Source organism: Muscardinus avellanarius (genome assembly GCF_963383645.1).
Source record: "Muscardinus avellanarius genome assembly, chromosome: 18".
In the NCBI taxonomy this organism is placed as follows: Eukaryota; Metazoa; Chordata; class Mammalia; order Rodentia; family Gliridae; genus Muscardinus; species Muscardinus avellanarius.
Window position 1 is genome coordinate 45457546 of NC_137804.1, and position 245811 is coordinate 45703356.

General features: G+C 55.1%; 6 protein-coding genes across 10 annotated transcripts; 3 read left to right on the plus strand and 3 right to left on the minus strand.

Moving 5' to 3' along the window:
• Window positions 1-91762: 91762 nt before the first annotated feature.
• Window positions 91763-95637, minus strand: FBXL12 (F-box and leucine rich repeat protein 12; the record flags this gene model as incomplete). Of its 4 annotated transcripts, none has more annotated exons than XM_080715126.1 (3): window positions 91763-92584; window positions 95389-95461; window positions 95530-95618. In XM_080715126.1, the coding sequence occupies 3 exons, from the start codon at window positions 95613-95615 to the stop codon at window positions 91763-91765; spliced, it is 981 nt and encodes a 326-aa protein (XP_080571252.1). The 4 variants fall into 4 exon arrangements, with proteins under 4 accessions (XP_080571252.1, XP_080571251.1, XP_080571253.1 ...); XM_080715125.1 differs by having other exon boundaries at window positions 95302-95461; XM_080715127.1 differs by lacking the exon at window positions 95389-95461 and having other exon boundaries at window positions 95530-95637.
• Window positions 95638-100038: 4401 nt separating this feature from the next.
• UBL5 (ubiquitin like 5) lies at window positions 100039-102079 on the plus strand (the record flags this gene model as incomplete). Its single annotated transcript, XM_080715154.1, has 4 exons — window positions 100039-100094; window positions 100846-100929; window positions 101320-101357; window positions 101984-102079. The coding sequence occupies 4 exons, from the start codon at window positions 100039-100041 to the stop codon at window positions 102025-102027; spliced, it is 222 nt and encodes a 73-aa protein (XP_080571280.1). The 3' UTR covers window positions 102028-102079.
• Window positions 102080-107268: 5189 nt separating this feature from the next.
• Window positions 107269-113761, plus strand: PIN1 (peptidylprolyl cis/trans isomerase, NIMA-interacting 1; the record flags this gene model as incomplete). Its single annotated transcript, XM_080715143.1, has 4 exons — window positions 107269-107326; window positions 110460-110672; window positions 112956-113066; window positions 113652-113761. The coding sequence occupies 4 exons, from the start codon at window positions 107269-107271 to the stop codon at window positions 113759-113761; spliced, it is 492 nt and encodes a 163-aa protein (XP_080571269.1).
• Window positions 113762-118482: 4721 nt separating this feature from the next.
• On the minus strand, window positions 118483-173828 carry OLFM2 (olfactomedin 2; the record flags this gene model as incomplete). 2 transcript variants are annotated; one of them, XM_080715103.1, is made up of 6 exons in its annotated part: window positions 118483-119160; window positions 120859-120965; window positions 121251-121470; window positions 122006-122152; window positions 123278-123427; window positions 173769-173828. In XM_080715103.1, 6 exons carry the CDS (start codon window positions 173826-173828, stop codon window positions 118483-118485), a joined length of 1362 nt encoding a protein of 453 aa, XP_080571229.1. The 2 variants fall into 2 exon arrangements, with proteins under 2 accessions (XP_080571229.1, XP_080571228.1); XM_080715102.1 differs by lacking the exon at window positions 173769-173828 and adding an exon at window positions 161329-161463.
• Window positions 173829-184760: 10932 nt separating this feature from the next.
• Window positions 184761-225497, minus strand: COL5A3 (collagen type V alpha 3 chain; the record flags this gene model as incomplete). The annotated part of the gene is made up of 70 exons (XM_080715509.1): window positions 184761-184907; window positions 185727-185966; window positions 187218-187286; window positions 188158-188270; window positions 188354-188549; window positions 188890-188943; window positions 189617-189652; window positions 189732-189785; window positions 189988-190095; window positions 190238-190291; window positions 191107-191160; window positions 191258-191365; window positions 191440-191493; window positions 191773-191826; window positions 192000-192053; window positions 192170-192223; window positions 193038-193145; window positions 193510-193563; window positions 193663-193716; window positions 193809-193862; window positions 194682-194735; window positions 194809-194916; window positions 195950-196003; window positions 196848-196901; window positions 196969-197076; window positions 197168-197275; window positions 198491-198544; window positions 198791-198880; window positions 198975-199082; window positions 199208-199261; window positions 199344-199397; window positions 199481-199534; window positions 200106-200150; window positions 200224-200277; window positions 200392-200436; window positions 201334-201387; window positions 201503-201556; window positions 202218-202325; window positions 202417-202470; window positions 202579-202623; window positions 204351-204404; window positions 204489-204533; window positions 204635-204688; window positions 206076-206120; window positions 206407-206460; window positions 207167-207211; window positions 207422-207475; window positions 208240-208284; window positions 208422-208475; window positions 208595-208648; window positions 208723-208776; window positions 209992-210045; window positions 210629-210682; window positions 210765-210821; window positions 211909-211992; window positions 212075-212149; window positions 212803-212865; window positions 214261-214302; window positions 214368-214415; window positions 215536-215655; window positions 216434-216535; window positions 217620-217772; window positions 218600-218698; window positions 219196-219352; window positions 219417-219606; window positions 219690-219851; window positions 220239-220374; window positions 222770-222954; window positions 223931-224099; window positions 225393-225497. 70 exons carry the CDS (start codon window positions 225495-225497, stop codon window positions 184761-184763), a joined length of 5691 nt encoding a protein of 1896 aa, XP_080571635.1.
• A 2246-nt stretch (window positions 225498-227743) lies between these two features.
• On the plus strand, window positions 227744-234018 carry RDH8 (retinol dehydrogenase 8; the record flags this gene model as incomplete). Its single annotated transcript, XM_080715128.1, has 6 exons — window positions 227744-227846; window positions 230037-230198; window positions 230978-231157; window positions 231924-232017; window positions 233532-233715; window positions 233803-234018. 6 exons carry the CDS (start codon window positions 227744-227746, stop codon window positions 234016-234018), a joined length of 939 nt encoding a protein of 312 aa, XP_080571254.1.
• Window positions 234019-245811: the final 11793 nt, after the last annotated feature.

A 245811-nucleotide genomic window follows, 5' to 3' on the forward strand; every position in this document is an offset into this window, starting at 1 on the left:
AGGTCATGGCTCTTCCACAGTCCCTAGACTCACAGGCGTCCTCTGAGTGAGGAGCAATGAGTACTTACGTACTGCGTATATCCTAAGACTACTCCAGACCAATGAACTACTGAGGATCTAGAGGACTTCCAAAAAGATCTGGATTCCTTACATCCAAAGAGCTCTCCTGCTCGTTAGCATCAGAACTAACGAAGGGCTCCGCACAGTCCTTGTAGTCATACGCTGCTTCTCCAGTGTGTTTCCGCAAGTGTTTATTAAGGCCCGAGTGCTCGGTGAAGGCTTTTCCACAGTACTTACACACGTAGGGCTTCTCTCCGGTGTGAATCCGCATATGAACGCGCAGGTAAGAGGACCACAGAAACGCCTTGCCGCATATCATACACTGGAAGGGCTTCTCCCCGGTGTGCGTCCGCATGTGAACGGGAAGGTAGGAGGAGCACGTAAAGGTCTTGCCGCATACCGTGCACTGGAAGAGCTTCTCTCCGGTGTGAATTTTCAGATGTACGTTAAGATATGAGGAGGAAGCAAAGGCCTTTCCACAGTGGTCGCATTCAAAGGGCTTCTCGCCCTTATGACTTCTGATGTGTGCGATAAGGCCTGAGGACGTAGTAAAGGCCTTCCCGCATTCCTGGCACGCGTACGACTTGTCCCCAGTGTGATTTCTGAGGTGTATAGTGAGGCCTGAGCGCGCAGTGAAGTCCTTCCCACAGTAATTACATTTATAGGGTTTTACTCCAGTGTGAATTCGAAAGTGGGTCTCGAGGGAGGAGGAGTTCCTGAAGGACTTCGTGCACACCTTGCACTGAAAGGGCTTCTCGCTACTGTGGGTTTTAATGTGCACGTTGAGCTGGGAGAAGCTGGTGAAGGCTTTCCCGCACTCCTTGCACTCGTAGGGCCTCTCCCCGGTGTGCGTCCTGATGTGCTTGGTGAGGCATGAGCGCTCGGGGAAGGTCTTCCCGCACTCCTTGCACTCGTAGGGCTTCTCCCCGGTGTGGGTGCGCATGTGGATGCGGAGGTGGGACGAGGTGGAGAAGGCTTTCTCACACAGGCTGCACTCGAAGGGCTTCTCGCCCGTGTGCGTCCTCAGGTGCCCGACGAGGGAGGAGGAGTGAGCCAAGGCCTTCCCACACTGGTAGCACTCGAAGGGCTTCTCCCCGGTGTGGATGCGGATGTGCTCCACCAGCGCGGAGGAGGTGCTGAAGGCCTTCCCGCACTCCTTGCAGTCGTACGGCTTTTCGCCGTTGTGTGTGAGCACGTGCTTCGTGAGGCCCGAGCGCGCGGTGAAGGCCTTCCCACAGTAATTACACTTGTAGGGTTTGATTCCAGTGTGAATTCGGAAGTGGGTCTTAAGGCAGGAGGAGTTCCTGAAGGTTCTCGCACACACCTTGCACTGGTAGGGCTTCTCCCCCGTGTGCGTCTTGGTGTGCTCCGTGAGCTGGGCAAAGCTGGTGAAGGCCTTCTGACACTCCGTGCACGCGTAGGGCTTCTCTCCAGTGTGGTTCCTCAGGTGGATGGTGAGCCAGGAGCGCCCACTGAAGGCCTTCCCGCACACCTTACATTCGTACGGCTTCTCGCCGGTGTGGGTGCGGATGTGCCCCACGAGGTAGGAGGAGCGCGTGAACGCCTTCCCACAGATGTCGCACTCGAAGGGCTTCTCGCCGGTGTGCGTCCTCAAGTGCGTGGTGAGATAGGACGAGGAGGCAAAGGAGCTCCCGCACTGCTCGCACTGGAAGGGCTTCTCCCCCGTGTGACTGCGCATGTGCTCGGTGAGGCGCGAGGGCTGGAAGAAGGCCTTCCCGCACTCCTTGCACTCGTAGGGCTTCTCCCGAGTGTGCTCCCGCAGGTGCACGATCAGGCTCGAGCGCTTGGCGAAGGCTTTCCCGCACTCCTGACAATCATAGGGCTTCGCCTCCGTGTGGCTTTGCATATGAACGTTAAGATAGAGAGGATGTGTAAAAAACTTATCACACTTCTTACATTCGTAGTATTTTTTGACAGCGGGCACTGGCACACAGCCATCGTGGCCCGAGGCCTGAGCGAGCGCCTGCCCGCAAGGCTGCCCTTCCAAGCTGTCCCCTCCGCCGTGTGCTCTGAGTGCCTGGAGGTGCGCCTGGCCATCGAAGGCTTCCCCGAGGCCGCTGCTTTCAGGGGGTCTGTCACGTGGGAGCGTTGCCTGGGGGACACCTGGCGTCGAGGGCACCGGCTGCACACACCGGCCCAGAGTGGAAGGCTTCTCGGCAGAGGTGTTCCTGAGCGGCGGCAGCAAGTCTTTCCCGTACTGATGACACGCTGAGGGACTGTGCGTGTCTGGAGTAGGAATTGATGTCTGAAGGCTCGCGCGTTCACTCAGGACTTCTCCCAGCTGCTCAGAGTCGCAGAGCACCCCGCCACTGTGGCCGCCGCCCTGCTGTAAGGGATGGAGAGGGTTAAACATTTTTCAGCCTGACGTGAGAATGTGCACTGTGGGGACCACGCACACCAGCTCCACGCTAGGTGTGGAGCTTCTCCCCAAACACACCTCCGTGGTGACGTCCTCTCCGCTAGCTGTCATTTGTGCTGGCTTCTACCATGGAATCCCCAATCTTCCCCAAACGTGCAAACCAACAAATACCCCTGAGAGTCTTACCAGCTGTCTCTGATTGGATGTCTCCGGCCAAAACACATCCTGCCCAAGTGCGGTCCCTTTGCTTTGAAGGCACATTCCCAATTCTGAGGTGAAACCGAGAAACATATAAGGGTCTGCACAACATGGGAGGTTACAGAAGTTAGAGAAGCTATCTGTGTGTGTCTTCATATTAAACATGCTACAACCTAGCCAGGCATGGTGGCTGGGAGGCTGAAACAAGAGGGTCACAGAACCAAGGACGGCCTCAGCAATGTGGCAAGACCCTCAGATACCTAGCAAGACCCTGTTACTAAACAAAAAATAAAGAGGGCTGGGGGAATAACTCGAGGTAGAACACCCCGGATTCAATCCCCACCACCGCCACCGCCACCGCCACATGCTAAAAACTAATGCGGACAGATTTGCGTAGTTGGCCAATATCTAAAATCCGGCAATCATAAGACTGCAGGGCCAAAATACAAAGAGAAGTTTATCACAACAAGCTTTTCTATAAAAACCAAATGAAGACAGACACAAAAAAGCATCCACTCAATGCAGAAAACAACCGGTAATTGTTGAGACCGCAGGCCAGACAAAGAAACTTAGTAAGGGAGATAAAGACATCACACAACTTCTAAGCTCAAGGCCCTCAGTCTTCAAGGTGCTCTTCAATGGAATCCCTCCTTATATTCCCAGAACCTGTAAACGTCAAGGTGTGTCTTCACAGGTGCCCACCTTGGAGAAGGCCTCGCTCCGCTGCTGTCAACCGCGCTTCTTCCTCCAACCAAGAGATCAGGCTGGGTTTCAAGAGCTGACGTCCTGCACACGGGAGACACAAAGGGAAGGCGCACAGAAGAGCTGACGAGCCTCCTCAAGGCAGGACACGACGGCACGCGCGAGCGTGACTGAACCCAGGGCGGTCTACCTCTGAGCTACACTCTCATTTATTTGAAAATAAGGTAAGTTGCTTTGGCTAGACACGAGACTCATCTTCACAAACACTGGGATTACAAATGTGCACTACCCTGCAAGGTGGGAACCGTGTGTGTGTGTGTGTGTGTGTGCGCGCGCGCGCGTGCATGGTGTGTCTGTGTGGTGCTGGGGATTTAATCCAGGGGCATTATACCTCCAAGCTACAACCCCAGCTCTATTTTATGTTTTTATTTTGAAACAGGGTCTCACTACTTGCTGATGATGTCCTCACACTTCCGATCCTTCTGTGTCAGCCTCCCAAGTAGTGGGATTATACACATGTACTCCACACCTGTCGGGGCCCACTCGGCAGGACCGAGGTGGCACCCAGGCTTGTTGCCAGCGTGGACTCAAGATGGCGCCTGGGCTTGCAGCCAAGTCACGAGGCTCACGAGGCTGGCGGTGCCCTGAGCCTGCGCAGTGAGCCCTATCAGGCGCCTTACGGATGATTAGTGACGCAGCGCCTCGTGCTACCACCTGCCCGCCCAGGAGAAGGTTAAAAAGCGCGCATGCCCTAACGGGAGAGCTAAGAGGGTTGGTGGAGTGATGGGGGAGAAGATGGAGAAGATCTACGGGAACTGTATAAGAACCTGGGGTAATAAAACTGCTTGAGGAAGATCGTGTAAGAGTCGTCACTGCGCACGACACACACCTGGCTTAGAAACTACTTTTTTTTCTTTCCACGCTGGGGGTATTAAACACAGGGGCATTCTACCCCCAAGTTACACCCCCAGCCCTATTCTTCATTCTTTATTATGAAACAGGATCTCACTAAGTTACAGAGGCCTCACTAAGTAGCTGAGGCTGACCACAAACCTGTGGATCCTTTTGTCTCAGCCTCCTAAGTACTGGGATTGCAAGCACGCAACACCATGCCCAGCTAGAAACGACAGTTGATGAAATAATTCAAACTTATTTTTCTAAACAGCTCAAAATGCAAATATTTACACTTTAGTTGTTCTGAAGAGATTCGTTTTCTCTGATCCATGAAACCCACATTCAGTCACAAGCGCTGGAGCACGCCTATAATCCCAATACTGGACAGGCTGAGGCAGGCGGGTTGCAGATTCAAAGTCAGCCTCAGCAATTTAGTGACGTTCTCAGCAACTTGAGAGTGTTTCCAAATTTAAAAAATTTTTAAATAGGACTGGGGATATAGCCTGGAGGCAGGTCTCTGGGTTCTACTCACAGTGCCACAGAGGGTTGGGGTACGTGTAACTCAGAGGCGGAATGCCCAGCACCAAACACAAAACAAAAAGACCACATTCAATCTTTTTTTGTGGTACTCGGGGTGGAACCTGGGGGAGGAACCTGGGGGCTTTTCTACCTCCAGGCTACACTCCCAGACCTATTTCATATTTTATTTAGAAACAGGGTCTCACTAAGTTGCTGAGAGCGTCACTAAGCAGCTGAGGCTGGCTTCGAGCCTGTGAGATCCTTTTGTCTCTGCCCCTCAAGCACTGGGATTACAAGCGTGCGCCACCACGCCCGGCCACATTCAATCCTAAACTCTCACTTAAAGACCACTAAGGGGCTGGGCAAGGTGGCGCATGCCCATAATCCCAGTACTTGGGAGGCTGAAACAGGAGGATCATAGATTTGTGAACAGCCTTAGTAATTTAGCAAGACCCTCGGCAGCTCAGACTGTTTCCAAATAAAAACTAAAATAGGAGAATGCAGCTCAGAAATAGAATGTCCGGAGTTAATTCCTAGTAACACACACACACACACACACACACACACACACACACACACACACAGAGTGCGATAACGCAGCGCCTTAGGCACCGAGTAAATACTCTTCATGAGTACAAACCAACAGTTACTGAGATACGGAGGAGGTGCGGCGCACGCCCTGTTTTCACAGGGAAACATTGGAGCAGTGGTTCTCGCCTTTACATGGGATGCATTCATGTGGAAGGACGCCGAGGCGAGGCGCGGGCGATGCTACTGCCCGCGGGGCCGCGCTTGCTGAGTGCGGCCGTGGGGTTGGCGTCAGGGGGGGCGCTGCTCCGTGGCTCCGGCTGCACTCAGAGCAGTGATGACGAGGCCGCCCAGGCCGGCGTCTTACCTACTGTGGACAGGTTCTGGTAGTTCTCCAGCATCACATCTTTGTACAGGTCTCTCTGCGTCGGATCCAGGGAAGTCCACTCCTCATGGGTGAAGTCGACGGCCACGTCCTCAAAGGTCACCGCGTCCTAAAGCGTACACCAGCACACTGTGCTACTCTGAGCCCCGCTGCAGCCCGCGCATGTTAACGAGTTGACTGGGAAGCAACACCGTGTCCGTAAGGACTCTAGAGCCCCCCGCACTCGTGTCCGTAAGGACTCTAGAGCCCCCCGCACTCGTGTCCGTAAGGACTCTAGAGCCCCCCGCACTCGTGTCCGTAAGGACTCTAGGCCCCCCGCACTGAGCCAGATGTCAGTGGTCCTCGGAAATCCCTACCCTCGCTCAGTAACCGGAGCTCCCTCCGATAACAGGGAGCTCTCCAAACCTCTCACATGTGAATTTATCTCCCAACTGGAGATTCAAATTCTCATCTTATTTCTCGATATTTTGGCATTCTTTTACACTAATTATAAAGACACAATAAACGGTGTTACAGGAATAAAGTGTTTGAAAAAGAACACTTTTATTTCCCTTACCGTTGGTTAGAACACCTCAAAAAATAAATACGAGATAGGCGATAGGGAATTTAGCTTCATTATAAAAATAGTGAGGAATTTTCAGATTAATCTCTCACCGATACAAACATGTACCTTTCTGGAGACATTCACCTAGGGACTCGATCTTGACATAAGTCTTACTTTGTTCTGACAAACTGCAGATGAGGCTACCTACAAGAAAGGGTGTCCCCGTTGCCACTGTGGGGAACGGTGTAAGCTCCGTACTAACGGCGTGTACCCCGAGCTCAGCATACTCTGAGTGCACGATCAGAGAGAGGGTATGACACCAATCTCTCATCTACCTCTCCAAGTCCTAACTTCCTCTAACGGAACCCCCAATCTCGCCTGAATACAAAGGACAAGAAATGTACTTTCCTCAGCAACTTAGTGAGACTCTGTTTCCAAATAAAATATAAAATAGGTCTGGAGGTAGAAAGCCTCTGGGTTTCACCCCCAGTACCACCAAAAAAAAATTAAAAAAAGAAATATACTTTCATTAAACTTACCAGTTCTGCCCCACTGGACGTGTGTCCGGTCAAAAAATCCTGCTGAAGGGCTGAATCTTTGGTTTGTAATTGTGTTTCAAGTCCTGCAATTGAACAAATAAAGATACTAATAATTTAAGAATTTTTGTGGAGTACTGAGGATTATATACCATCAGCCTTACTATTTTTTTCAAAACAGGGTCTCACTAAGTTGCTATGGTTGGCCTTGAACCTGTGATCCTATTGCAGCCTCCCAAGTACTAGGATTACAAGCAAGTGCCACCATGCTCAGCATAAGTTAGGCTTAAAGAAAAAATCAGAACAGTACATTAAAAGAGTTCAAAGTCAATTTGTGAGCTAGGCATAGTGGCGCACGCTTGTAATCCCAGAACTGAAGAGGCAGAGCCAGGAGGATCTGGGTTCGCAGCCAGCGTCACCTACTTAGTGAGGCTCTCCACAACTCAGTAAGATAAAAAATAAAAAATAAAAAACAGGGCTAGGGGTGTAACTTGGAGATAAAATGCCCTTGGTTCAATTCCCCATACCACAAAAAAATAAATTCTATTTGTGAGCTGGGTCTGGTGCAGATGCCTATAATCCCAGTCCTGGGGAGGCTGAGACAGGAGGACTGCAAGTTAAGAGACCAGCCTCAGCAACTTAATGATGTCCTTAGCAAATTAGACCGTTTCAAAATTAAAAAAATAAAATAGGGTTCGGGGTAGCTCAGAGGTGGGGCTATGTTAGTTCAGTCCCCAGTACCACCACAACAAAAACATCTGTTTTCAAAACAAGCCTGATGAACAAAAGCAAAGGAGATTTACACAAAAGATTCAAAAATGAGGGCACAATTTTAGATAATTTGTAAAACACCGATTCTGAGACAATTCATAGCATGTAATACATTGAAAAAAATGTTACCAGGGTTAAGAAAATATATGGTAACACCAAAACTTAAAGTACATAATATGTCAACTGATGAACCTCAAGATGATAATATGTTGTTTGAGAGAGGAAGTAAAGGGCCAGAGGTGAGGTAACTTGCAGACGCTCCCTCGCTGCACTCGCCAGGTGAGCTAACTTCCAGCCGCTCCCTGGCTATACTTTCAAATACACTGCGTCTGTCACTGACAGTGCTGACTTCCTTTTTTCTTTCTTTTTTTTTTTTTTTTTTTTTGTGCTACTAGGGATTGAACCCAGGCACATTCTACCCCTGAGCTACACTCCCAACCCCTTTTAATTTGAATTTTGAAGCAGGATCTCACTACTGCTGAAGCTGGTCTTGAACCTGCGATCCTCCGGTCCAGCCTCCCAAGAACTGGATGACAGGTGTGCACCACCACAGCCGGCTGCCCAGTACTGTTTTTCACACTCACTCACCTTGGAGAACTCCTCTGTGCGGGGTCATTAACTCATCTTCTTCCAGGGAAGACACAGGACTGGGTCTGATGAGCGTCTGACACCCTGTACAGGGAAAAATGCATTCACGGGAGACATGAGTATATTTCCTATGACTGAGGTCTATAATACAAATGAAACCAGAGAAATTATTTCAAAGCCTCGTTCTCTGCACAAAACTGGTCATCCCGCACCACTGCAATCCTAATTGATATCACGGTCACGTTTACAGAGGCCTAACAATTTAATCAAATAGACAGAATGTGAAAACGGAGAAACCTGACAGGCAGTCATGTAAACCCATAGCTCATAAATATTGCAGTGTATCAGGTTAAGGCTGAAGGACTGAGAGACAAACCCCAACTACAGAGTTTGTCAAGGTGGAGACTGAGGCTGTACACGAGGTGATGCTATTGAACCTGGACCAGGTAAGAACTGCCACAGTGGGCAAGAGATGGAGACAGGGCTCAGGGGCGGAGCCAGAGCCCGCGGCATAGGCAAGGCCCGGAGCTCAGTGTAAGGCACTCGCGCTCACACACACAAAGCCATACAACTAGATTAAAACCTATTAGGGCCAGGCGTGGTGGCGCACGCTGGTAATCCCGGCGCTTGGGAGGCGGAGACAGGAGGATCGCACAGGTTCGAAGCCAGCTGCGCTGGCTTAGGAGACCCTGTTTCCAAAAATAAAATAGGTCTGGGAGTGTAGCCCGGAGATAGAAGGGCTTCCAGGAACCCCAGTGCCACAAAAAAAAAAAAAAAAAAAAAAAAGAAAAGAAAAAAAGAAAAAGAAAAAGAAAAAGAAAAAAAGAAAAAAGAAACCTCTTAGGGCAGAGGGGGCGCTCACACACTAGCAATCCCAGCACTCGGGAGGGTCACAGATCCAAGCCAGCCTGGCAATTTAGCAAGGCTCTATGCAAATCACTGAAACCTTGTTTCCAAGTAGATAAACTTGGACTGGGGCGTAGCTCAGAGGTACAATGCCCCTGGGTGCAGTCCCCAGTGTCGCCAAGAAATATGTATTCTGTATACACGCAAATATATATGGCAGAGGAGCGGATGTTGTGGCACACACCTGTAATCCCAGCACTTGGGAGGCTAAAACAAGAGGGTGGCAGGTTCAAGGCCAGGTTAACAACCCAGTGAGCCCTCAGCAACTTAGTGAGAATTAAGAGTAAAAAGGGAGCTGTGGGTATAGCTCAAAGGTAGGATGCTGCTGGGTTCAATCCCCCAGTACCAGAAAGAAAAAAAAAAGGACATGTGCGCACGCGTGTGCACACACACACACACACTCTTTAGAGAAAAGACCCTGACTTCTCATCAGAGAGGACGCCATGGGCCCTGGAACAGTGAACAGGCAATGAGCGCCCATCCCACAGGCGGCTACAGCACGCATCGGTCTTACCTACTGTGGCCAAGTTCTGGCGGTCCTTCTGCAGCACGTGACCTCGTAGGGTGCTCCGTGCTGGGTCCTCTGAAGGCGACTCCTCCTGGGTAAGGCCCTCGGCCACATCCTCAATGGTCGAAGAATCCTACACCATCACACACACGCGCTGTAGTAAGCCGAGTAACATGCGCAGATGTCAACTCCCGCCCTGCCCACCCACCAGGGCCTAGGGACCCTTCTCTGCGCCCAGTAACTGTCTTCTACGGGACGCAAGGGACTTTAACGGAGCGCCTCAAACAGGAGCTTGTCTGCTGCAGGATGGTGACTCCTTGCTCGCCACTTTTTCCCTCTTAATAATACTCCTGAACACACTGCAAACACTTGACAAATGACGAGACAACAACACTGTCACCCCTTCCTTAGCTTTCTCAACACTCAGCAAAATAAGAAACATGCGTTTGGAACCACGAGGGAAAGAATGCCAGAGGCTGGCCCTGTGCGGACTGGACTTCCTGAGAAGCCCCCGGGCGGCGGGCCTGGGCAGACATGGGGCGACGAGACTGGCACGGCCACAGCGGCTGTGGGATGAGGCTGCGTCCTACCTGACAGCTCCCCAGGCGGTCAGCCCGGACGCCTCCTGCCTCTGTCTCTTCCTCATGTCTGCACACTGGTTCCACAACACGTAGACCTCCTAGAAATCAACGGAGACATGACAACCCCAAAGTGGCCAGAACTCCACACTGCCATGAAGAAGTGTCACTCCAAAAACTGCCGTCATCGGGTGGGACATGGTGCGCACATTGTAATCCTAGTACTTGGGAGGCTGAAATGAGAGGATCCCCGATTCATGGCCAGCCTGGGGCTCTCCGAACTTAGTGAGACCTTGTTTCCATGTAAAAAACAAAACCAGTGTGGGGGTACAGCGTGGAGGTACAATACCCTTGGGCTCAATCATCATTATCACACACAAAACAATTAAATACAAATCATCTAGCCGGGCGTGGTGGCGCACGCTTGTCATCCCCGCGCTTGGGAGGCGGAGACGGGAGGATCGTGCAATTTCAAAGCCAGCCTCAGCTACTTAGGCTCGCAGCAACTTAGTGAGACCCTGCTTCCAAATAAAGTATAAAATAGGTCTGGGAGTGTAGCCCGGAGGTAGAAGGCCCCTGGGTTCCACCCCAGCACCACACACACAAAAAATAGGGACATGAGCCACGCTGCCCATCAATGAAAGTACAATCAAAGAAACTTAGGCCTGAGACGCAGGACTCAATTCCACACAGCTACAGAACTCACAAATGAGATCCTGTGGCGCCTCTTCCAGCTACCGCTGCCCCAGGCAGCTGACCTGACAGCCCTCACCAGCCACCTCGGCGCCTCAGCAATGACATGCACCGTGGCCCTCCCGGCGCACACCTCAGGGACCTGAAGCAGAGTCCAGGAAAACAGCAAAACCAGGACTCACCGCGGGGCACGTCCATCCTGCGAGCCCGATGCTGGCAGCGCGTGACCTCGCTCTTCCGTGACTCCAGGGGCGCGGCAGGGCAGCTTATGGATCTAAGTCAACAGCGGCAATACTTAGTCCTCGTTAAACACAGCGCTCAGGACTTCTGCTGACATCCATCACTAACCCACAGGCACTAGTCAGCAGGCGAACATGATACATGAGGACTCTACCAGCGACACTGAAGCCACTACAAACTTGCACCTTGTTAACATGTGACTGTAACACCAACATCACTCTGAGAAACTCTATGTGCTCAAGTTATACTAGAAGTTTGTATATTGATACATATACTAAATTTTTATATATATATATATATATGTACCTGTGTATATACATACACACACAATTTACCCCTTCACAACAGATTACTATAATCACTACTTAATGATAAAACAACCAAGATTCAGAAAACATTAGTAACTCTTCTAATATAAAGCAGGAAGTGGTACCCAAGACCTAAATGTGGTCAAGTTTACCCCTACAATGCCATCTCTGGCTGGGCATGGCGGCACATGCCTATAATCCTAGTACTTAAGAGGCTGAGAAAGGAGGTAAAATGCCAATCTCAACAATTTTACAAGGCTCACAACAATTTAGTGAGGCCCTGTTTCAAAATAAATAACAAGTGGGCATGGTGGCACATGTTTGGAATCTCAGTACTTAGGAGGCTGAAACAAGAGGATCCCAGGTTGGAAGTTGGCCTCAGCAAGTTAGCAAGACCCTGTTTACAAATAAAAAATTAAACAGGTCTTGGATGTAGCCCAGAGGTAGAACATCCTGAGTACACATACGTACACACACACACACACACACGTAGAATGCCACTGAGTTCGATCCCAAGTACTACCAATAAAATAAAATAGGAGCCAGGCGTGGCAGTGCACGCTTGTAATCCTAGTACATGGGAGGCTGAGACAGGAGGATCGCAAGTTCAAAGCTGGCAGTGACAACTTAGCGAGGCTCTTTGTTTCCAAATAAGAAATAAAACTGAGCTGGGGCTGGGTTTATAGCTTGGTAGTAGAATGCCTCTGGGTTCAGTCTGAGTAGCACAAAATGCCACTGGGTTCAATAGCCAAAAAAAAAAAAAAAAAAAACCAAGCTGAGACCTACAGAAAGCAGATCAAGAATATATATTCTCCAAGTACTTATGTGGTAGAGATAAGACCAAAAATAAATAAAGACAGGTCTAAGCAAGAAAAACAACTGCAAGGCTTGACTTGCTTTACTGTAAAAGACACTGTGGAGACAATTCGTCAATTAGACGAATTATGTACACCCCGCCAGAAACAAAGTTCTGAGAAAACTCTTTTTTTCTTTTATTTTTGTGTGTGTGGTACAGGGGATAGAAGCGAGTGGCGTCCTACCTCTGAGCTATACCCTCAGCCCTTTTTATTTTGTGTTTTGAAACAGGGTCTCACTAGGTTGCCGACGCTGGCTGTGGAGCTGCGATCCTGTCTCAGCCCCTCAGTAGGGGGACGAGGGTCGCCCACAGCACCGCTCAGAGCCGTCCCCTCAAGCGCCAGCACCGTGGGCTCAGCAGCACCACTGGTGTGGTCCAGGCTCCTGTGATTGCTCTCTCCCCAGTGGTACCAAGGCCCCAGGGTCACCGAGGGGTCCAAGAGATGACTTCCAGACTTCCAGGTGGCCCACACCTGCAAACCGCACTAGCTGGGAGGCTGAGACAGGAGGATCCCAGCCCCGGCAACACAGCAAGACCTTATCTCAAAATAAAAAAGAAAAGGGCTCAGTCTCCAGTATCCCCATCCTAAAATAAAATGCAAAAGAGATTCCCTCTAGGACCCTGTCACCTGGAGGCTATCTGCAATTTAGTGAGACCGTGTTTCAAAATACAGAATAAAAGCAGGCTGGGGGTATAGCTCAGACAGAATGCCCCTGGATTCAATTTTCAGTGCCCCAAAAAAAAAGGTGACAAGTGACTGTGTCTGCGAGACACTGTCAACACTGCCAAACCTGTGGTCCTGGAGGCCGCAGCAGATGTCCTAGACCGCACGTACTAAGAAGGTGCCGAGGCAGCCCACGATGGCCGGAACGATGAACTCCGTCCTTCCCAAGGTAGAGGCACGGTGTCAGACTGCCAGAGGAGTGGAGCGGGGTGTGTTACATAAGGCAGAGGGGAGAGCCCAGAGGTACAACATCCCTGGGTTCAGTCCTCAGACCCAAAATAAACAATACCCAGGAAACAGCAGTAATGTTCTCCCTTAACTTTTATTTAACAATATGTAATCCTTGAAGAATATTTAGTTTATCTGAGGTCCTATTAACAAATTAAGGCCCATGGAGATCCACGCATAGAACCAAACACAAGTAAGAAAATGCCGTAATAACTTTCTTATTCATCAGAGCACAGGGCCAGGGATACAGCTCAGTGGTCAGGCGGCTGGGTTCCATTCCCAGTACTGCAAAAACCAAAATCAAAAGGAAGAAAATGAATCAAAGCGGAGCATGGTGGCACATGCCTATAATCCCAGCTCTTGGGAAGCTCAGAGAAGAGGACTGCGGGTTTGAGGACAGCCTCAGCTGCACAGTGAATCTTGGCAATCTAACAAGACACGGTTTCAAAACAAGAAAATAAGAAACCAAACCACCAAACTAATGCATGTGTATCTATGTTCATAGCTGCACAATTCACCATAGCCAAACTATGGAACCAGCCAAGATGTCCATCAACAGATGAATGGATTACAAAACTGTGGGATATGTACACAATGGAATGTTACTCAGCCATCAAAAAAAACTCAATTACATCATTTTCAGGGAAATGGATGGAACTGGAACACATTATGCTAAGTGAGAGTAGTCACAAAAAATAAGAAATCAGATGCTTTCCCTAATATGTGAAAGCTAAGGAGAAATGGGTCATAGGAGGAACTCTAGATGAAAAAGGAAATCCTACAGAGGAGCAAACAAGACAACCTAAAGGAGGGGATGGGAGGGGGGAAGAAGGAAATTCTCTAAAACACACACTGTACTTAAACATATCGAAGTCAACCACTGAGCCAAGCAAGGGAGGGAGGGATGGGGTGGGAATTGGGTAGGGGTTAAATCAGTGATATGTACATGTATGTACACACAAGTTTTTTACCCAAATATGATGTATGAATATAATGCACCAATAAAAAATTATATATAAGCCGGGCATGGTGGCGCATGCCTGTAATCCCAGCATTCGGGAGCCTGAGACCTGGAGGATCGTGGCTCGCGGACAGCCTCAGCTACTTAGTGAGGCCCTCTGCAACTCAGTGAGACCCGGTTTCAAAATAAAGAATAAAAAATAGGGCAGGGGGTGTAGCTCGGAGGTCAAATGCCCCTGGGTTCCATCCCCAGACCTGCAAAAAAAGAAAAAATTTTAAATATATATATATATAAAATATAAAAAAAGGGCCAAGAGACGTGATGGCACACGCTAGTAGTCCTACCACTTGAGAAGCAGAGTCGAGAGTATCCTAAGTTTGAAGCCAGCCTCAGCAACTTACTGAGATCCTGTTTTCAAATAAAAAAATAGGGTTGGGGTATAGCTAAAAGGTAGAAGGCCCCTGGATTCCATCCCCAGTACCACACAAAAAAGGGCTGAGATTGTTGCTCAGGAGGTAGAATGCCCCCTGGGTTCGATCCCCAGTAAAGAACAAAACAACAGAATACCCAGGTTTGGAGGTCTTAGCTCCCAAAGAGAAACCACAACACTACCATGCCACTGGCACAGGGCGAAAGAGTATACCCTCCAAGGACTCCTGTGCTGCCTAGAGTATTTAATGGAAGTTTACCGCTGCAGAAAGGCTGGCTGAGGGAGGACACTCGGGGAATGAGGTTTCGAGTCATCCCACGAGGAGCAGACAGAAGGGCTGCGGCTCTGAAGCCACGGGAAACACGGTCATGGTCAGTGAAGAAAGGAGCCTCGAACACCAAGCACCGCCTCCAGCCAAGTCCACGGGAAATGCAGGCGCAGGTTTCCTTTCCTTGTTGTGTGTCTGATTTACTTATATAAACAAAGGACTCACTCCTATCTCCTTCACACTTTTATCTTCGTATTAGGAGAGGTTGAACTTAGACTTGTGTGCCTATGGGACTGGGGAATGAACCCTAGGGCGCCGTACCATTCAGCTACCCCCCCAACACCGTCCTTTTTGTGGTGGGACATTCCACCTCTGGGCTATACCCCAGCTGTGTGTGTGTGTGTGCACGTGTGTGTGTGTGTGTGTGTGTTTTTACTCGGGATAGAACCCAGGGGCATTCTACCTCCGAGCTATTTCTCCAGCTCTATTTTATTTTTTGAAACAGGGTCTCACCAAAGTTGCAAAGAGCTGCTGCCTGTGAACCACAGTTCTCCTGTCTGTCTCCCAAATGCTGGGATGACAAGCGTGCACCACCACACGGCCCCATTTTATTATTTTGGAACAGGGACTCACTAAACTGCTGAAGCTGCCCTCAAACCTGCAATCCTCCTGCCTCAGCTTCCCAAGTACCGTGATTAAAGACACACATTGCCATGCTTAGCATGTGGGCTTTTGGGGTTTTTTTTTTTTTGAGGTACTGGGGATGGAACCCAGGGGCGCTGAACTTCCGAGCTACACCCCAGTCCTATTTTTTAGTCTTTTTATTTTTTAAACAGGGTCTCACGAGTTGCAAAAGCCCTCGCTAAGCAGCTGAGGGTGTCCGTGCACTGCGATCCTCCAGTCTCAGCCTCCTGAATGCTGGGACCCCTCTCTAGTTTGCTGAGGGTGTCGCCCAGTTGCCAAGGCTGGCCTCAAACCTCTGATCTTCCTGTCTCAGCCTCCCAAGTACTAGAATTACAGGCGTGCACCACCATGTTCAGCTTTAATTTTATTTTGAAACAAGGCCAGCCTCAACTTGCATTCATCCCGTCTCAGCCTCCCAAGTACTTAAGATTGTGGGTGTGTGTCACAGCACCAGACTTAAAACTTTTAATTCTCTCTTTAGGTGCCAAAATATTCAGTAAGAATGTGACTAAATTTGAGTCATGATTAATACAGCCTGTGCTGTAGATAGTGACTGCACCTCTCACCTTGGGGAAGGGTAAGGTCTTTTTCCCTTAAATATTCTTAGGCAGAGCCGGGCGTGGTGGCGCACGCTTGTCATCCCCGCTCTTGGGAGGCGGAGACAGGAGGATCATGCAGGTACGAAGCCAGCCTCACTGACTTAAGAGACCCTGTTTCCAAATAAAATATAAAAGAGGTCTGGAAGTGAAGCCCAGAGGTAGAAGGGTTCCAGGAACCCCAGTACCACCAAAAAAAAAAAAAAAAAAAAAAAAAATTCTTAGGCAGAAACAGAGACTCATAGAAGATGCAGGAACCTATGGACAGCCAAAGAGTAGACTGTGGCAATTATCAGCCTATCTGAGTTCCAATTTCACTTTCAATACCCACTACAAAATAAAGACCAGAGTCTTGTGTGTGTGTGTGAAACAGGGGACGTTCTACTTCTGTGCTACACCCCCTGGCCCTCGCTATGAGTGTGGGGGACTGAATGGGGGCTGAGTCTAGGGGCATTCTACCGCTGAGCTACAACCCCAGCCCTGTTATTTTGTTTGTCTGTTTTGAAAAAGGATCTCACTAGGTTGATGAGAGTCTCACTACCTTTCCGGGGCTGTCCTCAAACCTGTGATCCCATTTCATCCTCCCAAGTCCTGGGGTCACAGGCCTGTGCCACCACATGCGGTGTTATTTTAAATTTGGAAACAGCATCCTGCTAAACTACCACACGCTGACCTCAAACCCTCCTGTCTCAGCCTCCCACTCCCTAGGCGCACATGCGTGGGGAACGATTATGTAAATAGATGTTCAGCTCTGCGTGTCACACAATTGTTTACTACAGTTGCTGCCTTCGCGTCCCTTTCTAGTACCACATCAGTCACTGCAATCGTCACAGCCTCGGCTTCCCGTCCCTGTGGAGTTGTTGGGTTTTTGGTGGTGGGACTGGGGACTGAGCCCAGAGGAGTCTTCTACCTCTGAGCTACACCTCCGCCCCTATTTTCCTTTTCTTTTGAGACAGTCTCGCGGAGTTGCCGAGGCTGGTTCTGAACCTGCAAATCCTCCCACCTCAGCCGCCCCAGTCCCCCAATGACAGACCACCAACGGACCCGGTACTGTGAGGTTCTGTGACCTGCTTCTTCCTCCTCCCTTTCACAAGAAAAAAATCCCAGGCAACCTACTGACTCCATCAAATCTAAGTGCCAAACCCAGCGTGATCTAAGTCTTCCTAAGAAAATATTTTCTTTACATTAGCCAATCCACACCTCCGGTGTGAAATCTGAGGGACCAGGATCCCGGGCTCTCAAAAGGGCCCAGTCCCAAAGGTCCCGCCCCGTCCCCTCCCAGTGTGGGGCACTCTGCTGCCCTTGCCCTTTGCCCTTTCCCACGGGCCTCAGCGCCTCAGGGAGGAGAATGATAAAATGCCCGGCTGCTTTCCTCCTGTACCGCACTCTATCACTGTCCAGGCAGAATAGGGCTTACAGCGTTCCTCACTGTCCAGGCAGGGTAGGGCTTTCAGAGTTCTGCAGATGTCCACAGCCACACAGAGGAAGACACGACCTGCTGAGGAAGCCGCACATGTGTTCACACCCGAGGGCAACACAAAGCGCACACGGCCTGCTCTGGGCTGCTAACACTACTTTGGTCCGATGCTGTACGAGGCTGTACGTGGCTCTCTTTTCTGTCAAATGAAGCCAGGACTCCCTTTCCCAAACAGTCGGGGAAGAGAGAACCTATGTGATCTCCAGGGACCAGCCAACAGTCAGCCCTAATGGGGAAAGAGGGGCAGTCAAATTCAACAGGCAATCAAATTTTTAACTGCTAACGCCCCAGTCAAAAATTATAAACAGAAAAATTTGAAAAAAATAAACAAACAGGGGAGCACGCTTGTAATCCCTGTACTTGAGAGGCTGAGACAAGAGGACCACAGGTTTGCCACCGGCCTCAGCTTCATGAGACCCTCTTTCAAAATCAAAGAATAAAATAGAGTTAGGGGTGTAGCTCAGAGTTAGAATGTCCCTGGGTTCCATCTCCAATACCACAAAAGGAAGAGAGGGAAAGAAAGAAAGCCAGACACAAGGGAAGGAAAATAATATTTAACTGTGTGTGTGTGTGTTGTGTGTGTGTGGTACTGGGGATTAAACCCAGGGGGTCTACCTCCGAGCTACACTCCCAAGTCCCTTTTTAATTTTGAAAGTCTCACTAAATTACCAAGGCTGACCCAAAACCTGGGCAACTGTCTAGTTTTAGCCTTCCAAGTGCGGGATTACAAGCCTAGGCCACCATGTCCGGCCGATGATATATTAGCTTTCAAAAAACAGAGGAGATCCTTTCAGTTTGTAAGTGTGATGACTGGGTGTTCATACCTGCGTGTGAAAAGTGCCTCCTATCTGAACTTTGTTACATTGTTGACGCTTTACCCATATGATGTAAAAAAATAAAAAGAAAAAAAAAACAGAGGAAATTTATATATCTGGATCACCTGCGATAGCAACTTTTGCCATCTACAGATACAATGAAGAATTGTCTTAAAATCTGCTAAAAAAAAATTTTAAGAATAAACCTTTAGCCAGGTACAGGGGCACATGCCTGTGATCCCAGTACTTGGGAGGCTGAGACAGATGGCAGAATTAGGACCAGCCTCGACAATGTAGTGAGATTCTCAAGCATACTACGCAAAGTGTTTCAAAGGAAATAGCAGCCAATCTGAGAACGAAGGATCCGGGTTCACAACCAGCCTCAGCTACTTAGGGAGGCCCTTTGTAACTCGGTGAGACGCGGTTTCAAGATCAAGAATAAGAACTAGGGCTGGGGATGGAGCTCCGACATAGGACGCCGCTGGGCTCCACCCCCAGCTAGGGCTGTATCTCGAGGGCTAGAAGGACCAAATCAACAGTACCAAAAAATGAGCTTTAGTTTAAAAAGAGGCAAATAGGTAAATAAGTAAACATAAGAGGAAGGCACGGTCCTGCACCGGCGTCCGCCCAGTGCTCACCGGAACGCGCTCGGGTCGCCGGCCGGCCACAGGGGGACGTGGAGGTGGAGTCCAGCGGAGGAAGTTCTTTTCCTATTGGGGGGAAAAAAAAAAAGACTCCAAAGGCTCCCGCAGGCCTCGGGGCGGGCGCCGCGGCGGGAGCGGACCCGGGCGCGCCGGCCCCGGAGCCGCCCGGACATGGCCGCCGCGGAGCCCGCCGGCCCGCCCCGGGGCGCCCCGCCCGCCCGCCCCCGCCCCTACCGGCTCGCCGCTCCGCCCGCCGCGCGCCCGCCGCCGAGGAGAAAGGAGCCCGGCCGCGCGGAGCCAGGCCGGAAGAGGCGGGGCGCCGTGAGGTCACTTCCGCTTCCGCCCGCGGACCGGAAGTGCCCGGCAGGGGGCGGGCCGCGCGCCCTTGAGTAACGCGGAGAGCCGGGCGGGGCGGGGCTAAGGGCCGGGGCGGGGCTAAGGGCCGGGGCGGGGCTAGGGCGGGGCTAAGGGCCTGGCCCGCAGCCCGGGTAGAGATGGAGCTCGCCCAGCTCGCTGTCCGCGGAGGGTGACCGAAGCGAGGCCAAGCTGGAGGCTCACAAAAGCTTTTCGGACCACGCTCGAGAAGGAGGGAGGCGGAGGGATTGGGGCGGGCATTGGGTAAGGGCTAATGATTGGGCGATGTGTGCGTGTACGTCTTCACCATCTTGCATCCCAGTAAGATGTATGGCTACAAGGCGCCAAAAAATCTTTTAAAAAGCCGGGCGTGGTGGCGCACGCTTGTCATCCCCGCGCTTGGGAGGCGGAGCCAGGAGGATGGCGCAGGTTCGAAGCCAGCCTCAGCTACTGAGTGAGGCTCTCAGCAATTTAGTGAGGCCCTGGTTCAAAAGAATAAAAAATAGGGGCTGGGGGACCGGGCGTGGTGGCGCACGCTTGTCATCCCCGCGCTTGGGAGGCGGAGACAGGAGGATCACACAGGTTCGAAGCCAGCCTCAGCTACTTAGTGAGGCTCTCAGCAACTTAGTGAGACCCTGTTCCCAAATACAGTATAAAATAGGTCTGGGAGGATAGCCCGGAGGTAGAAAGCCTCTGGGTTCCACCCCCAGTACCACAAAAAAAAAGTCACCAGAACCAAAATAATTAAATAATAGCCCTCCCATAATTGCTACAATCGTGATTTTCACTTTTATTTGCTGTAGGTTTTTTTTTTTTTTTTTTTTTTGGCAGTGGTACTGGTGATTGAACCTTAAGAGCATTATATTTGTGAGCTACACCCCAGCCCTATTTTTTTCTTGTGTGTGTGTGTATGTGTGTGTGTATGTGGTGCTGGGGTTTGAACCCAGGCATGTTCTAAAATATTTTATTCTTTATTTTGAAACAGGGTCTCACTAAGTTGCAGAAGACCTTAGAGGCTGAAGCTGTCCGTGAAGCCACGATCCTCCTGTCGCAGCCTCCCAAATACTGGGATTAAAAGCGTGCGCCAATTCCGGAGGCTGAGACTGGAGGATCGCGGTTCGCGGACAGCCTCAGCTACTTAGTGAGCCCCTCTACAACTTGAGACCCTGCTTCAAAATAAATTAAAAATATATATATATATGGTTGGGGCTGTAGCTCGGAGGTCAAATGCCCCTGGGTTCCATCCCCAAACCAAGAAAAATAAAGCATGCGCCACCACGCACTGTTTATTTTATTTATTATTTATGTGTGGGGGTTTATTATTTGTTAGTGGGGGTGGAACCCAGAGGCTTTTGTACCTCCCGGCTATCCTCCCAGACCTATTTTATGCTTTATTTGGAAACAGAGTCCCACTAAGTTGCTGAGAGGCTCACTAGGTAGCTGAGGCTGGCTTGGAACCTGTGATCCTCCTGTCTCACCCTCCCAAGCGCGGGGATGACAAGCGTGCGCCACCACGCCCTGCAGCTTATTTTACTTTTGAAATAGGGCCTTGCTGGGTTGCTGAGAGCCTCGCTACTTATTGAGGCTATCCTCGAACCTGTCTTAGCCTCCCAAGTACTGGAATTACAGTTGTGCGTCACCTTGCCCAGCTCTTATGGGAGTTTTTTATCGTTTTGGTACTGACGCTTGAACCGAGGGGCATTTTCCCACTGAGCTATACCCCCAGCCCTATTTTTTTTTTTTTAAATCTTCTTATTTGGAAAAAGGGTCTCACTAAGGTTCAGAAGGCAGCACTAGGTAGCCGAGGCTGGCGGCGAACCTGTGATCCTCTGTCTCAGCCTCCCAAGTGCTGAGATTACAAGCACGTGACACTGTGCCCGGTCCTTTTATTTTATTTTTAAAATTTAAAAGTCTTGCTCCACCACACCCGGCTCCCAAATAAAAAAATCGTTGACAGGCGGCGGGAGGCAGGATGCCTGTGGGCCCAGGCTCCGGTAGGCACCCTCCCCGCACCCCACGGACACACAGGGCGTCCGAGGAAGTCCCCTCCCAGCGGAGAGAGACGCGACCGCGAGGGGCGGGGCGGCCCTGACGTCACTTCCGCTCCCGGCAGCCCGCGCGGGCCGGGGCTGGCCCAAGGGCGCGCAGCTCCGAGGCCCTGGCCGGCCCCGCACCCCTCCCCCGGCGGGCTCTGCAGGTCGGAGCTCGGCGGCCCGGCCCCGCGCCCAACTCCGCCACACCCTGGGCCTCTTGTTGGGTTATTGCTTTTATTTTTACTTAATTTTTGCGGCACAGGGGATGGAACCCAAGGGCCTTCTGCCTCCATCCAGCCCTAGTCTTTAGTCTTTAATTTGATACAGGGTCTCACTGAGTTGCAAAGGGCCTAAGTAACCCGGGCTGGCCTTAACCGCGGTCCTGTTTCAGCCTCCCAGATGCTGAGATTACAAGCGTGCGCCACCACGCCCGGCCAGCAAGACTGTTTTATTTTTTATTTACTTATTTATCTTGTAGTACTGGGGGTGGAACCCAGGGGCTTTTTTACCTACGGGCTATATACTCCCAGACCTATTTTCTATACTCTCTTTGGAAAAAGAGTCTCACTGAGTTGCTGAGAGCCTAAGTAGCCGAGGCTGGCTTTGAACCTGTGCGATCCTCCTGTCTCAGCCTCCCAAGCGCGGGGATTACAAGTGTGTGCCACCACGCCCGGCCAAGACTGTGTTTTAAATTTTAAGAATAAAATAAAGGGACCGGGCATAGTGTCACGTGCTTGTAATCCCAGTACTTGGGCGGCTGAGACAGGAAGTTGTGGTTCTCAACTAGCCTCAGCTACTTAGTTACAGCCCGTTTCCAAATAATAGAAAATAACACTGGGTGTACAGCTGAGAGGTAATGTGCCCCTAGGTTCAATCCTCAGCACCAAAAAAAAAGAGCCTGGAGAGGTTTGGGGGATCCCTGCAGTGCAGCCTGGTGTTACAGCACCCTCAGCTCATCCCCAGTACCACAGAGTGAACCTACACCAGGTGTGGTGGCGCACATTTGTAATCGCAGTACTTGGGATCTGAGACAGAAGGATCAGGGTTCGCAGCCAGCCTCAGCTACTTAGGCACTCCGCAACTTACTGAGCCCCTGTTTCAAAATAAACAATTAAAAAAAAAAATCAGGCTGGGAGTGTAGCTCAGAGGTAGAATGCTATGGGTTCACTCCCTAGCACCACAAAAAAATAAAAGTGAACCTGGTCACCAAGAACCACCAAGGTGTACACTTTATCAGATGGCCTTTACCTTGTAACAAGCAGTGCTAAAACTTAGTAGCTGAAACACAATTACTTGTAGAGGCCTCTGGAGGACGAGCTCGCTCGCCAGCTCAGTCCCGCTGGTGCACACTGGTCAAGGTGTCCCAAGACCAGCTCCCGGGTTCCCAATTCTGGTGGGAGGAGGATGGAGCATCTGTGGTCCCTGTCCTCCAGCACAGGCCTGGCTGGTCTGTGCCAAGGGGCCGCCGCTGTTCCAGCAGTTGTTCCTGCTTAGCGGTTTGGGTGACGACACACTTGCTGCTGGGGATGGCTGAATGCATACGGTCTACTCCAAATGTGAGAAAGAACAGCATAAACCATAAAGTTGAAACTTTAAAACTGACTTTAATGGTTTAGGGTAGCAACTAAAATAAAAGTAATGGAGTACATAAACTGCAAACATCAAGAGTCAAACCATCTCAATGGAAAACCCCGGTACTAGTACAGGTGGGCATGTCGACGACGGAACGGAAAACGGAGATGCGAGAGAGTACTCCAGACGCGTCACTACTTACACTACACACGATGGCTAGTGTCCAGGTGGAAGGAGAGCATGGTTAGTCGGGGCTTTTCAAGTATTCATGTTTTTAAACTCCAGCTACTAAAGTCTGTATAAAAAGACACACGGGGGCCGGGGAGCTCAGAGGTAGAGCACTTGCTTAGCATGCATGAGGCCCTAGGTTTGATCCCCAGCACCAAAGAACAAATGAGGAAATATACAAAGGGGGCAGAAAGACTAAGAAATAAAAGCGAAGCTGGTTTAGCCATATACATGTCTAACAGAATTAATGGACTAGAAAACATATCAGAAAGCAAGAGATATTTCAAAACAAATATTCATTAAAAGAAATACAAAGTTAAATGCCTTCCCAAAAGATTAATACAAGCAAAAAAAAATGCACAAAAAAATCACGCCAGAATGCAAGAGACCCAAAGGAAATCTTGTTTGCTGTGCACGTGAGAACGAGAGCATGCCTAGGGGAACTGACTCGAGATGCCTAAGACGGTGCTGGGAACATTAGTTGTCTTATACACATAAAAGAAACCGAGCAAACAGCTTCAAACCACTGTACAAAAAAAAGGCACATTAAAAACAATTAATAATTACTTTGGGGCTGGATAACTCAACAAGTGAACAGATTAGGGATTTAGAAATATGGAAAAAGTTCCCAGTGTGGTGGATGGTGGTGTCATCGAATATACCTAAACACCACTCAAGTCATTTTTTGAGGATTATTTTTCTATTTTGGTGGTGCTAGGGATTAGATCTAGGGCCTTATGCATCTTAAGCAAATGTTCCATTTTTTTAAGTTGGATGCCAGTATTACGCAAACATGTTATCTATCAGAAACCCTCGTATTAGTAGACATAGTTATTAAAATGAGGCATTAGCCAGGCATGGTGGCGCACGCCTATGATCCCAATACTTGGGAGGCTGAGACGGGAGGATCAAGTTTATGAGACCAGCCTCAGCATCTTAGCAAGGCTATTTCAAAACAAATAAAAAACAGAAAAACAAAAAAGACCAGGGGTGTGGTTTGGAGGTAGAACGCTCCTGGGCTCAACCCCTAATACCACCCAAAAAAAAAAAAAAAAAAAGGCATTATGTCCAAGTATCTGGGAACACAAGCTGGGGAGATGGCTTCCCTAGCATCTAAAACAATCTTTAAAAGGTTAACATTTTTAAGATTATAAGTAAGAATCGGTAAGTGACCACTTTGAGAGTCCTTTCACTCATTCACGCCTTCGCGCATCTTGGGGGCGTTACGGCCCGCTCGCTTCTGGGTACTTGAGCCTTGTTGGTGAGTGAATCCGATCATCACCGAGGGCGCTGGGAGAGCCACTGATACAGAGGACTGTGATCCCAGGGCCAGGGAGGCCGAGGCAGGAAGACTGCAGTGTCGAGGCCAGTGCACAGCAACTTAACAAGACCCTGTTTCAAATAATAAAACGTGTGGGGGCGTAGCTCAGTGGTAGAGTGTCCCTGGGTTCGATCCCCAGTGGCACAAAAATACAAAAGAAAAAACCCAAGAGGAATTCCGCTTCACAAACTATGAGATACTGAGAAGTCTTTAACTATCTAGAGACTAGGGATTAAACAAAAATCTATAGCAAAGAAACATGTCGGTAAAATAGCACGTCTCATCAGAACTCTGAACAAAAACCCGCCGCTTTTCCTACTTTGAGTCAGTGCTGTGCTGGAGGCCACACTTACACCTGTAAAGAAAAGACAAACGACCTAGCCACGGAAGGAGGAACACCGCACGTGGGTCCTTCGAGGTTACCGCGATGGCTGGTGGGAAACCCAAGCAGCAGTTCCGTGCCCTGGACTGAGCTCCAGCTCCCGCCGAGCCGATTCTAAAGCCCGGCGCACCTCACTTTTCTCTTTTGAATGAGGCCGAAGGGCGGAGCCTCCTGCCACAGGCGGCGGCCTTGATCAGGACTGCCCTCGGCCTTGATCAGGACTGCCCTCGTGCCCTCCTGGCCTGATGACGGAGGAGCTGGCCACCGCAGGGACGCTCGCCGCCCGGTGCTCCCAACTCGGGCTCCCGGCCTCCGACGCGCACGGGAGCGCCCCGTGCCAGGCAGCGCTAGAAAGCAGTGGTGATGCACAAGTATTTGCAAAAGCCTCCTGCGGCGAGCGCGTGCGCCTCGGTCCGCCTGGCGTCTGCTGGCCGCCGTGGGGACCAGCTCGGCTTTCCTTCCTCAAGGCAGGATCAGTCTCTAAGCCACTCGGCCCGCGGGGTTCTCTACAGCAGCCCAGGCTGACGGACAGACGTGGAAACTGAGGAACAGGCTTTTACAGGAAAAAACGTCAAAAATGTGCAGGCAGCGTAGAAAGTGAGTGGCGGGGAGGGGCTGGGAACGTTTAAAGGATAAGCTAGTGCTGGTGAGCTGGCACTTGGCAACAGCAAACAGGTCCTAAGAAGGCGGAGACACCCGCCAAGCTAGCGTGGAAGGAATCCGGCAGAAGTGACCTCTAGCATTCTGTGGACGGGAGGATTTGGGAACGTCAAACTAAGAATCCGAGGGCCGGAAGTAAGCTGCTGGGGGGGTTCCTCCTGACGACTTGCAGAAAAGTGTCCCGGGAAAGCGGGACCAGAGAAGGAACTCGGAGTAAGCAGGCCGAACCATCACCGGGGAGAGTTGAAAAGCATTCGGCCCGTCCTTATGCAGAAACTAAGGAAGCTTATTACAGAGTACTAAAACGTGGCCAAACAACCGTTTGGTAGAGATGGCGAGTGGGCCGAGTGTGGCGGCACACACCTCGGACCCAGCTGCTTAGGGCCTGAGATCACAAGCTCGAGGCCGGCCCAGGCGGCCTAGGGAGACCCTGCTTCAAAACAAAGAAAAAGGGCTGGGGCTGTACCTTAGTAAGAGTGCTTTCCTCGTGTGCACAAGCCCTGTTCTCATCCCCAGTCTCTCTTCCTCTCCTCCCTCTCTCCCTCTCCCTCACACACGCACGCACACACACACACACACACACACACACACACACACACACACACCATGGACGGGATCCCTGTGTGGGGAATCACAATCTCCACAGAAGCGAGGGCTAGAGATTGGGTTTTATAGGAGACGTTGCCGCTCGGACGTCGCGTGGGCCTCGAAGGGCCAGTGTGGACGTGGGTCTTCCGGGCAGAGGACACAGGGCCACTCGCCGCTAAGCGCGGGCTGGGATGCTTTTCTTCGTGGCGGCTCGGCAGGACGCGTGGGGCCGGAGGAGGTGCCTGAGAGCGTCCGCACGATCCGTCGTGCCCTGTGTCATCCTGGCTCCTGAAGCACTCTCACTTTGACGGAGCCACGCTGCCCGCCAAGGGCCAGGACCGACTCTTCACTGACCTCTGCGGGGAGTCCAGGCGCCGGGCCAGCACCCAGGCTCCCGAGGGCTCGGCCCGGTGCGGACGGCGCCCGAGGGGCCTCCACGCGCTTCCCGGCCGGCGGAGCACCGGCCCGGCACGCTCGAGGCCCCTGAGCTGATCCCAGCGTCACCAGGGACAGAGAGTTCGAGGGGGACCCACGTATCTCGTTTCATACAATTACGATGGCCTCTCGGGCCAGTCTGAGCCGCGGCGACCCACGCGCGGCAGTTAAGACGAATCTGAGGATCTTTGGTGTCCTGTGAGCTCGGAGGCGGCCGCGGGCGGGTCAGACGGCGACGCCCCGGCCCTTACACTCGTAGGCCTTCTTCCGCGTGTGGATTTTCGCGTGCTTGTTGAGGCGGGAGGAGACGGCGAAGGCCTTCCCGCACTGCTTACAGATGTAGGGCTTCTCCCCCGTGTGCGTCCGCATGTGGATGTTGAGCGACGTGGAGTAGATGAAGGCCTTGTCGCACACGTCGCACACGAAGGGCTTCTCGCCGCTGTGCATCTTGAGGTGCTTGGTGCGGTGCGAGGAGGTGATGAAGGACTTGCCGCACTGCACGCACTCGAACGGCTTCTCGCCCGTGTGCGTGCGCACGTGGTGGATGAGGCCCGAGGTGCGGGTGAAGGCCTTGCCGCACTCCTTGCACTGGTACGGCTTCTCGCCGCTGTGGATGCGCACGTGCGTGGCGAGCGCCGAGTACTGCGTGAAGGCCTTGCCGCACTCCTTGCACTCGTACGGCTTGATGCCGGTGTGCGTGCGCACGTGCTCCGTGAGCTGCGTGGACCGGGAGAAGGTCTTGCCGCACTCCTGGCACTCGTAGGGCTTCTCGCCGGTGTGCACGCGGATGTGCTCGGTGAGGCCCGACCAGCGCAGGAAGGCCTTGCCGCACTCCAGGCACTTGTAGGTCTTCAGCCCGCTGTGGATCCGCACGTGGTCGTTCAGGTAGGAGTTGTTCTTGAAGGCCTTGCCGCACTCCTTGCACACGTAGGGCTTCTCGTCGCTGTGCGTCTTCACGTGCGCGGAGAGCTGCGAGTACGTCCGGAAGCACTTCCCGCACTCCTTACACTTCTTGTTCTTCTCGCCGGTGTTGTAGTTCCCGAATTTCGTGAGGTGGGAGGAGACGGTGAAGGCCTTCCAGCGCTCCTTGCACGCGCAGAAGGCGTCCGGCCCGTGGGCGCCCACCGAGTCGTTAAGGCAGACGAGGTACTGGAAGCCCTTCCCGCAGTCCTCGCACTTGTAGGACTTGGTGGCGTTGAGGATCTGGAGGTGCAGGGCGAGGTCCGTGGCGTGGAGGCAGTCGTTGCGGTAGCTCTCCCACCCGCAAGGCTTGCCCGCGTCAGGGGTCTTCACACCCGCCTGAAGGTACGAGGGGTCGAAGAAGCCGTTCCCGGGCTCCCCGCACTCAAAGAGCTTCTCTCCCAGGGCGGCGCTCTGGTCCCCCGCGGCGGGAGTGGGAGCGAACACGTCGGGACACGGCTCCCACGCGGCGAGGGCCTGCCCGGCGGAGGCCTGCGGCTGGGGCGCGGGGAAGCCCTGTCCGTAGCCGCCGCCCCCGGGGCTGGGCCCCGGCTCCTCGGGGCCCCCGTAGGCACCGAGGCCGTGCTCCTCGCCGAAGACCTCTTCCCCGGGCCGAGACTCGAGGCCCCCGTCGAGGCCCCCGTCGAGGCTTGCCTGCTACGGAGGGATGAATGAGCGTTAAGGCGGCCCCGACATGGGCAGGCTGCGCCGTCTGAAGACAGAAGCATCTCTGCGGCACCGCGGCTTTTCCGAAGCTGTGGCATGCATGCACTGAGGCCCTGAGCTCTGCTTCTCAGCGAACGGCGGCCCCTGTGGCCAGAACCTGGTGCCTTTGCTCTACTCTCAGACAGACAAGTCTCCCTGAAGCCTTAACAACCTCCTGATCAAGCGGTCTGGTCACATGCTTGGGAACGTTTTAAGCCTACTATGAAGTGTCGCGTGTCATGATAGGTTTGGGGCATCTCCGAATTCATGAATCAGAATATCTATCCAGAGACACTGTTCCCTCTTGGAAGCATACTACAGGCACGGTGGCGCACACCTATAATCCCCGCACTTGGGAGGCGGAGACAGGAGGATCGCAGGTTCGAGGCCAGACTGAGCATCTTAGGGAGGCTCTCAGCAACTCAATGAGACCCTAATTCCAAATGATACCAGCTATCCCTTGTTCATCTTACCATTTCTATTTCATTGGAAGTTTCTTCTATAACATAACTCTGAAGCTCTGACCCTTGGGTATTAGGTTGTAGTTCTGATTCTGAAGTTAAACAGAAAAGAAATATGTAAGGGTTTAAAGAAATATTATTTCTGGTAGGTAGGAGAGAAAAAAAGTAATAAGGGTCGACTGTCCTCGTTTTCAAATTAAACATGGCCAGAAAATAAAAGCGCAGACAGAAGTAAGGATCCGGGTATGTTTAGGAAGGGCCCGGAGGCCGAGTCGGAGGCACACAACTGGAACTCCCGTGCGTGGGAGGCTGAGAGGAGGAGGTGTGCAGCCGGCCTCAGCAATTTACCGAGGCCCTCAGCAACTCGGTGAGACCCCGCTTACAAATCAAAAACAAAACAGGGCTGAGGTTAGCTTAGAGGTAGAATGCCCCTGGGTTCAATCTGCAGTACCACCAAAAAAACAAAAGAGGTGGGGCTGGGGCCTTAGCCCAGAGGCAGAAAGCCTCTGTGTCAATCTCTACACTAGAAAGAAAGGGGGGAAAAGACAGGGTGTGGTGAGCCGCATCTGTAATCTCGGTACTTGGGAGGCTAAAAGAGGAGGACTGCAGGCTCACACACGGACTCAGCGGTAGTGAGGCTGTTAGCAACCCAGCGAGACCGTTTCCAAAGAAAAGGGGAGTTCCCTGGAGTGAACCTCGGAGACAAAATCTCCTGGGCTCAATCCCATAAACGGAAAAAGAAAAAACCTCTAAAAGTAAACGAGAGCCAGGCCTTGATAGGACATGACTGTAATCCCAGCTACCTCGAAGGCTTAGGCAGGGTGTGCGACTTAGTAAGGCCTTCTCAAAATAAAACATGTTAAGCTGAGTATGGTGACACATGCTTATAATTTCAGTAGTTGGGAGGCTGAGACAGGAGGATCACAGGCTCAAGGCCAGCCTCAGCAACTTAGTGACACCTTGTTTCAAAATAAAGAATAAAACAGGGCTGGAGGTGGCGCTCAGAGGCAGAAAGCCTGGGTTCAATCTCCAGGACCACACGCACACACACACACAAAATAAGGCAATAGGTTTTGGCGTGTGACTCAGTGGTACAGTGTTTGCCTGGCAGGCACGAGGCGCTGGGCTCCATCTCAGGCACCATAAAACAAAAAGGAAAGCGTGAGACCAGGTGCATTCAGGAGGCTGCGGCAGGAGGATGTCAAGTTCCACGCCAGCCTCAACGACTCAGCGAGACGCTGCCTCCAAAACGTTAGCGGGGCGTCCCGGGTTTACACCTGCAATCCCTGCTCACTCAGGAGGTCGAGGCGGGAGGAGCACAAGTTTGCGGCCGGTGTCTAGGAGACTGTCAGAGCCTGTCTCAAAATAAAAAAGGCTAGGGATAGAGGTCAACGGTAGAGTGCTCTGGGCTCGCTCCTCAGGACCAGAAAAATAAAGTTCAGAAAACTAACTGGGAAGTGTGATTACTCCCAGACTAATGAGCGGGGGAGGCAGCCCGGTGGTAGGGCACTTGGGTGGACGCACAGGGCTCTGGGCTCCATCCCAGACACCACACAAAAAGAAAGAGCAGCAAAATCACCTGCTACGCACTGCTGCTATGAAAACGAAAGCGAGGCTCATGAGAAAAAGGACGTAAGGAAGTGTATTCAAACGGGAAACTCACGGAGAGAACAAAACAGGTGGTTTTGTGACATCATGGAAGTGTTTGAGTCGATGGGAAGCACTGTACCACGGGAAGCCAGAAACAGTGGCGCCTGTGTCCCGGCACTTGGAAACTGAGATAGGCCTGCAGGTTCAAGGCTGGCCTCAGCACCTCAGTGAGACCCCGTAACCCGACACAGCAGGACCCTGTTTCCAAACAGAAAGCTCTAGGAGTATAGCTTGGATTTCAAAAAGAAATCCAGACTGCCGGGTGAGGTGGCGCACGCTTGTCATCCCAGCATTCGGGAGGCTGAGACTGGAGGATCGCCATTCTTGGGCAGCCTCAGCTACTTAGTGAGGCCCTCTGCAACTCAGTGAGACCCAGTTTCAAAGTAAAGAATAAAAAATAGGGTTAGGGGGTGTAGCTCAGAGGTCGAATGCCCCTGGGTTCCATCCCCAGACCCGCAAAAAAAAAAAAAAAAAAAAAATCCAGACTGCCAGGTGAGGTGGCACAGCCTGGACGCCCAGCCACTCGGGAGGCTGAGGCGGGAGGATGACAAATTCAAGATCAGGCCGGGCAGCTCAGCAAGACTGCCTCCGCAGCGAACCGAAAGGGCCGGGTGGGGCCCGGCAGTAGATGGTCAGGGCTTCAGCGCCCAGCACCAAAAAAAAGCAAGAAAACCAAAAAGGAAGGCGTGGTGCTGAAGTCCCTGAGCGGAGCTGTTCATGAATGCGCAGGCTGAAGCGCTGCCCTCCCGCCACCTTCAACTGGTCTTCACCGGGAGGCCAGAGGGGCAGGAGGGGCGAGGACGCACGAACGGGAGGCCTCCCGCAAGACGGAGGCCGGCGCAGGGCGGCCCCCTCTCCACACTCTGAAGCAGGGTCTTGCTGCGTTGCTGTGGGTCTCAGTAGCTTTGTGAGGCCGGCTTCAAACCCGCGATCCTCCCGTCTCGGCCTCCCGAGCCCCGGGATTATGGGGCTGTGCCGCCGCCGCCAGCGGTTACTAAAGCGCGTCAGGCGCCGGGCTTCGCGTGCCGGGGGAGAGGCCCTGGATTCTAGCCCTGGCGCGGCCAAGCCAAAGAAAAGCAGGAGGTGAGTGATCGCCTCCATCTCTGTGGCCCAAGAGACGGGCTGCGCTGATGCCTGCAAGTCAGACGGACGCTAACATTCACGTTTACAAAACCCTGAGGCTTTTACTCAAGTAGAAAAGAAAAGAAATGCACCGGAAAGGGGTCCGGCTTCTCAAACAGGAGGGGGCGAAAACTCACGTGGAGGACTTAGGGAGACGCGCTCCCCGCGGGCTGCGGCCTCCCGAGGATGGCACAGCGGACACACCGCTCCAACGCGCGGAAGGAGGACGCGGCCTTACCTACGAGGGTCAGGTTCTCCCAGTTCTCCAGCATCACATCTCTGTATAGGTCCCTCTGAGTTGTGTCCAGTAAAGTCCACTCTTCTAGGGTGAACTCCACGGCGACATCACCAAAGGTCACCGAGTCCTAGACCATCACACACAGGCCGTTGTGAGCCAGTCACCAGTGCCGCCGGTGCTGGCCGGAGAGTTGGGAAGGAGGCCTCGTCCTCGGACGGGGAGGCCGCCCCGGGTCCATCCCCGGGCGCCACCTCTCCAGCTCAACCCTCTCACTGTCCACCTCCTATCAAATGCCTGTAAGTTGCTGAGGCTGGCCTCGAACCTGCGATCCTCCTGTCTCGGCCTCCCAAGCACTGGGATTCCGGGTGCGCGCGCCTCGGTGCCAGCTGCCGCGTGCCGTGGCAGCGCTTCACGAGCGTGAGCTTATCTCCGCACAGCCGGGTTGGGAGCGCTTCCTGTCGTGTGTGGCTGTTACAACAAAACGCTTAGCACTGAAGACAAGTGAAAGACCGTCAGGAAGAGATTCGCTGAGGAAAGCACGCTGACCTGCCCCCCACCTGCCAGAGCAACGAAGACACGCAGCGGCACCAGGGGCCCAAGGCCGACCACACTCGCCGGGACGCTAGGGCGGTGACGGGGCACAACCTCACCTGGGGGCCCCGCCCTGGCGGGTCCCCGGGGAGCGCGGGGCAGTGCACCTAGAGGCAGTCGACCTCTGGGCGACAGCGGCCCCAGAGTTTTCATGTTTTGTGTTTTGCAAAAAGGTCTTGGCATGTTGCTGAGGCTGTCCTCAAACCTGTGAACCTCCCGCCTCAGCCTCCCGGGTGGCGGGACTGCGGGCGTGCACCACCACGCCTCGCTGCTTTCTTTCCTTGGAGAAGCTCTGGAGCCAGGTGTGGTGGCACACACCTCCAATCCCAGGACTTGGGAGGCTGAGGCAGGAGGACAGTGGGTTTGAGGCCAGCCTCAGCAAGTTAGTGAGGCCCTCAGCAACTTAGCAAGACCGTGTTTCCAAATAAATATTAAAAAAGTGTAGCTTGGCAGTAGCGTTCCCCTGGATTCAACCCTTAGCGTCTCACACACACACACAGACAGAAGCAAGCAGCTCTGGAGACAGGGGTGTGTAAAAGCAAAAGCGCCTGGCTGCTGGGCAGACGTCCCCACCGTGCGGAAGGCAGCCTTCCTCTTTACCTGGTAGTCAGCCACCATCCTGTCCACCTCTGTCTTCTCCTCATACAGGCAGACCGGGTCCTCAGAAAGCAGGCCTAGCAGAAAAGAGCGCGTCAAACCCAGGACTGCTCGGAACCGCGCTGTGAGGGGACTGCGACGCCCATGGAGGGGCTTAAGAGCATTCCAGAGGGCCCAGCGCCCGCGCAGTGCTCGGAGGCCCCTCCACCCCAGTCCGCAACTCCCCTCAACCTGGACTCGCAGAAACACAGAGACGCGAGCTGTGCCAATCAGGTCGCGCCCAGGGCCAGCCCCCCTCGGGGAAGGGCGGCCATCTCCTTCTGCAGGCGAGGGGTCAGCCCCGACGCCACGCCCGCGTCTGCCCAGGAGAGGGCTCGGCAGAGCGCGGCGGGGTGGGGCCGGCGGCCGCATCCTGCGCCCACTCCGGCCCTCTCTAAGTGAGCCGGGAGCACGACTGAGGCAGAGCGGAGGCATCGCCCGCCGGCCGTCTGCTCCGGGGGGACGGTCAACCGGGCCTTACCGTGAGACAGGTCGATGGCTGCCATCCCGGGGCGCTGAGATGGGACGTGCCCCAGCACGCCTTCCTTGGGGCCACGGATGAAGCTCAGGACAGAAGCAAGTCCCGTTCCTCCTCAAACAAAGGGGTACGGAGTCCGGTCACACCGACTGTTATCAGCACCGCACGGCGTTACCCAGCCCCACGCCGGGTCGGGCGCTGCATGCGGCCCCGGGAGACTGCTCCGGAACAACCACGCTGCAGGAGTGCGCACGCCGGGCGGGGCTGCTCACCAAGCGCCCCACCGTGGGAGCTGAAGAGTACTCGCACCGAAGGGAACCTCCATTCAGACACTGGCAGGCAGTGCAGGCTGGAAGCGGTGAGCAAGCAGCTGGGTGAAGCTGTCTGGCCTACAAGCCTGGTCTCCTCTGAATCGTGTGTGCGTGTGCGTGTGCGTGTGTGTGTGTGTGTGCGCGCACGTTACTAGAGACTGAACCCAGGGGCGTTCTACCTCTGAGCTGCACCCTCAGCCCCATTTTTTATTCTTTATTTTGAAAGCTCCTTAAGTGAGGGCCTCACTAAGTAGCTGAGGCTGTCCGTGAACTAACATCCTCCTGCCTCAGTCTCCCAAATGCTAGCATTACAAGTGTGCGCCAACACGCCCGGCTTTATTTTTTATTCTTTATTTTGAAACAGGGTCTTCACGAGGCCTTCTGCAACTTAGCAAAACTTTGTTTCAAAATAAAAAATAAAATAAGGCTGGGGGTGTAGCTCAGAGGTAGAATGCCCCTGATTCAATCCACAGTGTCACTTAAAAATATATATATCTAAAGGAAAGAAACAGGAGCACACTTATAATCCCAGTACTTGATGGGAGGCTAAGATGGGAGGCTAAGATGGGAGGATGGCAGGTTCAAGGACAGCCTCTCATCAACCTAGTGAGACCCTGTTTCAAAAGTAAAAATAAAACCGGGCTGAGACGTAGCTCAGAGGTAGAATGCCCCTGGGCCCAACACCCAGTACCGAAAACAAAGAACTCTTAAACAGGCAGCTCACTAAATTGCCGAGGGCCCTAGCCTGCTGCGGCGGCCTCGGCCCTGGGCCTGGGCCTGCGCTCCAGCCCTGCCCCCCAGGACTAGGTTTACAGGAGTCACCACACCTGGCGGAACCCGCCTTTCATTTATTTTCTTTTGGTGGTGCTGGGGTAGAACCCAGAGGCCTTCTACCTTTGAGATACACCCCCAGCCCAATTTTATTTATTTGGAAGTAGGGTCTTGCTAGGTTGACGAGAGTCTCACTACTTGCTGAAGCTGTCCTTGAACCTACAATCCTCCTGTATCAGCCTCCTGATTACAGGTGTGTGCCACCATGCCCGGCTCAGAATCTACCTTTTAAAGCATTCATTTTATGAGATATAAACATAAATAAAGTACATCTCATCAAAGAGCAGTGCCCAGTAAACTGTGAAGACTTAGTATGGAAAAAAGTCGCAAATCTCAAGGTTTTTATCAACTGCCCACTGCAATAGTATTTTCTATGTTTAGGACAAAATAAAATTATTACAAATAACCTTACCGGTCCCTACTTTCTTTTACTGTGAGTACTGGTGGCTTAGTTCAGGTCTGGTTTATTCTTTCATTCTTTCAGCAAATAATCAGGAAGTCCAGCTCCTCGGGTGACAAGCAGGAAGTGGAGAAAACTGTCTCTGGAGGATCCAGAAGTTCTGTGGGAAAAGAGTAACAGTAGCAAATAATAACAAGCTTTATAGGGATAAAGTAAGCAGGCCAGAAAACACCTACACACACACACACACACACACACACACACACACACACACACCCCAGCAGGCAGGAAGCAAGGGCTTGGGAGCCAGGTGCTGGCAGAGAAGAGCAACAACGCTGGCCGCTGACTCCGGCCGGGTCACAACTGGCCACGTCTGTCTGCTGGTCTGTCTGCGTTGGTGCTGTGGGTTGAAACCAGGTGCATTCTCCTCTGAGCCGGACCCTCAGATTTGTGGCGACCTCAGCAACTCAGACCATGTTTTTTGGTTTTTGCGGGTCTGGGGATGGGACCCAGGGGGCATACGACCTCTGAGCTATACCCCCTGCCCTATTTTTTATTCTTTATTCTGAAACCGAGTCTCACTGAGTTGCAGAGGGCCTCACTAAGTAGCTGGGGCTGGCCGCGAACCGCGATCCTCCCGTCTCAGCCTCCCGAATGCTGGGATGACAAGCGTGCCCACCGCGCCTGGCTCTATTCTTTATTTTAAAGCCCGGGTCTCACTAAGTTGCGGAGGGTCTAAGTAGCTGAGGCCGCGAACCGCGATCCTCCTGGCTCACAAGTGGTCGTGGCGGAGGGTGGGTCACTGACGCCCAACCGTGGCTATGGCTGTCCAGGCCGCTTCCGGGCTCTCTGCTCCCTGGCTCCCTGGAGTTTGGCCTCCTGCCACAGCTCTCAATACTGCACCACCAGCATGAGCCGCCACGCTCCGTTCGACACAGGGCTGCACAGGCTCCTGCATCCCCACGACCAGGATGAGAGGAGATGAGGCGAGGGGAAGTACAATTTATTCCCTGCCTTTCTGCCTTGAGCTCCAGAACCCGGATCTCAGACTAACCGGGAAGGCTTAATCTGGGACACGCCGAGAGCCTGGCTTCATGTCACCAAATACCTAAAACAAAGGGCAAAATAAAGGGGCCAAGTTTGGGCGTGGCAGTGCACACCTACAATCCCAGTACTTGAGAGGCTCAGAAAGGAAGATCACAGGTTCAAGCCTGGCCTCAGCAATGTAGCAAGACTCTCGACAACCTTTCACAACAAAAATAAAAAGGGCTGGAGGTAGTTGGGCACGGTGGCCCAGCCCGCCTAGGATCCCAGTACTTGGGAAGCTGAGAAAGGAGGATTACAGGTTCGAGGACAGCCTCAGCACGTAGTAAGATTCTCATCAACCTATCAAGACTTTGTTTTTTTGTTTTTTTGTTTTTTTTTTAGGTGGTACTGGGGGTGGAACCCAGAGGCTTTCTACCTCCAGGCTATACTCCCAGACCTTTTTAATATTTTATTTGGAAACAGGGTCTCACTAAGTTGCCGAGAGCCTCACTAAGTAGCTGAGGCTGGCTTTGAACCCGTGTGATCCTCCTGTCTCAGCCTCCCAAGCGCGGGGCGCCCAGCAATACTTTATTTTCAACAAAAATAAAACAGGGTTGGGGCTAGAGCACAGAGGTAGAATGTCCTTGATTTCAATTCCCAGCACCAAAAATTAAGATAAAATAGAGCCAGGCAGGACAACACACGCTTGTAATCCCAGTACTTGGGAGGCTGAGGCAGGAGGATCGCAGGTTTGTGGCCAGCCTCAGCTACTTAGTGAGGCCCTCTGCAACTTGGTGAGACCATGTTTAAAAATAAGGAGTAAAGGCCGGGCGTGGCGGCGCACACTTGTATTCCCAGCATTCAGGAGGTTGACAGGAGGATCGCAGTTCGCGGACAGCCTCAGCTACTTAGTGAGGCTTAGTGAGGCCCTTTGCAACTCAATGAGCCCTGTTTCAAAATAAGGAATAAAAAATAGGGCGCCGGGTGAGGTGGCGCACACTCGTAATCCCCGCACTTGGGAGGCGGAGACAGGAGGATCACGCAGGTTCCAAGCCAGCCACGCTGGCTTAAGAGATCCTGTTTCCAAATAAAAAAAAGTATAAAAATAGGTCTGGGAGTGTAGCCCGGAGGCAGAAAGGTTTCCACCACCAAAAAAAAAAATAGGGCTAAGAGTAGCTCAGGCAGAATCCCCTTGGGTCCCAACCCTAGAACCACAAAAAAAAAAAAAAAAAAAAGGCTGGAGTTATAGCTCAGAGCTAGAATGCTTCTGGGCTCAATCACCAGGACCACAAAGAGAAAGAAAGAAAACACGAGCTGGGGTGCCAGGCGTGGATGTACGTGCTGTGACGCCAGTGCTTCAGAGGCTGGTAAGTGGACTACAGGTTCCCAACCAGCCTCGGCAACTTAGTGAGGACATTCCCAAATAAAAAATAACATAGGGCCGGGAAGAGAGCTCAGAGAGAAGACGCCGCTGGGTTCTACTGTCAGGATCACAAAGTAAATAAATAGAAAGGGAGAGAATTCTCATCCACTGGCTTTAGTAATTGTTTCCAGGTACCAAAGAGAAACAAGGAGCTCAGAATCCCAGCATTTGGGAGGCCGAGGCCCTGTTTTCAAAGTAAAGAAAAAAAAAAAAAACAGGGCAGGGAGTGTAGCTTGGGGATCGAATGCCTCTGGGTTCCATCCCCAGACCCGGAAAAAAAAAAAAAAAAAAGGGCTGGGGGCGTGCCTCAGAGGTAGAATGCCCTGGGTTCCATCCCCAGCACACACACACCAAAAAAAAAAAAAAAAAAAAAGAAACTAAAGAAAAAAAAGAAAGAAACAAAGAGGGGGATAGCTATACAACTGGGACAAGGAAAAAAACCCGTTTAGAGTGTCACGCAGCTCGCGGCGCTCGGCACCGGCTAAGAGCGCAGGGCTGGCGGCGCAGGCCTGTACTCCCTTCACTCGGGAGGCTCAGGCTGGACAGTCACAAGCTGGAGGCCATTGGGCTATCCACAGCCCTGCTCAGAAGAAAAGCAAAACGGGCCAGGGTGCAGCTCGGCGGAAGCGTCCCTGGGTCTGATCTCCAGTACCGCAGCAAGAAAGGAGAAAGGAAGAGGGAAAAGGTTACTGGAAAATTTCAGCTGAGAACACAGAGCAGGAGACTCAGACGCATCAGGAATGAGGGTTCGGATTACCCCACCAGGCACAGAACCCAGAGCTGAACGCGCCCAGCAGGAAGGCGGGGCAGACAAAAATAGCCGGCCCGGAGTGGCCGCGGGAATGGCGCACAGCCCTGATCCCACTGCAGGAGCCAAAGCTGCGGCCGGCTTGCCCACGCTGTCTCCGCTGGTGACAGCATACTCGGCCGCGTGTGTTTACATAGGCGCGCCATCACCGCAAACTGCCCCGTGTCTGTGTGTGTGTGGGAGAGCACTGGTCACCGAGCCCGGGGGCCTCCTACCTCCAGCTACACCCCCGGCCCGATTTTCCTCTTATTTTGAAACAGGACCTCACTAAGTAGCTGAGGCTGGCGGCCAACTGCGATCCTCCTGTCTCAGGCTTCTAAGTACTGGGATTACCGAGCCACCGTGCTCAGCGGGCTTAGATATTTATTTACATATTTATTTAAATGCAGGATTGAGCCCAGGGGCATTATGCCTTTGAGCTACACTCCCGGTGTATTTTTATTTTGGAACAAGGTCCCACTAAGTTGCTAAAACTGCCCTTGAACCTGCGAATGTCCTTAGTTTTCCAAGTACTGGAATTACAGACGTGGGCCACCATGCCAAACTAGAAGTTAATTTATAATTTAATGTTTAGGTAATAATATTCACTAAGAATGTGAGATCAGGGTGTGTGTGTGTGTGTGTGTGTGTGTGTGTGTGTGTGTGTGTTGCTAGGGATTAAATCCAGGAGCATACTACCTCTGAGTTACACCCCCAGGTTTTATTTATTTATTTGTTTGTTTATTGGTGGTACTGGGAGTGGAACCCAGAGGCTTTTTACCTCCGGGCTATACTCCCAGATCTATTTTATACTTTATTTGGAAACAGGGTCTCACTGAGTTGCAGAGGGCCTCACTAAGTAGCTAAGGCTGTCCGCAAACCGTAATCCTCCAGTCTCAGCCTCCCGAATGCTGGGATTACAAGCATGTGCCACCACGCCCGGCTCTTATTTATTTTTTTGTGGTGGAACCGAGGGACATTCAACCTCCAAACTACACCCCAGCACTATTTAATTAAATTTATTTATTTATTTAGTTTTGGAGATACTGGGGTTCCTGGAAACCCTCCTACCTCCGGGCTACACTCCCAGACCTATTTTATATTTTATTTGGGAACAGGGTCTCCTAAGCCAGCACGCGTCTGGCTTCGGACCTGCGCGATCCTCCTGTCTCCGCCTCCCAGGCGCGGGGATGACAAGCGTGCGCCGCCACGCCCGGCCAGTCCTATTTTATTTTTATTTTGAAACAGTCTCACTAGGTCGATGGGAATCTCACTACTCGTTGGGGCTGTCCTCAGCCTCCCAGGAACTGGATTATGAACATGGGCTTCCACGCCTGCTTTATTATTTCTTATTACTTCTGGTATTATTTCTACTTTGAAACGGAGTCTTGTTACGCTGCTGAGGCTGGTCCTGAACCCCTGGCCTCACTAAGTAGCTGAGGCTGGCTTCGAACCCGCGCCATCCTCCTGTCTCAGCCTCCCAGGCGCGGGGATGACAAGCGTGCGCCACCACGCCCGGTTCAGGTTTTTGTTTTTTTTTTTTATGTTGAAACAGAGTCTCACAGCCAGGTGTGCTACCACACACTTGTCACCCCAGTACTTGGGAGGCTGAGACAGGAGGGTCACTGCTTGGAGCCAGCCTCCGGAACTTAGCGAGGCCCTCCACTAACCTTGTGTCTTTCTTTGCCGTACTGGGGACTTAACTCAGGGGCATTCTACCTCTGAGCTATACCCCCGGCCCTATTTTATTCTTTATTTTGAAACAGGATCTCATTAAGTTGTGGAGGGCCTACGTGGCTGAGACTGGCCACGAGCCTGCGATCCTCCTCAGCCTCTCAAGTACTGGGGATTTCAAGCGGGTGCCATGCCCAGCATGAGACACTGTTTAAGGGGGAAAAAAGGAGGGTTGGGGGTTTAGCTCAGAGGTAGAGAAAGAGAAAGAGAAAGAGAAAGAGAGAAAGAGAAAGAAAGAAGGAAGGAAGGAAGGAAGGAAGGAAGGAAGGAAGCAGGATCTCACTAAGATGCTGAGGCCTCTTAAGTGGCTGAGGCTGGCCCCGAACCCGCGATCCTCCTGTCTCAGCCTCCCAAGTACTAAGGTTACAGGCCTGGAGGCGACTAGGCCCGAGGAGCAATTCCCAGGCGTGTGATGGTGATACGCCGTGTGATGGGACCGCGCGCTGTTACACTTAGGGAAAGGGCTAGACTTCTTCCCTTCTATGTCTAGAGCTCGAAACACAGGCTTGGGTAATTACTAAAAGGAACCCACAAACCTACGCGCATGGAGGCTGCCCAAGAGGAGGCTGTGCCAGGAGGCTAACTCATCTTCGCTCCAAACTCCCCTTCCAACACTGCTGTGCAGTGTATCTTCAAACACTGCCTTAACGTTTCTTTAAACATTTACCTTTAAGCATTTGCAGGTCTTTCTCACTGGTGTCTTTAAACATCTCCCTTCACCTTGGACATGTTAAGCGTCCCCAGCAGCAAACAGCAGGGGAAGCCGAGGAAGGATGGGCCGCACGGGAGCAAGGGCAGCCCGTGGCGCTCGGCCCTTGGCACGTGCAGGAACACGGTCCCCGAGCAAGCCCAGATGCCTGCGCGAGGCCGTGGTGACGGTGCCCGTCACCCCAGGATGCCGAGACAGGAGGCCGGCAGGCTGGAGGCCAGCCTCGGCAACTTAGTGAGGTCCTGTTTCAAAATGAAAAGGGCCGGGGTGCAGGTGAGGGGAGGATGCGCCCGGTACCCGCCCCACACGCGGCCTCTGCCGCCGCCACCCCGTGGCCCTCCTGGCGTGCACACCACACCCTACGCCGCACACCGATGCGCGTCCACAAAGCCTCGCGGACAGTCCCCGGCGTCCCTCGAGACAAGGGCCAGTGGGCTGCCGTGTGAGGCCCAACTCCCTGCTGCCCGTGCCCCACCCCTCAGTGCCCCATAGTCCTCTGGGGCACGCAACGGGCACTGTATGTCTCCTGCCTACGGTGCTGCCAATTCCCCCGCACACCGGCCCAACTGCGGGCAGCCCTCGCGGCGGAGCAGCACCCGCTCCTGCTCATCCAGTCACGGGCCAACGCGGGCTCAGGGCGGTACCACACCGCGGCCAAGACGCCCCGCTAGCCCCTCAGTGAGTCCACTTAATGGAATTCATGCTCTTGGGTGACCCCTTCTCCTTGAGGTACACACACTCGTGATTTGTTTCTAGGCAAGGGAATCTGGAAAATATGAAGGATTTTGTAGATATAATTAAGGCCCCACATAAATTAGTTCTGAATTCATCAACAGGAAAATGATCCTGGTGGAGCCGACCTAATCAGGTAGAAATCTTTTAAAAAGAGCATTCAAGGGGCTTCAAGGAGTAGCTCAGTGGTATCCTGCTTGCCTAGCAGACGCAAGGCCTTGAGTTTGAGCCCCTAATCTACCGGAAAGAAAAAAAAAGAATTGGGCCAGGCATGGTGGTACACACCTATAATCCCAGCAGCACCGGGGAGGTTGAAACAGGAGGATTGAAAATTCAAGGCCAGCTGGACATGGAGAAGCTTGTAATTCCAGTACTTGGGAGGCTGAGACAGGAGGATCAGAGGATTGAGGACAGCCTCGGCAATTTAGTGAGGCTTTCGGCGACTTATCAAGATCCTGTTTCAAAATAAAATAGGGCTGGGATTATAGCTTGAAGGTAGAAGGCCCCCTGGGGTTTGCCCCCACTAACACACACACACACACACACACACACACACACACACACACACACACACACTGTTCAAGGCGAGATTCGCAACTTGGCAAGACCTGCCTCAAATTTTACAAAAAGGGGCTGTGGGTGTAGCTCAGTGACAGAGTGCCTGTCTGGCACACACAGGCCTCGGGCTTAATCCCAACAGCTGGGGAGGTTCATCTACGCACGCTCTGGCATCTACCACTGATCTACTTTTTCTGTTTGCTATAGAGGACTTCAGGAATATTAAGTATGCCACACACTAATTACTATGTTGATCCACATTTGAGGGGCTTTTTTATCTTTTTTTTTTTTTTGATACTAGGAATTGAAGCCAGGGGCATTCTACTTCTGAATTACACCCTGTGCCGTGTGGGGCGGGGTGGAGAGACTGCTGATTGAACAGGAACGAACTACACCCCAAGCCCTGTGCTAAGGATTAAACCCAAGTACATTCTACCTCCCAGCTCCACCCCTAGCCCTATTTTTATTCTTTATTTTGAAACTAGGTCTCACTAAGTTATAGGAGACCTCACTAAGGAGCTGAGGCTGCCCTCAAACCTGCAATCTTCCCGTCTGATCCTCTGAAGTACTGGGATTACACAAGCCTATGCTACCACGCCCGGCTTTTTTTTTAATTTTGAAGAAAGGTCTCACTAAATTGTAGAGGACGTCACTAAGCAGCTGAGGCTGGCCGCACACCTGCAATCCTCCGGTGTCTCAGCCTCCCAAGTACTAGGATTACAAGTATGCACCACCGTAACGCCCAGCTTTTCATTTAGTTAGTTATTTTTTATTTATTTTGTGGCACTGGAGATAGAACCCAGGAGCCTTCTACCTCTGCCCCCGGCCGTATTTTTTATTTTCAAACAGTGTCTCACCAAGTTTCTAAAAGCCGCATGAAGTTGCTGAGGCTTCAAACCTGTGATTCTTGGCGCAGACTCCCAAGTGCTGGGGTTACAGGCTTGTACTCCCATGCCCAGTTTTTTGTTGTTGTTGTTGTTTTACATTTTTTGTGGCACTGGGGATTGAGCCCAGGGGCATTCTACCTCTGAGCTATACCCCCAGCTCTATTTTATTTCTATTTTGAAACAGGGTCTCACTAAGTTGCTGAAGCTGGCTGCAAACCCAGACTCTCCTATCCCAGCCTCCCAAATCCTGGGATTACATGCCTGCACCGCCACACCCAGCTGCGGGTTTTATTTTGAAACAAGATCTCATTATGTTGCACAGACTGACCTCAAACCTGAAATCCTCCTGTCTCAGCTCCCCAAATACCAGGATTAGACTTGTTCCACCACTCCTAGCCACAATTTGGTTGTTTCTAATTATGGACTATTTCAAATTATAGGGATAAAATGTCTTTTTTTCTCTTCCTTTTTCTTTTCCAGTACTAGGTATTGAGCAAGGGGGCTCTTCCTCTAAGATACATCACAGTCCTTTTATTTGCTTACTCTATTTATTTGTTTATGTAGTACTGGGGCATGCATCCTCCCTCAAAGTATACCCCAACCCCTATTTTATTTTTATTCTGAAACAGGGTCTCACTCAGTTGATGAGCGTCTACTTGCTGAGGATGTCCTAAAGCCTGTGATCCTGTCTCAGCCTCCCAGGCACTGGGATTCCAAGCATGCCACCAGGCCCAGCTTTAAAATAAAATTTTAACCAGGCATGGTGGCGCACACTTGTAATCCCAGCATTTGGGAGGCTGACACAGGAGGATCAAGTTTCGTGGACAGCCTCAGTGAGACCCTGTTTCAAAATAAAAACTAAAACTGGGGGCATGGCCGGGAGGTAGAATGCCCCTGGGTTCTACCCCCAATACCATGAAAAAAAGAAAAGGGTGCTGTAGCTCAGTCGAAGCGCGACCCTGAGTCTGATCCCTAGAACTGAAAAAGGAAGGAAAGAACAAAAGTAATTCTCCATCAGATTCCTTCCTTATTTCCTACACTCTCCTCTCTCAACATGGCGTGAAGACTCCCGCGCCGCCTTTGGTCTCACCTGAAGCAGAACTCCGCTCTCCTCCCTACCTACATCCACGTATCAGCGCAGCGTCCTATACTCTTCCTCCACAGCGCCGACTGGCAATAAAACGTTTGCCTGGTAATAGAATAGGTGCCTGCTCTTGTCACTAGTTCAGAAGCGCCACAAGAACAGACTCAGGTCAGTCTGACAGGACCTGGCTTCACAGCCAGCCTCAGCGCGGAAAACAGCGCAGCCCAGTGAGACCCTGCTTCAAAATCAAAAGGCCTGGGGCTGGGCGTGGTGGCACACACCTGTCACTCCAGTACTTGGGAGGCTGAGACGGGGAAATCACAGGTTCCGGACCAGCCTCAGCCACTTAAGGCCTAACTTAATGAGACCCTGTTACAAAATAAAACATAAAATAGGGCTGAGGGTGCAGCACAGAGGTAAGATGTCCCCAGGGTTCAATCCCTAATACCACTAAATAAATAAATAAATAAATAAATAAATAAATAAATGGATTGAGGGGTATAGGTGAGAGGTAGAGTGCTGCTAAATTCAATCCCCAGTACAAAAAAAAAAAAAACCTTTGTTTGACTTTTTCTGCTCCCTTAGCTACTCAGGCATTCATCGCTTTACAGGAAATATGAGATAGAAAAACTAATTATACACACCCTGAAAATTTCTGAAATGTTCTGTTTTTTTAGTGCACCCCACCACACCCCCCAAGAATATATGACTTAACGTAAAGTCAACAGAACCCAGGCAGGGTGGCCCACGGCAGGATTCCTGGTTCTTGGAAAGCTGAGACAGGAGGATCACAGTGAGGCTCCGGACAACTCAGCGAGACTCGGTCTCAAAAAACCAAATTGAGCCGGGCGTGGTGGCGCACGCTTGTAACCCCAGCATTCCGGAGGCTGAGACCAGAGGAGCACGGTTCGCGGACAGCCTCAGCTACTTAGTGAGGCCGTCTGCAACTCAGTGAGACCCTGTTTCAAAATAGGACAGGGGTTGAATGCCCCTGGGTTCCATCCTAACCCGAAAAAAAAAAAACAAAAAAAAAACACAAAACAGAAATGGGGGTGTAGTTCAGAGGTAGAATGCCAATGGGTTTAATCCCCAGTACCAGAAAAAAAAATTAACTAAAAAATAAAGTCAATATAGACAAAACATGACTGTTCTAGGGTCAAACATTCTAAGCACTAAATATCATGCCTGTAATATTCAACTTATTCTCAAAAGAGTTCACCATAAAATATATTATTTCTTTCTGTGTAGAAAGATTAAGTCTTTTTTTTTTTTTTTTTTCCCCTGCGGGTCTGGGGATGGAACCCAGGGGCATTTGACCTCCGAGCTACACCCCATGCCCTATTTTTTATTCCTTATTTTGAAACCGGGTCTCACTGAGTTGCAGAGGGCCTCGCTGAGTAGCTGAGGCTGTCCGCGAACCGCGATCCTCCAGGTCTCAGCCTCCCGAATGCGGGGATGACGAGCGTGCGCCCCCACGAAAGTCAATTTTTACTACTAGAGCTAGGAAAGTTGTTCACTGGTAGAGTGCTTGCCTAGTATCCGAAAAACAAAAAGCTCAGGTCTAACAAAGCCGCCATTCTTTCCTCCTGGAGGGCCATTTTTAAGGTCTGCGGGAGGCACAGGCCTAGAAAATTGAAATAAGAATAGCTTAGCGTTAGGGGTGGGGTTGGAGCCTGGCGGGACGCGGCTCGGTGGCACCTCTCCTCCGAGTGTGCTGCCCGGCGGTAGCATGGAAAAGTAGTTAGGTGTTCTTGTATTGCCTCAGTAGAACAATCCATTTTGGGCGTTTGTATATTTCTACCTACATGCGAATATATGCACCCCCAAATACCTAATTAGAAACTTCTTTTTTAGCCGGGTGTGTTGGCACACGCTTGCAATACCAGTACTTGAGAGGCTGAGAGAGGGGGACAGCAGGTTCGCAGCCGGCCTCAGCTACTTGGTGAGGCCCTCCGCAACTTCGTGTTTCAAAATAAAGAATAAAACTAGGGCCGGAGGTGTCACTCAGAGGTAGAATAGCGCGGGTCCAATCCCCAGTACCGCAGAGAGAAACCTATCTTTTTGTCCGAATGCAAAATGTGTCACAAATAAATACATTAACACGAGGAAGGCGAAATTCTTTTGTGTGTGCGGGTGTGCGTGCGTGGTGTGGTGCCGGGGGCTGAACCCAGGGACCGTCCACGTCTGCGCCAACTCCTAGCCCCGTTTTACTAAATCTGAAACGGGACCTCACGAGTGGCCGAGGGGCCTCGCTAAGTTGCTGGGCGGCTCGCTAAGGCCGCCGAGGCCTCCCGGGGCTGGCCATCCCGTTTCCAGCCTCCCAAGTCCCGGGATCGCGGCGAGCGCCACCACGCCGGGATGAACACGAAACGTTCAGATGCAAAAAAAAAAAAAAAACCATCCTAGCCTGAGCCGGGCGTGGTGGGCACGCTTGTCATCCCAGCATTGGGGGGGGGGGGAGGCTGAGACGGGAGGACCGCGGTTCGCGGCCAGCCTCGGCTACTGAGCGAGGTCCTCTGCAACTCGGTGAGACCCGGTTTCAAAATAAAGAATAAAGAAATGGGGCTGGGGAGGAGGGGGGATGTAGCTCGGAGGTCGAATGGCCCTGGGTACCATCCCCAGTACCGCAAATAATAATAATAATAATAATGGATTAAAAAATTGCGGTGGGGGTGCAGTTCGGATACAGAATGCCCCCGGGCTCCATCCACAATATGCAAAACAAAAAAAAAATTTTTTTTTCCTTAGTTGCATTTAAAAAAAAAAAAAATCGAGAGGGAGGGAGGAGAGCGCCCGGCAGCCCGGCCCCCCCACCCGCGGCGCTCACCTGTCCGCTCGCGATCCCGGGTCCCGGCGCGGGCGGGGGGCGAGCGAGGCGACCCCCAGCTGGACACCGACTCCTGGGGTGGAGAGAAGGCGCGGGAGGGGACGTGAGCCCGCGATCACAAAGGCGGGGGGCCCGCGCCCCGCGGCCGCCCCCACCGCACCCCGGACGGCGCCCCCATGGCCGCCGGGCTCCCCCCGGCCCCCGCCGAGCCCCGCCGCCCGCCGCCCGCCCGCCTCACCGCCGCCGCGGCCGCCGCTGACCACCGCGCTGGACGCCGGGCGCGGCGGGCCACAAAAGGGCGGGCGCTGACGTCACTTCCGCTTCCGGCCGCCCGCCGCCCGCGCGTCTTTGGGGCCAGGGACCGCGGCCCCCGAGGGGCTTCGCTGGGGGCCGCGGAGGCCGGCGCGGGTCCCGACGCCCAGACCCAGGCTAGAACCGGGTCCGGGAAGCGGGCCGCGGCGGGGGCGGGGCCTGGGGGCGGGGCCTGGAGGGGCGGGGCCTGGAGGGGCGGGGCCTGGAGGGGCGGGGCTGGAGAACCGGCCGGGCGAGGGTGGGGGTGGGGAGGCACCCCTAAAGATGCTCACAAAAGCTTTTCTGCCTTCCCCATGGAGGCCTGCCTTTGAAGGCGCGGGCAGGCGCGTCTCGCTCTTCGTTTATGAGGGAGATCTGTACCAAAGGATGGGGTTGCCACCTCGATCCAAAAGGGACCCCCCCCAAAAAAAAAAAAAAATCCCGGGCTGAGTTCTTCACCACGAGGGTGCCCAGTGAGTCTCCTCGGAGCAGGCTGTTATTAGTGTAATGGCATAGTTTCTGTCGAAAGGTGGGAGTCATCAAGATTCCGCCTGCAAGCTGGGGCGTGGTGGTGCACGCCTGCAAATCCCAGCTCCTTGGCAAGCCGAGAGAGGAGAAGGGCAAGTTTTAAGCGCGCCCTGGGCAATTTAGTGCGATGGCATCTCAAAAGGAAGAGAGCTAGGGGTGTTGCTCGGCGGTACAGCGCTTGCCTAGCAGGTGCAGGGGTCCCGGGTTCAATACCAGAACTGCAAAAAAGAGAGAGAGAGAGAGAGAGAGAGAGAGAGAGAGAGAGAGAGAGAGAGAGAGAGAGAGAGAGAGAGGAAGCCAGGTTTGTGGCCCACGCTTGTAATCCCAGTGCTTGGGAGGCTGAGACAGGGGACATCGCAGGTTGGAAGACAGCCTCAGCAAAGAGTGGGACTCATCAACCTAGCCAGACCCTGTCTCAAAATAAAATATAATATAGGACTGGGGGTGTAGGTCAGAGGGAGAACACTCCTTGGTTCAATTCCAAGTGCCACAGCAAAGAAAGAAAACAAAAATAAGCCAGGCGCAGTGGCACACGCTTGTAACCCCAGCATTCGGGAGGCTGAGACAGGAGGATCGCAGGTTTGCTGTCAGCCTCAGCTACTTAGTGAACACCGTTTCAAAATAATAAGAGCCAGGCGCGGTGGCACACGCTTGTAACCCCAGCATTCGGGAGGCTGAGACAGGAGGATCGCGGTTCCCGGACAGCCTCAGCTACTTAGTGAGGCCCTCCACAACTTAATAAGACCATTTCAAAATAAGGAATAAAAAATAGGGCTGGGAGTATAGATCAGAGGTCGAATGCCCCTGGGTTCCATCACAGTAACACACACACACAAAAAAAAAAAAAAAAATTTCTGAAACAAGGTCTCCATAGGTCCACAAGAGTCTCACTGCTTGCTGAGGCTTCTCTCAAACCCGCAGGGTTAGGGTTAGGGTTAGGACTCACAGGCGTGCGCCACCAGGCCTGGTTAGGAGTGTGACTTTAACCTGGAGCCCTGGGCAAGATGGCCAGACCCCCTCACTCCTGAACCCAGGCTTACCCCTCTCCCCCAGTCTGGCCTCTTAGTCCCTAAGGTCTAAGGGATTTAGTACTGATCCTAAGTAGTTACCCATCTTACCACCAGGGCTTAGTTTAAACAAAAGAGCTACCCACTGATAAGATACTGAAAGCCCCAGCAGGACCCTGCAGGTGACCAAAACACCCTAATCCATCCTGTGTGTGTGTGTGTGTGTGTGTTTGTGTGTGTGTGTGTGTGTGTGTGTGTGTGAGACTGTGATGGAACCCAGGGACATTCTACCTCCGAGCTTCACACCCAGCCCTGTGTTTTAGTCTTTATTTGGGATTTTTTTTCTTTTTTTTTTTTGTGGTACTGGGGTGGAACCCAGAGGCCTCCTACCTCCGGGCTATCCTCCCAGACCTATTTTCTATTTTATTTGGAAACAGGGTCTCACTAAGTTGCTGAGAGCCTCACTAAGTAGCTGAGGCTGGCTTTGAACTTGTGCGATCCTCCTGTCTCAGCCTCCCAAGCGCGGGGATTACAAGCGTGCGCCACCACGCCCGGCCTTAGCCTTTATTTTGAAACAGGGTCTCGCTGAGTTGCAGAGGACTTCGCAAAGTAGCTGAGTCTGTCTTGGATCCGCGATTCTTCCGTCTCAGCCTCCCAAAAGCTGGAATTACAGGCGTGCGCCACGACGCCGGGCTTAGAAATGAAAATTTAAAAATAGGGCTGGGGTTGTAGCTCAGATGTAGAATGTTCGATCTGTAATACTGTAACTGAATGCTGGTAGCTGCCCCAATTTTCTGAATTAAATAATTGGGACAGGCCTTTGGGAAGAATTAAAAAAGAACTGTATTGATTTGCAAGTACACAGAAGAAGTCAGTGAAAGCAGAGTTCAAAATCAAACCCTCGCCGGGCATGGTGGCGCACGCTTGTCATCCCTGCGCTTGGGAAGTGGAGACAGATGATCGCGCAGGTTGGAAGCCAGCCATGCTAGCTTAAAAGACCCTGTTTCAAAAAAAAAAAAAAAAAAAAAAAGTATAAAATAGGTCTAGGAGTGTAACCCGGAGGTAGAAGGGTTTCCAGGAGCCCCAGTACCACCAAAACACACACACACACACACACACACACACACACCCTCAAGGCAGGTGTGGTGGCGCACACTTGTCATCTAAACACTTAGGAGAATGCCGGGCGTGGTGGCGCACACTTGTAATCCCCGCACTTGGGAGGCAGAAACAGGAGGATCGCGCAGGTTCGAAGCCAGCCGCGCGCGCTGGCTTAGGAGACCCTGTTTCCAAATAAAAATATAAAAATATAAAAAATATAAAAAATATAAAAAATAAAAATATAAAAAAGTAGCCCGGAGGTAGAAGGGCTCCCAGGAACCCCAGTACCACCAAAATAAATAAATAAATAAACACTTGGGAGGCTGAGACAGGAGAACCAAAGATTCATGCACGGCCTCAGCAACTTAGCCTTCCACAATTTAGTGAGGTCATGTTTCAAAATTAAGACTAAAAACTAGGTGTGGCGCCAGGAGTGGTGGCACACACTTGTCATCACAGCATTCGGGAGGCTGAGACGGAGGATCACGGTTCGCGGACAGCCTCAGCTACTGAGTGAGGCCCTCTGCGACTCACTGAGACCCGGTTTCAAAATAAAGAATAAAAAATAGGGCAGGGGGTGTAGCTCGGAGGTTGAATGGCCCTGGGTTCCATCCCCAGACCTGCAAAAAAAAAAAAAAATTATTAAACATTTTTATATGTTTAAGGTTCAGACACAATGCATATTGTATAAAAGCATTTGCTGTTTGTTTACCTTGAATATAATGAACCCATATATCTTCAACTTTATAAATCTTTATTTTTGTGTGTGTGTGTTTGATACTGGGGGTGGAACCCAGAGGCTTTCTACCTCCGGGCTATCCTCCCAGACCTATTTTATATTTTATTTGGAAACAGGGTCTCACTAAGTTGCTGAGAGCCTCACTAAGTAGCTGAGGCTGGCTTCGAACCCGTGCGATCCTCCTGCCTCAGCCTCCCAAGCGCGGGGATGACAAGTGTGCGCCACCACACCTGTCTTTACAAAGCTTTATATAACATTTAGATAAAGTTGATATAAATAGCATATTCTGTCCTTAGATGTATACATGTTTGTAGTTACAGATATATAGGATGTCAAATACACTGAAACAATTCAAAATAATAGTTTATGTAGCCTGAATTACAAAGTAGTAAAAAATTTTTTTTGGCAGTACTGGTGATGGAATCCACCCCCAGCCCTATTTTTTATTTTTATTTTATTTATTTATTTATTTATTTATTTATTTATTTATTTATTGTGGTACTGGGGTTCCTAGAAACCCTGCTACCTCCGGACTACACTCCCAGACCTATTTTTATACTTTTATTTGGTCTCTTAAGCCAGAAAGACTGGCTTCAAATCTGTGCCATCCTCCTGTCTCCACCTCCTAAGCGCGGGGATGACTAGCGTGCGCCACCACGCCCGGCTTATTCTTTATTTTGAAACAGGGTCTCGCTGAGTTGCAGAGGGCCTCACTAAGTAGCTGAGGCTGTGTGAACTGCGATCCTCCGGTCTCAGCCTCCCGAATGCTGGAATTATAAGCATGCGCCACCATGCTCGGCATACAGTTGTAAATTTAACAGGCTGTGAAACACATATACACTTAAAACCCAACTCTGTTAAGATTCAAAGTTTTTAACTAATCAAGGTCCTAAAAAAGTAAACACAAGCAATTATCTCAATAAAACATAAAACCCTTTTTAATAACATTTGTAAATGCTACTAAAAGCAGAAAACCTTATTGTTTCAAATCTAGATGGCAGAAACAGCAGAAACAGGAAGTCGCCTTAATAAACTACAGGGTTTTTTTTCTCTAGGCTAATTTTTATAGAACTTTGCAAATATCATGTCAGTGACTTATGAAAACACAATTGTTTTAAACATAGAATGAATGAACTAAATGTGAGTTTAAGAGCCAGGCATGGTGGCTCAAACTTGTAATCCCAGCATATGGGAAGCTGAGACAGGAGGAACAGGCAGATTAGAAGCCAGCCTCAGCTACTTAGTGAGGCCCTTTGCAACTCAGTGAGACCCTGTTTCAAAAACTAAGACTAAGTAAAAGATGGGACTGGGAGTGTCACTCAGAGATAGAGTGCCCCTGGGTTCCATCCCCAGTACTGGGAAAAAAAAAAATGTGACTTTTAGGAAATGCTTTTAAATTCCTGTGTGTGCGCGCGCACGTGTGTGATATGTGTCATTGAGAATTGAACCCAGGGGCATTCTACCTCTGAGTTCAACCCCCAGCCCCATTTTTTGTTTTATTTTTTATTTTGAAATAGGTCTCACTAATTTGCAGAGGGCCTCACAAGTTGCTGAGGCTGACTACAAAACTCCTCCCAAGGGAACATCAGTGGGGACTGATGACGTGCCCCCCCATTTCTTACAGAAAATAGATAACAAAACTACCATTCCTGAACATATACATAGGCAAAGTATCCAAAGGGCCCACAAATGAATCAGTGGCAATCTCCAAATGACCAACAAGCCAGTGGGAAAATAACCCATGCCCACCAGGGGACAAGGATGCCCAGAGGGGATTCCCTACTTCCCACTTAACTGTGACTCCAACACGGGAGAGACCACAAAAGCTCCCACAGAGAGCCGGGCACGTTGGCGCACGCCTGTAATCCCAGTGCGTGGGAAGCAGAGGCGGGAGGATCACAGTTCAGACATTCAGCTACTTAGTGAGGCCCTCCACAACTCAGTGAGACCCTGTTTCAAAATAAAGAATAAAAAATAGGGCTGGGGGTGTAGCTCGGAGGCGTAACGCCCCTGGATTCAATCCCCAGACCTGAAAAAAAAAAAAAAACTTCCCACAAGGAAACCAACCAGATGCCCCCCACCCATCAGAAAAGGGGACGCAAGTGTGAGGAATTCCAGGGCTCAGAGTGCACTCCGAGGGGAATGCACCCAAATGGCCAAAGTTCGGGCGCTGGCCACAATTTACTGCATTCAGCTCCCTTCCTCCCAAATCCACCTGAGTGGCAGAGGGGGCTGTACCGGCTCAGGGCGAGGAAAGTCAGGATTCCCCAAGGAGAAAGGAACCTTGGCTGCTGCCGGGCGTTTTCAGTCTCCCCTCCTGCCCCCGTGGGAGAGCACCCTGTCCAAACAGTGCTTGCACAGGCAACCTTCCTTGTCTCCCAAATGCGGGGCAGCGGCTCTCTACCCGTCCTCCCAGCTCACCCGCTCGGCTCACCCAGAGGGAGTACGGGGTGTCTTGGAGTTGCCAGGCTGCTAGGAGCCAGAGGGGCACTCGGGTCCTGCCGAGGTGACCAGACCCATAACCGAATCCGGGTACCTGCTCCCATTTGCCAAGTCAAACAATTGCGACAGACCTCGGGGAAGCAGGAAAGAGGAACGTATCGATTTGCTGCAAACCGGAGAAAGCCAGAGTTCAGAATCAAACCCTGGATTCCCCCCCAACAAAGGAAGGAAGGGTCTGCTCTCCAGGACCACGTGGGCTGGTCAGAAGAGACGCAGCTGGTGTCTAAACTGCACTTGTATGGCTCCGCCTCACCCACAGGTGCCCCGTGCCCAGGCTTCTCTTCTCTGGTCAGTAAACTACTCAGAGCCTGTTACTCGTTAAAAAAGGGGAGGTGGAGAGGGACAGGAGGAAAAGCGTCAGCTTTAAAACAGGCCATCTGTTAGCAGCCAGGGCCGGAAGCAGGCAGCCGTTAGAGTACCACAAAAAAAAATATATATATATATATATATATATACACACACACACATACACACACACACACACACACACAGTTTCTTTATTCTTCCTTTAAGTCTCCTTTTCCTTCTTTGTTTCTTCTATCCTACCTCCAATAGCTTCAGTGAGCTGAACAATATTAGGTATTGCTGAGGGATCCCTGCAAGATGGACTAGGGCATTTTTGTTGTCGTGATCAACTATAAAGCACCCTTTCAAGCCTGATGTGGTGGTGCACACCTGTAATCCCAGTATTTGGGGGACAGAGAGGAGGATTGCAAGTTTGAGGACAGCCTCAGCTGCACCCCCCAGCCCTCTTTTATTTTTATTTTGAAACAGGGTCTCACTCGGTTGATGAGAGTCACACTACTTGCTGAGACTGACCTCAAACCTTCCATCATCCCGTCTCAGCCTCCCAAGTACTGGAATTACAAGTGCCGGCCACGTGCCTGACTTTAGATTTACTTGGAAACATTGTCTCGTTCTATGTGATGGTGCACACTGTAATCCAAGCACTTGGGAGGACGAAACAGTAGGATCACAAGTTCCTGGACAGCCTCAACAATTTAGGCCCTCCACAATTTAGTGAAACTCTGTTTCGTAATAAAAAATAGCCAGGCTAGAAGCCAGGCAGTGGTGGCACACGCTTGTAATCCCAGCATTCAGGAGGCTGAGGTCAGAGGATCGCGGTTCGTGGACAGCCTCAGCTACGTAGTGAGGCCCTCTGCAACTCAGTGAGACCCGGTTTCAAAATAAAGAATAAAAAATAGGGCAGGGGGTGTAGCTCGGAGGTTGAATGCCCCTGGGTTCCATCCCCAGACCCGCAAAAAAAAAAAAAAAAAAAAAAAAAAAAAGCCAGGCTATTTTTTGGTGGTAGCACATGCTTATAATCCCAGCATTCGGGAGGCTGAGACCGGAGGATAGCAGTTCGCAGACAGCCTCAGCTACTTAGTGATGCCCTCTGCAACTCAGTGAGACCCGGCTTTAAAATAAAGAATAAAAAGTAGGGAGGGGGTGTAACTCGGAGGTCAAATGCCCCTGGGTTCCATCCCCAGACCTGCAAAAATAAATAAATAAATATAAGTAAATAGGCCTGGGGGGTGTAGCTTGGAGGTAGAATGGCCCTGGGTTCCACCCCCAGTGCCCCTCCCCACACACACAGCGGATCTCACTGGTTGCTGGGGTCTTGCTAAGTTGCTGAGGTTGTCCAGTAACCTATCATAGTCCCGTCTCCGCCTCCCAAGTCCTGGGAGGACAGTTGTGTGTCGACACGCCCAACTGTGTTTTCGTTTCTTCGTGTGAGTTACAGAGGATTGAACCCAGAGTTCTGTGCAAGCTGCAAACCACTCTACTATCCGCATCATTTGGGGGGGTCAGGAGGGGTACCAGGCACTGAACCAGGAGCAGTCTACCTCCGAGCTACACCTCCAGCCTATTTTTATTATTACTTATTCTGAAACAGGGCCTCACTAAGTTGCTGAGGCCGGTCACGAACTCGACATTCTCTTGTCTCAACCTCCCAAGTACTGGGATTAAAACGTGTGCCACCATGCCCGGCTCTCCTGATTCCTTTTTAAGTATTGCTTTTTTTTTTTTTTTTTTTTTTTTTTTAAACAGGATCTTCCTAATTGCTAGGCTGGCCTGAAACTTGCAATCCTCTTGCCTCTACCTCCCAGGCAGCTGGGATCACAGGTGTATGCCACCACAACCGGTTTATCAAGATGATTTATATCAGGAAATTCCTTTTTTTGTTTTTTAATTCATATGTAGCCGGATATGGTGGCACATGCCTGTAATTCCAGCATTCGGGAGGCTGAGACCAGAGGTTCACGGTTCTAGGACATCCTCAGCTACTTTGTGAGGCCCTTTGCAACTCAGTGAGACCCTGGTTCAAAAATAAACAATAAAAAATAGGGCTGGGAGTATAGCTTGGAGGTTCAATGCCCCTGGGTTTCACCCCAGTACCCCCCCAAAAAATTTTTTTTCATCTTAGCTGATCTATGCCCAAAATAGAATCTTTTAAGCAATGGATAGTAAAACAATGTGAAATTTCAGCAGAAATATACTGAAAGTGAGACGTACTGCTGGGCATGATGACAGGCACCATTAATTCCATGACTTGGGAGGCCGACACTGGATGACCCAGGTTCAAAGCCAGCCTCGGCAACTTCGTGAGACTTTCAGAAACTTGGCGATACCCTGTTTTCAAATAAAAAATAAGATGGGCTGGGGTGTAGCTCAGAGTTAGAAGGCTCCTGGGTTCAATCCCTAGCACTACAATATATCAAGGCATGATGGTACATGTTTGTAATTCCAGTACTTGGAAAGCTGAGACAGAAGGATTAAAGATTTGAAGCCAGCCTTAGCAACTTACTGAGATCGTCAGCAACCTAGTGAGACCCTGTTTCAACAGATAAAATAAGCCAGGCGTGGTGGCGCACCCTTGTCATCCCAGCATTCAGGAGGCTGTGACCGGAGGATCGCGGTTCACAGACAGCCTCAGCTACTTAGTGAGGCCCTTTGCAACTCAGTGAGATCCTGTTTCAAAATAAAGAATAAAAAATACGGCTGGGGTGTAGCTTGGAGATAAAAGCCCTTGGGTTCCATCCCCAGTACCACACATACAAACAAAACATAATGACATAGCCAGGCGTGGTGTCACACACCTGTAACCTCGGTACTTGGGAGGCTTAGACAGGAGGTGCCAGGCCTGAATGAAATTGGTTCAAGGTCTCTCTCAGTAAGTAGAAAGGCCCACAGCAACTTAGCAAGGCCTGATTAAAAAGAAAAAATATATATGGCTCGGGATACAGCTCATAGGTAGAATGCCCCTGGGTTCCATCCCAATGCCAATAACATAATAACCAGCAGTGGCAGCAGCAGCAGCAGCCAGGCGTGGTGGCGCACGCTTGTAATCCCCGCGCTTGGGAGGCTGAGACAGGAGGATTGCGCAGGTTCGAAGCCAGCTTCAGCTGGTTTAAGAGACCCTGTTTCCAAATAAAATATAAAATAGGTCTCGGAGTGTAGCCCGGAGGTAGGCCCCTGGGTTCCATCCCAAGTACCATACACACACAAAAAAAAAATCATCATCATCATCATTCTTTATAACTGGTTGCCTTTTTTAAAACAAAAATTTAAAACATTTATTCTTGCTGGGCGTGGTGGCGCACACTTGTAATCCCAGCACTTGGGAGGCTGAGACAGGTGGATCGCACAGGTTCGAAGCCAGCCTCAGCTACTTAGTGAGGCTCTCAGCAACTCAGTGAGACCCTGTTTCCAAATAAAATATAAAAATAGGTTTGGCAGTGTAGACCAGAGGTAGAAGGCCCCTGGGTTCCATCCCCAGTACCACAAAAAAATAATTGTTTTTAAACATTGTGTGTGTGTGTGTGTGTGTGTGTGTGTGTGGTGCTGGGGATAGAACCCAGGGCAGTCTACCTCTAAGCTACACCCCAGCCCTATCTTATTCCTTTATTTTGAAACAGGTCTCACTAGGTTGCTGAGTCTGGCCGCGAACTTGCGATCCTCCCGTCTCAGCCTCCCTGGGACTGGGAATACAAGCGTGCGCCACCACGTCGGCTGAAAGTATACTTCTCAAAAGAGATAAAGAGCAGTGGCTGTTTTATACTTTTGCAAACTTCATTAATGTCTGCAGCACAAAAGATGACTGGATGCTCGTCTGAGCGTCTTCATTCAGTCTGCTGTGATGGGTTCTGGTTGAAGATAACGAACAAATATAATATTATATATCCCAGCGCGCGGTGGAGACAAGAGCTGCTCAATACCCTCTACAGAGAATCCTGTGTATTCTGTGCTGTGTTTGTGGTGCTAGGGGTGGAACCAGGGTGTTCTACCTCCAAGCTATACCCTCCTACCCCTATTTTACATTTTACTTTGAAACAGGACCTCAGTAAGTTGCTGAGGCTGGCTGCCAACCTGCAGGACTCCACGTCAACCTCTCAAGTACTAGGGTTACAACTTGGCCACCAGGCCCAGCTTTTGTGGGAGGGGGGGAGGAGTACTGGGAATTAAACTCATGGCATTCTACCTCTGAGCTATATTCCCATCCCATTTTTTTATTTTTTATTTTTTATTTATTTATTTTTCTTTTATTGCGGTACTGAGGATTTGAACTCAGGGGCATTTTACCTCCGAGCTCCACCTCCAGCCCTATTTTTTCATTCTTTACTTTGAAACAGGGTCTTACTAAGTTGCCGAGGGCCTCACTAAGTAGCTGAGGCTAGCCTGAAACCTGCAATTCTCCTATCTCAGCCTCCCAGATACTGAAATTACAAGCGGGCACCACCATGCCTGGCTTTATTTTGTATTTTGAAACAGCGTCTTCCTACATTGCTGAGGCTGGTCTCCAGCCTGTAATCCTCCTGTCTCAGCCGTCCAAGTACTGAGATTACAAGCGTGAGCTATATACCGCCTAGCTCCTAGGTTGATAAGAGTCTATATGCTGAGGCTGTCCTTGAACCTGCAATCCTTCTACCTCAGCCTCCCAAGTACTGAGATTACAAGCTTTCACCATCACACACCAGCTCTGAGGTGGCTTCTTAATTTTTTTTTTTTTTTTTTTTGTGGTGGCGTACACTTGTTTTTTTTTTTTATCCAAAATTAAAAATGATAATCTCACATAACAGTTTCATTTGTCTGATACCAAGCTTTTGATGACTTAAAGATAACATTTCAATATTTCTTTTTGCTTTCTTTCTTACCAGAGAATATTTTTTTCTATTTTTTTTTTAGGTGAAACTATCATATATTTATATATTTATTTTTCAGAAAAAAATCTATCCTAATATGGAATATGGACTCTAGGTACCCAAAACAATCTTGAAAAAGAACAAAGCTAGAAGATATATATTTTCTGATTTCAAACCATATAAAGCTACAATAATTGAAACAGTGTAGTACTATTCTAAAGGCAGATATATAAACCATTGGAGTTAAATAAAAGCCTAGAGCTAAATTCTTCCCTATATTGTCAAGTTATTTTTGACAAGGTTTCCACGAACATTTGGTGGTGGAAATAAAAATCTTTTAACTAAATATTGTTAAAAAATAATAATTACATGGAAAAGAATACAATTGGACCCTTACCTAATCCTATATACAAATATTAACTCAAAATAGATAATAGACCTAAATATAAATCTTAAGACTATAAACTTTTAGGAGAAAATCTGGGTCATTAAACCTCACAACATTGAAATTGGCAGTGATTTCTTGGATATGATTTCAATGGCACAGGCAACAGAGGAGTATACAAACTCCCTAAAAAATAAAAAAAAAAATTGTATATCCAAAGACAATGTAAACAGAGTTAACAGTTACTAATAGAATGGGATGAGGTGGCTTCTTAAAAAGAAATCTAGGGCCAGGCATGGTGGCACAGACCTGTAATCCCAGTACTTGGAAGACTGAGACAGGAGGATCACAGGCTTGAGGCCAGCTTCAGCAATTTATAGAGGCCCTCAGCAATTTAGCAATCCCTGCTTTACAAAATGAAAAAGGGCTGGGGGCGCATACTTGTAATCCCAGTACTCAGAAGGCTGAAACTGGAGGACCTCAGGTTCACGGCCGGCCTCAGCTACTCAGTGAGGTCCTCTGCAACTCAGTGAGACCCTGTTCCAAAATAAAGAAGAAAACGGGCCGGGCGTGGTGGCGCACGCTTGTGATCCCCGCGCTTGGGAGGCAGAGACAGGAAGATCGTGCAAGTTCGAAGCCAGCCTCAGCTGGTTGAAGAGACCCTGTCTCCAAATAAAATATAAAATGGGTCTGGGATTATAGCCCAGAGGTAGAAGGCCCCTGGGTTCCATTCCCAGTACCACCAAAAAAAAAAAAAAAAGAATAAAACGGGGCTGGAGGTGTAGCTCAGAGGTAGAATGCCCCTGGTTCCATCCCCAGTACAAGAAAGAAAGAAAGAAAGAAAGAAAGAAAGAAAGAGGAAAAAAGGAAAAGTTCTGGAAGCATAAATTGGAGGCAGAATGCCCTGAGTTCAATCTCCCTCTCCCTCTCCCTTTCTCTTTCACACACACACACACAGCCAGGTGTAGTGAGACACGCTTGTAGTATTAGTACTTGGGAGACTGATCGTAGGTTTTTTACAGGGGGATCGCAGGTTCAAGGACAGCCTCAGCAAGTAGTGGGATTCTCATCAACCAAACAAGAACCTGTTTCAAAATAAAAATTCAAAGCCGGGCGAGGCGGCGTGCGCTTGTAATCCCCGCGCTTGGGAGGCAGAGACAGGAGGATCGCGCAGGTTTCCTGGAGGCGCACGCTTGCCATCCCAGCATTCAGGAATGATTCAGGAGGCTGGGACCGGAGGATCACGGTTCACGGACAGCCTCAGCTACTTAGTGAGGCCCTCTGCAACTCAGGGAGACTCTGTTTCAAAATAAAAAAAAAATAAATGGGGCAGGGGGTGTAGCTCAGAGGTCGAATGCCCCTGGGTTCCATCCCCAAACCCTCAAAAAAAAAAAAAAAAAAAAATTAGAGACGGGCGTGGGGGCGCACGCTTGTAATCCCCGCTTGGGAGGCTGAGACAGGAGGATCGCGCAGGTCTTGAAGCCAGCCACGCTGGCTTAAAAGACTCTGTTTCCAAATAAAATATAAAATAGGTCTGGGATTGTAGCCCGGAGGTAGAAGGGTTCCATCCCCAGTACCACCAAAAACTAAAATTAAAAAAAAAAAAATTTTTTTTAATTAAAATTAAATAGGACTGGACTGGAAGTGTAGTTTGAAAGTAGACTGCCCTTGGGTTCAATCCCCAGTGGCACAGAAAAAGAAAAAAGGAAAAGAAAAAAAAAAAGATCAAAGGCGCCTAGGGCCAAGATTCAAAGCAGCCCGTCTCTGTTGCTACCCTTTTGGGGGCAAGAAGACGGGAGGCTGGATCTCCCTCAATTGCCCAGACTCGTCTTCAGAGGTGGAGACTCTTAAGTAGCCAGTGGCTGGGATCACAGGCGTGCCCCACCACGCCCAGCTTCTGTTGTGAGCTCTGATGAAAGGGGCGCCCAGAATTCCGCAGCACAGAAGCACATTTGGCCAGCGTCTGCGGGAGGCGGAGGCTCGGTTGCTGGTGGAGTCTGGAGCCGAGCTTACAGGCCTGGGGTTTACATCAGCGTCGGGGGCTTGCCTAGCAGGCAGAACCCCGGGCTTTGATCCCCAGTACTACAAACAAACAAAACGGAAGCCTGGCCAAATAAGCAGAAAACTTGGCAAAATCACACCTCCATTTCTTACCCACAGAAACTGCCAAGTAACCTTTTTTTCCCCCTGCTGGGGATGGAACCGCCGCCTCAAGTATGCCGGGCTCTCCCAGGGAGTCACACCCCCAGCCTAATTGCTGGTATTCTGAGCCACTGAGCTTGTAGAAACCACAGCAAGCTACCACAACCTGCAAATTATTGCTTCTCTTTCTGGAAGAGAATTCCATTAGACAAAGATAACAGAACTGCATTTTTCTTTTTTTTCTGTTAAGGGAAGTTTGGATTTTTTTTTCTATGTAAAGATATTTTCAAATCAAGCTCCTGTGAATAGCCTTTTGCCTCTCTTTTGTGTGTGGGGGGAGCGGTACTGGGGACTAAACCAGGGCCTCTACCACTGACCTGCATTCCTAGCCCTTCCTAAGTGATTACAGGCTGGCTTCAAACCTGTCACCCTCCTGTCTCATCCTCCCAAGTACTGGGATTACAGGCGTACTCCGCCACACCCAGCTAATTTACTGTTCTAAAAAAAAATCACAGCCAGAGCCAGGCGTGGTGACACACTCTTATAACTCCAGTATTGGAGAAGCTAAGACAAGGAGGATGGCAGGCTCACAGCCCGCCTCAGCAATTTCAGCAATTTAGCAAGGCCCCCTTCAACTTAGTGAGAACCTATTTCAGAATAAAAAAGATGAGCCAGGCGTGGAAGCGCACACTTATCATCTCAGCATTTGGGAGGCTAAAACAGGAGGATCGCGGGTCGCGGACAGCCTCAGCTACTTAGGCCCTTTGCAACTCAGTGAGACTCTGTTTCAAAAAAAATAAAAGAATAAAAAAATAGGGCTGGGGGGGTGTAGCTCGGAGAGAGAATGCCCCTGGGTCCCATCCCCAGTACCACACACACATAAAGTATAAGTATATAAATCCCCGTCCATCACAGCTGGGTGGCCCACACCTGTAACTCTAGCTACTGGCTGAGCGAGGGGGATCACAAGTTGAGGCCAGCCCGGGCAATTTAGACAGACTGTGTCTCCAAATAACACATGAAAAGGCTCAGGGTCTTTTCTTTCTGTAGTTCAGTAATAAAAAACCCAACAACAAAGCAAAAGCAATGCAGAAGGAAGAAGCCGGAGGCTTAGCTGGGCGGCCGTGCAGGCTGAGCATCCAATCTCAGACAGCACGCCCCTCCGGCCCCCACAGGCAAATCCCCAGACAAGTAAGAAACCTCTCAACCTGAAAAGACACAATCACCCTCCATCCATCACAGTAAGCCCTGGGTTTCTTTTTCCCTCCTTCCCTGCCTCCTTCCCTTCCTTACCTGGTACCGAGGATTGATAAGAGGCTTTCTACCTCCCAGGTACACCCCAACCCTATTATTTATTATTATTTTTTAATTTCATGGTGCTTAGGATGGAACCCAGGGACATTCTACCTTTGAGCTACACCCCCAGCCAGCCCTATTTTATTATTTTATTTTGAAACAGGGTCTCACGAAGCTGCGGAGGACCTTGATATACATTGCTGAGGCTAGCCGGGCGCGGTGGCGCACGCTTGTCATCCCAGCATCGGGGAGGCTGAGACCGGAGGATCGCGGTTCGCAGACAGCCTCAGCTACTTAGTGAGGCCCTCTGCAATTTAGTGAGACCCCGTTTCAAAATAAAGAATACAAAATAGGGCAGGGGGTATAGCTCGGAGGTTGAATGCCCCTGGGTCCTATCCCCAGACCCACAAAATACATAAATAAATAAAAATTAAAAAATAAATTGTTGAGGCTGAGCTGGGGTGTGGTAGCACAAGCTTGTAATCCCAGCATTTGGGAGGCCGAGACAGGAGGATTGTGGTTCACGGACAGCCTCAGCTACTTAGTGAGGTCCTTTGCAACTCTGAGATCCTGTTTTTAAACATAAAAAATACTAGAAAATAGAGCTGGGGGTGTAGCTCAGGGGTACAATGCCCCTGGGTTCCATCCCCAGTATGGCAAAAAAAAAATAAAAATAAAAAAGAATAAAAAATAGGTCTGAGGATGCAGCTTGGAGGTAGAATGCCCCTGGGTTCCATCCCAGTACCTCAATAAATAAATAAATAAATTGCTGAGGCTGGCCGCCAACCAGCCACCCTCCTCTCTGGTACTGGGATTCCAGGCGTCGCCGCCACACCCTGGCAGCCCTGGGGTTTGCCCCGTAGGTGTCTGCAAGTCGGTCCTGTTCCTCGGGATTGCCAGTTTCTCAGCTTCTGCTCAGACGCTGCTGTGCTAAGTAAGCCTCAGGCCCCTGGGCTTGGCGCTGTCTTGCATAAGCGATCCTACACCAGTCCATAGGACTCTCTGCTGCCGTGTAGGTCAGAAGCCGGACATACAGGGGGAAGCTTTACAGAAAAGAAACAGATAATAGGGCTGCTGGTGTAGCTTAGAGGTAGAATGCCGCTGGGTTCCATCCCCAGGACAGCAAATTAAATAAATAAGCAAACACATAAATAAACAGGAAGAGAGAAAAAAAAAAGGAAAACAAGTGTCTTTTTTTTTTTTTTTTTTTGCAGGTCTGGGGATGGAGCCCAGGGGCATTCGATCTCCGAGCTACACCCCCTGCCCTATTTTTTATTCTTTATTTTGAAACCGGGTCTCACTGAGTTGCAGAGGGCCTCGCTAAGTAGCTGAGGCTGTCCGCGAACCGCGATCCTCCGGTCTCAGCCTCCCCGATGCTGGGATGACAAGCGTGCGCCGCCACGCCCGGCTTTATGAGTGTCTTTTTTATCCTAATATTCAGCTACTTCCACCCGAGGCCTACCTGCCGCAGGCGCCAAGCCTCTGGCGATCTCTGAGAAGTTCCAGCACATTCTGCGAGTACCCAACACCAAAGGGAGGCAGAAAATAGCCTTTGCCATCACTGCCATAAGGGCCTGGGGCGAAGGCATGCCCACGCGCAGGCATCGACCTCACGAGGAGCGCTGGAGAGTCACCGAGGACGAGGTTGGACGTGCGACCACCACTGCGCACAGTCCGAGACAGTTTAAGATCCCAGACTGAGCCGGGCCTGATGGCGCAGGCTTGTCATCCCAGCATCCGGGAGGCTGAGACCGGAGGATCGCGGTTCGTGGACAGCCTCGGCTACTACTTAGGCCCTTTGCAACTCAATGAGATCCTGTTTCAAAATAAAAGGATAAAAATAGGGCTGGGGGTATAGCTCAGAGGTAGAATCCCCAGTACCCCCCCCCACACACACACACACAAATCCCAGACTGTTTTTTTTTTGTACTGGGTCAGAAAGATCACAGGGTCGCAGTCAGCCTCAGCAACTTAGTGAGGCCCTGTTTCAAATAAATGAATAAAATAGGGGTGGGGCTGTAGCTCAGAAATAGAATGCCCCTCCTTGAGTTCCAGCCCCAGCACCGCTTAATTATTAAGTAAATAAACTGGGTCTACCGTGTATGGGGACCTTGAGGCACTGGTAATGGAGTCTGCTGGGTGGCTCTGGACTGGGCTAGGTAAAACAGAAGGCTCAGGGCCCCCGTGGGAGGGGCTGGGTGCCGCGTAGGGGCACAGTGCTGGCCTAGCGTGCGGCCGGTCCTAGCGTTGATCTGTTGGACCACCCATAAAAAAAAAGGAAAAAAAAAAAAGAAAAAGAAAAGTACAGGGTGCTATAGTTAGCACAGCGGCGGCGTGCAGAGATTTGGGCCCCGCCATGTGCAGAAGCCCTTAATTGATGGCGTTTACTTTGAGAGCGGAATAAGAACCACATTTCCGTAGCGCCCAGCTGTGGCTGGGGGGCTGGTGCCTGGTGGCGATTCTTTTTTTTTTTTTTTTTTTGTGGTTCTATGGATTGAACCCCGGGACATTCTGCCTCTGAGCTACAGCCCCAGCCCTTTTTTTGTTTTTTGTTTTTTTTTCTTGGTTTGAAATGGGCTCACCAGGCTGCTAAAAGTCTTGGTAAGCTGCCAGGGCTGGCCTTGAACCTAGGATCCTTCTGCCTCAGCCTCCCAAGCTCTGACATTACAGGCATGTGTCACCATGCCTGGCTTATTTATTTATTCATCCATTTATTGTGGTACTAGGGATTGAATCCAAGGGCATTTGACCTCTGGACTACACCCTCAGCCCTGTTTCTATTTTTTATTTTTTTATTTTTTTTGTGTGTGTGTGTTATTTATTTATTTATTTATTTATTTATTGGTGGTACTGGGGATGGAACCCTTCTACCTCTGGGCTACACTCCCAGACCTACTATATGTGTATATATATATATATATATATATATATATATATATACACACACACACATATATACATATATATGTATATATATTTATATATTATATATAATATATAGATTATATATAGATATATAGATATATATAGATATATATCTATATATATATTATATATATGTAATATATATATATTTTTTCTTCTACGTCCAGGCTATTTGGAGACAGGGTCTCTTAAGCCAGCGAGGCTGACTCCCAACCAGCGCGATCCTCCTGTCTCCGCCTCCCAAGCGCGGGGATGACAAGCGTGCGCCACCACGCCCGGCCTCTGTTTTATTATTTTTGTGTGCGTGTGGTACTGGACGTTGAGCCCAGGGAATTCCACCTCTGAGCTTCACCCTCACCCCTATTTTATTTTTTACTTTGAGACATTCTTAGGTGGCGGACGTGCTAGGCTGGCCTCGAACCTTCAGTCCTCCTGCCTCAGCCTCCGCAGTCTGGGATGACAGGTGTGTGCCTCCAGCCCAGCTCTCGGTGCTAATGCTGCGTGGCCTGCAGTGAGAAGGCCCGGCCGTGCGCCCTGCAGGACTGCGGGCCGCAGCTCTGGGGCACAGACGGACAGACGGACAGACGGGAGCCCACAGCAGCTGCGTCCTGGAATGTACAGAATTTGTGTCACCGGGAGGAGTGCGAAGCTGCCGGGCTGGTGGGGCGCGGGGAGGGCCCCTGCCGGGAGGAGCCCTTCGAGCCTAGATGTCTGCGCTAGGACGGGGGTGCTCCGCAGGGCGCCTCGTCCTGGCCGTGCTGACCACCAGGCGCCTGGGGCTCAGGAGGAGGCCTGGCCGGACACCTGTGTGCTCCAGGCGGCTTTCCCGTGGCCGGGGCCCAGATACCCAACACGCACCACCGAGGGAAGAGAAGGTGCATCTGGGCTCCGGGCCTGGAGGGTCAGGCCACGGTGGCCGGCCCCCAGAAGAAACTGCTACGGCGGGGCGCGCTGGGGAGAAGCCGCTCGCCGACAGGCCGCAAAGGCAGGCGCAGCCGTGGGGGACGGCGCCAAGGGCGTCCAATTCGCCAGCTGCACGCGGAAACGCTCCTCCGCTCCTCCTCCTCCTCCTCCTCTCTTCCTCCTCCTCCTCCCCTCTTCTCTCCTCCTCCTCTCCTCCTCCTCTCCTCCTCTCCTCCTCCTCTCCTCCTCCTCCTCCTCCTCCTCTCCTCCTCCTCCTCCTCTCCTCTCCTCCTCCTCCTCCTCTCCTCCTCCTCCTCTCCTCCTCCTCCTCCTCTCCTCTCCTCCTCCTCCTCCTCCTCCTCCTCTCCTCCTCCTCCTCCTCCTCCCCTCTACTCCTCCTCCCCTTCTCCTCCTCCTCCTCCTCTCTTCCTCCTCCTCCTCCTCCTCTCTTCCTCCTCCTCCTCCTCTCCTCTCCTCCTCCTCCTCTCCTCTCCTCCTCCTCCTCCTCCTCTCTTCCTCCTCCTCCTCCTCTCCTCTCCTCCTCCTCCTCTCCTCCTCCTCCTCCTCCCCTTCTCCTCCTCCTCCTCCTCCTCCTCTCCTCCTCTCCTTCTCCTCCTCCTCCCCTCTACTCCTCCTCCCCTTCTCCTCCTCTCCTCCTCCTCCTCTCCTCCTCCTCCTCCCCTCTACTCCTCCTCCTCTCCTCCTCCTCCTCCTCTCCTCCTCCTCCTCCTCCTCTCTTCCTCCTCCTCTCCTCTCCTCCTCCTCCTCCTCCTCTCCTCCTCCTCCTCTCCTCCTCCTCCTCCTCCCCTTCTCCTCCTCCTCCTCCTCCTCCTCTCCTCCTCTCCTTCTCCTCCTCCTCCTTCCTCCCTCCTCTCCTCCTCCTCCTCTCCTCCTCCTCCTCCTCCTCCCCACTCCTCTCCTCCTCCTCCTCTCCTTCTCCTCCTCCTCCCCTCTACTCCTCCTCCTCTCCTCCTCCTCCTCCTCTCCTCCTCCTCCTCCTCCCCTTCTCCTCCTCCTCCTCCTCCCCACTCCTCTCCTCCCTCCTCCTCTCCCTCCTCCTCCCCTCTACTCCTCCTCCCTTCTCCTCCTCTCCTCCTCCTCCTCTCCTCCTCCTCCTCCTCCCCTCTACTCCTCCTCCTCTCCTCCTCCTCCTCCTCTCCTCCTCCTCCTCCTCCTCTCCTCTCCTCCTCCTCCTCTCCTCTCCTCCTCCTCCTCCTCCTCCTCCTCCTCTCCTCCTCCTCCTCCTCCCCTTCTCCTCCTCCTCCTCCTCCTCTCCTCCTCTCCTTCTCCTCCTCCTCCCCTTCTCCTCCTCTCCCTCCTCCCCTCTCCTCCTCCTCCTCCTCCCCACTCCTCTCCCTCCTCCTCCTCTCCTTCTCCTCCTCCTCCCCTCTATCCTCCTCCTCTCCTCCTCCTCCTCCTCTCCTCCTCCTCCTCCTCCCCTTCTCCTCCTCCTCCTCCTCCCCACTCCTCTCCTCCTCCTCTCCTTCTCCTCTCCTCCCCTCTACTCCTCCTCCCCTTCTCCTCCTCCTCCTCTCCTCCTCCTCCTCTCCTTCTCCTCCTCCTCCCCTCTACTCCTCCTCCTCCTCCTCCCCACTCCTCTCCTCCTCCTCTCCTTCTCCTCCTCCTCCCCTCTACTCCTCCTCCCCTTCTCCTCCTCCTCCTCTCCTCCTCCTCCTCTCCTTCTCCTCCTCCTCCCCTCTACTCCTCCCTCCCCTTCTTTCCTCCTCCTCCTCCTCCTCCTCCTCCTCCTCCTCCTCCTCCTCTCCTCCTCCTCCTCCCCTCCTCCTCCTCCTCTCCTTCTCCTCCTCCTCCCCTCTACTCCTCCTCCCCTTCTCCTCCTCCTCCTCCTCTCCTCCTCCTCCTCCTCCTCTCCTCCTCCTCCTCCTCCTCCTCCTCCTCTTCTCCTCCTCCTCCTCCTCCCCTCTACTCCTCCTCCCCTCTACTCCTCCTCCCCTTCTCCTCCTCCTCCTCTCTCTGTGGGTCTGGGGATGAAACCCAGGGGCATTCTACCTCCAAGCTACACCCCCAGCCTTTTTTTAGTCTTTATTTTGAAACCGGGTCCCACTGAGTTGCAGAAGGCCTCACTACGTAGCTGAGGCTGGCTGTGAACCGTGATCCTCTGGTCTCAGCCTCCCAAATGCTGGGATCACAAGCGTGCAACACCATGCCCGACTTTGTCCCTTTGCAATTTAGAGAGACCCTATTTCAAGCTAAAATATCTAATAGGGTAGTGTATAGCTCAGAGGTAGAATGCTTCTGGGTTCAATACCCAGTCCAGTAAACAAACAAACAAACAAATCTGAAGAAAGCTGGGCTTGGTGGCACACACCTATAACCCCAGTGCTTGGGAGGTTGAGACAGGATCCCAGGTCCAGTGCCATCCTCAGCAACTTAGTGAGACTCTGTTTTAAAAAGGGCTGGGATAGCCGGGTGTAGTGGTGCACACTTGTCATCCCAGCATTCGGGAGGCTGAGACAGGAGGATCACAGTTCTTGGCCAGCCTCAGCTACTTAGTGAGGCTCTTTGCAACTCAGTGAGACCCTGTTTCAAAATAAAGAATAAAAAATAGGGCTGGGGGTGTAGCTCGGAGGTAGAATGCCCCTGGGTTCCATGGTTCCATTCCTAGTACCTCAAAAAAAAAAAAAAAAAAAAGGCTGGAAGTGTAGCTTAGAGGTAAAATGCCTCTGGATTCAACACACACACACACACACACACACACACACACACACACACACACCCCACAGTCTTGGAAAGGTGCTTGATAAACTGTGCATGGCTGTACATATCTGTAATGTCGGTACTTGGGAGGCTGAGGCAGGAGGATTAGAGGTTTGAGGCCAGCACAGGGCAATTTCTTCAGGCCCTGTTTCAAAATAACAAAAATAAAGTAGAGCTGGGGGTGTGGTTCAGCAGTAGAGCAGCCCTAGGTCCAATTCCCAGTAAAACACACACACACACACACACACACACACACACACACACACACACACACACACACACACGCGTGCTGCCAAGGCTGGCCTACTTTTGCAAGCCACGGTTGCCATAAACTACCGCATACTGAGCGCAGCAGGTCACCACTCTTCTAAGACGCCAGCGCGGCCCAGCAGAGCTTGCGGCTACTGCCACCTGGCGGCCACATCTTTACCCAAGAAGTCCTTTGAACACCTTTTTTTTTTTTTTTTTTTTTGGTCGTACTGGGGGTGGAACCCAGGGGCTTCCTACCCCCGGGCTATACTCCCAGACCTATTTTATATTTTATTTTGAAAAGAGTTCTCACTAAGTAGCTGAGGCTGTCTGCGAACTGCCACCCTCTGGTCTCAGCCTCCCAAGCACGGGGATTACAAGCGTGTGCCACCACGCCCGGCAGCCTCAGCAATTTCGTGAAACCCTGCTTCAAAATAAAAAGTAAAATTGGATTGGGGGGTGTAGCTTAGATGTAGAATGCTTCTAGCTTCAATACACAGTATTACACACAGATTACACACAGGGTTGTGTGTGTGTCTGTGTATATAACGACATTAAACCCAGAGGCGCTCTATTTCTGAGATACACCGCCCGCTTCCTTCCTTTCTTATTTATTTCTTTTATTTATTAATTCGCTGGTATTGGAGATTGAACCCTGGGGCGTTCTACCTTCAGGCTATATCCCCCAGCCCCTTTCTTTCTTTCTTTCTTTCTTTCTTTCTTTCTTTCCTTATTTATTTATTGCAGTACTGAGAATTCAGCCCACGGCTATTCTACTTCCAAGATATACCCCCAGCCCTATTTTTTTTTTTTTTTTTTAACGGGACTGGGGATTGAACCCAGGGGCATTCTACCTCTGAGTTACACCCCCAGCCCTATTTTTTTATTGTTTATTTTGAAACAGGGTCTCACTGAGTTACAGAGGGGCCTCACTAAGTAGCTGAGGCTGGCTGCAAACCTGTTTCAAAATAAAGAATAAAATAAGGCTGAGGTTATAGCTCGGAGGCAGAATGTCCTTGGGTTCCATCCCCAGTACCATTAAAAAAAAAAAAAAGCCACACAATTTTTTTTTGTTCCAAAACAAAACAAAACAACAAAGTGACAGGAGTGCAGCCCAGTGACAGTAGCCCTGGCTTCACTCCCCAGGACCACAAAAAGAAAAGCCTGCCGGGAGAGAAGCTGGCCAGGGCCCGCAGGGTGGACAGGAGATCGGGCCAGGGCTCCCGCGCTCCTCCGGCCCGGCCCTTCGGGTCGGTGAGGGGTCCCCGGTCCCCACGACGCACGGCCCAGCCACTGCCACCCGCCCTGGGCCGCGGGAGCTCCGCGTCCCATGACACAGGAGGATCACAGTTTCAAAGACAGCCTCAGCAACCTAGCAGGGCTCTCGGTAACCGAGCAAGACCTTGTTTCAAAGTAAAAATAAGCTGGGCATGGTGGCGCAGGCTTGAAATCCCCACGCTTGGGAGGCGGAGACAGGAGGATGACATAGGTTCTAAGCCAGCCTCAGCTACTTAGTGAGACCCTGTTTCCAAATAAAGTATAATAAAATAGGTCTGGAAGTATAGCCCGGAGGTAGAAAAGTCTCTGGGTTCCACCCCAGTGCCACCAAAAAAAAAAAAAAAAAGTAAAAATAAAATATGGCTGAGGGAGTCGGACATGGTGGCGCAGGCTTGTAATCCCAGCATTCGGGAGGCTGAGACAGGAGGATCATGGTTTGCGGCCAGCCTCAGCTACTTAGTGAGACCCTTTGCAACTTAGTGAGATCCTGTTTCAAAATAAAAATACAAAATATGACAGGGGGTGTGACTTGGGGGTTGAATGCCCCTGGATTCCATCCCCAGACCCGCAATAAAAAATAAAGAATAAAAACTAGGGCTGGGGGTGTCACTCAGAGATAGAATGCCCCTGGGTTCCATCCCCAGGACCAAATATATATATATATTTGGCTGAGGGTGTAGCTTCGCTCTAGAATGCCCTGGGTACCATCCCCATTGCCCCCCCCCCACACACACACACAATGCCACCCTCCAGTGGCTGCAGCAGCCAAGCTGGGGTGTAACCCAGCTCTCGATGTTAAACATTCTGTTCTCATGCCCCATCCTTTCAGGTCAAAGAGGAGGTGCGGACTGTGTGAGCGGGGGCTGCCGGCACGAGGCCTCACTCATGACTGGAGGGGAGCCGGCCCCGGGCCCGCGCGTGGGGAATGCAGTCGTCTCAGGCAGTGCGGGGGGCCCAGAGGCCGGCGTGCTCTCCAGCCTCACCACGGAATCACAGCGGAGACTGGCGGTAGGCCTGCATCTGTCCATCCACGCACGGCGGACACGAAGATTCCCGTGAACCTCACTGGCCATGGTGTGTCTGGATGCTGGGAACCTGTCCCTGGCACTCTTGTGTGCAAGTGGCGCTGGCGTTTGGTCCCCGGGGTGGGCTACTTCTGACACACGCCTCCGGCCCTCTTTTATCTTTTAGACTGAAAGGGTCTCAGTTGCAGAGGGCCTAGGTTGCTGGGGCTGGCCAGGGACACGTGATCCTCCTGTCTCAGCCTCCCAGGCGCTGGGACTGCAGGAGCCCGGCACTAGCACTTCAGAATGTGGCCCTTGGCATAGAGCAGTGGGACCAGGTCCAGTCCGCGTGATCCAAATCACGTGTTGGTTATGGACAAGCCACCTTGGGTTCTGTCCCTCCCAACGGCACTTTGTGTGGCTCGCAACCGAGCCAGTGGTGGTGATCCAGAGCTCGCTGGTCCACCCTGAGAGGGGGAGACCTGGTGCCCGGTGCTCCGGGCGTCTGCAGCGAGGGCGGGGCTGCAGAGCGGCTCTTGGCGGCTCACCCTCCTTGCCGTCATCACGAACGGCGCTAAAGATCATCGTGTTGGGCCCTTTCTCTTTGTAGTACTAGAGACTGAACCTGGGTATATGCTGCCTCCGAGCTGCGCCCTCAGCCCTAGTTTTTATTTGGCGACAGGATCCCATTAGATTCATGAGTACTACAGGATCCCATTAGATTCATGAGTACTACAGGATCCCATTAGATTCATGAGTACTACTCATGCAGCCGCATACTTGCTGAGGCTGTTCTCAGATCTGCAGTGCTCCCGTCTCAGCCTCCCCGTGCTGAGGTTATGGGTGTGTGGCACCATGCTTGCATCACGTCTGTCTTTTTTTTTGCGGGTCTGGGGATGGAGTTCAGGGGGCATTCGACCTCTGAGCTACAACCACTGTCCTATTTTTTATTCTTTATTTTGAGCCAGGTCTCACTAAGTTGCAGAGGGCCTAAGTAGCTGAGGCTGTCTGCGAACCACGATCCTCCTGTCTCAGCATCCAAAATGCTGGGGTGACAAGCGTGCGCCACCACGCCAGGCTTCACATCTGTCTTTTGTCTGGTTTGTCAAGGCCTTAGATCAGCCTTAGACGACACCACTACACTCCCAGACCTATTTTATATTTTATTTGGAAACAGGGTCTCATTGCCTTGCTGAGAGCCTCACTCAGTAGCTGAGGCTGGCTTCGAACCTGTGCGATCCTCCCGTCTCAGCCTCCCAAGCATCGGGATGACAAGCGTGCGCCACCACGCCCGGCACGACACCCCAATTTTCTGTAATAAGACATGGAGGCTGCCCCCCGTTACCAGACATGGGCTTGTTACCAGTTGTCTGGGGGAGCTTGTGTGAGTCACAGGCAAGGCCAGGGCTGCAGGTTGGCTGTGTCCGTGGCCCCAGACTCGGGGTGACAGCATATTTAACAGGACAGCTCCGTGCCAAGCCCAGTGCCACAGCCCAGGCGTCGCCCTGCCTGCGAAGCTGGCTGCTGACGGAGCTGACACCCACCTCAGCGCTTCCTGAACTTCACCAGGTCGTCAGTGGTGCCAGCGCTCCTTGGGCACAGACCCGCACGTGGCACGTTTCAATCCTAAGTTGGATATATTGGGTTTTGTGTGCCCACACTGCTGGCAGCCCACGAGCCTGGTGGAATCCGAGCCGAGACCTACAGCCCCCCACTGTGGACCCATAGGAAGATGATTGGAGCTGTCAATCACTGGGCTTCTGAAAGTTGACAAGTTGACAGTGGCTTCCCATGAGGCGCCTGTGCTGACAGTCGAGTGCGTTGACACCGAGGGGAGGAGGGCTCCAGGCCGCCTCTCTTTTGTACTGGGGGTCAAACCCAGAGACGATCTACCTTTGAGCTGCACCCCCAGCCTATCAGCTCCCTGTCTCGAGGAAAGTAAGATCTAGGAGCCCATGGGGTGGGTAGTGGTTCTAGGAACCAGGGGTCCGTGTAGAGACACTGGTCCGGATGCCCTGGACTCTCTGTGACTCAGTCTCACGTGTTGGTGACACCAGGATCCAGTGAGCCTTCCCACGGTCAGCCTTCTCCAAGGGCCAGCCATTTTTACTCACTCCGAGCACATGACCTTCTTGGGGTTAGCCTTAATCTATACCCAACTGTGTACGCCTTTCCAAAATTCTCCATCCTGAGGCCTAGGGGAGTGGGCTTGCTCCGCCTCCCATTCCTGCCTTGAGCCTCTGGACCAGCGCTTGACGCCTAGAGCAGAAAACAGGATTCGCTCGCTCTCCGCCCAGCCACCCTCGGAGGGCTTTCACTATCCCTTGCCGGAGGCAGGATGACCCCCCACGCTGGTCAGACCAAGCACATTTTAGGGTCCTTGTTCGACTGCCACATTGCCATTAGATGGCCCTGATTCCGGCAGCAGCCTCGAGGTTTGCATCTGCCCCGTGGGGTGCAATTCTGAGTCTGACACCACTCTCTCACACCCAATGCAAATCCTGAACTGGGTCCCCATTTTGTGAATTCCCTGAAGGGGTGATCATCAGCCCCCTCCCCTTCTATTTCTTTTCTTTTTTGGTAGTGGGGATGGAACCCAGGTCATTCTACCTTCGAGCAACACCCCCAGCGCTATTTGTTATTCTTTATTTAGAAACAGGGTCTCGCCGAGTTGCAGAGGGCCTAAGTAGCTGAGGCTGTCTACGAACTGCCATCCTCCTGTCTCAGCCTCTCAAATGCCGGGGTGACAAGCGCTTGCCCCCACGCCTGGCTTTCTTCTGCTCTTCCATAGCGGGGCCTGGCAGAGCCCCCGGCAGCCTGCTGCGGCTCGGACGTCAGCGCTGGGTGGAGAATGACCTGTTCCTCCTCCAGCCTAAGACCTCAGTGGCTGTTAACCCCAGTCAAGCGCCTCCAGGAGAAGCTGCCCACACGCTAGCAAATGGGCCCGTGGCGCGTTCGCGGACAGCCTCGGCTCCTTAGCGAGGCCCTCTGCAACTCAGCGGGACCCTGTTTCAAAATAAAGAATAAAAAACAGGCTGGAGGCGTAGCTCGGAGGTAGAAGGGCCCTGGGATCCATCCCCAGTACCACACACACAAAAAGGAGGTAAGTGTGTGGGGTTAGACCGAGAGTATGCAGGAGCCATTATTTCACTGGCCGGGGGCTTGCCGACTTGAGAAGTGATTTTATTTTTATTATTTTTATTTTTTATTTTTTTATTTTTTTGGTGGTACTAGAGGTATCACCCAGGGCCTTTCTACCTCCGGGCTATCCTCTCAGACCTATTTTCTATTTTATTTGGAAACAGGGTCTCACTGCCTTGCAGAGAGCCTCGCTAAGTAGCCGAGGCTGGCTTCGAACCTGCGCGATCCTCCTGTCTCCGCCCCCCACGCGCATGCGCCACCACGCCCGGCTGAGAGAAGTGGTTTTAAAGGGCGAGCAGGCGCGGGCCCTGAGCCCCGCGCATCCCTCCCCAGCCGCCGCGGACTTTCCCACAATTCCGGGGTCTGAGCGGATCCTACGGGACTGCGGCGGAAGCTGGGCCCCGCCCCCCTGTGCGACCGGAAGCGGAAGTGGCGGTGCCTCTCTGACGTCATCTCCGCGCGCCGCGCGCCGTCGGGAGCCGGCCGAGCGCCGTTTGCGGAGCTCCCTGGGGTGAGGGAGGACGCCCGGGCCGGTGAGGCCCGGAGCCCCGGCCGGACGGCGCTGCGCCGGGGAGCGTCCCTTCGGCTTCGCGCCGCACAGTTATTATTTTTTTTATTATTATTTTTATTATTATTAGTGTGGTCCTGGGATAGAACCCACGGGCTTTTCTACCTCCTGGCTACACTCCCAGACCTATTTTATATTTTATTTGGAAACAGGGTCTCACTAGGTTGCTGAGAGCCTCGCTACGCAGCTGAGGCTGGCTTCGAACCTGTGTGATCAGCCGGGCGTGGTGGCGCACGCTCGTAATCCCCGCGCTTGGGAGGCGGAGACAGGAGGATCGCGCAGGTTCGAAGCCAGCCTCGGCTGGTTTAAGAGACCCCATTTCTAAATAAAATATAAAATAGGTCTGGGAGTGTAGCCCGGAGATAAAAGGGTTCCATCCTCAGTACCACCAAAAGAAAAAAAATCTACAAGATCCTCCTGTCTCATCCTCCCAAGCGTGGGGATTAGTAGCGTGCGCCACCACGCCTGACTCACAGAGTTATTTTTCTGTGCTACTTTTTATCAAAAAGATAAACGTGGCTGGGCGAGGTGGCGCCCGCCTGTCATCCCAGTATTGGGAGGCTGAGACAGGAGAATCGCGGTTCAAGGCCAGCCTCAGCTACTTAGCGAGGCCCTTCGCCATTCAGTGAGACCCTGTTTCAGAATAAAAAATTGGGCTGGGAGTGTACCTTGGAGGTAGAATGGCCCTGGGTTCCATTACCCGTATCACAATAAATAAAATAAGGCTAGGGGTGTAGCTCAGAGGTAGAATGTCTCTGGGTTCAGTCTCCAGCCTCAAAAGCCAATAGTAAAGATATAACTCTTCGGCAACCTAGGGGGACCCTGTTTCAAAAGCAAAAATATAAAAATGCTGGGGGTGTAACTTGGAGGTAGAATGACCCTGGGCTCCATCCCCAGTATCACAAAAAAAAAAAAAAAAAAGAAAGAAAAAGAAAAAGGACTGGAGGAGCAGCTCAGTGGTGGAGTGCCTCCTGGGTTCAGTCCCCAGCACCCCTCCTCCCACACACATACACCAAACATTCTGTCCTGCCGTTTATGGTTGTCTCCTAATGGCATGTTTAAGTGAAGCCTCCAGTGTTTAAATTTTCTATAATTGATGATTGGGTCCGTAGCAGAGATTGGAAAACTTGTGTGTGTGAAAAGATCCATGTAATAAGTACTCTAGACTGTGTGGGCCGTGTCCCCAGTCATCACCCTCTGTCTGGGTAGTGTCAAGTAGCCAAAGGGTTTAGTAAACAAGCATGGTTTTGCTACCGTAAAATCACATTTATAAGACCAAGCCAGTGAGCCACAGCCTGTCAATTCCTGCAGTAGGGAAGGAAAAAAATAACAGAAAATTAAAAGTAGGACTTGGATATAGTTCAAGGATAGAATGCCCCAGTATCATGAGGTGGAAAAAGAATTCCCTTGGTGGCCTCCTTACAGACACTAATACATCTGTGGTGGAACTCTACAGGTAGCCAACTGATCAGATCATTCTTTGGTCAGTGTGGGCTGCCAGAGGCTCCCGATAAGCCCGGGGCCTGTTCTTTCTGGGGATGCCCCGGTTGGCCAGAGCCTGCTGTTGTGGAGGCAGCCCCAGGCGTGCGCGCTGCTTTCCTTTTTGAGGCTTATCACTGAGCAAATAAAGACTTCACTTTTGGGGGGCTCATGCTTCCTTACCTGTGAAATGAGACTGGTTTTTCTGTGACAGGCAGCGCCCCTTCTCCAGCTCTGCTGAGACCAGACCGCTCCAGCCCTATCCAGGAGTCGTGTGTGTATTTGTGAGGCGGTTCCCTTGTTGTCTTTTATGTTTGATTGGTGCTGGAGGTTGAACCCAGGGACGTTGTACCTCTGAGCTACATCCCAGCCCTATTTAATTTTTTTTCTCCAGCCCTATTTAATTTTGATCTTGAAACAAGCTCTCACTAAGTTGGTGAAAATCTCACTGGTCGCTGAGGCTGTCCTCGAACCTGCGCTCCTGTCTCAGTCTCAGTTACTAGGATCACAGGCGTGTGCCACCAAGCCTGTCCTTTGTTGTTTGGTACTGGGGACGGAAACAAGGAGCGCTCTACCTCTGACCTACACTCCCAGCCTTTTTTTTTTCTTTTTGTGGGTCTGGGGATGGAACCCAGCGTCATTCAAACTCTAAGCTACAGCCCCTGCCCTATTTCTATTCTTTATTTTTTGAAACAGGGTCTCACTGGCATCACTGAGTAGCTGAGGCTGTCCACGAACAGCAGTCCTCTGGTCTCAGCCTCCCAAATGCTGGGATTACAAGCGTGCGCCACTACGCCCGGCTGCATTTTAAAATTTTTATCTTGAAACAGGGTCTCCCTAGGTTACTGGGGGTTTCACGAAGTTGTTGAGACTGGCTTCGAACTTGCAACCCTCCTTGTCTCTGCCTCCCAAATCCTGGGGTTAAAGGTATGCTTTGCCATGCCTGGCCTGTGTGAAGTTTTGTTCCGAGTGTGCAGGGTTGTATAGGAATGCCATCCATGTTAGTGTCAGGATTAGAGCAGCTGTGGGTCCTCATGGCTTCTCTCTTTCCCAGGAGATCTCCTTTCTAGGACGCGGGCTGCCTTCCTGAAGAAAAGGAAAAAGCGGAAAGATGGCAACAGACTGCCTGACAGACTGTCACCAGGTACGCCACACTGTCCCGGTGAGGACGTGCTTGTGCCACCAGGACCAATCTCCTTCTAGGCAGGACTGACTCCGCCCCTTCTTAAAGCCAGTTAAGGCTCTGTAGAACTGAGTGCCTGGCTGGATTTTGCTAGGAAGTGGTGTGTGTGTGTGTGTGTGTGTGTGTGTGTGTGTGTGTGTGTGTCTCTCTCTCTCTCTCAATACTGGGGACTAAACTGTTTTTTCTGTTTACAAACAGTGTCTCCCTAGGTTGCTGAGGCTGGCTTCAAACCTCAAATCCTCCTGGCTCAGCCTCCCGAGTATTGGGATCACAGGCGTGTGCCACCGCACCCAGCTGGGTGGTGCCTCTCTTATTGGTCAGGTGTTCCCTGAAAATCACCGTAGCATTTCAGTAGTTCTTAGATAATAACGGGGACAAGAGTTATTCTACCGGATGCTCTGACAGACATCAGGGAAGAACAAAGTGCCCTTGTCCCTGAAAGACAACCCAGTCACCCGGAGAGCACGCGTATGCGGTGTGCTCAGGATAGGCCTTTTTCTTCTTTTTCTTTTGTAATGCTAGAGATTGAACCCAGGGGCATTATACCTCCAAGCTATATGCCCCAGCCCTATATATATATTTACACTTTTTATTATTTTAATTTGAGGCAGGGTCTCACTAAGTTGCCGAGAAATTGCTGAGACTGTCCTTGAACCTGCCGTCCTCCTGTCTCAGCCCCCGAAGGACTGGGATTGCAGGTGTGCACCACCTCTCCGGGTTCAGGGGTGTGCGTATAGAGGGAAATAAGAAAAAAACTTCTGGTCTCTGATGAGATTAGTTCCTGTTTGAGAAAGGCCGTTCGAGCTGCAGGCTGTAGGAGGGGGACAGCGCGTGGTGTGGCTGAAGAAGGGCTTGCAGGCTGGCTGAGCTCGTGGGCGGCGGGCCTCGCTCGCGGTGCGGGCCTCGCTCCCAGTGTGGGCCTCACTCTTTGCTCTCCATTGGGCACGGCTGAAGACGGCCCTGTTGTTCCTCTACTCTGGCTGGCATGTGTGTGGTTACTTAGGACTCTATGACCTTTGAGGATGTGGCTGTGGACTTCACCCCAGAGGAGTGGGTTTTACTGAACCAGACTCACAGAGAGTTGTACCGAGAGGTGATGCTGAAGAACTACCGGAACTGGCCTTTTTAGGTAAGACAGGAGTCATTCCTGTAGCCTCTGAGGGAAGAGATGGATGTTCTGCTCATAGTGTATTGCAGAATGAGTCATCTGGGCTCTGTGTATTGGGCAGTGAGGCACGGTATCTGTTCTGAAGCAGTAGGCTCACCGGGCATGGTGGCGCATGCTCGCAGTCCTTGGGAGTCTGAGATGAGACCACAGGTTCCGAGCCCAGTGTGGTGGCGCACGCTTCGCTTGTCATCCCAGCATTCGGGAGGCGGAGAAAGGAGGATCACAGGTTTGCGCCCAGCCTCAGCCACTTAGTGAGGCCCTCTGCAACTCTGTGAGACTCTGGTTCAAAATAAAGAATAGCCGGGCGTGGTGGTGCATGCTTGCAATCCCCGCGCTTGGGAGGCAGAGACAGGAGGATCGCGCAGGTTCGAAGCCAGCCGCGCGCGCTGGCTTAGGAGACCCTGTTTCCAAATAAAAATGTAAAAATAGGTCTGGGAGTGTAGCCCGGAGGAAGGGCTTCCAGGAACCCCAGTACCACCATCAAAAAATAAATAAATAAAAACAAAAATAAAGAATAAAAAATAGGGCTGGGGGTATAGCTCAGAGGTAGAATGCCCCTGGGTCTCATCCCCAGTACCCCCCCCCCACACACACACACAGTCACAGGTTCAAGGACAGCCTCAGTAAGTAGTGAGGTTCTTGTCAACCTAGTCAGACCCTAGTGAGAGTTGGGGGTGTAGCAAGGAGGTAGAATGTTCCTTGGTTCAGTCTCTAGTACCACAAAAAATAAAAATAAATAAGCCAGGTGTGGTGGCGCGTGCTTGTAATTCCCACGCTTGGAAGGCGGAGACAGGAGAATCGCGAAGGTTCTAAGCCAGCCTCTCTGGCTTAAGAGACCCTGTTTCCAAATAAAAATATAAAAAATAGATGTCTGGGAGTGTAGCCCGGAGGTAGAAGGGTTTCCAGGAACCCATACCACCATTAAATAAATAAACAAACAAACATAAAAATAAATAAAATAGTAGTCTCTATATAGGGAGGATATATTCCAAGATCCTCAGTGTCATTGGTATAGTTTATTTCCCCCAAAAGAACAAAATATTTTTATTTTATTTTACTTTATTTTCTATTTGATTACAAGTGTTAGTATTTTGTGCGTAACGATTAGTTTGGTTTTCAGGATTTAGAGACAACAAAACAGTCATTTTGGGGCATGATATTTGGATCATTAGTTCATATTAAATAATTCCCCAGGTGTAGCTTGGAGGTTGAATGCCCCCCTGGTTCAATCTGTAGTACCAAAAAAAAAAAAAAAAAAAATCTCCCCAGCCGGGCGTGGGGGCGCACGCTTGTCATCCCAGCATTCGGGAGACTGAGACCGGAGGATCACGGTTCACGGCCAGCCTCAGCTACTCTGCAACTCAGTGAGATCCGGTTTCAAAAATAAAGAATGAAAAATAGGGCAGGGGGTGCAGCTCGGAGGTCGAATGCTCCTAGGTTCCATCCCCAGACCCGCCAAAAAAACAAAAACAAAACAAAACCTCCCCAGCTCTCACAGACACGTAGCTTCCTCACTGGACTAGTTCTTCTCTGCTCCTGGGGTCTGTCCTGTGGATGCGTGTTCCCTCCGGCACAGGATGCGAGCTCGTCAAACCCAGTCTCGCCTCCTGGTTGGAACGCGATCTGCAGGCAGTGCGGAGAGGAGCTCTCCAGGGTGCGGCCTTGTGAAGAGCTACTGTGGGCGAGAGGGTCACTAAGTAAAACTCCCCAAGCGTCACCGCCATCCTGACTTTATTTACTCTTTGGAAACAAGGTCTTGCTAGGCTGCTGAGAGTCTAAGTCGTGGAGGCTGGCTTTGAACCTGTGATCCTCCTGTCTCAGTCTCCCAAGTACTGGGATTACAGGAGTGCTTCACGCAACCAGCTGGAAGTTGAGCTTTTTAAGATGTACTTGCTAAGTAGCCGGGCATGGTGACACACACTTGAAATCCCAGCATTTGAGAGGATGAGACCGGAGGATCACGGTTCAAGGACAGCCTCCGCTCCTTAGCGAGGCCCTTTGCAACTTGGTAGACCCTATTTCAAAATAAAAGAAAAAAAAATAGGGCTTCGGGTATAGCTTGGAAGTAGAATGTCCCTGGGTTCCACCCCCAGTACCACACACACACACACAAAAGAAGCTCAGCATTTGGGAGACTGAGACAGGAGGATCTGGTTTGCGGACAGCCTCGGCTACTTAGTGAGGCCCTCTGCAACTCAGTGAGACCCGGTTTCAAAATAAAAATAAAGAAGCTGGCCGTGGTTGGTGCATGCTTGTAATCCCAGTACTTGGGAGGCTGAGACAGGAGGATCGCGCAGGTTCGAAGCCAGCTTCAGCTACTGAGTGAGGCTCTCGGCAACCTAGTGAGACCCTGTTTCTAAATAAAGTATAAAATATAAAAAAGGTCTGGGAGTGTACCCCAGAGGTAGAAGGCCCCTGGATTTCATCCCCAGCACCATCCCCCCCAAAAAAAAATATATATATATATTTAAAAGTAGAGCTGAGGGTATAGCTCAGAGGTAGAATGCCCCTGGGTTCCATCCCAGTACTGCAACAACAACAACAACAACAACAACAACAAAAACAGTTTGGAAAGCAAATAGAAATAAGCCCTATGACTTTTACTCCTGCAGTCTACCATTTCCTTTTACATATCTTAATTTTTGTTTTTGTATATCTTTAGAATGGGAAACGCAACATAGCAACAAAGAGTCAACATTTCAGCAGGATATTTTGAGGGAACAAACTGACTGGCTTCCAAATGGTAAGATAAACAGATGATTTGTTTTAATACTCAAGATCACCAATTCCGGTCTAGATAATAAGTAGCACCCACCCGAGTGAAAACAGTCTGTCTGGAGAAGCACTCCAGACATACTGCACTGGAGATGCCCCTGACCTTCGCGAGGTCCCACAGGTACACAGTCCTACGTGGGTAGCTGGGTGTTGGGTTTTTTAAGCAATTTTATGAAAGTCTTTATTTTAAACTTTTTTATTTTTATTATTTATTTATTTATTTATTTATTTTTTGGTGGTACTGGGGTAGAACCCAGAGGCTTTCTACCTCCGGGCTACACTCCCACACCTATTTTATACTTTATTTGGAAACAGGGTCTCACTAAGTTGCTGAGAGCCTCACTCAGTAGCTGAGGCTGGCTTCGAACCTGCGTGATCCTCCTGTCTCTGCCTCCCAAGCGCGGGGATTACAAGCGTGCGCCACCACGCCCGGCCAGTTTTAAACTTTTTACTGGTGCATTGTAGCCATACATCTTAATGGAGTACAAGATGGTGGAGGCGGACACGCACACATCACCCAGTTCCCACCTCATTCCCTCCTCGTCCTCCTTTACGTTTGGCGTAGTGATCGGCTTGCATATGTTTGTTAAAGCACATCACGTGCATTAGAGGATTCCCTCGTCCCCTCTCCCTTCCCCATCAGTGAGGTCACTATTTATTTGTACCACAAAAAGAAAAGAAAAAAGAAAATCAGTATGAATGAGAGCGGCTTTGAGCAGTAGCATTCACCTTACAAGGAATCTTGAAAATGGTGAATTTGAGATCCCTGCTCCAGCTCAGAACTTGAGGCAAGTACCCCACCCCACGTATCATGGTAGGTGCGGTACTGAGGCTTCTGTTTTGGCAGTGTGGGCTGGACTCAGGCAGTCTGTGCTTCAGGTGCAGCCCTAGCCCTTTTGCGTTGTGATTTGGAAGGTCTCAGCGAGGCTGCTGAGCGCCTTCTAAGTTGCCGTGGCCTGGCGGCCTCCTCCTGTCTCGTCGTGCTTTGGATTGGAGGCATGCACCACCATGCCTGGGCTGGGTTCGGAGGTTCTTGAAGAATGTTATGAAAACATACAGGAATTATTCCACGGTCAGAACAGGGAGCATGGGGTCCTTTGAGCGGTCAGGTCCCTTCACTCGACGAAAGGACCGTGCGAGCAGGAGTTCCGTGCATGTGGTAAGCACAGCATGATTCCTGCGGGGGTTTCTGTCCTAGTTAGGTAGAACGCATTAAGCCTGAACCGTCCCTTACGTCCTCGGTGCTTTCTCCAGCAGACCGGAGGCCACCGTGCAGGGAAGCTCGGCGAGACCTTCTGTGAGCACTCGTATTTCAAGGCACACGTGAAGATCCATCGCGCAAGGAGCTCTTGTGACGCGAATCAGTGTGCTTCACACGAGGAGCCCTCTCCCGGCCAGCCGCTCTCCATGTCGAATCAAGGTGAAGGAGCCTTTCGCGTGGCTCCAGAGGTCGCTCACGAGAGCGCCAGTGCCCCAGGCAAAGCCTCGGAGCCCAGCGACGTTGCCTTCCTCCGCCCGGCGTTCTTCCAGGTGCAGATGAGGAGCCACGGTGGAGGGAGACGGTCTGAACCGAAGCCACGCGCAGATTTCACACTTTCCCCAGGCAGAACTGCGCCTCTTCAGGTGTACACCATGAAAGCCTGCGCGTGTGAGGTCTGTGGGAAGGCCTTCGGCTGTTCTTCCAACCTCAGGAGTCACATGCGAACCCACACCGGGGAGAAGCTCCACGCGTGTAAGGAGTGCAGGAAGGCCTTCACTGCGTCTTCCAGCCTCACTGAACGCTACAGACACACAGGAGAGAAACCCTATAAATAAAACCTTCGCCAAGCGCTCAGGCCTCACCACCCATGCACAGACACACAGCGCGGAGAAGCCCCACGCCTGCCACGCGTGTGGGAAAGCCTTCACGGCTGCTTCCCACCTGACCGAACACTTAAAAATTCACACTGGAGAGAAGGCATACGCCTGCCGGGAGTGCGGCAAGGCCCTCCACGCCGCCTCCTCCCTGCGCAAGCACGCCAGGACGCACACTGGAGAGAGGCCGTACGCCTGCCGGGAGTGCGGCAAGGCCTACCAAAGGCGCTCCCTGCTCACTGAGCGCCTGAAGAAGCCCTCTGAGTGCGGGATGTGCGGCAAGTCCTTCCGAAGCTCGGCCTGCCACAACAGGCACATTTGCATTCACACCGCAGTGAAGCCTCAGAAATGTCAGCGCTGTGGGACGGCCTTCGCGTGTCCTCCCGCCTGGCAGAGCACATGCAGACTCACATGGGGAGAGGCCCTGCGTGTGTAAGGAACGTGGGAAGGCCTTCACGACGTCCCCGTGTCTGATGGTCTACGAGAGAACTCACACTGGCGAGAAGCCCTATGCGTGCGAGGAGTGCGGGAAGGCCTACATCAGGTGTACCTGCTCAGCGAGCACGCGGGGACCCACACCGGGGAGAGGCCCTCTCAGTGCAAGGTGTGCGGGCAGTCCTTTGCAAACTTGTCCTGCCTTAGCACGCACGCTCGGATCCACGCGGGAGCGAAGCCCTGTAAACGTAAGCGCTGCGGGAAGGCCTTCGCGTGCCCTCCAGCCTGGCCGAGCGCCTGCGGACTCACACGGGGAGAGGCCTTAGGAACGCAAGCGCTGCGGGAAGGCCTTCGCTACGTCCTCAAACTTGTATCAGCACGCCAGAATCCACGCCCGGGAGAAGCCCTGTAAGGATCAGGGGCGCGGCAACACCTGCCACAGGCTTTTTCTACTAGCAGAACGTTCAATCCTCACGCCGAACAGAAACCCTTTGAGTGGAAGGGCTGCCAAAAGTCCGCTAGGGATTCCTCGCGTCTCAGTCCGCACCCTGGGGTGTTCACTGGTGACAGGCCCTGCTAAGGTACGGAGTGTGGAGGCCCTCAGTGACGCCCGCGTGCCTCCGGCACTTGAGACCCCCCCAGGCGCGCTCCGCGCGCTCGGGAAGCGGGAGGGCTGCTGGGGTCTGACCGCGGTGCTGCGGTCGCACCTGATCCAGGCCTGCTTTGCTTCCCCAGGGCGCGTGAAACCCGTGAGGCCCAAGTGAAGGGAAGATGGGCGATGGACGACGTGTGGAGAAGTAACGATTCCGTCAGATACTTCTGGTGTTCTCCCGTGATCTGACAGTGCGTGGAAACACGCAGTGAGGGAACGAAGCAGTCATTCTCTTTTTCAGTTCTTTGAGGTGGGTCTTTTCAAGTTGCCCTGTTTGGCCTCGAACTTGTCCTCCTGCCTCGGCCTCCCAGGCGGCTGGGCTTCCAGGCCTGTGCCATGTACCTGGCTGCGGTCATTTTTATATGATGTTAATATGACTTTATTCCTCATGTGTTTGTAAACATGGTGGTTCACATCCAAGAGAATCTTGAGTGTTTAGAATATGGGGATTGCGTCCCCGTGTCCTGAATTCTGTTTTATTTCAATTTTTTTTGTACTGGTGATTGAAAACCAAGGCCATTCTACTTATGAGCTATATTCCCAGCCTTTTTTGTTTTTTAATTATTTAATTTCTGCAGTACTGGGGCGATGGTCTAAGTTGCTGACCATCTTGCTACATCCCTAAGGCAAGTCTGCAGCCTGCGATCCTCTATCAGCCCCCAAGTCCTGGATGTATAGTTGTGCACCGCAGTGCCTGCCTATGCCAAAAGCCTATGTGTCGACAGTTGTATGGCATTCTGAACGGTTCTGTAGATTTCTTATTTTTTTTTTTTGGTCCTGGGGATGGAACTCAGGGGCATTCTACCTCCAAGCTACACCCCTAGCTCTATTTTCTAGTCTTTATTTTGAAACAGGGTCTCACTAGGTTTCAGAGGGCCTCACTAAGTAGTTGAAGCTGTCCTTAAACCTGTGATTCTTCTGTTTCAGCCTCCCAAGTACTGGGATCACAAGTGTGCACCGCCGTGCCCGGCTTGTAGATTACAGTGTCATGATGACCGCCGAGTGGTGGGTCTGTTTTCCCTATGTAGCAGCACCATTCTAGTCAAGTTGCTAAACCTTCCAGGCTGCTCCCGGCCAAAGCTGTGCCCTAGGACACAGGCTGATTGTGGGTGCTTGTTTGTTTTGGGATGGACCCAGGTCCTCACACATTCTGAGCATGTCCTCTACTACAGAGCTAAGCCGAGGCCCAAATCCTATTTTAGCAGCGTAGATCCTTTGGCTGAGGTTTCGGTACTCTTAAACGCAGTCCAGCAGGGCGTAGTGGCCCAAGCATGTACATCCCGGTTCTTGGGAGGTTGAAACAGGAGGATCACAGGTTGAGGGCAGCCTCAACAAGTTGTGAGACTCTCATCAACCTATTGAGACCTTAAGTTAAAAAAAAAAAAAGGGCCGGAGTTGTAGCTCAGAGGTAGAATGCCCCTGGGTTCAACCCAGTACTACAAAAACAAAACTATACAGTCCACCTATAGTAGCTCACCCCAGCCGAGGTTGCGGAGTGACGTGACTTTGAGTGATGTTAACGTGCCCCTGCTCCTGTCCTATCTGCACCTTCCAGGTTCCCTCTGCAGCTCAGTGAGACCCTGTTTCAAAGGGTGTAACTCAGAGGTAGAATGCCCCTGGGTTCATCCCCAGTACCGCAAAAATAAATAAATAAAGCTACAGGGTGTAGCTCAGAGGTAGAATGTCTCTGGATTCAATTCCCTGTACCAAAAAAAAGTCACCGAAGACACCCAGGCCATGTCGGGGGCTCTCACCTTCCCGCTGTGCTCAAGGCTCAGAGCAGCCTTCGGTGCCGTCTGGATTGTGTGAGACACAGTCACCCTGGGACTTCTTGACAGTGACCCAGAGATGAGCACGTGTGGGTCACAGGCCAAGCCAAGTGTGTGGGCCCCTGGTACTACACATCCTTAACGAGTGACAGGCCAGCCGGGCATGGCGCACACTTGTGACGCCAGTATTTGGGAGGCTGAGACGGGAGGTTCGAGGACAGCCTCAGCAACTTGAGCCCTCTGCAACTCAGACTGTTTCAAAATCAATAGAATAGGGCTAGAGGTGTAGCTCAGAGGTAGAACGCCTTTGGGTTTCATCCTCAGTACCACACACACACACACACACACACACACACACACACACATCCTCAGTACCCCCCCACACACCCTCAGTAACACACACACACACACACACACATGCACGCAGTGGGCACAGACATCGCCCTGCCTGTGAAGCTGTGGCTGTGGGGACAGGTATCTGTCGGCTCACAAGCCCCGTGCAATCTGAGCCGAGCCCTACAGCTCCACAGCGCCGGCCAGCAGGAAGGGCTGCTGCAGCTGCTGCCCGTGAGTCGCGCGTTGACCCAGGGAGCAGTGCTGTCTTCTAGAGCCTCACAGCTTCCTACCTCCATCTCCCGACTCCCGTTGGTTTCAGAGAAATGTTTTTTACTAAAATGAGTTCATACCTTCAAACAGGGTCACTGCAGGCCTGCCATCTTGCTTCCTGTCCAACTCAGACTTGAACACTTCACAGTCCACAAAGCTACTGACCTCCCGGCAGTCAGATCTTTTCCTCGAGCAACACCGTACATGGCGGAGAGCTTGGTGTGGCCGGCCTACGAGTCCTGCACGTTCTCTTGCACGCTCCCACCCTCGTGCTCACCTGTTCTGTGAGCTGTGTAGGAGCTCGCACCAGTGCTGGCAGCCTCCACAACTGTCATCCCCGGGTTCCTTAGTGTGATACCACGCCATCAGGATCAAGCCAGGTAGTCGTGTGTTATTTTTTCTGTACTGGGGTACACCGATGCCATGGGGTGTCGCTGGCTCAGCAGAGCCTGCCCTTCTGGCCTCTGTTGTTCAAGGTAGTAAGCAACATGCTTGAAGTGTGTTTTGTGTTCTGACTAACCAGTCCTAAGACCAGTCACTCCTCGCTTTGTCTAATGCGGCGACTCATTTTCCTTCTGCCCTAAATCAGCACAGGGCCAGGCCTGGGCAATAGGACATGCCCGTGCGCTTGTCCGCCAGAATCACAGTAGCTGATGCTGCGGGCTCGGGGGCTCAGTCAGTCAGCCCAGCACCTGGGAGGCGGAGACAGTAGGATCCGCGGCTCAAGGGCAGCCTTAGCAAGTAGTGAAGCTCAGCAACCTGGCGAGACCTTGCTTCAAAACAAGTAAACATGGGTGAGAGGGTGTAGCCTGCAGGCAGAATGCCTCTGATTCAATCCCCAGTGGGGGGGTTACCTAGGAAGAGGAGCACCTCTGGATTCAGTCCCCAGTACCGGGGGTGGGGTGGGTACCTAGGAGGAAGAGTACTTCTGGATTCAGTCCCCAGTACTGGGGGTGGGTACCTAGGAGGAAGAGCAGCTCTGGATTCAGTCCCCAGTACCGGGGGAGGGTACCTAGGAGGAAGAGCAGCTCTGGATTCAGTCCCCAGTACCGGGGGTGGGTACCTAGGAGGAAGAGCAGCTCTGGATTCAGTCCCCAGTACCGGGGGTGGGTACCTAGGAGGAAGAGCAGCTCTGGATTCAGTCCCCAGTACCGGGGGTGGGTACCTAGGAGGAAGAGCAGCTCTGGATTCAGTCCCCAGTACCGGGGGAGGGTACCTAGGAGGGAGAGCAGCTCTGGATTCAGTCCCCAGTACCGGGGGTGGGGTGGGTACCTAGGAGGGAGAGCAGCTCTGGATTCAGTCCCCAGCGCCACGGAGTAGCTAACGCTATACTATGTCCTGCCTTCCTTTGCCATTCTAATTTCTCTTTTCCCTGTATACACAAAATTAGCACACAGGACCTCTCTGGCTCAAGCAGTGATAACAGGGTGTCCTAATGTCCAGTGATATAAAAGAGGCAAATTCCAATTCTTACTATTTTATTTTTTGATGGTACTGGGAATTAGACCCAGAGGCATTTTACTTCCAAGCTACACCTGTATCCTCCCCGCTTTTGCAGTACTTGGAATTGAACCCAGGGACATTCTACCTCTCAGCTACACCCCCAGCCCTATTTTTTATTCTTTATTTTGAAACAGGGTCTCACTGAGTTGCAAAGGGCCTCATTAAGCAGCTGAGGCTGCTGCAAACCGCGATCCTCCTGTCTCAGCCTCCCGAATGCTGGATTACAAGAGTGTGCCACCACGCCTGGCTATATGTGCATTCATACACACATACCACACGTGTATGTGCGTCGTTTCATTTCCAGTTTGTTATCGGGGGTTATGGGGAGCTGAGGCCCATGCTCTGACTTAAGTTACAGCTGTAAATGACAGTGTGCAGCAGCTGGCACTGCATTCAACTGCTTAAAGTTGCTACACGATTTTTTTTTTTTTTTTTTGGTGGTACTGGGGATGGAACCCAGGGGCCTTCTACCTCAGAGCTACACCCCCCAGCCCTATTTTTTATTCTAAAACAGGGTCCCACTAAGTTGCAAAGGGCCTCACTAAGTAGCTGAGGCTGGTCGTGAACCTGCGATCCTCCTGTCTCGGCCTCCCAAGTGCTGGAGTTACAAGTGTGCGCCACCACGCCCGGCGCCATGTTTTAACTCCTGTTGAGGGTTAGTAATAAACAGGGCAACTAAGGTGACATGCTGCCGCCTCATGGAAACAAGGAGCATCTCAGCACCTCCTGCTGCAGCTTTTGTACTGGGTTTGTTTTGTTTTGTTTTTGTGGTACTGGGGTGGAACCCAAGGGCTTTTCTGCCTCCGGGCTACGCTCCCAGACCTATTTTATACTTTATTTGGAAACAAGGTCTCACTGAGCAGCCGAGGCTGGCTTCGAACCTGTGCGATCCTCCTGTCTCGGCCTCCCCAGCGCGGGGATTTAAGCGAGCGCCCCTCGCCCGCGCTGTACTGGGGATTTGAACCCAGAGACCTTGTACTCAGCTACACCCCAGCCTGTTTTTATTTTGAAAGTCTCACTGGGTTGCTGAGTCTCCTCCTTGCTGAGGCTGCCCTCAGACCCGAGATCCTCCCGCGTCAGCCTCTTAAATGCTGGGATTAGAGGATGCCACCATGTTCGGCTACACACTGTCATGTACAACAAACGCCAGGCATGTTGACCTTAGCCTGTAATCTCAGAGTGTGAGAGGCTGAGGTAGGAGGCTCCAGGCTTGAAACCAGCTTCTGCAGTTTAGTGAGACTCAGCAAACTAGAGAGACCCTGTTTCAAACCAAACACTAGGCTGGGCTTGCTGGCCCACGCTGGTAATCCCAGTGCTTGGGAGACAGACAGGAGGACCACAGGTTTGAGCACAGCCTCAGCAAGTAGGAAGACTCAGCAGCCTCGTAAGATCTTTGTTCTAAATAAAAATAAAAGCCGGGCGTGGTGGCGCACGTTTGTCATCCCCGCACTTGGGAGGCTGAGACAGGAGGATCGCACAGGTTCGAAGCCAGCCTCAGCTACTTAGTGAGGCTCTCAGCAGCTCAGACCCTGTTTTCAAATAAAATATAAAAACAGGTCTGGGAGTATAGCCTGGAGGTTGAAAGACTCTGGGTTCCACCCCCAGTACCACACACACACACAAAATATTAAATAAAAATAAGGCTCGGGGCATAGCCCGGAGGTAGAATGCCCCTGAGTTAGCAGGTGTGGCGGTGCATGCATGTAATCCCAGCATTTGGGAGGCTGAGACAGGAGGATGGCAGGGTCAGGACATTCAGTGATACCTTGTTTCAAAAGAAAGAAACGGTAGGCAGAATGCCCTGGCTCCATCCCGTTACTTACACACACACACACACACACACACACACACACACACACACACACACGCACGCACCCCTAAGTCCAATTTCCATTGCCACAACAAATAAAAAATAAATAGAAATGTAAACGGCTGGAGTGTAGCTTGGAGGTAGAGTGCCCTGTTCAGTCCCAGGACCAGCACCAGCTCTGGCGCAGGGAAGGCCAGGCTGCCCCAACGGCAGGGAAGAGCCACAGAGCAGACTCTGCGACCTGCTCCCGCCAGCGCCCGGCAGCTCGCACCTGCACCTTTCAAGTGGTTTTGAGTCAGAAAACAGACAGGGAGCTGCTGCGTAGTGAAGCCCTAACAGCGAGCCGCCTGCGAGGCCCCTGCCTCCACCCCGCGCTCTGCCACCCTGGCCTCGTTCTGAAACACACCAGGTTGCTTCGTCGGGCTGCGCGCCTTTGTCTGCGGTCCTGCCCGGTCTTCTCAAGGCGATGTCTGCAGGGCTCAGAGCCACCAGCCCTCTCTCCAGCCTCCAACACTGGACTAATTTCTTTTTTTTTCTTGTGGTGCTGGGGATTGAACCCAGGGACATTCTACCTTCAAGCTACATCCTCAGCCCTATTTATTGATTTATTTATAACCGGTCTTAGTAAGTTGCGGAGGGGCTCACTACGTAGCTGAGGCTGGCCGCCAACCTGCGATCCTCCTGTCTCAGCTTCCCAAGTCTTGGGTTACAAGCCTGCGCCACCATGCCCGGCTTGGGACTGATTTCTTGTTTCAGAGGTACTGAAGCTGCTCCGCGATGCATCCATGTTGACCTGCCTGCATCTCAGTGCTGTGCCAGTGGCCTGCTGCTCACTAGTGTGACCCTAGAACCTCCAAAATAGGCAGTGCTCACTGGCTGTGGTGGCCTGCCTGGGATCCAAGCATGTGGGGGGCTGAGACAGGAGGATAGCAGAGACCAGCCTCAGCAACTTAGGGATACCCCTTTCTTCTCTGTTTGGTATTAGGAGTTGAACCTAGGGGCATTCTCCCTCTGAGCTACACCCCAGCCCAGTTTTTTTTTTTTTTTTTTGGTAAATTGTGAAACAACCTTGCTAAATTGCTGAGACTGGCCGCAAACCTGCAATCCTCTTGTTTCAGCCTCTTAAGTACGGGGTTTACAGGCATGGGCCACCACACCTGGTGAGACCATTTCAAAATAAAAATTAAAATAGGGCTGAGGGCTTAGAGGTAGAACACCTCTGGGTTCAATCCCCAGTGTCAAAAGTAAAATAAGACAATAGGTGCTTGAAGAACATTTCTTTCTTTCTTCCTTCCTTCCTTTCTTTCTTTCTGTGGTGCTGGGGATTGAATCTGAGTTTTACTTCTGAGCTACACCCCCAGCACAATTTTTCATTCTTTACTTTGAAACAGGGTCTCACTAGGTTGCAGAGGGCCTAAGTAGCTGGGGCTGGCTGTGAACCTGTGATCCTCCTGGCTCAGCCTCCCAAGTCCTGGGATTCAGGCGCGCACCACCACACCAGCTGAAGAACATTTCTTGAATGAACAAACGTTTGAAAAAAATCTTTAGTTTTCTTTAATAGAAAAATATTATATGCAGTGAAAAACTAGGAAAAGGCGGAATATAAAATACAGAAAATAGAGCTGAGCACCTCTCTGAGCTGTGGACTGAGAACCTGCTCAGGCTGGCAGGCCCACGCAGTGGACCGGGGCTGCCCAGGCCCTGGGGCTTGGCCATCGCAGGCTCATCCTGTCCCTGGGGACGCTCTGCAGAGCCCTGGAGCAGCCCTGCGGCTGGGGCTGGCCGGACAGCAAGGCTGCTGGACAACCGCGAGGTAGGGGTCCCCACCTTGGATTCCAGAGGCCTCTGCGCCGGGCAGGCGGGTCACATCCACCAGTCCATGGTCTCCTTGGGGCAGGCCCTGACGATGACCGTGCAGTGGGGCAGCCCCGCGCTTAAGACCCGCTCGGCCTCCCGCCCCTCCCAGCCCAGCCCCCGCAGCTCCAGCACCCGGAGCCGGGGCATGGTGAGGCAGGTGGCCACAATCTGGGCGGGCGTGGGCATCTCGGGGGTGACCAGGGGACCCTGCAGGCACAGGCTCTCCAGCGCCGGCATGCGCTCCAGGGCGACCAGGCCCGCGGCCGACAGGCCGCCCACGGTCAGCCGGACCTGGTGCACGCCACGGAGGTGGAGGCCCACGGCGCGCAGGGTGCTGTCGGCGGACAGGGTGCAGCCCAGCACCTCGAGCCGGCGCAGGTGGCCGAGCTCCTGCAGGCTGGACGCCAGCCCGGTCTCCGTGACGCGATAGGTGCCGCCCAGCACCAGTGCGCGCAGGCCGGGGAAGCGGGACAGGCCCCGCAGGTGCTCGTCGCGGAAGGCGGGCACGCGGTCCAGCACCAGGCTCCGCAGGCAGGGCAGCGCGCCCGCGCCCGGCTCGCGCAGGAACCAGGCCATGGACACCTCGCAGCTGTGCAGCTCCAGGGTGGTGAGCGTGCGCGGCAGGCTGCTGAGCGGCACCTGGCTCAGGTCGGCCACGTGCAGGCACAGGCGCTGCAGGTTGGGGCACTTGTGGCCCAGCGCCCGCAGCAGCGCGGGGGACAGCTGCGGGGCCTGGGAGCCCGAGAAGAGGTAGCCGCCCATCCGCAGGGACTGCAGCCGCGACCCCATGTAGCGGCGCAGGAGGTGCCACAGGACCTTGGGCCGCATCTGCAAGAGCGGGGAGGGCGACGTGAGAGGTACCCCCGGGCGCTCTGGCTGGGGTCCCCATCCTGTGTGGCCTCTCCCCCAGGAGCACAGGGGCCAGCCCGACTGCCAGGGCTCTGAGCAAACCGGGGGTGGGGGTGGGGGTGGAGGTAATCCAGCCAGATCTGGCTTTAGCAACAGAAGTATGGGGGTTGAGCCTGTAGTGATCGCTCGTAAGAACTGTATTCATTGCCAGGAAGTGCCCAGCGTGGCAGCGCACGCTTGTCATCCCAGGACTTGGGAGGCTGAGATGGGAGGATCCGGTTCAGGGCAGCCTCAGCAACTTAATGAGGCCCTGTTTCAAAATAAAACATAAAGCAAGGTAGGGCGTGGTGCCACACACTTGTAATCCCGGTTCTCCGGAGGCTGAGATAGGACCATCACGGGATTAAAGACGGCTGGAGGTGTGACTTGGAGGTAGAAAGCCCCTGGTCCAATCCCCAGAACCAAAGAGACAAAAAGCAAAGAGAGGAAAGGAGGAGCAGAGGATGGACAGGTGCTAAGAGCAAGTCCGTTCAATCCTAGCCACGAGCGCCTCAGGGTGCTCTCCTTCCAATTTGCATGGACGGTCAAAACTTTTTTTTTTTTTTTTTGCTGTATTGGAGATGGAACCCAGGGGCCTTCTACCTCTGACCTAAACCCTCAGCCCTATGTTTTATTCTTTATTTGGAAACAGGGTCTCACTGAGTTGCGGAGGGCCTCACTAAGTAGCTGAGGCTGGCCACAAACTGGATTCTCCTGTCTCAGCCTCCCGAATGCTGGGATGACAGCTGTGTGCCACCATGCCTGGCTTGTTTGAAAATTTTTATAATAATCTGGAAAATGTAATTGGTTTTTTCTTGTTTTCTTTGGGGGGGGGGTGTGGTACAGGGGATGGGACCCAGGGGCTTTCTACCTCCTGGCTACACTCCCAGACCTACTTTTATATTTTATTTGGAAACAGGGTCTCACTAAGTTGCTGAGAGCCTCACTCAGTAGCTGAGGCTGGTTTCGAACCCGTGCGATCCTCCTGTCTCCGCCTCCCAAGCTCGGGGATTACAAGGGTGCGCCACCACGCCCGGCAATGTAATCCATTTTTAAACTTGATCTCAGGGTTGGGGGTGCAGCTCAGTGGGAGATCACTTGACTTGCACGATCTAGGTGGCTTCAGTCCCCACCTAGCACTGCAGAACACAACCCCAGGTATGTATGGTGGTGTGTGTACGTAGTCCCGGGGGCGCAGGAGGCTGCCGCAGAAGGATTGCAAGTTCAAAGCCGTGCAACCTAGTTCCAAAAATAAAAAGTAACAAGGGCTGGGGATGGCGCTCAGTGGTAAAGCATTTACCTAGTATGCTTCAAGGCCTTCGGTTCCACTCCCCACAAAGAAAAAAAGGAAGGAAGGATGGATGGATGGAAGGAAGGAAGGTAGGTTGGTTGGTTAAATCTAGGGGGTAAAGACATGGTTGTCTGTGATATGATCCTTTGTATATTTCTATATATTTCAATATTTTGTAATAAATCCAAGAAAAATAAGATCTGAAAGGGAGAAAGTGGAATCGAGTGACTCTCCTCGGAATATTAATAGGGGAAATTATTGGACTTGGTGAAATTATTCCTCTGCTGAAATCAGTAATACTAGCTGGGTGTGGTGGCGCACGCTGTAATCCCAGGACTTGGGGGGCTGAGGCAGGAGGATCATGGTTCTAGGCCAGCCTCAGGTACTTAGTGAGTTCCTCCCCAACTTAGTGAGACCCTGTTTCAAAATAAAGAATAAAAAGCCGGGCGTAGTGGCACTTGCTTGTAATCCCCGCGCTTGGGAGGCTAACACAGGAGGATCGCGCAGGTTCGAAGCCAGCCTCAGCTGGCTTAAGAGACCCTGTTTCCAAATAAAATATAAAATGGGTCTGGGAGTGTAGCCCGAAGGTAGAAGGCCTCTGGGTTCCATCCCCAGTACCACAAAAGAAAGGAAGGGAGGGAGGGAGGGAAAAAAATTGGGCCAGGAGTGTGGCCTGGAGGTTCAATGCCCCTGGGTTCAGTCCCCAGTTACACACACACACACACACACACACACACACACACACACACACGAAATAAATACGCTGCTGGGCTCGGGGGCACACACATAATCCAGCACTTGGGAGACTGAGACATGAGGATGGCCAATTACAGGCCAGCCCCACGACTTACTGAGAACTTAGCTCAGGAAAAAAAAAGAGCCGGGAGTGGTGGCGCAGGCTTGATCCTTGTACTTGGGAGGCTGAGTCAGGAGGATCGCGCAGGTTGGAAGCCAGCCTCAGCTACTTAGTGAGGCTCTCAGCAACTCAGTGAGACCCTGTTTACAAATAAAGTGTAAAAGAGGTCTGGGAGTACAGCCCGGAAGTAGAAAAGCCCCTGGGTTCCACCAGTACCACCCCCCAAAAAAAGAAAAGAAAGGCCTGGGGGGTGTAGTTCGGTGCAGAGCGCTCCTGGGTCGGCCCCAGCACCCCACACGCATCACTGGTATTGGTGTTGGCCACGCTGTCGTTGGCCAGCACTGTGGCTGAGCCGCTTCCTGCCGCCGTGGTGGTGCCGGACTGGCCAGGGCCTCGCCCTGCTCGGCAAGCCGCCGCCACGGAGCCGGGCCCAGGCCCGCAGGCACTGACCTTGACCCCACTTCTAGGATGGAGGACTGCGGCCCCGAGGCTTCAGAGAAGCAGTGGGACGGCCGGGGGTTGCTCCGGCTCAAGCCCAGGCCCCCACGGCAATCCCCCGGCCCGCGCCCGCAGACGGCCCCGGGTCCGGCCGCGCACCGTGTACAGCGTCAGGTCGACGTGCCGCCACAGCCACCGGTCGTCCACCAGCCTCTTCCAGCGGTGACAGACCCTGGGGGAGGGGCCGCGTTAGGACGACCCCGGCCGCGCCCCCGCCCGCCGCCCGGCCCCGAGGCCCACCTGGAGGTGCGGATCCGGTCCCGGACCGGCAGGTACGAGAAGATCTCCAGCAGCACCGAGTCCGGCAGGTCAGCCGGGGTCGCCATGATCCCGCCGCCACGCACTTCCGCTTCCGGACGCGTCGACTCGGGCCCCGACCCTGGGGGTCAAGAGGAGCCGGCCCGGAGAGCCCTGTCCTCCCGCGGGGCCTCGCCTGGCCTGCCGGAGCCGGTCATGCCGGGAGCTGGCCGCGCTCGGAGCGAGGACCCAGCCTGGAGGGCGCCGCGGGGCGGGGCGGGCCGCGGGGCGGGGCTGGAGGGGCGTGGCCAGCCGTGGGCGGGCTGACGGGGCGGGGACGGGGCTGATTGGGGCGGGGCGGGTCGTGGGCGGGGCGAGCCGCGGGGACGGGGCTGATTGGGGCGGGGCGAGCCGTGGGCGGGGCGAGCCGCGGGGACGGGGCTGATTGGGGCGGGGCGGGCCGTGGGCGGGGCGAGCCGCGGGGACGGGGCTGGTTGGGGCGGGGCGGGCCGTGGGCGGGGCGAGCCGCGGGGACGGGGCTGATTGGGGCGGGGCGGGCCGTGGGCGGGGCGAGCCGCGGGGACGGGGCTGATTGGGGCACGGCGAGTCGTGGGCGGGGCGAGCCGCGGGGACGGGGCTGATTGGGGCGGGGCGAGCCGTGGGCGGGCTGACGAGCCGGCAGGTGAGGGGCGGAGCTTAAGGGGCGTGGCTGTATGTCACGGGCGGGGCGAGCCTTGGGAGCAGGGCCCGGGGTCAGCACGAAGCTTGAAAGGCCGAGCGGGAGCGCCTCGGGGGCGGAGCGAGCCCGGCCAAACACAAAGCTCGGAAGGCGGGGTGGGCGGGGCGGGCCTCCGGGGTAGGACCCAAATAAGAACAAGGCTTTGAAGGCGGGGGGCGGGGCGAGCCGCGGGGACGGGGCTGATTGGGGCACGGCGGGTCGTGGGCGGGGCGAGCCTCGGGGCGGGGCGAGGGAAAGCTTGGGGGGCGGGGCGGCTGTGACGGATTGAGGCCGCCTGCTGCTAGCGGAGAACAAGGCAGCGATAACTTGCTTTTTCACTTAGCTTTGTGTATGTGGTTTGGGGGACTGAGCCCAGGGCCATTCTACCTTCGAGCTAAATTCTGTCCTTCTTTCCTTTTTTTTTTTCTTGGCGGTACTGGGGGTGGAACCCAGAGGCTTTCTACCTCCGGGCTACACTCCCAGACCTATTTTCTATTTTATTTGGAAACAGGGTCTCACTAAGCTGCTGAGAGCCTCACTAAGCAGCTGAGGCTGGCTCCGAACCTGCGCGATCCTCCTGTCTCAGCCTCGCAGGCGCGGGGATGACAAGCCTGCGCCCCCACGCCCGGCCTTCTTTCCTTTTTTAAACAGGGTCTTGCTAAATTGCTGAGTCTCCTTAAGTTGCTGAGGCTGGCCTCAAACCTGTGATTCTAGGCCGGGCGTGGTGGCACACGCTTGTAATCCCAGTACTTGGGAGACTGAGACCGGAGGGTCGCAGGTTCGAAGCCAGACTCGACAACCTTACGAGGCCCTTTGCATCTTAGTGAGACCCTGTTTCCAAATAAGAAATTTAAAAAATCAGGCTTGGAGGTTTAGCTCAGAGGTAAGAATGCCTCTGGGTTCAATCCCTAGTGACACACACACACTGTGATTCTCCTACAGCTGCTTGCTAAATGTTAGGATTACAGGTGTGCACCACCAAGCGCAACTTAATGTTATTGGTGCCTAAGCTTGAAGATAAGTTTGTATAAGAGGCATAGCTCAAAGCCAGGCATGGTGGCTGATGGGATTGAACCTGTATTGATGGTTAGTAGGAGCTGCATTCATGGCTGATAAGAACAAGCTTTCATTACTTAGGCAAAACAATCAAATCCTTTCCTCTGCCTCTAAGCTGCCAGCCAAGAGCTGCAGCCAATATTGACCTCGGTCGGCTAAAAGTTGGCTGTGAGCCCAGCTAAACATGGAATGTTAAACACTAAATTCTCACAGTAGTTTAAAGTTAAGAGAACCTATATTAATTGCCAAATACACAAAAGTTATAGCCCAAAGCCTCCGTACTTTAAAGATAAGTTTTCAGCATAACAAATAACTTCTAGCAGACAGAGCTAGAAAAAGGCTAAAATTCCCCAAGGACACAGGTGGATGGTACAGGCCTTCTTCAAAGAGGGGATACACCATGTAACTCCTGGCCTTGTTAGCCAAGTAACACATCTCGGTCATAAATCTAACAAGAAAGGCTTGTACCTCAGAGATAACTGGTGGGCCTGCGCCTGCACTGGGTGAGGGGTGGGGTAAAAAGACTACTGGCCGAGCAGGATGGGAGGAAGGAGATAATGAATCCTTATAAAAACTGCTTTGCAGCCGGGGCGTGGTGGCGCACGCTTGTAATCCCTGCGCTTGGTTGGCTGGGACAGGAGGATCACACGGGTTCGAAGCCAGCCTCAGCTACTTAGTGAGGCTCTCAGCAACTTAGTGAGACCCTGTTTCCAAATAAAGTATAAAAATAGGTCTGGGAGTATAGCCTGGAAGTAGAGAGCCCTGGGTTCCACCCCCAGTACCACCAAAAACAAAAAAAAAAAACCACAACTGCTTGTGTTCAAAAACTTCAGTGCCTTAGTTTCGAGGCACCCCGCTGCGTCCTCACTGATACAGTGCTCTGATGGTCTGTCCCTTCTCTCTACCTTTGTAATAGCTTGCAGCAGTATAGTTCTGGCTATTTTTTCTAAACTAGCTAAGAATAAGAACCCATGTCTACATCTCAAACTGTTACAGTGGCCACGCCTGTAATCCTAGTACTTGGGAGGCTGACACAGGAGGATTGCGGGTTCGTGGCCAGCCTCAGCAACTTAGTGAGGCTCTCAGCAATTTAGCGAGAAACTGTTTCCAAATAAGAAATAAGGAAGGGCTGGGGTATAGTTAGGAGGTCAAATGCCCCTGGCTTCAATCCCAGTACCACACATAAAATTAGAAAAATTATTTTAAAAGCTGCATATCAGGTGTGATGGTGCGGGCTTGTAATCCCAGCCTTTGGGAGGCTGAGACAGGAGGATCCCAGTTTGTGGCTGTCCTCAGCTACTTAGTGAAGCCCTTTGCAACTCAGTGAGACCTTGTTTTAAAATAAAGAGTAAAAAATAGGGCTGGGAGTGTAGCTCGGAAGTAGAATGTCCCTGAGTTCCATCCCCAGTACCACAAAATAAATAAATAAGTAAATAAACAAATAGCACATGTAGCAGGGCACGGCGGTGCACGCTTGTAATGCCAGTACTTGGGTGGGTGAGATAGGAGGATCGCGAGTTTGCCAATAGCTTCAGCTACTTAGTGAGGCCCTCCGCAACTCAGTGAGGCCATATTTTAAAATAGAGAATGAAAATGTGGCTGGAGGTGTAGCTGGGAAGAATGCCCCTGGGTTCAATCCCCAGCAACACACACACACACACACACACACACACACACACACACACACACACACACTCAAAGTAACAATTCCTAAAAGTAGTTAAAATTTGTCCAAACATTCACATATTGAGAGGCCTTCAGGTTTCTTCCAGATTTGATGCTACCACAAACAGTATTAGAGCTAGGAATTCTTTTTTATATATTTATCTACAAACGTGTATGTATATTATATATATATGCATGTGTAGATAGTCTTTGTAGGGGGGGGGGTTACTAAGGATTAAACCCAGGGGTGTTCTACGCCCCCAGCCCTATTTTATTATTCTATTTCGAAACAGGGTCTTACTAAGTTGCAGAGGGCCGCCTGGCTGAGTGGCTGGGGCCGGCCGGAGCCCTCGATCCCCCCAAGTTCTGGGGGTGCAGCCCGCACCCCCGCGCCCGGCCTGAGCTGGTGCACCGCCCGGGTCCAGGCCAGGATCCGCAGCCGCTGTGTGCACGGCGGAGACGCGATGGCCGAGGGAGGGAGGAGCTGAAGGTGGGGAGCCCCGCACGCAGGCGCGGCCGACAGGGTGTCTGCGGGGCTGGACCCCCCGCCCGGCCCCGCAGCTGCGGAAAGAGGCTTCCTCGGGCTCAGGAACGGGAGGGCCTCCCTGCCGCCCGACCCTCGGGGGTCTCCATCCGCCACCGGGTCTCAAACGACCGCCCCCGCCCAGCCTCGGAACCCGGAAGCCTCGAGCGCGAGCCGCGCCCCGGAACCCTGCGGAAGCGGAGCCGGCGGGGACTGGTACGAGGGGCGGACGCTTCCGGCCGCTCACTTCCGCTTCCGGTCCCGGGCGTCTATTTGGGCCGGGGTTCGGCGCCGGGGCGCAGAGCTGTGGCGTTGGCTGGTTCGAGGCGGCTCGCGGTGAGGGCGGCGGCGGGGCGGTCCCGAGTGGGGGCCGCGGCCGGGGCGGGCGGAGGGGAAGGGGAGGCGGCCGCCGGGGCCCCGGGAGCCTCGGCCTGGGGCGCGGGGGCTCGCGGGCCTGGAGCTGGGGCGGGGGACTGTGCCTAGGGGCCGGGGGCCGCGGAGGCGCTGAGCCGCGGTCCCCGCCGCCTCTCTCCGTGCAGCTCCCGCCAGGATGATCGAGGTGGTGTGCAACGACCGCCTGGGGAAGAAAGTCCGCGTGAAGTGCAAGTATCCACCGACGGGGGCTCGCGCTGAGTGGCAGGCTGCTTTCATTTCATTTTATTATCATTATTATTATTTTATTATTATATTATTATTGGTGGTGGTCCCCGGGGTCTCGCGCTGAGTGGCAGGCTGCTTTCATTATTATTATTATTATTATTATTATTATTATTATTTTATTATATTATTGTTGTTATTATTAGCAATTATTATTTGCTATCATTATTATTATTATTATTATTATTATTATTATTATTATTTGCAGTACTGGGGATGGAGCCCAGGGGCATTCGACCTCCGAGCTGCACCCCCAGCCCTATTTTTTATTCTTTATTTTGAAACAGGGTCTCACTGAGTTGCAAAGGCCTAAGTAGCTGAGGCTGGCCGCGAACTTTGATCCTCCTGTCTCTGCCTCCCGAATGCTGGGATTACAAGCGTGCGTCACCACGCCCGGTTCATTCTTTATTTTGAAACAGGGCCTCACTGAGTTGCAGAGGGCCTCACTAAGTAGCTGAGGCTGGCCGCGAACTTTGATCTTCCTGTCTCAGCTTCCCCCCAATGCTGGGATGACGTGTGTGTGTGTGTGTGTGTGTGTGTGTGTGTGTGTGTGTGTGTGTCCACACCCAGCATGCAGGGCGTTTTAAGTTAAACCCGGGAGAGGGGGCGGATGGCATCCTGAGAGAGTGTAACACGAGTCCCCAGTGGCATCGCCCTCTTTCTACCCCCTTCCTATTTGCCTTAACCACTCTGCACCCAGCACCGATGACACCATCGGGGACCTTAAGAAACTGATCGCGGCCCAAACTGGCACCCGTTGGAACAAGATTGTTCTTAAGAAGTGGTGAGTGCGTGGCAGGGCGGCGGGCTGGAGAGGACGTGGGCTGGGGGAGCGCTGGGCTCAGCCCGGGCAGGGGGAGCCGCTTCCTGGGGCTTCTCATCAAGAAGTCTATATTGTTGGTAGGCTGAGACCAGACGATCGCGTTCCTGGGCAGCCTCAGCTCCTTAGCCAGGCCCTTCGCAACTCTGAGACCCTGTTTCAAAATAAAGAAAAAAAAATAGGGCTGGGGGTATAGCTTGGAGGTAGAATGCCCCTGGGCTCCATCCCCAGTACCACAAAAGAAAAAAAAAAAAAAAGAATAAAAAATAGGGCTGGGGGTGTAGCTCAGAGGTAGAATGCTCCTGGGTTCCCTCCCTAGTACTGCAATAAAATAAAATGTCTCTATCTCCATAGGTACACAATCTTTAAGGACCACGTGTCTCTGGGGGACTGTATCCTTTGTGTGACTTCTTGAAGAAGTTTACATACTCAGTCCTGGTTCATAAAATCGGGGCTTTATACTGAAGCTGGTATGAAGCCGAGCACATAAAGTATTAACTTAGAATGTGGCCCTGGGTAAGTAAGCTCTGAGAAATGGGAGCCGTGTAATTATTTTGTCGGGGAGGCGGGTGATTGGACTGGCTAATGGGGTCATTAGACTTGGCTTACAGGGCCTTTGATGCTTCGGGTTAAAAAAAAATTATTTTTTTGTGTGTGCTGGAGAGTAAACCCATGGGCATTCTATCCCTGAGAACACTACCAGCCCTATTTTATCTTATTTTACTTTATTTTTGTGTTTGTGTGGCACTGGGGATTGAACCCAGGGGGCATTTTACATCTGAGCTGCACTCCCAGCCCTATTTTGTTTTATTTTTATTATTTTATTTATTTATTATTCTTTGGTGGTCTGTCGTGCAGCATAGGAATTTAAAAAACAAGTTTGGATTCTTTCCAAATCAAAGGCCCGGTCCAGAACAGCTTCCTTAGTCCGGGTGCATCCTCAGGCCACGGGGGCCTGGCTGTGTGGTGCGCGGTGGGGCCGGGCCCTCAGTGAGGAGTCCTTGACCCCACGCCTCAGATGAGATCCACGACGGCATGAACCTGGAGCTTTACTACCAGTAGAGAAGTCCTCGCCCGCCCTCCCCCCCTCCCACGATATGGAGGCTTGTCTGAAATCACATTAATAAAGACGTAGATGCCGCCTTGTTGTCTTTTCTCGAGCGCTGCTCACGAGCGGCGGGGTGGTCCCTGCGGGGCTCAGGATCGACCGCGTCAGTCAGCGGAGTAGACAGGCGGGCTGGGCGCCCAGCTCCAGCTTGCTGTGGGTCTCGGAAGGCCTGGACACCCTGGGAGGACAGTCACCCTAATAGGCCGTGGGACCCCTGAGTAGGAACGGTTGCCATAGTAGTTAGAAATACAGGCTCTGATGCTGGGTGCGCTGACTTGTCATCCCAGCATTTGGGAAGCTGAGACGGGAGGATCGCGGTTCGCAGGCAGCCTCAGCTACTCAGACCCTGTTTCAAAATAAAAATAAAATCAGGCTGGGGATGTAGCTCAGAGGTAGAGTGCCCCTGGGTTCAATCCTCAGTCGAACCAAAAAAAAGGATAGAAAATACAGGCTCTGAATTCAGTTAGAAGGTGGGATGGCAGCGCCAGCCCAGCGGCTCCGGGACGGCGGCCTGATTGCGATCCCAGGCGTGGTCCTTTAAGAGGTCACAAGGGCTTGTTCTCAGGAGCGGATTAGCTCCTGCAGGGATCATGGGTTCTTGAGTGTGCGCGCGGCACTGGACATCCAACCCGGGGGCGTTTTGCCTCCAAGCTACACCTCCAGCCCGATTTTATTTTTATTTGGAAACAGTCTCACTAGGTTGATAAGAGACTCACTCCTTGCAGAGAGTGTCCGCAAACCTATGGCCTTTTTTTTCTCGGCCTCCCAAGTACTGAGATACAAGCGTGCGCCAACCATGCCCATTGCCTTATTTTTATTTATTTGGAAACAAGGTCTTGCTATGTTGATGAGTCTCACTACTTGATGAGGCTGTCCTCTAACCTGTGATCCTCCTGTCCCAGCCTCCCAAGAACTGAGATTACAGGCATGCATCACCATATCTAGCTTTATTTATTTTATTTCTATGGTACTAGGGATTAAGCCCAGGGGCATTCTCCCTCTGAGCTACACCCCCAGCCTTATTTTTTAAATTTTTATTTTGAAACAGGGTCTTGCTAGGTTAATAAGAGTCTCACTATTTTGTTGAGGCTGTCCTCGAGCCTGTGGTCCTCTTTTCCCAGCCTCCCAATTACTGGGATTACAAGCATGCGTCACCATGCCCGGCTTTAATTTTTTTGCTATTATTTTTGTGTGTGTGTGGTACTGGAGGTGGAACCCAGAGGGACATTCTACCTTCAAGCTGCACCCCCAGCTCTATTTTTTATTCTGTGTGTGTGTGTGTGTGTGTGTGTTACTGGGGGTGGAACCCAGAGGCTCTTCTACCCCTGGGCTACACTCCCAGACCTATTTTATATTTTATCTGGAAACAGAGTCTCACTAAGTTGCTGAGAGCCTCCCTAAGTAGCTGAGGCTGGCTTCGAACCTGTGCGATCCTCCTGTCTCGGCCTCCCAAGCGCGGGGATTACAAGCGTGCGCCACCACGCCCGTCTTATTTTTTATTCTTTATTTTGAAACAGGGTCTCACTAAATAGCTGGGACTGGCTGCAAACTGCATTCCTCCTGTTTCAGGTCAAATACTGGGATTACAAGTGTGTGTCACCATGCCTGCCTGCCTTATTTTTTATTTTGAAACCAGGTCTCACTAGGTTGCTGAGGCTGGTCTTGAACCTGCAATCTTCCCAAGTATTGGAATTACAGGTGTAGGCCGCCATGCCCGGTGGAACCGTTACTCTATAAATTACCAGCCTCTGGTATTTAGTTACAACAACAGGAAACAGGCTGAGTCAGCCTGCCTCTCCCTGTCTAAGGTGACCTGTGTGTACTTCGCTGAGATGAAGAATAAATGAGATGCCTGATCAGCCAGGTTCCTGGCACTTCTTTAAAGACAAAAATGAGATCAGAGCGGACAGAGGGAGGCAGAGTGACAGGCTAGAAAACCCCAGCCTGGGTTTGGATTTCGACCCATCATAGCAATGGGATGCAGGGAAGTCAGATTCTTTGATCCTCAGGTGTCTTCTCTAAAAAGGAGAAAGAGTGTGCATGCCTGCAATCCCAGCCACAAGTTTGAGACCAGCCTGGGCAACATAGCGAGACCCTGTCTCAAGGATCACGGTTTGCAGACAGCCTCGGTTTGCAGACAGCCTCGGCTAATTAGTGAGGCCCTGTGCAATTCAGTGAGACCCACCCTTTTTTTTTTTTTTTGGTGTGTGTGGGTGGTACCGGGGATAGAAGCCAGGGGTATTCTACCTCCTAGCAATACCCCCAGCCCTATTTTTCATTATTTATTTTGATTTTGTATGTATTTTTGATATTTTTTTCAATTGTTTTTTTATGGGGCCAAGGATCGAACCCAGAGCTTTGCGCCTGCTAGGCAAGCGCTCTGCCACTGGGCCAAATCCCCAGCCCCTCATTATTTATCTTGAAACAAGGTCTCGCTGAATTGCACAGGGCCTCATTAGGTTACTGAGGCTGTCTGTGAACTGCGATCCTCCCGTCTCAGCCTCCCAAATGCTGAGATTACAAGCGTGCGCCACCACGCCTGGCTTGAGACCCTGTTCTCAAAGAATAAAAAATAGGGCTGGGGCTGGGTGCGGTGGCGCACACTTGTAATCCCCGCGCTTGGGGGGCGGAGACAGGAGGTTTGTGCTGGTTCGAAGCCAGCCTCCCTGGCTTAAGAGACCCTGTTTCTAAATAAAAATATAAAAATACATCTGGGAGTGTAGCCCGGAGGTAGAAGGGTTTCCAGGAACCCCAGTACCACAAAAAAAAAAAAAAAATAGGGCTGGGATGTCGCTCTGAGGTAGAATGCTCCTGGGTTCCAACCCTAGTACTGAAGAAAAAGAAGGAGAAGGAGGCTGCAGTGTGCAGGTCTCTCTGCTTCTCAGTGGGCTGCTCTGGAGCAGGGAGCCCGACACACAGCAGTATTATCTCCCGTCTCTCCCTCCAGGAATGAATTTTCAGGAGGCCAAATGCTCGATATCTCATTAATTCCCGGACACAGATCCTGGTATTCCTAGTATTGACCTTGGCCCTGTCTTCATGACAAAACCTGGGCTACTGCTCTGTCCCTCCCAAGAGCCACCACACCGCCTGGCCCCTAGGACTTCCTGAGGTGTGAGAAATGTCTCCTGGAACTCTTTTTTTTTTTTTTTTTTTTTTTGTGGTGGTGGTACTGGGATCCCTGGAAACCCTTCTACCTCTTTTTTATATTTTTATTTGGAAACAGGGTCTCTTAAGCCAGCGAGGCTGGCTTCGAACCTGCACGGTCCTCCTGTCTCCGCCTCCCAAGCGCGGGGATGACAGGGGATTACAGGCGTGCCCACCACGCCCGGCTCCTGGAACTCTTGACCTTCCTACCCTTAAACCGTCTCCCCTTACCTATTTAAAAACAAAACTCTTTTCCAGGCGCAGTTTCACATGCCTGTAATTGTAAGACATGGGATGCTGAGTCAACAGGACAAAGCAGATGCAAGGCCAGCCTTACCGACTTTGTGAGATGCTGTTTCAAAATAAAAGGGGAGGGGGTGGGGCTTGGACGTAGAATACCCCTGGCACTCCTAAAAAATTTTTTTTTCGGTACTGGGTACTGGGAGTGGAACTCAGAGGCATCCTACCTCCAAGTTATACCCCCAACTCAATCGTACTTATTTTGAAACAGGGTCTCACGGAGTGTAGAAGGCCTAAGTTGCTGAGGCTGGCTTGGAAGTGGTGATCCTGTCTCAGCCTCCCAAGTCCTGGCATTTCAAGTGTGAGCCACCACGCCCCGGTAAAAATAACAGATTTAACAAGATATTCCTTAATTTCAAATCTGCGTGTACCTGTCCTCCTCTGTGCCAGGCACTGTTGTGAATGACTGATGGGTCATTGAATCTTCACATCAACAAAGAGGGAGGCTTGTGTGCCTGCTTACCTTGCAGTTGGGGAGGCTGAAGGGCAGGGGCTGAGTAATTTGTTCGAGGTCATAGCAAGTGGGAAGCCAGGCTTGAACCCGAGCAAGCTGGCTCCAGATGCTCTGAACCTACCACGTCCTGCATCATGGCACCGCGCCTGGCTCTGTCAGTCCGTGCTATAAACGGCCTGTAACCCAACTCCCCCGTCGTTGACGTTGCTTCTCGTTGTCTATCTGCAGCCCGGTTCCTTAGGCCTGGTGCTCTGCCTCCTCAGGGCCCCACGGGCTCTGTTCACTTTAATTAATTTATTAGTGTGTGTGTGTGTGTGTGTGTGTGTGTGTGTGTGTGGTACTGAGGACTGAGGGTGGAACCCAGGGGCTTTCTACCTCCAGGCTATATCCTCAGCCCTATTTTATATTTTATTTGGAAACAGGGTCTCACTGAGTTGCTGAGAGCGTCGCTAAGTAGCTGAGGCTGGCTTCGAACCTGCGCCATCCTCCTGTCGCCGCCTCCCAAGCGCGGGGATGACAAGCGTGCGCCACCACACCCGGCTTGTTCACTTTAATTTTTAAATTTGCTCACACTGAACTCAATAAGGAGAATAAACGGAGGTGGTGTCTGGGTCGGGACACAGGGAAATGCCTTGCCGAACAAGAAATAAACAAAAAGGGCTGGGTTAGCTTTGGACATCTGAAGGAAACAGGTGGGAAGACGGAGGATGCTGGAGCCAGATTTAGGCTTTGGGCACTCAGCTACTCATCACCAAGGCAACTCGTTGCCCTGGCAACGGCAAAGGCAGTCTCTCCCTCCCCAAGTACCCAGTCGGCCGCCGTCCCTTCCCCACCGGGCGGACGCCTCCTCGAGGAGGCGGGCGCGCCTCCGGGAACGGCTCGGGAAGGCGGGAACTGCTGCTGCAGTAGCCAATCGATAAGCCCGGTCCTCCGGGGTCCGGCTCTGCGGCACGGCGCGCCGCGGAGGGCTGGGTCCTTCGCTGGGGCTGGTCCAGGGCGCTGGAAGGGGCGGGCGCTCGCGTCCGGCTCCACCACTCAGGAGCCGAGGCGGGCGGGGGCGGGGCCGGAGCGCGGCCGCGGGGGCGGGGCCCAGGTAAGCCGCGGCTGGGTCCGCCCAGCCCCGCCTCTGCCCAATAGGAAGCCAGAGAGCCCGTGGGGACGCTGGGGACGTCCAATGAGCGTCGCGGCGTGGTGCCGGGGCGGGGCGCGCTCGGCCAATAGGCGGCGGCGGGGGGCGGGCGCGGGCAGCCCGCAGCGCCAGGGAGGCGGAGCGGGCGCTGCGGCAGGAGGGAAGATGGCGGACGAGGAGAAGCTGCCGCCCGGCTGGGAGAAGCGCATGAGCCGCAGCTCAGGTGCCGGGGTCGGGGCCGGGGCGGGCCGCGCGGGCCGGCGGGAGCCGGGCTCGAGCTTCTCCCTCGGACGCGGCGGCGCCGCCCGCCTCCCCGGGCCGCGGCTCCTGCACGCCGGCCCCGGGCTAACGGCCCCGGCCCGCCCTGGGCGGCGTGAGCCCGGGACCGGGAGCCGGGGCGCGGGCGGGCGGGCGGGCGGCGAGGGGCCGTGGCGGGCTCGGCCGTGCACCCGGCGCCGCGTGGGCAGCCTCCCCGGGAGCAGCAGGAGGGCACCCCATGGTGGCCGGGCGTGGCTCGCCTCTGCGCCCACCCGCCGTCCAGCGCCGTGCTGCCCCGGCTGCCGCAGTGACCACGCTCACGTTGGGGCCTCGGCTCTGCGCCAAGCATCCTGCCCCGCGCTGCCGGCAGGAGCTCCGGCTCCCGAATTGCGCAGCCCTGGAGTTAGGAAGTTACTGCTCCCATCTTACAAGCGAGGCGACTCAGGCCGGGCCATCAGGAACTCACTGGAGATCCCGCATTTCAGGGCTGGGGGCTGGTTATGGCCCCCCGGCCGTCTTGCCTCCAGAGCCCCTCCCCAAAGCAGCCCCGCAGCCCCGGGTGGGTCAGGGTCACTCTGCTGCTTCTAGCAATCATACTAGCACCCATAGTGCTTATTTACGGAGCTCCAGGCGCTCTGGTGAGAACTTTGTGTACTTAAGAGTCTTTTTTTAATTTATTTATTTTTGGTGGTACTGGGGGTGGAACCCAGAGGCTTCCTACCTCCGGGCTATACTCCCAGACCTATTTTCTATTTTATTTGGAAACAGGGTCTCACTAAGTTGCTGAGAGCCTCACTAAGCTGAGGCTGGCTTCGAACCTGTGCGGTCCTCCCGTTGAGACAAGCGCGGGGATTACAAGCGTGCGCCACCACGCCCGGCCTATACTTAGAGTCTTCACATGCACTCCAAGACTTTTATGTGTGGCTCTAGGAATCGAACCCCGGGGGTGTTCCACCCCGAGCTAGTCCCCCCCCACCCCCATGCCCTATTTTATTTACTTATTTATTAATTTTGCGGGTCTGGGGATGGAACCCAGGGCATTCGACTTCTGACCTATACCCCCTGCCCTGTTTTTTATTCTTTATTTTGAAACAGGGTCTCACTAAGTCGCAGAGGGCCTCACTAAGTAGCCGAGGCTGGCTGCGAACCGTGTTCCTACTGTCTCAACCCCCCAAATGCTGGGATTATAACAAGCGTGTGCCACCAGGCCCGGCTTTATTTTATTTTATTTTGAAGCAAGTCCTCACCACATTGTTTAGAGCCTCACCAAGTTGCTGAGGCTGGATTTGAACCCGCAATCCTCCTACCTACTGGTGTTATTGGCATGTGCTACCATGCCTGGCTACTCCGTGACTTTTGATGCCCTTCGTTCTCCCACCCCCATTTTCATAGGAGAAAGCTGAGGTTCGGGGAGCTCCAGCTCACTGCCAAGGTTTTAGAATCATCCGTGGCTCAGCTGGATTTGTCCCCAGAATCCAAGTGCTTGTCCAGCCTGCTGCAGCCCTGAGCTGTGGTGGCCACCGCCAGCATGGGCTGGTTGCTCTGCCTGGCGCCAGCCCTCTCCTCAAATCTGCTCACGAGAGCCACCTTCCTGGGCCCTCCATCCTGGGCCCTTCCTTGAAGTTTCTTTTCTTTTTTTTTTTTTTGGTGGTACTAGGGATGGAACCCAGGGGCATTCTACCTATGAGCTACACCCCCAGCCCTACTTTTTTATTCTTTATTTGAAAACAGGGTCTCACTGAGTTGCAGAGGGCCTCACTAAGTGGCTGCGGCTGTCTGCAAACCCCGATCCTCCTGTCTCAGCTTCCGGTGCTGGGATGACAAGCGTGCACCCCACGCCCGGCTCCTTGAAGCTCCTTATCTGTAGTTTTTACCCTTCGTGCTCCTGGTTGCCCAGGCAACATCTGACCCCCAGTAATATACTGCTTCCTAGCTTAGTACCCTAGGATAATGGGCAGGTTTTTTTGTTTTATTTTGTTTTTGTGGTATTGGGGTTGAACCCAGGAGCATTCTGCCTCTGAGCTACTCTACCCTATGTGTGTGTGTGTGTGTGTGTGTGTGTGTGTGTGTGTGTGTGTGTGTGACTGGGAATTGAAGCCAGGGGTCCTCTACCTCTGAGCTATGCCATCAGACCTATTTTTCTTTTGAAACACAGTCTTGCTAGGTTATCCAGAGTTCTACTTTGCTGAGGCTGTCTTCTAACCTGCAAACCTCCTGTCTCCGCCTCAGGAGTACAGGGATTACAAACATGCACCACTATGCTTATTTTTTTTTATTATTTTGAAACAAGGCAGAGGGCCTTACTAAGTTACTGAGGCTGGCTGGGAATTCATGATCCTTCTGTCTCAGCCTCCTAAGAGCTGGGATTACAGACGTGCCCCACCATGCCTGGCTGCATAGGGGATACAAGCAGAGCTTTGACTTGGGCGTGGTGATGCCTGCTTGTCATCCCAGTACTTGGGAGGCTGAGACAGGAGGACCTTAGGTTGGAGACCAAGCTAGTGAGACCTTTTGGTAAGACTCTGTTTCAAAGCAAAAGATAAAATAGGGCTGGGGGTGTAGCATAGAGGTAGAATGCCCTAGGCCCAATCCCTAGTACCAAAAAAAGAGCTGGGCTTGATGTGGCGTGGCTGAGCTCAACCCCTACCTCCCCCTGGACCGCCTAGCAGAGCGCACGCGCAGGAAACGCTAGTACCAGGGCTACAGAAGGCAGAGCCTCGGTCCGGTCCACAGTGGAGCTGGTGACAGCCCCGCGCGCTCACCGCGCGTCTGGCTCTCTCCTGAGCATTTTGCAGATGCTCAAACTTAGTCTGAGCAGCCCTGCAGGCAGCTCCTGTTTTCTTCACTCTCCAGGTGAGAAACAGGCCCGGGGAAGGCAGGTGTCGCAGGGAGGCCTGAGCCAGGTGCGCGCCCAGGCTGCTGGCAGGGTGCCCAGTCCCCCCTGGGAACTTCCCTCCCGGGTTGTTAAGGGCTGCTCATCCCGTGGCCCCGCGCAGGACATGAGCCCCTCGGGGCCTGATGGTCGGCGGGCACAAGCCGGCCCTTCCTGCTCTGGGCTGGCCGGCCGCCCCGTGAGCGCTGCCCGCCTGCCCCTCCAGGCCGGGTGTACTACTTTAACCACATCACCAACGCCAGCCAGTGGGAGCGGCCCAGCGGCGGCGGCGGCGGCGGTGGCAGAAACGGGCAGGGAGAGCCGGCCAGGGTCCGCTGCTCGCACCTGCTGGTCAAGCACAGCCAGTCACGACGGCCCTCGTCCTGGCGGCAAGAGAGGATCACGCGCAGCAAGGAGGAGGCCCTGGACCTCATCAACGGTGAGCCCGGGGGCGGGCGGGCAGAGGGCCTTGGGGCGGCCAGCCCGGGGCATCAGGCAGCAACCTCGAGCTGTAATCTGAAGGACTGGCCACAGAACTTAGGGGCTAGAAGGTTTACTTGCTTGGAGTTGGGGGTTCAGTCCATGTGAGGCCGGAGACCACGGGCCTCAGGACATGGGGACAGGGAGCAGAGGTGGGGAGAGAGGGCGCGCCTCAAGCATGGAGGCTGAGGGGAGGAACCGGGCCTCTAGGCCTCCACCTGCCCCCGCCCCCCCCCCCCCCCCCCCGGCCACCCGGTGCCACCCAGGTCCTCCAGGACAGCGCGCTTACTCAACTTGTGGTCGCAACCCTCAGGACTCGTACCAACTCCATCAGTAAAGGAGCTTAAGCTTGTCATCCCAGCATCGGGAGGCTGAGACGGGAGGATCACGGTTCCTGGCCAGCCTCGGCTACTTAGTGAAGCCCTCTGCAAATAAAGAATAAAAACTAGGACTGAGGGCGTAGCTCGGAGGTAGAAAGCCCCTGGGTTCCATCGCCAGTATGGAAAAAATAAAAAAGAGCGAGCTTTCTAGGTCACATTTCGCGTCTAACCCCAGCACCTGGGTTGAGGCGGCAGCAGTGGCTTGTTGGCTCTCTGACCCTGGGGCCTCACATCACCTCCCCAGGACTCGGTTTCCTCCTCCATAAAATGGGCATCGTGATCCAGCCCGGTGCACAGTGCTGGTTCGGCCTCAGTCAGCGGGAGCAGTTTTGTTCTGTGTGTGGTGCTGTGGACTGACCCCAGGGTGCTCTACCTCCAAGCTGCACTCCCAGCCCTTTTTAGTTTTCATTTTGAGTAAGGGTCTTGCTAAGTTGCCCTGGCTGGCCTCGAACTTGTGATCCTCCTTCCTGCCTCAGGCTCCTAGGTACTAGGATACAGTCCTGCGGTCCAGGTGGGTGTGCGGTTACCTGGGACGGGAGCAGGAGGCCGTCCTTCCTTTCCTCTCTCCTTTCTGATGGCCACTTTTTTGCGGTACCCAGGGGCATTCTACCTCTGAGCTGTACCCCCAGCCCTACTTTTTCTAATTCTTTATATTGAAACAGGGTCTCGCTGAGTTGGAAAGGGCGTCACTAAGTAGCTGAGGCCGTCCTTGAACCTGCTGTCCTCCTGTCTCAGCCTCCGAGGACTGGATTACCCGTGCCCCGCGGTGCCTAAGCGGGATGTGTTCTAGGAGCTGCCGGGGAGGCGGGTCAGCCATCTGAACCCTGGGGATGGGGGGTGGCTGTCACTCGTTTTGAAGCAGCATACAGCTGTGCGTGCATGCATGTGCGCGTGTGCGTGTTCACAGGCTGCAACCAGGTGGTTCCTAGAGGGCAGAGCTAGACCCAGCACCCACACGCTGGGTCCCTGCGCACAGTGCTCCCCAGCAGCAGGCTGGTTCCCCGCCGTGGAGTCAGGTTGCTGGCCTGACCTGCAGCGTGCCATGCGGCAGGTGGGGATCGGTGCCGGGAGCTGAGGCTGGGGAGAGAACGGAAGTCCCCAGGGGAGTGGGTCAGGGCAGAGTCCCTGCGGGTGCCTGTGTAACCCGGGAGGGTTCCAGCCACAGGGCACGCGGTGGGACAGGGAGGCACTGTGCCAAAGTGCCCGTCTTGACAGGAGGCACCAGAGCCAGTGAGCCAGGCCTGCCAGACCTGCGGGGATGGTGGGCAAAGGCGTGGGGCAGCTCTGCACCCAGGGCTGCTGCCGCGCTGCAGGGCAGTGGCCCGCTGGCCCACGCTGCTGGCAGGCGGGAGGGAGACAGAGGTCAGTCAGGTGCGGGCAGTGCTGTGTCCTGGCCAGCACGGGGCAGATGCCCAGCTGCTGCCGCTACGCGCCTTTGCCCGGCTCACGCCGCTCTGCTCCGCTGCCGTTGGTAAATCGTGGTGCCTTTGTCTCCCGAGCCAAGGCAGACGCGAGCGCGCTATCTGGGCCCTGCGGCACCGTCAGGGCAGCCAGCGCTGTCCCCGGCCCACACCAGCCGGCGCCTGGGTGTTCACGCCAGGCAGGCGGGCGGGCAGGGGCGAGGGACGGCCGTGCCCGGTGTGAAGGCCGTGGCAGGTGTCAGGGCGAGCCTCACATCTGGAGAGAACGGCGGCTGTGGGCCTGGCTGGGTGAGCCGGGAGGTGTGGCCCGCGTCCCCCAGAGCAGCTGCCGCAAGAGAGGGCCTGCACGGAACCCTGCGTGTGCCAGGGCCATGCAGAGGGCTGGGGTAGCTGTCCGGCGCGCTGCCCGCCCTCACTGGCCCTGGGCCCTTCCTGCCACAGGCTACATCCAGAAGATCAAGTCGGGGGAGGAGGACTTCGAGTCTCTGGCCTCACAGTTCAGCGACTGCAGCTCCGCCAAGGCCCGGGGAGACCTGGGCGCCTTCAGCCGAGGTGAGCCAGGGACAGCCCCGCGTGGAGGTGGGGTGGAGCCGAGCCTGGAGGGAGGCCTGGGGACCGGCTGCCCAGGCCTAGTGGAGTGGGCTCCGCTGCCGCCCTTCCAGCCCACCAGGGGGCAGCAGAGGCCCTCAGGCCGCACAGCCGCTGCTGGGAGCCTGAAGGGGGAGGCAGAGGGGCACCCAAGGCCCATGGGAGCCTTCCCCCATCTCCATCCTGTTTGCACCCTGTCCCTGCGGGAGCTCCAGAATGTGCCCCCAAGAGCCTCCCCACTCTGGCAGGTGGGCGGCCGAGGGTTGGGATCAGACCAGCAGCCCCGAGTTTAGTCCCAGTCAGGACAGAGGAGTCCCGGGAGCCGGGTGGCCCAGCCTCTTCCTCCTCCTCCTCCTCCTCCTCCTCCTCCTCCTCCTCCTCCTCCTCCCTCTTCTGCCCCTCGGGCCAGGGGCCTGCAGGACATGGGCGGCGCAGGCACCTGCGGAGGAGGGGACGGGGGCGGGGGCCATGGTCCCTGGCATCCTGCGGCCCTGCCCGCTGGGCTCTCCGCCTGGGCACCGCTGATGCGTCCGCTGCTCCCGCCTCCAGGGCAGATGCAGAAGCCATTTGAAGACGCGTCGTTCGCGCTGCGGACCGGGGAGATGAGCGGGCCGGTGTTCACGGACTCGGGCATTCACATCATCCTGCGCACGGAGTGATGGTCCTGCGCCCGCCCGCGTGGTAGTTACTGTTCCCACAGTGGCCGGAGGGGACTCTCGGAGCTGGGGGCCCTCCCCCGCCACAGCTGGGGCTGCCCCGGAGGGCCCCAAGGACCGGGCTCGGGAGAGTCGGGTGGGTGGCGCAGGGGCGCCGGCCAGCCCTCGGACCGCAGGGGCCCGCTCCGCCCTGCACCCGCCGGGGCAGTCCAGCGCAGAGGCCGCCCCTGCGGGCTGCAGCCCTGGGGGGCGCGGGCGGCACCCTGTCCGCCCTCATTAAACCAGAATCGCTGCTCTGCAGTCTGCCTCTCACTTCCGCCACAGCGTCCTGGGCCCCGGTGGACCCCCAGAGCAGCCCCGCCCAGCCGCACCCGGCCAGGGGGCCCCACCTGGAGCCTCCATCCCGCGGGCCGGGGTGGGGCCGCAGTGCAGTGCCCAGCCCTCCCCCTGCCTGCAAAGGCTCGCTCCAGTTAGAACAGCTCACACCCAGCCCCCGCGCTGCGGGCCCTGGGGCCCTGCAGCCAGTTCCCGGGTCCAGTGCCAGGCCCGGCACCCTCTGCAGATGCGGTTACCAAGGCAACCGAGGCCCCCGGGGAGGGAGCGTTGCCAGGTGCCTCCAAGCAGGGTCCTGGCAGGCGGAGGGGCTGAGTGGGGGAGGGGTGGCTTGCTCCGATCTGGGGTGGGAAGGGGCTGTGTGGGGGCTTCGGCCTGGCCCCGCCCACTCACATCCCCAGGCTGAGGGCTGAGGACCCCACCAGGGAGGTGTGGGTCCCAGACAGAGAAGCTACACGCCCCACTCCCCACACCCTTGATGGAGGCCAGCCCAGGTTGGGGGGGTGGGCCGGCAGGACTGGGGGCTCCGAGCAAAATGAGTGGGACCCCCGCCCAAGCCGAGTCCTGAGCAGTCAGCTGAGCCCGCGCCTGTCTGGCTTCGGAAGCAGGCCCCACCGCCTCGTCATTAGGAAGGCCTAATGAGCCTTTCCCCGACGCACCGCCACGCTGCGGGCACCTCCAGGCAGCAAGCTCCTCGGTGGGCCTGCGCCTTGCCCGCCACGGCAGCGACGGTTTGGTGGGGGTTGGGCGCCCCTGGCGGCCAACCGGGAGCCACCGGGAGCCTGTGGCCTGACGTGCAGCCCAAGAGCCCAGGAAGGCCGTCATGTCCGCAGGCGCGTGGGAGCACTGTTGCTCAGGGCACCAGGGGCGGGTGCCATCCTGCAGGGCTGGGAGGCCCCTCTGGGTTGCAGCCTGTGTGCCCCGGCGCCCTCCCACCCAGGGCTGGGGCTGTGAATCCCAGGGTGACGCGTGGCCCTCCCTCTAGTCGGAGTGTGGGTGTGTGGTTGTACTGGGGACTGAACCAACCCACTGGTGTTCTGCCTTGAGCTGCACCCCATCTATGTATGTGTTTATGTACGTACATATATTTTTGGTGCTGGGGATGGAACCCAGAGACATCCTGCCTCTGAGCTACACTTCCAGCGCTAGTTTATTCTTTATTTTGAAACTGGGTCTCAGTCACAGAGGGCCTCACTAGGCTGGCTGCAAACCTGCGATCCTCCTGTCTCAACCTCCAGGCACTAGGATTACAGGCGTGCGTCACTGTGCCTGGTTGTGCGTGCGTGCGTGCGTGCGATGCCAGGCGCCTTGGGTCTGAGGGTTTGGCGAGCAGAAGTGACTGGCATATCGACCTCAGCTCCGTTCTTGATGTGAGAATGTGGGTCTCTGAGCCGGGTGTATTCTGAACAGAAGCTGGCTCAGAGTCCAGTCCTGGCCCCGCTGGGGGTTCCAAGTCAGACAGGAGCCGCGGGCCCTCACCCACGGTCTGGCTGCCGGCAGCGCTGTTCAGTGAGATGTGATGCCCCGGCCGCCCGCTGGGTGTGGGCGAGCCCCGCCCCTCCAGGCCCGACTTCTCCACTGTCATACTTATTCATTTAAATGGAAATTAATTGCTCTTCTGGAAGATTTCTTTAAAAATTGGTTTTAAATGAGCGTGTCAGGCAGCGCCATTTATTATTCATGGAGCTCGTTCCCAATATGGCCCCGTGTCTGAGTTGCTGGAGATGCACGTATCAGAGATGATTTAATCAGGGGCCATTAATTAGAGATGGGGACCGCCACCCCCAGAGAAGCCGCGCCGCCGCAGCGGCCTCAGCCGGCTGGCTGCTCTGCGTGGCTCCCACAGGGGACTCAGTGGGCTGGGGTCTTCCATTGCCTCCATCCTGGTTAAAACATGCGCCAAGTCCCGGCCCCGGGGCCGGGCCTGGAGGAGCCAGGCGTGGGGCCTGCCAACACCTTGTTTCAAAATAAGTCAGGTATGGTGCCGTGTACCTGTCGTCCTAGTGCCTGGGAGGCTGACAGGGTCACAGGTTTGAAGTCAGCCTCGGCAACTTGGTGAGGCCCTTGTCAACCTGGCAAGATCCTGTCTAAAAATAACAAAGGAGCCGGGCCTAGCAGTGCACACCTGTAATCCCAGTACTTGGGAGGCTGAGACGGGGATTGCAGTTCGTGGACAGCCTCAGCTATTTAGTGCGGCCCTCCACAACCCAGTGAGACCCTGTTTCAAAATAAAGAATAAAAAATAGGGCTGGGGTGTAGTTCAAAGGTAGAATGCCTCTGGATCCAACCTCCTATACCCCTAAAGGTAAAGTTAATAAAGAATAAAATAGCTGGGCACTATAGTACATACCTGTAATCCCAGTACTTGGGAGGCTGAAACAGCAGGATTGCAGGTTTGCAGCTAGCCTCAGCTACTCAGTGAGGCTCTCCGTAACTTAGACCATTTCAAAACCAAAAATAAAACAGGGCTGGGGGTGTACCTCAGGTAGAATGCCCCTAGGTTCAACCCCTAGTACCACACAATAAAAACAAAAATCCTAGTCGGGCGTGGTGACGCACGTTTGTAATCCCTGCGCTTGGGAGACTGAGACAGGAGGATCGTACAGGTTCAAAATACTGAGGCTCTCAGCAACTTAGTGAGACCCTTGTTTCCAAATAAAATATTTTAAAAAGTAGGGCTGGGGCGGGATGTCGCTCAGTGGCAAAGCGCCTGCTTTGCAGGTGTGGCACTCTGGGTTTGATTCCCGGTTCCAAAAAAGACAAAAGACAAAAAAAAAAAAAACCCTTAAATAGGTCTGGGAGTGTAGCCTGGAGGTAGAAAGCCCCTGGGTTCCAATCCCCGTGCCACCAAAAAAAAAAAAAAAAAAAAAAAACTCTGCCCCAGGGGCGACTCCCCGCCCCAAGCGGTCCTCCTCCTGCCCCTCGTCTTCGGGACGCCTTGCCGGTCCCCAGCTTCACCCCTCCAGGCCGTCTCCCACGTCTCCCAGGGCAGCGTGGTCTGAGCTTCCTGGCCCGGGCGGCTTCGCCCTGGCCCGCCTCCCACTCCCTCACCCCCTGCCTCCCCACCTTCAGTCGGTGCCCGGTCCCGCCCAGCGCCTTCCGGGAGCCGGGCCAGGCCGAGGGCGGGCTGCGCTAGAGACCGGCGCGCCTTCAGATCGTGTCCAGCTTTGGGTCATTAACCCGGAGCAAGTGCGCCTCATTTAGAAACATCCTTGAAATTCCACAGCTGAGAGCGAGGAAAGGGTGAATTGGGCAGGGCCCTGACCTCTCATACCAGGAGTCTTAAAAGCAGCCAGACTGTTCAGAGCCCATTAAGACCGCTCCGGGCAGCTCCGCGATGCTCCGGAGGGCTGGAGGACTCGGCCGAGGGCGGGAGGCAGCCCGGAGGCCGCTGCCGTTCTGACCAAACTGCTCTTAAAGCAGTAGCTCTGGGGTTAGGAGGGTTGAACCCAGGGCCATCCTGCCTCCAAGCAGCACCCCAGCCCTGCCTATTTTATGGTTGTTATTACTCTGTGTGTGGTACTGGGATAGAACCTCCGAGCTGCACCGCAGTCGTTTTTATTTTCCGTTTGGAAGCGGTCTCCCTGGCCGCGGAGCGTGTCGGCGCACTGTCAAGGCTGACCTGCGATCCTCCAGCTCAGCCTCCCAGGTGCTGGGATTGCAGGCCACGCCTCCACGCCTCCACGCCTGCCAAACAAGTTGCTTTTGAGGGAAACGGCCTGGGGTCCCGCGTCCTCACCACCGCCTCAAGGGGCCCTTGCAGGGGAGGGACCCCATGCCGGGCTTCTGGGCCCAGTTCCCTCGAGCTGGGGTGACTGGGGCGGCGGGACAGGGGAGCTCGGCTGAGCCAGGACCCAGGCTGACTTCCCCACACTTGCGTCAGTACCGGACACGCAGCAACCTCAGTATCAAATGTCAAAGGTCCCGTTTATTCCGGCAACCGGACAGAAAAAGTGTAAATAATAAAAAAAAAAAAAATCCATGCACTCAGCTCAGGGGGTGGGAGGGAGGGAGGGGGCGGGCCAGACAGACACCAAGCAAGGGAGCCAGGGTCGGGTTGGTAAAGAGGCAACGGGACGTCAGCAGAAAGGCAGAGCCCGGCCGTGGTGCACACCCGTCATCCCAGTACCTGGGAGGCTGAGATAGGAGGCTCGCAGGTTCAAGGCCAGTGTGTAACTCCATGAGACCCTGTTCCAAAAAAAAAAAAAAAAAAAGGGAAGGCTGGGGGTGTGGCTCAGAGGTAGAACGCCCCTGGGTCCAATCCCCGGTATCCAAAAAGAAAAAGTCCAAGAAGTGTGTGAAGCAGGGATGAAGAGACCCAAAGCTGGGCAGGGCTGGGAAGCGGGAGAGGGTGGGACACAGGCAGAGAGGGCAGGAGCCCCGGCAGCCGCCTAGGGGTCCCCGGAGGTGCTGATGACGTGGAAGAGGGTCACGTTGTAGAGGACCTGGTGGCCGTTGTTCCAGGTGTACAGGGCCCGCTCGCGGGGGTTGTAATCCAGCATGGAGATGTGGGAGTACTGGTTGTGGAAGGGCACGTCCGTGTACTCGTAGCTGGACGTGTTGGTAAAGTAGGCAAAGTAGACCTTGGCCCCGGCCAGGTGGGAGTTGGTCACGTACAGCACCCCGCAGATCATGAAGGCCTCGCCCGCGCTGCGCTTGGGGTAGCCCGTGTCCCAGGAGCGCAGGACCTCCAGGGTGTGCGGGTCCAGCCGGCTCACCACGATGTTGCCCGCGTTCTGGTTGGTGGTGTAGACGGCCCAGAGCCCGCTCTCGTCCACCATGAAGTCCATGTCGGAGAAGCCTCCCCACGAGTAGGGGAAGGTGTTGTTGTAGCCGGCGCCCGGGATGCTCCTCTGCACCAGGACGGAGCGTGAGCGGAAGTGGTACTTGACCACCACGTTGCTCTGGTACTTGTTGTAGAAGAGGGAGCCGTTGTACACCACGTGGCCCGTGCCCGCCCACGGCTGCGGCAGCAGGTGCTGGATAAAGTTCTGGCCCTTGACGAAGTCGCCCAGCGTGCGGAACTCCAGCACCCGCCGGCCCTTGTAGTAGCCGTCCATGTACCAGACCTAGGAAAGCGGCCACCGTCACGGAGGAGCCCGCGGCCGCCGGGCTCGGGCCTGGTCGTCAGAGGCCACTGGCCGGCACGAGCTCTCGCCGGCAGCCACAGGCCCGCCCTCAGGACAGAACCAGGGCCTTTCTACCTCCGAGCTACACCCCAGCCCTAGTTTTTATTCTTTATTCTGAAACTGGGTCTCACTGAGTTGCAGAGGGCCTCGCTAACTAGCTGAGGCTGTCTGCGAACCGCGATCCTCCGGTCTCAGCCTCCCGAATGCTGGGATGACAAGCGTGCGCCACCACGCCCGGCGTGTTTTTTAATTTTGAAACAGGGTCTCACTGAGTTTCTGAGGCTGGCCTTGAACCTGCCGAGCCTCCTGTCTCAGCCTCCCAAGTTCTGGGATGCCAGGCCTGTGCCACCATGGCCCACAATGAGCACCCTCGATACTGGGCTAAGAATCTAAAAACTGCGATGCCGACAGCCCTGGCCCACTGTGCAGGCAAGGAACTGGGGGCCAGAGACTCCAGGAGCCCAGCCAGGGCCGCCCTCGCCAGGAAGTAGAATCTGACTGGAATCCAAGCCTGACCCCCCAAACCCGCCAGCCGGCCGAGCCAGCACGACCCCTGCCGGGAGCCAGCGACCACGGAAATAGTGGCTCGTCGCCACCCATGGCCCGCGACACTCAGTGGCCACCTGGCGACCTACACCAGCCACTGGGAAGCCCACAGCGAAGCCACAGTCCCTGGGCCTCTGTGGGCGGCTCCTGAGGGGTGCCGGACGCGATGGCATTGGTGACCCAAGGAGCCCTGGACGCTCAAAGGTCGCCGCGCCTGCTGGGAAGGGCCTGAGTCACCGAGCAGGTGTTCCAGGGGCAGCGGTCATGGGAAACGAAAGGCACAGTAGTAGTTCCGTGCTGCAAGAGCGTTTCAGCCAGCCTGACCACTCTGCAGCGGGGCCCCAGAGATTACGCCGCCCAGCGATGTCCCGGCCGCCCTGCTCTCAGTCCACTTTCAACCATCTACCTGCAGTGCTGAGCCAGGCAGTGGTGCACGCTGGGAACCCCAGCACTGGGGAGGCTGAGACAGGAGGATCGCAGGTTTGAAGCCAGCCTCAGCAACTTAGTGAGACTCTGTTTCCAAATTAAAAAAAAAATAGAGCTGGGGGTAGAGCCTGAAGGTAGAAGGCCGCTGGCTTCCACCCTCAGTACCACAAAAATAAAATAGGGCTGGTAGAATGCTCCTAGGTTCACTCCCCAGTACCACACACACCAAGCAAACCAAAAACCCACTCAAGCCAAGCATGGCGGTGCACCGCACCCTGGGAACCCCAGCATTCGGGAATCTGAGACAGGAGGATCGCGGTTCGCGGCCAGCCTCGGCTACTATAGTGAGGCCTTTGCAACTCAGTGAGACCCTGTTTCAAAATAAAGAGTGAAAATTAGGACTGGGGCTGTCGCTGAGAGGTGGACCGTCCCGCCTTTCCCGGCGTGCCCCTGCCGCTGACTGGCTCCTGGTAGGAAGCAGTCATTGGTCTGTACAGTCCCTGGGGGGTCAGCAGACCTTGGGGTCCACAGGGCTGGGGTCCTTGGCCACTTGGCGGTCACTAGACAGTTATGGGGGACCCCAGGGGCCGGGCCACAGGAGTCCCTGGGGTGGATCCCGGCACCCGGGCCGGCCTGTCCCTCCCGCAGCCCGCCGCGGTCACTCACCCGGCTATCCGCACTGGGGGCCATGGTGTCCGTCATCCAGGAGCCGAAGCGGGACCCCATGGCGCGCACGGTGATGGGGTTACTGACCCCAGTCAGCTTCCCGCAGCCTGGGGAGCAGAGGGGCAGGGGGACGGAGGTCATACTGGGCCGAGCCTGCCGGGCAGGGCAGGGCAGGGGGGATGCAGGGACCCATCCTCGGGAGGCCACAGCCAAGGTGGAGGCCCAGGGCCCGCCTCAGGGAGGGAGCCCAGGGCTGGAGATGAGACCCAGAGGGCCCAACCCTGCCCAGGCCCTGGGTGGGGCAGGGGACCAGGGCTCAAGGCCAAGGGGCCAAGTCAGGGGCCAAGGTCAGAGGTCACAGACAGGGGCCAAGGTCAGGGGTCCAGGCGTACCCAGCTTCTGGGCGCAGGCGTGCAGCCGGGCCTCCAGAGCCAGCACGCGCAGCTGCAGGTCCTCGTAGCCGTAGGCGCCCATCTCCTCCTGGATGGCGGCCAGGCTGCCCGACAGGTTCCGCACCTCCTCGCGCAGGCGGACGACGGTCCGCGTGTCGGCCTTGTACTGCTCCAGCACCGAGCCCAGCGGCAGCAGCTCGGCCATGCGGTCCTTCAGCTCCTGGCCGGGCACAGCGCCGTCCTGACCGCCGCCCGCACCGCCAGGCCCTCTCGTTTTGTGTTTTAGGCGCTGGGCACCGAACCCAGGGGCATGCTACCTCTCAGCCACACCCCCAGCCCTTTTTTTATTTCTTTATTTTGAAACAGGGTCTCACTGAGTTGCAAAGGGCCTCACTAGGCAGCTGAGGCTGGCCTCGAACCGTGACCCTCCTGTCTCAGCCTCCCGAGTGCCGGGATGACAAGCGTGCGCCACCACGCACGCCCGGCTCTACTCTTTTTTTGGGGGGGGTCTGGGGATGGAACCCAGGGGCATCCGACCTCCGAGCTACACCCCCTGCCCTATTTTTATTCTTTATTTTGGAACAGGGGAGGTACGCTCTTACTTTGAAAGCCCGCTGGCCCTTGACCCTGGGGCCACACTGGTCCCCGGAGCCCAGCCCACCCCCGCCTCTTCCCAGACATAACGCCACTCTTGGAACCAAGGGCACCATCCCAGTCACGCCCCTGCCCTCTGACCGGAACCCAGAAGGCCCCACCTGGAAGCTCTTGGCGGAGAGGGAGCCGTCGGCCACCCGGAGCCGGGCATCCAGGCTGCGTACGAGGGTCTCCATGCCGCGCACGTAGTGCAGGTCACGGTAGGTCCGTAACTCCAGGACCTCCATGGACTGGGACACGTTCTGCACCTAGGAACCGGAGGGTTCAGAAGACGACACCTGGAGGTCCACCTGGCCACCTTCTGCCCCTGGGTCCTGTATGTGCGTCGGGGGAGTACCTGGGATTGAACCCAGGGCTGTTCTGCTCCCCCAGCCCTTTTTATTTTTTATTTTTATTTATTTATTTGGTGGCACTGGGGATGGAACCCAGGGGCATGCTACCTCCGAGCTACACCCCCAGCCCTATTTTTTTATTCCTTATTTTGAAACAGGGTCTCACTGAGTTGCAAAGGGCCTCACTAAGTAGCTGAGGCTGGCTGAGAACCCGGATCCTCCTGTCTCAGCCTCCCAGACACTGGGATTACAAGCCTGCGCCCCCATGCCCAGCTGACTTTTATTTTTTATTTATTCTTTATTTTGAAACCGGGTCTCATTGAGTTGCAGAGGGCCTCACTGAGTAGCTGAGGCTGTCCGCGAACCGCGATTCTCCAGGTCTCAGCCTCCCAAATGCTGGGATTACAAGCGTGCGCCGCTACGCCCGGCTTTAATTTTTATTTAAAGGCAGGATTTTGCTAAGTTGCTGCATGCTGGCCTCGAACCCGTGTTCCTCCTTCCTCAGCCTCCTAAGTACTGGGATCACAGGTGCCCAGCTTCTCCGATCCCTCTCACCTCCAGCGTGAGAGTGGACGGTGGCATTGCAGGTGGCCAGAGGCCAGGGATGGCAGCCGGTCCCTAGAGGGCACTGGAGCGTGCTGGGTGTATTAAATGGGGACCACTTTATACCGAGGACAATCGGAGGGAGAAGGCCTCTTCCCACGAGGCTGCGGAGCGGAGGCTGGGACTCCCCGGCACTGCAGGTGCTCTGAAGACCCAGTGGCTGAGGCGGAGGGACCACAGCTCACTTTCAAGAGACTCAGATGCTCGCCGGGCATGTGGCACACCTGTAAGCCCAGCACTGAGACAAGAGGCTGCGACGGGAGGATCGCGGTTCCCAGCCGGCCAGCCTCAGCTACTTAAGTGAGGCCCTCTGCAACTCAGTGAGACCCCGTTTAAAAGCAAAGAAGAAAAAACAGGGCAGGGGGTGTAGTCGGAGGCAGAATGCAGGGCCGGGCGTGGCGGGTGCTTAGCAGCGACTGGCCTGTGGGCGGCTCCTACCTTCTCCATGAGCTGGCGCAGCTCCCGGCTGCGGCCGTCGCGGGCGCAGGTGCCCTGGGCGGGGATCACGGCGGTGCAGATGCATTTGCCGTCGGGGGCCTGGGCGGAGGTGTACAGCTGCCAGCCCTCCTCCGGGCTCTGGAAGAGTGTCTGAGAGAGAGAGGGGGAGAGGGAGAGGGAGAGGGAGAGAGGGAGAGAGAGGGAGAGAGAGGGAGAGGGAAGGAGAGGCGGGTCAGAGCAGGAACTGAAGGATCTTGCTGGGATGGGGAAGGGGCCCCAGGAAATGACAGGTGTCCCTCGCAGGAGCCTAGACGGCACCGCCGCCCTGTGCCCAGCGCCTGCCAAGGAGCCCCGTTGGCAGACGGCAAGACCGAGGTATGAAAGGGCTAAAGGGAACACGGAGGAATTGTGGGGCCGGAGCTCTTCCCTGTGCCTGGAATTAAATCTGACCCCCACTTTCTCTCTCAAACTGTCACACACGCGCGCACACACACACAGCCTACCACCACTAGGTCACGGAGTCACTCTTTTTGTGTATGGTGCTGGGGACTGAAGCCAGGGGTAGTCAACCTCCGGGCTACACCCCCAGCCCTATTTTCTATTCTTTATATTTATTTATTTATTTATTTATTTATTTATTTATTTATTTTGCAGGTCTGGGGATGGAACCCAGGGGCATTCAACCTCCGAGCTACACCCCCAGCCCTATTTTCTATTATTTGTTTTATTTATTTATTTATTTATTTATTTATTTATTTTTTACTTATTTAGTTTTTTGCGGGTCTGGGGATGGAACCCAGGGGCATTCAACCTCCAAGCTACACCCCCTGCCCTATTTTTTATTCTTTATTGTGAAACCGGGTCTCACTGAGTTGCAGAGGGCCTCACTCAGTAGCTGAGGCTGTCCGCGAACCGCGATCCTCTGGGTCTCAGCCTCCCGAATGTGGGGATGACAAGCGTGCGCCACCACGCCCAGTGTTCTATTTTTTATTTTGAAACAGGGTCTCACTGGGTTGCAAAGGGCCTCACTAAGTAGTAACTGCGGCTGGCCGTGAACCGCGATCCTCCTGTGTCAGCCTCCCAAATGCTGGGGTTACGAGGGTGCCCACCACGCCCGGCTTTTCTTCTTTATCTTGAAAGTCTCAGTGAGTTGCAAGGGGCCTAAGTAGCGGAAGCTGGCCTTGAACCGTGATCCTCCCCAATGCTGGGATTAAAAGCATGTGCCACCACGCTCGGCCCTGCTATTTTCTTTTGAAGCAGGCTCTCGCTAAGTTATCTTGGGCTGGCCTCGAAACTGCAACCCTTCTGTCTGAGCCTCCCGAGTACTGGGGATCACAGGCCTGCGCCGCCGCGCCCAGCTGAACCCTGAGTGTTTTCCAGAGAAACTAGCGCCAACCACAAACCGATCACCGGCTCAGCGTTCCCGATCAGGGCTGAGCCGCTTCAGCGGATAAACCCGGCGAGTTCCCAGCGAGCCCGGCGGGCGCTCCGACCCCACCTCTCCCTCGCCCGCTTATAAAGTCTGGTTCTTCCGGGTGTATTGGAATGTGAGCAAATTATATAATTGTACGGATGAGCCTGATTCCCCCTAATTTATAAAGAAAAATCATTCATGAACGCCAATGGAATGAGTCATTCCTGTGCCTTAAATAAGCTCTGCCTACGAGGGGCATCCCTCCTCCAGAGCCCCCCACACTCCCAGTAACTCACCTGCCCTGCGCCAGGTGTGAGGCGGGCAGAGCCAGCGACACCCACCCAGGGCCCTGGCGTAGCACCCACTGCCCGGCTCCCTCCAGGGACCAGGGTCGAGTCGGCCTCCGCACTGGGCAGCCAGGATGGACTGTCTCCCCAGCCCTATTTTTTTTTTTTTTTTTTTTTTTTGGTGGTACTGGGGGTGGAACCCAGAGGCTTTCTACCTCCGGGCTATACTCCCAGACCTTTTTTATATTTTATTTGGAAACAGGGTCTCACTAAGTTGCCGAGAGCCTCACTAAGTAGCTGAGGCTGGCTTTAAGCCTGTACAATCCTCCTGTCTCAGCCTCCCAAGCGCGGGGATGACAAGCGTGCGCCACCACACCCAGCTCCTCAGCCCTATTTTTTATTCTTTCTTTCTTTCTTTCTTTCTTTCTTTCTTTCTTTCTTTCTTTCTTTTTTTTTTTTTTTTTTTGCAGTACTGGGGCATTCTACCTCCAGGCTCCACCCCTGGCCCTATTTTTTATTCTTTATTTTGAAACAGGGTCTCACTGAGTTGCAGAGGGCCTCACTAAGTAGCTGAGGCTGTCCAGGAACCGATCCTCCGGTCTCAGCCTCCCGAATGCTGGGATGACAAGCCGGCACCCCCACGCCCGGCTCAATTCAATGCTTTAAAAAACAACACCAAGCAATGAACAGGCATCCGAGAATCCCTGGCTGCCCCCAGCTCAGCTCCCCGAGCGATAGGACAACACCCCCAGAGAGTCTCATCCCCGCGGACAAAAGCAGCCGGTGAACAGAATTAACATCTCCTGCCTACATTTCCTCGCGCGCCCTTTGAGGCAAACAAGGCATTTTTCTCTCCACATATGAAATATTGAATTGTAAAAGAGAACCAAGATTTAAGTGGCAGGGAGAGAAAGTCTCCGCGGCTCTCCTAAAATAATTGTCTGCGTTGGACGCACTTGGCGGGAGTGTTCTCTGCAGCAGGATAATTAAATGCCCAGGGCTGGGCCGCCAGGCTCAGCACGCCGCGAGGCCGCGTCCCCAGCAGGTTTACGTCCAGATGCGCAGTGGAGTTCGTGTCCCCGGAGCTGCCAGGGTGTCCTGGGAGGCTCTATGTTTTGTTTTGTTGGGACTGGGAAGTGAACCCAGGTGTGCTTTACCACCGACATGCACCCCAGCCTTTTTTTAAATTTTTATTTATTTACTGATTTATTTATTTATGGTACTGAGGGTGGAAACCAGGGGCATTCTACCTCTGCGCTCCATCCCCAGCCCTATTTTTTCTTTATTTTCTTTCTTTCTTCCTTTCTTTCTTTCTTCCCTTCCTTCCTTCCTTCCTTCCTTCCGTCTTTCTCTTTGGTGGTACTGGGGGTGGAACTCAGAGGCTTCCTACCTCCGAGCTATACTCCCAGACCTATTTTTTTTTTTTAATATTTTATTTGGAAACAGGGTCTCGCTAAGTTGCTGAGAGCCTCACTATGTAGCTGAGGCTGGCTTCGAACCTGCGCGATCCTCCTGTCTCAGCCTCCCAAGCGCATGGGCGTGGTGGCGCACGCTTATAATCCCAAGCATTGGGGAGGCTGAAACAGGAGGATCGTAGTTCGTGGCCAGCCTCAGCTACCTAGTGAGGCCCCTTGCAACTCAGTGAGACCCTGTTTCAAAAGAATAAAAAAATAGGGCTGGGGGTGTAGCTCAGAGGTAGAATGCCCCTGGGTTCCATCCTCAGTACCGCAAAACAAAACAAAACAAAACACCCACCAAGGTCCATTACAAGTCCAGGATTAACCAAGAGGACACACAAGAAAACGTTTCCTCATGGTTCCACCTGGGATCTTCACCTCCTACAGCTCCACCACCTACATCTTGGCTCAGAAACAAATCCTGGTGGGCTGGAGGTGTGGCTGAGCCGTACAGCGTCTGCCCGGCATGCACGAGGCCCTGCGTTCCATCCCCAGCACTGAAGGGGGGGGAGAAAAAGCAAAACTAAACAAAACCTGAAACCACGGCGTCCCGGGCAAAGGCACTGGGGCCCGCAGGAGCATTAGCTCCTGGGGACTGGCTGGCAGGAGGGGAGCAACTGCCTCTTAATAGAACAAACATACGATTTTGTTTGAGGCTGGATAATTCAATCAGGAGGCAGAGGTGACTTGGGGCTTGACTATTTATTTGTATTCTGCCTTGTTCCAGAGAAGCATCTAAGTGGGTAACAAGGATATGTAAAATGCCACGGGATAGCGCCAATTAGATTAGACATTTCTGGAGGGCCGCCTGGCCTTCCCAAGCCAAGGCTTTGAGGGGTGTGTGTGTGTGTGTGTGTGTGTGTGTGTGTGTGTGGTGCTGGGGATGGAACCCAGGAGCATTCGACCTCTGAGCTATGCCCCAGACCCATTTTATTTTATTTTGAAACAGGTCTCACTAAGTTTCTGAGGGCCTCAGGCCTGCGATCCTCCCGTCTCAGGCTCCTAAGTACTAGGGCGGCCGGCCTGCACCTCCATGCCGGGCCCTTGTGCTTGCACTTTATTTATTTTATTTTTGCAGTACTAGGGGTGAAACTCAGGAGCATTCTAACTCCAGGTGACACCCCCCCAGCCCTATTTTTATTTATTTAATTTTTTGGTGGCACTGGGGGTGGAACCCAGAGGTTTTCTACCTCCGGGCTATGCTCCCAGACCTTTTTTATATTTTATTTGAAAACAGGGTCTCACTAAGTAGCTGAGGCTGGCTTCGAACCCGCGCGATCCTCCTGTCTCCGCCTCCCAAGCGTGGGGATGACAAGCGTGCCCACCACGCCCGGCTCCCCAGCCCTATTTTTTATTCTTTACTTTGAAACAGGGCCTCACTGAGTTGCAGAGGGCCTCACTAAGTAGCTGAGGCTGTTCGCGAACCATGATCCTCCGGTCTCGGCCTCCCGAATGCTGGGATGATGCCCGGCTCCCAGCCTGATTTTTTATTCTTTATTTTGAAACAGAATCTCACCGAGTTGCCCAGGGCCTCGCTAAGTAGCCGAGGCTGGTCACAAACCGGATCCTCCGGTCTCGGCCTCCCAAGTACTGGTATTACAAGCGTGCGCCACCACGCCCGGCTCAAAGGATTCTTTTAAAGCCCGTTGAAAACAAACTTTTTTGGGAGGGGGAGGGTATTAAAGAGAGGGAAGCATGGCAGCCCCACAAGGCAGAGCCAGAAATAAGACTCAGAACGACGCATCGCTTGAACACCCAGCCCAACAGCATATGGTCGGGCCAGAAATTTGGCTCCCAGCTTCTTAGCAGCCGACTCCCGAGGAGAAAGCTGGTCATTTTTGCGGTTCCCGGTGTCCCGAAACCAAGTACACCAGATGCTGCCGAGAAGCGCAACTATTTTGGGTACCGAGACCAGGCAGGGATTTCTCCCACGACCCTCCCAGGCAGCATCCCGGTGACGTCACTGCATCCCGGGATGCGGGGCCCCGGATGAGGATGGGGCCGCCGGCCCTCTCTACGCCTCGGGTTCCTCGTCGGCGCCATGGACAGGCTAAGGGTCCCCCACCGCACAGGGAGGCGGGACCGGCTGATGGCACCTGCCCAGAGCGAGGCATGCTGGGAACCCGCTCCACCTGGGACGCCCTAGCGTTCCGCAGGCGCCCCCAGCCTGTTTTGCCTTTTATCCTATGCTGCGGAGGATGGACTCGGACCTGTGGTCCTCTTGTCTCAGCCTCCCAAGTACTGGGATGACAAGCCTGCATCACTGAGCCCAGCTGGAACTATTATTATTATTATTATTATTATTATTATTAATTAGCAGTCGTAATAGTGGTACTGGGGATGGGACCCAGGGATGTTTATCTACAATTTCCACTCCCTTATAATTTCCACTCCCTTATTCCTTATTTACTTATTTATTTATTGTGCTGGGGTCTGAACCCAGGGGCATTCCATTTTTTTGGAATCAGGGTCTCACCAAATTGCTGAGAGACTCCCAAAGTTGCTGAGGCTGGTCTCAAACCTACAGTCCTCCTGTCTCAGCCTCCCAGATACTGGGATTACAGGCGTGCGCCATCACGCCCAGCTTTTTTTTTTTTTATTTTGAAACAGGGTCTCGCCGACTTGCTGAGGCCGGCCTTGAACCTGTGATTCTCCTGCCTCAGCCTCCCAGGTACTGGGATCACAGGTGTGGGTCACCGCAGCCAGCTGGGGATGGAACCCAGGGCCTGGTCCGTGCTGGGCAACTGCCCTACACTGAGCTGCACCCCCGGCCCGTGAATATCATTATCGTAATCCTTGTAGCACGCGGAAGGCCACTGCAGTCACTTTATGGAACCAGAACAGTGTGTGTTGGGTCCAGATGCCAACCCCGATGACCGGGCAGAACCGATAAACCAGAGTCGGGAAACCTCGCAGCACGGGGACGGCGGATAACGAGGCAGAGGAAGTCCAGTGATGGGCGGCGATGACAGGACTCTGGCTTCCATCCCCAGTTTGAAGAAAGAGAGGAAAGCCAGGCATGGGGCACACGCTGGTCATCCCCACGCTTGGGAGGCGGAGACAGGAGGATGGCGCAGGTTCAAAGCCAGCTGCGCTGGCTTAAGAGACCCTGTTTCCAAATAATATATAAAATAGGTCTGGGAGTGTAGCCCGGAGATAGAAGGGTTCCATCCCCAGTACCACCAAAAATAAAAAATAATAATAATAATAATAATAAAGAATAAAAAATAGGGCTGAGGCTGTAGCTTGGAGGTAGACCGCCCCCAGTACCACAGGGCGGGGGGGGGGGGCGGAGAAGAGGAAGAAGAGAAAGAGTAGGAGGAGGAAGCATGGACTCAGTGGTCAGGACGGTCATCCCAGTACCTGGGAGGCTGACACAGGAGGATCGCAGGTTCGAGGCCAGCGTGGTGAGAGACAAGGAGAGACACTGGCTCCGTCCCAGCCCCCCACGGTCGGACGGTGTCCTGTCTCTGATACGCCTGGGTGTGGAGGCGCGGGCACGCTCCCACCTCTCGAGCCCTGCCCGCTCCGGCCTGCCCTGCGCTCCCCGGCATCCCGCCCTCCCCGCCGCCGGCCTCTGCCCCCCACACCTGGCCATGTCTCCCGGCCTCCCCACCTCCACCCCAGGGCGAAGCGACTCGGCCTCGGCTCCACACAGCAGCAGCAGCACCGGCCTGGCAAGTCCCGGCAGGAGGTGGCGCATGTGGGAGCTTAGTGAGCTTTGCAAACAGTTCATCAAGGGCCCGGAGCCGGCGATGTCTGCTGCGTGGCTAGATGCCGGCGAGACCGAGAGCAAATGTTTCCCCCGTCCACTGCGAATTTCCCTCGGCCATGGAAATGGCGCCGTCCCCCACCCCGGGGAGGGATGTGCGAGCCTCAGGGATGATGAATGGTCAGGACAGCCCTGTCGCCGCGGAGCGTGACGGCTGCTCCCTCTGGAGGCTGGCGCCGATCGCGGTGCCCTTGTCAACTCCCGAGTGACGCCTTGACAGGCCTGGAAAAAGATGTCAGCCGCGGGCCGGCCTCCGCGGAACTACTGCGGCTTTAAGGCCTGGGAGAGGATGTGGGGAAGGGCAACTATGAGCCCACTCATCCATCCATCCGTCCATCCACACATCCATCCATCCATCCATCCATCCGTCCATCCGTCCATCCACACATCCACCCATCCATCCATCCGTCTGTCCGTCCGTCTATCCATCCATCCGTCTGTCAGTCCGTCCGTCCATCCATCCATCCATCCATCCATGTATACATACGTACATCTATCCATCCATCTACTCATCCATCTGTCCGTCCATCCATCCATCCATCCATCCGTCTGTCCATCCATCTGTCCATCCATCCATCCATGTATACATACATACATACATCCGTCTGTCCGTCCATCCATCCATCCATCATCCATTCATCCAAACATCCATCCATCCATCCGTCCGTCTATCCATCCACCTGCCCATCCGTCCGTCCGTCCATCAGTCCATCCATCCATCCATGCATGTATACATATGTACATCCATCCATCCATCCATCCATCCATCCATCCATCCATTTGTCCATCCATCCATGTATACGTACGTACATCCATCCGTCTCTCTGTCCGTCCATCCATCCATCCGCCCATCCGTCCGTCCGTCCATCCATCCATCCATCATCCATCCATCCATCCATCCATCTGCCCATCTGTCCGTCCATCCGTCCATCCGTCCATCCGTCCGTCCGTCCACTTCAACCCTCTTCCCCTGAGGCTCCTCGGGCAGCCCAGGGCGCCCTCTTTCTCTCTGCGATGCCTTTGTTGTTTGTTTGTTTGTTTGTTTGTTGTTGTGCTGGGAATTGAACCCAGAGCACTCTACCTCTGGCCTACAGCCCCGCCCTATTTTAATTTTATTTGGAAACAGGCTGTCACTGAGTTGGAGAGGACGTCACTAAGTAGCTGAGGCTGTGCTCTTGTCTGCAGTCCTCCCGTCTCAGCCTCCCAAGTACTGGGGTTACAGGTATGCCCCACCACGCCCAGCTTTAATTTTAATTTTGAAGTTGGGTTTTGCTAGGTTGCTGACGGTCTCCTAAATTTCTGAAGGTCTTCCCAAGTTGCTGAAGCTGGCCGCCAACCTGCGCCACCGCGCCTGGCTTAACCCCGAACACTTAACCCATCCTTAGCAGAGGACGGCGGCGCCCTGCAGCGGGTCGAAGCCAGGCCTCACGTTCAGGAGTGCTTACGGCTGTAACGTCACGATGCCAACGCGGACACAGAAGGAAAAGAAACCGGGGACTCGATTTGCTTATTTTCCGGATGACTAAGACAGGAGGGTTGCAGGTTCGAGGCCAGCCTCAGCACCTTGGCAAAGTCCTCCACAACTTAGCCTCTGTTTCAAAATAAAAAGGGTGGGAGGTATAGCTGAGAGGTAGAAAACCCCTGGGCTCCATCCCCGGTATCACACACACACACAAGCGCGCAAAAAAAAAAAAAAAAAAAAAAAAATCAATGAAATAGATTTTCTTCTTTAGAAAGATGGGAAAAGACACAAGACCATGAGTTTAAGTGACTTTCCCCTGCCTGGAGCCCTCAATCCAGGGGAGGGAGGAAGCCTGATTCTGTCAGATTTCACAAAGCCAGGCTTGGGGCACTGCCCTGTGCTAGAGGCGCCGGGTCCCGTCCCCGGTGCCGCAAAAGAAAAGAGTTCCCAGAGGGCGCGGTGCCAGCCAAGGGGCACCACCGCGGGGCCCGCGTGCACCGAGGTCTGCATTCGGGTCCAGGGTCAGCGGGCCCCAAACCAGCTTCGAGAAAATACAAACTCTGCTCCGGCTCCAGCGCCTGGGAAAAGCCTTGGGGAGGAAGCCAAATTTCACTGCTGGACCCCAGGGCCCCTTCCCCGCCTCCACAGACACAGCGCGGGCCCCTCTGCTGGGCTCGTTTTGTGTTACTGGAGATTGAAACCCGGGGCGCTCTACCTCTGAGCTATATCCTAGGGTCTTGCTACATTGCTGAGGCCGGCCTCAAATCTGTGACGCTCTTGTCTCGCCTCCTGGCTAGTCCCTACAATTTATTTTATTTATTTCTTTGTGTGTGTGTGTGTGTGTGTGTGTGTGTGTGTGTGTGTGTGTGTGCGTGGTACTGGGGATGGAACCCAGGGGCACTGTGCCTCTGAGCTACACCCCCAGCCCTATTTTTTATTCTTATTCTTGAAATGGGGTGGGTCTCCATACCAGCTCCCCACAAGCCCCTTTCTCTATTTTATTTTGAACCAGCCTTAAGTTGCTGAGGGCCTCATTAAGTTGTGGAGCCTGGCCTTGAACCTGTGACCCTCCTGTCTCAGCCTCCTAAGGACTGGGATTACAGGTGTACACCACCATGCCAGGATTGGCTTCTGTCGCCTGTAAAGTGGTAATAAAAACTTGTTTTCCAGCAGGCACGGTGATGCACGCACGCTTGTGATCCCAGCATTTGGGAGGCTGAGACAGGAGGATCGCAGGTTCGTGGCCAGCCTCAACTACTTAGTGAGGCCCTTTGCAACTTAGAGAGACTGGTTCAAAATAAAATATAGGGCCGGGCGTGGTGGCGCAGAGAGACTGGTTCAAAATAAAATATAGGGCCGGGCGTGGTGGCGCACGCTTGTCATCCCAGCATTCGGGAGGCTGAGACCGGAGGATTGCGGTTCGCGGACAGCCTCAGCTACTTAGTGAGGCCCTCCGTAACTTAGAGAGACCCGGTTTCAAAATAAAGAATAAAAAATAGGGCAGGGGGTGTAGCTTGGAGGTCGAAGGCCCCTGGGTTCCATCCCCAAACCCGCCCCCCTCAAAAAAAAAATATATATATATAAAATATATATATAATGGGGCTTGTGGGAAGCTGGTATGGAGGCACATCCCCGGTACCGCAACTTAGTGAGTTCCTGTTTCAAAATAGAGAATAAAGATATGGCTGAGGGTATGGTTGGGAGGTAGACCGCAAAATAAATACATAAATACATAAATAAATAAAGCTTGTGGCCCGGCCAGCCACGCAAATATGTACACACATACACACTTGTAAGGCAAGCTGTTTGATTGCTGAATTTCCATCTTCTCTGTCTGCTGCTGTAGAAGAGTCGTGGGCCCACAAAAGACGGGCTGCCTATGGATTCAGCCATTCTCTCGCCGTGCCTTGCAGAGAACTACATTTCCCACAATGCCCTGCGCTCTGGCTTCCGGGAAGAGCCGACCAATGGGAGGTGCTCGTGGACAATGGAGGGCGGGACAAAAGAAGCGCAGGTGGCTGGTCTCCTTCCCGGGCCTCCTGGACTCCTTTCCCGGGGGCCACCCTGGGCTGGGTCTGGTGCACATCTCCTCCTCTCTTCTCTGCCCTCGCCAGTCCCTGGGCCTCTTTTCCGTCCCTTGCTTAGTTTCACCATCTGTATAACTCCTCCCCAGAATTAAAACCGGGAGGCCCGGCATGGTGGGTCACAGGTTCGAGGACAGCCTCAGCTACTTAGCGAGGCCCTCTGCAACTCAGCGAGACCCTGTTTCCAAATAAAGAATAAAAAATAGGGCAGGGGTGTAGCTCGGAGGTAGAATGGCCCTGGGTTCCACCCCCCAGTACTGCAAAAATAAATAAATAAATAAATAAATAAATAAATAAATAAATAAATAAAAACCGGGCTGGTGGTGTGGCTCAAGGGTAGAGCGCCCCCGGTTCAGTCCCTAGTACTGCAAAAATAATAAGAAAACACCAGGCCGCGCGTAGTAGCCCGGGCTGGATCCGCCGCCCACACGCGCAGCCGCAGAGCCCCCGCGGGCGGCTCCCCTAATAAACTTGGTATTTGGAAATAATTTTAGATTTACAAGAAAATTACACAAATAGTGCACGGAGCTGCGCGCTCGTTCCCCTCCCCTCGTCTCCCGGGTGATTAATGTCTTACATAACCCGGCACATTCGGCTCCACTAGGAGGACAGCGTGGCTATTAACTCAATGCCGGCTGGCTGCCAGCCCCCTGGCCCGGCTCCTCCTCTCCCTGCGCGGGGCCGCTTCTCGGCCCTTTCCTGGGAGATGGAACCCAGGCCATTCTGCCTCAGAGCTACATCCCCTGGTCTCGCTACATTGCTGAGGGGCTCAGTAAGTTGCCGAAGCTGGCCTCGAACCTGTGATCCTCCTGTCTCAGCCCGCCAAGTACTGGGATGACAAATGTGGGCCGCTGTGCTAGCCCTAAGCCTTAACTTTTCTATTTATTTATTTATTTATTTATTTATTTATTTATTTATTTATTTATTTATCTTGCGGTACTGGGGATGGAACCCAGGGGCGTTCTACCTCCGAGCTACACCCCCAGCCCTACTTTTTCATTCTTTATTTTGAAACCGGGTCTCACTGAGTTGCAGAGGGCCTAAGTAGCTGAGGCCGGCCGCAAACCGCGATCCTCCTGCCTCAGCCTCCCGAATGCTGGGATGACAAGTGTGCGCCACCGCGCCCGGCTTGTGTTTTATTTTATTTTCAAACGGGGTCTCCCTAGGTTGTTGAGAGGCTGGCTAAGCTTCTGAGGCTGGCCTCGAACCTGCGATCCTCCCGTTTCAGTCTCCCAGATGCTGGGATGACAAGCGCGCACCACCAGCCCGCAACCCCATGCCTCTTAAGGATAGGAACTGGGCCGGGGTGTCGGTATTGGTTAGATAGCGTCTGCTCAGCATGCATGTGGCCCTGGGTTCCATCCCCAGTAACTGCAAAAAAAATAAAAATAAAAAATCAATGAGGGGTGGGGGTGCCAGGCCCCCTCATCTCCCTGCGGTTTCCCCAGCCCCAAGCAACGCAGCCCCCGCCGCACGCTGTCGGGGCATCCCTGCCAGGGGCCGGATCGCGGGGAGCTCACGGGGACATAAAGCTCTTCTCCTTTCAGAAAGCCTCGGGTTTGATCCTCTCTCTGTAGACATCAAGGCCTCCGTTCTTTAATATTTAGGGGCTTTTGAAGCCAGGACGAGCGGCCACATTTGAGACGGCCGGCTGTTTCAAGGCAGCGATGGAGGGAGGCCGCGGATTCCTCTGCTCCTCCCTCCCAGGGCTGGGCTGGGAGAGTTCTGGGATTATCCACAGACCCTGAAGTCCTCTCAGTCGCACGTAAAGAAAGATTTTTGGGTTTTTTATTTTTAGTTTTTTAATTTTTATTGAGCCCAGGGGCATTCTACCTCCAAGCTACACAACCCCAGCTCCCCCCTTTTCTTGCATTACTAAGAATGGAACCCAGGGGCATTTTACCTCTGAGCTACACCCCCAACCCTACCCTATTTTTTATTCTTTATTTTGAAACAGGGTCTCACTGAGTTGCAGAGGGCCTCGCTGAGTAGCTGAGCTGGCCGCGAACCACGATCCTCCCAAATGCTAGAATTACAAGCGTGCGCCACCACGCCCAGCGACCTCCAGCCCTTTTTATTTTATGTTAGCTTTTTATTTTGAAGAAAGGGTCTCACTAAGTTGCTTGGGTCTCGCTGAATTGCTGACCGCAGAACCTGGGATCCTCCCGTCTCAGCCTCCCACGGTACGGGGGCGACGGGTGTGCACTATTACCTCGCTAGACTCTTCTTATTTAATTTTGAGACGGGGTCTCGCTAAGTTGTCCAGCCTGGCCTCTAGTTGGTCATCCTCCTGCCTCAGCCTCCCGGGTCGCTAGGATCACAGACGAGAGTGTGCCAGGGCACCCGGCTCCAATGAGCAACTTCATTTTCCTGCCCGTCTGACCCATTCCGCTATTCCGATATTGACCCAGAGCTTGCCTGAACCCATCCGACATTAGCTGCTCAGACACGGGGACCCCCGCGAACACACGGCCTCGGGGTGAGCCGGCCTTTGTTCCTCCGCCCCGAGGCCAGGACGGAGGGAAAATGTCTGCGGTGGTCTCTCTTCTCCTCTACTGAGAGTCCCTGCAGCAGCTGCTGCTGAAGGCACCCGCGTAGGTTTAATCTCTGCCGGAAGTTTGTCAGAAGTAAAAATGAGCCCAGCTGAGCTTTCTAGACGCTTCCCTCAGCTTACCGGAATCCAATTTCTGGCCAGGGCATAAATTTGCAGCCATCGGCGGCCGTGCGGGGAGCTGGGGCCCGGCCCGGGGCTGGGGCTGGGTTTCTGAAATCAATCCGGCGGCGCGTGGAAAAGGTCGTCGTGGGGGAAATTTATCTTCCGCGGCTAGCCGAGGCGTTTTGTGCTGATGGCCAGGGACACCCCTGCACAAAATGGAGGTGTTTGCTGCAGGGCTGGAGGGGGGAGGCTGGGCGGGGAGGGGGGACCAGCCTGCAGGCGGGGAGCTGAAGGACAGTGGGCGCAGCCCTACCTGGAACTAACTCTCCCCTGGGGTGGCAAGTTTAGCATTATTTTTTTGTGTGTGTGGTATGGGAGATTGAACCCAGGGGCCCTCTACCACTGGGCTACACCCCCAGACCTTTTTATTTTGAAACAGGGTCTTGCCATATGGCCGAGGCTGTCCTTGAACCTGGGATCCTCCTGTCTCAGCCTCCCAAGTACTGGGATTTCGGGCATGTACCACCATGCCCAGCGCCCCCTCCTCTCTCTCACCCCTCCTCCCTCTCTCTCTCTCTCTCTCTCTCTCTCTTTCTGGTGGTATTGGGGACTGAACCCAGGGACACATTCTACCTCTGAGCCACAGTCCCATCATTTTTTTAATTTTTATTTTGAAATAGGGTCTTAGAGTTGGGCGCGGTGGGCACGCTCGTCATCCCAGCATTCGGGAGGCAGAGACCGGAGGATCGCGGTTCGCGGACAGCCTCGGCTACTTAGTGAGGCCCTCTGCAACTCAGTGAGACCCGGTTTCAAAATAAAGAAGAAAAGAAAGTAGGTCTGTGGGTACAGCTCGGAAGTAGAATGCCCCTGGGTTCAAATTAAAAAAAAAAAAAGTCTTTGCTTATGCAATGCCACGTGATATAACTACTTGAGGAATAAAAATAAATGTATTCGGCCTGGGAGCGGAGAGGGCTGCAGGGGCCGGCTTGGGCCCGTCTCCCGGCCCCTTCTGTTTCCCTCCGTCTCCAGCAGGGAAGCCGGCGGCAGGTGCTGAGGACACGGGAGCCATCGCCAGAGGCTGCGGACAGCTAATAGATTGCAAACCCTTAGAGCCGCCATTCAAAGTGAGCGCTCCAGAAACGCCCGCGGCTGCTTCCCTCCGCGGCTGCTTCCCTCCGAGGCGGAGAGGGCTGCCCGGATCCCAGACGGCGGCAGGGAGAAAGGCGAGGGGAGAGGCCTCTATAAAAGGCGAGACCAGGGCGCAGGAAGGACCTGCTGGGGCGCAGGCCGCCTCGAGCCCAGATTTGCCCTTTTTCTATTTTTATTTTTCAGTACTGGGGATCGAACCCACCCAGGGGCGCCCCAGCACTGGGCCACACCAATTTTATTTTATATTTTTGCAGGTCTGGGGATGGAACCCAGAGACATTCTACCCCTGAGCTCCACCCCCTGCCCTATTTTTTATTCTTTATTTTGAAATGGTCTCACTGAGTTGCACAGAGCCTCGCTAAGTAGCTGAGGCTGTCTGCGAACCGCGATCCTCCTGTCTCAGCCTCCCAAATGCTGGGATGACAAGCGTGCGCCACCACGCCCGGCTACCCTCAGCCTTTTAACTATTATTATTTGTGTGTGTGTGTGTGTGTGTGTGTGTGTGTGTGTGTGTGTGTGTGTGGTGCTGGAGATTATACCAGAAGTATTCTACGTCCTAGCTACACCCCTAAGCCTATTTTATTTAATTAATTAATTTATTTATTTGGTGGTACTGGGGATGGAACCCAGGGTCCTTCTACCTCCGGGCTACACTCCCAGACCTATTTTATATTTTTTATTTGAAAGCAGGGTCTCTTAAGCCAACTGAGGCTGGCTGCAAACCTGCGCGATCCTCCTGTCTCAGCCTCCCAAGCACGGGGATTACCAGCGTGCGCCACCACGCCCGGCTTTTTTTTTTTTTTTTTTAAACAAGAAAGTGTCGTTAAGTTGCTGAGGCTGGCCTCAGACCTGAGATCCTCCTGCCTCAGCCTCCCAAGGAGCTGGGAGCATGGGTGTGCACCACCAAGCCTGGCTGGAGCCCAGTTTTGAGGGAATAGGGAGAAGCTTCTGGAAAAAAGCAATAGCTGAAGAGAAGGGAAGATGGGGAGGGGTCTCCTGGGTGGGAACATTCTAGACAGTGGGGACAGTGTGGGCAAAGGCCTGAGAGGCACAGAACGTGTTGTGTTCAGACGTGTGCACCGACTACGCGCAGGCACGGCCCTAGGCTCAGGAACACGGTTGTCAGGGAGCCAGGCAGAGACCTCTGCCTCCATCAAGCTCTACCCAAGCAGGCACAGGCGCAGGGCCCTCAGAGTGCTGGATGAGGAGCTGACGATACGATGCAAGGGGGGAAACTGAGCGAAGACATCTTCCTTCCAGCGGGCACGGTGGCCACGCTTGTCATCCCAGCACTCGGGAGGCTGAGACTGGAGGATCGGGGTTCGAGGACAGCCTCAGCTACTTAGTGAGGCCCTCTGCAACTCAGTGAGACCCGGTTTCAAAATAAAGAATTAAAAACTCGGGCCGGGTCTGTAGCTCAGAGTTGGAGTGCCCCCAGGTTCCAGCCCCAGGACTGCAAAAACAAAACAAAACAACAACAAAAAAAAGTCCTTCCTCTAAGTCGTGTGGCCCGTTGTCTTGGATTCAGGCAGTGAGGTTGCTGATGGAGACAGAAATTGGTACTGGAGAAGTGTGTGTGTGTGTGAGTGTGAGTGTGAGTGTGTGTGTATGTGAGTGTGTGTGTGTGTGTGTGTGTGTGTGAGTCTCTGCTATTTCCAAGTCTGACTGTGTGGATCGTGCCTTTGGAACTGGTTTGTAAGAGGGAGGTGGAAGGCCGGACAGTGGCTAGAGAGGCGGACAGTAGAGACAGTGCTCACAGGATTTTGGGGGGCAAGGAGGACTCCATAGGAGACTGGAGTAGAGGCCGTGTGGGTTCCGTCCTGGGAAGAACTTAGCAGCTTTTTGGCTGTGTCCTGAAACAGCAGAAAGCCCAACTTCATGATGGACGGATTAAACCAGTGGAAGAAATCTCAAAACAGAGACTCTCCAAACCGCATCACGCATATTCACATCCACATTCAGTGAGTTATATACTGAGTTAAAAGTAAAACAGAGAGCCGGGCGCGGTGGCCACGCTTGTCATCCCCGCACTGGGGAGGCAGAGACAGGAGGACGGCGCAGGTTCAAAGCCAGCCGCGCTGGCTTAGGAGACCCTGTTTCCAAATAAAAATATAAGAAATAGGTCTGGGAGTGTAGCCCGGAGGTAGAAGGGCTTCCAGGAACCCCAGTACCACACACACACACACACACACACAAAGTAAAACAGAGAGACTTTATATATTTGCAGTTTGGCCAGAAAAGCCTATGTAAACATGACTGGTGCCCAAAGAGATGCTAATGCTAGCACACCTGTATTCCCAGTACTTGGGAGGCTGAAACATGAGGATTGAGGGTTTGAGGACAGCCCCAACAATTTAGTGAGGCTCTCCGTAACCTAGTGAGATCCTGTTTCCAAATTTAAAAATAAATAAAATAGGGCTGGGGGTGTATCTTGGAGGTAATATGCCTCTGGGTTCAACCTCCAGAACAAAAACGGAAAAAAGAAAAAAAGAAAAGAAAAATAAAAAGGAAGAAATAGAGGGAGAGAGAAGAGAAAGAGAACGGAAGAATTGGGAATTGGCGACCCTGATGGGACCATCGATGGGGCCAGTGGTGGCCATGATGGAGGCAGGCCCGATGGCTGTGATTGAAGAGGGCGTGACTACCTTTCCTCCTGGTGGTCTGTCTCAGTGCTCACGGAATGCTGGCTTTGCTGGTAAAAGGGGGTCATGGAGTCTTCTCTCCGTATTTCACAGGAAGGCCTGGGCAGCCAGGAAGCATGTGGCGGGCTGGAATCTCTGCACGCAGCCCAAAGGGACAATTTGTAAAGCTGTGAGGGTGAAGCCAAGGCTGTAAGGAAAACCTCTGAGGTTCAGAGATGCCAGGGATGTTGAATGACTGTGAAAAAAGGCTGTGAGCCACGAAGGCAGGCGAGGCCGAGAGAGTACGGCCCCCATCAGGCCACAGGGCCGCGGCTGCCAAGGCCCCTTGGAGATCCTATCTCACCACCATGTGTCCTGAGGCCAGAAGTGCAGCTGCAGAACCCAGCGCGTGCCCTGCTGGGTTTTGATACCGTGTGGGTCCCATTCCTTTTTTTTCTTTTTTTCTTTTTTGGTACTGGGGATGGAACCCAGGAGCATTGTACCTCCGAGTCGCACCCTCGGCCCTATTTTTTAGTCTTTTTATTGTTGAAACAGGGTCTCACTGAGTTGCAAATGGCCTTGCTAAAGTAGCTGAGGCCGTCCGCGAACCGCGATCCTCTGGTCTCTTACACGCATGTGCCACCTCGCCCGGCTCCACTCCTTCTTTTTACGGCCCTATTTCTCCTTTTTGGAATGCAGATACTTACTCTGGGCCATTGTACCTTCGATGTACGTAAAAGCAAGATGTAAGCTGCTTTTTGTTTTTACAGGGGCTCACAGCCAAGAGTGTACCTTGAGTCTCAGAAGAGAATTTGGACGTTTGAATGATCTAGAACAGTTAAGACTACGAGAACTCCTGGACTAAATGCACTTTGCACTGTGAGGTGGCGATGGGGTCTAGAGGGACAGGAGAGGAGTGTTTTGATCTAGGACGTCCTCCTGGCCCTAGCAATGTTGGAAGCAGGGCTTGGTTGCTGAGGAGGTCCCTGGGGGTGCGCCCTGGGGATTATATGGTCTCTCTCCTCCCACTTTTGGCTATTTCCCGCCTCCATGATGTGAGAGCTGAGCCCGTCCTCTCTCCCTTTCTCTGCAATCCACCACCTGCCTTAAGATCCAGACTCCGGCCTCACATGGACTGAACCCAGAATCTCCAAAAGACTGTGAGCAGATGAATCCTCCTTCCTCTAGATTGCATGGTCAGTTGTCTTGACTTACAGCGGTAAGAAAGTCGGCAGGATTCCACATACTGTTACTATAATGAAATACCCAAGTCAGGACACTTTATAAAGAAAAGAAGCTGGTGTGGTGGCGCGCGCTTGTAATCCTAGTAATTGGGAGGCTGAGACAGGAGGGATGCAGGTTTATGGCTAGCCTCGGAAACTTGGTAAGGCCCTCTACAACCTAATGAAACCCTATTTCAAAATAAAAATAAAAGCGGCTGGGGGTATAGCTCAGAAATAGAATGTTCCTTGGTTAAATCTAGGAACACACACACACACACACACACACACACACACACACGACCCTATCTTTAAATATGGCCATATTCACCGGATGTGGCAGCACACACTTGTAATCCCTCTTGGGAGGCTGAGATAGGAGGATCTCCGTTTGCGGACAGCCTCAGCTACTTAGTGAGGGCCTTTGTAACTCAGTGCGATGCTGTTTCAAAATAAAGAATAAAAAGTAGGGCTGGGGGTGTAGCTCGGAGGTAGAATGTCCCTGGGTTCCATCCCCAGTACCGCAAAAAAAAAAACAAAAAAAAAAACCATATATGGTCATATTCTGGGATCCTGGGGTTAAGGCTTGAGCATATGGCTTTTTTCCTCTGTGGGGGGAACGCTCCTGGGCCCCCAAGTGCCTGTGAGTGAGGATGGCAGAGAAATCCACCGGGGAACTCCAGGCAGGCACATCGGGCTGACTTCCTCCTTTAGCGCTTTTACAGGTCTTTCAAAGAAATGAATCTCAAAGACAGAGAAAATGGCTCCAGCTGCGAGGCACAGCCCGCTCGCTTGGAAGGGATGGCGGGGAGGCAGTGACAGCCGCCTGGGTCACCGCAGCCCTTTGTGAGAGAGAACAGGCCACTTGGAGGGAAATGGAGGCTGCGGAGGAGCAGCTGTTCCCGGCCCCCTCCCCGGCTGGGAGCCAGCGGGAGCCTGAGATTGTCCTGCCAGGTGGCCGCGGGGCCTCCAATCATCGGCTTTGTGGCCGGGCCTGCATCCCTGCGTCGTCTGCCTTTAAAGGGAGGGTTCAACCGGGCAGGCTGGTGGGCACGCTTGTAATCCATTCGGGAGGCTGAGACCGGAGGATCGCGGTTCGCGGCCAGCCTCAGCTACTTAGCGAGGCCCTTTGTAACTCAGTGAGACCCTGTTTCAAAATACAGAATAAAAGACAGGGCTGGGGGTGTAGCTTGGAGGTCGAATGCCCCTGGGTTCCATCCCCAGTACAAAAAAAAAGAGAGAGAGAGAGAGAGAGAGAGAGAGAGAGGGTGGGTTCAGCCTCCGTCCCCAGCCTAGGCACCTCCAGAGATCAGCCCTGCTGGGGAAAACGTCCACGGTCCCCAGCCCGGCCCGCGCCGCCCAGGGGACCTCCTAGCCAGTGACCTTGGGCAGGCGGCTTGAACCGCCTCAGGCCTCGGTTTCCCCACCCATAAGACGGAGCTGCGCTGGCCCCCGCCTCTGGGTGACCTCTGGGTGACAGTGGCCACTGTCTCCGATCTGTGCTCAAGAGCTTGTGACGTGGGGACCCTGTAAGCGGGAGGTCAGAGGGCAGAGGGCAGAGGCCAAGGAGTTCTCACGCACTGTCAGGGGGCCTCGGTGCCAAGTCGGCCTGGTTTGCGTCCCGAGAGGGCGGAGAGTGTGAGACTGCCACTGTCTCAGCCTCCCGCCGAATGCTGTTGTGTGCATGTGTGTGTGCGCACGCATGCACGCGCATTACTAAGGACTGAACCCGAGACCATTCCACCCCTGAGCTACATCCCCAACCCTTTTTGTTTGTTTGGAAACAGAGACTCCCTAAGTTTTCAAAGCTGTCCTTGAACCTGCAATCCTCCTGTCTCAGCCTCCCCAGGATTGGGATTACTGGAACGCATCACTATTCTGAGCTATTTATTATTTTGCTGTACTGGGGATAGAACCAGGGGCACTCTACCTCTGAGCTACGCTCCCAGCCCTATTTTATTTTTTGTTTGGAAACAGGGTCTCACAAAGTTTTGTTCTGTTTTCTTTTTGGCACGGAAGATAAAACCCAGGGGCATTCTGCCTCCGAACCAGCCCCCACCCCCAGCCCTATTTTTTTATTTTTTATTTTTTGGGGGGTCTGGGGATGGAACCCAGGGGTATTCAACCTCCGAGGTACACCCCCTGCCCTATTTTTTATTCTTTATTTTGAAACCAGGTCTCACTGAGTTGCAAAGGGCCTCACTAAGTAGCTGAGGCTCTGTGCAAACTGTGATCCTCCGGTCTCAGCCTCCCGAATGCTGGGATTACAAGCGTGCACCACCACGCCTGGCTTTATTCTTTATTTTGAAACAGGGTCTCACTAAGTTGCGGAGGGCCTCGTTTAAGTAGCTGAGGCTGGCTTTGAACCTGCGATCCTGCAGTCTCAGCCTCCCCAGCACTGGGATTCCAGGCGAGCATCACCGTGCCCGGGCCTCAGACTTCATTCTCGCTCGACCCAATGCCTTCTGGGGCCGCCTGCTCCCAGCCCTATTGGTTGTAGGCCTCACCCTGCCTCCTGCTCTGAGCAAGCCAGTCTAAGAGGGGGACCAGGCAAAATAAGAGGGTGTTCATGCAGGCTCTTTGAGAGAGTGCCGCGTTCGTCATTTCCAGCTAAGCAGGCAGCCATCAACAACCCCAAGAGTGGCTCTTGCTTCCACCTGCAACCCGCAACTCTGCCCAGCCCGCCCGGGCGGCGCAGGACCTTCCTGGGCTTTAGCTGGCTTCTCCGCCGTCCCTGATGCCCGCCCCCCTGCCCAGGTCACTTTGATTTGTGGTACTGGGATTGAACCCAGGGCCGTTCTACCTCTGAGCTGCACCCTCAGCCCTATTTTATTTTGTATTTGAAAACAGGGTCCCACTAAGTCGCAGAGGCCTCGCCACGAGCCTGTGCTCCTCCTGTCTCGGCCTCCCAAGTCCCGGGATGACAGGGTGCCCACCGCGCCCGGCTGAGGGCAGGGTTAGTCCTCCAATCGGAACCGGTGCCAGCACCCAGTAGCCGCTCAGTAAATGACCCTGGAATTAAAGGGAACCCCTCTAAGTGCTCGTCGAAAGCTCTGACTTGTCCTCAATGGCAAACCCATCCGAATCCACCCACCGTTCAGGGCCGGGCTCCCCAGACCCCAAAGAACCCAACGCTAGCCGCACCGGCGCTGCCGTTCCCCCCACCGCCGCCAGAGGGCGCCCGCGAACCGTCCCGCTTCTGCTCAGGGCCTTCGCGCCCACACCACGCGGGGTACCTAGCTAGGTTTGAACGCGTTCCCCCAGATTCCTGGGTCAGAAACTTAATCCCCAGATCCATTTGGTGATAGGACTTGGAGATGGAGCTCTGGGGAAGTAAGCCGGTCAGATGGGTGACATTCTAAGAGGAAATCCGCCGGGCGTGGTGGCGCCCGCTCGGCACCCCAGTACTTGGGAGGCCGAGGCAGGAGGGTCGCAGGTTTGGGGACAGCCTCAGCTACTCAGCGAGGCCCTGTTTCAAAACAAAAGAATAAACAATAGGGCGGGAGGTATAGCTTGGAGGTAGAATGCCCCTGAGTTCAATTCCCAGCACGGCACACAAACACAAACACAAAACACGCCTCTGCAGGTGCAAGAACGTCCTCACCAAGCCGGGCGCGGCGGCGCACACCTGCCATCCCAGTAACTTGGGAGGCTGAGACAGGAGGATCACAGATTCGAAGCCAGCCTCGGCAACTTAAGGAGATGTTGTTTCAAAATAAACAGTAAAAAGGCTGGAGGTGTCACTCGGATGTAGAATGACCCTGGGGTCAATCCCCAGCACACACACACACACACACACACACACACACACACACACACGCGGCCCTCACCGGAGGCCAGCTCCAGAACTGTGAGAAATATGCCTCGTCTTTATAAACGATCGAGTCTCAGATGTTTTGTGGTAGTAACACAGAATGGACGGGGACAGGGTAAAAGCCCAGGCCATTCTGTAGGAAGGAAGAGCCCGCAGGACCTGCCCCGCCGGTTCCCGCCCTCCCCGCCTCCCTGGGCTCCGTCTGTCCAGACACAATCTGCAGCCGACTCCGACTCCGGCACTGTCCTCGGCACCAGGCCTCCGCTGGCCACCCCCAGCTGGGATGCACCTCCTGCTCCTGCAGGGGCGGTTGCTGTTATTATTATTTGGAGTACTGGGGATGAGATCCAAGGGGCGTTCTCCTCTGAGCTCCACAGCCAGCCCTATTTTTTATTCTTTATTTTGAAACAGGGTCTCGCTGAGTTGCTAAGCACCTCATTAAGTAGCTGAGGTTGGCTACGAACCCGAGATCCTCCTTGTCTCAGCCTCCCAAGTCCTGGGATGACAGGCGTGCGCCATGGCGCCCGGCTTGCACTGTGTTTTCTTTTTTTTTTTTGGTGGTACTGGGGTTCCTGGAAGCCCTTCTACCTCCGGGCTACACTCTCAGGCCTATTTTATATTTTTGAAACAGGGTCTCTTACGCCAGCGTGGCTGGCTTCGAACCTGCGCGATCCTCCTGTCTCCGCCTCCCAAGCGCGGGGATTACAAGCGTGTGCCACCACACCCGGCATTGCACTGTGTTTTCTATGCGTGGAAGGGAGGCGGCAGCCAGACACGGGCAGGTGTGAACAGGCGTGTGTGGGTGTGAGCGTGGCCTGTGTGGTCACTGTGAAGCTCGGTGTGTGTGTGCGCGGGCGCGTGCAGGGTGGGGAGGCCGCCCCGGGAGGCTCAGAGGAGGCTGAGGCTGAACTTGAAAGAATCAGTGGGTGAAGGAACAACCCGCCAGCCACGGGCCTGTTATTTATAGACGGATCCTGGTTCATAAATTCCAAATGTTTTTTTTTTTTTTAATCTCCCCCACTGCCAGCTTCCTATAAATATTCATGAGTTTTCCGCCTTGGAATATTTGAGCAGCGGGAGCAGGCCGGCCAGAGGGGCAGGGAGGGTCCCTGGCGGCGCTGGGCAGGAGGCCGGGGTCTCTCCGGATTCGCTCCTCCCTCTGGGCTCCCCTTCCAAGCCGCAGCTGGCTCCGGGGGGGACTTTCGCAGCCAAGACAGAGTCCTTCCAATCCTATTATTATACTTCTCCAGAGTCTGTGGAAAAATACCACCCGCTCCGGGGCAGAGAAGGCGTCGGCGCGGCTTCTCGGCGCGCTCTGTCTTCAGGGTGGGGAACTCACTGGACCCCAGCCCAGGGGGCAGGGAAACCCTCCGCTGTGCCAGGAGGCCTGGAAGCGAACCACAAGAAGGCTGCGTGGCCTCCGGTCTCCTCCCAAGGATGGTAACGGCTCAGAGGAGTGGTCCAGAAAGGAAGAAATCACCCGTGTGTTGTGTGTGTGTGTGTGTGTGTGTGTGTGTGTGTACGCATGTGCACATGTGTGTCTGTGTGTCTCTTTTTGTGGGTCTGGGGACGGAACCCAGGGGCATTCTACCTCCGAGCTAGACCACCTGCCCTATTTTTTATTCTTTATTTGGAATCCGGGTCTCACTGAGTGGCAGAGGCCTCACTCAGTGGCTGAGGCTGTGGGTGGACCCGGGCCTCCGGCCTCAGCCTCCCGCAGGGCGTGATTACCGGCGTGCGCACCAGCGGCCATCGGTGAGCCTCTGCCCGTGTACCCGACTGGGTCACAGAACTGTCGGCGGGTTTTCCAGCTCTGCCCTCTGGGGCGCATAACGGGGCTGTCCCTGGTCACCGCGGCCATGAGACCTCGTGGAGCGGCGTCCCGGGGCGGGAAGGGCGCGGAGGAAGCTCTGAGCCGACGTGAGCTGGGCCGCGATTTTGCCGCTCAGTGCAGAGGTACAGGCTGGCTTGAAGCCGCCATCACCGAGGGGGTCCTGGAGAGCAGATTAGCCAGAGACCCGGCCAGCTTCCCGTCTGCACTGCAGGAGCTAAACCTCAGTCGTCTGGTGCTTCTTGGGGTGCTGGGGCTGGAGCCCAGGGGCATCCGAGCTCCAGGCTACACCCAGGCCTATTCTGTATTCTTTATTTTGAACAGGGGCTCCCTAAATCGCAAAGGCCCTCACTAAAAGTAGCTGAGGCTGGCCGCGAACCGGGACCCTTCTGGCTCAGCCTCCCAAATGCTGGGATGACAAGCGTGCGCCACCACGCCCGGTTCCTTTTATTCTAATTTTTTAAAATTTATTTATTTATTTATTTATTTATTTATTTATTTATTTATTTATTTTGCCGGTCTGGGAATGGAACCCAGGGCATTCTACCTCCGAGCTACACCCTCTGCCTTATTTATTTATTTATTTATTTATTTATTTATTTATTTATTTTTGTGGTGGTGCTGGGGATGGAACCCAAGGGCCTTCTACTTCCGGGCTACACTCCCAGACCTATTTCATATTTTTACTTGGAAACAGGGTCTCTTAAGCCAGTGGAGGCCGGCTTCGAACCTGCGCGATCCTCCTGTCTCAGCCTCCCAAGCGGGGGATTACAAGCGTGCGCCACCACGCCTGGCTTGCCCTATTTTTTTATTCTTTATTTTTTGAAACCAAGTCTCACTGAGTTGCGGAGGACCTCACTAAGTAGCTGAAGCTGTCTGCGAACCGCGATCCTCCGGTTTCAGCCTCCCCAATGCTGGGATTACAAGCGTGCGCCACCACGCCCGGCTTCAGGCTCCTGTATTTTATTTTTTATGTTGAAACAGGGTCTTGCTAAGTTGCCCAGGCTGGCCTCAAATCTTCCATCCTCCGGTCTCAGCCTCCCAAGTACTGGGACTGCAGGTGTGTGCCACCAGGCCCGCTGACCAGGGAGCAGCTCAGGACCGGGGAGGCGGCCCCGTTCTGTCCCAGGGCCAGAGTGGACGCGGGTCTGGGGCCCGCGCTGAGCATGCGGACTCGGGATTCAGCTGCCTGACCTGGCTGAGCTTTTCAAAGCGGGCGGGAGTCCACCGCCATGTGTCCTGTCCCTGGGCCTCCTGTCGCGTCCTCCCAGACGCTCCAGGACTCTGGACGAGCACCCGCCGCGCAGGCCTGGCGAGCCCGGCGCCGAGGGTGGGGCTCCGACTCATCCAGTGCTGTTTCCTGGCATTCATTAAAGTGGATTTTATGGGTCTTTTTCAAGGATTATCACAAGGGTTTCTTGATGAGCTATTATAAATGCCATTAATCTTCAAGAGTTGGGGACTTTAGGAGAATTCATCATAAGCCTTACTTCACAGATACTGGGGTTGGAAGTCCCTCCAGCCGGGCTGTCCCAGTTTTATTTATTTATTTATTTATTTATTTATTTATTTATTTCAGTACTGGGGATGGAACTTAGGGGCATTCTACCTCTGAGCTACACCCTCTGCCCTGTTTATTTATTTATTTATTTATTTATTTATTTATTTATTTATTATTTATTCTTTTTTTGTGTGTGTGTGGTACTGGGGCTTTTCCAGGCTACACTCCCAGACCTATTTTATACTTTATTTAGAAACAGGGTCTCACTGAGTTGCCGAGAGCCTCACTAAGTAGCTGAGGCTGGCTTCGAACCTGTGCGACCCTCCTGTCTCAGCCTCCCGAGTGAGCCCTGGGCTGACGGGGTGCTCGGCCTGTCAGCTCCACAGGGGCCGGCACCTCAAGGCCTGGTCCCCACACAGAGCGCCTTTGAGCGTTTGTGAAGGGAGCCCATGATGGAGAGAGAAGCGGACGGGTGATGGCTTCCAAGTCCTGCAGCAGCTGCCCCGGGCGTCTCTTCTCCTGAGCTTTCCTGCTGCCCACACGCCCCTGCTTCTCCTCCACAGGACTCTCCGCCCCCTGCAGCCCACAGAGCACGGAAGGAGGTGGCGGAGAACGGCCATCAGGGGCAGAGGGGACCTAGGGAGGGGGCCAGGGGTCAGCTTTCAAAGGGAGAGCCGTCAGCCCAGTCCTTGGGAGGCTGAGACAGGAGGATGGCAATTCAAGGCCAGCCTCAACAACTCAGTAAAACCCTTTTCAAGATTAAAAAAAAAAAGGCGCGGGGGGGGGGTAAAATTCAGAGGTAAAATGGCCCTGGGTTCAATTCCCCAGGAAAGGAAAGGAAAGAAAAGAAGGAGAAGGAGGGGGCAGGGAAGGAAAAAGGGAAAGAAAAGATGAGAACAAAGGAGCCTCTCTGGGCTGCAGCAGGAGCGGGAAGACCCGGCAGGTGGGGGCTGAGGCCGGCCGAGGAGAGGAGGACCCGAGGACAGGTGGGGACCGAGGCTCGGCCGGGAGCCGAGTCCCAGGGAGCGCGTCCCTGATGGGTGGCGGTCAGGACTGCGCTCACTGCCTGCAACCGTCCCCACCTGCGCCTGCGCCCCCACGCGTCTCCCCCATACTTAGCCGAGCGCCGAGCGGCCGTCAGATGCAGGAGAAACTGAGCCGAGAGAGGCTGGGCCCGGGCTCTGGAACACTGTGTGCCTCTGGGGTCTCCGCGGCCCTCTGACAGGGGCCCCGAGGTGCTCCCGGGTCCCCTCCCGGGCTCGCGGTGGACTTCTGGCCACCTGTACCGTGACTGACCGCACCCCGCGGGCGCCGCAGCTGGCCGCTCTGCCCAGCGTCGTGTGGAGCCAGTCTGTAGACCGTTAACCCTAACAGCTCACAATTCAAAATACGCTCCCTACCGAACGCAGCGGCCTTCGAGTCATCTTGACCCGCAGGCCGGCTGAGCTCTGCGGACAGTTCAAGAGCTCACAGGTCAATCGGCCAAGAACTCGGTACCTAAGCCGGGCGCGGTGGGCACGCTTGTCATCCCAGCATTCGGGAGGCTGAGACGGGAGCATCGCGGTTCATGGACGGCCTCAGCTACTTAGCAAGGCCCTCTGCAACTCAGTGAGACCCTGCTTCCAAATAAAGAATAAAAAATAAGGCTGGGGCTGTAGCTCGGAGGTCAAATGCCCCCGGGTTCCAGCCCCAGACCCGCAAAAACAAAAATAATTCTTTACCTGGACGCTGGGTACCTGTGTCAGTGTCTCTACCTAGAGGGTGACTATGGCCGCACCGCCCTGAACTGGCCCGATCGCGTCTCTGCCAGGTCCTAGGCGTCCCCTGACCCTCCAGTTGGTACATACACACCTTCCCCAGCCCACAGACAACTCTGCCACGCGGGCCCGTGCCCATCACACAGGCCAACGCCTCTCCCTGGACACCGGCCGTGTGTGTGTCCTCTGGGCAGCCACGTGCACCTGAGTGTCCACCCGGAAGCCACAGACGTGCCACGTCCTCCCAGGCCAGCCCTCCCCATCCACCGTGTCCACCCGCTCGTAGCCACGAACGTGCCCGTCCCCGTCCCGTAGGAAGCGGCAGCTACATGCGCTCTGTCACCGGCCTCGTGGGTCTCCCCGGCGAGCGCACTGGCATGGCGGTCGGTCCTGAAGCCTTCCTGCAGAGCCGGTGCCTTACAGCGTGCTGCTGAGGTCGCCGGGCGCCTCCAAGGGCTGAGGGAGCCAGCCTCGGCTGACGGCCGGGGAAGCCTGGCGTCCCGGAGGAGCCCGCGCATGCGCTCACACAAACGAGCTAATTTCCTTCTCACCGCACCAAGTGTCTCAGCCAGTGTCTATCTGCAGAACATAAGTCACATTGCAAGATATGTTTATGGACCCGACACTACCCTGATATTACGCTGTTACTAGACTTGGTCATTATACTGAAGGCTGGTACTGCACTGAGGGCTGCATCAACAGACGGGTCATTATACCGAAGGCTGCATCACCCTGATGGGTACTACACTGAGGGCTGCATCGGCAGATGGCTCATTATACTGAGGGCTGCCATCAACCTGATGGGTATTATACTGAGGGCTACATCAAAAGGCTGCTTATTATACTGAAGGCTGCATCACCCCAATAGGTACTACACTGAGGGCTGCATCGGCAGATGGCTCATTATACTGAGGGCTGCCATCAACCTGATGGGTATTATACTGAGGGCTACATCAAAAGGCTGCTCATTATACTGAAGGCTGCATCACCCCGATAGGTACTACACTGAGGGCTGCATCAAAAAATGGGTCATCAAAAGATGGGTCATTATACTGAAGGCTGCATCACCCTGATAGGTATTACACTGAGGGCTGCATCAACAGACGGGCCATTATACTGAAGGCTGCATCACCCCAATAGGTACTACACTGAGGCCTGCATCAGCAGATGGCTCATTATACTGAGGGCTGCCATCACCCTGATGGGTATTATACTGAGGGCTACATCAAAAGGCTGCTCATTATACTGAAGGCTGCATCACCCCGATAGGTACTATACTGAGGGCTGCATCAACAGTCATTTTACTGAAGGTCATATTGCCTTTCTGGGCCTTACACCAAGGGTTGCATCATCAGACCCTTTTTCCTTTTTTTTCAGTGGGGGGGTGGACTAGGGATTGGACCCATGGGCTTTCCAACTTGGAGCTACATTCCCAGCCCTATTTTATTTTTATTTTTGAAACAGGGTCTCACTAGGTTGATGAGAGTCTCTCTACTTGCTGAGGCTGTCCTCAAACCTGCGATCCTCCTGTCTCAGCCCTAATTACTGGGATTACAAGCGTGCGCCACCACGCCCGGCTCAGACACATCTTTAAATGAAGACCAAGCCGGGCTGGTGGCCACGCTCGTCATCCCAGCATTCGGGAGGCTGAGACCGGAGGATCGTGGTTCGCGGCCAGCCTCAGCTACTTAGCGAGGCCCTCTGCAACTCAGTGAGACCCTGCTTCAAAATAAAGAATAAAAACTAGGGCTGGGGGTGTAGCTCCGGAGGTAGACTGCCCTGTACCACAAAACAAACAAACAAACAAACAAATAATAATAATAATTAAAAAAAAAAGCTAGAACCAGCTTTCTTCATCCCAGAACCAAAGGGCGTGACTGTGTGGCCGGGCCCTCGGTCGCCCCGTCTCAGCTCCCCCAGCAAAACACACCTCGCCACGCCCGGTGAGAGCTTTTGCTGCAGGCTCAGGCACGGTGTCCAGGCCCCTCCGCGCACCCAGGCGCGCTCAGACCGTCCCCACAGAAGACACGCGCTCGGACACACAGAGGCCCGTCCATCCGTCAGCTGAGACGCACCCAACGGGGTCGGATTCCCTCCCGCAACGCACACCTGCCCAGGGGCACGCCAGGCCGCGCAGGACAGCGGGCTGCAGCCTCTGCCCGAGTCCCCCGCCCCGGGCCACCCTGCCCTTCCGGATGGATTGATGGGGCATCCGGGAGAAGGCGGTTATAAATTAAACATCGACCCTGTCTGAGCGCCGGTCTCCGCCAGCCGTCCATTGGCTGCTCGGCTCCCAGGGGGCGCGGGGGGCGGGGGAGAGGCCAGGAGAAGTGGCTCGCTTAATTAATTAGTCCTAATTGAGATATCTTTGCAAACATCCTTTTATGGAAGGCCACGATTCCCTCCGCCGTTTCCTGGGAATTCGCCGTCACCTCCGCCGGTCTCCAGCCCCCGAGTGTGGCAGAAGAAAGACAGCCCAGCAAGGGGGGCCGCTAAGGACAGCGACACCCAGGGGCCCGGGGACGACACCCAGGGGCCCGGGGACGACACCCAGGGGCCCGGGACGACACCCAGGGGCCCGGGGACGGGCGGGCGGGAGGCCCAGAGATGGCCAAGCTCCAGGCAGAGACAGAGATCGGGCCCGGAGGAACGCGCAGACAGGCCGCAGAGGGAGTGATGCAGGCCTCCGCCACGGAGGGCCAGACGCGGGCACAGATGGACCCGGCGGCGCCGCAGACGAGTCTCCCTGCCTTTTTTCTGCCTGGCCCCATCTCCCATCCGTCCGTCCGCAGCAGCAGCAGCAGCAGCAACAACCACAATCAGCCTGATTCCTCTCTGGCCCGAGCCACCCTCCCCGCGCGCCCCGCAATCATCTCCCTTGTTCAGTTTCTGCAGCTGCGGCCTGGCCCTGGCCCGGCAGCTGTTCCAACCTGGAACCGGCGCTGGGGCCTGGTGGCCGGGGGCCTCCGGGGACCGGGACGGGGGCTGGGCTTCCGTTCCCAGTGTCCACGGGGATCCAGATGCCCCCACCCGCTCTCCGAGGCCTTCGTGGACTCTAGCCAGCCTTCCTCACCAAACCCTTCCTGAGGCCCAACACGGCACCGGGCTCAGGAGGCGACTCCTCGCCGGATCCCCTCCCCCGCCCCGTTCCCATCAGGACTCCATGACAGTGGCAGACAGAATCCCAGAGAGAAGGACATGAAGGAGATAGAGACAGATAGAAATGGCAGAGACCATCAGAGACCGGACGGACAGAGCAAGGCAGAGGCAGAGATGTGCAGGGCAGAAGAGATTTGTAAACAGAAAGAGAGCGTGCTAGAGAGATTAAAAAAACCCACACGCAGAAACAGTTAGCAAAAGTCGCTCAACAAACACGTATGGCGCGGCTACTATATGTTGTGGTTACACAGATAAGACAGAGAGAGAGATAAAGACAGCTTCTCAGCCAGGCACTCCCGCAATCCCAGCTACTCAGGAGGCTGAAGCGGGAGGATTGCTGAAGCCGAGGAGTTTGAGGACAGCCTGGGCAACAGCAAGAGACCCCAGACTCTTTAAAAAGTTTACAAAAGCCGGGCGTGGTGGAACACCCTTGTAGTGGCAGTACTCGGGAGGCTGAGACAGGAGGATCGCGGTCTGCGGCCAGCCTCCGCAACCTACTGACGCCCTCCACAACTCAGTGAGACCCTGTTTCAAAATAAAAAATGAGCCGGGCGTGGTGGCGTGCTTGGGAGGCGGAGGCAGGAGGATCGCGCTGGTCCGGAGCCAGCCTCATTGGCTTAAGAGACCCTGTTTCCAAATAAAAAATTATAAAAAATAGGTCTGAGAGTGTAGCCTGGAGGTAGAAGGGCTTCCAGGAACCCCAGTACCCCCCCCACACACACACACAAAATAAAATAAAATAAAATAAAATAAAATAAAATAAAATAAATAGGGCTAGGAGTGTAGCTCAGAGGTAGAATGCCCCTGGGCTCCATGCCAGTACCACTAAATAAATAAATAAATAAATAGCTGGGCATGATGGTGCCCGCCTGTAATCCCAGCTCGGGAGGCAGAGACAGGAAGATCGCAGGTTTGAGGCCATCTCAGCAAATTCACAAGATCCTCAGGGACTTAGTGAGACCCTGTTTCAAAATAAGAAATAAATAAAATAGGGCAGGGGGTGTGGCTGTGGGAATAAAGTTGGACACTTTGTTCTCACAGTACTACAAGAATAAAATGAGATGAACCCCTCAATTTAGACGTCACGACCTCCAGGAAACCTCCACGCACCCAGGCTGGACTCAGTGCCCCTTCTCTACTCCCAGAATGTTCCAGAAATACCCCGTCACCACACATAATACGTCATTATAAAAGTTTGACTGATGGGACTGTGATTTAATGTGGCTGGACACTTTATTCTTATTAATTCATTCATCTATTTTGCGGTCCTGGGGATTGAACCCAGGGGTATCTACCTCTGAGCCATGCCCCCAACCCTATTTTATTTTTCATTTTGAAAAAGGGTCTCACTAAGTATTTAGCAAGATCCTGTGTCAAAATAAAAAATAAATAAAAATAAAAAAGATTGAGGATTTTCTCAGTGGTAGAGCACCCCCAGGTTCAATTTCCCAGTACTACAAAACACAAACAAACAAAAACTCTGAAGAGAAAAAAACCTAATTAAAAACCATCCCTGCCAGTATAGCCACGACATTATAGCAGAAAGAATCAGAGAAGATAAACAAGCCATTAATTACAGAACCTAGTTCTAGGCTTAAAGTGATCAAGAAAAAGAACGCAGGAGCCGGGCGCGGGGCGCGCGCTGGTCACCCCAGCACTCGGGAGGCTGAGACGGGAGGATCGCGGTTCGCGGACAGCCTCGGCTACTTAGTGAGGCCCTGCGCAACTCAGTGAGACCCGGTTTCAAAATAAAGAATAAAAAATAGTGCTGGGGGTATCGCTCAGAAGTAGGAATGCCCCTGGGTTCCATCTCTGGTAACACACACACACACACACACACACACACACACACACACACACACACCACGCGGGGAGGGAGGAGTCCTGTGAGCGGGACATGGTGGCCCAGGCCCATAATCCTGGTACTTGGAGGCTGAGGCAGGAGGATCACAGGTTCAAGGCCAACGTTAGCAACTTACAGAGGAAGTGATTCCAAATCAAAAATAAAACAGGGCTGGTGGTGTAGCTTGGACGTAGAATGCCTCTGGGCTCATCTCTAGTATCAGAAAAAAAAAGAAGAGGAGGAGGAGGAGGAGGGAGAAGAGGAAGAAGGAAAAGAGGAGGAGGAGGAGGAGGAGGAGGGACAGGAAAGACAAAAGATGGCTACCTCACAGAAGCAGGAGAGAAACACAACTGCATAAACACCTGTGAGTTGAGGTTGTTCGTTACCATAATGTGATTTAGCTCCTGTTGACTGATTTGGGGTTCTCCCAGCCCCCTAGAAAGCCGCAAAGGAAAGTCATGGACTCCTTCTCGGCTCTTCACGGGGAAGTGCTCCAGGAGCGCCCTGCCGCTGGCTGCTCAGATCTGCCCGGGATAAAACACCCTCCCTCCAGCCCCTAGGGGAGGGACGGGCGGGCAAGGGACCCCAGGGGAGGCAGGTGCGGGGACCCCAGGGGAGGCAGATGCGCTTCCCGGCTGCAAGGCTGGCAGCCGCGGGCGATGGCGCTGACGGCTCTTAGTCTGGGTCTAGATTTATGACCCCCAGGTGAGGAGCCATTCTGCCGAAGCTCCGTCCCCCAGGGATGGTTTATGGCGGGGAGATGGCCCGAGGAGGAGGGCGGCAGCTTCCTCCCCGCCTTCCCAGGGATGCTTCAAGGCAGGAATGCTAAGCTGCTCTGGCTAGACGGGGCCTGGCTGGGGCTGCCCGCCCGCTGTGGTCCTTCCTCTAGCTTACAGCGGGCTTCGGGAATCCACCTGCCCAGAACCCCAGAACCCGGGCGTGCTGCTCCGAGCCACACCCCCTGCCCAGTTTCTATTTGGAAACAGGCTCTGCTAGGTCGCCGAGTCTGCTCCGACTGTCCACGAACCTGCAACCCTCCGGTCTCAGCCCCCCAGTGCTGGGGTTACAGGTGTGCGCCCCCGGCCCGGCCCTGTGGGTCCCAAAGTCCACGGAGACCCTGAATTCTCCTGGACGACTAAGGACACTGGGGTTTCGAGAGATTAAACAATTTTCCCCAAGGCCACACAGGTGGTAAATTGCAGGGCCAAGATTCAAATCAGGATATTTTCAACCCAGACTCCTCTCGGGACCTGAGCACCTGTTGAGAAAGGCCCCGCGCGGGGCTTCGCGTGCACCGCGCCGGACAAAGGCGCTTGGTTGTTTTGTTGAATAGATAAAATGGACAGAAGGACGAGTGGACGGGTGGAGAGGGCTAGGGGTGGGAAGAGGACGGATGAGATGGTTGGGCCATCTCACCGCAGGCGCGGTGGCCCGCGTCTGTGATCCCGGGACTTGGAGAGTGAGACGGGAGGGTTGCAGGTTCGAGGCCAGCCTCAGCAACTTAGTGAGACTCGGCAACCTAGCAAGACCTTGTTTAAAGAATAATTTTTTTAAAGGGCTGGAGGTACAATGCCTCTGGTTCAATCCCCAGTGTTCCCTCCCCCACAGGAGATGGCTGGATGGCAGAGAATGGACGGGTGGTGGGACTGGTGGGTGCACTGATAAAGACATAGATTGAAGGCTGGGCGTGGGGCGCACACCTGTCACCCCAGTCCTCGGGAGGCTGAGACAGAAGGTTCGCAGGTCTGAGGACAGCCTCAGCAAGTAGTGAGGCTCTCATCAACCTAGCGAGACCCTGTTTCCAAGTAAAATTAAATTGGGCTGGGGGTGTAGCTTGGAGGTAGAATGCCCCTGGGTTCAATCCCCAGAAAAACAGACAGACTCACACACACACACACACACACACACACACACACACACACACACGGAAGGATGGATCCAGGAAAAGATAGACAGATGAATATGGATAGAATGAATGGGTGGAGGATGGATGGGTGGATGGATGGATGGATGGGTGGGTGAATGAATGGATGGATGGATGGATGGATGAATGATAGATGGATGGGTGGATGGGTGGATGGATGGATGGACGGATGGGTGGATGGATGGATGGGTGGGTGGATGGATGATGGATAGATGGATGGATGGATGGATGGATGATGGATAGATGGATGGGTGGATGGGTGGATGGATGGATGGGTGGATGGATGGGTGGATGGATGGATGGATGATGGATAGATGGATGGGTGGATGGGTGGGTGGATGAATGGATGGATGATGGATAGATGGATGGGTGGATGGATGGGTGGGTGGATGGATGGATGATGGATAGATGGATGGGTGGATGGGTGGGTGGATGGATGGATGGATGGATGGGTGGATGGATGGATGGATGGGTGGATGGATGATGGATAGATGGATGGGTGGATGGGTGGATGATGGATAGATGGATGGGTGGATGGGTGGATGGATGGATGGATGGGTGGATGGGTAGATGGATGGATGATGGATAGATGGATGGGTGGATGGGTGGATGGATGGATGATGGATAGATGGATGGGTGGATGGGTGGATGGATGGATGGGTGGGTGGGTGGATGGATGAGTGGGTGGATGGATGGGTAGGTAGATGGGTAGATGAATGAGTGGCTGTCAAGATGATGGGTGACTTGAGGACAGGTGTAAAGACGGAAGGATAGATGGAAAGAGAATGGACAGGCGGGTGCCTGGGTGGAATGGCGGATGGAGAGAGAGGGGAGGTGAGCTTAGGGCAGTTGAGCGGATGATGAAGGATGGAGAGAGAGGTAGGTGAGGGGTCACTGGAAGGATGAATGGATGGGGATCTGGAGAGGAGGCTTGTTACCCACAATGCTTTTGTGGGGTAGGAATCATTACCTGTTTATGTATGTACTTATGTTTGGATGCATGCATTTATTTACTGTAGATCTGGGGTGAATCCCGGGATGATCCACACCCCCAGCCCTATTTTTATTTTGAAAGAGGGTCACGCTAAGTTGCTGAGTCTGGCCTCAAACCTTGATCCTCCTGTTCCAGCCTCCCAAGCAATGGGATTCCAGGTGTGCGCCACCACACCCAGCTTATTATCATTTTATAGATGAGAAAACTGTGGGGTGGTAGCGCCCCTGGCCCAGTGTCACAGAGCGAGCTGGGGTGGGATCTAGGTTCTGATATAGGTTTATCAGAACCCCAAGGCCCTTTCTTGCCCGGTGCCCTCCTAGCCTCACCGGGAGGCCATTAGCATCTCCCTCCACAGAATCCTTTTGGCGAGGCCCAGCTAGATGGAGGGAGCGGGAGCTGGGGCAGGAGCCGGGGCTTTCAGCAGATCAACGTGCTGGTAGCAACGCAGGAGTCCAGGTCTTTCTGGGCACACCAACACACACACATGCACACTTAGAGAAAACAAGCAGTACACACAGGAATCTGCCCACCTGCATATAAGGCAAGCATAGTACTGAACACACACTAGCACACTTGCAAACATACCAACGTCCACCCTCTCTTGCACGCAACAATGCAGGTCCAGCCAGACACGGCCGCCACGCCTGTCATCCCAGTACCGGAGAGGCTGAGACAGGGGGATTGCAGGTTTGAGGCCAGCCTCAGCACCTTGGCAAGGCCCTCAGTAACTTAGTGAGACCCTGTTTCAAAACAAAAAAGTAAAACAGGGTGGGGGCTTTAACTCGGAGGTGGAACGCCCCTGGGTTGACTCCCCAGCACCATGCTGGGCCCTGGAAACACATCTGCACACAGACCTGCTCACACAAACCATAACTCAGAGAGGCCCGTACACACTGAGGCACACTCCCCAGATGCCCCTTGTGCCCACATCCATGCACACACCTGCGCATAACACGTGTGCATGTGGGCACTCACACTTAGATGGGGAGGCAAATGGTCCCATCCGCCCTTCCTTCCTTCCTTCATTCATTCTTTCTCTTTCATGATACTAGAGATTGAACTTGACACTGGTCTACTTCCAAGCTACACGCCCAGCCCTATTATTATTATTATTTATTATTATTATTATTAGTTTTTGTGGTACTGGGGGTGGAACCCAGAGGCTTTCTACCTCTGGGCTATACTCCCAGACCCATTTTATATTTTATTTGGAAACAGGGTCTCACTAAGTAGCTGAGGCTGGCTTTGAACCTGTGCGATCCTCTTGTCTCAGCCTCTCAAGCGCAGGGGTTACAAGCGTGCGCCACCATGCCCGGCTCAGCCCTATTATTTTATTTTTATTTTGAAACAAGGTCTCACTAAGTTGCAGAAGCTGGCCTTAAATCTTCGATCCCCCCATCTTAGCCTCCCCAGGTACTGGGGTGACAGGTGTGTGCCCCACCACGCCTGGCTCTGGCTCCCGACATCAATTACACAACCTCTCTCCCCTCAGACAGACGGCAACCGCGAGAAGGCTGTGTCACACCGTGTGTGCACACTCAAATGCACACATGTGGTCATGCAACACAAACCCATGGCAAGGGACTCGTGACCACGGACACACACACACACACACACACACACACACACATCCAAACACACCCACTCAGGAACACGCCTGTACTAACGTAGGAATGCTACACCCCGGCCCTATGTTTTCTTCTTTATGTGGAAACAGGGTCTCACTAAGTTGTGGGGAGCCTCACGAGTGGCTGGGGCTGGCCACGCACCTGCGATCCTCCCGTCTCAGCCTCCCAAGTACTGGGATTCCACGCGTGCGCCACCACGCCTGACTGGGATGTACTCTCACACTCAAGAAAACACAAGTGGCCCCCCGAGTCAGCGATGCACAGGACCCCGAGTGCTCACACCCCCACCTACACCCCACACATGCACAGGCACACGGCGACGTACCCAGCGCCGCGCGATGGGAGGGAAACGCAGAAAGACAGCGCTGGCACGGGCAGCTCATTCCCGCCCAGCCCAGTGCCACCTGGTGGGGGGCAGCCACTGAGCCCAGAGACCCTCTGTGCAGGGAGGGGAGGGAGAAGCAGGGCCATGCTGACCGAGGAGAGGGGAGCCCCGCTGCTGGGGGTCCCACAACCTCCCTGGGTCCCAGCAGGCGGGGGCCCAGGGAAGTCTGCAGAGGAGGACGACAGGACCAGGGCGGTGAACCACCACCGTCACTATTGATATTGTACAGAGGCGGAACCCAGGGCGTTCTGCCTCCGAGCTCCACCCCCAGCCTTATTTTATTATTCACTTTGAAACAGGGTCTCTGCTAAGTGGCTGAGGGCGATCCTCAAACCCGCGATTCTCCTGTGTCAGAGGATTACAGGCGTGGGCCACCGCACCATGCCTGGCTCCTTAGCCACCATGATTAACCCCACTGAGCGGGTCCCCTCACCCCAGTTCTCCCTCGGAGGGTCAGGACCACAGAGGGAGAGGAGACGGGGTGGGAGGGGCCCATCCTGGGCCTCGGGATGCCACCCACCTAAGCCCTCCTGCCCGCTCCCCTCGGCCCCTCCCCGGGGGGACTAGTTTTGGGGGTAAATACTGGACACATGGTCAGCCAGGTGAGGAGGAGGAGGTCGCCGCGGCGGGCGGGGGGCAGGGGGGGTGCGTGCAAGGGAGAGGAAAAAGCCCTGCGAGCCCAGCAGTGGCGGCATCCCAGGACCCGCCATCCCGGGACTCGGAGGCCGAGCCGGGCCGCAGGTTTGCAGCTGCCTCAGCAACTTTGCGAGCAGAGAGACCTCCGCAACTTACAGACCCTGTTTCCAAAAAAAAAAAGGGGGTGGGTGGGTGGGAGCTGGGTGTGTAGCTCGGAGGCAGGACGCCTTCAGGCTCCATCCCCAGGGCCAGCCGGAGAGACAGACAGACAGACAGACAGACAGACAGACAGACAGACAGACGGGGGGGGGGGCGGCGCGACAGAGATGGATGGAGACAGAGACAGAAATAGAAGGAGACCCAGGGAGAGAACTCCTCGGACCCCGGGGGCCCGGCACCCCCACCCCCGGGCCCGGCCGGGCTGGGGGCGGCGGGGGGCACCACGCCCCCCACTCACGATTTTCTCGGAGGCGCCGGCGCGGGACACGGTGCCGTTGAGCCCCACGAGCGAGGGCAGCGTCTGCGACATCCAGTTGGTGACCATGGCCATGGTGCTGAGCAGCGCCCCGATCTTGAGCAGCGGCACGGACATCGCGCCCCGCTCCTGCCCCGCGGCCGGGGGCGGCTGGGCGGCTGCGGCTGCTCCCCGCGCCGGCACTTCCAGCCCTGACGTCACGGGGGCGGGGCGCGCTGGCCCCGCCCCGCGGCTTCCCCACGCCCCGGGGTCCCCGGCGCGGTGGGAGGGGGCGAGCGGCGCGCGGGGCCCCGGAGCGCCCCGGGGTCCGTCTCTCTCTCTCTCTCTCTCTCTCTCTCTCTCTCTCTCTCTCTCTCTCTCTCTCTCTCTCTCTCTCTCTTTTTTGGTGCCGGGGATGGGACCCAGGGGCATTCTATTTCCCGGCTACACCCCCCCCCAGCCCTTTTCATTTTTATTTATTTACTTATTTATTTTGCGGGACCGGGGATGGAGCCTAGGGGCATTCTACCCTCTGAGCAACACCTCCCCCCGCCCATTTATTTTATTTATTTATTTATTTATTTATTTATTTATTTATTTATTTTGCAGGACTGGGGACGGATCCCGGGGGCTATGCCTCCCAGCCCTGCTTATTTTTATTTATTTATTTATTTATTTATTTATTTATTTATTTATTTTTATTTGCAGTACTGGGGCTGGAACTCGGGGGCGTTCTACCTCCCAGCTACAACCCCCAGCCCTATTTTTTTTTTTTTATTTTTTAGCCTTTTTTTTAGAAACAGGGTCGCACTGAGTTGCAGAGGGGCCTCACGCTAAGTAGTAGCTGAGGCTGGCCACTGACGGCGATCCTCCTGTCCCAGCCTCCCAGAGGCTGGGGGGGGGGGTATACCAGCGTGCGCCACCGCGCCCGGCTAAGCCCTTTCTATTTTGAAGCAGGGTCTCTGGCTACATCGCCGAGGGTCTCGCTCGCTGAGCCGCTGAGGCCTCCAACCTGCGACCCTGCGGGCGGCCCCAGCCGCCCAAGGGCTGGGACGAGGCGGCCAGGGGTCTCCCTCGCCTGGGGAAGGGGCTCCCCCGGGGTACCGCCGCTCTGCGCATCCCGGCAAGCCCGGGGCCGCTCTCTGGGGCGCCCTTGGGTGCGGAGGGGAGCGGGCGCTGGGAGCAGGGGCGGGCTGGCCGCGGGCGGGGGCTCGGCCCTCCTCCGGCCGGCGCACGCCCCCTCCCGGCGTCCCCGCATCACCTCGCCGCCGCCGCCGTCTGGAGGCGGCGATGACTCAGGCCTTTCCCGGCGCTGCGGCCCCGCCGGGCTCGCGGGGTCCGGCTGCGGCGCCCGAGGAGCCCCCGGACCCCTGGGGGGGCCCTGCACCGCCAGCGCCCTCCCCGCCGCGGTTTCCTGTCTGCAAAAGGCACCTGCAGAGGCCACCTGCAGAGGCCACTTGCAGAGGCCATCGAGGACCCGAGCCGGGGGCAAGGCTTGCAGGTCCTGGGAATGGAGCCATTTATTGACCATCTACTACGTCCCAGAACGCGAACCACAGTCGTGCCCGCGGGAGTCCAGACGGCCACCCAGACCAGACAGAGAGGATGAAACGGGCAGGAGCGGCCAGCGGGCGGGGCGGGCCCAAGGGGGTGCAAAGTCTAAGCCAGGGACCCGGCGGTGAAGAAGGAGAAGAGGAAGGAGGAGGCATTCCAGTCTACAGGAACCCTGTTGGAGGGACCGCCACGTGGGCGCACGCCTGGGATCCCAGGGCTTGGGAGGCTGAGACTGGAGGACCGCGGTTCGCGGACAGCCTCAGCTACATAGTGAGGCCCTCTGCAACTCGGTGAGACCCGGTTTCCAAATAAAAAAAGAGGGCTAGGGGTGTAGCTCGGAGGTACAATGCCCCTGGGTTCTCCAGCACCGCAAAAAATAATAATAAAATACAAATAAAAAGGGCTGGGGATGCGGCTTGGAGGTAGAGCACCCCTGAGTTCAGTCCCCAGTGCCCCCCACACACACAGGAACAGGAAAGGACCAGTGTGTTTGGAACAGAGTGAGCCAGGGGACAAGCGAGAGGAGAGTCTATTTCATAAATAGTAGCTACCTTTGTTGTTATTATTTGCAACTGGTCAATGACGGAGGCAGGGAGAGGCGGGTGCTAGCACAAAAGCTACTTTGGTCAGCACTGAACATTTTGCAGAGGGGCTTGCCGGTGCTTGCTACGGCCTCCCGAGAAAAGTACAGCCCCTCACAGGTAAGGAAACTGGGTTCCGAGAAGCCAGGGCGGGGAACGGGGGACCCAGGGTGTTCGGCCACGTGTGCGTGCCTGGCTTCTGACCCCACGAGCAGACAGTGGGGACCTCGTGGGTTCTCACCAGCCTTCCTGTCTAGGATAACCTAGGAAACTGCCCCGGCCAGGCACAAACTAACCCAAGGAATGGTCTACACTACCACGTACATTTTTGGGGCAGGAGATTGGGGATTGAACCCAGAGACATTCTGCCTCTGAGCCACACCCCCCCCCCCAGCCGTGTGTGTGTGTGTGGGGGGGGGTATGCTGGGAATTGAACTCAGGGGCATTCTACCTCTGAGCTACACCCCCAGCCCTATTATTTATTTATTTATTAGGTGGTATTGGGGTTCCTGAAAACCCTTCTACCTCCGGGCTACACTCCCAGACCTATTTTATATTTTTATTTGGAAACAAGGTCTCTTATGCCAGTGAGGCTGGCTTTGAACCTGCGCCATCTTCCTGTCTCCGTCTCCCAAGTGTGTGTGTGTGGGGGGGATTACAAGCGTGTGCCACCACGCCCGGCCCTATTTTTTATTTTTTACTTTAAAACAGGCTCTAAGTCTCAGAGGGCCTCACTAAGTGGCTGAGGCTGGCCAGGAACCCAGATCCTCCTGTCTCAGCCTCCCGAATGCTGGGATTATAAATGTGTACCGCCATGCTTGGCTCCCCCCAGCCCATTTAATTTATTTGTTTGTTTGTTTGTTTGTTTGCAGGGTCTCAGTAGGTTGCTGAGGCTGGCCTCAAACTTGCAGTCACAAAAGGCCTCCGTACTCTCCCAGTCTCCACGGACCGTGCTGGGTTGAAAGCCACTCTCCCCTGATTCCAGACACCTTATCATTTCTTATTCTGCCCCCACCTGTGTAGGCTCACCCCTAAATGGTTTGTTCCTTCGTACATGTCCTGCTCCATCCTTGTGCGGCCAGAGCCACGCCCCCTGCCTTTCTCCAGAAAACTACATTTCCCAGACTCCTTTGCGCACGGACTTCCTGCTAGGCTTGTCCAATGGGAGGCACTGCGGGGAGATTGGCGTGTAGGGAGGGAGAGGCCAGAGTACGCCGCTCTCTGAGCTTGGGGTCCGGGTGTTTTCTGATGGCCGGGACACGCCAGGGTCCCAGCTGCCCAGCGGGAGCCCCTTCCTCATCCTACCGCTCCCGGTTGGGGTCCCAGCATCTTTCTGCTGCGGCTCATTGCTGACGAGGCACTCTGCTCGGAGTCTCAGCTCTTCCCCTTAGCCAGGCCCCTGTACTGAATCCTCTCGCACTGAAACACCTCCATGGCTCCCGCGGGGTGCTGGGGATGGAGCCCAGGTCTCACGCACGGTAAGCACACTTGTGCCCCCAGCCCCAACCTGGCCGTCTCATCCGAACCATCTTCTCTGACCCCCGCGTCTACAATCAGAGTCCTCCTGACTCTCTGACCTTACCCTGCTTTGTTTTATTTGCGGCACTGGGGATGGAACCCGGGGGCATTCCACCTCCGAGCTACACCCCAGCCCTATTTTTTATTCTTTATTTTGAAACAGGGTCTCAGTAAGTTGCGGAGGCTGGTCTTGAACCCCCCTCCTCCTGGCTCAGCCTCCCAAGTACTGGGCTTACATGCATGCACCACCACACCCAGCTAAGAAATGGTTCCTGATTGACTAACTAAATGTATATTGACTAACTAAATGTATACCAGAGGCGTACCTATAGCTCTGATCGCCACCCGAGAGGCAGGCTTCCACACCCACCTGCTCCTGAGAAGTCCCCACTTGTAGGTCTCGCAGGACTGGCAATACAGCATGCCCACAAGAACAGCCTCAATCAGAAAGGTAATCCCAGCGTTTGGGAAGCTGAGACAGGAGGATCGCCGCTCAAGGACAGCCTCAGCCACTTAGTGAGACCCTATTTCCAAGTAAAAAATAAAATTGGGCTGGGGGGTGTAGCTCAAAGGTAGAATGCCTGTAGGTTAAACCCCCAATCCAAGGCTGGGCATGGTGGGCACACACTTGTCATCCCAGCATTCGGGAGGCTGAGACAGGAGGACCGCGATTCATGAACAGCCTCAGCGACTTAGTGAGGCCCTTTGCAACTCAGTGAGACCTATTTCAAAATAGGGCAGGGGGTATAGCTTGGAAGTAGAATGCCCCTGAGTTCCATCCTCAGTACTGAAAAAAAAAAAATCCCCAGTTCTTAGTACCAAAACAAATATACGAAAAAAGGCCAAACAGAAATGTGCCATAGGACCCAACGATTCCATATGCCCGAGAGAAATAAAGCATACATGCACGGAGAGAGAGTCATAGCAGGGTTTTTCATAATGAACGTCACTCGGGTGATGGATAAACACCAGTGGTTGACGACACGGCGGAGAGCCGTCAGCAGGAAGGGGGGCCAGTGATGGAGGCCACGCGCGGGAAACCTTAGAAACATTCCGCCGAGTAAAAGGAGCGGACGAAAAAGGCCGCAGAGTCTGCGGTTCCATTTATACGGAATGTCCAGCAAAGCAAATCAATAAGGGCGGAAGGGTGATTAGTGACTGCCTGGAAATGGAAGTACACTGGGGACGGGTGCAAACGGGCTTCGGGGCTGATGGCAGCGTCCCCAGCCGGGCCGGGTGGCAGCGCGCAGCTCGGGACACACAGAGGCACCGCGTTGCACACCTAGACAGGTGAGTTTTATGGTATGCGAACTGCACGTCCATAAAAGTGGTAAAAAGAAAAGAAATTTTTTCTTTGATACCGGGAATTGAACGTCACAAATGTTCTACCTCCAAGCTCTATCTGTAGTCTTATTTATTTATTTATTGTACTGGGGATTGAACCAAGGGCATGCATTCTACCTCCAAGATACACCCCCGGCCGGATTTTTAATTTATATTTATTTTTATTTTTGTGATAGTGGGGATGGAACCCAGGGTTTTTCTACCTCTGGGCCACACCCCAGCTTTTTTTTTTAATATTTATTTATTTATCATCATTATTATTTTTTTGGTGGTACTGAGGATAGAACCCAGGGGCCTTCTACCTCCAGGCGACACTCCCAGACCTATTTTATATTTTATTTGGAAACAGGGTCTCTTAAGCCAGCTAAGGCTGGTTTCGAACCTACGCGATTCTCCTGTCTCAGACTCCCAAGCGCGGGGATGACAAGCGTGCGCCACCACGCCCGGCTAATCTTTATTTTGAAACAGGGTCTTGCTAAGTTGCAGAGGGCCTCACTATGTAGCTGAGGCTGTCCTGGAACCTGTGATCCTCCTGTGTCAGCCTCCCAAGTACTGGGATTACAGGTGTGCACCACCAAGCCTGGCTAGGTTTTATTTTGAAACAGGGTCTCGTGAAGTCGCTAAGGGCCACACTAAGTTGCTGAGGCTGACCACGAACCTGCGATCCTCCCGTCTCAGGCTCCCAAGAGCTGCGATTTGGGGGTCACCATCACACGGGCTGGAACATTCTCCTCTTCCTGTGAGCCTCCGTCAAGGTGCCCTGTACTTGTACCGACCTGCGATTCAGCGCCTTGTTAAATTTTACGGGTGCGTCACCCCGGGCCTGACCCTGGTGCATCCACAGTCAGAAGCCAGAGGGCAACCCCGTTTAACCCTTTCTTGTCTCCTTTATCCAAACCAGCCCTCGGGCCGGCCGGTGGGCCGCCGTGGGGTGGGAAGCCTCCAGGGAAAGCGTCCCCTCTCCACCTCTGTTTTTCTGAGTAGCTCCTGGGGAGCTGCAAGAAGAAATGGGCTTTCCCCTGAAAGTGCCCAGGAGGGGAAACATTTACAGTGGTCGGAATGGAAATCATGGCGAATGCACCCCGAGGACTTGTCCTGTGTGGATCACCAGGGCGAGGTCCGGGGCAGGAGGCCATGACCTCCCGGAACGCCGCGTGCAGCAGGCAGGACTACAGTTCCCACGTGTTTATGATTAGGACTATTCTGCAGCGCTGGGGATTGAACCCAAGGGTGCTCTACATTTGTGTGTGTGTATGTGGTACTAGGGATGGAACCCAGGGGCTTTCTATCCCAGACCTCTTTTCTATTTTATTTGGAAACAGGGTCTCACTAAGTTGCTGAGAGCCTCACTAAGTAGCTGAGGCTGGCTTCGAACCTGCGCGATCCTCCTGGCTCAGCCTCCCAAGCGCGGGGATGGCAAGCGCGCGTCACCACGCCTGGCTTCCTGTGATTCCCATTTTAAAAAGAGGACACAGAGAGGCTCAGAAATTTCCCCAAAGGCACCCAGGATTTGATTCTTGAATCTCCGTGGCATTTGGTGGTCTGGACCCATTCATGGGGAGAGAATGAATGACTGTTGATGTCCGCCTCACAGCATATCTAAAAATCAATGCTGGGTGAACCGAATGTAACTGCAAGAAAGACCGCCGGGCGCGCGCTTATGGCCAGCATTTGGGAGGCTGAGACAGGAGGATCGCGGTTTTGCAGACAGCCTCGGCTACTTTAGTGAGGGCCTTTACAGTTCAGTGAGGCCCTGTCTTGAAATAAAGAATAAAAAAAATAGGGCAGAGGGTGTAGCTCGGACGTAGAATGCCCCCCAGTACTGCAAAAGAAAGAAAGAAAAAAAGAAAGAAAGAAAGAAAGAAAGAAAGAAAGGCCGTAACATTTGTACAAGAAAACACAGAGCCAGGAGTAGCGATGCACGCCTGTAATCCTAGTGTTCTGAAGGCTGAGACAGAGGATTGCAGGTTTGAGGAGCAGCAATTTAGTGAGATCTTGTTTAAAAATAAAAAAAGAGGCTGAGAGTGCAGCTCAGAAGGAGAATACCCTTTGGTTCAATGCAGTGCCAAAAAAAAAAAGAAAGAAAGAAAAAAACCATTAAAGCTGGGTGTGTTGGCACACACCTGTAATCCCAGTACTTAGGAGGCGGAGGCAGGAGGATCACATGTTTGAGGCCTGCACACATTAACTGAGAGACCTTGTTTCAAAATAAAAACCAAAAAGGACTGCAGGTGTAGCTCAGAGGAAGAAATCTCCTGGGCTTAATATCCAGAACTGTACACAAAAGAAATACACAACGGGGACACCTGGAGCCCAGGACTTGGGAACCTGGGAGAGGAAGGCCCCAGGTTCAAGGCCAGCCTCTGCAACTTAGACTATGTCCCCCAGATAAATAAATAAATAAATAAATAAATAAATAAATAAATAAATAAATAAATAAATAAGTAAATACATAAATACATAAGCAAGCTGGGCGTGGTGGCGCACGCTTGTGATCCCAGCATTCCGGAGGCAGAGACCAGAGGATCGCGGTTCGCGGACAGCCTCAGCTACTTAGTGAGGCCCTCTGCAACTCAGCGAGACCCTGTTTCAAAATAAAGAATAAAAAATAGGGCTGGGGGTGCAGCTCGGAGGTCGAACATCCCTAGGTTCAATCTCCAGAACCCCACAGGCAAAATGTGTTTTTCTTGGTGACTAATTTTTTTTTGGGGGGGTCCTCTTAAATTTTGCACTGGAGGTCAATGTTTCACTTGTCTTGGATTGGTCTGGAATAGTGCGCCACGCGCGAACACACACACACACACACACACACACACACACACACACACACACACACGGCACAAAGTCCCCCACTTCACCGCTAGATGTCACCCGAGCTCCTTGGTCTTAGCTGGAACCAGGCTCTTCCAGTGTGCCCTGGAGGCAATAAGAATTTTTACCTCCCTGCACCCGGGACCTGCACCTGTTCTAAAGGAGCCTCTGACTGCACAGCAGTACCCTACAATGGAATTTCAAGAACCAGAAAACTAGATGGGTTTTCTTTTTCTTTCTTTTTCTTCTTTTTTGCAGTACTGGGAATGGAACCCAGGGGCATTCTACCTCTGAGCTGCACCCCCAGCCCTATTTTTTATTCTTTCTTTTGAAACAGGGTCTCACTGAGTTGCAAAGGGCCTGAGTAGCTGAGGCGGTCCTCGAACCGCGATCCTCCCGTCTCAGCCTCCCAGATGCTGGGATGACAAGCGTGCGCCCCCGCGCCCGGCTCAGGTAGGTTTTCTTTTGTGTGATACTGGGGATTGAACCCAGGGGCAGTCTACCTTCAGGCTTCACCCTCAGCCCTATTTTATTTTTATGTTTGAAACAAGGTCTTACTAGGTTGGTGAGAGTCTATTGGCTGAGGCTGTCCTCTCTAATCTGTGATCCTCCCGTCCCAGCCTCCCAATTACTGGGATTACAGGCGTGCGCCACCACGCCTGGCTTTTCTCATGTTTCTTTTACTTAATAATCGTCCCAGCCGGGCGTGGTGGCTCACACTTGTAATCCCCGCGCTTGGGAGGCGGAGACAGGAGGATCGCGCAGGTTCGAAGCCAGCCGCGCCGGCTGAGGAGACCCTGTTCCCAAATAAAAATATAAAAATAGATCTGGGAGTGTAGCCCGGATTTCCAGGAACCCCAGTACCACCAAAAATAAATAAATAAATAAATAAATAAATAAATAAATAAATAAAATGGGTTCAACACATTAAATTCATTTGTTTTGTCTAGGTCTTTCTTTGGGAGAATCAAGTTTGTTTTGTTTTTGTGGTACTGAGGATGGAACCCAGGGGCATTCTATCTCCAAGCTATACCCCCAGCCCTATTTTTTATTATTTTGAAACAGGGTCAGCCGGGCGTGGTGGCGCACGCTTGTAATCCCCGTGCTTGGGAGGCGGAGACAGGAGGATCGCGCAGGTTTGAAGCCAGCCGCGCCGGCTTAGGAGACCCTGTTTCCAAATAAAAATATAAAATAGGTCTGGGAGTGTAGCTCAGAGGTAGAAGGGCCTCCAGGAACCCCAGTATCACAAAAAATAAAAATAAAAAAATAAATCGTCCCAAAGCACCAGTGTTGTCATGTAAGAGAGGATTCGAGGCATCGAATGTGGGGGGCTGAATAACTCAGGGGCCGCAGGAACTGAGAGGGTGGGCACGGCCTGTGGAAAAGACATAGTGATCCTGGCTTCGGTACGACCCCAGGTTCCAGGCAGCTACTGGCGGTCTTGGGATTTTTTCCCCCGTCAAGAGGAGGCTGCTGTACACGGATCTCATGCTTTGAAAAGAGACTGCGAGCCAGGTGTGGTGGACCACATCTGTCCATCCATCCAGTACTTGGGAGGCTAAGACAGGAGGAGCACAGGCTCAAGGCCAGCCTCAGCAATGTAGTGAGGCCCTGGCCAACCTAGTGAAACCTTGTTTCAAAACAAAAATAAACAAGCAAACAAACAAACAAACAAATAAATAATAAAAAGGGCTGGGGGTGTAGCCCAGAGGTAGAATGCCCCTGGGTTCGGTCCTCAGTATGAAGAAGCAGGGGTAGGCTCTGTGGGTATGTGAGGCCCCATTCATTCATTCATTCATTCACTCATTCATTCATTCAACAAGGCAGATGCTCGCAGAGCACCTTCTATGTGCCAGACTCTGTCCCAGACACTGGAGTAAAGTTTTCCCAAGGAGCTGCTCTTGGGCAGGGGAAGAGCTCAGAGGCGGATCGGGGAGGCTATCTCAGGGGACTGATGGGGCCAGGCTTCTTGGAGGAGATAACATTTAAACAGAACAGAGGGGCCGGCGTGGTGGCGCGCACCTGTGATCCCAGCACTCGGGAGGCTGAGACGGGAGTTTCGCGGTTCGTGGACAGCCTCAGCTACTTAGTGAGGCCCCTCCGCAACTCAGTGGGACCCGGTTTCAAAATAAAGAATAGAAAATAAGGCTGGGGGTGTGGCTGGGAGGTCGAAGGCCCCTGGGCTCCATCCCCAGCCCACAGGCTCCCTGGGCCGGCTTAGAGCCCAGGCCACTCAATGGCCCAGAACCCGGGACATCTGGACAGCCCTGGACGGATGGACACTGCTGCTGGCCGCCTGCGTTCTCGCTGTCCAATCAAACCCAACCTCCTGCCCGCAGGCCACGAGCCCTGCGCGGCCTCTGCATTCAGCACCAAGCTGGACCCAGCCGGACCCCGGAGCCCACCATGGCTCCTGGGGCCAAGCCTCTTCTCCGGGAAGCCCAGGCCCCTGGCGCCAGCCACACTCCTCAGACACCCGCCTGGCTGATGGTGCTGGGCGCCATTTGCATGACATTATCTATGCATGGCGTTGTTGACTTTGTGGTAGGTATTTATTTGGGTCTTGTCTGGTCTCCTCTGCCAGGAGGTCAACTCCAGATCGGCAGGGTCGGCCCGCCGGCTCCCCATTCAGTGGGTAATCATCTCTGTTGATGGAGAGGCCCAGTAAAAGCCGGGGGGGGCGAGGCGGCGCACGCTTGTCATCCCAGCATCTGGGAAGCTGAGACGGGAGGATCGCGGTTCGCCGCCAGCCTCAGCTACTTAGGCCCAGTGACACCCTGCTTCAAAATAAAGAATAGAAAATAGGGCTGGGGGGTGTAGCTCGGAGGTAGAATGCCCCTGGGTTCCATCCCCAGTGTCTCAAAAAAGAGGAAGAAGGAAAGAAGGAAGGAAGGAAGGAAAGAAAGGAAGGAAGGAAGGAAGGAAGAAGAGAAGCGAGGCTCAGTCATTTCTAAGATGGCTGCTGGGGGAGCGCAGGGCCCATGAGGGCCTGGGGAGGGGTCTCCGGGAAGAGGGGGCGGAGCATCGTCTCTCCAGACCCTCCCTCCCTCCCTCTCTCTGGGGCTCGGGGCTGGGGGGGCTTAGCATAGGGCTGTTTGCCCCGTGAGCAGTGCCCCCTCGTGGCAGCCCGCGGTATTGCAGCCCGGGGCAGGAGTCCACCAGCCCCGCCCCAGCTGGTTACCCCATCCTATCCCCGCCCCATCTGCCCCTTAGCTCCGCCTCCACTGAGCTCCGATTGGCTCTTCCCCAAGCAGCCCTGTTTGGCCCCGCCCCGTGAGTATATATATATGCTAGCCACGCCTCCAAGCAACTCCTCCCGGGGGATCCGTCCATCCGCCCCACAGCGCCTGGACCGCCGGGAATCTAGAGTCCTGGGGCGGGCAGCCGTGGGGTCCAGCTGGCGTGTCCAAGGCCCGGGTCAACGCCAGTCCAGTGTTTCCCGCAGCTCCTCCAGCGTGCGGCTCCGGGTCTCTGCCCTCTCACGGGTGTCTAGGCTTCCCGCTGCTCACAGGTTGAGCACCTACTGTGTGCAACCTGATGCCAGGCACCGGGCACCCCCGTCCCACCCGTGGGTGGGGATGGAGATGGGGAAGCGACAGACAGACAGGGACCCAAAACCCTCCCCACGGGACTCCTCCACACCCTCCGACGTCCCCGGGGTGGGCACCGCGCCTGGCTCCTTTCTCGTCTTTCTTTCCTTCTTATTTATTTATTATTTATACTGAGCTCCGGGCCACTGTGCCTCCAAGCTACACCCCCGGCCCTATTTTGTTTGTTTTTAGAGCAGGGTCTCACTAAGTTGCCGAGGGTCTAAGCCGCTCGGTCCCCCCCAATCACGGCACCACGCCTGGTTCCTTATCTTGGTCACAGAAAGGAAGGTGTCCAAGCTCTTTTTCCTTTGAGTTTTTACCTGAAAACCCCACCCAGGCACCATCCATACCCAAAAGTGAATTAATCGTTCAGCCAGCCGGCGGGCGGGCGTGCTCGGGAGTGGGGCTGCCTGGGCTTAGCTCTGCCGCGCTGGGCTGCCTGGGCTTGAGCTGGGGACCTCGCTTCCCCTGCCTCGGTCTTCCCGTCTCGACAATGGGTAACAACAGGACCCGCCAGCAGGTCCCTGAGAAGGGTGCTGGCGGCCGGTGGGTGCCGTGCTTGGTTGCCCACAGCGCCCTGCACACAGTAAGCGCTTGCGGGATGCTTGCTGTAGCCACCAAAGATGGTTATTTATCACGGTCGGTCCCAGCCTCCCTCTGAGAACTTGGGGTGTGCCCACCCCAAGATGGAGGAGGACAGAGGTGTCACAGAGCTGGGCTTTGAAAGCGCCTTGCGTGGGTCCCCACGCCGGCCTAGAGATGGGGTGCCGCGGGGGCACGGACCTGCTCCTGGGAGACGGTGTCCCGGGAGCCATTGTGCACACACACGCGCGCACACGCTTGCACGCGCACCCTTCCTCCTGCACGCCTCCCGCTAGACCGGCCCGAGGCTCGGGCTGGCACGTGGGACCCGGGCTCGGGCCGCGCACCTGTCACCGCGTCGGCGCGGCCGGGGCCTCGGACCCCGGCCCCGACCCCCGCGGGGCGCCTCGCCCTCGGCCTGCCCGCCGCCCGCGCCACCTGCGGCCCGCACCTGCGCCCTTACCTGCGCGGCCAGGCCCGGGCTCAGCAGCAGCAGCAGCGGCGGCAGCAGCGGCGGCCACATGACGCGCCCGCCGGCGGGCCCCAGGCGCGGGACGGCCACCCGCGACCCTCCGCCGACCAGCCGCCGGGAAGCCCGCTCAGGCTCCGCCCCGCCCCGCCCCCGGCGCGCGCCCCGGGCGGGGAGGGCGGGGAGGGGGCCGGAGGGCGCCGCTCACGCTCACTCGCGGCCCCCAGCCCGGGCCCGCCCCCAGACAGGCCCCGCCCCCAGCCCGGGCCCCGCCCCCAGACAGGCCCCGCCCCAGCCAGGGCCCCAGCCCAGGCCCCACCCCAGCCCTGGCCCCGCCCCCAGCCCGGGCCCGCCCCAGACAGGCCCCGCCCCCAGCCCTGGCCCCGCCCCCAGACAGGCCCCGTCCCCACCCCGGACCCCGCCCCAACCAGGCCCGGGCCCCAGCCCAGGCCCCGCCCCCAGCTCGGGCCCCAGCCCAGGCCCCGCCCTCAACCCAGGCCCCACCCCAGCCTGGGCCCCGCCCCCACCCAGGCCCCGCCCAACAGGGCCCCACCCCTATCCCGGGCCCCGCCCTAACCCAGGCCCGGGCCCCATCCCAGGCCCCGCCCCCAGCCCGGGCCCCGCCCCTGCACCGGGCCCCAGCCCAGGAGCCGCCCCAACCCAGGCCCCGCCCCCAGCCCAGGCCCCCGCTCCAGGCCCGGGCCCCAGCCCAGGCCCCGCCCCAACACAGGCCACGCCCCCATCCCGGGCCCCGTCCCAGCCGGGGCCCAGCACAGGCCCCGCCCCCAGCACAGGCCCCACCCGGCGAGGCCCCGCCCCCGTCCCGAGCCCAGGCCCCGCCCCCAGGGCCCGACCCAGCCCCTGTTCCCAGCCCAGGCCCCGCCCCAGCCCAGACCCAGACCCCAACGCAGGCACCCGGCCCCGCCCAGCCCCCCCCCCTCCGCCAGGGGAGAGGATGCGGGTGGGGAGGGCGAGGGGCGGCGGCGAGGAGGGCCTGCACCGGAGAAACTAGGCTGCAGCCCGCCCCCCCCCCAAAGAACTCCGAGGATCAGCGGGGAAACTGAGGCAGGGCCTGGCACTGGAAGTTAGGGAAGGGGGGAGTCCATCCCCGATGCCGGGGAGATGGGAGCGAGAAGCAAAATCAGGGTCTCGGACCCGGGCGCACCCAAGACTGGCATCCCAGTGCTGGGGAGGCTAAGACAAGGGGTCGCGGGTTCGAGGCCAGCCTCCGCAGTGGAGCGAGCGGGATCTCCAGCGACTTGGCAAGACCCTGTTTCCAAATAAAGACTGGAAAATAGGGCTGGGGGTGTAGCTTGGAGGCAGACTGCCTCTGGGTTCCATCCCCCAGTGCTGCAAAAAAAGTGGGGGGCTGGGGGGGCTGGGGGTGTACCTCGGAAGTAGACCGTCTGGGCTCCATCCCCAGTACACAGGGAGCAGGCGAGGGTCATGGAACCCGGGCGCGACAGCTGGGAGCCCCGGCCTAAATCAGGGGCACCCCGCTAGCCAGCACCCCCGCGGCCCCCCAGGAAGCTCCCCGCCCCCGCCCACCTGGGACAGGCCCAGATCCCCCCGAGAAATTACAGCATTCACGAGCATTCGCATAGGGGGGATGTCCTTGTCTTCAGGGTTTTTTGGGGGGGCTCCGTCGCCTTTCTCTGCTTTTTACCCCACCCCCATCAGTCTCCAGTCCCCTGGCTGCCACAGAGCGGCAAAGGCTCCTGAGAGGAGGGGTCTTAGCTAGGACGATGGAGAAACAGGCCAGGGGAGACTGACACTACGCTCTTCTTTTTCTTTTTTGGTGCTGAAGATGGAACCCAGGGGCTTCCGACCTCAGAGCTACCCCCCAGCCCTCTTCCTTTTTCTTTTCTTTTTTCTTTTCTTTTTTTTTTTTTTTTTTTTTTTGTGGTACTGGGGGTTGAACCCAGGGGCTTCCTACCTCTGATCTACACCCCCTGCCCTATTTTTCATTCTTTATTTTGAAACCGGGTCTCACTGAGTTGCAGAGGGCCTCACTAAGTAGCCGAGGCCGTCCGCGAACCCCGATCCTCCGGGCTCAGCCTCCCGAATGCTGGGATGACGCGGGTGCCCACCGCGCCCGGCCGAGCGCCCTCTTTGGAAGGATTTGTCTTCCTCCAACATCGCCCCACACGGGGAGAGAGCTGTGACTTTGGGTCAGGGCTGTGCTTGGGCCCTGAGCCTAACGTTACCGTGGGCAGCTGCCCACAAGACCGAGTCGGCCGGAGGGGGCTCGCCCTCCATCGCCCCTCACAAAATGGGAGGCCCACCATCCTTTGCAGGAACATCAGGCCAAGCCGGCAGGGGATGGATGCGTGTGTGTGCGTGCATGCGTGCGTGCGTGCGCGTGCCCGTGTGTGTGTGTTCCTGGGGATGGGTCTCAGGGGCATTATACCTCTGAGCTACACCCCAAGCCCTTAGTTTTTTAATTTTTTAAAAAATTTTTTTAGTTATTTTAGTACTGGGAATTAAATTCAAGAGTGTTCTGTTTCCAAATTACACCCTCAGCCCTTTTTTTTTTTTTTTTTTTTTTTGTACTGGGAATTGAACCCAGGAGTATTCTACCTCCCAACCCTATTTTTTTATTTTTATGTTCACAGAGGGTATTGCTAGGTGTCTGAGAGTCCCACTACTTGCTGGCCTTGAACCTGTGATCTTCCTGCCTCAGCCTCCCAAGTACTGGGATTACAAGCTTGCATCACCACACCTGTTTTGTTCTTTTCTTTTCTTTTCTTTCCTTTTCTTTTCTTTTTCATGACACTGGGCATCAAACCCAGGGCCATTCTACCCCTGAGCTACACCCCAACCCTATTTTTTTATTCATTGTTTTGAAACAGGATCTCACTGTGTTTCAGGAGGGCCTCACTAAATAGCTGAGTGTAGCCATGAACCCACAACCCTCCTGTCTCAGCCTCCCAAGTACTGGGATTAAAATCCTGTGCCACCACGCCCGGCTTCTTTTTTCTTTTTAAACAGGGTCTTGCTGGGTTTCTGAATCTTGCTAAATTAAAACTACGATCCTCATGTCTCAGCCTCCCAAGTAATGAGATTACAGGCTCGCACCACCATGCCCGCTATCCTTACATTTTTCCTTTTTCTTTTTGTGGGACTGGAAATTAAACTCAGGAGCATTCTAACTCTGAGCTCCACCCTCAGCCCTATTTTCATTTTTTTAAATTTTGAAACAGGGTCTCACTAAGTAGCTGAGGCTGGCTGCGAACCTGTGATCCTCCTGTCTCGGCCTCCCAGGCATTGGGATTGCAAGCAGGGGGCCGCCAGGCCCAGCTTTATATTTGGAAAGAGGGTCTCTTAAGTTTCTGAGGGTCTCACTAAATTGCTGAGGCCGGCCTTGAACCTGCCATCCTCCTGTCTCAGCTGCTCTTGTTAAGGATGTGCTTCAGGACCATGGCCAGGGCCCTCCAAGCTCTGGTGTGGGAGATGGCCTCTGTCATGGCTGACCTCTGGCCTGTGCTGGATGACCTGGCCAAAGCCCTCATCTGTCCTCGGCTGCCTTCTACAATGGAGGAGGTTGCCCTTGTGAACTATATTTCCCAGGTTCCCTTAGCCCTGCAGACTACAGTTCCCAGGCTCCCTTGCGCCTGGTTAGGCTCGACCAATAGGAGTTCTGGAAGGGTATTGGAGGATGGTAAGAAGGGCTGAGCCACAGTACTTATCTCTCTCTAGCAGTGCCTTTTATTATTATTATTATTATTATTATTATTATATTTATTTTTTTTCCGGTGGTGATACTGGGATTGGACCCAGGGATATTCGACCTCCGAGCTATACTCCCAGCCCTATGTTTTATTCTTTATTTTGAAACCGGGTCTCACTGAGTTGCAGAGGGCCTCACTAAGTAGCTGAGGCTGGCCGTGAACCTCGATCCTCCTGTCTCAGCCTCCAGAATGCTGGGAGGACAGGCGTGCACCACCATGCCCGGCCTAAGACCCTGTTTTAAAACTAAACAAGAAGAAGGGCTGGGGCGGAGCTCAGAGGTAGAAGGCCCCTGGGTTCCATCCCCATTACAACGAGAAAAACCACAGTGCCAAAAATACCCCTCAGCCCACAAGACAGCCACGCAGAACAGGCTGTGAGTTCACACAAACACACCCCGGTGTGCCCACCACCGACGACGTGCGGTTTGTGCAAAGCCCAGCCACAGACCCGTAATTCGGGCCCAGTCACACCACAAACAGGGCGCGGGCGGGGGTCACACGGGAACAGCCAGCAGGGACTCACTCCGGGGCGGAGCGCGTGGGAATGAGGCCGAGGCAGGGAGCGGAGGCTGGCCGGGAGGCCAAGATGACTCAGGAGGCCTCCCTGGGGGAGGCAGGGAGGGCGGCCAGCACATGTGGTTCCCATCAGGGGCCTGGGAATTGGGGCCTGAGCTGGCAGGACAAGACCAGCCGCTTCCGGGCTCCGCTCAGGCAGGAGGAAGCCCGGCCGGAGCAGAGCCTGTGCAGCAGGAACTTGGCTCAGCACCGCGCTGGCTGGGTGTCATTTCTGCCCCCACGGTAGCCCTGGGAAGGGTTTCATCGGGGAGGAATGAGGCCCAGAGAGGTTAAGCTCCGTGGCCAAAGTCACACAGCGAGGAGGAGGGGGAGTTGGGTGTTAGCCGAGGTCTCAGGACTCCTCGGTGGGATCTCCACAGAGAGACCGAGCTCTAGTACCAGCTGCAGCCTGCACGCGATTTGTGCTTACGACCAGGCAGCTCTCAGCCCGGTTCCCTGCGCCTGGCAGGCTGAGACAGGAGGAGGGCGCAGGTTCGAAGCCAGCCTCAGCTACTTAGTGAGGCTCTCAGCAACTTAGTGAGACCCTGTTTCCAAATAAAATATAAAATAGGCCTGAGAGTATAGCCCGGAGGTAGAAAGTCCCTGGGTTCCACCCCCAGTACCATAAAATAAAATTAAATTAAAATTAAATAAAATAAAATAAACAAGGCAGTTCTCTTTCTCAATGAGAGTTAAGTACTGACGCATGCCCCTCACGGGCAGGGGTCTCGGGAGTGTGGGGAGGGATCTGGTCCACCCTGAGTGGCCGGTGTCAGGAGCGGCGCTCCAACTGAGACCTCAAGGATGGCGAAGGGCCAGCAGGACTTGGAGAACAGAGAGCAGACCAAGTGCAAAGGTCCCGGGGCCACAAGGCACAGCCGTCACCTGGAGCTGCCGAGTAGAAAGACTCGGGGCCGCAGGGAGCCTCGGAAGAGTAGAGACAAGGGAGAGAAAAGAGAGGCCTGGAGAGCTGGGGAAAGGCGAGAGGCCACTCCCAGGGCAGCTGGAGCGGCGCCTCCTTCACGATCAGGCTTCCCCCTTGCTGTCCTGCTGGGCATGGGACCAGGGGCGCTCCGCCTCTGAGCTACATCCTAGTCCTGGTTTATTATATATATAATTATATATATATCTATTAATTATATATATAAATTAATTTTTATAAATATATAAAAATATGCCAGGCGTGGTGGCGCACGCTTGTAATCCCCGCGCTTGGGAGGCGGAGACAGGAGGATCGCGCGGGTTCGAAGCCAGCCGTGCGCGCTGGCTTAGGAGACCCTGTTTCCAAATAAAAATGTAAAAATAGGTCTGGGAGTGTAGCCCGGAGATAGAAGGGCTTCCAGGAACCCCAGTACCACCAAAAAAATAATAAATAAAAAAATAAATAAATATATATATATAAAAATAATTAATTATATATAAGTTATATATAAATTTATTCATTTATTTTTGCAGCACTGGGGATGGAACCCAGGGGCATTCTACCTCCGAGATACACCCCCTGCTCTATTTTTTTATTCTTTATTTTTTTATTTATTTATTTTTTGGTGGTACTGGGGTTCCTGGAAGCCCTTCTACCTCCGGGCTACACTCCCAGACCTATTTTTATATTTTTTATTTGGAAACAGGGTCTCCTAAGCCAGCGCGCGCGGCTGGCTTCGAACCCGTGCCATCCTCCTGTCTCCGCCTCCCAAGCGCGGGGATGACAAGCGTGCGCCGCCACGCCCGGCTATTCTTTATTTTGAAACCGGGTCTCACTGAGTTGCAGAGGGCCTCACTAAGTAGCTGAGGCTGGCCGCGAACCGCGATCCTGTCTCAGCCTCCAGAATGCTGGGATGACAAGCGTGCCCACCACGCCCGGCTCTGACTTTTTTCTATTCTGAGGCAGGGTCTTGCGAAGTTGCAGAGGGCCTCGCCGAGTGGCCTCGGCTCTGTGATCCTCCTGTCTCAGCCTCCCAAGTTTTAGGCTGCCAGGTGTGTGCCACTGCGCCCGCCCCGTCTCTCTCTATTTTCCAGGATGGTGACACTTTTATAGCTGCAGCCGTGTGCCAGATGTTATTCTTAGCCTCTGACCTATTTTCTCTAATCTACCCCTGATGCAACGTGTTCCCCCGGTGCCATAAATCATCCACTTATAAGTAGGAACCGAGGCCCGGAGGGGCGCGGGCACGCAGCCCCAGGAGCCCGGAGGTCCAGCACCGACCATGCACGTGTGTCCCAGTCTCCACGCACCCGCCACGGGCGGCTCGCCTGGCAGATTCCCAGGATTAGGATTCTACCTGGAGCTGTGGTGGTGCAGGCCTGTAAAACCAGTGCTTGGGAGGCTGAGACAGGAGGATCACAGGTTCAAGGACAGCCTCAGCAAGAAGTGAGGCTCTCATCAACCTAGAGAAACCCTGTTTCAAAATTAAAAATGAAATGCTGGGCATGGTGGCGCACGCTTGTTATCCCAGGATTCGGGAGGCTAATGGTTTGCGGCCAGCCTCAGCTACTTAGTGAGGCCCTTTGCAACTTGGTGAGACTCTGTTTCAAAACAAAGAATAAAAATAGGGCTGGGGGTGGAGCTCAGAGGTAGAATGCCCCTGGGTTCCATCCCCAGACCCGCAATAAATAAATAAATAAATTTTAAAAAATGAAGAGCGGGGCGTGGTGACACACACTTGTAATCCCAGTACTTGGGAGGCTGAGACAGGAGGATCGCAGGTTCACGGCCAGCCTCAGCTGCTTAGTGAGGCCCTCTGCAACTCAGTGAGACCCTGTTTCAAAATAAAGAATAAAAAATAGGGCTGGGACCTAGCTCGGAGGTAGAATGCCCCTGGGTTCTAACGCCGGTACTGCCAAAAATAAAATAAAATAAAATAGGGCTGAGGGTGTAGCTAAGAGATAGAGGGTCCTTGGGTTCCAGCCCTAGTACCACACACAGGCACATGTGTGCGCATGCACACACACACACACACACACACACACACACACACACACACACACACGAACTGGGACTGTAGCTCAGTGGTAGAGTGGCCCTGAATTCAGGAAGAGGAGGAGTAGGAGGAAAAAGGAGGAGAAGAAGGTGGTGGCAGGGAAGAGAATCCCTATGTAGAAGTCGGGACCTAAGTCAGCTCGCGGCTCGTGACGACTCGCCCGGACCCGCCGGCCGTGCCCAGCTCGCCCTCAGGAAGCCGCCAGGAGACCCGTTTGGGCCCTGGCCCAGGGCCCAGCGCCTGTGTGCGCCTGACAGCGGACGCTTGGGTCATCCCGCTCCCTGCGGCCGTGGGCTCACGCCATCAGCGCATCGTGGCAACGACAAGCGTCTGGTTAGTTGCAGAAGCCTGCCGGGACCATGGACAGCACCTTCAGGCGCCTGCGGGAGCCCTGGGGAGAGCAGATGCTGGCACACAGCTTCCTCGCGCCACAGGTGGGTGTGTGCGCCGCTCTGCTCTCTGCTGGCCGAGGACCAGGGCGACTGACTCGTCTACCTCCTCAGTGCCCAGGCTGGCTTCACAATCCCCTCTCCCTGGACTTGGTTCATTAGCCCCATAGCCCTGCCTGTGTGTGTGTGTGTGTGTGTGTGTGTGTGTGTGTGTGTGTGTGTGTGTGTGGTACTGGGGATGGAACCCAGGGCATTCTACCTCCAAGCTGCACCCCAGCCCTATTTTTATTCTTTATTTTTTATTTATTTATTTATTTGGTGGTACTGGGGTTTCTGGAAGCCCTTCTACCTCCGAGCTACACTCCCAGACCTATTTTATATTTTTGAAACAGGGTTTCTTACGCCAGCGTGGCTGGCTTCGAACCTGCGCGATCCTCCTGTCTCCGCCTCCCAAGCGCGGGGATGACAAGCGTGCGCCACCACGCCCGGCCTAATTCTTTATTTTGAAACAGGGTCTCCCTGAATTGCAGAGGGCCTCACTAAGTAGCCGAGGCTGTCTGTGGACCGCGATCCTCTGGTCTCAGCCTCCCAAGTCCTGGGATTACAAATGTGTACACCACGCCCGGCCTCCTCCTGCCTGTTTGTAACAGGTTTCTTATTAAGTATTCAGAGTGCTCTAAGTTTTAGGACTTGTATATTGTTTACTATACTTGTTCAACCTAAATTGTAGCTTTTGTAGCGGGACTTGAATCTTCTGATGGTGAGTCCGTAACTAAGTGGCTTCTGGCAAAGCAACCACTCAGCATCTGAAACCAGCTTAGCCTTGGTTGTAGAATTTCTGGGCGTGGTATGTTCCCAGCCTTTAAGAGGCTGAGACCGGAGGATCTCGGTTCGCAGACAGCCTCAGCTACTTAGTGAGGCTCCATCAACTTAGACCCCGTTTCAAAGTAAAATTAAAAGAGCTGAGATGTAGCTCCGTGGTAGATCACCCTTCAGTTCAGTCTCGAGTACCACACAAAAATCGTGTGTGTGTGTGTGTGTGTGTGTGGCACTGGAGATGGAACCCAGGGGCCTTCTACCTCTGGAGTATACTCCCAGACCTCTTTTTTTTTTTTTTTTTTTTGCGGGTCTGGGGATGGAACCCAGGGGCATTCGACCTCCAAGCTACACCCCTGCCCTGTTTTTCATTCTTTATTTTGAAACAGGGTCTTGCTGAGTTGCAGAGGGCCTAAGTAGCTGAGGCTGTCCACGAACTGCAATCCTCCAGTCTCAGCCTCCTGAATGCTGGGATTGCAAACGTGCGCCACCGTGCCCGGCTCCCAGACCTATTTTCTATTTTATTTGGAAACAGGGTCTCACTAAGTTGCTGAGAGCCTCACTAAGTAGCTGAGGCTGGCTTCGAACCTGCGCGATCCTCCTGTCTCGGCCTCCCAAGCGCGGGGATGACAAGCGTGCACCACCACACCCGGCTTCACAAAAATATTTTTTAATGTTTGTTGAATGGATGGGTGGAATGGCTGTCTCATACCTCCGTGAGCCAGTTAGGTCCATATAGCAGCTCCAGGTGCAAGTGCCCCGGGTCCCGGGTGCCTGCATGCACCCTGGCGCAGCAGGCCCTCTCCCCCTCCATCCAGATGTGGCTGCGTCCCAGCACAGCTGGGTGTGCGCGACCCTGCAGGTGCCGTGACTCCAGCCAAGCTGGCTGAGCGCTGGGGGCCGCGGTGCCAGCTCGGCCGGAGCAGAGGCGGCCGGATTCCAAGGCCTGTGGCCTGCGAGTGCTTGCAACAGCGTCGTGGTGAACGCAGATGTGTCAAGGCCCCCATTGTCCATCCCTGCACCTTCCTGTGAAGCGGCGGGTGCCCCACCCCCAGCCAGAAACATTAATGGCCCTGGAAGCGGCAGTACCAGTGCGGTGATTAATTACGCTGCAGCGTATGCAAATCAGCTGGGGCTCCCGCCACGAGCGAGGCCCAGAATTCCCCTGTCACGGATTCCCTGCTCACACCGGTGCCAATTAACCTTTCATTTACAGGGCCGGGTTTCTCATTCATTAACGAGCTTTGGCTAATTAAAGCGTCCTCGTTAAACTACGCGTTACTCGTCCCTTCCTTCCAGAAGGCCAGCACCGGCTGGGCTGGGGTTACAAAACGGAGACCCACCTGGGCTGCGGGTTGGGCAGACACCGCGCCCTCGGATCCTCTCCCTCCTGGGGCATCGGTGAAATGGGGGGGAGGTGTGGCTCGAGGCGGCTGTGGCCGCTTAGGAAGGGAATGCACTGACGTTGAGTCCAAAGGAGGACCTCGGTTCGAGGCCAGCCTCAGCTACTTAGGCCCCTTGCAACTCAGTGAGACTCTGTTTCAAAATAAAGAATAAAAAAATAGGGCTGGGGGTGTAGTTCGGAGGTCAAATGCCCCTGGGTTCCATCCCCAGTGCCCCCCCGCCAAAAAAAGGTATTCTGTGTTAGACAAGGGCTGTTGGCCAGCAGCTATTAGAGAAAGAGACCAGAGCAGTTTGCTGGTTTATTCGCAGGCCGAGGATGCCAGTGTTGCCCGGTGGCCCGGGGGACGAGGGTGGCAGAGGGAAGGTGTGCGCCAGAATCTGGATTAAATGGACAACAGAAGAATTTTCCCTTTTATTTTTATTAATTTAATTTAATTTTCTTGCAGTACCCGAGGACGACCCTGGGGGGGCGCTGCCTCTGAGCCCCACCCCCAGCTCTATTTGATTCAGTTTGATTTTTTGAAACAGTCTCACTAAGTCGCTACGGCACTCGCTAGGCTGCCCAGGCTGGCCTCCAACCTGCCATCGACCCTCCCGTCGTCTCGGGATGACAGGCGTGTGCCACCGCGCCCACCCACCCGCCAGGATTCCCCTTTCAACACAGACCCGGGCATAAAAAGGGGCCCAGATTCGGCCTCCATCTCTGTCCGCGAAGCCCAGCGCCCAGCAGAGGGGCTTGGATGTGGGGGTGGGAGGGCCGGGCAGGGCTCAGGAGAGGGTGAGGAAGTCCCGCTGTCCCTGGAGCCTGACTTCAGTCCCTTCTCTGGGAACAGGGGCGGGGAAGGGGCCCAGGCCCGGCATCCAGTGCTTCACTAGGGGGGTAGCACCAGGGCGTGGAGGAGGAGCTCACGGGTCCAGAGAGAGTGCCAGGCCCCGCGGGGCCACCTGAGGCCCCTCCACCCCAAGGCAGAAGGGGTACTGTCTGACCACGACGAGCCGGGCCACACCCCGGCCGGGACAGGACAACCGTGGCGGCGTCAAAGCCTCAGCACCAAATACGCCCCGCCTGGGGCTCCCTCGGCGGTCATCTGCGCCTCGCTCGGGGCCAGAGCCTCAGCTGCTGAAGCACACGGGGCCCAGCTCAAAGCCGAACTTCTGGTTCATCTGGCCGAAGTCCACGGCGGACACGTCCCACAGGGGCAGGAAGCCGGCTCGGGAGGAGCTGAACTCCAACAGCGTCCTCGCCTGGCCCTTGCGCAGCTGACCACAGAGGAGGGCGGCCGGGGTTAGCGAGGGCCGGCAGCCAGCCCTCCCCTCCCCTCCATCTCCCTTCCTCTCCTCCTTCCTCCTCCTCCCTCCTCTCCTCTGGTACTGAGAATTGAACCCAGGGGCATTCTACCTCCAAGCTACATCCCCCATCCTTTATTTTGAAACAGGGCCTCACTAAGTAGCTGAGGCTGGCCATGAACCTGTGATCCTCCTGTCTCAGCCTCCCAAGTACCGGGGTGACAAGCGTGCGCCGCCACGCTCGGCTTCCTTTTTTTTTTAAAACAGGGTCCTCTAGGTTGCGGAGGCTGGCGTTGAATCCTCCTGTCTCAGCTTCCCAAGTCCTGGGATTCCAGGCCTGTGTCGCCTGACCTTGCTATATTTATCCTTATTTTTTTATTTTTTAGGCACTAGGGATTGAACCCAGAGGTGTTCTACCTCTGAGCTACACCACTAGCCCTTCTTATTTTCATATATATATATAAATTTTTTTTTGGTGGTACTGGGGATGGAACCCCAGGGGCCTTCTACCTCCGGGCTACACTCCCAGACCTATTTTATACTTTTATTTGGAAACAGGGTGTCTTAAACCAGCTGAGGCTGGCTTCAAACCTACTCAATCCTCCTGTCTCAGCCTCCCAAGCGCGGGGATTACAAGCGTGCCCACCACGCCCAGCTGATTTTTTATATTTGGAAACAGGGTTTCTCTCGGTCGCTGAGGGTTCGCTAAATGCGGAGGCCGGCCTCAAACCTGCGGTCTTCCCATCTGAGCCAGGGCCCGGCCCTCCCCCTCCTTCCCGCCGCCCGCCTCACCCTGCAGCCGTCGGAGGGGACCTGGACGGTGGCCGCTGCCGTCTGGTTGAAGGACAGCTCCTCCCCGTTGGTCCCCAGGAAGCGGAGGGCGCGGCCGTGGTCCCCCGCGGCCTCGTCCAGCCAGGCGGCTGCGTTCTGGCAGGAGAAGGTGAACTTCTGGCGGGCCGAGGCGCTCAGCAGCTTCAGGAAGTTCAGCTGCACCACGCTCACCGGGGACCCGTCTGCGTCCACGTAGGAGAACTGGGGTGCGGAGAGGCAAGGGGTCGCGCCAGGCCCTGCCTTCAGGAGGACCCCGCCTCCCGGGATCCCTGTCCCCTGGCAGGCCCGCCACCTCGAGCAGAGACCAGAGACCCAGAGGAGAATCCCGTGAGGCTGTGCATGAACACACGCGGGTGTGTGTGCGTGCGTGCGCACACGTGCCTAGTGCTGGGTATTGAACTCTGGGGCATTGTACCTCCAAGCTACACCCTTACATTTATTTATTTATTTGTTTGTTTGTTTATTTATTTATTTATTTATTTATTTATTTATAAAGTACCAGGGATGGAACCCATGGGCATTGTACCTCTGAGCCACACCCCAGCCCTATTTTTTAGTCTTTTTTTTTTTTTTTTGGTGGTACTGGGAATGAAACCCAGAAGCTTTCTACCTCCAGGCTATACTCACAGATCTATTTTATATTTTTATTTGGAAACAGGGTCTCCCTAAGTTGCTGAGAGCCTCACTAAGTAGCCGAGGCTGGCTTTGAACCTGTGCGAGCCTCCTGTCTCAGCCTCCCAAGTACCGGGATTACAAGTGTGCGCCACCACGCCCAGCAGTCTTATTTTTATTTTTATTTTTTATTTTATTTTTAGTTTTGGTGGTACTGGGGTTCCTGGAAGCCCTTCTACCTCCAGGCTACACTCCCAGACCTATTTTATAATTTTTTACTTGGAAACAGGGTCTCCTAAGCCAGTGCGCGCGGCTGGCTTCGAACCTGCGCGATCCTCCTGTCTCTGCCTCCCAAGCACGGGGATGACAAGCGTGCGCCACCACGCCCGGCCTTATTTTTGTTTTGAAATGGTGTCTCACTAAGTTGTTGTCAAGGCTGGCCTCGAACCGGCCATCCTCCTGCCTCAGTCTCCTAAGTCCTGGATGACAGGCGGCGCCTGTGCTGGGGGACCCGAAGTAAGCTTTGTCCTTGTGTTGTATTATAGTTTTGTTTGTTTTCTCACAGAACATCAGTCTCATCGAGTCGGGACTGTATCTTATTTGCTCCCATAGTTGCCAGGCGTGGTGGCGCACACTTAGAATCCCAGTACTTAGGAGGCTGAGATGGGAGGATCGCGGTCTGTGGCCTCTCTGGCCTCCTGCTCTGTCCCCAGCCCCGGGACTCTGTAGCGATGACCGTCCTCCGCCCCAGGGGGCAGAAGAGTCTGTTCTGATCGCTGGCCCCAAGTCCCCATGCGCCGCCCCGGCCTCCCACCGCCCCACCGCGGCCGGGGGTCTCACCTTCTTCCCTCGGCGAAAGGTGCTGTACCAGGCCCCCGGCTTCTCCTTGGACCAGGAGGCCAGCTTCACCTGGGGAGCAGGAAGTGGGTGTAGCGGACGCCCCGGGGCACCCCAGGAGGCTTGGGCCGAGCCCTGCTGGGGATGGGGCCAGGCCGCGAGGCAGCCCTCGGCTAAGGGTTGATGGGGTAAATACCCCAGCTGCTCCCCCAAGGGGGCCTCCCAGCACCTGTGCTGCAAGCCCCGAGCTCCCCCAGGGGGCCCAAGGGTGCCATTCCATTCCCGGCCTCCTCCCTTCCTTTCCCTGGATGTGCCATTTTATTTATTTATTTATTTATTTATTTATTTATTTATTTATTTATTTATTTATTTATGGTGGTGCTGGGGATTGAGCCCAGGGGCATTCTACCTCTGAGCAACACCCCCTAGGTCTGTTTTTTATATTTTTATTATTTATTTATTTATTGCAGTACTGGGGATGGAACCCAAGGGCATTTTACCTCCGAGCTACACCCCCAGCCCTATTTTTTTATTCTTTATTTTGAAACAGGGTCTCACTGAGTTGCAAAGGACCTCTCTAAGTAGCTGAGGCTGTCTTTGAACCTGCAATCCTCCTGTCTCAGCCTCCCCAATGCTGGGATTACAAGCATGCGCCACCCCGCCCCTTTTTAATATAACATAATTTAATTTTGTTTTGTGGTTCTGGGGATTGAGCCCAGGGGCATTCTACCTCTGAACTACAACCCCAACCCCTTTTTATTTTTTGTGAAACAGGGTCTAAGTTGCTGAGGGCCTCAATTGCTAAGGCTGGCCTCCAAACTGTGGTCCTCCTGTCTCAGCCTCCCAAGTACCAATGTCTTTAGAAGGGTGGAGAGGGTGGCATGGGGAGCAGAGGTCTCCAGTCCTGGATGGGATGAGGGAGGTGGATGAGCCCAGCACTCACGGTCTCAAATTTCTTATCCGGGTAGAGGCAGGTCTCCCCACCGGCAGTGAAATTGCAGAAAGCCCGGAAGGCATCGCGCTCGCTCCCCTGGTTGGGGTCGATCCAGTACTCCCCTGCCGCAGAGCCAGGCCCCAGTGAGCGGCGGCAGGGTGGCCCCGGGACCCTGCCAGCCCGGGGCCCTCACCCCGGCGCTCACCGTCTGGCAGGTGCGGGTGGTTCCGGTGCAGCTCGTGGCACGCGAGGCCCGGGCGCCCGGCGGTGCCCGGCGGGCGCTGCAGCTGCTGCAGCTCCAGGCTCAGGGCGGCCAGCGAGGCCAGCACCTCCTCCAGGCCGCCCTCCGGGGCCACCGCGCGCCGGCGCCGGCGCAGCCCGTGCGGCTCGGCCGGGGGACCCTGGGACGGGCACGGAGGAAGAGGCCCGGGAGGAAAGGCGGGTGAGATAGATAATGAAGAAGTAAATGGCCAAGAACTGAGCTCAGGTGACGGAGAGATGGAGGGAGACCCGGGTCAGGACCCAGGAGGCGTGGTCCAGGCGCACGATGTCCCCACGTGGCTCACGGGTGCGCACCACCATGCCCGGCCTGGCCTGGGACTTGCAAGGACCTGCTCGTCCTGTTTATACCCTTGTACACCAAGCTGAGCGTTAGGGGACCCACTGGGGGTACCCCGGACACAGTCCCTACTCTCCCTCCCCCAGGTGCTGGCGCACAGTCCTCTCCCCTGGGGAACTCACCGGGGGGCCTGGGGGACCTGCGGGTCCAGTGTCTCCACGAGGACCGGGGGATCCCTATGGGAGGGTAGAGGGGGAAGCCGCTTTCAGATGAACTCTGTGGAGACGCCCAGATGCCAGCACACACATGAACACACGCACACGCACACACATGCACGCACACACACGCACACTCAGTCCCAAGGGGTGACTGGCAAAGTTCAGCGCTAAGCACAGATGCACATTAGTTCTGTGTGTGGTACTGCGGATGGAACCCAGGGGCGTTCGACCTCCAAGCCACACCCCCAGCCCTATTTTTGATTATTTTGAAGCGGGGTCTCACTGGGTGGCAAGGGCCTCGCTAAGGAGCTGGGGCTGGGTTACAAGCGTGCGCCACCGCGCCCCCTGCCCGTGTTTATTTTGAGTCAGGGTGTCGCTAGGTTGGTGAGCCCCGCCGCTTGCTGAGGCGGCCCCGGAACCTGCGCTCCTTGGGCTCAGCCTCCCGGGCCCCGGGGTGACACGCGGCGCCGCCTCGCCGGCTCCAGACTGGCATCTGCCATCTTTGGCCAGCCGCGATTCGCTTGGCGAGCCGTTTTCTGGCCTAGCCGTCTATAAAATAACGGCGCCTCTTAAAACTGCTGGCAGCTGGGGTGTGGGAAGGCGTCCCGGTAGGTGTGGAGTAAATATTTATCAGGCCGGACTGAATGAGGGAATAAACAGCGGGGGACGGCTGCGGGGGGGGGGCACTCACCGGGGCGCCTTTTGAGCCCTTGGGTCCGAGAGGGCCCTGCGGGGTAGAGACGGACAGCTGGGCTCCCGGCGTGGCCGGCCGTGGCGACCCCACCCCACAAAGCCCCCACACTCACCGCCACGCCTGGGGGCCCCGGGTGGCCCAAAGAGCCAGCAGGACCGGGCAGACCCTGGAGAAGACATCAGGGCCGCCATCAGCGGGGCGCGCTGCTGCCCCAATATAGCCCCCAGACTAGCCTTAGTCCCCTCAGAGGAAGACCCCAAGCCCTAGAGAATTCCCCCAACAGCCTCCAAACCCAGCTGCATCCCATCTCCCCCTCCCCATGAACAGCCCCCTCAACTGCCCCCACCCAGGCCCGAATGCACACTCACGGCATCTCCCTGAGGGCCTGGGGGGCCCTGCACGCCCGGCAGTCCCCGGTCCCCCTTCTCGCCCGCCTCCCCGGGGGGACCGATGAGGCCGATTAATCCGATGTGGCCCTGGGGGACAGAGCACACAGCAGGCGTGAGCGGGAGATGCGGGGCGGGCACCTGCGGGGCCTCCGGCGCGCATGGGGCACGGACACCGCCTCCCAGCCTCTGGCCAAGGAAGCAGAACGGGGTGCGAGGGGCGGGGGCCTACCTTTTCTCCCTTGAAGCCCGCGTCCCCCTTCAGCCCGGGGAGGCCGGGGGGGCCCTGCAAGGAGACAAGGGTCGGTGGGCCGCTCTAGGGTGGGTGGGAGGTGGGAAGGGTGTACAGAGAGGGGTCTGAGACCCAGGGGAGTGGGTATGAGGCCTTCGAAGACAGGACGATGGTGGACGGCCAAGATCAGGGGCGGCAGTGTGGACCACCAAGATGGGGGCTCAATGTGGGTGGTCAGTGTAGACCACCAAGAGGGAAGCTCAGGAGCCGGATTGGGGGCGCACGCTTGTGACCCCAGCATTCGGGAGGCTGGAACACGGTTTGCGGACGGCCTCAGCTACTTAGGGAGGCCCTCTGCAACTCACTGAGACCCTGTTTCAAAATAAAGAATAAAAAAATAGGGCAGAGGGTATAGCTCGGAGGTCAAATGCCCCTGGGTTCCATCCCCAGACCCGCAAAAATAAATAAATAAATAAATAAATAAATAAATAAATAAATAAAATAAAAACTCGGGCTGGGGTGTAGAATGCCTTCCATCCCCAGTACCACACACACACACACAAAGACGGAGGTTCAGTGCAAATGACCAGTGTAGGCCATCAAGTTGGAAGGGTCAGTGTAGACTCTCAGGATGGGGGACCAGTGTAATCGGTGCAGACGTCAGTATGGAGATCAGCACAGACCCTCAGGTGGAGGTCAGCGTGGTCAGCGTGGACCACCAGGTTGGGTGGTCAGTACGGACAGTTGAAGACACAGCCCGTGTAGACGGTAGGATGTGTGGCCATCCCGGGGCGGCGCCATCCACCCAGGGGTCCCCGATGCCCAGGGAGCTCCCCGGAGCTGCACCCCAGGGCCGAGAGGCCTCTTACCAGGGGCCCTGGAGGGCCGAGCAGACCGGGAGGTCCCAGGAGGCCCGGCTCACCCTGGGGACGCAACAGACGGGAGGTGAGCGGTTCCCAGAACCGGGCCCTCTGTGAGCTTGCAGGAGCCCGGCCACCGCCCCGTCCCCGCCGCGCTCACCACAGGCCCGGGGATCCCCGGGAGACCGTCAGGCCCCATGCGTCCAGGGGGCCCCCGAGCCCCCGCTGGTCCAGTCCTCCCTGGGGGTCCGTCAGGCCCCGGCTCCCCCTGAAAAGGAGAGGCGCAGAGTCAGAGACCACCTGCCCTGCCCAGCCCAGCCCAGCCCTCCCGGCGGCACCCACCTTGGCGCCCTTCTCCCCTTCTCTGCCTTCAGGACCCAGGCGGCCGGGAGGGCCCTGAGGACGGAAAGAGAGGGAGTGGGCAATTTGGGGGGTTGTAGGTACTTTGGGGGCTATGGGGTGATTCAGGTGGCTGTGGGTGATTTCGGGGCTGCAGGTGGTTTGGGGCTGTGGGGTGATTCGGGGGCTGTGGGGTGATTCGGGGGTCTGTGGGGGTGATTCAGGGGCTGTGGGTGATTTGGGGGTGTGAGGGGTGATTGGGGGCTGGGGGGGCTTGTGGACCTATGGGGGGACAGGGCTGGAATCGGGGCGGCCAGGGGCCGTGCTGCCACTCACCCTTTTGCCAGGGGGCCCCCGGGTTCCAGGCTCTCCAGAAGCGCCGGGCGGCCCCTGTGGGGCAGAGCGTCACAAGGTCAAGCCGTGGCCAGAAGGCAGCCTTCCCCTGCCCCTCACCTGCCCAATTCACGGGGGCCTCGGGTACCCCACTCCCCAGTGACCCCCCAGGTTCCCATCACCAGACCCCCTTTCCTTTACCAGCAACATATTCCCTGACCCCCACTCACCGGTCCCCCAACATCGCCAGGGTCTCCCTTCTCCCCCGGGATACCATCCATCCCCTGCGGGGTGAGAGGTCAGGTCAGGAGGGGTCATGGCAAGGTCATGGGGGTCAGGGAGTGAGGGAGGGGGGGACAGGACCAGGGCCAGGCTGGGCCGGGGAGGGGGTCACACCCACCGCAACTCCAGGGTCTCCTGGGGGCCCCAGATCTCCCGGAAGCCCCGTGGGGCCCTAGAACGGATAATGAAGAAACCCAGGACACACGTCTGACTTACTGAGCGGTCACTGGCTCACTGGACAGACACACTGACCCAGTGCCGGTGGCTGGGGACACGCCGGCGACCCACGCCAGCCTCGGGCAGGCAGAGCGGCCCTCCCCGCGTTCATCTGAGCTGAGGACTTGCCCTGGGTTATCTGCCATCAACCTTGGGGACCCAGCCGGAGGTGGGGAGCTGGCGGGGTGCACGCTGGGGTCCACAGACGCTCCAGAGCTCCTGTCCCCCTCCCTGGACCCCACTGATGGGATGGAAAACCTCACCCTGCACCCGACTCCAAACCCACATCAGCCCCGACTCCGAGCCCGCGTCCAGCTGAGCCCGGGCCTCCAGCCGTGGCCAGAGGCAGCCTTCCCGCGCCCCACCTGCCCACACTCACGCCACGCCGCACCCAGACAGCCATGTACGACTACTGCTGTTTTTTTCTTTTTTCTTTCCGTGCTGAGGATGGAACCCAGGGGCGTTCTACCTCTGAGCTACACCCTCAGCCTGATTTTATTTTATTATTTTGAAACAGGGTCTCACTGGGTTGCAGAGGACCTCGCTAAGTTGCTGAGGCTGGCCGTGACCCTGCAGTCCTCCTGTCTCAGCCTCCCAATTCCGGGCTCCTAGGTGGGGGCCGCCACGCCCGGAGACTAGACTTTTAGTTGATTCATTCAGCCCTGTCTTGGGGAGCTGGTAGGACAGTAAACCGCAGGAAGGGACCTCTGCCTAGGACTTTCCGAGCAGACTCAAGTGCTCTCAAGCACCCCCCAGCTCCCCCAACTTACCATGTTCCCTTTGGGTCCGTCCTCTCCCGGGGGGCCTTTCTTGCCTGGGGGTCCAGCAGCCCCAGAGGGCCCCGAGTCCCCCTTTTCACCAATTTCACCTTTGAGTCCCTTTACAGAGGCAGAGGGCAGAGGTCGGAGGCGGGAAGGGAGACCCTGCCTGGGTTCAGGTCTGGGACCTTTTGGGAGCCAGGGGTCAGAGGAACCACGGCTGCCCAGGGTTAGAGGCCAGAGAGACTTGGGGCGTCTAAGGCTGGCCCGGCCCACGCGCTGCCTTTGAGGGGCCCCGCGGGCGCTCACCCCCGAGCCAGGGCTCAGGTTGGCTCTGACGCCCTGCCTCGCCCTCGGCACCCCCGCACGGCACACAATGGGACTCTACGGGGCGGGCCTCTGGGACCTCCTAGGGAGGTCTCGCTAAGACGCCCGGGCCAGGGGCTCCCCAAGATGTGTGGGGGCGCCTCAAGTGCTCACTCACCGGGATGCCCGGGGCTCCCGGGGCTCCCGGGTCTCCAGCGTCTCCCGGCTCACCCTGCAGTGAGAACAGACTCAGGGACACCCCCGAGCAGCCGCCCCCCCCATAAAGTTGCGCCCTCCTCCTCCACCGGCACCACCCGGCTCGCCGGCTCACCTTCTCGCCCACGGCCCCCGGCTGCCCAACTCCGCCTGGGAGGCCCGGGGGGCCCTGGAGAGGCATCAAAGAGGGAAGTGAGACCCTGTAGCCCCGGCAGCCCCCCAAGGAAATGGGGTCCCCACTCAGACCCCCAGAGATCTCACCTCTGATCCGCTGGGGCCAGGGGGACCCCGAGGGCCTGGCGCTCCGTGGGGACCCTGTGGGGGGACAGAATGGTCTCCAGTGACCCCAGGGCCCAAAGCTGCAGTGAAGACCCCTCCTTGGATCCGCTGTGTGCCCTCAGGACTGGGCACGGAGCCCAAGGTGTCCTGAGCTACTCCCAGCCCTCTCTTCTTTTTCCTTTCTCTTTCTCTCTCTTTTCTTTCTCTTTCTTTCTTTCTTTCTTTCTTTCTTTCTTTCTTTCTTTCTTTCTTTCTTTCTTTCTTTCGGTATTGGGAATGAAACCCAGGGGCTTTCTACCTCTGGGCTACACTCCTAGACCTATTTTAGAGATTTTACTTGGAAACAGGGTCTCACTAAGTTGCTAAGTAAGTAGCCGAGGCTGACTTCGAACCTGTGCGATCGTCCTGTCTCAGCTTCCCAAGTACTGGGATTACAAGTGTGCACCACCACGCCCAGCTAATTTTTCATATTTTTATTTTTATATTTATTTATTTATTTATTTATTTATTTATTTATTTATTTGCAGTACTGGGGATGGAACCCGGGGGCATTCTACCTCTGAGTTACATTCCCAGCCCTATTTTTTATTCTTTGTTTTGAAACAGGGTCACACTGAGTTGCAGAGGGCCTCACTAAGTAGCTGAGGCTGGCCGCGAACCGCGATCCTCCGGTCTCAGCCTCCCAAGTCCTGGGACTACAGGCCTGCGCCACCACGCCTGGCTGACCCTGGGTATTTATGGCTTGCGCCCCCCTTACAGTGACTGTAAGCCCTTAGAACCCCCCAGGGGATCTTGGGCACCCCACCCTGTGGCCCGCACTCCCTCAGACTCCGGCCTTCCCCTGGGAGTCCGTACCATGGACCCTACGTCTCCGACCTCCCCCTTCTCTCCAGGAGAGCCAGGCAGCCCCTGTGGAACAAAGAAACCAGATTGAGGTCCAGGGTGGGAGGGGGACGCAGGCACCCCCCAAAATGATACCCACCTGCAGGCCTGGGGGGCCAATGACGCCCACGAAGCCCCTGACTCCGTCATCTCCCTTCTGCCCGAAGAGGCCTGGGGGTCCCCGGCGCCCCTGGGCTCCGTCTGCCCCCTGGAGAAGCACAGGGTGGGGTTGGGGGCTGGGTCAAGGGTCAGTGGGGGGCTTCAGAGCTGGGGGCTGAGAGGGGCTGAGTCTGGGGAGGACCAGGGCCGGGTTTGGAGTGGGGGTTCGGCTGCAGGGCTGAGTTCTCGGGTTGGGGATAGTCCAGGGGGCAGCCGGGTTTGGGGCTCAGGACGTGAGCAGGGTCCAGGTGGAGACGAGATCCACTTAGGGCTGCGTGTGAGGTCAAGGTCGGCTGCGTGTGAGGTCAAGGTCGGCTGCGGTCTGAGTGCCTCTCCAAAGGTCAAGGGTTAGGAATTTAATATCCCCCCCTTTTTTTCTTTTTTTTTTTCTTTTTTTGTGGTACTAGGGATTGAACCCAGGGCATTCTACCTCCAAGTGACATACCCAGCCCTCTTTATTTTTGGACCTGGGCTTCACTAAAATGCTGTGTGCCTTGCTAAGTTGCTGAGGCCAGCCTCGACCCTGCGATCCTCCTGTCTCGGCCTCCCGGGTACTGGCGTTACAGGTGTGTGCCGCCACTTCCGGCAAATCCCCAAATTTCTCTGTTGATAGTACACGGAGGCGGAGACTTGGGGAGGTGATCGGGGTGTGGTGGCACCATGAAGGTGAGGTGCCCAGGAAGGTATGACCAGCTCTGTTTTTCTTGGTCCTGGTAGTTGAACGCAGGACGTTCTACCTCCAAGCTACACCTTCAGCCCTCTTTTACTTCTTATTTTGAAACAGGGTCTCGCTAAGTGGCTGAGGCTGGCCGCGACCCTGCGACCCTCCTGTCTCAGCCTCCCAAGTGCTGGGATGACGGGCGAGCGTCACTGCCCCTGCCTCAGAGGGGATTTCAAGCTAAGATCTGAGGCTCCAGGTCCCGGTGAGCAGGATGGAGATGGGGCGGGAGGGCTCGGCCTTTGGGGCAGGCTGGAGCGGGGTCCACGCAGGTCTCTTGAAGGGGGGGTGGGGACATCGCCCTGAGGGGGGGGGCCCTGTGGGACGGAGAGGCTCTGTCACAGGCCTGGGCCGGGGCACTCACCGGGGGGCCTGGGTGTCCCGGAGGACCCCGAATCCCTGTTGGTCCAGGTGGGCCCTGGGAAAGGAAACAGAATAGAAAGTTCCAGACTGGAGGGGCAATAAATATGTCCCCCAAGGCCTCCTGCCCACCCACCCTGTCTCCTTATTTACTTGGGTCCGGGGGTTGAACGCAGGGGTGTTCTACCTCTGAGCTCCAGCCGCGCCCTTTTTATTATTTTTTCTTTATTATTTCTTCTTTATTTTTCAGGTACAAGGGACTGAACCCAGGGGCGTGCTACCTCTGAGCTACACCCCCAGCCCTATTTTTTATTCTTTTTTTTGCGGGTCTGGAGATGAAACCCAGGGGCATTCAACCTCCGAGCTACACCCCCTGCCCTATTTTTTATTCTTTATTTTGAAACCGGGTCTCACTGAGTTGCGGAGGGCCTCGCTAAGTAGCCGAGGCTGTCCGCGAACCACGATCCTCCGGTCTCAGCCTCCCGAATGCTGGGATGACAAGCGTGCCCACCACGCCCAGCTTTATTCTTTATTTTGAAACAGGGTCTCGCTGAGTTGCGGAGGGCCTCGCTAAGTAGCTGGGCCTGGCCGTGAACCCAGATCCCCCTGTCTCAGCCTCCCGGATGCTGGGATGACAAGCGTGCGCCACCAGGCCCCGCGTTTTACTTTAGAATTTGAAACGCAGCCTCTCCGACTTGCCGAGAGCCTCACTACTGCTGAGGCTGGCTTCGAACCTGCCGCGATCCTCGCCTCAGCCTCCCAAGTACTGGGATGACAGGTGTGCGCTACGACACCCAGCCTCCTGGCCCTTTTTATTTTTTATTTTTATTTTACTATTGATTGATGGATTGCGGCATGGGGACGGAACCCCCACGTCCCCATGCTCCCCCCGGGGCACTTACCGAGTCTCCCTTGTCGCCTCTGCTCCCCTTGTGTCCGGGGGCGCCCACTTCTCCCTGCAGAGGAGCCGGGGTGAGGGAGGCCCGGCCTGCGCCCGCCCCCCGCCCGCCGCAGCCACCTCACCTTGTCCCCCTCCTCGCCGGCGGGCCCCGCCGCTCCCGGGGGGCCGTGAAGCCCCGGGGGGCCCGGGGGGCCGTCTTTGCCCGTGGGACCTGGGGCGCCACGTTCTCCCTGGTGGGGGAAGAGGACAGGGTGTCATGGCCGCGGCGTCCTGCAGAGCCAGGTCCTAAGGGTGCGGCCCACAGCGCGGGAGGACACTTACCGGGGACCCCTTCTCGCCGGCCGGACCGATGGGGCCGGGACCTCCGCCTTGTCCAGGAAGCCCGATGCCGCCCGACGGGCCCACGGGGCCGCGCTCTCCCGGGGAGCCCTGCAAACACGGGGGTCAGGGCCAGCCGAGGGCTCGCTATTTTTTTTTTTTTTCAGTACTGGGAGTGGAACCCAGGGCATTCTACCTCCAAGTGATAGCCCTGCCCTATTTTATATTCTTTATTTTGAATCAGGGTCTCACTGCGTTGCAAAGGACCTAAGTAGCTGAGGCTGGCTTCGAACCAGGACCCTCCTGTCTCAGCCTCCCAAGTACTGGGATTTCAAGCGTGCGCTACCACACCCGGCCTCTTTTTTCTTTTACGTGTGTGTGTGTGTGTGTGTGTGTGTGTGTGTGTGTTACTGGGGACTGAATTCAAGGAGCGTTCTACCTCCAAGATACAACCCCCAGCCTGTTTTATTTTTTATTTGGAAACAGGTTCTTGCCAGGCACGGTGGGGCGCATGCGTGCAATCCTGGCACTTGGGAGGCTGAGACGGGGCGATGGCGGGCTTGAGGACAGCCTGGGCAACTTAGTAAGACTCTCGGCCACCTTGCAAGGAGACCCTGTTTCGAAGTAAAAAATAAAATAGGTCTGGGGTGAAGCTCAGAGGCAGAATGCCCCTGGGTTCGATCTAAGGAGGAGGAGCCGGGCGCGGTGGCGCACGCTCGTCATCCCAGCATTCGGGAGGCCGAGACCGGAGGATCGCGGTTCGCGGACAGCCTCAGCTACTTAGTGAGGCCCTCCGCAACTCAGTGAGACCCGGTTTCAAAATAAAGAATAAAAAATAGGGCTGGGGTGTCGCTCGGAGGTCAAATGCCCCTGAGTTCCACCCTCCCCAGTACCACAAAAATAAATAAATAAATAAATAAATAAATAAATAAATAAATAAAATAAAGAGACGGAGGAGGGAGTGACAATGACCAAGCGAACATCAGGTGCGCACACTCCTTCTCCCTCCCCCTCCTTCCTCAGAACTCTGCCAGCAGCCCCTTGGCTTTGAGTGGCATCTGTGAGCCCAAATGAACCTTTTTTTCTTTATAAAGTTTCCCAGCCTCGGGCGTGTCATTATGGCAACGTAAAGCCAACTGATGGAGCCGCAGCGAGGCCCCTGCGGTTTAGGATACAGAGAGAGGAGGCCTCTCATCACAGCACTCTGATGGGGTGATAGTCCTGCCCAGCCAGCGGCTGGCGGGACCGGTGGGCCGAGGCCCATCTGACTGGAGACACCAGGCTCCTAGGGCGCCCCAAGTTCCCTCTGCCCCCAGCCATACTTACGTTGGCCCCGACGGGGCCAGGGGGTCCCTTGTCACCCTTCAGACCCACGGGTCCCTGGGGGAGGAGATGATGGACAGTCAAGAACCCCAAGGGGACCCCAGCTCCTGTCTCCGCTGGGGGGTCACAGCGCGCACCCCCTCGCTGGGCTGGGTGCAGTGTGGGGCTCCTCTAGGCCCCCCAGCGGTACTCCTTAGCTCTCAGGCTGCCTGCCCCAGGGATGCCGTCGGCACATCCCTCCCGAGCCCCTCTCCTCTCTGCACCGTGAGGTCAGGCAGGCGCAGGGGGCCCCGAGATACTCACAGGGTCCCCAGGGGCTCCTGGGGGGCCGGGGAAGCCCCTGGGTCCCGGCGGCCCCTCCTTCCCGAGGGGTCCCAGGGCTCCCGGTTCTCCCTGCAGGAGCGAGGGGGAGAGAGGTCAGGTTCAGGGGATGGGGTGCAGCCCCCCAGTCTAGGGCCCCCGAGATCCCCCTCAGGGTGGGGCTCACCTTGGCCCCCTCGGCCCCCTCCAGGCCCGGGAGGCCTTGCTCTCCAGGAGGTCCGGGGGGGCCCGGGGGGCCCCTCTCACCCAGGGGCCCTGCATCCCCTATTTTTCCCTGGAGAGAAAGAAGGTGCATGTTAAGTGGGGGGTGTCGACAGTGGGGGGGTCTATCAGATCCTCAGCTCCCCCCACAATGTCCCCCAAACGATGCAAAATGGGGGAGGCGGGGGCCGCTCTGACCTGAGGGCCCACGACACCAGCGGGGCCCGGCGGGCCGGTCTGACCTTGGAAGCCCTGCGCAGAAAAGTAAAGTGAGGTGTCCCGTGGGAGGAAGGGGGCACCGAGGTCAGAGGTCAGAGGTCAAGGGGAGACTCACCAATTCTCCTCTCTGGCCAGGGTGCCCCGGTATCCCGTCTTTCCCTTGGGGGCCCTGGGGAACGAGGCAGGAGAGAGTTGGGGTGCAGACCCAGAGCCCCTCCCTCCTGAGCCCCCAAGCGGGGTGGCCTCACTCACGGGGGGGCCCTTGGGCCCGGGGAATCCTGGGGGACCTTGCGGTCCGAGGAGGCCCTGGAATGGAGCCAGAAATCAGCATCTCACCCCACAGGCCCCCCCCCTCTCACACACTCACACACACACACACACTCACACACACACACTCACACACACACACTCACACACACACACTCACACACACTCACACACACACACACTCACACACACACTCACACACACACTCACACACTCACACACACACTCACACACTCACACACACACTCACACACACACTCACACACACTCACACACACTCACACACTCACACACACACTCACACACACACACACACTCACACACACACACTCACACACTCACACACACACTCACACACACACACTCACACACACTCACACACACTCACACACACACTCTCACACACACTCTCACACACTCACACACACACTCACACACACACACTCACACACACACACTCTCACACACTCTCTCACACACACACACACTCACACACTCACACACTCACACACACACTCACACACTCACACACACACACTCACACACACACACACACACTCACACACTCACACACTCACACACACACTCACACACACACACACACACTCACCTTTTCTCCAGGGATCCCAGGGGCCCCGTCCTGGCCCACGTCACCCTAGAACACAATGCGTGAGACCGGGCCCGGGGGGAGCCCGGGGAAGGAGCAGCCCGGGCGCCCCATCCCGTACCTTGGGGCCCGGCGGCCCTGTGGCCCCCGGCTGGCCCCTCTCTCCGCGGGAGCCCTGCGCACAGAAGATTAAAAGGAGAAGGGGGCGGAGCCTGGGCGTGACCCCGAGTCCATTCACGGCCTCCGCCAGCCCTCCCCAGCCTGCACCCACTCCGCGCGCCCTACTCACCGGGGGTCCCCGCTCCCCTTCCTCTCCGGGCTGCCCTGCCTTCCCCTGGGAACGGAACGGGCCGGGGGCGGCAGGTTGGCAGCCGGGCCTGGACTGCGCACCCCCACACGGCCCGTTACCCCCACACGGCCCCCTACCCACACACGGCCGCGCAGCGCCTGCACACACAGCGCGTGGAAGGACGCACACGCGGCCGCCCCGCCCGGCGGGCTTTTGCTTTGGGTTTGGCACGAGGAGTGGAGTCCAGGGACAGTCTACTGAGCCACACCCGGCCCTAGTTTATTTTATTATTATTATTATTATTATTATTATTATTATTATTATTATTATTATTATTTGGTGGTACTGGGGGTGGAACCCAGAGGCTTTCTACCTCCAGGCTACTCTCCCAGACCTATTTTATACTTTATTTGGAAACAGGGTCTCACTGAGTTGCTGAGAGCCTCACTAAGTAGCTGAGGCTGGCTTCGAACCTGCTCCATCCTCCTGTCTCAGCCTCCCAAGCGCAGGGATGACAAGCGTGCGCCACCACGCCCGGGTCTAGTTTATTTTTATTTGGTTGCTGAGAGCCTCACCGCTTGCTGAGGCTGGCCTCCAACCTGCCACCCTCCGGCCCCAGCCTCTCAAGTCCTGGGATGACACGCGTGCGCCACCACGCCCGGCTATCATTATTTTATTGAGGAACAGGGTCTCATTGAGTTGCTGGGGGCCCCGCTAAGTTGCTGAGGCTGGCCTCCAACCTGCCATCCTCCTGTCTCAGCCTCCCAAGCACCGGGTAACAGCACATGTACCTGTTTTGCACCGGTGTGCACACAAGTGCTCCGGGGCATCAACGCAGCTGCCCCGTGTGTGCGTGTGCGCCGTGTGTGCGTGTGCGCCATCCCCCTCCCCCAGCAAGCCCCTCCCTCCCCTGGCTCGGGGATCACGCAGATCCCGACTTACCCGCTTGCCTTTCTCTCCTAATGGTCCCAGCGGCCCGGGAAACCCAGCGGATCCCTGCGTGGAGAGAATGGAGAGCAGAGGTGGAGAACGGAGCCGCTCAAGCCGCAGCCGGACCCCCGACTGCAGCCTCACCCCTTCCCCACCCACCCTCAGCTCCCGGGCGTCTTACCTTCGGCCCTGGACGTCCTGGGTAACCGGGGAGACCTGGCACCCCAAGCTTGCCCTGCAGAGAGATTGGAGGACAAAGGTCAGACACTGCAACCTGGAGGTCGGAGGGGAAAGGTCAGGATGGCCGGGAAACCAGGTGGGGATCAGGGTAACGGGATTCAAGTCCCGGCTCCTGGCTGCTGGAAACGTCCCTGGGAGGTCACCCCACAGAGGAGACTGGGAACCCCACTTCCCAGCTTACAATCTGCAAAGTGCAGGCAAAATGTCTACCGCCCATGGTGGTCACAGGAATTAGAATAAGAGGCAGGCTCCAGCCGGGCGCGGTGGCGCACGCCTGTCATCCCACACTCGGGAGGCTGAGACCGGAGGATCGCGGTTCACGGCCAGCCTCAGCAACTTAGTGAGGCCCTTCGGAACTCAGTGAGACCCGGTTTCAAAATAAAAAATTGGGCAGGGGCTGTAGCTCGGAGGGCAAATGCCTCTGGGTTCCATCCCCAGGCCCACAAAAAAAAAAAGAAAGAAAGAATAAAAAATAGGGCAGGGGGTATAGCTCGGAGGCAGAATGTCCCTGGGTTCCATCATTAATGAAGGAAAAAAAAACCCAACTGGCAGTGTAGGTGACAATGTCCTGTGGCGGCCCATCAAGGGGCGGAGCTTAGCTAGCATCCTTGCAAGGAGGGGGCTGGGGCCACCTTGGTGGGCGGGGGTGTGCTCACCTTCTCTCCAGCTGCCCCCGGGGGGCCCTCCTCTCCCGGCAGACCCTCAGGTCCCTTCAGCCCCTCAGGACCATCCTCGCCGCGGGGACCGGGGGGTCCTGGGTGCCCCTGGGAGAGAAAGGAGAGGGCTCAGTCTGGCTCGGTTACCCTCCAGCCCCTCCTCGGTCTTCCCCAAGCCCCTCATTGGAGCGCGCCTCACCCGGTCGCCTTTTGGACCACCATCACCCTTGAATCCAGGGAAGCCGTCCTCCCCCTGGGTGAGAAGGAGACGGAGGTCAGAGGTGAGGACCTGGGCAAGGGGTGCAGCCAGGACCCCGCCTTTACGAGGGCGGCCTCCCCGTGGGGTCTCCTCCCTTCTCACCCTCTCGCCTTTCTCTCCTTGGAGTCCCCGGTGCCCAGAAGTACCCTGAAAAAAATAATAATTCAAAAAATAGTCATTAAAAAAAATGCAGGCCATGGTGGTGCACACCTGCCATCCCAGTACTCAGGAGGCTGAGACGGGAGGACCGCAGGTTGGAGGCCAGCCCTGGCAACTCAGTGGGACGCACGGCAATCTGCTGAGTATTTTGTGTTTCAAAATAAAGACCATGGCTGGGGTACAGCTCAGAGGTGGGATGCATCCCACCCCTGTACCACAGAATATAATAGCACTTTTTTTTTTTTTTTGGTGGTACTGGGGTTCCTGGAAGCCCTTCTACCTCTGGGCTACACTCCCAGACCTATTTTATACTTTTTATTTGGAAACAGAGTCTCCTAAGCCAGCGCGCGCGGCTGGCTTCGAACCTGCGCGATCCTCCTGTCTCCGCCTCCCAAGCGCGGGGAGGACAAGCGTGCCCACCATGCCCGGCCACAAACAGCCTCTTTATGAGGCTCTTGGCAACTTAGTGAGACCCTGTTTCCAAATAAAAATTTAAAAAATAGGGCTGGGGGTGTAGCTCAGAGGTAAAACGTCCCTGGGTTCAATACCAGGCACCACACATACACACACACAAAAAATGACAATGGCTTCCAGGCTCGGCTCCCCAGCCTGGAAACAGCGGGAGGAGTCCCCGAGGTGGGGCAGCAGGGAGGAAGCGCTCTCTCCCCTCGGGCTGGCCAGGGAGCTCCGCGCCGCCTGCCCGGTGGCAGCCTCCCAGCTAGGTCCAAGGAAAGTCAAGTTTCCCGGCGACTGAGTCCATTTCCCGGATGCGGTGCCCACCTCCTTCCGGTGGGAGGACAACGAACGTCCCGGGCTCTGGCCTGATTCTAAAGGCAGAGGAGTGCTCTCCACTGTGCTGGTTACAGGATAACGAGGGGCCCGTGCAAGCCCGGGACCCCCAACACACACGCACACGCACCCACGCACGCACACGTGAAAACTGTGTCTGGCTACAACACCACGCCCAGCTCAGGGCGGGGGAACTTGCGCTCAGATACAGTGTAATTATGTGCGTCAACAGTAATTCACACGGCCACAATGTAACCGAGCTTGGCCACAGCTCACGGCCACAGTGTAACTAGATTCGGCTACATTATAACTAGATTCTGTCTCCCAGGCAGGGCCTCCTGACCTCCAGATTCCGCCCAGACCCCCAGTGGATGTCTGAAAACATCCATCGGTCTAAGCCCTTTGTCTTCATACATATAATAAAGTTTAATTAACTAATTAGTGTTTTTTGTGGTACCGGGGATTGAACCCAAGGGCATTCTACACCCCCCCAGCCCTATTTATTTTTATTTTTATTTGAAACAGGGTCTCCCGCCAGGCGTGGTTGGCGCACGCTTGTCATCCCCGCGCTTGGGAGGCTGAGACAGGAGGATGGCACGGGTTCGAAGCCAGCCTCAGCTACTTAGTGAGGCTCTCGGCAACTTGGTGAGACCCTGTTTCCAAATAAAATGTAAAATAGGTCTGGGAGTATAGCCTGGAGGTACAAAGCCCCTGGGTTCCACCCCCAGTACCACCAAATAAATAAATAAATAAATAAATAAATAAATAAATAAATAAACAAGGTCTCCCTAGGTAATCCCAGTACTTGGGAGGCCATCTTGCCTGACCAGTTGATTCCTGTCTACACACAGCGGGAAGCGTCCGACGGCGCTGGTGTCCTGCAGCCTGTGCCCCCCCACACCTGCCAGACCCCAAGTGTCACCTACCTTGACACCCCGAGGTCCAGGGTAGCCCAGGGGGCCTGCTGACCCCGGCGGGCCCTGTGGGAGGGAGACAGGGTCAGCGCCCTTGTGTCCTGCTCCTCCGCCCTCCCATCCCACCCAGCCCTCCTGCCCGTCACTCACCTGGGCCCCTTTCTCTCCCGTGGGACCCTCGTGGCCTGGGTGACCCTGAGAGAGAAGCGTGCTGTCGTCAAAGACCAAACTTGGCCACCAAGTGCCCAAGCCTGTGCCCACCTCTCCCCTGGCCTGGCCCGGCCCCTGGCTCTCACCGGAGGACCCTCAGCTCCCGGGAGGCCTGGGATTCCTGGGTTTCCTGGGGGGCCCTGAAAGAGAGGAGGAGCCGTAGTGAGAGAGAGATGGGGTGTCAGAGCTGGGAGTTCCACCAGGGGCAGGCCGGCTCTTCTCAGAAGAGCAGGTGCCACCTGCCTGGAAAGCTCCCACCTCTACCCGGCCTGCGGCGGGACCCTGCACAAGCCCTTGCCCCTGCTGAGCCTCAGAGAGAAGTCTCCTGCCCCGAGAGGGTTAAGAACATTACGCTGAGAGCCGGGTGGTGGCGCACGCTAGTCACCTCAGTCCTTGGGACGCTGAGACAGGAGGATCACGGGTTCGCGGCCAGCCCCAGCTACTTAGTGAGACCCCCTGCAACTTGGTGAGACCCTGGTTCAAAATAAAGAATAAAAAACAGGGCTGGGGGTGTAGCTCGGAGGTAGAAGGCCTCTGAGTCCAATCCCTAACTTAAAAAAAAAAATACAAGCTAGTAAAACTCTGTTTCAAAATAAAAATGAAGACTGGGAAGGTGGCCCAGGCTTGTAATCCCAGCATTTGGAAGTCTGAGACAGGGGGATTGCGTAGGTTTGAAGCCAGCCTCAGCCACTTAGTGAGGCCCTTTGCAATTCAGTGAGACCCTGTCTCAAAATAAAAAATAAAAAATAGGGCTGGGGGTGTCACTCAGATGTAGAATGCCCCTGGGTTCCATCCCAGTACTGAAAATAAATAAATAAATAAATAAATAAATAAATAAATAAATAATAGGACAGGGAGCCGGACATGGTGGGGTATGCCTCTAATCCCAGCATTCAGGAGGATCACGGTTCGCTGACAGCCTCGGCTACTTAGCGAGGTCCTTTGCAACTCAGTGAGACCCTGTTTCTAAAAAAATAGGGCTGGGGATATTGCTTGGAGGTAGAATGACCCTGGTCCCGTCCCCAGTGCCATAAGTAAATAAATAATAAATAAATAAATAAGAATTTTAAAGGGGCCGTGGCGCAGCCCAGGGGTCGCATGCGCTGGGCTCAGCACAGGGAGAGGAGGAGGAATGGCGGTGGACAGAGGCTCTGCGTAGAGCCCTAGGCTCGGGGGGGCAGGCTTCGGGGGACACTGCAGCCGGCGGGCGTGGGGACCAACTGAGGTCTGGGTAGGAAGAGGCCGCGCAGATGTTCCCGGACAAAGGGCCGAGCGGGCCAGCAAGGGCCTCCTGCGGGGCCCGCCCCGCGGCTCTGTGGCCTCTCTGTGTCCTGACACTGTCCCCTCTGTGGCCGCAGGAAGCCTTCCCAACAATGACGCTCTGTAAGTCTGGCTGGCTCCGGGACAGCGGTTCGGGGCTGGGATGACAGCGGCGGGCAGTGTTTCCTGGCAAACCGGGCGCTCAGGAGACCCGGTAGGGGGCGCTGGGGGGGTGCTGGGGACGGGGGGGGGGGGGGGGGCTCTCACCTTCTCCCCTGGAGTCCCGATGGGTCCCTGGGGGCCGGGGATTCCCTGGAGACAAAGGAGGGAGACGGGAGGAGGCAGGAGAAGGAGCAGAGGCTGGGGGGCTGGGGAGGCTGGGGGGCTGGGAGGCTGGAGGAGCTGGGGAGGCTGGGGGAATGAGGAGGCTGGGGGACTGGGAGGCTGGGGGCGGGGGGCTGAGGAGGCTGGGGGGTGAGGAGGCTGGGGGTGAGGAGGCTGGGGGTCTGGGGAGGCTGAGGAGGCTGGGGGACTGGGGAGCTGGGGAGACTGGGGGGTCTGGAGGGGCTGGGGGCTGAGGTCTGAACTGGTTTCCAACCTGGGACCCGTGGTTTCCCTGCTGTCCCGGAGGACCCGGTTCTCCTGGGGGCCCCTGCAGAGAAAGTAGGGGTTCAGTGAAGCCAGAGGGGTCACGGTGCTGAGGGTCAGTAAAAACCACCATCAGGAGTGCAGGAAGCCGGGCGTGGGGACACACGCCTGGCATCCCAGGACTTGGGAGGCTGAGACAGGAGGATGGCAGGCTTGAGGACAGCCTCAGCAATCAGTGAGACGCTCGGCTGCTTCGGAATAGACTATGGTTGGGCGTGGTGGGCGCGCTCGTCATCCCCGCGCTTGGGAGGCGGAGACAGGGGGACCGCGCGGGTTCGAAGCCAGCTGTGCTGGCTTAGGAGACCCTGTTTCCAAATAAAGATATAAAATAGGTCTGGGAGTGTAGCCCGGAGGTAGAAGGGCTTCCAGGAACCCCAGTACCACACACACAAAAAAAGACTATAAAAAGAGGGGGGGGGTGGGCGTGGTGGCGCACGCTTATAATCCCAGCATTCGGGAGGCTGAGACCAGGGGACAGACCCTGTTTCAAAATAAAAAATAAAAACAATAGGGCAGGGGATGTAGCTCAGAGATAGAACACCCCCGGGTTCCATCCCCAGTCCGTCCGTCTGTCTGTCTGTCTGTCTGTCTGTCTCTCTCTCACACACACACACACACACACACACACACACACACACACACACACAGTGACGAGAGTAAATAAGGACTGGGGTGATTATTCCGCTCAGAGCGTGGGAAAGGACACGTACCACGTTGCCTTTGGCCCCCGGAGCGCCATCGCTCCCTGTGACACCCTGGGGAGGAGAGGAGGTGAGACCAGAACAGGGACCAGCCCGAGCCCCCGAGCGCGAGAGGAGGGAGAGGCCGGAGACTCCCGCAACAGAGATGGGCGCGCTGAGGGCGGCGCAGGAGAAAGGCGGCAGGGGGCAGGGGCAAGGAACAAGGAGCAGGGGGCAGGGGCAGGGGCAGGGGCAGGGGCAGGGGCAGGCCAGCCACAGGCTCACCGGGCGTCCCAGGGGGCCGGGGGAGCCTCGGGGGCCGATCAGTCCTCTGGGGCCCTGCGTGGAAGAAGAAGCATTAGGTGGACACAGGCCCGAAGTCCCAGCACTTCAGAGGCTGAGCCAGGAGGATCGCAGGTTCAAGGCCAGCCTCAGCAACTTAGCCGAGACTGTAACTTACAGAGGAACCGTTTTTAAATGAAAAGGGCTGAAGTGCAGCTTGAAGGCAGAACGGCCCTGGGCTTGTGGAATCCCCGGGACTGCAATAGTAATAAAGAAGCCGGGCGCAGGCGCGCGCGCGTCATCCCAGCATTGGGAGGCTGAGACCTGGAGGATCGCGGCTCGCAGACAGCCTCAGCTACTTAGTGAAGCCCTCTGCAACTCAGTGAGACCCGGTTTCAAAATAAAGAATTAAAAATAGGGCAGGGGGTGTAGCTCGGAGGTCGAATGCCCCTGGGTTCCATCCCCAGACCCGCAAAAAGAAAAAAGAAAAAAAAAAAGGAAAGAATAAAAACTTGGGTTAGGGTGTAGCTCAGAGGTAGAATGCCCCTGGGATCCATCCTCAGTACCACACACACACACACAAAAAAAAAAATAGTAATAACAGTAATAATAATAATAATAATAATAAACAACTGGGAGTGTAGCTCAGAGGTATCAGGCCTCTGGGTACACCACACACACACACACACACACACACACACACACACACACACACGCTGTGCCGGCGTCACCTCTGAGGTCCTGTGAGCTCCAGGGGCCGGGGAACCCTGGGGCCGCCAGGATGTCCCGCTCCCCCCACCCCCGGCATCCCTGGTACTCACCGGCTCCCCCGCCTGGCCAGTGGGTCCTGGAGGTCCCTCTGCTCCCTGCGGGCAGCGTGGTCATGGGGGGGCGCACAGGCCGGGCCGCCCCTCCGGCCCCCGGCGCGCAGCTCCCCACCGCCTTTCCGCCTGGGCCCCGCGCCCTCCCTGGGCCCCGCGCCCGCTGGCCCCTACGGACTCACTTTCTTGCCATCCTCTCCCGGGGGGCCCGGCTGCCCCACGTGGCCAAAGTCGCCCTGAGTGGGGAACAGAGGGGAGATCAGAGAGGACCAGTGCCCACGGGTCCCCAGGAGAAGGCCGTGGGGGCGGGGAGGACTCAGGTGCGGGGCTGGGGCCTGGGCAAGGACCGACTCACCCTCTGGCCCTTCTCCCCAGGCGGCCCAGGCAGGCCATCGAAGCCACGATCGCCCTGTCCAGAGACACAACCCGCCTTGAGCCCCGGACCCCGACCGCGCCCCCCACCCAGACCCGCCCGGCCCCTACCTTGGGTCCTGTGTCTCCCGGGAGGCCCCGAGCCCCGTCCGCTCCAGGGCGGCCCTGTGAGGACAGCGAGCCCCAGCGTCAAAGGCAGACCTCCCTACACCCCTCCCCAAATTACTAACTCAATTAGGCTATCAGCTAAATCCTCCAGAGGACCCGGGCGTGGGGGCGCACGCTTGCGATCCCAGCATTCGGGAGGCCGAGACCGGAGGATCGCGGCTCGCGGACAGCCTCAGCTACTTAGTGAGGCCCTCTGCAACTCAGTGAGACCCGGTTTCTAAATAAATGAATAAAAATAGGGCAGGGGGTGTGGCTCAGAGGTTGAATGCCCCCGGGGTTCCATCCCCAGACCCGCAAAAAAAAAAAAAAAAATTATCAACATAATTCTGGTAATTATAAAAGGTAATTATGGTAACTACAGGAAAGGCCTGTCATCCCCAGTTGTTGGGGGGCTGAGACAGGAGGGTCACAGGTTTGAGCCTCAGCAACTTAGAAACTGTTTCAACACACACACACCCACACACACACACACACACACACACACACACACACACACACACACAGAGGCTGGGGGGATAGCTCCGAGGTAGAACACTCTGGGTTTAATCTCTAGGAACACACACACCATCATCACATCATCAATATATCTACTGTTGGAGGTGAAGACCAATTCCGCCTCCCGAATGTTCCTCAAGCCTAGCTGCTCTCCTCTTATTATTATTACCCTTTTTATCATTATTATCCAGGGGAGTGAGCCCAGAGGCATTCTACCTCCCAGCCACACCCCCAGCCCTATTTCATTTTTTTACTTTGAAACAGGGTCTCACTAAATCACTGAGTCTCTTGCTAGATGGCAGAGGCTGGCCTCCAACCTGCCATCCTCCGGTCTCGGCCCCCCCAAGTAGCGGGATTACATCTCTCTCCGAGCGCCCGTCCTCTGGTCCAGGTGGCCACCCCACCGCCCGCGTCCAGGCTCCATGAAGCGCCGCCCCGTGGCTCGCTGCCCTGGTGCCGTCTGGAGCCGCCCGTCCCTCGTTTCCTCCCAGGCGTGGGCCTCCCTCTCACACGCGCTGCCTCCCTGCCTGGGAGGCTCTCCTCGCCCGACTGGCTTCTGCTCTGAGCCTGAGGTCAGGCGCCATTCCTGGAAGTCCTCCCGCCCGTGACCCTGCGGGATTCCTCTGCCGCGCGCAGAGGAGCTCGGATCCCACTAGATAGCAGAAGCCCTGGACACCCAGGACCGAGGTGGCTAAAGACTGGCCAGGACCCACTCACCATCTTGCCCTCTCGGCCAGGAGGCCCCGGGGGTCCTTGCAGCCCTCGGGGACCCTAGAAGAGAAAGATAAGGAGAGAGGAAGGAGGGAGGAAAGCCAGGCCCGTGGCACAGGCCTGCAGTCCTGGTACTCTGCGGTCCAGACGGGAGGATGGCAGGTTCAAGGCCATCCTCAGTAATTTAGGGAGACCCTCGGCACCCGAGCAAGACCCTGTTCTCAAAATAAACCAATAAAGCCGGGCGTGGTGGCGCACACGCTTGTGAGCTCAGCATTCGGGAGGCTGAGACAGGAGAATCGCGGTTCGCGCACAGCCCCAGCTACTTAGCGAGGCCCTCTGCAGCTCAGTGAGACCCTGTTTTCAAATAAAGAATAAAGGAAAAATAGGGCAGGGGTGAAGCTCCGAGGTACAATGCCCCCGGGTTCTATCCCCAGTGCCCCAACAAATAAAAATAAAAATAAAATAGATGTAAGTCAGAGGTAGAATGCCCCTGGCTTCAATCTTCAGCTCCGCAAATAAATAAATAAACAAACAAATAAAAACCCGCAGCCCCTTTGATACTTTCCCAACCAGCACTTTATCCTGTGACCCTGGTGAAGACCCTTCCCACCCAGCCACGCCCCCAGCCCACCGTTCTCACCTGCGGCCCCACCTCTCCGGCTTCTCCTTTCAGACCTGGGTATCCAGGGAGGCCCTTGGGGAGGGGGTGGAAGCCTGGTTGGTGGGGCACCCTTTCCCCACGGAGCGCCCCTCCCCCACGGGGGCTTCTCACTCACCACGGGGCCCGGGCGCCCAGTGAGCCCCACCGGGCCGGGGGGCCCCTTCATGGAGAGCTGCAGAGACAGAGAGGACAGCCTCAGATCGCCTGCGAGACCCCAGGGGCACCCGTGAGTTTGAACCCTAAAATCATATCCTAAGGGCACTCGGAGGCGGGGCTCCTGGAAGGCGGCTGGTTAGATGAGGTTGTGAAGTGGGGGGGCCTCGTGGCTTTTTTTTAAGCGGTGGTGGGGCTGGAACCCAGGGGCGTTCTACCTCCGAGCTGTACCCTCAGCCCCGTTTTTATTCTTTGATTTGAAATAGGTCTCACTGAGTTGCAGAGGGCCTCACTAAGTGGCTGAGGCTGGCCGCGAACCGCGATCCTCCTGTCTCAGCCTAACAGGTGAATTACAAGTGTGCGCCACCACGCCCGGCTCCCCGTGGCTTTAAAAGAGAAAGTAAAGCAGGTGTGTGGTGCACACTTATAATCCCAGTATCTGGGAGGCTGAGACAGGAGGATCCCAGGTTCACAGCCAGCCTCAGCTACTTTGCGAGAACCTGTTTCAAAATAAAAAAATAAGAGCCAGGCGTGGTGGCGCACGCTTGTAATCCCAGCATCCGGGAGGCTGAGACTGGAGGATCGCGGTTCGCGGACAGCCTCAGCTACTTAGTGAGGCCATCAGCAACTCAGTGAGACCCGGTTTCAACATAAAGAATAAAAAATTGGGCAGGGGGCGTAGCTTGGAGGTCAAATGCCTCTGGGTTCCAGCCCCAGACCTGCAAAAAAAAAAAAAAATAGGGCTGGGGGTGTAGCTCGAAGGTAGAGTGCCCCTGGGTTTCATCCCCAGTACTGCAAAAAAAAAAAAGGAGGGGGATAGAAGTGAGACTGGAGCTCGCACACACCAGGTCTCTCTCCCCAGAGCCCTCCGCCATGTTCTGATACAGCAGGAAAACCCTCACCAAGGGCCGCACATGCTCTGGGATTCCACAGGACCCAGAGCCACTGGCTGGGTAAGCTTCTCCTGATAAATTACCTGGCCTCGGGTGTTTGGTTATAGCAACAGAAAAACACACGGAGACAGGCCTGTTCAGGACACAGACGCCCCGCTCGCCAGCCGTCAGCGCCCGCGTCTGCGCCCGTGTCGACCCCCGCGCCCCGCTCACCTGTGTCTGCTGGAGGACCGCCTGCGCCTGGGCCTGCTGGAAGGAGACCGGGGGGCCCTTGAGGGAGCCGCCCGCAAACTGGAACTAGGGAGAGGCCAGTAGTGAGAGACGGCGGGCCGGCCCCGGCCAGGCTGCACCCCCACGGCGGCCGCCCGCCCCGTCTTACCGGCATCATGATCACGGTGCCTGGGGGGCCCCGGACCCCGTCAATGCCAGGGATTCCCGGGAGGCCGGCGGGGCCCTGCGAGGAGGAACGACAGAGAGGAGGATGGAGATGGAGCCGGGAGAGAAAGAAAAGGTAAGGATGGGCCCAGGCAGAGGGCTGGAGACGGGCCGGAAGACAGACAGACAGACAGACAGACGGAGAAAAACAGAGGGAGCCGGGCGTGGTGGCGCACGCTCGTCATCCCAGCATTCGGGAGGCTGAGACCGGAGGATCGCGGTTCGCGGACAGCCTCAGCTACATAGTGAGGCCCTCCGCAACTCAGTGAGACCCTGTTTCCAAATAAAGAATAAAAAAATAGGGCTGGGGTGTAGCTCGGAGGTAGAATGCCCCTGGCTTCCATCCCCAGTACCGGGAAAAAAAGAGAGAAAGAGAAAGAGAAAGAAAGAAGAAAGAAAGGAAGGAAGGAAGGAAAGGAAAGAAAGAGAGAAAAAAAAGAAAGAAAAAGAAAAACAGAGGAAACGGGACAGAGATGAAAGTCCTCTCCACACAGCGGGCTTGGCCCAGGACAGGGGCCAGCGAGAGTGCTCCCAGATGGGGAGGGCCCCGTGGAGCAGAGGGCCATGGCCGACCCCATGACGGTGGCCCCGGCCCCAGCCTCGGCCCCAGCTCCCCAAACTGTAGTGTCGCCCCGCAGAGGGATTTAATATACCCCGGGGAGAGTCTCTTACCGGCAAACCGCGGTCCCCGGGAAATCCTGGGGGCCCGGGAGGACCAGAAGGACCAGACACCCCCTGTCAGGGACAGAGAAATGGAGGTCGCAGCCATTGGGGAGCCTGAGCCAGGCGGGCCTCTGCCTTGCCCGGGCCACGCCTGCCCCAACCCCGCACCCCAAACCCCATTTATTTTGTGTTTCTGGGGGACTGAACCCAGACGCATCCTACCTTCGAGCTGCACTCCCAGCATAATTTTTATTTTTTGTTGGAAACAGGATCTCGCCAGGTTGATGCGACTCACTACCTGCTGAGGCTGCCCTAGAACCTGGGACCTCCCGCCTCAGCCTCACAAGGATCGGGATTACAGGCGTGAGTCGGCCCAGCATTTATTGTTTATGGGTTTTTTGGTTTTTTTTCAGTACTGAGGATGGAACCCATGGTCATTCTACCTACAAGGTCTACCTCCAGCCTTCTTTTTCTTTCCTTCTTTCTTTCTTTCTTTCTTTCTTTCCCTCGTGGTACTGGGGTTCCTGGAAGCCCTTCTACCTCCGGGCTACACTCCCAGACCTATTTTTACATTTTTATTTGGAAACAGGGTCTCCTAAGCCAGCGCGCGCGGCTGGCTTGGAACCTGCGCGGTCCTCCTGTCTCTGCCTCCCAAGCGCGGGGATGACAAGCGTGCGCCACCACGCCCGCCCGGCTCCTCTTTTATTTTGAAACAAGGTCTCACTAAATTGCGGGGCTTGAGGAGGTGGCTGAGGCTGTCTGTGAACCTGGGATCCTCCTGTCTCAGCCTCCCGGATACTGGAATGGCAGGCTCGCACCACCACACCCAGCTCTGGTTTATTTTTATTTATTTATTTATTTATTTATTTATTTATTGGTGGTATTAGGGTTCCTGGAAGCCCTTCTACCTCCGGGCTACACTCTCAGACCTATTTTTACATTTTTATTTGGAAACAGGGTCTCCTAAGCCAGCGCGCGCGGCTGGCTTCGAACCTGCGCGATCCTCCTGTCTCCGCCTCCCCAGCGCGGGGATGACAAGCGTGCGACACCACGCCCGTCTTATTCTTTATTTTGAAACCAGGTCTCACTGAGTTGCAGAGGGCCTCGCTGAGTAGCTGAGGCTGTCCTTGAACCTGCAATCCTCCTGTCTCAGCCTCCCAAGTACTGGGATTACAGGCGTGTGCCGCTACACCCAGCATTTTTTTTTTTTTTTGGAAACACGGTCTTGCTAAGTTGCTGAGGACCTCACTAAGTGGCTGAGTCCAGCCTCCAAGCTGCAATCCTCCCATCTCAGCCTCCTGAGCACTGGGATGACAGGCAGGGAGCCTGGCCTGGCCCTCAATCTGATTCATCCTTGGCATCTCAAATGTCTAATGGCTTCCAGGTGATCAGGCGACACCCCCACTCTCCACTCCCAGGCCTTCCACACCCCTTGGACAGGAAGGGAGAAAGGCAGCCATTGCTCACCCGCGGTCCGGGGGCTCCTGGGGGTCCCTCAAACTTCTGTCCCTGCGGAGGGCCGAGTGTGAGCGGCGTCTGGGCGGAGCCCCTCAGCCCCAGCCCCTGCCCCTCACCTGCTCTATCACCGCCGGCTCTCCTTTCGCTCCCTTTTCTCCAGAGCCCTGGAAGCAGAGGGTAGAGAGAAGAGGCGTGAGCGCCGGCCCGCAGGCGCCCGCAGAGCCCCCTCCCCAGCGCCTTCAGCTCAGCCCCGCATCAGCCCGGCCTCGCTGCCTCCAGATGAAGGCCGGAGCCTCCCGGAGGGCGGTGCTGGGGGCTCGGCAACCACGGGGCAACCACGGGGAGTCACGGCGACCCGTGTTTGTGTGGTGCTAGGAGGGAATGCAGGGGCATTCCCCCGCCCTATTTTATTATATTTATTTTTTGTTTTTGTTTTTGCGGGTCCAGGGATGGAACCCGGGGCATTCTACGTCAAAGCTACACCCCCTGCCCCAGTTTTTATTCTTCTTTTGGTGCATGGGTCTGGGGTGGAACCCAGGGGCATTCGACCTCCGAGTTACACCCCTGCCCTATTTTGTATTTTTTATTTTGAAACCGGGTCTCACTGAGTTGCGGAAGACAGCCTCACTAAGTAGCTGAGGCTGTCCGCGAACCGCGATCCTCCGGTCTCAGCCTCCCGGATGCTGGAATTACAAGCGTGCGCCACCACGCCCGGCAATTTTATTCTTTATTTTGAAACAGGGTCTCACTAAGTTGTAGAGGGCCTCACTAAGTAGCTGAGGCTGGCCTCAAAGCTGCAATCCTCATGTCTCTCGGCCTCCCAAGCACTGGGATTATAAGCGTGCACCACCACACCTAGCCCTTTTTATTAATTTTTTTTATCTTGAAAAAGGGTCTCACTAAGCAGCTGAAGTTGGCCTCGAGGCTTCAATCCTCCTGTCTCAGCCTCCCAAGGACAGGGATCACAGGTGTGCACCACCACGCCCGGAAGGCATCCTTCTCTTGCCTGGGCTACAGGCTGCCTCTCTAGCGCCCCCTACTGTCCACGCACCACTCAGCTGATTACACTGTATTCCAAGTGGTTCCTCACCCTGCTCAAAGGAAAAGTCAAATCACAGAACCAGAGTTAGCATGGTCTCTGGCGCACGAGGGGCACTTGATAAAGATTTGTCCTCAGCTCGGGGTTCATGCAAGACACTGAAGAAAAACAGAGTCGAGAAAGAAGGTGGCTGCAGGCAGTGCCCCTTCCCCTGCACCTAACGCCGCCCTCCTCCCCAAACTCACAGGAAAGATCTGGAACTCAGTCCGAGAAGGCTGTTCTGCTGCCCGGAATTTGGGGCCCACAGTGGGGCCACTTTCTTCTTCGTTCTCCTGGGATGCCTCCGTCTCTGGATCCAGCTCCCGCTGGGGACAAAGGGACAGTCAGAGATTACCTCTGGCCTAATTTTATTTATTTATTTATTTATCTTGTGGTACTGGGAATGGAACCCAGGGGCATTCTACCTCCGAGCTACACCCCCAGCCCTATTTTTATTCTTTATTTTTAAACAGGGTCTCACTAAGTTGCAGAGGGCCTCACTAGTTGCTGAGGTTGAGCGCGAACCTGTGATCCTCCCGTCTCAGCCTCCCAAGGACTGGGATGACAAGCGTGCGCCACCACGCATGGCCTAATTTTATTTTTGTACTGGGGACTGATAGAACCCAGGGGGACGTTACCTATAAGCAACCCCAACCAGCCCTTTTTGTTTTGAAAAACGGCCTTTTTAAAGTGGTCAAGGGTCTGCCGGGCGTGGTGGCGCACGCTTGTCATCCCCGCGCTTGGGAGGCAGAGACAGGAGGATCGCGCAGGTTCGGAGCCAGCCCCGCGCGCTGGTTTAGGAGACCCTGTTTCCAAAATGAAAATGTAAAAAATAGGTCTGGGAGTGTAGCCCGGAGGTAGAAGGGCTTCCAGGAACCCCAGTACCACCAAAAAAAAAAATAATAAATAAATAAATAAATAAATAAAGTGGTCAAGGGTCTCGCTAATTAGTTGAGGCTGGGATCCTCCTGTCTCAGCCTCCCAAGCACAGGGATAATGGGCGAGGCGGTGCACCACCACGCCCAGCCCGACCTCTTCGGTGACTGCCGCCACTACCACCACCCCAGGCTTCCACCCCTTCCAGCAGCGTCCGCTCCGGCCGACCTCTAGAATGGTGACATTGCTGCCCACGGTCACGGTGGCGGTGGTGACCAAAGGTGTCGGGGTTGGAGGTGGAGTCTCGGCCTTGGGGACCTCAGTGGCGCTCTAGAGCAGGAATGGAGAAAATACCGTGTGAGGCCAAGCAGATGGAGACAGGAGGGGGATCTCCCAGCCTGAGCCTGGGATGAGAAGAGAATGCCGGGAAAGCCAATGCCCCAGAGGCTGAGGGTGCCCTTGAGTGTGTGGGCCAGGGCAGCCAGCAGGGGAGCCGTCCTGCACGGAGATGAGCCAGGCTGGGCAGGTCCCAGGGCCAGGCAGAGCCCAGTGGTCAGTCAAGAGCCAGCACTGGGGCCAGACTCCCGGAAGCCCAGCCCACAGCTCCTCTCCAAGGCTGAGCCTGGCGGCTGGCCAGCCAGGCCACAAAGTCAGCTTCCTCTGGCCCGGACAGCTGCAGAGAAACGGGGTCACGGCAGAGGAAGAGGGAGGGCAGGGTGGGGGGCTCAGGTGAGGGGCTGGGGGGCTTGTGCTCTGCCTGTTCTGGGCCACGAAAGATCTAGCACCAGTGACCCCCCCAACCAAAGACCCCAAACAATGGCCCGTACCAAGGACCCCTACCCTGTTACCCACCAGCTAATGACCCCAATTGTTTCTAAACCAGTGCCCCCTCCATTGGTGAGTCCTGTCAATGACCCCAACCAGATCCTCCTCCATCTATGACCTTCCCAACCAGTGACCCATACCAGGCACACTGCCCCGGCGTGATCCCCCTTTAAGTGACCGAAAGTGTGTGTGCGTGTGTGCATGGGCGTGAGTGTGCGTGTGGTACTGGGGTTTGAGCCCGGTGGCGTTCTACCTCTGAGCTATCCCCGCAGCCCTATTTCTATTTTTATTTGGAAAGAGCGTCTCCCTAAGTTGCTGGGGGCTTGGGCCTTGCTAAATCACTGAGATTGACTTTGAACCTGCGACCCTCCTGTCTCAGCCTCTGCAGTACTGGGATTACTGGCATGTGTTACCACGCTGGACTAACTGATTCATTCTTTCAAACACTCATCAGCGAGCCGGACATATGCTCCCCAACCCAGGTCTCCCAAATACGAATTCCACTAACAATAACAAGAGGACGGCAGTAGACAGCGTCCCAAGAGAAGCCAGAGTCAGGCAGAGGGGACCAGAGGCGAGAGGCCCTTACCTGGGTCTCCGGGGGGCCAGGAGGTGGGCTGGAGCTCGCAGGTCCGCCATTCTTTCTCTTCCTGCCCTTCCCCTTCCGGCCTCGCCCTTTCTTCTTGCCTTTCCCCTTGCCCTTGCGGCGTGGAGGGGTCGTGGCTGGCTCGGCCTCGGGGGCCTGGGAAGAGGGTCCCCGGCGGGTCAAGGGCGCCCCCTGGTGGAGAGGCTGCCGCTCAGGTTACCTGGGGCCCCTCTGGCGCATGGCATGATGGGCAAGTCCCACTCGACCCTCTGACCTGGAGCCAAGGCCAACCACGTGACCTGGGGCTGGGGTCACTCGGTCATGTGACTAGAGACCAAGGTCACTGGTGCCTGGGATGCACGTGTCAGGGGCCACTCTGCCTGTGCTTGGGGTCAGAGGCCGCTCGACCCCATAAGTGAGGGAAATGGGAAGGCGCTCCTTTTTGGGGGTATTGAAGATTGAACACAGAAGCATTCTGCCTCTGAGTTACACCCCTCAGCCCTATTTTATTTACTTTTTTGGTATGTGGTACTGGGGATGAAATCCAGGGGCCTTCTACCTCTGAGCTACACCCCAGACCTATTTATTTTAAAAAAAAATTTTTTTTTTTTTGCGGTACTGGGGGTGGAATCCAGAGGCATTCTACCTCCGAGCTACAGCCCCAGCCCTGTTTTATTCTTTATTTTGAAACCGGGTCTCACTGAGTTGCAGAGGGCTTCACTCAGTAGCTGAGGCTGTCTGTGAACCGCGATCCTCCCGTCTCAGCCTCCCGAATGCTGGGATGACAAGCGTGCACCACCATGCTTGGTTTTTTATTTTGAAATAAGGTCTCCCGAATTGCTGAGGCTGCCCTCCAACCTGCGATCCTCCCGTCCCGGTCTTCCAAGCACTGTGATCGCAGGCGTGCGCCACCCCGCCCGGCAGGAGCTCACTCCTGCCTGAGACCTGGGCTCGGCGTTAGACCCGGGTCAGGACGCGCTCACCCCTGTGGTGTCCGGGTCGTCGCAGCCGGGCAGGTACAGCTCGCAGGCGCGCAGGGCAGCCCGAGGGTCTGCAATTAGCAGCAGCTCCTGGATATCTCCCTGGGGGAAGGAGCGGAGAAGGGACCGCGAGCTGACAGTGTGTGTTGCAGTACTGGGAATGGAGCCCTGGGACATTCTACCTCCGAGCTGCACCCCCAGCCCTAGTTTTTATTCTTTATTTGGAAACAGGGTCTCACGGAGATGCCGAGGGCCCCACTAAGTAGCCGAGGCCGTCCGCGAACCGCCATCCTCTTGTCTCAGCCTCCCGAATATTGGGATGACAATCGCGCGCCACCACGCGGGGCTCCCAGAGGCATTCTACCGCCCAGTTGCATCCCCAGCCCTGTTTCTTAGGGTTCCGCTAGGTTGCCGAGGGTGTCCCTGAGTCGCTGAGGCCGGCCTCCAACCTGCGATCTCCTGCCTCCGCCTCCCAAGTCCTGGGATGACAGGCGCGCCCCGCCACGTCTGCTTTCTCCGGTTTCTTCTTCCAGACCCAGTCTGTGGACAAAACTCCTCACCCTCCACCTCAGCTCTCCGTTGCTGAGCCCCACACGCACCTCAAAAGTCTCCTCTGCGATGTCCCGGGTCCCCAGGACGGTGAGTCCGGCTGTGCTGAGGTTTCGAGGCGCCTGGCCTGGCACGGGGGCCTGAGGCTCGCAGTCCACCACCACGGTTGCTGTCTGGCCGTCAATGCTCACGGCCACGCGATGCCACCTGCCGGGGCAGCCGTCTCAGCGCCACGCTCCTCCCCTCCCCCCGCCCGCTCTGCCCAACTCACCTGCCGTCCAGGAGGTCCACCTGCTGGGGGAGGGGGCCGAAGGAGCCGCCCAGGAGCCCCAGAGCCGGCCCCAGCGCCAGGCCCAGCCGCCGGACGCCCCTCTCGTCATAGACGGACAGCAGCACAGAGCCCCGCGCCGGCTGGCCCCGCACGGTCGTCAGCAGCGAGAAGTTGGCAGGAAAGCGCCCATCTGGGTGGGCAGAGAGGGCGGCCAGCTCGGGAGGCTGCCACGACCCGGGCTCGCTGCCACCCCCAGGTCGGCCCGGGGCTCACCTGGAAAGAGCTCCCGGGTGGGCACGCTCAGCAGACTCGCCTGGTTCACTCTGAAGGCCCGGTCGCCCTCTGGAGCTCTGTGGGGACAGAAGCCGGGCACCTCCGGGACCCCAGCCCGGCCCCCGCGCGCGCCCAGGGCCTCCAGCAGGTCCACGGCGGCGGCTGCGGGGAGAAGCGGGCAGGAGGGGCTCAGAGCAAACCTGCACCCTGTGACCCGGCCCGGGCCGGGCGCCCTCCCCGCCCCAGGGTGTTTCCAGCTCAGGAAGGAGGCGCCCCTCGCGCACACATGCTCCAGCTGTTCGCTCCTGTTGTTGTTTTTTTTCACCCTCAGCTCTTTTTGGTGAGAAAAAAAGACTGACCTAGTTCTGAGATGAATCAAAGCTTCCTGGCCTGAACCCCAGAGCTGAACTGTCCCCTTCTCCCCCGCACGGGTTCCCTGGGGCCGCTTCCCTTCCCACGCCTGGCCAGGGGAACCCGCAAGCAGAGGAGAGGCCCCAAGCCTGGAACCCCGTCCCCAGGCCTCCTCCCCGGGACCGCACTGCACCCCACTTCTGACCCCCTTCCTCTGGCTCCCCGTCTCCCGCTCCAACCTGTTCCGATCACCTCCAACCTCCCCGACCCCCTCGCGCTCACCCCCGTCAGGCCCAACAGCTCCCTGCGCCGTCCCCTCCTCAGGCAGCCGGCGCTAAGTGGAACCACATGGCGGCCCTGCAGGCGGGGGCTGCCCCTGGGCCCCCACCCTCGGCAGACTGCCCCACTGACCCCCTGACCCAGCCTCTTGGCGGACCTGGGCCCTGCTGAGTCTGCGGTGACCTCACCCCAGGGGGCGACTCCACTGACCTCACCGCTGGCCAGGCAGAGGAGAGGGGCTCACCAGGCCTTTCCCACCCCAGGCAGGAGCCGCGCCTGGCCTGCGCAGGGCCTCCTCCTCTCCCGGCCCACGGTCTCCGCCTGACCCCTCAGCTCTCCACAGCTTAACTGAATCCACCCATTTCTCCTCTCCGTGTGTGTGTGTGTGTGTGTGTGTGTGTGTGTGTGTGTGTGTGTTGTGTGTGTGTGTGTGTGTTACTAGGGATGGAACCCAGGGGCATTCTACCGCGGAGCTACACCCCCAGCCCTCATTTTTATTCTTTAATTTGAAACAGGGCCTAGCTCAGTTGCAGAGGGCCTCAGTAAGTAGCCGAGGCTGGCCACGACCGGGATTCCCCCATCTCAGCCTCCCGAGTGCCGGGATGACAAGCGTGGCCACCACACCTGGCTCCTGTTTATTTTTTGCAAAACCAGGGATGGAGCCCAGGGGCATTCTACCTCCTAGCTACACCTCCAGCCCTATTTGTTTATTTATTTTTATTCTTTATTCGGAAACAGGGTCTCACTAAAGTTGCAGAGGGCCTCACTAAGTGGTTGAGGCTGGCCGCAAACCTGTGATCCTCCTGTCTCCGCCTCCCAGGTACAGGGATTACAGGTGTGCGCCACCACGCCCGGCTTGTGTCTTGGTGTTTGATAGGTAGCCTCTATCGCTGTCTCTCTGCGCATCGTGTGTGTATGCGTGTGTGTGTGTGTGTGCGTGTGTGTGCGTGTGTGTTACCAGGGATGGAACCCAGGGCATTCTACCTCTGAGCTACAACCTCAGCCCTATTTTTTTATTTTTAATTTGAAAGAGGGTCTTGCCAGGTTGATGAGAGTCTCACTACTTGCTGAGGCTGTCCTCAAACCTGCGATCCTCCTGTCTTAGCCTCCTAAATACTGGGATTCCAGGCATGTGCCACCACGCCCGGCTTACTGCACCCCACCCACCAAAAAAAAAAAATTCAGCGTGTAGATCTGCCCTTTAGGGTTCTTTCACTCGTCCCCGAATTGCCCCCCTTTCCACCCCATCTCTAATTGTCTGGGCTACAGCAGGGTAGTCATTAAGAGGGACTTGGGTTCCAGCCCCGGGGCTGAGCTGCGCTCCCAGGCTCTGCAGACCACAGGGGTCACTCCCCATGGACAGTCAGCCCACTGTCCCCCCAGGCGAGGACCCGGGGGGGCCTGACACCCACCGCCTCGCCCGCACGCCACCCCGACCCCAGGCTCTGCGCGGCGGAGGGGTCTCCCCGGCCACGTTCATTCACACAGCGAGCCCTTGGCTTCTCCCCAGACTCCGGCTCCCAACTTGGGTGCCTCTGCTGTGACCTTTCAGAAACTGACCGCCCTTTCTTCTGCAGGCCTGGCCCCGTGACAAGGAGACACAAGAGCCATTGAGTCCTGCCGCAGGCCTGGAGGCCGGGTCTGGGGGCCGCCTCCCCGAGCCCCCGTCCCCGCTCCCAGGATGGTGCCGGGCGGGGTCTAGGCTGGGAGGGAGGCAGGCAGGGGCGAGGCCGGGGCCTCTCGAAGGCTGAGAGAGGGTAGAGCCAGTGTGTGCGGACACGTCTGAGGGTGGCTGAGAACCAGAGAATGGCTGTGCGTGTCTTCTGTTGACACATCTGAGTGTGCAAACACTTAGCCTTTCCGTGTATGTGTAGCCCTGGGGATTGAACCCGGGGCCCTTCTGCCTGTGTCTCACCAGGCTGATGAATCTCGCTCTTTGTTGGGGCTGGCCTCAAACCTGCGCCCCTCCAGTCTCAGTGTCCTCCCAAGTACTGGGATTACAAGTGTGGGGGCTACCACGCCCACCTTTATCTATATGTAGCTATCTATCTCTATATATTGACTTTTTTTTTTCAGTACTGGAGATGGAACCCAGGGGCATTCAACCTCCTAGCTACACCCCCAGCCCTATTTTTTATTCTTTATTTTGAAGCAGGGCCTCACTGAGCCGCGAAGGGCCTCACTAAGCAGCTGAGGCTGGCCGCGAACCGCGATCCTCCTGTCTCAGCCTCCCAGATGCTGGGATTACAAGCGTGCGCCACCACGCCCGGCTTCCCTTTTATTTTGAAACAGACTCTCGCTAAGTTGCCGAGGCTGGCCTCCAGCCTCTCCTGTCCTGAGCGTCGGGCAGCGCCACCAGCTAGCATCTAGCCTTTGACGGAGGGGCAGATGCAGTCACCTGACACACGGCCGCCTGTCCCTGTGAGCTAGCGACCGGGCGGCCGGCTCGCCTTCCCGCCCGTCTTGCAGGTCACGGTGCTTGCGAAGCTCAGACCTGTGCTGGCGGAGGGCGCGTGCTCCCCGTGGGCACGCCGACCACGCGGCGCCGGGGAGTGTGAGCAGGTCATGGAGTGGGTGGCTGGTTGTGACCGCCGACTGTATTTGCACAGATGCCGGGGGAAGCGTGTGCGAGGATCTGCGGACCCGGGCCTGGGGGTGACCCCGCCCTCTCCTAGTGTTTCCAAATCCCGGAGTCCCGGGGGGCCTGTATTCTCAGTGGTTGCCTGAGATTTCGTGATCTTGTAGATGTGGGGCCTGGGAATGGGGCAGAGGCCGATCTGGGGTTACCATATGGGCAGGCACCTCCCTCGCCTCAAAAAAGAGAAAGCCGGGTGTGGCGGCACAGGCCTGTAACCTCAGTCCTTGGGAGGCCGAAACGGAGGGTCACAGGCTCGAGGACAGCCTTCACAACTTCGACTCAGCAACCTAGCAAGGCCCTGTTTCAAAATAAAAAAATAGAGCCGGGCGCGGTGGGCACGCTTGTCATCCCAGCATTCGGGAGGCCGAGACCGGAGGATCGCGGTTCGCGGTCAGCCTCAGCTACTTAGTGAGGCCCTCTGCGACTCGGTGAGACCCTGTTTCAAAATAAAGAATAAAAAATAGGGCAGGGGGTGTAGCTCGGAGGCAGAATGCCTCTGGGTTCCATCCTCAGACCCGCCAAAAAAATAAAAATAAAAAATAAAAAGGGCTGGGGGTAGCCGGGCGTGGTGGCACACGCTTGGGGTCCCCGTACTTGGGAGGCTGAGATGGGAGGATTGCAGGTTCGCAGCCAGCCTCGGCTACTTAGTGAGACCCTGTTACAAAATAAAAATAACATCTGGCTGGAGGCAGCTCTGAGGTAGGATGTCCCTGGACTCTTCCTCCCCACACAAAGCGAGAAAGTGCATGCTGTGTGCGTGCGTGTGTGCGTGCGTGCGTGTGTGCAGACCAAACTCATCTTACGGACAGATTCCGGGGAGGGCCTCGTCTGCAGACTTCCAGATCACCCGCCGCTGCTGGAGCCTCGGCTTCCCAGCCACCACCCCCGGGGCGCCCCCCACCCTGAACCCCGCGGGCGAGGCAGGGCGCCTGGCCAGATGCGCGCAGCTGGGCGTGCGTCAGCGCTGACTCACCGTCCCGCGGCCCCCGGGACCCTCGGGGGGGGGGGGCTGAGAAATTCCTCGGAAAAAACACCCCAGGCTCGCACAGCTGGCGTGGGGAGCCGCCCCCACCCCCGCCGCCCGCGCGCTGTCCGTGGTGCTGACCCGCTCCGGCCGTGGGGGAGGGGGAGGGGCGAGCCCCCTGCAGAGGCGAACAGGGGGCCTGGGGCCTCCCTGCAAAGCCGCAGCCCACGTACCCTCACCATCCACCCAGAATCAGCCAGGGCCAGATTTTTTTTTTTTTTTTTTTTTGTACTGGGGATGGAACCCAGGGGCATCCTACCTCCGAGCTACACCCCCTGCCCTAATTTTCATTCTTTATTTTGAAACAGGTTCTCACTGAGTTGCAGAGGGCCTCGCTAAGTAGCTGAGGCTGTCCACAAATGTGATCCTCCGGTCTCAGCCTCCCAAATGCTGGGATTACAAGCGTGCGCCACCACGCCCGGTGTATAGGCCATAATTTACCCCCCAAATATCACACGTACAGTCCTCTCAGGGTTACCCAGACACACCCAATCACACCTGTAACAAACACACACAAGAGTTGCTCTCAAAATGGGCCCCGGAGCTTGGCGTGGTGGTGTACATTTGTAATCCCCGGGCTTGGGAGGCTGAGACAGGAGGCTGTCAGGTTCCAAGTCAGCCTCAGCTACTCAGTGAGGTTCTCAGCGACTCGGTGAGACCCTGTTTGAAAGTAAAAAATAAAATAGGGCTAGGGGTATAGCCCGGATATAGAAGACACCTGGTTTCCACGCCCAGTACCAAAAAAAAAAAAAAAAAAATTGGTCCAAAAGCCATGTGCAGTGGCGCACGCCTGTCATCCCAGTACTTGGGAGGCTGAGACTGGAGGATTGCAGGTTCGGGGCCAGAATCAGCAGTTTAGCAAAACTGCCAGCAACCTAGCGAGACCTGGTTTCCAAATACAAACTAAGACCCTGGGCTGGTGGTGCAGGCTCGTCATCCCAGCATTCGGGAGGCTGAGACAGGAGGATCGTGGTTTGCCGACAGCCTCAGCTGCTACTAAGTGAGGCCCTTTGCAACTCAGTGAGACCCTTTTTCAAAATAAAAAATAAATTAAAAATCAGGCTGGGGGTGGAGCTCGGAGGGAGAATACTAAAAAAAAAAAAAAAAAAGTAAAAATAAAAAAGGTTCGGGGCTCAGAGTGTCCCTGAATTCATTCTCTAGCACCAAAAAAAAAAAAAAAAAAAAAAGATTAAAAATTCGGCTTCAGGCAGAGACCCAGAGCACACTTCCCACGCGCGTCTCCACAATCCCCGTCAACCCCCACACCCAAGCGCACAGGCGATTTCGCTCCAAAAGTCTGCACATGCACACACACACACACACACACATGCACACGCAGGGCATCCACTTTTTGCACGCCTGTACACAGTCACGCGTTTCCCAGGGCAGCCCCGTCCCCACACCCGCCAACCCCGCAGAGCCCGAGCCCCCGCTCACCGGCCCGCGTCCCGGGCAGGAGCTGCAGCGCCGTCAGGAGCAGGCGGAGGCCGAGGCCCAGGCCCCGGGGCCTCTCCATCCCGCGGCCGTGTGCGGACGGCAGGACGGGCCACTGGCGGCTCGGGCGGGCCGGGGACTCTGGGCCCGGCCTGGGATCCCAGGACACAGCCCAGACCCCGCCCCGGCCGCGCCCGGCCTCCTGGCCAGCCCCGCGGCGGGAGGGGCTGACAGCTGGGGCCGAGTTGGGAAAGTCCGCTGGACTGCTCGGCCGGCCAGCGGGGGTGGAGCCCTGGACCAAGCTCCCCACTGGCCCTCCAGCTCGGCTCCAGCTTGCCCCAAACCCTGCCCTGCTAACAGGCTCCCTCAAAGGGGATCTTGGGTTCAAGCAAACCTTCAGCCGAGCCGGGGTGGTGGAGCACCCCACAATCCCAGGGCTGCTTGGGAGGCTGAGACAGGAGGACCGCAGGTTGGAGGTTAGCCTAAGCCACTTGGGGCCTTCAGCAACTTAGTGAGACCCTGCCTCAAAATGAAAAATAAGACGCCGGGCTAGGGGTATAGCCCGGATATAGAAGACACCTGGTTTCCACGCCCAGTACCAAAAAAAAAAAAAAAAAAAAAAATCGGTCCAAAAGCCATGTGCTGTGGCGCACGCCTGTCATCCCAGCATTCGGGAGGCTGAGACCGGAGGATCGCGGTTCGCGGACAGCCTCGGCTACTTAGTGAGGCCCTCTGCAACTCAGCGAGACCCTGTTTCAAAGTAAAGAATAAAAAAACAGGGCAGGGGGTGTAGCTCGGAGGTAGAACGCCCCCTGGTTCCATCCCCAGTACCACAAAATAAAAAATAAATAAATAAATAATAAAAATAAAAAATAAACTAGGCCTGCAGGGGTAGCTCAGAGGTAGAAAGTCCCAGAGTCTGGGACAGTAAGAGAAGGAAGGAGTACACCCACTAATTCTTCAGGACTCGTTGAAACTCTCCCTGGCCCCACATAATTTATAATCGCAATAAAAATAAGTGAGAGAGGACAGTTACAAAGGCGGCAGGAATGGAGGACTTTGTGTGTTGGGGTCTGTTTTGTGGGGCTGGAAATAAAATCCCCAGGGCCTCCCACACGCCAGGCAGATGATTTACCCAGCTAACCCCAGTCCCTGAGAAGACTTTTTGTGCGGGTCTGGGGATGGAGCCCAGGGCATTGACCTCCCAGCTACACCCCCTGCCCTATTTTTTATTCTTTATTTTGAAACAGGGTCTCACTGAGTTGCAGAGGGCCTCACTAAGTAGCCGAGGCTGTCCGCGAACCGCGATCCTCCCGTCTCAGCCTCCCGAATGCTGGGATGACAAGCGTGCGCCCCCACGCCCGCCCGGCTCCTCTTTTATTTTGAAACAAGGTCTCACTAAATTGCGGGGCTTGAGGAGGTGGCTGAGGCTGTCTGTGAACCTGGGATCCTCCTGTCTCAGCCTCCCGGATACTGGAATGGCAGGCTCGCACCACCACACCCAGCTCTGGTTTATTTTTATTTATTTATTTATTTATTTATTTATTTATTGGTGGTATTAGGGTTCCTGGAAGCCCTTCTACCTCCGGGCTACACTCTCAGACCTATTTTTACATTTTTATTTGGAAACAGGGTCTCCTAAGCCAGCGCGCGGCTGGCTTCGAACCTGCGCGATCCTCCTGTCTCTGCCTCCCAAGCGCGGGGATGACGAGCGTGCGCCGCCACACCCGGATTTTTTTTTTTTTTTCATTTTGAAACAGGGTTTCATTAAGTTGCTGAGGGGCTCACTAAACCACTGAGGCTGGCCTCCAACCTGCAAATCCTCCTGCTCACCCTCCCACGGGCCGCCGCCACACCTGCTCATAAACCCCTTAGAGCTCATCCCCTCCACCTTTCCAAAACTTCTTCTCAGAGCGCGGACAGCCTCAGCGACTTAGTGAGGCCCTCTGCAACTCAGCGAGGCCCTGTTTCCAAATAAAGGATAAAAAATAGGGATGGGGTGTAGCTCGGAGGTAGAGTGCCCCTGGGTTCCATCCCCAGGATTGCAAAAAAATTATTAATAATAATAATAATAATAATAATAAATAAAATGAAAAGAACTGGGGTATAGCTCAGAGGTAGAATGTCCCTGGGTGCAAACTCCAGTGAACAAAAGAAGAAAATCAGGAGGATGGGGAGGAGAGGAGGAGGGAGGGGGAGAGGGAGGAGGAGGGGAAAGAGGGAAGGAGGGAGGGGGGAGGGGAGGAGGGGGAGGGCGGAGATGAGCCGGGATGGATGGGGAGCCGCAGGTGCTCCCTGTCTACAGTCACGTGTCTGTGGAGGGCCAATATGGCCTCCTCTGCCCGGACGGTGCTCATCTCCGGCTGCTCTTCAGGAATAGGCCTGGAGCTCGCGGCGCTGCTGGCTCAGGACCCCCGACGGCGCTACCAGGGTCAGTGGGGGGGCTCTCCACTCCCCTGCCCTCCCCTGCCCCCGCGCCCCACCGCCAGCCCGGCTAGCCTTTCATTTGGAAACAGGGTCTGGCTCAGTTGCCGAGGCTGTCCCCAGACCTGCGGTCCTCCTGTCTCAGCCTCCCGAGTGCAGGGGTTACAGGCACGCCCTGCGTCCGCAGAGGTTTCTTAGGCACCTTCCTGGGTGCTAGAGACACACAGCTGTGAACAAGAAGGGGAAGAAGAAAGTCCTCAGGCCGGGCGTGATGGCCGCACGCTTGTCATCCCAGCATTGGGAGGCTGAGACCGGAGGATGGCGGTTCGCGGCCGGCCTCAGCTACTTAGGGAGGCCCTCGGCAACTCAGTGAGACCCTGTTTCCAAATAAAGAAGAAAAAAACAGGGCAGGGGGTGTAGCTCGGAGGTCGAATGCCCCTGGCTTCCATCCCCAGTACCGAAACAAAACCAGGAAAACCTCAGGCCTGGGTAGTGGCGTGGTGGGGAAGGAGGAAAGACAGACAATTGCGATATGTTGGCGGCGATGGTGCTGGGGAGAGGGGGTGGGATTTTTAGAAAGCTTGGTCCCAGAAGGCATATCCCTCTCCCTTCCAGAAGGTTCTTGGGCACTATGAAGGAGGGGTAAGGAGCTGGCTGCCTGGCTGTCTCACCCCCCCCCCCAGATTACTGCTCCAGGATAAGCCTCTTACAGCTCCTGACTGACCTTGGGGGGTTAGGGGGCCACTCTGCTCCCCGGTAATTACCTTCCTGCAGCTCTGGAGGAAACTGCCCCGCCAGGCAGCCAGCCCCAGGAACCTCTGCCCCAGAGCCTGCTGGAAGAAAGTGGGTGAAGGGCTGGCGCTGGGCGAGGCAGCGGTAGCTGGCTGGGCTGAGAGAGAAAGAGAGAGAGGGAGGGAGGGGAGGGGATGCACTCAGGGGCTGTCTACCTCCAAGCTACACCCCCAGCCCTTTTTATTTTTATTTGGACACGGGCTCTCACTAAATCGCTGAGGCTGACCTCACATCTGCAGCCCTCCCATCTCAGCCTCCCGAGCACTGGGATTTCTGGTGTGCTCCACCACACCTGGCTTCCTTTTTTAATTTTATTTTTTTATTTTTTTCTGTACTGGGGACAAAACCCTGGGGAATTCTACCTCCAAGCTATACACCGGCCCTATTTTTTATTCTTTATTTGGAAACAAGGTCTCACTGAGTTGCGGAGGGCCTCACTAAGTAGCCGAGGCTGTCCGTGAACCGCGATCCTCCTGTCTCAGCCTCCCGAATGCTGGGATGACAAGCGTGCGCCACATCTGTGTTCTTATAGATCATTTAATCCTCATATCACTCCCGTGAGATGGTCACTGGCTATCTTCTTCCGTCTTATGTTAGAAATGAAACTGAGCCAGGCCCTGTAGCGCAGGACTTGGAATACTGAGACAGGAAGATCGTAGGTTCAAGGCCAGCCTCAACAGCTTAGGAGAACCTTCAGGAATGTAGGGAGGCCCTGTTTCAAAATGGAGTGGGAGCCAGGATTGTTTGTAATCCCAAGCGTGGTGGCGCACGCTTGTAATCCCGGCCTTTGGGAGGCTGAGACAGGAGGATCGCGGTTCATGAACAGCCTCAGCTACTTAGTGAGGCCCTCTGCAACTCAGTGAGACCCTGTTTCAAAGTAAAAGAATAAAAAACAGGACTGGGGGTGTAGCTCAGGGGTAAAATGCACCTGGGTTCCATCCCCAGTACCACAAAAATAAATAAATAAGTAAAATACAATAATGAATACAAAACATAGGGCTGGGGGTATGTATAGCTGAGACAGGAGGTCACTGGCTCCAGGACAGCTTCAGCAAGTAGTGAGACCCTCGGCAACCTATCAAGACTCTGTTTCAAAATAAAAACAATTAAATAGGGCTGCATTGGAGCTCGGGAGTAGAATACTGCCGGACATGGTGATTCATACTTGCAATCCCAGTACCTGGGAGGCTGAGACAGGAGGCTCGCGGTTTGTGGCCAGCCTCAGCTACTTAGTAAGGCCCTCTGCAATTTAGTGAGACCCTTTTCAAAAAATAAAGAATAAAAAATAGGTCTGGGGATGTCGCTCGGAGATAGAATGCCCCTGGGCTCCATCTTCAGTACAAAAAAAAAAAAAAAAACCAGAAACGGGGCCCAGGGCGTGTCCAGCGCTGCTCTCTGTCCCCAGTGGTGGCCACCATGAGGGACCTGAAAAAGAAGGAGAGGCTGGAGGCTGCCGCCGGGGAGGCCCTGGGGAAGACCCTCACCGTGGCCCAGCTGGACGTGTGTGACGACGAGTCGGTGGCCCAGTGTCTCCGCGGCGTCCGGGGAGGGGAAGTGGACGTGCTGGGTGAGACCGCAGCCCGGGCTCGCTCATTCCCTCCACGGGCCGATTTCCCCAGCACCGCGACCGTGGATGGGCGGGGTCGACCAGTTGGCCGAGAGCTGGAGACACCACCGGGGGTGCAGCGATGCTGGATGTGGTCCCGGATCTGGGCAATCAGCACTGTCACATATGGAGCAAACATATGTGGCTGGGAAAATACTTTGATGAGTCACTTGGGAAAGGGAGTATGATGTAGCAAAAACTCCCAGTCCCAGAGAGAGAGAGAAAAAGAGAGTGGGGGGGGGAGAGAGAGAGAGAGAGAGAGAGAGAGAGAGAGAGAGAGAGAGAGAGGGAGGGAGGGAGGCAGGCTTCCGAGGAGGGCAGTGTAGCTGCTTGCATGCAACTTAGGGCCAGAGCTGAATAGCTCCTGCGTTGCAGGGCACGCTGGCCCAGCCAACCCTTTCCCTACCCGGGGGCCAGCGGGCCCCATGGCAAATCTTAACTTGTGCTTATACACCACTTGGAAGGCTGAGGCGAGAGGATCACAGGTTTGAGGCCAGCCTCAACAACTTAGTGAAGCCCTCAGCAACTTAGCAAGACCCCATTTCAAAGTAAAAACTAAAATAGGGCAGGGGGTGCAGCTCAGAGGTAGAAAGCCCCTGGGTTCCATCCCCAGCACCACAAAACGAACACACCGTCTTGAAGTTTGGAGTTGGGGGAAGGGCGACGTGGGGGGTGTCCCTGCAGAGGTAACATTAGAAGGGCTGGGGTGACTTCGAGATAATACTCACCCCTTTCTCTAGTGAACAACGCCGGCGTGGGCCTGGTGGGGCCCCTGGAGGGGCTCAGCATGGCTACCATGCAGAACGTGTTTGATACCAACTTTTTTGGGGCCATCCGTCTGGTCAAAGCTGTCCTTCCAGGCATGAAGAAGAGGCGACAGGGCCACATCGTGGTGGTCAGCAGCGTCATGGGTCTGCAGGGTGAGCCCTGGAGACGTCCCCCTCGGCGTCTCCTCCAGCATCTGCCCTTTCCCGGGCTGGAAGGATGGCAAATAGATGGCAGAGCTGTGTTGCGAAGCTCAGCATGGGGAAGTTCTGGGATGGATTAACGATGTCTACCATGGTGTAAGAGTAGGCAGTGGCGGTATGCGTGCCATTAACAGCTGTCCACATCCCAGACTCGACTCTATTTCCAGACATCTCCAAAACACCCACCCAAACAGCCCCCAAGACCCAAAAGAACCATCAGAATTCCTTCTCCAGAGACCCCTCTTGCCAAACACCCCCCGTCAGGTGCCTAGAGATGTCTGGGTTGAGGAGTCTGAGTCTCGGCAGGAAATAGCAGCGATTGATTAGTGATGTCTGCTGGGAGCCCACCATTTGCCATCCGTGCTTCTGGGCCATTCTCCCTCCAATCCTTCAAGACCCCCTTCCTGCCTGCCCTGGATGTTTCCTGGGACCCGCCCCTCCTACAAGACCTCTAGGCAGCTCACCCTCGCTGACGCTGCCATAGAGAAGCCCCAGGGAAGGGGATCCTCTGCCCGTGTGCCCGGGGGCATAGAGGAGGGACAGAAATGGAGGAGCTTTTGGGGACTGAGGGGAACTGAGAAGAGGGAGCACCTGTCACCCCGGAATGCCCGTCTCGACCCCACGTGCTCCCGCAGCACAATGTCCAAACACCCCCTGGTCTCGGAGCCAGGGAGCCCGTCTCGCAGATGCCCAGCGCCCTCCTGCCCTGTCCCCCCAGGTGTCGTCTTCAACGACGTCTACTCCGCCTCCAAGTTCGCCCTGGAGGGCTTCTTTGAAAGTCTGGCCATCCAGCTGCTGCAGTTCAACATCTTGTGAGAAAGACCCGCACCCGGGCAGGGAGGGGGCCGGGAGACTATGGGGGGACAGGGGAAGGAGCAATGGGCAGACTGAGGCAGGGGGGAGCAAGCACAAAGGTCATGGGATCCACGGGTGCTGGGGCACGCCTGCTGTCCCAGTACCTGAGAGGCTGAGACGGGAGGATCGCGGTTCCAGGACAGCCTCGGCTACTTAGCGAGGCCCTCCGCAACTCGGTGAGACCCTGTTTCAAAAATAAAGGATAAAAATAGGGCTGGGGGTGTAGCTCAGAGGTAGAATGCCCCTGGGTTCCATCCCCAGTAATGCAAAAAGTAATTAATTAAAAGAGCTGGAAGAGCTGGGAGTGTTGGCGCACACTTGTAATCCCCGCACTTGGGAGGCTGAGACAGGAGGATCACGCAGGTTCAAAGCCAGCTGTGCTGGCTTAAGAGACCCTGTCTCCAAATAAAAATATAAAATAGGTCTGGGAGTGTAGCCTAGAGGTAGAAGGGTCTCCAGGAACCCCACTATCAACAAAAAATAAATAAGAAAGAAAGAAAGGAAGGAAGGGAGAAACAGAGAGAGAAAGAAAGGAAGAAAATAGGATTGGAGATGTCACTCGGAGGTCGAATGCCCCTGGGTTCCATCCCCAGTACCACAAAAAAAAAAAAAAAAAAGGTATTAAAAAAGGAGCTGGAGGTGCAGCTCAGAGGTAGAATATTTGTCCCTGGGTTCAATCCCCAATACTACAAACTAAATAATAAATAGATGATGATGGTGATAATAATGAAGATAGGTGGATGGATGGATGGGTGGATGGATGGATGGTGGATGGATGGATGGTGGATGGATGGGTGGGTGGATGGATGGATGGATGGGTGGATGGATGGATGGGTGGATGGGTGGATGAATGGGTGGATGGGTGGATGGATGGATGAGTGGATGGATGGATGGATGAGTGGATGGATGGATGGGTGGATGGATGGATGGATGGATTGATGGATGGATGGGTGGGTGGGTGGATGGGTGGGTGGATGGGTGGATGGATGGATGGGTAGATGGATGGATGGATGGATGGGTGGATGGGTGGATGAATGGGTGGATGGGTGGATGGATGGATGAGTGGATGGATGGATGGATGAGTGGATGGATGGATGGGTGGATGGATGGATGGATGGATTGATGGATGGATGGGTGGGTGGGTGGATGGGTGGATGGGTGGGTGGGTGGGTGGATGGATGGATGGATGGATGGGTGGGTGGGTGGATGGGTGGGTGGATGGATGGGTGGGTGGATGGGTGGATGGATGGATGGATGGGTGGATGGGTGGATGGGTGGATGGATGGATGGGTGGATGGATGGATGGATGGGTGGGTGGATGGGTGGGTGGATGGGTGGGTAGATGGATGGATGGGTGGATGGGGCTGGGTGTAACTAGGCCATAGAACATCCCTGGGCTCAAGCCAAGCGAGGAAGGGAGAGAGAAAGGGAAGGGGGCGTTCCAGGAGCCAGCCCCCGCCTCTGTCGCCAGCATCTCCCTGGTGGAGCCAGGCCCGGTGGCCACCGACTTCGAGGACAAGCTCTTGGCGCAGGTGTCGACCTCGGAGTTCCCGGGCACTGACGCGCACACCCTGGGCTACTTTCGGGACCTCTACCTCCCGGCCTCGCGGGAGCTCTTCGGCGCGGTGGGGCAGAGCCCGCGGGACGTGTCCCAGGTGAGTTGGCGGGGACACCGCGGCGGGGTGCGGGGTGCGGGGTGCGGGGCGCAGGCAGCCACCCCAGAGCTCGGGATGCACCCGCAGGCCATCGCCAAGGTCATCGGCCGCGCCAGGCCGCCCCTGCGCAGGCAGACCAACGCCCGCTACGCCCCGCTGGCGGCGCTCAAGGCCCTGGACCCTTCGGGCGGCTTGTACGTGCGGACCTCGCATCGGCTCCTCTTCCGCTGGCCTCGCCTTCTGAGCCTCGGCCTCCGGTGCCTGGGCTGCGGCCGCCGCCCACCCCGAGTGTCCCCGGGATGAGCAGCCCCTCCAAGGACCCCCCAGGGCGCCCCCCCTCCGCAGACTCTCTTTCAGGAACTCAGAGCCCGCGTGGTGGCGCACACCTGGAAGCAAGCCCAGTCTTTGGGAGGCTGAGACAGGAGGGGCGCAGGTTCGAAGACGGCCTCAGCGACTCGGCGAGGCCCGGTTTCAAAACAAAAAATTAGACCGGGGCTAGACGGGCGTGGTGGTGCACGCGTGTAATCCCAGCACTTGGGAGGCTGAGACTGGAGGATCGCGGCTCAAGGACAGCCTCAGCTATTTAGTGAGGCCCTTGGCAACTCAGTGAGACCTGGTTTCAAAATAAAGAATAAAAAATAGGGCAGGGGCTGTAGCTCAGAGGTCGAATGCCCCTGGGTTCCATCCCCAGTACCATAAAAAAAAAAAATAGTCCGGTGGTGGTGCACGCCTGTGTAATCCTAGTACTTGGGAGGCTGAGACAGGAGGATCGCAGGTTCAAGGACAGTCACAGCAAGTCGTGAGACTCTCAACAACCTAGTGAGACTGTGTTTCAGAGCAAAAATAAAATAGGTCTGGGCTGTAGCTCAGTGATAGAATGCCCCTGGGTCCAATTCCCAGGACCAAAAATAAAATAATTTTTAAAAAGCTGAGGCTAGCCGGGCGTGGTGGCCCACACTTGTCATCCCCCCGCTTGGGAGGCTGAGACAGGAGGATCGCGCAGGTTCGAAGCCAGCCTCGGCTGCTTAGTGAGGCTCTCGGCAACTTAGTGAGACCCTGTTTCCGAATAATATATAAAATAGGTCTGGGAGTGTAGCCCGGAGTAAGAAAGCCCCTGGGTTCCACCCCTAGTACCATAAAAACAAAATTTAAGTAATTAATTCAGCAAACTCAGTGTCGCCTGCCGCACACCTGAGCACTGGGCATCAAGTTTCCAGGCACCAACCTCCCTGGGGGAGGCCGGGAGAGCCGCCAGGAGGGGGCGCACAGACCCAGCTGGACGCCCCGGACCTGTGGGGAGGCCCAGGGCCGGCCTGGGTCACAGACCTCACTGCCAGTCCCCTCCCTCCCTCCCTCCCTCCCTCTCCCCCTCTCTCCCTCCCTCTCCCTCTTTCTCTCTCTTGTTTTTTGGGGGAGGGGTGTTAGGGATGGAACTCAGGGCCTCACACATGCTCAGCTCTGAGCTCCACCTCCGTGTGTGTGTGTGTGTGTGTGTGTGTGTGTGTGTGTGTGTGTGTACACACCTGTGCAGATGTGCTTTGGTACCCAACACTGAGCCCAGGGACATTCTACATCCAAGCTCCACCCCAGCCCTGTTTTACTGTTTATTTTGAGACGGGGTCTCCCTAGGTCGGTGAGTCTCGCAGTGGCTGAGGCTGGCCTTGAGCTTGGGATCCTCCGGTCTGGGCCTCCCGAGTACCGGGATTGCAGGCCTGCCCGCGCACGCGGCGTTGAGGGCGCCTCCTCATCCACTAGCATGCCTGGGGGGCTCTGGGATCAACCCCAAAGGCGCCCCTCTTCTTCTGTCTGCTCGGTAGATGAATGACAGCATACGCAGGGATCGGCCGGGGGTCCTGGGGCTCTGTCCAGGGTTTTGGTTATTGGTTTTGGGTGTTTTTTTTCCTATTACATAAAGGGCCTCAGTGAGCACCCTTGCGTGCGCACATCACACACGTGTAAGCGTTTGTCATGAGATGACTCGGCCCACACATCCGTGCCTTTGGAATGAACATGATCAAACCCACCTCCATCCTGGGAGACCGCGTGCGCGGTAGCTCCCGGCCCCGCAGCCTCTGCACAGGCGCTAGCAGACTTCTGGGTTTGTGCAAATAAGCCCTATAAAAATCGCCACCTCTGTGTGATCTTAACTTGCAATTCTATTTTTTTTTTTTTTTTTTTTGATACTGAGGATTGAGCCCGGGGATGTTTTACCTCTAAGCTAACCCTCAGTCCTTCTTTTTCTTCCTTCCTTCCTTCCTTCCTTCCTTTCTCCTTTCTTTATTGCAGTACTGGGGATGAAACTCAGAGGCATTCTTCCTTCAAGCTACACCTACCGCCCTATTTTTTCTTCTTTAAACAGGGTCTCACTGGGTTGCAGAGGGCCTCACTAAGTCGCTGAGGCTGTCCGCGAACCGCGATCCTCCGGTCTCAGCCTCCCGAATGCCGGGATGACAAGCGTGCGCCACCGCGCCCGGCTTCCCAGCCCTATTTTTAACTATTTTGAAACAAGGTCTCACTAAGTGTGGAGGCCGCACTAAGTTAACTGAGGCTGTCCCCGAACCTGTGACGCTCCTGTCTCAGCCTCCCAAGGTCTAGGATTACCAGTATGTCTCACCATGCCGGCTCCTGTCTTCTGTTGAAAATTCTCACCGCCGCAGTGACCTCCAAGGGCTGGGGAGGGAGGAGCAGGGGGAGCACCTGTTGAAGCCTTCGAGAAAACAGACTGGAGGGCTGGGGCTGTGAGTGACCACACCGCGCTGAGCTGACAGCGCCTGACCCCTCCTACCTGGGTGGGGCACGCGGCCTCAGAGAGCTTCAGACTCCACGCTGACCAGAAGGAGTTGCTGAGTGTCATCCCGGGACTTGGGAGGCTGAGCCAGGAGGATCGCAGGTTCGAAGCCAGCCTCAGCTACTTAGTGAGACCCTGTTTCCAAATAAAATACAAAAAAAAATAAAAAAAAATGGGTGCGAGTGTAGCCCGGGGCAGAAAAGCCCCTGGGTTCCATCTTCAGTACCACAAAAAAATAAAATAAAATAGGGCTAGCGGGTGTGGCGACCCAAGCTTAATCCTAGCATTTGGGAGGCTGAGACAGGATTGCTTTTCTCAGACAGCCTCAGCTACTTAGTGACTTACTTACTTACTCCTTTGCAACTCAACGAGACCCAGTTAAATAAAAAAAAAATTTTAAATAAGAGCCAGGTGTGGTGGCACAAGCTTGTAATCCCAGCATTTGGGAGGCTGAGACAGGAGGATCACTTTTCTCGGACAGCCTCAGCTACTTAGTGAGGCCCTTTACAACTCAATGAGACCCAGTTAAAATAAAATAAAATAAAATAAATAAATAAATAAATAAATAAATAAATAAATAAATTAGAGCCAGGTGTGGGGCACACGCGTGTCATCCCAGTACTTGGGAGGCTGAGACAGAAGGATCGCAGTTCATTGACAGCCTCAGCTACTTGGTGAGGCCCTCTGCAACGCAGAGAGACCCTGTTTCAAAATAAAGAATGAAGCTGGGCGTGGTGGCGCACGCTTGTAATCCCCGGGCTTGAGAGGCAGAGACAGGAGGATCGCACAGGTTCGAAGCCAGCCTCAGCTACTGAGTGAGGTTCTCAGCAACTTAGGGAGACCCTGTTTCCAAATAAAATATTTTAAAAAAGGTCTGGGAGTATAGCCCAGAGATAGAAAGCCTCTGGGTTCCACCCCCAGTACCACACACAAAAAAAAAGAATAAAAAATAGGACTGGGGGTGGAGCTTAGAGGTAGAATGCCCCCTGGGTTCCATCCCCCATGCCGCAAAAGAAAATAAAATTAATTTAAAAAAATAAATAAAATAAATAAAATAAAATAGAGCTGAGGGTGCAGCTCGGCAGTAGAATGCCGCTGGTAACAGCAACAAAAAAAAAGTTGCTGCGGACAAACGCCCTACTACGTGCTTGGGCGTAGCAGGCGTTGCTGAGTGCCGGGCGTTAGTGGCTGGGTCTTCAGTGGATTCCTGCCGGGCCGCCGGCCCCCGGCCCGTCTTTCCCGGGGGGCCCTCGGCCCCCAGCATCCCGCAGGGCCGCGCCCCGCCGCGCCTGGGGGAGCAGGGCCCGGGAGCGCCCCGCCCGGCGCCGGCATTCCTGCGGGCGGGGTCCGCGCGGCTCGCGGCGCCCCCTGGTGGCCACGGGCGGGAGCGCGGCGGCGGCACCTCCTGGCCCTGCGGCCGGGCTCCGGGCGAGGCGCCCCTCTCTCTCCGTGCCCTGGGCCCTTAGGTGCACCCTGGACAGGCCCCTCGGCCCTTCAGGTACTCGGTTCCGCTCAGCTACAAAATAGGCCCCCATTTCACTAGGTCGCTGAGCGTGCCCACAGTAAAAGTGCCTACTCCTGCCAGGTGTGCAGGTGCACGCCTGCAAGCCGAGGCCTTAGGGGGCCAGGACAGGAGGATTCCTGTTTAAAAAAAAAAAAATGTAGCTGGGCGTGGTGGGCACGCTTGTCATCCCAGCATTTGGGAGGCTGAGACTGGAGGATCGCGGTTCACGGACAGCCTCAGCTACTTAGCGAGGCCCTCTGCAACTCAGTGAGACCCTGTTTCAAAATAAAGAATAAAAAATAGGGCTGGGGGTGTAGCTTGGAGGTCGGATGCCCCTGGGTTCCATCCTCAGACCCTACACACACAAAAAGTGTGTGTGTGTGTGTGTGTGTGTGTGTGTGTGTGTTACTGGGATGGAACCCAGGGAGTTTCTCTGAGTTGCACAGGGCCTTCCTAAGTAGCTGAGGCTGTCCACGGACCCCGAGCCTCCCAAATGCTGGGATTACAAGCGTGCGCCACTATGCCCGGCTTCCCTATTTTATATTTTATTTTGAAACAGGGCCTCACTTGCCGGGCGTGGTGGCGCACGCCTGTCATCCCCGAGCTTGGGAGGCGGAGACAGGAGGATCGCGCTGGTTCGAAGCCAGCCGTGCGCGCTGGCTTAGGAGACCCTGTTTCCAAATAAAAATGTAAAAATAGGTCTGGGAGTGTGGCCCGGAGGTAGAAGGGCTTCCAGGAACCCCAGTACCACCAAAAAAAAAAAAACCAAAGTAACCTAACGTGGTGGTGCACACCCGCAATCCCAGTATTTGGGAGACTGAGGCAGGAAGATTGCAGGTTTGAGGACAGCAATCTGGTAAGATTCTGTTTAAAAAATATATAAAAAAAAGCCGGGCGCGGTGGCGCACGCTTGTCATCCCAGCATGGTGCACGCTTGTCATCCCAGCATTCCGGAGGCTGAGACGGGAGGATCACACTTCGGGACAGCCTCAGCTACTTAGCGAGGCCCTCCACAATTCAGTGAGACCCGGTTTCAAAATAAAGAATAAAAAACAGGGCTGGGGGTGCAGCTCAGAGGTAGAAGGCCCCTGGGCTCCATCCACAGTACTGCCAAAAAAAAAAAAAAGAAATTAAGAAATAAAATTTAAAAATAAAATTAAAAAAAGGGGCAAGACTCCCTAGCTGGCAGGCCAACCGCCGCAGACAGAACTGCCCGCGGCCCCCGCGGCTTCTCAGCAGCGGAGCTTGGGTGGGCTTCTCCTTCACAGGCCTGTGAAGCAGCCAGCCCGACTGTTTCCGGGAACGCCAAGCGAGGTGCGTTTTCTTTCCCGGCGGCCTATTATGTATAATTTGCTTTCTGGAAAAGGAGACCGTCCTGACTTGAATACAATGGGCCCTGGTCTCCAAGCAGGGGCGGCTGCAGGCAGGGAGGCCCGCGGCCTGGGATGGCTCTGAGCTCGGCCGGGCTGGGACCAAGCAAGCGGCTGTTCTGTGGCCATTTGAGGGGTGATCTCAAAACCCCAGTGGGACAGCACCCCAGAGAAGATGGTTCCCCACCGAGCTGGGTCTGCCTGGCTCCTCGCTGGGGGACGGTGGCCTTGGGGCTGACTCCCGCTGCAGTGCTCCTACCAGGACAGTGGGCTCAGGCCAATGACCCCAGCCTGGCTGGAAGGCGGAGAGCCAGGGCAGCCCGTGCCCTCCCGCCGGGTGTGCTGGAGTCCACCTGCTTCCCTGGATGGTTATTTTATTTATTTTTACTTTATTTTATTTTAATTTTTTTTAATTTCTGCGGTTCTTGGGATGTACCTCCGAGCTACACCCCCAGCCCTATTTTATTTTATTACTTTTATTAATTTTTATTTTTTCATAGTGGGGATTGAACTCATGGGCATTTTCTTCTACCTCCAAGTGATAACCCCAGCCCTGTTTATTTTTTATTTTTTATTTAAAGATAAAAAAATAAGCCGGGCGTGGTGGTGCACGCTTGTAATCCCAGTGCTTGCGAGGCTGAGACAGGAGGATCGCATGGGTTTGAAGCCAGCCTCAGGTGCTTAGTGAGGCTCTCAGCAACTCAGTGAGACCCTGTTTCCAAATAAAATATAAAATAGGTCGGGGGTGTAGCCTGGAGGTAGAAGCCCCTGGGTCCCATCCCCAAGACCACACACACACACACACAAAGATAAAAAAAAAATAGGGCTGGGGGTATAGCTTGGAGGTAGAATGCCCCTGGGTTCCATCCCCCTCACTGCAATAAAGAAATTATAAATAAATAAATAAATAAATAAATTGGGCTGGGGTTATAGCTCAGAGGTAAAATGCCCCTAGGTTCAATCCCCAGTACCACCAAAAAAAAAAAAAAAAATAGAAGAAAGGAAAATATGGAAAGAAAGAAAGAAAGAAAGAAAGAAAGGGAGGGATGGTGAAGGAAGGAAGGAAGGGATAAAGAAGGAAGAAAGAAAGGAAGGAGAAAAAAGAAAGATCAAAGCCGGCTTGTAATCCCCGCACTTGGGAGGCTGAGACAGGAGGGTCGCACAGGCTCAAAGCCAGGCTCAGCTGGTTTAAGAGACCCTGTTTCCTAATAAAAATATAAAATAGGTCTGGGAGTGTAGGCCGGAGGTTGAAGACCCCTGGGTTCCATCCCCAGTACCACCAAAAAAAAAAACAAAAAATACCCAAAAAAACCCCAAAAAAACCTGGGCTCCCAGCCGGCGCCTGAGGCAGGGGCGCCCTCTGCTGGCGGGTCGGGAAGCTGCATCCGCGCGGCTGTGCATGGCGCCCCAAAGTCAGCACCTGGGGCTCCCACTTCATCGCTTCCCCCGAGATGGCCCGAGGCTTTGCCCACAGGGAGGGAGAGCCCAGGACAACCTGCGGAGGTGGGCATCTCCCCCCAGCATAACCCCTCTAAACGCAGGCACCCACCCTGATCTCCACGGAGAAGGTGGTGATGGCGCCATGCTGGCTACATCTTCCCAGATGGGCAAGACCATCCACAACCCAGCACAGGCAGGTGCTAGCTCTTACCCCAAAGTCCCACATGTTACCACCCCCTAAAATCTCCTCCGCCTTTGAGGCCTCCCTCCTCCGCCCAGACCCTAAACCCCCACCCCCTCCCTTCCTCCATCGAACACTCAGAATCTTCCTGTTTCTTCCACCTCGGCACCAGGGGGTCGCTGCACATTTGTTTTGGTTCGGTTTGGTTTGGTTTGGTGGCCCTGGGGATGTTGAACTCAGGGGCATTCTACCTCTGAGCTATACCCTCGGACCTATTTTATTTTTTAGTTTGAAACGCGGTCTTGCTAAGTTGCTGAGGGCCTCACTAAGTAGCTGAGGCTGTCTGCAAACCATGATCCTCTTGTCTCAGTCGCCCAAATGCTGGGGTTACAAGTGTGCGCCACCACGCCCGGCTGACCCTATTTCCAGATAAAAGATGAAATGGGCTGAGAGTGCAGCTCAGACTCAGTGAGGCCCTGTTTCAAAATAAACAACAAAAATAGGGCTGGGTTGTAGCTTGGAGGTAGAATGCCCTGGGTTCCGTCCCTAGTACAGAAAAAAAGGGGGAGGGGTTGGGAGCTGGATTTGTAGCTTGGAGGTAAACTATCCCTGGGTTCAATCTCCAGTATCAAAAAGAAGAGTGAGCCGGGCGTGGGGCGCACGCTTGTCATCCCCGCGCTTGGGAGGCGGAGACAGGAGGATCGCGCAGGTTCAAAGCCAGCTGCGCTGGCGTAAGAGACCCTGTTTCCAAATTTAAAAAGCATAAAATAGGTCTGGGAGTGTAGCCCGGTGGTAGAAGGGCTTCCAGGAACCCCAGAACCAGCAAAAAAAGAAGAAGGAGGAGGAGGAAGAGGAGGAGGAGGAGGAGGGGGAGGAGGAGGGTGGTAAATTGGGACTGATGGTTGATTGGCTTCACCAAGACGGTGTCCATACCAGCAGCTCTGACAGTGCCCAGCAGATCTGGCAGACCCTGCAGGCCCTTGGTCCAGAGGAGGGGAGATGGTCCAGGCAGAGACCTCCGGGTGAAGACTGTGGGGTCTGGACGAGAGGCGCTCTCCAGACACCACAGTGTCTCAAGCCAGGGAAGCCTTTCCACATTAGGGCCAGAGTCCGGGCTCACGCCCCTCCTCCCCTAAACAGATACCCCGGGAAACAAAACTCACACTGCACCCAACTGAGCCCAGCTCATCTGAAAGTTATGTATGTCTACTGTGTACCCCACACTAATCCCAAGTTCTCTTCAAAAAAATTTTTTTCTTGCAGTATTGGGAATTGAACCCAGGGGCATTCTACCTCCAAGCTACACCCCTAACCCTATTTTTCGTTTTTTATTTATTTTTGTGGTTCTGGAGGTGGAATCCAGCGGCATTCTACCTCTGAGTTACACCCTCAGCCATATATTTTAGTCTTTATTTGGAAACCGGGTCTCACTGAGTTGCGGAGGGCCTCACTAAGTAGCTGAGGCTGTCCGCGAACCGCGATCCTCCTGTCTCAGCCTCCCGAATGCTGGGATGACAAGCGTGCGCCACCGCGCCCTGGGTCTATCCTTCATCTGACCCTAGATTCGGCCTCAGGACTTTGTCTCAAATCCTGCTGGGACTCGGGCGTGGTGGCGCACGCTTGTCATCCCAGCATTCGGGAGGCTGAGACAGGAGGATCGCACAGGTTCGAAGCCAGCCTCAGCTTCTTAGTGAGGCTCTCAGCAATTTAGTAGGACCCTGTTTCCAATAAAATATAAAATAAAGCCGGGCGTGGTGGCGCACGCTTGTCATCCCTGCGCTTAGTGAAGGCTGAGGGTGCAGCTCAGAGGTAGAATGCCCCTGGGTTCCATCCCTAGTGCCACAAAAAAAAAAAAGATCCCACAGCACCATTCCAGCCCTAACAGTCAAGATCGCCCTCTTCACCATCCCTGTGAGGGCCTGGGCCAGTCTGGTTGTTCCAGAGCCCGTTCCCTAGAACGACCTTGGCTCGCAGGTTGAACAAGCTTTGACCAAAGGCAGGAGGGAGAGGGGATAATCCGGGTGGTCTCAAGCCAGAACGCTGACACCGCAGGACGAGCGTCCCCTGTGGCCTGGCACAGCCTCAGGACGAGCGTCCCAGCCTTCTTGTCTTTGGTGTCCCTGTGCCCCAGGATCTGGGGCAAGGGCCAGAGCATCAGAGCCAAGCCTCAGCTAAAAAGCTCGGGGAGACTGAGGCGGGAGGATCGCAGCTTGCAGCCGGCCTCACCTACTACTTAGTGAGGCCCTTTGAACTCAATAAGACCCTACTTCAAAATAAATAAAGAATAAAAATAGGCAGGGCGTGGTGTCGCACGCTTGTCATCCCCGCGCTTGGGAGGCGGAGACAGGAGGATCGCGCAGGTTCGAAGCCAGCCGCGCGCGCTGGCTTAGGAGACCCTGTTTCCAAATAAAAATGTAAAATTATGTCTGGGAGTGTAGCCCGGAGGTAGAAGGGCTTCCAGGAACCCCAGTACCAAAAAAAAAAAAAAATAGGGCTGGGGGTGTCGCTTGGAGGTAGAATGCCCTGAGTTCCACCCCCAGTACCACAAAAAGAAAAGAAAAGAAAGCCCAGGGAGTTGTCTACACACCAGTCACTATCCATGTGACCCCAGGGTTGCTGCCGGGTTTTTCTGCATCATCTCCAGCGGAGGAAGCCAGTGCCTGGTTCCATACGAATTACATGAACGAAGACGCGTGGCCCGTCAGGAACACTCGTTGTGGCTGCACATCACCGTCAAAGGGCTCCAGGAGCCGGGCGTGGTGGCGCACGCTGGTAATCCCCTCAGCTGGCTTGAGAGACCCTGTTTCCAAATAAAATACTAAAAAACATAGGTCTGAGAGTATAGCCTGGAGGTAGAAGGTCCCTGGGTTCCATCCCCAGTACCACCAAAAAAAAAAAAAAGGCTCTAGTAGCCAGGAGTGATGTCGCACACCTTGTAATCACAGATTTAAGGACAGCCTTAGCAAGTAGTAAGATTCTCATCAACTTAGTGAGACCTTGTTTCCAAATTAAAAAAAAAAAAAGCCGGATATGGTGGGCACGCTTGTAATCCCAGTACTTGGGAGGCTGAGACAGGAGGACCCAGTTTCTCAGCCACCCTCAGCCACTCAGTGAGGCCCTCTGCAACTTAGTGAGACTCTGTTTCAAAATAAAAAGAATAAATAATAGGTCCAGGAGTGTGGCTTAGAGGTAGAATGCTCCTGGGTTCAGTCCCTAGTATTACACACACACACACACACACACACACACACACACACAAAAGAAAGAAGGGTCTAGCAATGGTGGACACACGTCGTTCATGGGCCCCCAGCCTGGGAGTGGGTACAGGAGAGGGAGAAATGAAAAAGCAGAAAAATGTGGCTGGGCAAGGTGGCACATGCCCGTCACCCCAGCATGCGAGAGGCTGAGCCAGGAGAGTCACGGGTTGGAGGGTAGCCTGGACAAGTAGTGAGGCTCGTCAATCTAGCGAGAACTTGTTTCAAAATAAAATAAAATAGGGATGGGAGTGTAGCTCAGAGGTAGAATGACCCTGGGTTCAACCAGATTCAGAACCAGACACACACACACACACACAAAAAAAAGAGGCCGGGCGTGGTGGCGCACGCTTGTAATCCCAACATTCGGGAGGCGGAGACAGGAGGATCGCGGTTCACGGACAGCCTCAGATACTTAGTGAGGCCCTCTGCAACTTAGCGAGACCCGGTTTCAAAATAAAGAATAAATGCCAGGCGTGGTGGCGCACACTTGTCATCCCCACTCTTGGGAGGCAGAGACAGGAGGATCACGCAGGTTTGAAGCCAGCCGCGTGCGCTGGCTTAGGAGACCCTGTTTCCAAAATGAAAATGTAAAAATAGGTCTGGGAGTGTAGCCCGGAGGTAGAAGGGCTTCCAGGAACCCCAGTACCACCAAAAAATAAATAAATAAATAATAGGGCTGGGACAATAGCTCAGAGGTAGAATGCCCCTGGGTTCCACCCCCAGGCCTGCAAAAAAAAAAAAAAAAAAGAAAGAAAAAAGAAAAAAGAAAAGAAAGAAAAAGAAATAAGAAAGCAAAAAGATGTGGCCTTAAGAGCTCAACACAGGCAATCAAGAAAACGAAAGTAAATATGTGAAGCCAGAGACACGGCAGCGCGTGTCCGTAATCTAGTATCTGGGCAGCTGAGACAAGAAGATCGCAAGGTTTGAAGAGCGCTGCAGCAGCTCAGTGAGACCCCATTCCAAAATAAAAACAAAAAGAGCTGAGGGTGTATCTCAGAGTAGAAGGCCAGCCAGGCCTGGGGGCGCACGCTTGCCATCCCAGCATCCCGGAGGGGAGACGGGAGGATCGCGGTTCGAGGACAGCCTCTACTTAGTGAGGCCCTCCGCAACTCAGTGAGACCCTGTTTCCAAATAAAGAACAAAAAATAGGGCTAGGGGTGTCGCTCGGAGGTAGAATGCCCCTGGGTTCTGTCCCCAGTACCCCCCCCAAAAAAAAACCTTGAACCTGCAATTCCAGGGCGCCATTCCTCCTTCCCAGGAGGGCTCAGACAGGACCCAAGCCAGGTTCCTCTCTTGAGCACCAGATCTGGGGCAGGGTGGAGGAATGTGGCGTCGCTCTACCGCAGGCAGCAGGAAAGGCAGATTTACCGTGCTGAAGGGTCTGGGCTGAGCCTGCGGACTAGCACAGGAGCGGGACGTGGTGTAAACTGAGGCAGGAGGAGCGCAGGCCTGAGGCCAGCTCCAGCAGGACCCTCAGCACCTGAGCGACATCCCGCTTCAAAATGAGACAGGTGGCCGGGCGGGGTGGCACGCTCAGCTACTTAGAAAGGTTCTTT